This window comes from Bombina bombina, chromosome 1, assembly GCF_027579735.1.
Source record: "Bombina bombina isolate aBomBom1 chromosome 1, aBomBom1.pri, whole genome shotgun sequence".
NCBI lineage: Eukaryota > Metazoa > Chordata > Amphibia > Anura > Bombinatoridae > Bombina > Bombina bombina.
In genome coordinates, this window is record NC_069499.1 from 1,334,685,257 (window position 1) to 1,334,937,023 (window position 251,767).

A 251,767-nucleotide genomic window follows, 5' to 3' on the forward strand; every position below is an offset into this window, starting at 1 on the left:
GTACCCTGAGAAATTTGTTTAGGATCTTCAAATCCAAAATTGGTCTGAAAGTTCCCTCTTTTTTGGGAACTACGAACAGATTTGAATAAAATCCCATTCCTTGTTCCTTTATTGGAACTGGGTGTATCACTCCCATCTTTAACAGGTCTTCTACACAATGTAAGAACGCCTGTCTCTTTATTTGGTTTAAGGATAAGTGAGACATGTGGAACCTTCCCCTTGGGGGTAGTTCCCTGAATTCCAGAAGATAACCCTGAGAAACTATTTCTAGTGCCCAGGGATCCTGAACATCTCTTGCCCAAGCCTGAGCAAAGAGAGAGAGCCTGCCCCCTACTAGATCCGGTCCCAGATCGGGGGCTACTCCTTCATGCTGTTTTGTTAGCAGCAGCAGGCTTCTTGGCCTGCTTACCCTTGTTCCAGCCTTGCATCGGTTTCCAGGCTGGTTTGGGTTGTGAGGCATTACCCTCTTGCTTAGAGGATGCAGAATTAGAGGCTGGTCCGTTCCTGAAATTGCGAAAGGAACGAAAATTAGACTTATTCTTGGCCTTGAAAGGCCTATCTTGTGGAAGGGCGTGGCCCTTTCCCCCAGTGATGTCTGAGATAATCTCTTTCAATTCTGGTCCAAATAGAGTTTTACCTTTGAAAGGGATGTTAAGCAATTTTGTCTTGGATGACACATCTGCTGACCAAGACTTTAGCCAAAGCGCTCTGCGCGCCACGATTGCAAACCCTGAATTTTTCGCCGCTAATCTAGCTAATTGCAAAGCGGCATCTAAAATAAAAGAGTTAGCCAACTTAAGTGCGTGAACTCTGTCCATAACCTCCTCATATGGAGTCTCTCTACTGAGCGACTTTTCTAGTTCCTCGAACCAGAACCACGCTGCTGTAGTGACAGGAACAATGCACGAAATGGGTTGTAGAAGGTAACCTTGCTGTACAAAAATCTTTTTAAGCAAACCCTCCAATTTTTTATCCATAGGATCTTTGAAAGCACAACTATCCTCGATAGGAATAGTAGTGCGCTTGTTTAGAGTAGAAACTGCCCCCTCGACCTTAGGGACTGTCTGCCATAAGTCCTTTCTGGGGTCGACCATAGGAAATAATTTCTTAAATATAGGGGGGGGGAACAAAAGGTATGCCGGGCTTTTCCCACTCCTTATTCACTATGTCCGCCACCCGCTTGGGTATAGGAAAAGCGTCGGGGTGCACCGGAACCTCTAGGAACTTGTCCATCTTACATAATTTCTCTGGAATGACCAAGTTGTCACAATCATCCAGAGTAGATAACACCTCTTTAAGCAGTGCGCGGAGATGTTCTAATTTAAATTTAAATGTCACAACATCAGGTTCAGCTTGTTGAGAAATTTTTTCTGAATCTGAAATTTCCCCATCTGACAAAACCTCCCTCATGGCCACTTCAGATTGGTGTGAGGGTATGACAGAACAATTATCATCAGCGCCCTCCTGCTCTTCAGTGTTTAAAACAGAGCAATCGCGCTTTCTCTGATATGTAGGCATTTTGGATAAAATATTTGCTATGGAGTTATCCATTACAGCCGTCAATTGTTGCATGGTAATAAGCATTGGCGCGCTAGATGTACTAGGGGCCTCCTGTGTGGGCAAAACTGGTGTAGACACAGTAGGAGATGATGTAGTATCATGTTTACTCCCCTCATCTGAGGAATCATCTTGGGCAATTTCATTATCTGTGGCAGTACTGTCCTTACTTTGTTTGGACGCTATGGCACAATTATCACACAAATTTAAATGGGGAGACACATTGGCTTTTATACATATAGAACATAGCTTATCCGAAGGCACAGACATGTTAAACAGGCTTAAACTTGTCAATAAAGCACAAAAAACGTATTAAAACAAAACCGTTACTGTCTCTTTAAATTTTAAACAGAAAACATTTTATTACTGAATATGTGAAAAAGTATGAAGTAATTGTTCAAAAATTACCAAAATTTCACCACAGTGTCTTAAAGCATTAAGAGTATTGCACACCAATTTTCAGAGCTTTAACCCCTAAAATAACGGAACCGGAACCGTTTACAAATGTAACCCCTATACAGTCCCAGCTATAGCCTTTGCTGTGACCTAACCAAGCCCAGAGGGGAATACGATACCAAGTGACGCCTTCTAGAAACTTTTCCAGCTACTTTCAGATCCTCACACATGCATCTGCATGTCTTGCTCTCAAAAACAACTGCGCAGTAATGGCGCGAAAATGAGGCTCAGCCTACAACTGGGAAGGCCCTCCCTGACTGGAAAAGGTGTCTAACATAGTGCCTGCCGTTAAAAAACGTTCCCCAAGTTTATAAATGTGAATTATCAGCATAAACATGTATAAAATGCCCAAATAAAGCAATCGATTTAGCCCATAAAAGTGTCTACCAGTTTTATAGCCCATATTAAGCCCTTTATTCTGTTTGCTTGACTAAGAAAATGGCTTACCGGTCCCCATGAGGGGAAATGACAGCCTTCCAGCATTACATGGTCTTGTTAGAAATATGGCTAGTCATACCTTAAGCAGAAAAGTCTGCTAACTGTTTCCCCCAACTGAAGTTACTTCATCTCAACAGTCCTATGTGGAAACAGCAATCGATTTTAGTTACTGTCTGCTAAAATCATCTTCCTCTCACAAACAGAAATCTTCATCCTTTTCTGTTTCTGAGTAAATAGTACATACCAGCACTATTTTAAAATAACAAACACTTGACAGAAGAATAAAAAACTACATTTAAACACCAAAAAACTCTTAACCATCTCCGTGGAGATGTTGCCTGTGCAACGGCAAAGAGAATGACTGGGGTGGGCGGAGCCTAGGAGGGACTATATGACCAGCTTTGCTGGGACTCTTTGCCATTTCCTGTTGGGGAAGAGATATTCCCACAAGTAAGGATGACCGCCGTGGACCGGACACACCAATGTTGGAGAAATAGAAGTGAAGCTTTGCCGAGCTCTTTGAGAGGAGGCGCCATCGTGACAGCCCACATGGGAGATAAATACGAAGCAGACAAGTGAATTACTACGGAACTCCTGATTGTAAGTTTTCCCAAGACTTAAAATAATTTCTATTAGAGACCGGAAAGCAGTGTGAATGTAAATTCAAGGCTGTCATTTAAACGGCACATACGAAAGATCAATATCTATGACACATCAGATGTGGCCTGCAACCGGTATAGAAGCAGACTTTAACGCATGGTGAGGCAGTAATAAGCCTACTAAATGAGAACCAGGCAGTGTTAAGTAATGAAGAGGGGAAAATAACACCCTTTGAGGGATCGGGCAGCCTGACAGGGTAAAGTCACAGCATGTTAAAGAATGAGAGAATCTAGTTGCGACCATGCAGGTCGGTCTGAAGCCCTCCAAGTCTGTAGCCCTAACTCCTGTAAATGTCCGGTCAACTACATAGAGAAACTTAGGCTGCATATCAGGCTCCCCTCTACCCAAGGACAGAGCTAGCTACTAAAGAGATAAGTCGTGACCCTATACTCTGTGTTACCCATGGATTCTAAAGAGCTCAGAAATTATATATAAGGAAAAGCTAAGACATTAGCCCCATATACAAAGTGTTTGGTTGTCTGCTGGTGCGTGCTAATGTAAAACTGTTATTCTGCATCCTGTTATTAGTAAGCTATCGCATGCCATAATAAGAAGAGCTGAATATTTTGATATATACAGAGGAGATAGAAGGATTAAACAAAATAAGAGGTAATGGCAGCCAGAAAATTAAACAAACCTCCCGCCACGGGGAAGGCAGCAGCGGCCAACCTGTTCTTTAAGCCCTCTAAAGGGGAGAAAACGGTGGAACCCCCGGATTCAGAACAAGTGGGGATCATGGAAGAAGATTTAGACTCTCAGACAGGTGAAGCTGACTTAATCCCGGTTACCCGGGCTGATATTAAAATGCTAGTCTCAAAGCAAGATATTGATAAAAACTTTGAAAAATTGTGGACTAAAATGGACTCCTTTCAGACCACCATCACCAATAGTCTCACAGAACTAAAGCATGAGATGCAGGATCTGGGAGCTAGAGTTTCCACGTTGGAAGATAATGAGAATAATATAGAGGAGAAAGTGACCACTATGACCCAAAGATCACAAGACCATCAGCTAGAAATAGATTCTATACAAGACAAGATGGAAGATTTGGAGAATCGCTCACGGAGAAGCAATTTGAGGCTGAAAGGAGTCCCGGAGACCGTTTCGCAGACAGACCTTCAGTGCTACTTAAAGCAATTGTTCAGGGCGGTCACTGGATCCTCAGAAGAAGACAACTTCCACATAGAGAGGGCTCATAGGGCCCTGAAAGCAAAGCCAAAGGGTGATTTCCCGCCCAGAGATGTAATAGTGAAATTGCTTCGTTTCCCAGAAAAAGAGGCAATTCTTATGGCGGCCAGGAAGAACCCAACCTTCAAATATCAAGGAGTGGTAGTGCAGTTTTATCAAGATTTGTGTACACGCACACTGATGAGAAGGGGCTCACTCAGACCCCTCACACAACTGCTCCGGAAACAACAAATTAACTATCGATGGGGATTCCCCTTCGCCCTGCATGTTATGCATGAGGGGAAAACCCTCTCAATAAAAGAAAGGAAGGATATCCCGGATATCTGTGAATATCTTGGTCTGGAATCACCGGACCTTCCATCCATCCACAGCGATTCAGAAGCAGAACAACAGCCACAAAGAGATAACATCCACAAAAGAGCCAAATGGATTAAAGTCACCAAAAAGAAACCAAAATTACTTAATGCATGACTGCTGATTCTGAAACTCCAAGATGACACGAGATTGGTCCTCATGATCAGACAGGTGGCAGATGAGTATACAAAGTTAACTGTTTTACACTGTTTTCTTTTTAGGGTTAAGCTGCAACTGCAAAGACTCTGTTGATATGATAATGGACACTGTTTTACCTGGCACGCTGATGCATTGAACATTTTTGAACTTTACTCAGTGACCAGGTCCTTGTATTGCTATAGATTAAAAATACACCTTTTTAGTTAGTTTAGCTGTTTTTAGATTTCCTGCACGAAACTATTTACCTAAAGGGTTAGATGAACAATAACTGTTATAATAGGGCATTGAGCCTATACAATTGTTATGTTATACTTGAAATGTTTAGTTTTTCATTTTTTAGGTTAATCAGTCTGTGTGTTGTTACGGGTACTTTGGGTTGGCACAGGTTGCTATGGGTCCAGGCAAATACACCACTAAGATAACAAATGACACCTACACTCACAATCCTCTCGCATAATGTGAGAGGCTTAAATACAAATATTAAGCGCAAGACAGCAGTTAATCAATATTTGAAGCTAAAGGCTAAGATTGTTTTCCTTCAGGAGACACATTTTACCCAAGCATTGATTCCCAAATTTTGGCACAGACACTACCCAACACATTACCACACCACTACAGACCAAAAAAAAAAGAGGAGTTTCAATCTTAATCCACTCATCTTTGCACTTTATAAAAGAAGAAGTAATAACAGACCCGGAAGGGAGGTTTCTTATAGTCAGAGGGAGGATACATGATACGAAGGTAACGCTCTGTAATGTATACGCCCCGAATGAACAGCAACACTCGTTTTTCAAATAGATCTCATATCACCTTACCCAATGGTCCCAGACTAGAACAATCATGGCTGGTGACTTTAATATTTCACTATCACCACATGTCAGAGACTTGACAAACAAAACCTCAAAGAAATTGAATAGACAAAAATCAATAGCCAAATCAATAAGAGACTCATTGGCCTCACATAATCTAGTGGATACTTGGGAGACCCTTTACGGAGAAACGACAGACCACACATTCTACTCGCATGCACACAGGTCGTATACTCGACTGGACTATGTAACGGTTAGTCAGATGATGATCCCTAATATAATAAGCGCTTCTATAGTTCCCTGTGTTTGGTCAGACCATTCTATGGTACAGGTGGAACTAAAGGGAATACTAAATCATCAAAGACAAAGATCCTGGACATATGACCCACAAACTATTGGTAATGCTCATGCCCTTACTCAAATGAACAAACTACTTAAAGAATACTGGGAATTAAATAGGGGGTCCACATTAAACCAACTCTCTGACTGGGCAGCACATAAGCCTTATATGAGAGGAATGTTTATACAAGAAAAGGCCAGGATTAGGAAACTTTCTCATAGGACTATAGACCAACTCCAGGAGGAAATACACACACTAGAAACACAACATAAACAAACCTTATCGGTAGCCACTTTTAAATTGTTACAGACCAAAAGAAAGCTATTAGCAAAGATTTTAAATGATTCGGCCACGAGAGCTGTTCAGAGATTAAAGACCTCATACTTTATTTATTCAAATAAACCGGATAAATATTTAGCCAATAAATTGAGGGAAAGAGTGAAAATGCATTCTATCCCGACCATTCAGACTAAAGAAGGTACTAAAACATCAAACCCACAGGAGATCACGAATACCTTTGCATCCTATTATGAATCACTTTATGACGGTAAAAGGTTACTAGAACATCTCAGACACACACTAAAACACTAGAATTTCTGAGACAAGCTCAGATTAGAAAAATTTCCACCGCAAATAAAGAGAGTCTGAATGCAGAGATAACTTCCCAAGAAATCCTAAGTGTTTTGAAGGATCTTAAGGTGGGTAAGGCAGCAGGCCCTGACGGCCTAACCAGTGAATACTATAAGGCCTTTAAAAAGGAGTTAATCCCACACTTAAAAACGTTCTGTAATGATATCATGAAAGGAGTGGAGATCCCTATGGACTTACTAAGAGCCAAGATTGTAGTTATTCCCAAGCCTGGGAAAGACCCTACACAATGCAAAAACTACAGACCGATTTCATTAATTAATCAGGACATAAAAATACTAACAAAAATTCTGGCCAACAGACTTAAGACAGTGCTCCCGGAGATTATTCACCCTGACCAGGTGGGGTTCATTCAAGGAAGGGAAGCTCCAGACAATGTCCGTAGAACAATAGACTTGACGGAATGCTTGAAAATAGGGGAAACGCCTTCTCTGCTCCTATCACTGGACGCGGAGAAGGCGTTCGACAGAATTGACTGGTTGTACATGTTGGAGGTACTGACGGGTTACGGTTTCAAGGGTGACTTTGTACAGGCAATTAAAGGAATCTACTCAACACCATCGGCTACAATAAGCGCTGCGGGATACCAATCTAGATCTATACCAATATTGAATGGTACCAGGCAGGGTTGTCCCCTGTCCCCACTACTGTTCGCTCTTTGTATCGAGCCGCTAGCTTCCAGAATTAGGAGATCAGATGATATTAGTGGAGTTAAAATAGGAAAAAAAGAATATAAATTATCGTTGTTCGCAGATGATATCCTTCTGACAATAACTAAACCTTTAAATTCCATGACGCATCTATACAAGGTGTTACAAGAATTTTCAGAAATATCTGGCTACAAGGTCAATATAGATAGGTGCGAGGCCTTACCGATCTCACTCCCCTCTCATACGAAAAAGCTGTTAGAGGTCAACTTTGATATCTCTTGGGTCAAGCATTCCCTTACATACTTAGGGATAAAGCTAGCAGACTCGTATCATAAGCTCTACCAACTAAATTATATCCCTTTATATCACACAATTAGACAGGAATTACATCATTGGAAGAAAGGCAACTTCTCATGGTATGGCCGTCTGTCATCAATAAAAATGAATATACTTCCCAGACTACTGTATTTATTTCGTGCCCTACCAATTAAGGTCCCCCATCAGGACCTAAAGAAACTACAAACGGATCTCCACTCCTTCCTGAGGGGAAATAGGGGAGCAAGAATTGCGTCACAAATTTTAGCTCAACATAGACAGCAAGGAGGGGTGGGTGTACCAAACTTAGCCGATTACTATCAAGCTGCTAGGACAGCTCAAACGACACTTTTAAGTAAACAGTCGAGTGAAGTAGTGTGGACTAAAATAGAAAGAGATCTGGTAGAACAAGAAAATTCGGATGGTATCTTATGGGATTCAGGTAAAGAGGGCAGATATCGCTTAGGAACAATCCCTACCATACTAGAATCACAAAGCTGTTGGAATCTGGCCATGAAATCCCATACACTCCTACCCAAGCACTCATGGATCAGGCCCATAAAGTATCTTCTACCGAAAGAGCTACATAGCTATGTAAGTAAATGGACAAACAAGGGATTATATAGGGTAGCAGATCTAGTGGTACAGGGAAAGGTAGCAACCTATAACCATTTACGTGACATATTACAGCCGGACAAACTGCATTGGTTTGCATATCTTAAGATTTCCTCAGCCTTAACCAGCTACATTAAACTTCACAACAGACAACTTACCACTAGTTTAGAAAGAATATGCAAATCAGAGCATAGAGAGAAAGGAGTAATTTCCAAGATATACATGGATATTCAAGCTGATAAGCTTAATACCAAATCCAACATCATTCTGAAGTGGGAAGCAGACTTAGGTCTTACACTCCCGATGGAAGAGTGGGATCAGATATTTCATGAATCCTGCAAAGGATTGGCAAGTGCAGACTTACGGGAAAACACTATAAAAACAATATTTAGATGGTACTTAATCCCAACTAACACATCTCATTATTCAACTAATAAGAGCAAACTATGTTACAGAGGATGTGGAGAATAGGGGGTCTTATAGGCACATGTGGAGGGATTGTACTATAATTAGGAATACTTGGGCTAGGTTAAATGATCTACTAAGCTATCTACTAGACGAACAAATAACATTGACCATGGACCAAGCACTTTTAAATAGAGACCTGCCAAGATTTATACCGTCAATTAATAAGTTTACTAAAATATTATGTACAATAACTAGAATATGCATAGCCAAATATTGGAAAATAGGTAACCCGACTTGGAAAGAAGTCACAGATAAGATTCAGGATATATACTCTTTCTCAGAAGGAGCTTCACGATTGCAAGGAAATACAGGCCAATTTCAGAAAATATGGTATTATTGGATACTAAAGGGGAATACCCAAAGAGACAGAGGTAGTAATGGGATAGGAGATACCCTCTGAGTGGAAATATCAATATAGAAAGAAGGCCACCTATAGAGTTAAGGGACCTTTCTCTTGGTGCCAACCCAATGCCCACCTGACAATACTGATAGGCTACTATAAAATGTAAAATAACCACACAGACAAATGTTTTTTCTTTTTTCCTTTTACAATTTTATTATTTTTTTTATTCTTTTTAGTTATGAACAAGTTAGTGATAAGGTTATTTGTTTACTTAGTTGCAATGTTAAACAAGAATATGATAAAATTCACTTCCAGAGCACAAAGGAACTTAAATGCTATTATTCTCTCAGGCTTAAGAGACAGTAGCACTCAATATAGCTGTGGTCTACAAGAGAATGGGCAAAAAGGTATTACGGAGTCACATGTAATGCCATAAAACATAAAGGACTTGAGCAAAGACTTGTTAAGTAATGATGATAAACAGAATGGTAATCTGTGTAAGAACTAAAGACCTTTATTGACAATGTAACTGTCGGATGATATGTGTTTGTATTTGCTCTTGGAACTGAAATAAAAATTCTTTTAACATAAAAAAAAATCATGTTAGTGGTCCACAGGATTCAAAATTAGGATTTTAGTGGTCCCTGAGGTCCGAAAGGTTGGCGACCCCTGTTCTAGAGCTTCAAACCAAAAAGCTGCTGCAGGAACAATGCAAGCAAGAAAGCACCTATAAAATCTCTAGAATAACACATAATGCATAAAAAAAACATAATATATAGAAAAAATACAAACAATTGTACACCCTGCCTGAACATATAAAAATAATCATGACAGAAATATAACAGAATTATGGAAGTACAATAATAATCATGAAAACTTCAATATACACATGAATATACGCTCCAACTGTTATTGGAGCGTATATTCATGTGTATATTGAAGTTTTCATGATTATTATTGTACTTCCATAATTCTGTTATATTTCTGTCATGATTATTTCTTCTGTTAAGTGTGATCAGTCCACGGGTCATCATTACTTCTGGGATATTACTCCTCCCCAACAGGAAGTGCAAGAGGATTTACCCAGCAGAGCTGCATATAGCTCCTCCCCTCTACGTCACTCCCAGTCATTCTCTTGCACCCAACGACTAGATAGGATGTGTGAGAGGACTATGGTGATTATACTTAGTTTTATATCTTCAATCAAAAGTTTGTTATTTTAAAATAGCACCGGAGTGTGTTATTATCTCTCTGGCAGAGTTTGAAGAAGAATCTACCAGAGTTTTTGCTATGATTTTAGCCGGAGTAGTTAAGATCATATTGCTGTTTCTCGGCCATCTGAGGAGAGGTAAACTTCAGATCAGGGGACAGCGGGCAGATGAATCTGCATAGAGGTATGTAGCAGCTTTTATTTTCTGACAATGGAATTGATGAGAAAATCCTGCCATACCGATATAATGTCATGTATGTATACTTTACACTTCAGTATTCTGGGGAATGGTACTTCACTAGAATTACACTGTAAGAAATACATAAAGCTGTTTAATAACTAGAAATTATGTTTAACGTTTTTGCTGGAATGTAAAATCGTTTTCATTTGCTAAGGTACTGAGTGAATAAATGTTTGGGCACTATTTTTCCACTTGGCAGTTGCTTATCTTTTTTCTGACAGTTTCTGTTCTCTCTCACTACTGTGTGTGAGGGGGAGGGGCCGTTTTTTGGCGCTTTTGCTACGCATCAGATATTTCAGTCAGCAACTCATTGTATTTCCTGCATGATCCGGTTCATCTCTACAGAGCTCAGGGGTCTTCAAAACTTATTTTGAGGGAGGTAATTTCTCTCAGCAGAGCTGTGAGAATTATAGTTGACTGAGATAAAAAACGTTTATTCTGTAATTTGTTTCCTGCTTTCAGAATTTGTTATCTTTGCTAATGGGATTAAACCTTTGCTAAAGTTGTGTTGTTTACAAGGATTGAGGCTATAACTGTTTCAATTTATTAATTTTCAACTGTCATAGATCTTCTGTGCTTCTTAAAGGCACAGTACGTTTTTAATATTATTCTAATTGAATTGTATTTCCAAGTTGCAAGTTTATTTGCTAGTGTGTTAAACATGTCTGATTCAGAGGATGATACCTGTGTCATTTGTTGCAATGCCAAAGTGGAGCCCAATAGAAATTTATGTACTAACTGTATTGATGCTACTTTAAATAAAAGTCAATCTGTACAAATTGAACAAATTTCACCAAACAACGAGGGGAGAGTTATGCCGACTAACTCGCCTCACGTGTCAGTACCTGCATCTCCCGCTCAGAGGGAGGTGTGTGATATTGTAGCGCCGAGTACATCTGGGCGGCCATTACAAATCACATTACAGGATATGGCTACTGTTATGACTGAGGTTTTGGCTAAATTACCAGAACTAAGAGGTAAGCGTGATCACTCTGGGGTGAGAACAGAGTGCGCTGATAATATTAGGGCCATGTCAGACACTGCGTCACAGGTGGCAGAACATGAGGAGCTTCATTCTGTGGGTGACGGTTCTGATCCAAACAGACCGGATTCAGATATTTCAAATTTTAAATTTAAACTGGAAAACCTCCGTGTATTACTAGGGGAGGTGTTAGCGGCTCTGAATGATTGTAACACAGTTGCAATACCAGAGAAAATGTGTAGGTTGGATAAATATTTTGCGGTACCGACGAGTACTGAGGTTTTTCCTATACCTAAGAGACTTACTGAAATTGTTACTAAGGAGTGGGATAGACCCGGTGTGCCGTTCTCACCCCCTCCGATATTTAGAAAAATGTTTCCAATAGACGCCACCACAAGGGACTTATGGCAAACGGTCCCTAAGGTGGAGGGAGCAGTTTCTACTTTAGCTAAGCGTACCACTATCCCGGTGGAGGATAGCTGTGCTTTTTCAGATCCAATGGATAAAAAGTTAGAGGGTTACCTTAAGAAAATGTTTGTTCAACAAGGTTTTATATTGCAACCCCTTGCATGCATTGCGCTGATCACGGCTGCAGCGGCATTCTGGATTGAGTCTCTGGAAGAGAACATTGGTTCAGCTACTCTGGACGACATTACGGACAGGCTTAGAGTCCTTAAACTAGCTAATTCATTCATTTCGGAGGCCGTAGTACATCTTACTAAACTTACGGCGAAGAATTCAGGATTCGCCATTCAGGCACGCAGGGCGCTGTGGCTAAAATCCTGGTCAGCTGATGTTACTTCTAAGTCTAAATTGCTTAATATACTTTTCAAAGGGCAGACCTTATTCGGGCCCGGGTTGAAAGAGATTATCGCTGACATTACAGGAGGTAAAGGCCATGCCCTGCCTCAGGACAAAGCCAAAGCTAAGGCTAGACAGTCTAATTTTCGTTCCTTTCGTAATTTCAAAGCAGGAGCAGCATCCACTTCCTCTGCACCAAAACAGGAAGGAGCTGTTGCTCGCTACAGGCAAGGCTGGAAACCTAACCAGTCCTGGAACAAGGGCAAGCAGACCAGGAAACCTGCTGCTGCCCCTAAAACAGCATGAATCGAGGGCCCCTGATCCGGGATCGGATCTAGTGGGGGGCAGACTTTCTCTCTTCGCCCAGGCTTGGGCAAGAGATGTTCAGGATCCCTGGGCGCTAGAGATAATATCTCAGGGATACCTTCTGGACTTCAAATACTCTCCTCCAAGAGAGAGATTTCATCTGTCAAGGTTGTCAACAATCCAGACAAAGAAAGAGGCGTTTCTATGCTGCGTACAAGAGCTCTTGTTAATGGGAGTAATCCATCCAGTTCCACGATCGGAACAGGGACAGGGGTTTTACTCAAATCTGTTTGTGGTTCCCAAAAAAGAGGGAACTTTCAGACCAATCCTGGACTTAAAGATCCTAAACAAATTCCTAAGAGTTCCATCGTTCAAGATGGAGACTATTCGGACAATTTTACCTATGATCCAAGAGGGTCAGTACATGACCACTGTAGATTTAAAAGATGCTTACCTTCACATACCGATTCACAAAGATCATTACCGGTACCTAAGGTTTGCCTTCCTAGACAGGCATTACCAGTTTGTGGCTCTTCCATTCGGATTGGCTACAGCTCCAAGAATCTTCACAAAGGTTCTGGGTGCTCTTCTGGCGGTACTAAGACCGCGGGGAATCTCGGTAGCTCCATACCTAGACGACATTCTGATACAAGCTTCAAGCTTTCAAACTGCCAAGTCTCATACAGAGTTAGTACTGGCATTTCTAAGGTCACATGGATGGAAGGTGAACGAAAAGAAAAGTTCACTCGTTCCACTCACAAGAGTTCCCTTCCTGGGGACTCTGATAGATTCTGTAGAAATGAAGATTTACCTGACAGAGGACAGGCTAACAAGACTTCAAAGTGCTTGCCGCACCCTTCATTCCATTCAACACCCGTCAGTGGCTCAATGCATGGAGGTAATCGGCTTAATGGTAGCGGCAATGGACATAGTCCCCTTTGCACGCTTACACCTCAGACCATTGCAACTGTGCATGCTAAGTCAGTGGAATGGGGATTACTCAGACTTATCCCCTTCTCTGAATCTGGATCAAGAGACCAGAAATTCTCTTCTATGGTGGCTTTCTCGGCCACATCTGTCCAGGGGGATGCCATTCAGCAGACCAGACTGGACAATTGTAACAACAGACGCCAGCCTTCTAGGTTGGGGTGCCGTCTGGAATTCTCTGAAGGCTCAGGGACAATGGAGTCAGGAGGAGAGTCTCCTGCCAATAAACATTCTGGAATTGAGAGCAGTTCTCAATGCCCTCCTGGCTTGGCCCCAGTTGACAACTCGGGGGTTCATCAGGTTTCAGTCGGACAACATCACGACTGTAGCTTACATCAACCATCAGGGAGGGACAAGAAGCTCCCTAGCTATGATGGAAGTATCAAAGATAATTCGCTGGGCAGAGTCTCACTCTTGCCACCTGTCAGCAATCCACATCCCGGGAGTGGAGAACTGGGAAGCGGATTTCTTAAGTCGTCAGACTTTTCATCCGGGGGAGTGGGAACTCCATCCGGAGGTCTTTGCCCAAATACTTCGACGTTGGGGCAAACCAGAGATAGATCTCATGGCGTCTCGACAGAACGCCAAGCTTCCTCGTTACGGGTCCAGATCCAGGGATCCAGGAGCAGTCCTGATAGATGCCCTGACAGCACCTTGGGACTTCAGGATGGCTTACGTGTTTCCACCCTTCCCGGTGCTTCCTCGATTGATTGCCAGAATAAAACAAGAGAGAGCATCAGTGATTCTAATAGCACCTGCGTGGCCACGCAGGACTTGGTATGCAGACCTGGTGGACATGTCATCCTGTCCACCTTGGTCTCTACCTCTGAAACAGGACCTTCTGATACAGGGTCCCTTCAAACATCAAAATCTAACTTCTCTGAAGCTGACTGCTTGGAAATTGAACGCTTGATTTTATCAAGACGTGGGTTTTCTGAGTCAGTTATTGATACCTTAATACAGGCTAGGAAGCCTGTTACCAGAAAGATTTACCATAAGATATGGCGTAAATACCTATATTGGTGTGAATCCAAAGGTTACTCTTGGAGTAAGGTTAGGATTCCTAGGATATTGTCTTTTCTACAAGAAGGTTTAGAAAAGGGTTTATCTGCTAGTTCATTAAAGGGACAGATCTCAGATCTGTCCATTCTGTTACACAAACGTCTGTCAGAAGTTCCTGACGTCCAGGCTTTTTGTCAGGCTTTGGCCAGGATTAAGCCTGTGTTTAAGACTGTTGCTCCACCATGGAGTTTAAACCTTGTTCTTAATGTTTTACAGGGCGTTCCGTTTGAACCCCTTCATTCCATTGATATAAAGTTGTTATCTTGGAAAGTTCTATTTTTAATGGCTATTTCCTCGGCTCGAAGAGTCTCTGAATTATCAGCCTTACATTGTGATTCTCCTTATTTGATTTTTCATTCGGATAAGGTAGTTCTGCGTACTAAACCTGGGTTCTTACCTAAGGTAGTGACTAACAGGAATATCAATCAGGAGATTGTTGTTCCTTCTTTGTGCCCAAATCCTTCTTCGAAGAAGGAACGTCTACTGCACAACCTGGATGTAGTCCGTGCTCTAAAATTTTACTTACAGGCAACTAAGGAATTTCGACAAACGTCTTCTCTGTTTGTCGTTTACTCTGGGCAGAGGAGAGGTCAAAAGGCTTCTGCTACCTCTCTTTCTTTTTGGCTTCGTAGCATAATTCGTTTAGCTTATGAGACTGCTGGACAGCAGCCTCCTGAAAGAATTACAGCTCATTCTACTAGAGCTGTGGCTTCCACTTGGGCCTTCAAGAATGAGGCCTCTGTTGAGCAGATTTGCAAGGCTGCAACTTGGTCTTCGCTTCATACTTTTTCCAAATTTTACAAATTTGACACTTTTGCTTCATCGGAGGCTATTTTTGGGAGAAAGGTTCTTCAGGCAGTGGTTCCTTCTGTATAAAGAGCCTGCCTATCCCTCCCGTCATCCGTGTACTTTTGCTTTGGTATTGGTATCCCAGAAGTAATGATGACCCGTGGACTGATCACACTTAACAGAAGAAAACATAATTTATGCTTACCTGATAAATTCCTTTCTTCTGTAGTGTGATCAGTCCACGGCCCGCCCTGTTTTTAAGGCAGGTAAATATTTTTTAATTTATACTCCAGTCACCACTTCACCCTTGGCTTTTCCTTTCTCGTTGGTCCTTGGTCGAATGACTGGGAGTGACGTAGAGGGGAGGAGCTATATGCAGCTCTGCTGGGTGAATCCTCTTGCACTTCCTGTTGGGGAGGAGTAATATCCCAGAAGTAATGATGACCCGTGGACTGATCACACTACAGAAGAAAGGAATTTATCAGGTAAGCATAAATTATGTTTTTTATATGTTCAGACAGGGTGTACAATTGTTTGTATTTTTTCTATGTATTTTTTCTATGTATTATGTTTTTTTTATGCATTATGTGTTATTCTAGAGATTTTATAGGTGCTTTCTTATTATAATTCTGTCCGTTCAATCAGGTAATATGGTATTTTGTAGATAATATATCAATAGAGGGCGCTCTTCCCTTTTGTATAAATTAGCAATGCAATATCCTCCTGAACTACCGCACTTGAACTTTTTGCAAACTTTACCCTTTAAGAAGTCCGGCCGGGTTCCGGACGAAACGCGTAGGGATATCGTGAAGGGTGGCTCGCCTTCATTGACAGTAATTGCAGCTGAGAGGTTGAGGCCTAAAGGGGGACGCTCCGGATCCTGTATCTTACAGTCACGTCAGACACCGGCTTTGTGTTCGGCGGTCCACCGCCAAATCTGGACAAATTTCTGCCTGTTTGATTAGGACTCAGACTGCTGCTGCCTTTGATTTTATTTGGGGATCGTATCTGCTTACTGAAGTGTAAGTTACTATGTTTATTTTTAATACATGTATGTAATAAATTACTCGAGCTTGTTTGCGCTTCTTGTACCTTCTTTGCTCTAACATTATTTTAAACACTTTGAACAATTTTCCAAAAAAATGTACTGCGCCTTTAAAAAATAAAAAAGCATACAATTTTAACAAAACTGCAAAAAAAAAACTAAATAAATAAATCTGATTAGCAACACATATTTGATGTGCCCAAAAATTATTGCACTTAAGATCAACAGGCAAAAATAACGTTATCAGGACATTTATAATGAAAAAAATACAATTTATTAAAAAAAAATGACCCCTGCACCTACCTGCCCTTAAAATGCTTGAAAATGTTTATACCACGATCCGGTCATCTGAGCATAAGTTAAGACCAAACCGGAGCTCATGTCTGATGCCTAATGAGCAAAAATGTACTGCGCATCTGAGCGCGCGTAAAAATAGGCCCCGCCCATTGAGGGCGATCACAAACAAATCGAAAATACCGCATAGGAAGCGGTTAGAACAAAAAACCAAGTGGTCCCCAAAAAAACCTTAAAATACTGCAGCCCTTAATAAAAATAAAATAACGAGCTGCCTCTCCCAGTGTCCATAACAAACACCCAATATGCCACACAAAAAACGTTTTAAATAAAGGATTTAAAGTAACACCTCTCCTTTAAAACCAGATCCACTTTAACCCCTTTTATAGCAAAAAATGTCAGCCATTCTGATATAACAGATCTCCTTTAGAAAAAAAGACTGAACATACCTTAATGCTAATAGCATGCAGCTGTTCTCCACTCTGAAGATTTCTTAACACTACCTTCAGCATTCAGTGGGAACCAATGTGGATCTTAGTTACGTCTGCTAAGATCATCAACCTCAGGGCAGAAAACTTCTTCCATATCCCTCTGAGGAAAATAGTACACACCGGTACCATTTGAAAATAAAAAACTTCTTGATTGAAGAAACTAAAACTAACACCTCACTTCACCTCTTCCTAGTATAACACAGGCAAAGAGAATGACTGAGGGTGGAGGGGAACGGAGGGGCTATATATATACAGCTCTGCTGTGGTGCTCTTTGCCACTTCCTGTTAGCAGGAGGTTAATGTCCCACAAGTAAGGATGAAATCCGTGGACTCGTCATATCTTTGTAAAAGAAAGTAGGTTTCTTAAAAAAAAAAATCATAAGGAAGGGCTTTTTATCCATGAGAATAACTATCTAGGAATCAGCTTTGCAGACGGATGTTAAAGTTTTCTCCAAATGGGGAAAATAATTAACATTCTTAGCTGTATGATTTAGAATTTAGGCCCATACAGGGGGAGAGATGGTAGGAGAATGTTTGGGGTGTTAGAGAGGATTGTAAAGATGGGGATTGCCTAGAGGATTTGTACAAATAAGTGTGTCTGAGGCGTGTAATGGTGACAGAGTGAATTGGGAGTGGGTTTGTGTAAGGTTGGGAGATTTCCTTTGCAAGTTTAACAGTCTTCAAGTTTATTATTATTATTTGTCTATGTATAGTTTTTACCAGCCTCATTATCACATTACTCCCAGGGGTTCTTAGCCTGTATTTGGAGGTTCCTTGGAGGTAGATCAGTGCTGGGATACTGGTTGAGGGAGGTGTGCTGGTGTACAATTGGCTGGGAGGGGAGAGCTCAGGTTTTCTTGAAACCCTATAAATGTTAAAGGGACACTAAAGTCAAAATTAAACTTGATTCAGGTAGAGCAGTGATGGGGAACCTTGGCACTCCAATTGTTTCAGAACTACATTTCCCAGTCGTCGAGCATCATGGGAAATGTAGTTCTGAAACATCTGGAGCGCCAAGGTTCGCCATCACTGAGATAGAGCATTATCAAATTTTTATATACACACTTTGAGACACCAGCACCTACTGATCATGTGCACAAGTTCACAGTGTATACGTATACTCGTTTGTGATTGGCTGATGGCTGTCACAGGATACAGGGGTCGGAAAAAATGGGGAAAACTACATTTGTCATAAAAAAAAAATTCTACTGCTTATTTGAAATTTAGAGTAAATGTTATTGCATTGTCTTTTAATTAGGCACGTGTTAATTATGCAGTTCTACTGTATTTAGTGGCCCTTTAAGCCACTTTCTGGACAATTGAAGAACTTAATTTTGTTCCAGATTCTTAGCAGATTTCTGAGGGTATAGGAGGTAGGGGGATGGATAAATAAGAGTGCTCCATGCCTCTTGAATATAAAAATACCAAGATTATATGTTTTCATAAAGGGATGCTAAACCCAAATCTTTTCTTTGATGATTTGGGTTTAGAACATGCAATTTTAAGCAACTTTGTAATTAACTCCTATTATCAATTTTCCTTAGTTCTCTTGCTATCTTTATTTGAAAAAGCAGAAATGTTAGGTTCAGCACCTTGGTAGAGCTTGCTGATTGGTGGCTACATTTAGCCGCCAATTAGCAAGTGTTACCCAGGTGCTAAACCAAAAATGGGCTGGCTCATAAGCTTAGATTTCTGATTTTTCAAATAAAGATAGCAAGAGAACGAAGAATGACTGATAATAGGAGTAAATTAGAAAGTTGTTTAACATTTTAAACAACATTCCAATTTACTTTTATCAAATTTATGTTGTTCTTTTGGTATTATTTGTTGAAAGCTAAACCTAGGTATGCTCATATGCTAAATTTATAAGCCCTTGAAGGCTGCCTCTTATCTCAGTGCATTTTGCCAGTTTGTCACAGCTAAACAGCTCTATTTCATGTGTGCCATATAGATAAAATTGTGTTCACTCCCGTGGAGTTATTATTTATGAGTCAGCACTGATTGGCTAAAATACAAGTCTGTCAAAAGAACGGAAATAAGGGGGCAGTTGGCACAGGCGTAGATACAAGGTAATCACAGAGGTAAAAAGTATATTAATATGGGGGGGGGCGTGTCCGGGCAGCGCCAAGAGTGGAAGCAAAGTTTGGAGCTGCTGAAATATCACGGATAATACGCTGATTATCAAGAGCTTAAAATATAATCTGGGAATTTTATTGATATGTGAAGCATCCTGAAGGTATACTGAGTCAAATGATTCCACTCTCTAAGCTAGTGTTGTAGGAATCCTCAGAGCCCGGACCAAGGAGGCCCAAGGCAGCGGCCTATATGGAAGCCTCGACATCCCCCCCCATCCCTACCAGCATCGGGCATGGAGCCACCAGAAATTGACATATTAGGAGCTATTTCTAAACTCTTAACCGATCACTTCAATAAACTGGAACAGCAGTCTCATTCTACGAGTCATACTATAAAAAATGATACTGTGGACGATACAGCTGTTCCCCATTTAAATCAATCTACCCTCTTTCTCCCTTCTCTGGACTCGGAGATTGAGACACTCAAGAAACGTGAAGCATAGAAAAAAGAACCCAAAATTCGAGAGAGAACTTACAATGGCCCGGATGGATCCTCTGAATACTCTGTAAACAATACTATCCTAGGCAATAAAGTAATGAGTGTGAATAAAGAGGGCATATTTGGATCATCATATAGTCTGCAACAGACATTTTATTTTCCTTCTGCTCAGTTTCCTGATTGCCGGTTCATCATGGACTCACACCTCAGGACGGCGACTTGCTCAAAAAGAATTTTCCATGGTTCACAAGGTTTGGTGTTGGTTAATCCTGAACTTTTTATCTTGGTACAGAGTTGTTGTTACCCAATACGTATGGACAACCTCTTTTTGCCTGAACCAGGACTATTTTTTAACAAGTTGATTGCTGTTGCAAAGCGCTAAGTTCTCCCTGGGGACATATCTACTGCTCTAGCTTAAATGTTTAGCTTACAGTTTATAATAATATATGTTGAAATACTCTTCTTACAGCTTCTGGGTTAAATTAGCCTTATGTATATTTATATAATAGCCATTGGTTATACCCATAAAATTGTTGTGACGCTTGCTCTCTCAAGTGATAGATATTTTATTGCCTCTTAGTCCCTACACTAGCTTAAGGTTGGTCTTACTCTAAAGAATCTTTAATTAAAACTTGTCTTTCCTAATCCCCAATGAACATAATATCAGTGTAGAGTTATAAGGGCAGTGGATTGAAATACCCTATCTATGCAGATCGTAACCCAAATGGACCAAGTGTTATCTTTTACAGTCCCCAGAGACTTTCCTGCATAGATGCAATACGTGCCTTTTTATGTTTTAAATCTACATTGGTGACCGCACTATTATTGCTTCTTAAACTACCTTCTAGAATAAATTATGGTTGTATTGGGACATATCTTCACTAAAATGTAGCTATTTATATCCTATGTCAAGTCATCCTAGCAAAAACAATCTCAATAGATATGACTTTTTGTGCAATAATATATTTACCTTATTTCAAATTTCTATTTCCCTAGTAAACATAGTGGAGCTTTGCTATTGGAAAATAATTGCAGAAAAAAGGATGGTTATTTGTTTTTAAAAGTATAAAGATTTGGCTGATATGTTATTCTATAGCATCACAACAGAAATGTCTTGCAAAAACAAGGTGTTTCCTGTCCATTTAATGTGCTAAAGGCCTGGACAGCCTGAAAACTAGGTCATTTTTACCTCAGGAAATTCCATAAAGCACACAGAAAATGTACAAATTCTCATTACCCTCCAATAAAAGTACATTTGTATTTCAATAAAGAAAAATATCCCCATCCAATTACTGCACCAAGATAAAGATACAGTGTTATTCTATGGCAGACGAATTACCTTGTTAAATATCTGCACTATTTAAAGGGTCAAAGTCTAAATGTCCATGGTTCAGATAGAGATTTACTTCTTTTATCAAATTTAATAAAAAAATTCTCTTAGTATACTTTGTTGAAAGGCTCACACACTGGAGATTAAATGATACAATAACAAATGAATACACATTATCGTCTGCTTTAAGATAAATCCTAAAGCATGTCCAGACCACTCACGTTATTTGCAGACCATCTTGGCCTGTTGTATTTGCCACTGAATACAGCTGGCGTTTCGATGATTATCACCTGGAAGCTGAAAGCCACAGAAACGTAGAACATTGGTTGAACAGTTACTTTGAATGACAAACACATTAACAAAACTAACCCTACACTGGGAGCCTCAAACGTGTGTTGTCTGGGGTGAATTCATAAAACAAAAGGCCAAATAACTAAATTACATTTACAAAATTGCTCTTTATTAGTGTAAAAGCGCAAACAATTAACATACATGAAGTTAAAGGATAATATGATCAGCTTTGCAATATTGTAAGCCTGTTAATCTGTTAAACAGCGTTCTTCTCTAATATATTATTATTAATACAGTTATACACAGTGAGAAATTTATGAAGACCTAAATCAAGCAGGAAAGCTATTAGTTCTCTCCTGAAACGGCACAATTGAAGGAACAAGCACATTCAATGAAGAACAATGGGGGACATACATAGTCTCTTTATAACCCAAATTTTTATGACTATTCATAATCATATACCTTAAAGGGACAGTCAAGTGTCCAAAAAAACCTTTCATGATTTAAATAGGGAATGTAATTTTAAACAACTTTCCAATTTACTTTTATCAACAATTTTGCTTTTTTTCTCTTGGTATTCTTAGTTGAAAGCTAATTCTAGGAGGTTCATATGCTAATTTCTTAGACCTTGAAGACTGCCTCTAATCTTTTGACCACTAGAGGGCATTAGTTTATGTGTTTCATATAGATAACATTGAGCTCATGCACGTGAAGTTGCCCTGGAGTGAGCACTGATTGGCTAAAATGCAAGTCTGTCAAAATAACTGAAATATGGGGGCAGTTTGCAGAGGCTTAGATACAAGGTAATCACAGAGGTAAAAAGTGTATTTCTATAACAGTGTTGGTTATGCAAAACTGGGAAATGGGTAATAAAGGGATTATCTTTCTTTTTAAACAAAAAAAATTCTGGTGTTGACTGTCCCTTTAAATGGTGTCACATGCAATGGATCCAGGTCAATTTCTAACCACCTGAAGTATCTGGATGATTATCTTCACCATTTTACCCATCCAGATAATTCCAAGTTCTTTATAGGCTTTATTTATGATAAGGCAAATGCCCCAATTCATTGCATGCTCGCTTATTTGAGCCAGAAACTGTTATTTATAAAGCAACTGTTTAACCAGCTGCTTCCTTAACTCTCTCCTTCAACTTATAGTTGGGGGTGAAAATCACCCAAGACTCATTCGACCCCCGATGATTGACAAGCCCTGCTCTCACGCAATTGGTTGCACTAGAGCAGGGGGTGGCATTGCACAAGCAATTCTAAATATGGGGAACAAATGCACCACAATTAAATGTGGACAAGTTCACAACATGGGGGTTGCTGGGAATTAATGGGATTCCATTTTTATTAACTGATTATGTGCAAACTCATTAAGTGTGGCACAGACACTATACACATTTGCTACTGTGTAATAAACATATTGTAAAATAACAGAAAGTGGTGCCCTCAGATAACTGCAACGTAGTCACATGTAGTATCAATGAATATGTCAGCTCTGTATATGATGAAGACTGCTCAATAGTTTATATGAATAGGCCACTAGTTATTTAGATTTTACTAAGGAGCTTATTTGTAACATCCCTGTTATTACAATAAGTGGAAATTGTTACTTTCAAGTGTGACTGTTACATAACATTTAACAGTATCATAAGTCTATATAAATTAGCATTGGAGTCCACTGAGGCAGTTTATCTTTCACCATTTATTCCAAGTTCACTAGTTTACTAAGACAGCAGTAGCCTCATTCACTCACACACACACACATATATATATATATATTCATATAATTATTATAGAATATTTTTTTAGAGTTTTGAGGGGTCTCACTTGGGAAACTTGTATCTGTTTGGATGTTGGCACTGTATATGCACTTTTAAACACTATAATCATATAATAGATATTGTAAAAAGGCATCAATATTTAGATATCAATAAACTATAATTTATTAAGATCTCTGTAAACAGGGGCGGACTGACAGGTCGGGCAAATCGGCCCTCTTAAAGGAGCCCCATGCATCATACTGATGCTGCAGTTTTTTTCTATTTTTTTATTTATTAATAAATATATATATTTTTTGCCTTTAATTATTTTTATTTTTTTTGCAGAGGGGCACGGGGGGGGGGGGGGGGGGTAGGGGGGCTCCGGTGCAGTGGTGGAGGAGATGTGACTGTAAATGAAGGAATTGGAAAGGAACTTACTTAGTGACTGAACTTAGCTCAAGCAGGAGCCGGTTAATGTGACGTCACGTGGCAAGTAGGAAGGAACAAAAGACTGGAGCGCGGAGCCTGTGTAACAAGTAAGAAAGCGGCAGCCAGCCCTGCAATATGTGGACCGGCCGGTGTGTATAAATCCGGAATCTGGTCCACATATTAATGATCACCTGCCCTGGCTCTGTCAGCTCCGCCTCCACATGCCGTGCGCACACAATGTTAACTGCGCACATTAGAGGCTTAGGTAAGGCGGCAGCTGCAGCAGACAGACAGTGGCCACACGTGAAGGAAGGAGCCGAGCTGCTAAGGAGGACTGAGCCAGCCAGAGGTGGGCCGAGGCGACGCCGACTAAGGACTTAAGGTTAAGGAGGTCACTAATAATAGCTGTGTAATTCATGGTAGACTTACATTTTCACCCATTTTTTAATTCATTATTAAAAGTTACATTTTCTCACATTTCCTGCCCATAAGTCAGGACATAGAGTGCTAATAGTGTATTCTTGTGGGGATTCTTTCCCAACGTATTTGACGTGAACCTTATTTCGTCTGCAAATTGATAAATACTCCTATGCTCAGTATGTGGTTCTTACATTAAAGGGACAGTTAAAGGGACATTAAACCTTAAAAATAATGTTATATAATTCTGCACATATTTAGGTGCTATAGCCATAAACGCTATAGCCATTATTTAGGTGCTATAGCCATAAACGCCTTTTTTACCTTTTAATTTGCTAGAAATATGGCGCTTTTACAGACCGCTCTCTGCTGAGCGGGTCTGTTATTTTTAGTTAGCGCATCGGGCCAGCTGTATAGTCACAGCCCGGCCCGACCGCGCCATAAGACTAAGTGCAGCTCGTTCCTGTAACACAGCAAAATATCAGGAGCTCCAAGACTGAACTGCATCATCCACCAATTATTGCCAGTTAGAAATGACATCCATATAAAAGCCTACTTGATCCAACTGTATGGGAAGCTACTAAATTGAATGATACCTGAGTACTGATCCGGACTGTCAAGACCTTTGTCGTCAGACTATTTGCGAGACTTTGGCACCCTTCTCCAGTAACCTGGGTTGCGTAATCAAACTTAGACTACTGAGATTTCATTGCTCTTTTCCCTGGGACATAGATTTACTGCTTTCTGATTTCATCTACAACATTCCACTAATACGGCATTAAAGGGACAGTATAGTCACAAAAAATTTAGTGATTCAGATAGAGCATGCATTTTTAAGCAACTTTCTATTTTACTCCTATTATAATTTTTTTTTCCTTCTCTTAAAATCTTTATTTGAAAAGCAGGAATGTAAGCTTAGGAGCCACCCCTTTTTTGGTTCAGCACCCTAGGTAGCGCTTGCTGATTGGTGGCTAAATGCACAAATTACCTAAATTGCCCTCCACCACTGAATACTTTGAGGCCAGTATTATTCACGTCTTGAGGTCTAATTGTGTAGACTTTTTGATTCCTTACGTCAGATTAGTTTGTTATATGATATCTTAATGATTGAATACACCACAGACTGGTCTTAGACATGACCAACCATCAAATCTGTTTAATGGTCCTAATTCGAGGTTGTTTATGGTGTATTATTGAACACCTATTAATTTGTCTTATCTTAATTGGTAGCAGTATCTTAAAGGGACAGTAAAGTCAAAATTAAAACTTTCATGTTTCAGACAGACCATGCAATTTTAACCCCTTAATGACCACAGCACTTTTCAATTTTTTGTCCGTTTGGGACCAAGGCTATTTTTACATTTTTGTGGTGTTTGTGTTTAGCTGTAATTATCCTCTTACTCATTTACTGTACACACACATTATATACAGTTTTTCTCGCCATTAAATGGATTTTCTAAAGATACCATTATTTTCATCATATCTTATAATTTACTATAATTTTTTTTACATAATATGAGGGAAAAAAATGGAAAAAACACACTTTTTCTAACTTTGACCCCCAAAATTTGTTACACATCTACAACCACCATAAAACATCCATGCTAAATAGTTTCTAAATTTTGTCCGGAGTTTAGAAATACCCAATGTTTACATGTTCTTTGCAAGTTATAGAACAATAACTACAAGTAGCACTGCAAAAACCGGAAAGCGGCTGGAAGCGATCAGGATTGCATCCGCCATTTTCCAAGATCGACGACGTGCAGGGTCGTTAACTGTATTTTGTTGTACGGACGTACCCTGCACGTCGTGGTCATTAAGGGGTTAAACAACTTTCCAATTTACTTCTATTATCATATTTGCTTCTCTCTCTTGGTATCTTTTATTGAAAATAAAACTAGGTAGGCTCATACAAGCTCAGGAGTGTGCACGTGTCTTAAAGGGACAGTCAAGTCCAAAATAAACTTTCATGATTTAAACAGGGCATGTCATTTTAAACAACTTTCCAATTTACTTTTACTACCAATTTTGCTTTGTTCTTGGTATTCTTAGTTGAAAGCTAAACCTAGGTAGGCTCATATGCTAATTTCTTAGACCATGAAGGCTGCCTCTAATCTGAATTCATTTTGACAGTTTTTCACCACAAGAGGGTGTTAGTTCATGTGTGTGTCATATAGATAACATTGTGCTTACGCACGTGGCGTTACCTAGGAGTCAGCACGGATTGGCTAAAATGAAATTCTATCAAAAGAACTGAAATAAGGAGGTAGTTTGCAGAGGCTTAGATACAAGGCAATCACGGAGGTAAAATGTGTCTTATTATAACTGTGTTGTTGGTTTTGCAAAACTGGGGAATGGGTAATAAAGGGATTATCTATCTTTTTAAACAACAAAAATTCTGGTGTTGACTGTCTCTTTAAGTACTCTATGGCAGTAGTGTTTTGCAACATTATCTGTAGATTTGTTATACAATGTTGTAAAACTCTGCTACCATAGAGTACTAAAGACACGTGCACACTCCTGAGCTCTTATGAGCCTACTTAGTTTTACTGTTCAATAAAAGATACCAAGAAAACAAAGCAAATTTGATAACAGAAGTAAATTGGAAAATGGTTTAAAATGGAATGCTCTATCTGAATCATGAAAGTTTAATTTTGACCTTACTGTCCCTTTAAAGTTAGGGCTTGCAGCTGACTTTGACAAGAGTATAACACTAACCATAATATACGTTACTTATTTGTTGCTAAAAAATTTTATTGTCCACGTTTTTGAGTCCTACAAGTTTTAAATTGCCATACATATTTAATGATTCAGTTTCTATATTCGTCTAATATATCTTCTATTGTTCTAAGGTGCAAGAGTGACCATTGGAAATAATTAGCTTTCCTCCTTCAAGTTCTATAAGTATACTTGAGTCCAAGAGTGACCTGATTTCTGGTAGCACTCTATTTAAAAAACAGAATTTATGTTTACCTGATAAATTTCTTTCTCCTACGGTGTATCCGGTCCACGGCTTCATCCTTACTTGTGGGATATTCTCAATCCCTACAGGAAGTGGCAAAGAGAGCACACAGCAAAGCTGTCCATATAGCTCCCCTCAGGCTCCGCCCCCCCAGTCATTCGACCGACGGTTAGGAGAAAAAGGAGAACCATAGGGTGCAGTGGTGACTGTAGTTTATAAAAATAAATTTAAACCTGACTAAAATGCCAGGGTGGGCCGTGGACCGGATACACCGTAGGAGAAAGAAATTTATCAGTTAAACATAAATTCTGTTTTCTCCTACATTGGTATATCCGGTCCACGGCTTGTGGGAACCAATACCAAAGCTTTAGGACACGGATGAAGGGAGGGAACAAGTCAGGTAACCTAAACGGAAGGCAACACTGCTTGTAAAACCTTTCTCCCAAAAATAGCCTCCGAAGAAGCAAAAGTATCGAATTTGTAAAATTTGGCAAATGTATGCAGTGAAGACCAAGTCGCTGCCTTACAGATCTGTTCAACAGAAGCCTCATTCTTGAAAGCCCAAGTGGAAGCCACAGCTCTAGTAGAGTGAGCTGTAATTCGTTCAGGAGGCTGCCTACCAGCAGTCTCATAAGCCAACCTGATGATGCTTTTCAGCCAGAAAGACAGAGAGGTCGCAGTCGCCTTTTGACCTCTCCTCTTACCAGAATAGACGACAAACAAGGACGAAGTTTGTCTGAAATCTTTAGTTGCTTTTAGGTAAAACTTCAAAGCACGAACCACATCGAGATTGTGTAACAGACGTTCCTTGTTAGAAGCTGGGTTAGGACACAGAGAAGGAACAACTATTTCCTGGTTAATATTCTTATTGGAAACCACTTTTGGAAGAAAACCAGGTTTGGTACGTAAAACGACCTTATCTGTGTGAAACACCAGATAGGGTGAATTACACTGCAAAGCAGACAATTCAGAAACTCTTCTAGCGGAAGAGATAGCAACCAAAAACAAAACTTTCCAAGATAGTAACTTAATATCTATGGAATGTAGAGGTTCAAACGGAACCCCCTGAAGAACTGAAAGAACTAGATTTAGACTCCATGGAGGAGCCACAGGTCTGTAGACAGGCTTGATTCTGACTAAAGTCTGCACAAATTCCTGAACATCTGGCATTGCTGCCAGACGTTTGTGTAACAAAACAGACAGAGCTGATATCTTTTAAGGAACTAGCTGACAAACCTTTCTCCAATCCTTCTTGGAGAAAAGCTAAAATCCTTGGAATCCTAATCTTACTCCATGAGTAACCCTTGGATTTGCACCAACAAAGATATTTCCGCCATATCTTATGGTAAATTTTCCTAGTGACAGGCTTTCTAGCCTGAATCAGGGTATCTATAACTGAATCCGAAAACCCACGCTTAGCTAGAATCAAGCGTTCAATCTCCAAGCAGTCAGTTGCAGAGAGACTAGGTTTGGATGTACGAATGGACCTTGAATTAGAAGGTCCTGCCTCAAAGGTAGCTTCCATGGTGGAACCGATGACATATTCACCAGGTCTGTATACCAGGTCCTGCGTGGCCACGCAGGAGCTATCAGAATTACCGAAGCCTTCTCCTGTTTGATCCTGGCTACTAGCCATGGGAGAAGAGGAAACGGTGGAAAGACATAAGCTAGATTGAACGACCAAGGCGCTGCTAAGGCATCTACCAGTGTCGCCTTGGGATCCCTGGACCTGGACCCGTAACATGGAACTTTTGAGTTCTGACGTGACGCCATCAGATCCAGATCCGGAATGCCCCATAGTTGAGTTCACTGGGCAAAAACCTCCGGGTGAAGTTCCCCCTCCCCCGGATGGAAAGTCTGACGACTCAGATAATCCGCTTCCCAGTTGTACGCTACAGTCGTCATGTTGTCCGACTGAAATCTGATGAATCTGGCCTCCGCTAGTTGAGGCCATGCCTGGAGCGCATTGAATATCGCTCTCAATTCCAATATGTTTATCGGGAGAAGAGATTCTTCCCGAGACCATAGACCCTGAGCCTTCAGGGACTCCCAGACCGCGCCCCAGCCCAAAAGACTGGCGTCGGTAATGACGATGATCCACTCCGGTCTGCGGAAACTCATTCCCTGAGACAGGTGATCTAGAGACAGCCACCAGAGGAGTGAGTCTCTGGTTTTCTGGTCCATTTGAATCTGGGGAGACAAGTCTGCATAATCCCCTTTCCACTGTTTGAGCATGCACAGTTGCAATGGTCTTAAATGAATTCGAGCAAAAGGAACCACGTCCATTGCCGCAACCATTAGTCCTATTACCTCCATGCACTGAGCTATGGAGGGCTGAGGAATGGATTGAAGAACTCGACAAGCGTTCAGAAGCTTTAACTTCCTGACCTCTGTCAGAAAGATCTTCATTTCTACGGGGTCTATTATTGTTCCCAGAAAGGGAACCCTTGTGGACGGGGACAGGGAACTTTTTTCTATGTTCACCTTCCACCCGTGAGATCTGAGAAAGGCTAAAACAATGTCTGTATGAGCCCTTGCTTTGGGAAGGGACGACGCTTGTATTAGAATGTCGTTTAGGTAAGGTGCTACTGCAATGCCCCTCGGCCTTAGCACCGCTAGAAGGGACCCTAGCACCTTTGTGAAAATTCTGGGAGCAGTGGCTAAACCGAACGGAAGAGCCACGAACTGGTAATGTTTGTCCAGAAAGGCGAACCTCAGGAACTGATGGTGATCCTTGTGGATAGGAATATGCAGGTACGCATCCTTTAAGTCCACGGTAGTCATGTATTGACCCTCCTGGATCGTTGGTAAAATTGTCCGAATGGTTTCCATTTTGAATGATGGAACTCTGAGGAATTTGTTTAGAATTTTTAAGTCCAGAATTGGCCTGAAAGTTCCTTCTTTTTTGGGAACTACAAACAGGTTTGAGTAAAAACCCAGTCCTTGTTCCGCTGTTGGAACCTGGTGTACCACTCCCATCTTTAATAGGTCTTCTACGCAACGTAAGAATGCCTGTCTCTTTATCTGGTCTAAAGATAAGCGAGACATGTGGAACCTTCCCCTTGGAGGAAGGTCCTTGAACTCTAGAAGATACCCCTGAGAAACAATTTCTAGTGCCCAGGGGTCCGGAACATCTCTTGCCCAAGCCTGAGCAAAGAGAGAAAGTCTGCCCCCTACTAGATCCGGTCCCGGATCGGGGGCTACCCCTTCATGCTGTCTTGGTAGCAGCAGCAGGCTTCTTGGCCTGTTTGCCCTTGTTCCAGCCTTGCAATGGCTTCCATGCTGGTTTGGGCTGGGATGCGTTACCCTCTTGCCTAGTGGCTGTAGAGGTGGAAGTCGGTCCGTTCCTGAAATTGCGAAAGGAACGAAAATTAGACTTATTTTTAGCCTTGAAAGGTCTATCCTGTGGAAGGGCATGGCCCTTTCCCCCAGTGATATCTGAAATAATTTCCTTCAACTCTGGCCCAAATAGGGTCTTACCCTTGAAAGGAATATTAAGTAATTTTGTTTTGGACGACACATCCGCCGACCAAGACTTTAACCAAAGCGCTCTGCGCACCACAATTGCAAAACCAGAATTTTTCGCCACTAATTTAGCTAACTGGAAAGCGGCGTCTGTAATGAAAGAATTAGCCAACTTCAGGGCGTGAATTCTGTCCATGACTTCATCATAAGAAGTCTCCTTTTGGAGCGAGTTTTCTAGTTCCTCAAACCAAAAAGCCGCTGCAGTGGTTACAGGAATAATGCAAGAAATTGGTTGAAGAAGAAAACCCTGTTGAACAAAGATTTTCTTAAGTAAACCTTCTAATTTTTTATCCATAGGATCTTTGAAAGCGCAACTGTCTTCTATTGGTATAGTCGTGCGCTTAGCTAGCATTGAAACTGCCCCCTCTACCTTAGGGACCGTCTGCCATGCGTCCCTTCTAGGGTCAACAATTGGGAACATTTTCTTAAATATAGGAGGGGGAACAAAGGGTACACCTGGCTTCTCCCACTCCTTAGTCACGATATCCGCCACCCTCTTAGGTATCGGAAATGCATCAGTGTGTACTGGGACCTCTAAGAATTTGTCCATTTTACACAATTTTTCAGGGATCACCAAAGGATCACAATCATCAAGTGTAGCCAGGACCTCCTTAAGTAGGGCGCGGAGGTGTTCTAGCTTAAATTTAAATGCTATGGCATCAGGCTCTGCCTGCTGAGAAACTTTCCCTGTGTCAGAAATTTCTCCCTCAGACAGGCCCTCCCTCACCGCCAAGTCAGATTGATGTGAGGGCACTACAGATAAATTATCCTCTGCGTCAGCTTGCTCATTTTCTGTGTTTAAAACTGAGCAATCACGCTTCCTAGGAAAAGCTGGCAGTTTGGATAAAAATGCTGAGAGAGAATTATCCATTACTGCCGCTAACTGTTGCATAGTAATCGCAATTGGTGCGTTAGATGTACTGGGCATCGCTTGCGCGGGCATAGCTGGTGTTGACACAGAAGGGGAGGATAGCGAGCTATCTTCACACCCTTCAGCTAAAGAATCATCTTGGGCTATATCTTTAAGTGTAATTGTACGGTCCTTAAGCTGTTTGGATGCTATAGCACATTTCACACATAAATTTAATGGGGGAACCACATTGGCCTTTGAACATAGAGAACATAGGCTATCTGAAGGTTCAGACATGTTTAACAGACTTAAAAGTAACTTCAATGCAATAAAATTTATTTTTGACAAAAACTTTACTGTCTCTTTAAATAATAAAAGTGCACACTTTATTACTGAAATATCAAAAAACCATCAAAAACATATCCGATTTTTATGAAATTTTCACCACAGTGTCATAATGCTTTGAAAAGGTTGCACACAAATCAGACCAATTAACCCCTTAATGCCCAAACCGGAGCTAATAACAACAGTTAACCGGTTAACACACTACAGTACTCTGCCACAGCTTGCCCTGTGGCTTTTACCTTCCTTAGGGTTATTTTGGTAAGAATATAAGCCTCCCTGGAGCCCTTCCTGATGCCTCCGGACTCCCCACGTGAAGCTGCATGAACTGGCTAGTCAAAACAAGTGCACAATTGAGGCGCGAAAATGAGGCTTCCTTCCTCTGCATACCAGAGTGGAGGGGCCTTTCTGACTAGATTAGGTGTCCAACTAAGCGCCAGGTGCAAATTAATCCCCAAAAGTGTTTTAAGTTGATAAAAAAACACCTATTTAAGTTGAAAACCTGCTAAAAAGCAATCGATTAGCCCACAATAGTGTCAACCAGCATAAGCCCTTAAAATAAGCCATCCTTTTATTGCTGAATCTAATAACAATGGCTTACCTATCCCAGAGGGAATTTCTGACAGTCTTCTAGCATTACTGGGTCTTGTTAGAAAAATGACTGATCATACCTGAAGCAGTTAAGCCTGGAAACTGTTCCCCCCAACTGATGTTATCTGGTTTCAACAGTCCTGCGTGGGAACAGCAATGGATTTTAGTTACTGGTGCTAAAATCATAGTCCTCTTAGCAGAAATCTTCTTCACTTTCTGCTGCAGAGTAAATAGTACAAGGCGGCACTATTTTAAAATAACAAACTCTTGATAGAAGAAATAAAAAACTACAACTAACACCACATACTCTTTACCACCCCCGGGGAGATGCTACTAGTTAGAGCGGCAAAGAGAATGACTGGGGGGGCGGAGCCTGAGGGGAGCTATATGGACAGCTTTGCTGTGTGCTCTCTTTGCCACTTCCTGTAGGGATTGAGAATATCCCACAAGTAAGGATGAAGCCGTGGACCGGATACACCAATGTAGGAGAAATTAGGTTTCATTCATATATGTACACCTTTATTGCAGATATATGTGTCTCCCACTTTCATTGACATAACTTCTAATTGTATATTCTGCTTCCAGATTGTCTTTATTATGATGTTTAAACAACTGTCTGTAATAATCATTTTTAGGTTTGCTAAGATATAGAACCATTTTTATTTATAAAATGTATTAGCAGACTGTCAAGTTATTTAAGTTTGTTGCTTTATCCATATATATAATTATGTTATCTTTAAAACATTCAGAAAGCTTGATACCAAAGGAATACATCTTATATTGTGTCTATTTTTTAGCTTACATAAGAGTCAAGGCACAAATAGGCATCCATCTGCTGCCCACCCCCCTAAGCCGCACCTTTCCAGAGAGTGTTTACAGAGTGATCGTACAGCCTACTAGAAGGCATTCCACTTCCTTTCCTCGTACCTAAGCTCGCTCATGTTGAAAGCTTGCCTCGGTTACATAGTGCAGCGAGATAAGCAGAGCTCATCTTAGCCAAGCCGAGTCAGACTCCGTACACAGATTTATACAGACGTACACCTGGCTCACAAATCACAGCACAATCTGTATACTTTCTATTTCCTGGTATAAAAAATAAAATGTAGTTTGAAAAAAATGCAGCAAAATTGTGAGTGGCCAGTAGGCACATGCCGGGAGTAAGGATTGCACTCTTTTTTTTATAATTATTTTTTTTTCTGAAAGACAATATAATTGACAATAAATCAGCTTACACATTTCAAATAAAGGAGTTAATAGATACTAGTAGTCCATCTTACCGGATACACGTCCATGAATAACAAAGTTCAGTTACCGACAGTCCAGTTGAGAAATACTGGAGGTATGTCTCATATCTTTTTTCCATAATCAATTAATATATAACAACAATAAACAAACTCATTTGGTCATGTAATATATACAATGATAGAATAGGTCATTTTCAAGTAGTTAAGGTAGGAAAAAATGAGGTGGTGTGTGTGTGTGTGGGGGGGAGTAGAAGAAATGAAAGGTTTAGAGTAAGAAAGTAGAATAGTGATGAGTAGTATGAGTATGAATAGGGGTAATGGGAAGTATAGAGGAAAGGAAGAAAGAGTGAGAGAAATAAGGTGAGAAAGAAAGAAAGGAAAAAAATAAAATTAATTTCTTCTATGGTACCACGAGTCCAGGGATTCATCCTTTACTTGTGGGATATTATCCTCCTGCTAACAGGAAGTGGCAAAGAGCACCACAGCAGAGCTGTCTATATAGCTCCTCCCTTAGCTCCAGCCCCCAGTCATTCGACCGAAGGTACAGGAAGAAAAAGGAGAAACTAAAAGGTGCAGAGGTGACTAAAGTTTAAAATCAAAAAATATAATCTGTCTTAAAATGACAGGGCAGGCCGTGGACTCGTCGTACCATAGAAGAAATAAATTTATCAGGTAAGCATAAATTTACTTTTCTTCTATAAGGTACGACGAGTCCACGGATTCATCCTTTACTTGTGGGATACAATACCAAAGCTACAGGACACGGATGAACGGGAGGGACAAGACAGATGGTTAAACAGAAGGCGACACTGCTTGAAGAACTTTTCTCCCAAAAATAGCCTCAGAAGAAGCAAAAGTATCAAATTTGTAAAAAGGTATGAAGCGAAGACCAAGTCGCAGCCTTACAAATCTGTTCAACAGAAGCATCATTTTTAAAAGCCCATGTGGAAGCCACCGCTCTAGTAGAGTGAGCTGTAATCCTTTCAGGAGGCTGCTGTCCAGCAGTCTCGTATGCCAAACGGATGATGCTTTTCAGCCAAAAAGAAAGAGGTGGCCGTAGCTTTTTGACCTCTACATTTTTCCAGAATAGACAACAAACAAAGAAGATAATTGACGTAAATCTTTGGTTGCTTGCAAGTAAAACTTCAAACCATGAACCACATCCAAGTTGTGCAACAGACGCTCCTTCTTAGAGGAAGGATTAGGACACAGAGAAGGAACAACAATTTCCTGATTGATATTCCTATTAGTAACAACCTTAGGAAGGAATCCAGGTTTGGTACGCAAAACCACCTTATCAGCATGGAAAACAAGATAAGGCTAGTCGCATTGTAATGCAGATAGTTCAGAAACTCATCGAGCCTAAGAGATAGCAACTAAAAACATAACTTTCCAAGATAGAAGCTTAATATCTACGGAATGCATAGGTTTAAATACAGGCTTAATTCTAACTAAAGCCTGACAGAACGACTGAACGTCTGGAACATCTGCCAGATGCTTGTGCAGTAGAATTGATAAAGCAGAAATCTGTCCCTTTAAGGAACTAGCCGATAGCCCCTTCTCCAATCCTTCTTGGAAAAAGGACAAAATCCTAGGAATCCTGATCTTACTCCATGAGTAGCCTTTGGGTTCGCACCAATAAAGATATTTACGCCATATGTTATGATAAATTTTCCTAGTGAGAGGCTTTCGAGCCTGAATCAAAGTATCTATGACCGACTCAGAGAAACCCCGCTTGGATAAAATCAAGCGTTCAATCTCCAAGCAGTCAGTCGCAGAGAAACTAGATTTGGATGCTGGAACGGACCTTGAATCAGAAGGTCCTGTCTCAGTGGCAGAGTCCATGGTGGAAGAGATGACATGTCCACCAGGTCTGCATACCAAGTCCTGCGTGGCCACGCAGGTGCTATCAAAATCACTGAAGCTCTCTCCTGTTTGATTCTGGCAATCAAACGAGGAAGGAGAGGAAACGGTGGAAACACATAAGCCAGGTTGAACGACCAGGGTACTGCTAGAGCATCTATCAGTACTGCCTGAGGATCTCTTGACCTGGACCCGTAACAAGGAAGTTTGGCGTTCTGACGAGACGCCATCAGATCCAATTCTTGTGTGCCCCATTGCTGAATCAATTGTGCAAACACCTCCGGATGGAGTTCCCACTCCCCCGGATGAAAAGTCTGACGACTTAGAAAATCCGCTTCCCAGTTCTCCACTCCTGGGATATAGATTGCTGATAGATGGCAAGAGTGAGTCTCTGTCCATCTAATTATTTTGGTAACTTCTATCATCTCTAGAGAACTCTTTGTTCTCCCCTGATGATTGATATATGCTACAGTCGTGATATTGTCCGACTGGAATCTTATGAATCTGGCTGAAGCCAGCTGAGGCCACGCCTGAAGCGCTTGAATATCGCTCTCAGTTCTAGAATATATAGTCCACAAACCCTGTGCTTTCAGGGAATTCCAGACTGCACCCCAGGCCAATAGGCTGGCGTCCGTCGTCACTATGACCCACATTCCCTGGGACAGATGATCCTGTGACAACCACCAAAGAAGAGAGTCTCTGGTCTCTTGATCCAGATTTATCCGAGGAGATAAATCTGCATAATCCCCATTCCACTGTTTAAGCATGCATAGTTGTAGTGGTCTGCGATGCAAGCGAGCAAACGGAACTATGTCCATTGCCGCTACCATTAGTCCGATTACCTCCATACACTTAGCCACTGACGGCCGAGGAATGGAATGCAGAGCTCGGCAGGTGTTTAAAAATATAATTTATGCTTACCTGATAAATTCCTTTCTTCTGTTGTGTGATCAGTCCACGGGTCATCATTACTTCTGGGATATAACTCCTCCCCAACAGGAAATGCAAGAGGATTCACCCAGCAGAGCTGCATATAGCTCCTCCCCTCTACGTCAGTCCCAGTCATTCGACCAAGAATCAACGAGAAAGGAGTAACCAAGGGTGAAGTGGTGACTGGAGTATAATTTAAAAGATATTTACCTGCCTTAAAACAGGGCGGGCCGTGGACTGATCACACAACAGAAGAAAGGAATTTATCAGGTAAGCATAAATTATATTTTCTTCTGTTATGTGTGATCAGTCCACGGGTCATCATTACTTCTGGGATACCAATACCAAAGCAAAAGTACACGGATGACGGGAGGGATAGGCAGGCTCATTATATAGAAGGAACCACTGCCTGAAGAACCTTTCTCCCAAAAATAGCCTCCGAAGAAGCAAAAGTGTCAAATTTGTAAAATTTGGAAAAAGTATGAAGCGAAGACCAAGTTGCAGCCTTGCAAATCTGTTCAACAGAGGCCTCATTCTTAAAGGCCCAAGTGGAAGCCACAGCTCTAGTGGAGTGAGCTGTAATTCTTTCAGGAGGCTGCTGACCAGCAGTCTCATAGGCTAAACGTATTATGCTACGAAGCCAAAAAGAGAGAGAGGTAGCAGAAGCTTTTTGACCTCTCCTCTGTCCAGAATAAACGACAAACAGGGAAGAAGTTTGGCGAAAATCTTTAGTTGCCTGCAAGTAAAACTTGAGGGCACGAACTACATCCAGATTGTGTAGAAGACGTTCCTTCTTTGAAGAAGGATTTGGACACAAGGATGGAACAACAATCTCTTGATTGATATTCCTGTTAGTGACCACCTTAGGTAAGAACCCAGGTTTAGTACGCAGAACTACCTTGTCTGAGTGAAAAATCAGATAAGGAGAATCACAATGTAAGGCTGATAACTCAGAGACTCTTCGAGCCGAGGAAATAGCCATTAAAAACAGAACTTTCCAAGATAACAATCTTATATCAATGGAATGAAGGGGTTCAAATGGAACACCCTGTAAAACGTTAAGAACTAAGTTTAAACTCCATGGCGGAGCAACAGCTTTAAACACAGGCTTGATCCTAGCTAAAGCCTGACAAAAAGCCTGGACGTCTGGATTTTCTGACAGACGCCTGTGTAACAAGATGGACAGAGCTGAAATCTGTCCCTTTAATGAACTAGCTGATAAACCCTTTTCTAATCCTTCTTGTAGAAAAGACAATATCCTATAGATCCTAACCTTACTCCAGGAGTAATGTTTGGATTCGCACCAGTATAGGTATTTACGCCATATTTTATGGTAAATCTTTCTGGTAACAGGCTTCCTAGCCTGTATCAGGGTATCAATAACCGACTCAGAAAAACCACGTTTTGATAAAATCAAACGTTCAATTTCCAAGCAGTCAGCTTCAGAGAAGTTAGATTTTGATGTTTGAATGGACCCTGTATCAGAAGGTCCTGTCTTAGAGGTAGAGACCAAGGCGGACAGGATGACATGTCCACTAGATCTGCATACCAAGTCCTGCGTGGCCATGCAGGCGCTATTAGAATCACTGCTGCTCTCTCCTGCTTGATTTTGGCAATCAATCGAGGAAGCAGCGGAAAGGGTGGAAACACATAAGCCATCCCGAAGTTCCAAGGTGCTGTCAAAGCATCTATCAGAACCGCTCCCGGATCCCTGGATCTGGACCCGTAGCGAGGAAGTTTGGCGTTCTGGCGAGACGCCATGAGATCTATCTCTGGTTTGCCCCAACGTCGAAGTATTTGGGCAAAGACCTCCGGATGAAGTTCCCACTCCCCCGGATGAAAAGTCTGGCGACTCAAGAAATCCGCCTCCCAGTTCTCCACTCCCGGGATGTGGATTGCTGACAGGTGGTAAGAGTGAGACTCTGCCCAGCGAATTATCTTTGATACTTCCACCATTGCTAGGGAGCTTCTTGTCCCTCCCTGATGGTTGATGTAAGCTACAGTCGTAATGTTGTCCGACTGAAACCTGATGAACCCCCGAGTCGTTAATTGGGGCCAAGCTAGAAGGGCATTGAGAACTGCCCTCAATTCCAGAATGTTTATTGGAAGGAGACTCTCCTCCTGATTCCATAGTCCCTGAGCCTTCAGAGAATTCCAGACAGCGCCCCAACCTAGTAGGCTGGCGTCTGTTGTTACAATTGTCCAGTCTGGCCTGCTGAATGGCATCCCCCTGGACAGGTGTGGCCGATGAAGCCACCATAGAAGAGAATTTCTGGTCTCTTGATTCAGATTCAGAGTAGGGGACAAATCTGAGTAATCCCCATTCCACTGACTTAGCATGCATAATTGCAGAGGTCTGAGGTGTAGGCGTGCAAAAGGTACTATGTCCATTGCCGCTACCATTAAGCCGATCACCTCCATGCATTGAGCTACTGACGGGTGTTGAATGGAATGAAGGACACGGCATGCATTTTGAAGCTTTGTTAACCTGTCCTCTGTCAGGTAAATCTTCATTTCTACAGAATCTATAAGAGTCCCCAAGAATGGAACTCTTGTGAGAGGAAAAAGAGAACTCTTCTTTTCGTTCACCTTCCATCCATGCGACCTTAGAAATGCCAGAACTAACTCTGTATGAGACTTGGCAGTTTGAAAGCTTGAAGCTTGTATTAGAATGTCGTCTAGGTATGGAGCTACCGAAATCCCTCGCGGTCTTAGTACCGCCAGAAGGGCACCCAGAACCTTTGTGAAGATTCTTGGAGCCGTAGCCAATCCGAATGGAAGAGCTACAAACTGGTAGTGCCTGTCTAAGAAGGCAAACCTTAGATACCGGTGATGATCTTTGTGGATCGGTATGTGAAGGTAAGCATCCTTTAAATCCACTGTGGTCATGTACTGACCCTCTTGGATCATGGGTAAGATTGTCCGAATAGTTTCCATTTTGAACGATGGAACTCTTAGGAATTTGTTTAGAATCTTTAAATCTAAGATTGGCCTGAAAGTTCCCTCTTTTTTGGGAACCACAAACAGGTTTGAGTAGAACCCTTGTCCTTGTTCCGACCGCGGAACCGGATGGATCACTCCCATTATTAACAGATCTTGTACGCAGCGTAGAAACGCTTCTTTCTTTATCTGGTTTGTTGACAACCTTGACAGATGAAATCTCCCTCTTGGGGGAGATAATTTGAAGTCTAGAAGGTATCCCTGAGATATGATCTCTAGTGCCCAGGGATCCTGAACATCTCTTGCCCAGGCCTGGGCGAAGAGAGAGAGTCTGCCCCCCACTAGATCCGGTCCCGGATCGGGGGCTCTCGGTTCATGCTGTCTTTGGGGCAGCAGCAGGTTTCCTGGCCTGCTTGCTCTTGTTCCAGGACTGGTTAGGCTTCCAGCCTTGCCTGTAACGAGCAACAGCTCCTTCCTGTTTTGGTGCAGTGGAGGTTGATGCTGCTCCTGTTTTAAAGTTCCGAAAGGGACGAAAATTAGACTGTCTAGCCTTAGCTTTGGCTTTGTCTTGAGGTAGGGCGTGGCCCTTACCTCCTGTAATGTCAGCGATAATCTCTTTCAAACCGGGCCCAAATAAAGACTGCCCCTTGAAAGGTATATTAAGTAATTTGGACTTAGAAGTAACATCAGCTGACCAGGATTTTAGCCACAGCGCCCTACGTGCCTGTATGGCGAATCCTGAGTTCTTAGCCGTAAGTTTGGTTAAATGTACTACGGCCTCCGAAATGAAGGAATTAGCTAGTTTAAGGACTCTAAGCCTGTCCGTAATGTCGTCTAGCGTAGATGAACTAAGGTTCTCTTCAAGCGACTCAATCCAAAATGCTGCCGCAGCCGTAATCGGCGCGATACATGCAAGGGGTTGTAATATAAAACCTTGTTGAACAAACATTTTCTTAAGGTAACCCTCTAATTTTTTATCCATTGGATCTGAAAAAGCACAGCTATCCTCCACCGGGATAGTGGTACGCTTAGCTAAAGTAGAAACTGCTCCCTCCACCTTGGGGACCGTTTGCCATAAGTCCCGAGTGGTGGCGTCTATTGGAAACATCTTTCTAAATATTGGAGGGGGTGAGAACGGCACACCGGGTCTATCCCACTCCTTAGTAACAATTTCAGTTAGTCTCTTAGGTATAGGAAAAACGTCAGTACTCGCCGGTACCGCAAAGTATTTATCCAACCTACACAGTTTCTCTGGTATTGCAACGGTGTTACAATCGTTGAGAGCTGCTAAGACCTCCCCTAGTAATACACGGAGGTTCTCCAATTTAAATTTAAAATTTGAAATATCTGAGTCCAATCTGTTTGGATCAGAACCGTCACCCACAGAATGAAGCTCTCCGTCCTCATGCTCTGCGAGCTGTGACGCAGTATCAGACATGGCCCTAGCATTGTCAGCGCACTCTGTTCTCACCCCAGAGTGATCACGCTTGCCTCTTAGTTCTGGTAATTTAGACAAAACTTCAGTCATAACAGTAGCCATATCTTGTAATGTTATCTGTAATGGCCGCCCAGATGTACTAGGCGCCGAAATATCACGCACCTCCCGGGCGGGAGATGCAGGTACTGCCGCGTGAGGCGAGTTAGTCGGCATAACTCTCCCCTCGCTGTTTGGTGAAATTTGTTCACATTGTACAGATTGACTTTTATTTAAAGTAGCATCAATACAGTTAGTACATAAATTTCTATTGGGCTCCACCTTGGCATTGGAACAAATGACACAGATATCTTCCTCTGAGTCAGACATGTTTAACCCACTAGCAAAAAACTTACAACTTGGTTATAATCTTTTTTAGCAAAAAACGTACTGTGCCTCAAAGAGGTACTAACGATTAAATGACAGTTGAAATAGTGAACTGAAAAACAGTTATAGCATCAAACTTTAAAACAACAAAACTTTTAGCAAAGGTTTGTTCCCATTAGTAAAATAACAATAATTAAATTTGACATAAAAAATACAAAGCAACGTTTTTATTCACAGTCACTATAAGAATTCTCACAGCTCTGCTGAGAGAAATTACCTCCCTTCAAAGAAGTTTGAAGACCCCTGAGATCTATCAGAGATGAACCGGATCATGTAAAAGTAACTGACTGGTATTTTTTGATGCGTAGCAAAGAGCGCCAAAAACGGCCCCTCCCTCTCCCACACAGCAGTGAAGAGAAACGAAACTGTCACAATTAAAGCAAAAAAACTGCCAAGTGGAAAATAATGCCCAAATATTTATTCACACAGTACCTCAGCAATGTAAACGATTCTACATTCCAGCAAAAACGTTTAACATGATAAATAGTTATTAAAAAGGATTAGTGACCTTTAACAGAGTAGTTCCGGTGAAATACCATCCCCAGAATACTGAAGTGTATACATACATGTCATTTTAACGGTATGGCAGGATTTTCTCATCAATTCCATTCAGAAAATAAAAACTGCTACATACCTCAATGCAGATTCATCTGCCCGCTGTCCCCTGATCTGAAGCCTTTACCTCCCTCAGATGGCCGAGAACAGCAATATGATCTTAACTACTCCGGTTAAAATCATAGTAAAAAACTCTGACAGATTCTTCCTCAAACTCTGCCAGAGAAGTAATAACACGCTCCGGTGCTATTTTAAAATAACAAACTTTTGATTGAAGTCATAAAAACTAAGTATAATCACCATAGTCCTCTCACACATCCTATCTAGTCGTTGGGTGCAAGAGAATGACTGGGACTGACGTAGAGGGGAGGAGCTATATGCAGCTCTGCTGGGTGAATCCTCTTGCATTTCCTGTTGGGGAGGAGTTATATCCCAGAAGTAATGATGACCCGTGGACTGATCACACATAACAGAAGAAATCTTTGATTTCCTGACCTCCGTCAGAAATTTTTTTCATGTCCACTGAATCTATCAGAGTTTCCAGGAATGGAACTCTTGTGAGAGGGATAAGTGAACTCTTTTTTACGTTCACCTTCCACCCGTGAGATCTTAGAAAAGCCAACACGATGTCCGTGTGAGACTTGGCTAGTTGGTAAGTCGACGCCTGAATTAAGATATCGTCCAGATAAGGCATCACTGCTATGTCCTGCGGCCTTAGAACCGCCAGAAGGGACCCTAGCACCTTTGTGAAAATTCTGGGAGCTGTGGTCAACCCGAAGGGAAGAGCCACAAACTGGTAATGCTTGTCCAGAAAGGCGAACCTGAGGAATTTGTTTAGGATCTTGAGATCTGAAATTGGTCTGAAGGTTCCCTCTTTTTTGGGAACCACAAACAGATTGGAGTAAAACCCCTGCCCCTGTTCCGCTTCTGGAACTGGGCGGGACACTCCCATGGTATATAGGTGTTCTACACAGCGTAAGAATGCCTCTCTTTTTGTCTGGTTTGCAGACAATTGAGAAAGATGGAATCTCCCCCTTGGAGGAGAATCTGAAATCTAGAAGATACCCCTGGGTTAAGATTTCTAAAGCCCAGGAGTCCTGGATGTCTCTTGCCCAAGCCTGAGCAAAGAGAGAAAGTCTGCCCCCTACTAGATCCGGTCCCGGATCGGGGGCTACCCCTTCATGCTGTCTTGGTGGCAGCAGCGGGCTTCTTGGCCTGTTTACCTTTGTTCCAAGTCTGGTTAGGTCTCCAGGCTGACTTGGATTGAGCAAAATTCCCCTCTTGTTTTGCAGCAGGGGAAGAGGTAGAGGGACCACCTTTGAAGTTTTGAAAGGAACGAAAATTATTTTGTTTGGTCCTCATCTTATTTGTCTTATCCTGAGGAAGGGCATGGCCTTTCCCTCCAGTGATGTCTGAAATGATCTATTTAAGTTCAGGCCCGAATAGGGTCTTACCTTTAAAAGGGATGGCTAAAAGCTTAGATTTTGATGACACATCAGCAGACCAGGACTTAAGCCATAACGCTCTACGCGCTAAAATGGCAAAACCTGAATTCTTTGCCACTAATTTAGCCAGTTGAAAAGCGGCATCTGTAATGAAAGAATTATCTAGCTTGAGAACCCTAATTCTATCCAGAATATAATCTAATGGGGTTTCAACCTGAAGAGCCTCCTCCCGAGCCTCGAACCAAAAGGCAGCTGCAGTAGTTACAGGAACAATGCACGCTATAGGTTGGAGAAGAAAACCCTGATGAACAAATATTTTCTTTAGGAGACCCTCTAATTTTTTATCCATAGGATCTTTGAAAGCACAACTGTCCTCAATAGGTATAGTTGTATGCTTAGCCAGGGTAGAAATAGCTCCCTCCACCTTAGGGACCGTCTGCCACGAGTCCCGCATGGTGTCTGCTATGGGAAACATTTTCTTAAAAGTAGGAGGGGGAGCGAACGGAATACCTGGTCTATCCCACTCCTTAGTAACAATGTCCGAAATCTTCTTAGGGACTGGAAAAACATCAGTGTAGGCAGGAACCTCTAGAAATCTGTCCATTTTACACAATTTCTCTGGAACTACAATGGGGTCACAATCATCCAGAGTCGCTAAAACCTCCCTGAGCAACAAGCGGAGGTGTTCTAGTTTAAATTTAAAAGCCGTCATATCTGAGTCTGTCTGAGGGAACATCTTTCCTGAATCAGAAATCTCTCCCTCAGACAGCAAATCCCTCACACCCAAGTCAGAACATTGTGAGGGTACATCGGATATGGCTAATAAAGCGTCAGAGGGCTCAACATTTGTTCTCACACCAGACCTACTGCGCTTCCCCTGCAACCCAGGCAGCTTAGATAAAACCTCTGTGAGGGTATTATTCATAACTGCGGCCATATCTTGCAGGGTGAAAGAATTAGACGCACTAGAAGTACTTGGCGTCACTTGTGCAGGTGTTAATGGTTGTGACACTTGGGGAGAATTAGATGGCATAACCAGATTCCCTTCTGACTGAGAATCATCCTGCGACATACTTTTAGTAGCTATGTTCTTTGCAATTTATTTACCTTTCAGTGCATGAGGGACACATTCTAAGTGGGGGTTCCACAATGGCTTCTAAACATATTGAACATTGACTTTCCTCAATGTGAGACATGCTTAACAGGCTAGTAATGACTACAAACAAGCTTGAAAACACTTTATTTAGTGAAAAAAATAACAATCTTAAAAAAACGGTACTGCGCCTTTAAGAGAAAAAAAGCATACACGTTCTGCAAAACTGCTTTAAAATACACCAAACTTTTCAAATGTTTGATAGCAGACTCAATCTGTGTAGTTAAATTTTCCCCACAAGAAAATAAAACATTTAACCCTTTATTGTGCAAACTGGATTGAAATAAGGCCTAAATCCGGAAATTTTCGATTTGGCCCAAAACCTCCACAAGGGCCCTCAGGAGTTGGAGTTTGCTGCTTGCTAAGTGAAAACAACTGCGCATCTGAGGCGCGAAAATAGGCCCCACCCATCTCACTTGATGTCTTTACAGCCCCAAAGAACCGCACCAGAGCGGTTTTAAACTAGCCATGTGGTTTCTGAAACCCAAAAATTAAGCCAAGTGTACCCTCAAAGTTGCCAAAAAAAAACGTTATTGCCCACAAAACGTTAACAGCACTCCTAGTTCATAAAACGTTTGCCCACAAACATTCAAAAACCAGTGTCAACCATTTTTTAATTAGCCCCTTATGCAAGCTTAGTAATGCCCTTCTATAGCTCTTAGGATTACTGCTTACCCTTACCCTCATGGGGAAACTGTCAGTCTTTCTGAAATACACAGTCTCTCCAGAAAAAATTACTGAACATACCTCACTGCTATATAGAACGAAAACGTTCCTCACACTGAAGTTTCTTGTACCCCTCAGCCTCTGTGGGAACTGCTCTGGATCTTAGTGACAAATGCTAAGATCATCATCCTCCAGGCAGAAGTATTCATCCATCTGCTGCCTGAGAGTAAACAGTACACACCGGTACCATTTAAAACAAAAAACTCTTGCTTGAAGAAATTAAAAACTAATAATTTATCACCTCTTTCACTTTACCCATCCTAGTACTTACAGTAGGCAAAGAGAATGACTCCTGTTAGCAGGAGGATAATATCCCACAAGTAAAGGATGAATCTGTGGACTAGTCGTACCTTATAGAAGAAATAGAATGGGTAGATGATAGATTTATGGAGAGCCACTTTCTGTTTAATATAAATGTCCTGGTCCCGATATTACTCAGTCAAGATGCACTCTTTTTATATGCTAAAACATATATTTAAGAGAAATGATTACTACTGCATATAAGTAATACAAAGGGCATGTTTGAAATTTGACAGATTTTTTTCTAGAAGTAATGTCCCTTTAATGTATCCCTTCCATTGTACGTCATTGCGGTTAATGCTAGCTGCAACAATGAACTTAATTCTGCAAAATGAAATTTATTTATTCACTCTCCAATAAGCTTTAGGGCTGACTCAAAACTGAAGCCTTTAAAAAAAATGCAGAAAGGAAGATTTTGCTAATCATTGGAGCAGCTACTCTGCTACAACTGAGCTCCCATGTTTGAACACTGTGAATTACATTGTAATCACTGATATTATAATAACAAAGTTTTACAAATGATTGAAAGTAGAAATGCTCTAATAAAAGCCTAGGAAATGATTAAAAAAGAGAGACTGCAGACTTTAAAGGATGCATTTTGTAGTAAAATCTTTAGCAAAGTTTTTGTTTTATAGTAACAGAATATACCACGCAACCCCTAATTGCCTGCTCCAACACTTTTCTTCTCTGCTTGATACAGAGGTCTTTTTGCACCACGTTGCCTAGCAATGTGCTGTAGGCCTTAATCGCCGGCCTCCTGATGACATCACATGCCTATTTAGCTGTGAGCTGCAAAATTGTGGTGCCTGTTCATCGTTGCTTTTAACTATGTGGCTACCTGTTAACCTCTCTGCCTGATCACGAGTACGTTATTTGCCTAAGCTACCTGAAATACCTAAACTGTTTAAACTGCATTTAACCTGTATCAAGCTTTTCAAAGCCTGTGTTAACCTTTTCAAAGCCTGTGATAACCTTATCTAAGCTGCCCGAAACACCTGAAGTGTTTAACTCTGCATTTAACCTGTATCATGCAATTCAGTCAAAGCCTGTGTTATCTGCTACTTGCCTTAGCTGCCTGAAACACCTGAAGTGTTTAACTCTGCATTTAAAGGGACAGTCAACACCAGAATTTGTGTTGTTTTAAAATAGATAATCCCTTAATTACCTATTCCCCAGGTTTGCATAACAAACACAGTTATAATACACATTTTACCTCTGTATGTACCTTGTATCTAAGCCTCTGTAGACTGCTTCCTTATTTTGGTTATTTTGACAAACTTGCATTTAAGCCAATCAGTGCTCACTCCTCAGTAAATTCACGTGCATGAGCTCAATGTTATCTATATGAAACACATGAACTAATGCCCTCTAGTGGTGAAAAACTGTCAAAATGCATTTAGATTAGAGGCGGCCTTACCTGCCTAAATTACCTGAAGTGCTTAATTCTGCATTTGACTTAAATCCAGCTTTCATTCAGAAACAGTGAATTGAATTTCTTCCTGTTGTGATCCTCATTATTTAATAGCACGCAAGTTATTCTAAAGCACTAACTAAATTCTTCACAGTTGTCTCTGGGGGTCATGTCCTGGATTATATTGTGTGCTAGAGTGTATTATTAACTCATTCTAGCCTTTGGGTCTTCTTCAGGACAAATCCTAAACCCTAACACCTGACTGGAAGAAAAAAAAAATGAGTTTGACTTGGAGAGGTGGTCAGCAAAATGTATTATAAGTAAAGTGCATATTGTATAAACAAATACAAATTTTATGCTAACAAAACTGAGAAATGAATGCATCATATATATGTTCTTTTGGTACGTTTTTGTCCTAGAAAAAAAAAATATATGAAACCCAGAATGTGGTGTTAGATGTTCCATATGTTCTACATACAAACAGGTAAATGGTATTTTACACTCTATGGGGCCCGATTTATCATAGTGCGAGCGGACATTTTCATTTTCTTGTGAAATGCTTGTGCAATGCCACTGTGCAGGGGGTGTCAAACAACCCGATTGTAGCCGATCAGGCTGATTGCTGTCCACCGCCTCAGAAGTGGCGGATGAGTTAAGGAGCAGCGGTCTTAAGACCGCTGCTTCTTAACTCCTGTTTCTGGCGAGCCTGAAGGCTCGTGCGGAAACAGATGCATACGGGGCTTGATAAATAGGCCCCTATAAATCTGCTCATTATTAAAATAACAAAATTGAGGGGGCGTGTCTCTGGGCAGCACCTTGAATGGCAGCAATATTGGTAGCTCTGAGTGACTCACTGATAATTTGCCTATTACCAGTGAAATGAATGATAATCCAGCTACATCACCCTAATGTACAGATCCTACAGATCAAGCTGATTTGAAAGACATACTTTTATTGAGTACTGCACCTCTGCAAGCCAATCTGGAGCGTTGAGGCCTAAGGCAGGCTCTTCACAGAGAGGCTCTCAACACCCTCCCCGGTAATACTACAGGCCGGGTAAGCAGTGCATAGACACTGAAATACTAACTTGTTCTACAATTTACAACACATCTGTTTCACCACGCCATTCTTAACCTATGTGACAGACTGAAGGAGGATTAAAAAAAGAGTCTCTAGTTGCACACACACCTAATAAAGATGGCGACTACTATCAATATTCTACTCGAAGCAATGACCTGCTTGCTGAATGAACACTATGAGAAATTGATGCAAGCTTGGTCTGCTGAATGGGGAAGCCTACGTGCGTTAACTAAAGTGTGATCTCAATGCATAACTCCAAGAGCCTTACCGGTGAAGCCTGTCAAGGTTACAAGTACCCAAGTGCTCATCCCCAACTTGTTAGGCCCCTTGTCCCAGGCTCCAACTAAGCCAGATCAGAACCGCCACTTACGTGATTCAGTGAGTGGCCCTCTAGCAGCAGACACCCGCACCCTATATGCACAAAGATGTACTAACCTTAGTGAGCAGAAGTCGCTAACTGACACTTGGAGCCGTTCAGCCTGTGGGATGACGCAGAAAGCCATGAACATCAGCCCTGTGCAAACATTGGAACGTTACCCACCACAGACATCTAGGTGCCATGTTGCCTCTGAGCTCTCAACGGAACGACTCTTCCCCACACAGCTAGATCAGTGTTTTGAGCCGCAAGAGGATGAGCTAAATCATAGTTTACCTGAGTGCCCAGTAATCCTCTCCTTTTCAGTGAGACAACCGCCTAAAGAGAAAATGGATATTTTGAAGGTCCCTTTTCCATACTCACCGGATCCGTATGGTAGTGACGAGCAGCAGCTAAGCAACAATCTCATAGGAATTAAGCTGAGGAGAGCTGGCGTGAAGGCAGTACTCATAGGACCTGCCCGCTAAGCACTACATCAACGCTTCTTCACTGGATGGAACTTTCTATGAGGACCATGTGGTCTGAGACCTCAAGTTCATCGGAACCCCAGTAGAAAATAAAACTGCTTTCCGACCCATTTTGTTTTCTTTTATTAATTTATATCAATATGAAACTTTTCATAGCATCCTTGAACATGGGTCTCAATGTTCACTTCGAGACTTTTCCCCTTTACAAACGCTCCTAAACGCATGGGTTTAGAAACACAGTAATGTGCCATGACTGTTGCTATTTCTACAGGGCTTATAATGTTTGCATGAGCATGGTTAATATCCCATTCCGCTTCCAATGCTCACTGTTTATTGAGTTAATTCTTGATGTACTGATTGCAAATGTATTACATGTTTTTCACTAATGTGTGTTTATGTTTACTGGGTTACACCACTTACTGCCACAGGAATCACTCGCTTTATTACAGAGTATACGTCATTTCTTCTATTGTGGTGTCCCTGAGGATCCTGGTGCAAACACTGTATTAACAGGGTATTAGATTCTCTGCCGTTTTGTTGTTCTGGGGGCTTAGAGGGGGGGCCTCCGGGGGGGGGACACTGGACATGATGATGATGCCCGCCTACTTTACCAGGGTTTCTAGTTACCTTTTGCTTTCAGCAATTTGCCTATTAATCTCCACAAGCGGTAACCTTTCACATATGCACAGCTAGCTGACTTTTAGAAATAAGCTCACCCACTATCTTTGATATTTCATAAAAGGGATATTGGCTTTCATCTTGTATTTATTCCCCCCCCCCCCCCAGTATATAACTGACTCTGCTGAATAGTGCTATTAGGTTGACATACTACTAGTTGCTACATTATTTGGCCTTTTAGCTATAAACTGAAAAAGACTTTTTTCTTTCTATGTGCCTACTAGAATATTAAGCTTGATGGCTATGTGTGTTTACTTATACAGATCTAGCGTAAGTTGAGTCATTAATCCTACAAGTTATGCCATTTGTGATAATGTTTATCATCTGTTGAGTCTATAACTACTGTGCATAACAATGTGGTAAGAGGTTATGTCTTAATACTCATAAACCTAGGAAGATTGATAACCATTAAGTCGATAATGATAAGTCACCTCTACTTTAAAGAACAATTTACTGAGCTTTTCTCTGCAGGGTATAGGGCCCATACCCTTGTTGCAGGCTCTCAGTCTTCTGATCTAAAAACTACTTATACATGACCAAATATAGAATAGTTCCTAATTGTGTTGAATATGCGCACATTCTAACGGATCCTCATATATGTCTCCTTAAGTATCACTCCTTTAAATTACTCCAACCCTATGGCTTTGGCTAGCATCACCTTATGTAGTTTAGGAACAACAAAGTACCCAGAATATCAACTAGAGGCATATCCTCCTCCTTACGAACTAATATTATCCCTTCTACCTGTGTTATACAGTAATTTCAAGAGTTAAGTTACATCTTTATAGTCGTTTTAAAAAAACTGTAAATAATATATTACAACATTTTAAAGTAATAATAAAATAATGAGGTTCCTCATACAAGATCCAAGAGTGATCTCAATTCATTTGATACTACCTACTATGACTGTGTATGCGGCACATTGGTGTAAGGTCCAAGAGTGGCCTTTTAAATCAACCAGTAGGTTGAGAGTTTAATGGCAAATGGTGTGCTTCTCAAGATTTTGATGTCATGTAGTATAAATGTACATTGTTAATGTAATTTTTTTTTTCTCTCTGACTTTTTCTGTGTATTTGCCTCTTATGGAACTTCAATAAAAAGTTTAAAAAAAAAAAAAAAAAATTGAATTAACACAAAACAAAAAACATGACTTGGTTGTTTTGAAATCAAAATGCATTGTGGTTACTAAGATTAGGATTTACACAGTGTCCCTACAAAGACGCTATAAAGGCAAGTAGAACAAGTAAAGCTTTTTATTTTTTTATTTTCAAACTGTTTCCTCCTCTCCTCCAAAACACAAGATGTAGGAAAAACAAAATTAAATGTCAAAACCATAAAAAAGTGCACATACAATAATAATACTGAGAACGCCCATCATAAAAGGGCAGGAGTCACAGGAGGAGAAAGGAAACAAAAAAAAGGTCCATATAGCGTGAGATATGTGAGGAAGGGACAGCAGAGGAAACAAGCAAAATGTGCAAGACACAGAAGGAAATAGCACAAGTTTCATATCAAAATAATAATAGGTTCTTGTCCCCATTGCGACTCTTGCATTTCAGTTAGTCCCTCCTTTATGATATTCAGGGCCATGTTTATAAAGTGACAATAGAATACTCATTATTATTCAAATATATTGGCCTAAAGTGAACCAATGTTTTTATCAGAGAAAGAATATATATATATATATATATATATATATATATATATATATATATATATATAAATACACACACACACACACACACACATACATACACATATATACACACACACACAGACATATTTACACAGACATATACATACATACATACATATATTCATTCATTCATTCTACAATGTAATGTGAATATAGGGGTATATCTTTTGTGAAATTATTAATGGACAGTCAAGGGGTTATGGTCTATTAATGTTAAATGCCCTGTTCTCAGTTTGGCAATTTGTGGATATCCAAAAGCTGATACCCAAGATCCTTTTATCAATGGTGGGTATTCTAAAAAACGTTGGCTTACAACATATACCATGCACTCCGCAATGAGGGCTCCTCTAGAAAAAGGGTACAGCGAATACCACTTTTTTTTTTTTTTTTTTTACTTTTACAACGCATTAAAAGGACATGATACCTAAATGTAAAATCAGTTGAAAGTGATGCAGCATAGCTGTAAAAAGCAGGCTAGAAAATATCACATGAACATCACCCTATTCTAAAGAGACTAAGCATTCAATCAGGATGCTAGTCCTGAGACCTACAAGGAAGCATGCATGTGTTGGCACAGTCACTTTATTTCCCTCAAGATCACAGTACAGGTAGAAATCCTTTTATCCAAACTGCGTGGAAAAGGTCTGTATATTTTGGAATAGATGCATTTGTTAAATGGGACAGTTTAGAGAGGGAATGGAACAAAGTTAAAACAACAATATCTTATGTCATTTAGGCACTATGACATAATACAGCTGATACATGTAACTTAAAAGGTAGTTTTATATAAATGTTTAATACTTATGTATACATAGTACCAACAGAAAGATAGTAAGGGGAAAAGGAAGATCCAATTCTGTCCTATTCATTCTTAATAATGTTTACCATCTTTACAGGTATAGGAAAAGTTAAAGACACTACCCTGTCCTGGAAACCTCTGTCTAATTTAGGAATCAAAGGTTCATCAGGCAGCTTGGCCTCTGGAATCTCTAATGTAGACAGAAGTTCCTTTAGAAGAAAAACATAATTTATGTAAGAACTTACCTGATAAATTCATTTCTTTCAAATTAGCAAGAGTCCATGAGCTAGTGACGTATGGGATATACATTCCTACCAGGAGGGGCAAAGTTTCCCAAACCTCAAAATGCCTATAAATACACCCCTCACCACACCCACAAATCAGTTTAACGAATAGCCAAGAAGTGGGGTGATAAGAAAAAAAGTGCGAAAGCATAAAAAATAAGGAATTGGAATAATTGTGCTTTATACAAAAAAAATCATAACCACCACAAAAAGGGTGGGCCTCATGGACTCTTGCTAATATGAAAGAAATGAATTTATCAGGTAAGTTCTTACATAAATTATGTTTTCTTTCATGTTATTAGCAAGAGTCCATGAGCTAGTGACGTATGGGATAATGAATACCCAAGATGTGGATCTTCCACGCAAGAGTCACTAGAGAGGGAGGGATAAAATAAAGACAGCCAATTCCGCTGAAAAATAATCCACACCCAAAACAAAAGTTTAAATCTTATAATGAAAAAAACTGAAATTATAAGCAGAAGAATCAAACTGAAACAGCTGCCTGAAGTACTTTTCTACCAAAGACTGCTTCAGAGGAAGAAAACACATCAAAATGGTAGAATTTAGTAAAAGTATGCAAAGAAGACCAAGTTGCTGCTTTGCAAATCTGATCAACCGAAGCTTCATTCCGAAATGCCCAAGAAGTAAAGACTGACCTAGTCGAATGAGCTGTAATCCGTTGAGGCGGAGTTCTACCCGACTCAACATAAGCATGATGAATCAAAGACTTTAACCAAGATGCCAAAGAAATGGCAGAAGCCTTCTGACCTTTCCTAGAACCAGAAAAGATAACAAATAGACTAGAAGTCTTTCGGAAATCTTTAGTAGCTTCAACATAATATTTCAAAGCTCTAACTACATCCAAAGAATGTAACGATCTTTCCTTAGAGTTCTTAGGATTAGGACATAATGAAGGAACCACAATTTCTCTACTAATGTTGTTAGAATTCACAACCTTAGGTAAAAATTTAAATGAAGTTCGCAACACCGCCTTATCCTGATAAAAAATCAGAAAAGGAGACTCACAAGAAAGAGCAGATAATTCAGAAACTCTTCTAGCAGAAGAGATGGCCAAAAGAAATAAAACTTTCCAAGAAAGTAATTTAATATCCAGCAAATGCATAGGTTCAAACGGAGAAGCTTGAAGAGCCCCTAGAACCAAATTCAAACTCCAAGGAGGAGAAATTGACTTAACAGGTTTTATACGAACCAAAGCTTGTACAAAACAATGAATATCAGGAAGACTAGCAATCTTTCTGTGAAAAAGAACAGAAAGAGCAAAGATTTGTCCTTTCAAGGAACTTGCAGACAAACCTTCATCCTGAAGAAACTGTAAAATTCTAGGAATTCTAAAAGAATGCCAAGAAAAATGATGAGAAAAACACCAAGAAATGTAAATCTTCCAGACTCGATAATATATCTTCCTAGATACAGATTTACGAGCCTGTAACATAGTATTAATTACGGAGTCAGAGAAACCTCTATGACTGAGAATCAACCGTTCAATTTCCATACCTTCAAATTTAAGGATTTGAGGTTGGCAAGTAGCCATCCGGACAAGATCCGCATACCAAAACCTGTGAGACCATGCTGGAGCCACCAGCAGAATAAACGAACGCTCCTTTAGAATCTTGGAAATCACTCTTGGAAGAAGAACTAGAGGCGGAAAGATATAAGCAGGATGATACTTCCAAGGAAGTGACAATGCATCCACTGCTTCCGCCTGAGGATCCCTAGATCTGGACAGATACCTGGGAAGCTTCTTGTTTAGATGAGAAGCCATCAGATCTATTTCTGGAAGTCCCCATATTTGAACAATCTGAAGAAATACCTCTGGGTGAAGAGACCATTCGCCCAGATGTAGCGTTTGGCGACTGAGATAATCCGCTTCCCAATTGTCTATACCTGGGATATGAACCGCAGAAATTAGACAGGAGCTGGATTCCGCCCATACAAGTATTCGAGATACTTCTTTCATAGCCAGAGGACTGAGTCCCTCCTTGATGATTGACATATGCCACGGTTGTGACATTGTCCGTCTGGAAACAAATGAACGACTCTCTTTAGAAGAGGCCACGACTGAAGAGCTCTGAAAATTGCACGGAGTTCCAAAATGTTGATTGGTAATCTCGCCTCCTGAGATTCCCAAACCCCTTGTGCTGTCAGAAACCCTCATACAGCTCCCCAACCTGTCAGACTTGCATCTGTTGAGATCACAGTCCAGGTTGGAAGAACAAAAAGAAGCCCCCTGAACTAAACGATGGTGGTCTGTCCACCACGTCAGAGTGTCGAACAATCGGTTTTGAAGATATTAAATCAGATATCTTTGTATAATCCCTGCACCACTGGTTCAGCATACAGAGCTGAAGAGGTCGCATGTGAAAACGAGCAAAGGGGATCGCGTCCAATGCAGCAGTCATAAGACCTAGAATTTCCATGCATAAGGCTACCGAAGGGAATGATTGAGACTGAAGGTTTCGACAAGCTGAAACCAATTTCAGACGTCTCTTGTCTGCCAGAGACAGAGTCATGGACACTGAATCTATCTGGAAACCTAAAAAGGTTACCCTTGTCTGAGGAATCAACAAACTTTTTGGTAAATTGATCCTCCAACCATGTTCTTGAAGAAACAACACTCATAAAAGACTGGAAAGGTTCTTTCTTATTGAAAATGAGCAAAGGGAATTGAATCCAATGCTGTGGCCATAAGACCTAAAACTTCTATGCATATATAGCAACTGAAGGAAATAATAGAGACTAAAGGTACCGACAGACGGAACCCAATAAAATTGTCCCTTGTCTGATAGAGACAAAGACAGTGACACAAACTATCTGGAAACCTAAAAAAGGTGACCCTAGTGTGAGGAATAAAGAGCTTTTGAAAAAAAGATCCTCTAACTATGTCCTGAAGAGCAAAGTGAATCATATGAGATTTCGCATCCTCAGAAAAAAATCTGAATGAAAACAGAAAAATGAAAAACAGAATTTATGTTTACCTGATAAATTACTTTCTCCAACGGTGTGTCCGGTCCACGGCGTCATCCTTACTTGTGGGATATTCTCTTCCCCAACAGGAAATGGCAAAGAGCCAGCAAAGCTGGTCACATGATCCCTCCTAGGCTCCGCCTACCCCAGTCATTCGACCGACGTTAAGGAGGAATATTTGCATAGGAGAAACCATATGATACCGTGGTGACTGTAGTTAAAGAAAAAAAAAAAATTATCAGACCTGATTAAAAAACCAGGGCGGGCCGTGGACCGGACACACCGTTGGAGAAAGTAATTTATCAGGTAAACATAAATTCTGTTTTCTCCAACATAGGTGTGTCCGGTCCACGGCGTCATCCTTACTTGTGGGAACCAATACCAAAGCTTTAGGACACGGATGAAGGGAGGGAGCAAATCAGGTCACCTAAATGGAAGGCACCACGGCTTGCAAAACCTTTCTCCCAAAAATAGCCTCAGAAGAAGCAAAAGTATCAAACTTGTAAAATTTGGTAAAAGAGTGCAGTGAAGACCAAGTCGCTGCCCTACATATCTGATCAACAGAAGCCTCGTTCTTGAAGGCCCATGTGGAAGCCACAGCCCTAGTGGAAGGAGCTGTGATCCTTTCAGGAGGCTGCCGTCCGGCAGTCTCGTAAGCCAATCTGATGATGCTTTTAATCCAAAAAGAGAGAGAGGTAGAAGTTGCTTTTTGACCTCTCCTTTTACCAGAATAAACAACAAACAAGGAAGATGTTTGTCTAAAATCCTTTGTAGCATCTAAATAGAATTTTAGAGCGCGAACAACATCCAAATTGTGCAACAAACGTTCCTTCTTCGAAACTGGTTTCGGACACAGAGAAGGCACGACTATCTCCTGGTTAATGTTTTTGTTAGAAACAACTTTTGGAAGAAAACCAGGTTAGTACGTAAAACCACCTTATCTGCATGGAACACCAGATAAGGAGGAGAACACTGCAGAGCAGATAATTCTGAAACTCTTCTAGCAGAAGAAATTGCAACCAAAAACAAAACTTTCCAAGATAATAACTTAATATCAACGGAATGTAAGGGTTCAAACGGAACCCCCTGAAGAACTGAAAGAACTAAGTTGAGACTCCAAGGAGGAGTCAAAGGTTTGTAAACAGGCTTGATTCTAACCAGAGCCTGAACAAAGGCTTGAACATCTGGCACAGCTGCCAGCTTTTTGTGAAGTAACACAGACAAGGCAGAAATCTGTCCCATCAAGGAACTTGCAGATAATCCTTTTTCCAATCCTTCTCGAAGGAAGGATAGACACTTAGGAATCTTAACCTTGTCCCAAGGGAATCCTTTAGATTCACACCAACAGATATATTTTTTCCAAATTTTGTGGTACATTTTTCTAGTTACAGGCTTTCTGGCCTGAACAAGAGTATCAATAACAGAATCTGAGAACCCTCGCTTTGATAAGATCAAGCGTTCAATCTCCAAGCAGTCAGCTGGAGTGGGACCAGATTCGGATGTTCGAACGGACCTTGAACAAGAAGGTCTCGTCTCAAAGGTAGCTTCCATGGTGGAGCCGATGACATATTCACCAGATCTGCATACCAAGTCCTGCGTGGCCACGCAGGAGCTATCAAGATCACCGACGCCCTCTCCTGATTGATCCTGGCTACCAGCCTGGGGATGAGAGGAAACGGCGGGAATACATAGGCTAGTTTGAAGGTCCAAGGTGCTACTAGTGCATCTACTAGAGTCGCCTTAGGATCCCTGGATCTGGACCCGTAGCAAGGAACCTTGAAGTTCTGACGAGAGGCCATCAGATCCATGTCTGGAATGCCCCACAGTTGAGTGATTTGGGCAAAGATTTCCGGATGGAGTTCCCACTCCCCCGGATGCAATGTCTGACGACTCAGAAAATCCGCTTCCCAATTTTCCACTCCTGGAATGTGGATTGCAGACAGGTGGCAGGAGCGAGTCTCCGCCCATTGAATGATTCTGGTCACTTCTTCCATCGCCAGGGAACTCCTTGTTCCCCCCTGATGGTTGATGTACGCAACAGTCGTCATGTTGTCTGATTGAAACCGTATGAACTTGGCCCTCGCTAGCTGAGGCCAAGCCTTGAGAGCATTGAATATCGCTCTCAGTTCCAGAATATTTATCGGTAGAAGAGATTCTTCCCGAGACCAAAGACCCTGAGCTTTCAGGGATCCCCAGACCGCGCCCCAGCCCATCAGACTGGCGTCGGTCGTGACAATGACCCACTCTGGTCTGCGGGAGGTCACCCCTTGTGACAGGTTGTCCAGGGACAGCCACCAACGGAGTGAGTCTTTGGTCCTCTGATTTACTTGTATCTTCGGAGACAAGTCTGTATAGTCCCCATTCCACTGACTGAGCATACACAGTTGTAATGGTCTTAGATGAATGCGCGCAAAAGGAACTATGTCCATTGCCGCTACCATCAAACCTATCACTTCCATGCACTGCGCTATGGAAGGAAGAGGAACGGAATGAAGTATCCGACAAGAGTTTAGAAGTTTTGTTTTTCTGGTCTCTGTCAGAAAAATCCTCATTTCTAAGGAGTCTATTATTGTTCCCAAGAAGGGAACTCTTGTCGACGGAGATAGAGAACTCTTTTCCACGTTCACTTTCCATCCGTGAGATCTGAGAAAGGCCAGGACTATGTCCGTGTGAGCCTTTGCCTGAGGAAGGGACGACGCTTGAATCAGAATGTCGTCCAAGTAAGGTACTACAGCAATGCCCCTTGGTCTTAGCACCGCCAGAAGGGACCCTAGTACCTTTGAGAAAATCCTTGGAGCAGTGGCTAATCCGAAAGGAAGCGCCACGAACTGGTAATGTTTGTCCAGGAATGCGAACCTTAGGAACCGATGATGTTCCTTGTGGACAGGAATATGTAGATACGCATCCTTTAAATCCACCGTGGTCAAGAATTGACCTTCCTGGATGGAAGGATTGTTCGAATGGTTTCCATTTTGGACGATGGAACCTTGAGAAACTTGTTTAGGATCTTGAGATCTAAGATTGGTCTGAACGTTCCCTCTTTTTTGGGAACTACGAACAGATTGGAGTAGAACCCCATCCCTCGTTCTCTTAATGGAACAGGATGAATCACTTCCAGAAGATAACCTTGGGAGACTATTTCTAGCACCCAAGGATCCAGAACATCTCTTGCCCAAGCCTGAGTGAAGAGAGAGAGTCTGCCCCCCACCAAATCCGGTCCCGGATCGGGGGCCCGCATCTCATGCTGTCTTGGGAGCAGTGGCAGGTTTCTTGGCCTGCTTTCCTTTGTTCCAGCCTTGCATAGGTCTCCAGGCTGGATTGGCTTGAGAAGTATTACCCTCCTGCTTAGAGGACGTAGCACTTGGGGCTGGTCCGTTTCTGCGAAAGGGACGAAAATTAGGTTTATTTTTGGCCTTGAAAGACCTATCCTGAGGAAGGGCGTGGCCCTTGCCCCCAGTGATATCAGAGATAATCTCTTTCAAGTCAGGGTCAAACAGTGTTTTCCCCTTGAAAGGAATGTCAAGCAATTTGTTCTTGGAAGACGCATCCGCTGACCAAGATTTTAACCAAAGCGCTCTGCGCGCCACAATAGCAAACCCAGAATTTTTCGCCGCTAACCTAGCCAATTGCAAGGTGGCGTCTAGGGTGAAAGAATTAGCCAATTTAAGAGCACGAATTCTGTCCATAATCTCCTCATAAGAAGAAGAATTACTAATAATCGCCTTTTCTAGCTCATCGAACCAGAAACACGCGGCTGTAGTGACAGGGACAATGCATGCAATTGGTTGTAGAAGGTAACCTTGCTGAACAAACATCTTTTTTAGCAAACCTTCTAATTTTTTATCCATAGGATCTTGGAAAGCACAACTATCTTCTATGGGTATAGTGGCGCGCTTGTTTAGAGTAGAAACCGCCCCCTCGACCTTGGGGACTGTCTGCCATAAGTCCTTTCTGGGGTCGACTATAGGAAACAATTTTTTAAATATGGGGGGAGGTACGAAAGGTATACCGGGCCTGTCCCATTCTTTATTAACAATGTACGCCACCCGCTTGGATATAGGAAAAGCTTCGGGGGGCCCCGGGGCCTCTAGGAACTTGTCCATTTTACATAGTGTTTCTGGAATGACCAGATAATCACAATCATCCAAATTGGATAACACCTCCTTAAGCAGAGCGCGGAGATGTTCCAACTTAAATTTAAAAGTAATCACATCAGGTTCAGCTTGTTGAGAAATTTTTCCTGAATCTGAAATTTCTCCCTCAGACAAAACCTCCCTGGCCCCCTCAGACTGGTGTAGGGGCCCTTCAGAAACAATATCATCAGCGTCCTCATGCTCTTCAGTATTTTCTAAAACAGAGCAGTCGCGCTTTCGCTGATAAGTGGGCATATTGGCTAAAATGTTTTTGATAGAATTATCCATTACAGCCGTTAATTGTTGCATAGTAAGGAGTATTGGCGCGCTAGATGTACTAGGGGCCTCCTGTATGGGCAAGACTGGTGTAGACGAAGGAGGGGATGATGCAGTACCATGCTTACTCCCCTCACTTGAGGAATCATCTTGGGCATCATTTTTACTAAATTTTTTATGACATAAATCACATCTATTTAAATGAGAAGGAACCTTGGCTTCCCCACAGTCAGAACACAATCTGGTAGTTCAGACATGGCATAAACTTGATAACAAAGCACAAAAAACGTTTTAAAATAAAACCGTTACTGTCACTTTAAATTTTAAACTGAACACACTTTATTACTGCAATTGCGAAAAAGTATGAAGGAATTGTTCAAAATTCACCAAAATTTCACCACAGTGTCTTAAAGCCTTAAAAGTATTGCACACCAAATTTGGAAGCTTTAACCCTTAAAATAACGGAACCGGAGCCGTTTTTATATTTAACCCCTTTACAGTCCCTGGAATCTGCTTTGCTGAGACCCAACCAAGCCCAAAGGGGAATACGATACCAAATGATGCCTTCAGAAAGACTTTTCTATGTATCAGAGCTCCACACACATGCAGCTGCATGCCATGCTGTTCTCAAAAACAAGTGCGCCATACCGGCGCGAAAATGAGGCTCTGACTATGATTAGGGAAAGCCCCTATAGAATAAAGTGTCTAAAACAGTGCCTGCCGATATTATTTTACAAAAAATACCCAGATTAAATGATTCCTCAAGGCTAAATATGTGTAAATATGATCGATTTAGCCCAGAAAATGTCTACAGTCTTAATAAACCCTTGTGAAGCCCTTATTTACTGTCTGAATAAAAATGGCTTACCGGATCCCATAGGGAAAATGACAGCTTCCAGCATTACATCGTCTTGTTAGAATGTGTCATACCTCAAGCAGCAAAAGACTGCTCACTGTTCCCCCAACTGAAGTTAATTCCTCTCAACAGTCCTGTGTGGAACAGCCATGGATTTTAGTAACGGTTGCTAAAATCATTTTCCTCATACAAACAGAAATCTTCATCTCTTTTCTGTTTCAGAGTAAATAGTACATACCAGCACTATTTTAAAATAACAAACTCTTGATTGAATAATAAAAACTACAGTTAAACACTAAAAAACTCTAAGCCATCTCCGTGGAGATGTTGCCTGTACAACGGCAAAGAGAATGACTGGGGTAGGCGGAGCCTAGGAGGGATCATGTGACCAGCTTTGCTGGCTCTTTGCCATTTCCTGTTGGGGAAGAGAATATCCCACAAGTAAGGATGACGCCGTGGACCGGACACACCTATGTTGGAGAAATATGCATTTATTGTATCTAATAAAAACAAATAATGCTATCACTGACCATAAAAAGGCAGAATAGTTTGAATAAAACTCCAAAACCCAGTTCCTATAAAAGGAACTTTAAGAAATACTCCAAAAGATTCCAGGTCTGAGCAGCGCTTGAACCCCATGGGTGACCAGCCATGCTTCAACAGTACCCAAAATATATAGGACAGAAAACACTTAAAGAAAGTGTTAGCCTTACTGGAATAAAATCAAAGAAATTTGGACCAAATAGAACCAAATAAATTTCAAATAAGTCTTAACCTGCCCCTTACCAGCCAAGCTGGAATACGGCACGAACATCGCAATATTAGGGAGCTGATTTCGAACTGAAAAATTTCCAATTATAAACATGTTACTTGGGAAAGAACTCAGGAATTTGTTCCTTAAGAAGAACAACCAAACTAGTATAAGCTTAAAGTTTTAGTCTTAGAACTCAATCTTGAAGCCCAGAGTAACAGTTAAGAATTGAATCCAATTATAAAACAAATAATTGATTATCTTAGAACAAAAGAAATATGGATTTTTTAAAAATCACAAAATTCTTCTAGTTAAAATAGCTAAAGACATAGATTAACCCTCATTTGCGAAAATATTCAATAAAATGAAGACACAAATGAAATTATTAGCATGATAGTCCAGTTTAAAGGACCAGTTAATACAGTGGACTTGCATAATCAATAAATGCAAAACAACAAGACAAATGCAACAGCACTTAGTCTAGTAAATGTTGTCCCTTAACAATGCTAAAATAAATCATAATCTGATACTTGATCTTAAAGTAAACAGAACAAAAATGAAGCAATTGCAATATCCAAATAAATCACAGGACCAAGAAAAGTACCTGAAACTAAATAATTTTCCATAAATAAGATACAACTATCTAAAGGAAAATAATACTATTTTGCTATAGAAACAATAGCATTATTAGTAGGAGTAGAGATAGCCCCAATAAATTGGAGAACCCTCCAAATTGAATTTAACTGCTGGCAAAGAATATAGTTTAAAACCTTAGAAGAAGGAATAAAAGAAAATTCTCAGCCTATTCCATTCCCTAGTATGGGGAATTGGAAAGAAAAACCTCTGAAAACACAGAAGAATAAATAGGCAGAAATAGTGTCAGCTAGTCTTAAAGAACTAGTTACCTTAATATCCAAAATAATCAACACCTTTTCAACAAAGAACAAATATACTTTAATAATAAAAAAATAATAAAAAAGTAGATTTGTTAGTGTCAATATCTGATGAAGAAATTCTGAAAGAGAAAAAACATCATCAGAGAAGGATAAATCAGTATGTTGTTGGTCATTTGAAACTTCAATAATTAAAAAAGAAGTGAAAAAGACCTAAAAATTTTATTAGAAGGCACGAAGTCAGACAAAGCCTTTAAAATAGAATCAGAAAAATATTTCTTATAAATCTTCTAAATATTTCTTGTACATAAGATGTAAGAATGGCAATATATAAAGCATAAATACTAATGGATTCTGCATGTAAAAGTATATCATAATAACTTATTACAAACCATAGCTAAAGATAAACATTTATAACATTTAAAATAAATGAACTTAGCTTTGGTAGAACTGAAACTCAGTTAAGCGTTTTTCCAGAAGTGGCTTCTGATTCAGGGTCAATCTGAGACATCTTGCAATATGTAATAGAAAAAACAACATATAAAGCAAAATTTATCAAATTCCTTAAATGACAGTTTCAGGAATGGGAAAAAAATGCCAATGAACAAGCTTCTAGCAACCAGAAGCAATAAATAATGAGACTTAAATATTGTGGAGACAACAATGACGCTCAAATTTTTTAGCGCCAAAAAAGCCGCCCACATTATTTGGCGCCTAAATGCTTTTGGCGCCAAAAATGACACCACATCCGGTAAGCCGACATTTTTTGGTGCAAAAACGTCAAAAAAAATGACGCAACTTCCGGCGACACGTATGACGCCGGAAATGACAAGAAATTTTTTGCGCCAAGAAAGTCCGCGCCAAGAATGACGCAATAAAATGAAGCATTTTCAGCCCCCGCGAGCCTAACAGCCCACAGGAAAAAAGTCAAATTTTAAGGTAAGAAAAAATTGATTTATTCATATGCATTATCCCAAATATGAAACTGACTGTCTGAAATAAGGAACGTTTAACATCCTGAATCAAGGCAAATAAATGTTTAAACACATATATTTAGCTTAGAGTGTCACAGAAAATAAGACTTACTTACCCCAGGACACTCATCTACATGTAGTAGAAAGCCAAACCAGTACTGAAACTGTAATCAGTAGAGGTAATGGTATATATAAGAGTATATCGTCGATCTGAAAAGGGAGGTAAGAGATGAATCTCTACGACCGATAACAGAGAACCTATGAAATAGACCCCGTAGAAGGAGATCATTGGCAATACTCTCTTCACATCCCTCTGACATTCACTGCACACAGAGGAAAACCGGGCTCCAGGCTGCTGCGAAGCGCATATCAACGTAGAATCTAGCACAAACTTACTTCACCACCTCCATGGGAGGCAAAGTTTGTAAAACTGATTTGTGGGTGTGGTGAGGGGTGTATTTATAGGCATTTTGAGGTTTGGGAAACTTTGCCCCTCCTGGTAGGAATGTATATCCCATACGTCACTAGCTCATGGACTCTTGCTAATTACATGAAAGAAAAGTAAGTGTTCAATCTTAAATCTAAAGGCTGGTTCCTCCGCAGCAGGATGCTTAGAGGCAGCAGACTCCGTCCCAGAAAGTTCACCCTCTGAAGCCTCAGAGTGCGACTCATCCTTGGATAACAGACAGAGCAGAGAAATCCAATAAAATTACATGATGACCCTGGGGCAGGAGAGCTATGTTTAACCTTTCACTTTTGACACTTCTCTGCCATCCTCCTGTGACGAAAGGCAAAGAATGACTGGGGGATGGGGGAAGTGGGAGAGGTATTTAAGCCTTTGGCTGGGGTGTCTTTGCCTCCTCTTAGTGGCTAGGTTGAGTATTTCCCAACAGTATATAGTGATGCTGTGGACTCTCCTTGTATTAAGAAGGAAACAAAGAGAAAGGCAGAGAAGATTGTGACTTACAGGTGGGGAAAAATAGTATTTTTTTATTATTTTACGTAAAAAAAAAAAAAAAATTAAAAAGGTTTGGATTTTAGAATTCTGGATTTGGGGATTTGTACCTGTAATGCAAAATGTGAATTTAGTACTGGCAAAGCTGACTGGCTGTTTTTTTGTTTTGTTTTGTATTTTAAACATGCAGATAAGAGTAAAACAAGCAGCTTTCAATAAATAGCTGAAAAAATATTTCAGTTAAATATCTTATTTGCATAGAGGTGTTCAGGAGATATTTTCTTGCATCATCTTCAAGTGATTTAGCATATGGGTATTGTGTCCATTTAATGCTTGGCATTGCCATTAACAACCAAATTTTGTGTATACACAATGCTGATCTGGAAAAAAAAAAACTACATAATACATTTCTTGTTAGTGTACTGGGCAGTTCAAGCGAACTGGGCAACTCCATATGACCATGCACACAGAACGAACAATCATTTCATTATTACACTAAAATAAATTAACTAAACTGTCCTGTCTTGCAAATGAATTAAAGAGAATACAAGTCTCAAATAGTTTGTATGTGGTCTTATAATTGCACATGATGGCATTCCTATATTGAGGATAAAACCACTGCTTGCTGTGTTGGTTTCTTTCGAACCTTACAATTATATTAAATGTAAAAACTGTTCAACATGGGGGATGGTAACTTTGAGGAGGCTATCCAAAATCTTGTTTCAAATGCACTCTGGATTAATAATTCAATGATTAGCAAACATCACTTGCCTTTTTCCAGCACAGAAGTCCATGAGAAGAAGGACCCTATGTAAGGCTGCCTGATGTAAACAAACTCTGAAGGACAAGATGGAACGGATGGGAATGGTCACCATTCTTCTGTTAAATTAAGGCCTCCAGCACACAAACATGCTATAGAGGTGGCAGAGGTGATGAGGATTGTGCAGCTTTTCCTTTACCAGTCGATTGTCAATGTGGAAATAAATCCATTCCGAAGGCTCCTCCAATACTGAAAGGGATATAATGTTCTTATTTTCAGATGAATAAAATAAACCTTCAACATAAGTGAAATGTTCATCGGCCAAAGAGATTGCAGCTTATAGTATGATTAGCTGAGACAGAGCAGCACTCTTAGGCCAGTACACATGGTTGCAAGAGGACAGAAATAAAGATACTGAAATACTTTTGGCATAATGACCGATTGTACTGAAGGGGAGATTTATACTAATTACGTGAATGGTCTACAGTCTCATACAAAACAGAAAGGTCCTACATAATAACAGAACCCAATATTAAATCTTTTCCAGGTGAAATTTGGCATCAAACAAACAAATAATCCTGCGCCATAAACAGAAATCTTTAGACATTACAATCGAGCACCAGTTCACAAAGATAAACCTTGAGTTTCAGGTTTGTTCCAATTATCCAGGAGTTTCTATGGACAAATAACCGGTTCTCTGATTATTAGAAGGGAGCAGTGTTACAGTGAAGAAGCAAACTTCATGTGCTGCGATACACCTTGATTTTTCCCTCTCGGGCTAAGGTGTCAACGATTTGAGCCTCAAAATCTGCATCATGAACTCCAGTTTTGCGGAACTCCCCAGCATAGCGGTTATTTTCCCAGTAGTGGTGCCAGTTGCCTCGGTTATCTGCACCAAAGCCAAAAACATTCACCTGATGGATAGCAAAACAATTAAAACTTCTTTTAAAAACAATCACAGGAAATAAAAAGTAACAGCACAACTCTAAACGAGCTGTTTAAAACAAATATTAAGTGCCAGTACTAACAGAGAAAATGCATGGTTTATTCAAAGACATTAAACACTGTCAGTTTAATAAATCCTATATAACGGTTGAGAAAACGTAACAAGCCTTTAAACCCAGGAAATCCTAGGTTACAACATGGTGACACCCATTACTTTATAGAGACTCAAATTTACACTTATTTATTCTAACGCAAACTAAAAAAATAAATAAAATACAACTGCATAGTGTTGTCAGCCTAATCTTTGTTTTGGAGTACATCATATCTAGCATATATTTAGTAATTCTTATCCATTAATAATGAAGTAAAGTACTCTAAATGAAAAAAATAGGTTATAAGAACATTGCACTGAGATTCTACAAAACTGTTTTACTATGAACGTCTGTCTTTATTATGGCATAGGAAAAAATTGATCAAGATTGCCGTTAGACAAGTTCTCCTCCCGCAATCGCCACTTGCAATGCAGCATCACATGCAAAATGTAACATTGCACAAGAGCTCTTGTGTAATGCCTCGCCTGTTCTCAAGCAACTAATTATCGGTTATCCAGAACAAGCGAGTGTTGGGGTGATTTATCTTACCACCTGTGAGGTGGCAGAGAGGCATAAGAAGCAGTTTATGCTTCTTAAAATTTATGGTTGCAGGATTGTTCATTTTAACCTACATTGCAAAGGCTTGAAATGTGTCAATGCAGCTTAATGATTTTCCCCCATAATGTTACTGCAGGTCTCTTTCCAGGGACCAGCCTTTTTTAAATATATAGCTTACCTCGTCGCAGATGTGAAGTGCAAAGAAAAGGACCAACATGCCAGTGGAGGGATACCGGCCATGATGCTCAGTCCAGCGGTCATGGATATATTTAAAGAAAGCGGGATTATAGATCTGAACCTGTGAGATGAGAGTAGAATTAGATAGTACAGGAGACCTCACTACATCACATCCATCATCTGGCCATGTATAAGAGAAAATCAATTCAGATAAAGCTTACAATTTTAAGCAACTTTCTAATTTACTCCTATTATAAATTTTTCTAGGTTGTCCTGCTATCTCTTTATTCAAAAAGGAGGAATGTATAGCTTAGGAGTCAGTCCATTTTAGGTTCAGAACCCTGGATAGTGCTTGCTTATTGGAGGATACATTTAGCCACCAATAAGGAAGCATAACCTAGGTTTTTAAATAAAACTAGCAAGACAACAAAGAAAATTTGATAATAGGAGTAAATTAGAAAGTTGCTTTAAATGGCATGCTCTCTCTGAATCATTAAAGAAAAAAAATGAGTTTAGAATCCCTTTAAGTTATATAAAAATGTAAATGGCACAAACAGAAAATGACAGTCCATACATACTGCACTTATATCTCTATATAGAGCATAACTTTGTACAAACAAACTATTGTCTTCTATTTCTCTTTAGAATTGATGTAATGTAACCCATATTCCCTACCTTCCCAGTGTTGAGTGCTGGGTAACTGGATGGCACTTTATAAATAAATAAAATAATAAATCACACACACACACACACACACATTTTTTTGACTAGTTGGGTAAACCTAGAAAACAAATTATGCTTACCTGATAATTTTCTTTTCTTTAGATGGAAAGAGTCCACAGCTGCTTTCATTACTTTTGGGAAATAAGAACCTGGCCACCAGGAGGAGGCAAAGACACCCCAGCCAAAGACTTAAATACCTCCCCCACTCCCCTCATCCCCCAGTCATTCTGCCGAGGAACAAGGAACAGTAGAAGTAGTATCAGGGTGAAAAGGTGCCAGAAGAATAAAAATACAGACGCCCCACATAAAAAAATACGGGTGCGGAGCTGTGGACTCTTTCCATCTGAAGAAAAGAAAATTATCAGGTAAGCATAATTTATGTTTTTCTTCATAAATGGAAAGAGTCCACAGCTACATTCATTTCTCTTGGGAAAACAATACCCAAGCTATAGAGGACACTGAATGCCAAGACGGGAAGGTACAAGAGGGGCCCATTCTGAGGGCACCAGGCCTGAAACCACTACCCATCAAAACCCTCCTTCGTCTAAAGCCGAGAATATTGAAAGGAAAAAGCCCAAGGACACTGACCCGCAGATAGTCCGGAAGCCTAGCTAGAGACTGCAAAATCAGACTCAACTGAGCCAACAGTCCTCCAGGAGACACAGTCGGCCCCCAACCACGCACCCCTCGTCAGCACTTAGAATACTGAAGTATTCAACACAAATACGTGTAGCAGACCAGGACGAGGTAAACACCCGGGTCAAGAACATGCAGCTGTCATCAGGACGACCCAAGAGAGAATACTTACTAAGAAGTAAAATGCAGCCAAACAAGATATCGGATTGTAAAAACCCCAAGACAGAGGGCACCCTCTAGGCAATCCCAGCCGCCAGACCGACACATAGGTCCCAAAAGGGGAGAAGCATAGAACCTCAACTAGGCCCCTTACACCCCCGAGGAACAACAATCTCAGGACCTACTCGCAGCCGGGCCAGCCCAAGCGTCAGTAGTTCCAAAAACAGGGGAACAGAAGAACCGTGACACCCGCTCACAAAAGAGCGGAAAAAATGGCTTCAGCCATTCCACAGAGCTCGGGACCCCCCCCCCCCCGAAACTCCATAAAGACAGTCGACAAGACCGAAGACCCAGAAGAGTCTAGCAAAGGCCCATCTCGCAAGACTCCAGATAGAACAGAACAACCCAGAGAACATGCCTCTCTCCAAATAGGTTAAACCCTCTGTTCCATCCCCTGAATCTAGGAAAAGTCCTCAAACAAGGCCTCCATAGGAGAACAAGCCCCCCATCTAAGAAAAAGGGGGCCATTAAAGACAGAGCACCTGCCAATGAAACGCAAGGCCACAGGCTGAATAAGAGAGCACTCTCCAGCGCAGATGAACTTGGAAGGAATCCCCTGAAAACTTAGTGCACAGACAGGGTGCATTAGCTGCAGTGGTTTCCCTATAACCCTTCGTCTGCAGAACCGCAAAACCATCAGGTTACTTCAGCAAACCATCCAAGGGAAACCGTTAATTGAGCGTAGGCAAAGCCAATGAGTAGCGGTCCTCAGGAAATCTGGCCAACCGTGACCTGATCTACTAGCCAGACTAAAGGTCATAGCCCAAATTCCCGGAACAGGAGAACCCCGAACCCGCCCTAGATCCTTAAAAGACCAGTAACAACCTGCAAAGGGATCCACAAGGGAAAACGCTGAGCAAAAAGCATCAGCACCCGGAAGAACCAGGGCGACGACAGGTTTGAGCCCCCAATTGTTTAAAAAACAATATCCCAGAAATTTAAACATCCCGTCTGATATATAGAATACAGACCCACAGGGAGATATTAATGTAATATCCAGGAGAACCCAGAGAACGAGAACACCTCACAAGTCCCGATCCAAGGAAGAGACCACCCCATGCCGAAGTACAATGCTCCAAAGGAGCTAAGGCATCTCGAACCAAGACACTAGAGCCCATAGGTGTTCGACTGCCACAAGACGTCCAAAGCAAGGGAATACCACGAAGACAAGGTCACTCGATCAAAAGCTAGTCTCCACCTTACCATACGAGACAGAGGAGTACCTAAAACCAAGGATGCAGAGCATCCCCAGGTCCGGGAAAACTCCTAAGCAGAGTCCAAAAGAACTCTCTCGGAGGGAAATTCAGGTCCCCAAAGGAGACCCAATTCACATGGAGGAACGGACAAAATCCAAAGGGTCTCAAAGAAGAGAGCAACCATCTCCCGAAGTGAAACCCAGGGTCCCATAAGGAGACCTAACCCACATGGAGAAGTCCAAGGTCTCACTGACAAGAGAACCACGGAAGGAACACGTCCAACAGGACAATTCCTAGAGCCTCCGAAAGGCCAAAACGCCTTAAACCAGCGGTAAGGAGGCGCTAAACCCCCAACCCTCTCACGTGAGGAAGAATATTTTAGGTCCCGAGAGAATCGGAAGCAAAAAAGAGTGACGCAGCGGAACGCTGCTGACCCAGTCAACCAGTGTCAAGGCTCAATAAGGACTGAAAAAAATCCATCCAGCCTCACGGACCTATGAATCCTTGTTAGAATGCCTAGCTGAAACTTGTAAAATAAAAACAAGAAACACAAATAATAAAGTAAGCACTCAGCGCCTCGACCAGACCAGCCAGGCAGAACAGGCGCCACGTGTCTGAACAGGCCACGAGACAGAAGATCTGAACCCAAGCAGGACCAGCCTGCAACAGGGCCATAACTGTCAAGCTGTCTAAATCCTCCCTCAGAGGGGAAGAGAATAACAGACAAAACATAAGACTAATATGTCCCTTAACAACTTCTGCAGAAGTAAACAGTGAGAATCGATCCCAGAGAAAGTTCCCAAAGGAAACAAAATAAAAGTCATCCTAACCAGATAAAAGAAAAGAAGAAACAGGCATACCCACAGGACCAGCCAAACGGAACCCTGATCTTCCAACAAAAACTAGGAAGGATCTTAACAACCAACAATCAGGAGATTACGCCATCCCCACATGTCTGAGGTGAACCATTCGAAGTAGAATACTGCGGATTCCCGTATCCATTAAGGATAGGATCCTCTAATAACTCAAAAACGTGTCTGAGTAAAACACAAAGGCGCGCTATTTTGTAACAAAGGGCACAACACTCAGGGACAGCTACACCCACAGGGCCACCCAAGGCCGGGCGACCTGGGACAATCGGACACTAGCACAAACGCAAATAAATGTCTGGGATAAACATAATCTGGGTTACCCGCATGTGTAGTAGTAGTAGGGAGCGGTATATAACTCGCCTCTTGGAGGACAGAACCCCCAGAAGCGGATGGCTCAACGGACCCTATATTCCCCGAGCCCGAAGAACAAGGCGTTCTAATACGGCATATCGAACATAACTGATTAACCTGTGTCAACGGGGTCAATTCGGATTCTTCACAAGTCGAAGAATCTGAAATTTGAACAGTCTCAGCATCAGAAACCTCCATAACTGCATAGAGAATATAATAATATGGACTAAAGAAAAATCTAAACGGCACCCGACACCCACAATGGCTGGGGCACTCACCACCTCCTAGCAGACCCGAATTTTTCAGTCGCCACACGGTCAGGAATGCAGAAATGGAAGACCAGAACGTAAACCGTACAGTCCAAAAAAAGCGCGCCCAACAATAAGGTCGCGTCACTTATAAAGTCCCCTATGTTCTAAGCTAAGAGCCCAGTTAATACTACACATAAGCAGATTGAATCACATAACAAACATGATTAAAAAAAAACATAATTTATGCTTACCTGATAAATTTATTTCTCTTGTAGTGTATCCAGTCCACGGATCATCCATTACTTATGGGATATTCTCCTTCCCAACAGGAAGTTGCAAGAGGATCACCCACAGCAGAGCTGCTATATAGCTCCTCCCCTAACTGTCATATCCAGTCATTCGACCGAAAACAAACAGAGAAAGGAAAAACCATAGGGTGCAGTGGTGACTGTAGTTTAATTAAAATTTAGACCTGCCTAAAAGGACAGGGCGGGCCGTGGACTGGATACACTACAAGATAAATAAATTTATCAGGTAAGCATAAATTATGTTTTCTCTTGTTAAGTGTATCCAGTCCACGGATCATCCATTACTTATGGGATACCAATACCAAAGCTAAAGTACACGGATGATGGGAGGGACAAGGCAGGATAAAGCGGAAGGAACCACTGCCTGAAGAACCTTTCTCCCAAAAACAGCCTCCGAAGAAGCAAAAGTATCAAATTTGTAAAATTTGGAAAAAGTGTGAAGCGAAGACCAAGTCGCGGCCTTGCAAATATGTTCAACAGAGGCCTCATTTTTAAAGGCCCAGGTGGAAGCCACAGCTCTAGTAGAATGAGCTGTAATCCTTTCAGGGGGCTGCTGTCCAGCAGTCTCAAAGGCTAGGCGTATTATGCTCCGAAGCCAAAAGGAAAGAGGTTGCCGAAGCTTTTTGACCTCTCCTCTGTCCAGAGTAAACGACAAACAGGGTAGATGTTTGAAGAAAATCTTTAGTAGCTTGCAAGTAAAACTTCAAGGCACAGACTACATCCAGATTATGTAAAAGATGTTCCTTCTTCGAAGAAGGATTAGGACACAATGATGGAACAACAATCTCTTGATTGATATTCTTGTTAGAAACCACCTTAGGTAAAAACCCAGGTTTGGTACGCAGGACTACCTTATCTGCATGAAAAATCAGATAAGGAGAATCACATTGTAAGGCAGATAGCTCAGAGACTCTCCGAGCCGAGGAAATAGCCATCAAAAACAGAACTTTCCAAGATAAAAGTTTAATATCAATGGAATGAAGGGGTTCAAACGGAACTCTTTGAAGAACTTTAAGAACCAAGTTTAAGCTCCACGGGGGAGCAACAGGTTTAAACACAGGCTTAATTCTAACCAAAGCCTGGCAAAATACCTGGACGTCTGGAACCTCTGCCAGACGCTTGTGCAAAAGAATAGACAGAGCAGAAATCTGTCCCTTTAAGGAACTAGCTGATAATCCTTTGTCCAAGCCCTCTTGGAGAAAAGACAATATTATAGGAATCCTAACCTTACTCCATGAGTAATTCTTGGATTCACACCAACAAAGATATTTACTCCATATCTTGTGGTAGATTTTCCTGGTAACAGGCTTTCGTGCCTGTATTAAAGTATCAATGACTGACTCGGAGAAGCCACGCTTTGATAGAATCAAGCGTTCAATCTCCATGCAGTCAGTCTCAGAGAAATTAGATTTGGATGATTGAAAGGACCTTGTATCAGAAGGGCCTGTCTTAGAGGCAGAGTCCATGGTGGAAAGGATGACATGTCCACTAGGTCTGCATACCAAGTCCTGCGTGGCCACGCAGGTGCTATCAGAATCAACGATGCTCTCTCCTGTTTGATTTTGGCAATCAGTCGAGGGAGCAGAGGAAACGGTGGAAACACATAAGCCAGGTTGAAGAACCAAGGCACTGCTAGAGAATCTATTAGCGTCGCTTCTGGGTCCCTGGACCTGGATCCGTAACAAGGAAGCTTGGCGTTCTGGCGAGACGCCATGAGATCCAACTCTGGTTTGCCCCAACGATGAATCAACTGAGCAAACACCTCCGGATGGAGTTCCCACTCCCCCGGATGGAAAGTCTGACGACTTAGAAAATCCGCCTCCCAGTTCTCCACGCCTGGGATATGGATTGCTGACAGGTGGCAAGAGTGGGACTCTGCCCAGCGAATTATTTTTGAGACTTCTGACATCGCTAGGGAACTCCTGGTTCCCCCTTGATGGTTGATGTAAGCCACAGTCGTGATGTTGTCCGACTGAAATCTGATGAACCTCAGGAGATGCTAAGTGAGGCCAAGCCAGAAGAGCACTGAATATCGCTCTTAACTCCAGAATATTTATTGGAAGGAGTTTCTCCTCCTGAGTCCACGATCCCTGTGCCTTCAGGGAATTCCAGACTGCACCCCAACCTAGAAGGCTGGCATCTGTTGTTACAATTGTCCAATCTGGCCTGCGAAAGGTCATACCCTTGGACAGGTGTACCCGAGACAACCACCAGAGAAGAGAATCTCTGGTCTCTTGATCCAGATTTAGCAGAGGGGACAAATCTGTGTAATCCCCATTCCACTGACTCAGCATGCATAATTGCAGCGGTCTGAGATGAAGGCCCGCAAATGGCACTATGTCTATTGCCGCTACCATTAAGCCAATTACTTCCATACACTGAGCTACCGAAGGGCGCGGAATGGAGTGAAGAACACGGCAAGCATTTAGAAGCTTTGATAACCTGGACTCCGTCAGGTAAATTTTCATTTCTACAGAATCTATAAAAAAAAAAAAAGAGTCCCTAAGAAGGAGACTCTTGTGAGTGGGGATAGAGAACTCTTTTCCTCGTTCACTTTCCACCCGTGCGACCTCAGAAATGCCAGAACTATCTTTGTATGAGACTTGGCAACTTGAAAGCTTGACGCCTGTATCAGGATGTCGTCTAGATACGGAGCCACCGCTATGCCTTGCGATCTTAGAACCGCCAGAAGTGAGCCCAGAACCTTTGTAAAGATTCTCGGGGCTGTAGCCAACCCGAAGGGAAGAGCTACAAATTGGTAATGCCTGTCTAGAAAGGCAAACCTTAGAAACCGATGATGATCTTTGTGAATCGGTATGTGAAGGTAGGCATCCTTTAAGTCCACTGTGGTCATGTACTGACCTTCTTGGATCATGGGTAAGATGGTCCGAATAGTTTCCATTTTGAAAGATGGAACTCTGAGGAATTTGTTTAAGATCTTTAGATTCAAAATTGGTCTGAAGGTTCCCTCTTTTTTGGGAACCACAAACAGATTCGAATAAAAACCCTGTCCTTGTTCCGTCCGCGGAACTGGATGGATCACTCCCATAACTAGGAGGTCTTGCACACAGCGTAGGAATGCCTCTTTCTTTATCTGATTTGCGGATAGCCTTGAAAGATGAAATCTCCCTTGTGGAGGAGAAGCTTTGAAGTCCAGAAGATATCCCTGAGATATGATCTCCAACGCCCAGGGATCCTGAACATCTCTTGCCCACGTCTGGGCGAAGAGAGAAAGTCTGCCCCCTACTAGATCCGTCGCCGGATAGGGGGCCGTTCCTTCATGCTGTCTTAGAGGCAGCAGCAGGCTTTCTGGCCTGCTTGCCTTTGTTCCAGGACTGGTTAGGTTTCCAGGCCTGCTGAGATTGAGCAAAAACAGAATTTATGTTTACCTGATAAATTACTTTCTCCAACGGTGTGTCCGGTCCACGGCGTCATCCTTACTTGTGGGATATTCTCTTCCCCAACAGGAAATGGCAAAGAGCCCAGCAAAGCTGGTCACATGATCCCTCCTAGGCTCCGCCTACCCCAGTCATTCGACCGACGTTAAGGAGGAATATTTGCATAGGAGAAACCATATGGTACCGTGGTGACTGTAGTTAAAGAAAATAAATTATCAGACCTGATTAAAAAAACCAGGGCGGGCCGTGGACCGGACACACCGTTGGATAAAGTAATTTATCAGGTAAACATAAATTCTGTTTTCTCCAACATCGGTGTGTCCGGTCCACGGCGTCATCCTTACTTGTGGGAACCAATACCAAAGCTTTAGGACACGGATGAAGGGAGGGAGCAAATCAGGTCACCTAAATGGAAGGCACCACGGCTTGCAAAACCTTTCTCCCAAAAATAGCCTCAGAAGAAGCAAAAGTATCAAACTTGTAAAATTTGGTAAAAGTGTGCAGTGAAGACCAAGTCGCTGCCCTACATATCTGATCAACAGAAGCCTCGTTCTTGAAGGCCCATGTGGAAGCCACAGCCCTAGTGGAATGAGCTGTGATTCTTTCGGGAGGCTGCCGTCCGGCAGTCTCATAAGCCAATCTGATGATGCTTTTAATCCAAAAAGAGAGAGAGGTAGAAGTTGCTTTTTGACCTCTCCTTTTACCGGAATAAACAACAAACAAGGAAGATGTTTGTCTAAAATCCTTTGTAGCATCTAAATAGAATTTTAGAGCGCGAACAACATCCAAATTGTGCAACAAACGTTCCTTCTTCGAAACTGGTTTCGGACACAGAGAAGGTACGATAATCTCCTGGTTAATGTTTTTGTTAGAAACAACTTTTGGAAGAAAACCAGGTTTAGTACGTAAAACCACCTTATCTGCATGGAACACCAGATAAGGAGGAGAACACTGCAGAGCAGATAATTCTGAAACTCTTCTAGCAGAAGAAATTGCAACTAAAAACAAAACTTTCCAAGATAATAACTTAATATCAACGGAATGCAAGGGTTCAAACGGAACCCCCTGAAGAACTGAAAGAACTAAATTGAGACTCCAAGGAGGAGTCAAAGGTTTGTAAACAGGCTTAATTCTAACCAGAGCCTGAACAAAAGCTTGAACATCTGGCACAGCGGCCAGCTTTTTGTGAAGTAACACAGACAAGGCAGAAATCTGTCCCTTCAGGGAACTTGCAGATAAACCTTTTTCCAATCCTTCTTGAAGGAAGGATAGAATCCTAGGAATCTTAACCTTGTCCCAAGGGAATCCTTTAGATTCACACCAACAGATATATTTTTTCCAAATTTTGTGGTAAATCTTTCTAGTTACAGGCTTCCTGGCCTGAACAAGAGTATCGATAACAGGATCTGAGAACCCTCGCTTCGATAAGATCAAGCGTTCAATCTCCAAGCAGTCAGCTGGAGTGAAACCAGATTCGGATGTTCGAACGGACCCTGAACAAGAAGGTCTCGTCTCAAAGGTAGCTTCCAAGGTGGAGCCGATGACATATTCACCAGATCTGCATACCAAGTCCTGCGTGGCCACGCAGGAGCTATCAAGATCACCGACGCCCTCTCCTGATTGATCCTGGCTACCAGCCTGGGGATGAGAGGAAACGGCGGGAACACATAAGCTAGTTTGAAGGTCCAAGGTGCTACTAGTGCATCCACTAGAGCCGCCTTGGGATCCCTGGATCTGGACCCGTAGCAAGGAACTTTGAAGTTCTGACGAGAGGCCATCAGATCCATGTCTGGAATGCCCCACAGCTGAGTGACTTGGGCAAAGATTTCCGGATGGAGTTCCCACTCCCCCGGATGCAATGTCTGACGACTCAGAAAATCCGCTTCCCAATTTTCCACTCCTGGGATGTGGATAGCAGACAGGTGGCAGGAGTGAAACTCCGCCCATAGAATGATTTTGGTCACTTCTTCCATCGCCAGGGAACTCCTTGTTCCCCCCTGATGGTTGATGTACGCAACAGTTGTCATGTTGTCTGATTGAAACCGTATGAACTTGGCCCTCGCAAGCTGAGGCCAAGCCTTGAGAGCATTGAATATCGCTCTCAGTTCCAGAATATTTATCGGTAGAAGAGATTCTTCCCGAGACCAAAGACCCTGAGCTTTCAGGGATCCCCAGACCGCGCCCCAGCCCATCAGACTGGCGTCGGTCGTGACAATGACCCACTCTGGTCTGCGGAATGTCATCCCTCGTGACAGGTTGTCCAGGGACAGCCACCAACGGAGTGAGTCTCTGGTCCTCTGATTTACTTGTATCTTCGGAGACAAGTCTGTATAGTCCCCATTCCACTGACTGAGCATGCACAGTTGTAATGGTCTTAGATGAATGCGTGCAAAAGGAACTATGTCCATTGCCGCTACCATCAACCCGATCACTTCCATGCACTGAGCTATGGAAGGAAGAGGAACGGAATGAAGTATCCGACAAGAGTCTAGAAGTTTTGTTTTTCTGGCCTCTGTCAGAAAAATCCTCATTTCTAAGGAGTCTATTATGGTTCCCAAGAAGGGAACCCTTGTTGACGGAGATAGAGAACTCTTTTCCACGTTCACTTTCCATCCGTGAGATCTGAGAAAGGCCAGGACAATGTCCGTGTGAGCCTTTGCTTGAGGAAGGGACGACGCTTGAATCAGAATGTCGTCCAAGTAAGGTACTACAGCAATGCCCCTTGGTCTTAGCACAGCTAGAAGGGACCCTAGTACCTTTGTGAAAATCCTTGGAGCAGTGGCTAATCCGAAAGGAAGCGCCACGAACTGGTAATGTTTGTCCAGGAATGCGAACCTCAGGAACCGATGATGTTCCTTGTGGATAGGAATATGTAGATACGCATCCTTTAAATCCACCGTGGTCATGAATTGACCTTCCTGGATGGAAGGAAGAATTGTTCGAATGGTTTCCATCTTGAACGATGGAACCTTGAGAAACTTGTTTAAGATCTTGAGATCTAAGATTGGTCTGAACGTTCCCTCTTTCTTGGGAACTATAAACAGATTGGAGTAGAACCCCATCCCTTGTTCTCTTAATGGAACAGGATGAATCACTCCCATTTTTAACAGGTCTTCTACACAATGTAAGAATGCCTGTCTTTTTATGTGGTCTGAAGACAACTGAGACCTGTGGAACCTCCCCCTTGGGGGAAGTCCCTTGAATTCCAGAAGATAACCTTGGGAGACTATTTCTAGCGCCCAAGGATCCAGAACATCTCTTGCCCAAGCCTGAGCGAAGAGAGAGAGTCTGCCCCCCACCAGATCCGGTCCCGGATCGGGGGCCAACATTTCATGCTGTCTTGGTAGCAGTGGCAGGTTTCTTGGCCTGCTTTCCCTTGTTCCAGCCTTGCATTGGTCTCCAAGCTGGCTTGGCTTGAGAAGAATTACCCTCTTGCTTAGAGGACGTAGCACCTTGGGCTGGTCCGTTTCTACGAAAGGGACGAAAATTAGGTTTATTTTTTGCCTTGAAAGGCCGATCCTGAGGAAGGGCGTGGCCCTTACCCCCAGTGATATCAGAGATAATCTCTTTCAAGTCAGGGCCAAACAGCGTTTTCCCCTTGAAAGGAATGTTAAGTAGCTTGTTCTTGGAAGACGCATCAGCCGACCAAGATTTCAACCAAAGCGCTCTGCGCGCCACAATAGCAAACCCAGAATTCTTAGCCGCTAACCTAGCCAATTGCAAAGTGGCGTCTAGGGTGAAAGAATTAGCCAATTTGAGAGCATTGATTCTGTCCATAATCTCCTCAAAAGGAGGAGAATCACTATCGACCGCCTTTATCAGCTCATCGAACCAGAAACATGCGGCTGTAGCGACAGGGACAATGCATGAAATTGGTTGTAGAAGGTAACCCTGCTGAACAAACATCTTTTTAAGCAAACCTTCTAATTTTTTATCCATAGGATCTTTGAAAGCACAACTATCCTCTATGGGTATAGTGGTGCGTTTGTTTAAAGTGGAAACCGCTCCCTCGACCTTGGGGACTGTCTGCCATAAGTCCTTTCTGGGGTCGACCATAGGAAACAATTTTTTAAATATGGGGGGAGGGACGAAAGGAATACCGGGCCTTTCCCATTCTTTATTAACAATGTCCGCCACCCGCTTGGGTATAGGAAAAGCTTCTGGGAGCCCCGGCACCTCTAGGAACTTGTCCATTTTACATAGTTTCTCTGGGATGACCAACTTGTCACAATCATCCAGAGTGGATAATACCTCCTTAAGCAGAATGCGGAGATGTTCCAACTTAAATTTAAATGCAATCACATCAGGTTCAGCTTGTTGAGAAATGTTCCCTGAATCAGTAATTTCTCCCTCAGACAAAACCTCCCTGGCCCCATCAGACTGGGTTAGGGGCCCTTCAGAAATATTATTATCAGCGTCGTCATGCTCTTCAGTATCTAAAACAGAGCAGTCGCGCTTACGCTGATAAGTGTTCATTTTGGCTAAAATGTTTTTGACAGAATTATCCATTACAGCCGTTAATTGTTGCATAGTAAGGAGTATTGGCGCGCTAGATGTACTAGGGGCCTCCTGAGTGGGCAAGACTCGTGTAGACGAAGGAGGGAATGATGCAGTACCATGCTTACTCCCCTCACTTGAGGAATCATCTTGGGCATCATTGTCATTGTCACATAAATCACATTTATTTAAATGAATAGGAATTCTGGATTCCCCACATTCAGAACACAGTCTATCTGGTAGTTCAGACATGTTAAACAGGCATAAACTTGATAACAAAGTACAAAAAACGTTTTAAAATAAAACCGTTACTGTCACTTTAAATTTTAAACTGAACACACTTTATTACTGCAATTGCGAAAAAACATGAAGGAATTGTTCAAAATTCACCAAATTTTCACCACAGTGTCTTAAAGCCTTAAAAGTATTGCACACCAAATTTGGAAGCTTTAACCCTTAAAATAACGGAACCGGAGCCTTTTTGAACTTTAACCCCTTTACAGTCCCTGGTATCTGCTTTGCTGAGACCCAACCAAGCCCCAAGGGGAATACGATACCAAATGACGCCTTCAGAAAGTCTTTTCTAAGTATCAGAGCTCCTCTCACATGCGACTGCATGCCATGCCTCTCAAAAACAAGTGCGCAACACCGGCGCGAAAATGAGTCTCTGCCTATGCTTTGGGAAAGCCCCTAAAGAATAAGGTGTCTAAAACAGTGCCTGCCGATAATATTATATCAAAATACCCAGATAAAATGATTCCTCAAGGCTAAATATGTGTTAATAATCAATCGATTTAGCCCAGAAAAAGTCTACAGTCTTAATAAGCCCTTTTTGAAGCCCTTATTTACGATCGTAATAAACATGGCTTACCGGATCCCATAGGGAAAATGACAGCTTCCAGCATTACATCGTCTTGTTAGAATGTGTCATACCTCAAGCAGCAAGAGACTGCTCACTGTTCCCCCAACTGAAGTTAATTGCTCTCAACAGTCCTGTGTGGAACAGCCATGGATTTTAGTGACGGTTGCTAAAATCATTTTCCTCATACAAACAGAAATCTTCATCTCTTTTCTGTTTCTGAGTAAATAGTACATACCAGCACTATTTCAAAATAACAAACTCTTGATTGAATAATAAAAACTACAGTTAAACACTAAAAAACTCTAAGCCATCTCCGTGGAGATGTTGCCTGTACAACGGCAAAGAGAATGACTGGGGTAGGCGGAGCCTAGGAGGGATCATGTGACCAGCTTTGCTGGGCTCTTTGCCATTTCCTGTTGGGGAAGAGAATATCCCACAAGTAAGGATGACGCCGTGCACCGGACACACCTATGTTGGAGAAAGTTCCCTCTTGTTTTGAAGCGGAGGAAGTGGATGCTGCACCTGCCTTGAAATTTCGAAAGGCACGAAAATTAGACTGTTTGGCCTTTGCTTTGGCCCTGTCCTGAGGAAGGGTGTGACCCTTACCTCCTGTAATGTCAGCAATAATTTCCTTCAAACCAGGCACCGAATAAGGCCTGCCCCTTGAAAGGAATGTTGGGTAATTTTTAAGTCACGTCAGCTGACCAGGATTTAAGCCATAGCGCCCTACGCGCTTGGATGGCGAATCCGGAATTCTTAGCCGTTAGTTTAGTCAAATGAACAATGGCATCAGAAACAAATGAGTTAGCTAGCTTAAGTGTTCTAAGCTTGTCAATAATTTCAGTCAATGGAGCTGTATGGATGGCCTCTTCCAGGGCCTCAAACCAGAATGCCGCCACGGCCGTGACAGGCGCAATGCATGCAAGGGGCTGTAAATAAAACCTTGTTGAATAAACATTTTCTTAAGGTAAACCTCCAATTTTTTATCCATTGGATCTGAAAAAGCACAACTGTCCTCAACCGGGATAGTATTACGCTTTGCTAAAGTAGAAACTGCTCCCTCCACCTTAGGGACCGTCTGCCATAAGTCCCGTGTAGTGGCGTCTATTGGAAACATTTTTCTAAATATAGGAGGTGGGGAAAAAGGCACACCCGGTCTATCCCACTCCTTGCTAATAATTTCTGTAAGCCTTTTAGGTATAGGAAAAACATCAGTACACACCGGTACCGCATAGTATTTATCCAGCCTACACAATTTCTCTGGTACTGCAACTGTGTTACAGTCATTCAGAGCAGCTAATACCTCCCCAAGCAACACACGGAGGTTCTCAAGCTTAAATTTAAAATTAGAAATCTCTGAATCAGGTTTCCCCGAATCAGAGATGTCACCCACAGACTGAAGCTCTCCATCCTCATGATCTGCATATTGTGACGCAGTATCAGACATGGCCCTTACAGCATCTGCGCGCTCTGTATTTCTCCTAACCCCAGAGCAATCGCGCTTGCCTCTTAATTCAGGCAACCTGGATAATACCTCTGACAGGGTATTGTTCATGATTGCAGCCATGTCCTGCAAGATAATCGCTATGGGCGTCCCTGATGTAATTGGCGCCATATTAGCGTGCATCCCCTGAGCGGGAGGCGAAGGGTCTGACACGTGGGGAGAGTTAGTCGGCATAACTTCCCCCTCGTCAGAATCTTCTAGTGATATTTATTTTATAGTTAAAGACTGAACTTTACTGTTTAAGGTGAAATCAATACATTTAGTACACATTCTCCTATGGGGCTCCACCATGGCTTTCAAACATAATGAACAAGTAGTTTCCTCTGTGTCAGACATGTTTAAACAGACTAGCAATGAGACTAGCAAGCTTGGAAAACACTTTAAACAAGTTTACAAGCAATATAAAAAACGTTACTGCACCTTTAAGAAACACAAATTTTGTCAAAATTTGAAATAACAGTGAAAAAAGGCAGTTACACTAACGAATTTTTTACAGTGTATGTAACAAGTTAGCAGAGCATTGCATCCACTTGCAAATGGATGATTAACCCCTTAATACCCAAAACAGAATAATATCAGACAAAAACTTTTTTTTTTTTTTTTTAAACAGTCACAACAACTGCCACAGCTCTACTGTGGCTTTTTACCTCCCTCAAAAACGACTTTGAAGCCTTTTGAGCCCTCCAGAGATGTCCTGGATCATGCAGGAAGAAGCTGGATGTCTCTGTCAGTATTTTTATCTGCACAGAAAAGCACTAAAAAAGGCCCCTCCCACTCATATTACAACAGTGGAAAGCCTAAGGAAACTGTTACTAGGCCAAATTCAAGCCAGCCATGTGGAAAAAAACTAGGCCCCAATAAGTTTTATCACCAAATACATATAAAAACGATTAAACATGCCAGCAAACGTTTTATATTACATTTTTATAAGAGTATGCATCTCTATTAATAAGCCTGATACCAGTAGCTCTCACTGCATTTAAGGCTTTACTTACATTAGTTCGGTATCAGCAGCATTTTCTAGCAAATTCCATCCCTAGAAAAATATTAACTGCACATACCTTATTGCAGGAAAACCTGCACACCATTCCCTCTCTGAAGTTACCTCACTCCTCAGAATATGTGAGAACAGCCATGGATCTTAGTTACTTCTGCTAAGATCATAGAAAACGCAGGCAGATTCTTCTTCTAAATACTGCCTGAGATAAACAGTACACTCCGGCACCATTTAAAAATAACAAACTTTTGATTGAAGAATAAACTAAGTATAAAACACCACACTCCTCTTACGACCTCCATCTTGGTTGAGGCTTGCAAGAGAATGACTGGATATGACAGTTAGGGGAGGAGCTATATAGCAGCTCTGCTGTGGGTGATCCTCTTGCAACTTCCTGTTGGGAAGGAGAATATCCCATAAGTAATGGATGATCCGTGGACTGGATACACTTAACAAGAGAAAACAGAATTTATGCTTACCTGATAAATTACTTTCTCCAACGGTGTGTCCGGTCCACGGCGTCATCCTTACTTGTGGGATATTCTCATCCCCAACAGGAAATGGCAAAGAGTCCCATCAAAGCTGGTCACATGATCCATCCTAGGCTCCGCCCACCCCAGTCATTCGACCGACGGACAGGAGGAAATATATATAGGAGAAATCATATGATACCGTGGTGACTGTAGTTAGAGAAAATAATTCATCAGACCTGATTAAAAAAAAAAACCCAGGGCGGGCCGTGGACCGGACACACCGTTGGAGAAAGTAATTTATCAGGTAAGCATAAATTCTGTTTTCTCCAACATTGGTGTGTCCGGTCCACGGCGTCATCCTTACTTGTGGGAACCAATACCAAAGCTTTAGGACACGGATGAAGGGAGGGAGCAAATCAGGTCACCTAAATGGAAGGCACCACAGCTTGCAAAACCTTTCTCCCAAAAATAGCCTCCGAAGAAGCAAAAGTATCAAATTTGTAAAATTTGGCAAAAGTGTGCAGTGAAGACCAAGTCGCTGCCTTACATATCTGGTCAACAGAAGCCTCGTTCTTGAAGGCCCAGGTGGAAGCCACAGCCCTAGTGGAGTGAGCTGTGATTCTTTCAGGAGGCTGCCGTCCGGCAGTCTCATAAGCCAATCGGATAATGCTTTTAAGCCAAAAGGAAAGAGAGGTAGAAGTCGCTTTTTGACCTCTCCTTTTACCAGAATAAACAACAAACAAGGAAGATGTTTGTCTGAAATCTTTAGTAGCCTCTAAATAGAATTTTAGAGCACGAACTACGTCCAAATTGTGTAACAAACGTTCCTTCTTTGAAACTGGATTCGGACACAAAGAGGGTACAACTATTTCCTGATTAATATTTTTGTTGGAAACAACTTTCGGAAGAAAACCAGGCTTAGTACGCAAAACCACCTTATCTGCATGGAACACCAGATAGGGCGGAGAACACTGCAGAGCAGATAACTCTGAAACTCTTCTAGCAGAAGAAATTGCAACCAAAAACAAAACTTTCTAAGATAGTAACTTAATATCTACGGAATGTAAGGGTTCAAACGGAACCCCTTGAAGAACTGAAAGAACTAGATTTAGACTCCAGGGAGGAGTCAAAGGTCTGTAAACAGGCTTGATCCTAACCAGAGCCTGAACAAATGCTTGAACATCTGGCACGGCTGCCAGTCTTTTGTGAAGTAAAACAGATAAAGCAGAGATCTGTCCCTTCAGAGAACTTGCAGATAATCCTTTCTCCAAACCTTCTTGTAGAAAGGATAGAATCTTAGGAATTTTTATCTTGTTCCATGGGAATCCTTTAGATTCACACCAACAGATATATTTTTTCCATATTTTATGGTAGATTTTTCTAGTTACAGGCTTTCTAGCCTGAATCAGAGTATCTATTACAGAATCTGATAAAATCAAGCGTTCAATCTCCAAGCCGTCAGTTGGAGGGAAACCAGATTCGGATGCGTGGCCACGCAGGAGCTATCAAGATCACTGAGGCCCTCTCCTGATTGATCCTGGCTACCAGCCTGGGGATGAGAGGAAACGGTGGGAATACATAAGCTAGGTTGAAAGTCCAAGGTGCTACTAGTGCATCTACTAGAGTCGCCTTGGGATCCCTGGATCTGGACCCGTAGCAAGGAACCTTGAAGTTCTGACGAGACGCCATCAGATCCATGTCTGGAATGCCCCATAATTGAGTTATTTGGGCAAAGATTTCCGGATGGAGTTCCCACTCCCCCGGATGGAATGTCTGACGACTCAGAAAATCCGCTTCCCAATTTTCCACTCCTGGGATGTGGATCGCAGACAAGTGGCAGGAGTGATCCTCCGCCCATTGAATTATCTTGGTCACTTCTTTCATCGCCAGGGAACTCCTTGTTCCCCCCTGATGATTGATATATGCAACGGTCGTCATGTTGTCTGACTGAAACCTTATGAATTTGGCCTTTGCTAGTTGAGGCCAAACTCTGAGAGCATTGAATATCGCTCTCAGTTCCAGAATGTTTATCGGGAGAAGAGACTCTTCCCGAGACCATAGACCCTGAGCTTTCAGGGATTCCCAGACCGCGCCCCAGCCCACTAGGCTGGCGTCGGTCGTGACAATGACCCACTCTGGTCTGCGGAAGCTCATTCCCTGTGACAGATTGTCCAGGGTCAGCCACCAACGGAGTGAATCCCTGGTCTTTTGATCTACTTGAATTGTCTGAGACAAGTCTGTATAATCCCCATTCCACTGTCTGAGCATGCACAGTTGTAATGGTCTTAGATGAATTCGTGCAAAAGGAACTATGTCCATTGTTGCAACCATCAATCCTATTACTTCCATGCACTGTGCTATGGAAGGACGAGGAACAGAATGAAGAACTTGACAAGAGTTTAGAAGTTTTGATTTTCTGACCTCTGTCAGAAAAATCCTCATTTCTAAGGAATCTATTATTGTTCCCAAGAAGGGAACTCTTGTTGACGGGGACAGAGAACTTTTTTCTTTGTTCACCTTCCATCCGTGAGATCTGAGAAAGGCTAGGACGATGTCCGTATGAGCCTTTGCTTTTGACAGGGACGACGCTTGAATCAGGATGTCGTCTAAGTAAGGTACTACTGCAATGCCCATTGGTCTTAGAACCGCTAGAAGGGACCCTAGTACCTTTGTGAAAATCCTTGGAGCAGTGGCTAATCCGAATGGAAGTGCCACAAACTGGTAATGCTTGTCCAGAAAAGCGAACCTTAGGAACTGATGATGTTCCTTGTGGATAGGAATATGTAGATACGCATCCTTTAAGTCCACGGTAGTCATAAATTGATTTTCCTGGATAGTAGGTAGGATCGTTCGAATAGTTTCCATTTTGAACGATGGTACCCTGAGAAATTTGTTTAGGATCTTGAGATCCAAAATTGGTCTGAATGTTCCCTCTTTTTTGGGAACTATGAACAGGTTGGAATAAAAACCCATCCCTTGTTCTCTTATTGGAACAGGATGAATCACTCCCATCTTTAACAGGTCTTCTACACAATGTAAGAATGCCTGTCTTTTTATTTGTTTTGAAGATAATTGAGACCTGTGGAACCTTCCCCTTGGGGGTAGTTCCTTGAATTCCAGGAGATAACCTTGAGAAACTATTTCTAGCGCCCAAGGATCCTGAACATCTCTTGCCCAAGCCTGAGCAAAGAGAGAAAGTCTGCCCCCCACCAGATCCGGTCCCGGATCGGGGGCTACCCCTTCATGCTGTTTTGGTAGCAGTGGTAGGCTTCTTGGCCTGCTTACCCTTGTTCCAGCCTTGCATTGGTTCCCAGGCTGGCTTGGGTTGTGAAGTATTACCCTCTTGCTTAGAGGATGAAGAATTAGAAGCTGGTCCGTTTCTGCGAAAGGGACAAAAATTAGGCTTATTTTTAGCCTTAAAGGACCTGTCCTGTGGGAGGGCGTGGCCCTTTCCCCCAGTGATGTCTGAAATAATCTCTTTCAAATCAGGTCCAAATAATGTTTTACCCTTGAAAGGAATGTTAAGCAATTTTGTCTTGGAAGACACATCCGCTGACCAAGACGTTAGCCAATCGCTCTGCGCGCCACGATAGCAAACCCTGAATTTTTCGCCGCTAATCTAGCTAATTGCAAAGCGGCATCTAAAATAAAAGAGTTAGCCAATTTAAGTGCTTGAACTCTGTCCATAACCTCCTCATACGAAGATTCTTTATTGAGCGACTTTTCTAGTTCCTCGAACCAGAAACACGCTGCCGTAGTGACAGGAACAATGCATGAAATTGGTTGTAGAAGGTAACCTTGCTGAACAAAAATCTTTTTAAGCAAACCCTCTAATTTTTTATCCATAGGATCTTTGAAAGCACAACTATCTTCGATAGGAATAGTAGTGCGTTTGTTTAGAGTAGAAACCGCCCCCTCGACATTAGGGACTGTCTGCCATAAGTCCTTTCTGGGGTCGACTATAGGAAATAATTTCTTAAATATAGGGGGGGGGACAAAAGGTATGCCGGGCCTTTCCCACTCTTTATTTACTATGTCCGCCACCCGCTTGGGTATAGGAAAAGCGTCAGGGGGCACCGGAACCTCTAGGAACTTGTCCATCTTACATAACTTCTCTGGAATGACCAAATTGTCACAATCATCCAGAGTAGATAATACCTCCTTAAGCAGTGCGCAGAGATGTTCTAATTTAAATTTAAATGTCACAACATCAGGTTCAGCTTGATGAGAAATCTTTCCTGTATGAAGGAATTGTTCAAAATTCACCAAAATTTCACCACAGTGTCTTAAAGCATTAAAAGTATTGCACACCAAATTTCAGAGCTTTAACCCTTAAAATAACGGAACCGGAGCAGTTTTTACATTTAACCCCTATACAGTCCCAGCTATATGCTTTGCTGAGACCCAACCAAGCCCAGAGGGGAATACGATACCAAATGATGCTTTCTATAAGCTTTTTCAGTGATTCTTAGCTCCTCACACATGCATCTGCATGCCTTGCTCTCCAAAAACAACTGCGCATTAGTGGCGCGAAAATGAGGCTCTGTCTATAACTAGAAAAGGCCCCATCTGAAAAAGGTGTCCAACACAGTGCCTGCCGTTTTTCTAAACAATCCCCAAGATTATAATAACCATTAATAGTTAGAATCTGCATAATATGCCTAGTAAAGCAATCGTTTTAGCCCAGAAAAATGTCTACCAGTTTTTTAAGCCCTTTTGAAGCCCTTTATTCTTTTATGTTTAACTAAGAAAATGGCTTACCGGTCCCCATGAGGGGAAATGACAGCCTTCCAGCATTACATGGTCTTGTTAGAAATATGGCTAGTCATACCTTAAGCAGAAAAGTCTGCTAACTGTTTCCCCCAACTGAAGTTACTTCATCTCAACAGTCCTGTGTGGAAACAGCAATCGATTTTAGTAACTTCTGCTAAAATCATCTTCCTCTTACAAACAGAAATCTTCATCCTTTTTCTGTTTCAGAGTAAATAGTACATACCAGCACTATTTTAAAATAACAAACACTTGATAGAAGAATAAAAACTACATTTAAACACCAAAAAACTCTTAACCATCTCCGTGGAGATGTTGCCTGTGCAACGGCAAAGAGAATGACTGGGGTGGGCGGAGCCTAGGAGGGATCATGTGACCAGCTTTGCTGGGACTCTTTGCCATTTCCTGTTGGGGAAGAGAATATCCCACAAGTAAGGATGACGCCGTGGACCGGACACACCAATGTTGGAGAAACCCCTGTTCAATAAACCCCCTTCGGGAGATATTAACCCTCGATTCCAAGAACCAAAGGAGGCTCACTGAGGCCCTATATTTTATACTTAATAAGTCCCACAGGATAAACAAATAAGATACAGTACATTCTGATGAAGTAACACGAAACGATCTTACCGGAATCTACACCGTGGAACTGGAACACGGCCCTTTAAGTGTGATGAATAGTAGCAGCGCCTCCGCCATGGACTTGAGAGAAGAAAGCAGGCAGTGAAGCGAAGTTCGACAACGCCAATTGCTTGTGGAGCTGTTAATATGAGTCGGGATGGTTTTGCAGAAAGACTCTCCCTTCATCTCCGGACTAACTTTCATCCAGGCTCTCACTCAGAGGCTGACAGGATTACTTAAAACTCCCGTCCCATGTCGAAGAGTACTACCCTCCATAAGAGACAAAACAAACTTCTGACACTTCTCTGCCAACCTCCTGAGACAAAAGGCAAAGAATGACTGGGGGATGAGGGGAGTGGGAGGAGTATTTAAGCCTTTGGCTGGGATGTCTTTGCCTCCTCCTGGTGGCCAGGTTCTTTTTTCCCAAAACTAATGAATGCAGCTGTGGACTCTTTCCATTTATGAAGAAAATACCATGGGTTTAGGATGTAGTTCTACAGCTAATACATGAATCTCACCTTCTCCTTGTCTACTCGCAGGAAAGCCTTTACTGGAGCATACGTGCTATAGAATGAGAAGACAAGAGGCAGTTACAATACAGAATGCCAAACTAGTTCCCCTTTTACAATGACCCAAACATCCTTCCTTTTTATATTATGGAATAATATTTTAGTAGATATGTTATGCAAATAAATAAAATAAAGTACAATGTACATAGCAACCAGTGATCTAGCATTTGTGAGATTTGCCTTATAAATAATAGTGTACCAGAAATAAATCTAAAGCTTGAATTCTGCAAATGCACAGCATGTAGTGTACCATATTTAGAGGTTATATTTAGCATGCACATTTACACCATAACAAGCATCCTAAACAGTTTATAGAGAATTGACGGAATAAATATGTCTGCTATAGGAATTCAGGTATTGTAATAAAAGAAATACATACTATATAAGCATTAGCGAGATATACAATACTCAGACCAGAATTTCATGATATAATTATAGAATTCCATTCTGTATGTCATTGTACAATGGTAGCGGACTAAGGATAGGCTACTAGTGGTCTTTTGCGGCCATTGACTCAGGAGGGGACAGTTGGCCTTTTTCGGTATCTCAGAATGAGTTGTCTGACACTACTGAGCAAAATCTGCATTGGTCTGGACCAGATTCTGCACTTTAAAAGGAATATGAAACCCAACATTTTTATTTTCATGATTCAAATAAGGCATGTGATTTCAAACATCTTTTAAATTTAGTTCTTTTATCCAATTTGCTTCATTCTCAGGGTATCGTTTTTTGAAGTAACAGCTATGCACTACTGAGAGCTATCTGAAGACATCTGGTGAACCAATTAAGAGAGACATTTTTGTGCAGCCGCCAATCAGCATCTAGCTCCCAATAATGTATTGCTGCTCCTGAGGCTACCTAGATATGCTTTTCAACTAAGGATACCAAGAGAACGAAAAAATTTGAAAAGATGTTTAAAATCACATGTTCTGTCTGAATCATGAAAGAAAACATTTGGGTTTCATGTCCCTTTTTAGTTTAGCTATTAATTAAAAAGAAATTAAAGTGCAAAAGAAAATGCTTAGACCATTTTATTATTGGATTGTATATACCAATGCGTTTAACCTCTGCAACAGATTAAACATAAAGCAAGTCTGTTCCAGAGCAAAGCACTACTGGGATCTAGCTGAACACGTTGGTGCAAAGCCATCAATCAGCAGCTGGCTCCCAGTAGTGCAGTGCTGCTCCTCAGTCTATTTAGCTATGCTTTGCAACAAAGGACACCAAAAGAACAAAACACATTTAACAACTTAAGTAAATTGAAATGTCTCTTAAAATTTGCATGCGTTATCTAAAATCAGGTTTGCAAAATGTTTTTGACAAAGGAAGTTGGACTCTCTCCAGAATGAGCTATCAGTGCAAGAGATGTGTGATAAGGAATTAGCTGTTGATTTAAAAATGGTTTCCATTCTTTATCTGTTAGTTGGAAATTAAGTTGGTGTGACCAGTATATACTTCTGGAGGGTAACTTGCCAGTAAACTAATCAGTGTTTTTACAAGCTAATAGCACTTTACATATACACTTATTTAAAACAGGCTAAGGGCCCTAATCAGCTTTGATTTATATGGAAGAAAATGTGAAAGTTGCAAGTACTGCACTGGTTAAAATGCACATGGCCTACTCCATCTAACTCTATTGGATTTCAGTTTACACAAGGGCTGCACAAAAGGAGATACGTTGGAGGAATGCACACATGCCATATAGAAAGGGTTTACAACAGGGTAGAGGAACTTGTGCAATATTGCTGCCTATCTATGGGCAGATAGTGATAGAATTAGTCACACTTATTGTCAGAGAGCTTGCACCAGTCTATCTCCCACTGCATGAAGGTAGCTGATAATTAGTGATATGTGGCACCAACTATCTCTAGGCCAGTACATGGTGTCCTTTGCAATCTGTGGGGGTTTTTCTTTCCAACTAAATTATTAATAATGGCTTGAAGGTTAATTACACAGTATAAGACATGTTACAGTAATACAAGGCAAACTGCCATCTTAAACAAGTGAATTCTGTATGAATATTGTAAACGCTTATCGTGCCGATCAGTAATAGCTTTATGGAGAAATTTAAATATAATATCAGGATTCAGTGGCAAGTCAATGACTATACATTTTAAAAAGGGTACTTACAACCTGATCTGCCCTGTAGATAGGGCACTTGTGATCCACAGAATGTCCAAGGCTTTAAATGGCACAAGCACAAAGCTTACATTAGCAGGCAAATTTTTGGCACTTTCCGGGTACATGAAATGATGAGTGGTCTGAGCCCCAACATCCTTCTCAAACCCCAGAGTGGGGGCCTGGTTCATCCTGAAGCAAAAGGAGGAGGAGATGGTAATGAAAAGATGACACTGCAACACACAAACTTAAATGTGCAAAACACTGAATAGGATATAAAGGACACAACGTATACCAATTCATGTACAGTGCTAGACAAAACAGGTGAGAGGTGTCAGCGATGATTTGTGCTCATGTGCACAGGGTGCATCAGTCATAAATAAGATATTGTGTATGTTGCAGTCGGCTTGCATAAAATCTTGAACAAGCAACTGTCTGGGAATATGGAGCGGTTTTAAGCATTCTGTACAGCTGCAGAAGCACTTAAGTCTCTCTTAGCAGCAATAGGGACCTGTTTTCTTTCATAAGGTGGTGACAGTTCACAAGCCTAGACATATGGGATTGAATTCCTGCCACTAGGAGGAGGCAAAAATACCCCAAACACCAAGAGCTTTTGAACCCTCCCACCTCCCTGTATATCTCAGTTTTATCTTTGCCTTCACAGAAGTAGACGAATTGAGGTGCTCCATATTCTACGTTGAAAGGGATTCTCAGACCTATGTGATACCAGTTACCCCCTCAGACAGCAAGCTATGGATAGAGGGGTGTATAGAGTACAGGGTAGTGACAATATTTCCCTATGGAATTTTAGTCACAAGTCTGCGACAGGTGTCGCGGGGACCTATCCCTTAGCCTCCTCCTGTTGGGTCGTCGTACTCCTCTCTAAAATCCTGTGCTGTTGCTTGCATCATCTTCAGATGATCAGAACTCCATCCCTTATCAGAAAACTGATAATTATTTTATGTTTAAGATTTACCATCTACTCTTCTTATTGCGTGAGGTTCTTCAAACTTTACATAAAAACAGATAGATTTTGACGGCAAATAAGAACCAACAAGTCTGCCCAATATTTTCTAAAAAAGTATAAAAACTTATCTAGTTTGTTGGAAAGCCTTATGCTTATCCCAGGCATTCTTAAAGTCCCCAAACAGTGTGTGTAATTACCACCTCTTGTGGAAGTTAATTCCATGAATCAATCACCCTTTCCACAAATTACTTCTCAATCAACTACCCTTCAGCTTGAGATCATGACCCCTTGTGTTCTTGATTTTTTTTCTTTTTATGAAAAAATACTCACAGCCTCAGCTTTACTAAGCCCCTTTATACCTGATAGTTACTAACATATCACCTCTTTCCCTTCTCTCCCCTAAGCTATACATATTTAGGTAACAGAGCCTTAGTAGGTAAGTTTTAATTTTTAGACTATGTACCATTTTAGTAGCCCTCCTTTGCACAGATTCCAGTTTGTTTATATCTTTCTGGAGGTATGGCCTACAGAACTGCACACAATACTCAAGATGAGACCTAACTAATGATGTGCAAATTGGCATGAGAACCTTCATATTTATGCTGCAAATACCTCTACCAAGCAATCTACAGGCCTTACTCGCTGCAATACTACATTTTTTACTAAATTTTAAATAATCTGAAATAATTATTTACAAGTCACGTTGCTCATTTGTAACAGTCAGTATAATGTAATTGGGTCTGTAATTAACTTTAGATCCCAGTCCTCCAATTTTTGTATATCACTTCTCATTTTGTTTACCCCCCGCCCGGAACATCTACTATATGACAAATATTTGTATCAACTGCAAACAGATATACTTTCCTCTTTGGCCCTTTGCTGATATTACTGATAAATATGTTGAACAAAACAAGCACCAGAACTGACCCCTGAGTAACACCACTAGTAGCACTCCATTTACGAAGAAGTACTCTTAAGCAAGCATTCCACCCAGTTCATATTTTTTTAGTCTAGACCAAGGAGATACAGTTTGTGAATTAGTTTGGTGTGTGGGACAGTGTCAAATGCTTTGCTTAAATCTAGATATGCTACATCAACTGCTCCACCCTGGTCTAATACTTTTGTAACATGATCAAAGAAGTTAATTAGATTAGTCTGACATCATCTACCTTAAGTAAAACCATGCTGATTTTGGACTTCTAAATGGTTTGTCTTTATGCAAGTCATAATTCTTTCTTTTAAGAGACTTTCCATTAAATTCCCTACTACTGAGGTTTAACCAACTGGACTGTAATAACCAGATTCATCCCTACTGCCCTTTTTATGAAGAGGTACTACATTCTGTATTCTCAATTCATCTGGAACAACTCCTATCAACAGTGACCGTTTAAACAGATTAGTTAATGGGGCAGCAAACACACATCGAAGTTCCTTTAAAACCCTTGGATGAATAATATCAGTACCTACTGACCGTTTTACATTTATTTTTGATAATGCTAACAAAACCTCATTCTCTGTAAAAAGATTAGTGCTAAACTCATTTATTTTTTATTTTTTGTAGCATCCCTTAATGTAGACATTCCACCTTCACAATCTTTTGTGAAGTCAGAACAGAAGTACTCATTGAGACAGTCTGCTTTTGCTCATCTCCTACTATTCTACCATCAACTGTTTTAAATTGTACTATTCCAACCTTAGTTTTTTCTCCTTTCACTGATATATCTAATAAAGGTTTTGTCTCCATGTTTTCCTGACTGTGCTATCTTCTCTTCCGCCTGTGCTTTAGCATTTCTAATTAACTGCTTAGTCTTTTTTGTTGGAGTCTCCGTATTTGCATATCATCATCTGACTCTGTGTGTCTAATTTTTATAAGCTATCTTTTTTGTCTTTACAAGATGTGCTACTTCTTTGGAAAACCATATTGGTTTCATCTTCGACATTCAGGATCACAAGCATTGAGGAGAAATCCGTTTATCAGCTGTACTTGAGGTTTTTCCATTCCCTGAAGCGATTACAGAGATAATCTCTAAGGAAGGTTCAAACCCAGTACTCTTTTTGACCTGTCTTCAAAGTTTAAAAGGATGTTTCCTTTACCTGTTAAAAATAGAGAGTTACGGGAAACTATTCCAAAGCTTGATGGTGCAATTCCTACATTAGCCAAGAGAACTACTATTCCTCTGGAGGATAGTACTTCTTTTAGAGACCCTATGAATAGTAAAATAAATCCTCAAAAAAAAAAAGTCCTCTTCCTCTCAAAAACCTTATTGGAAGCAAGGTTCTTCCTGGAGCAAATCCAAAAAGGAACAAGAAGTCATCCCCTACTTCCAAAAGACCATGAAGGTGTGGTCCCCGATTCAGATTGTTCTGGTAGGGGGCAGGTTGAGTCTTTTAGAGGCTTGGTCTCAATTAGTTCAGGATCCTTGGGTTTTGAGCATTGTGTCTCAAGGTTACTGGATAGGGTTTCGGACCTGATGGGGGGGGGGGTTATAAAGCCCATCCCAGTTTCAGACCAGGGTCTGGGTTTTTACTCCATATCGTTCCAAAAAAGAAAAGCACTTTCAGACCTTTCCTGGATTTGAAGACCTTAAAATAGTAAGAATGTTTTTCATTTTGAAAGAGTGTACTCTCAAGAATTTGTTTCTCTAGTACAACAGGGTCAGTTTTTTTCCACAATAGGTCTGACGGATGCGTACCTTCATATCCCTATTCACAAGGATCATCAATTCCTCAGATTGGGCTTTCTGAACGAGAGCTATAGCTAAACTGAATGGGAGAGCAACAGAGTATTCATGAAGGTTTTAGGAGCGTTATTGGTGGTAATAAGAGCTGAGGGGATTTCAGTTGCCCCGTACCTAGATAACATTCTGGTTCTGGCTCCGTCCCTGCTTTTGGCAGTTTCCCACACAGAGAGACTTCTAATATGTTTCTGCACAGCCATGGTTGAAAGATAAATGTTCCAAAGAGTTGCCCGTCTCCAATACTAAGTTCTATTTTTTGGGAGTAACTATCAATTCAGTTTCCATGTGCCTCTCTCTCTCATGGAACTACGCAGACTCAAATTACAGACAACAGCTCTTCAGTCAGTAGCTCAATGTATGGAAGTAGTAGGTCTGATGGAAGCTTCCTCAGAAGAGATTCCTTTTATGCCCTTTTTAACTTTGTATGTTGAAGCAGTGGACTAGGGATTACAATAGTTTAGATAAGAAACTCATTCTAGATTACAGAGTGAAGCGGTCCTTATACTTTGTCCACCTTGGGTCATTGTGACCACAGATGCTACTGCAAAAAAAAAGGCCAAGGGCTAAGAATAACCCAAGACCAGGGTTAAGAGGTAGTAGGAGGGTAAGATGGGAACACTGCAGTGGCATATATACACACACACACACATATATATATATATATATATATACACACACACATACACACATACACACACAGTGGATATAAAAAGTCTTACACACCCCTGTTAAAATGTCAGGTTTCTGTGATGTAAAAAAAAATGACACAAAGATAAATATTTCAGAACTTTTTCCACCTTTAATGTGACCTATAAACTATACAACGCAATTGAAAAACAAACTGAAATGTTTTAGGTAGAGGGAAGAAAAAATATAAAAATAAAATAAACTAATACTTTGTTGAAGCACCTTTTGATTTTATTACAGCACTCAGCCTTTTTGGGTATGAGTCTATCAGCATGGCACATTTTGACTTGGCAAGATTTGCCCACTCTTCTTTGCAGAAACACTCCAAATCTGTCAGATTGCGAGGGCATCTCCTGTGCACAGCCCTCTTCAGATCACCCCACAGATTTTCAATCGGATTCAGGTCCATTCCAAAACTTTAATCTTCTTCTGGTGAAGCCATTCCTTTGTTGATTTAGATGTATGCTTTGGGTTGTTGTCATGCTGAAAGATGAAGTTCCTCTTTATGTTCAGCTTTCTAGCAAAAGCCTGAAGGTTTTGTGCCAATATTGACTGGTATTTGGAACTGTTCATAACTCCCTCTAGCTTAACTAAGGCCCCAGTTCCAGCTGAAGAAAAACAGCCCAAAGCATGATGCTGCCACCACCATGCTTCACTGTGAGTATTCAATGCTCTTCTAGCTTGGCCTCAGTTAGCAACACTGAGGTTCATCAGATTTCAGTCGGACAACATCACGACTGTGGCTTACATCAATCATGAAGGGGGAACCAGGAGTTCCCTAGCGATGTTGGAAGTCTCGAAGATAATTCGCTGGGCAGAGTCTCACTCTTGCCACCTGTCAGCGATCTACATCCCAGGCGTGGAGAACTGGGAGGCGGATTTTCTAAGTCGCCAGACCTTTCATCCGGGGGAGTGGGAACTTCACCCGGAGGTGTTTGCTCAACTGATTCTTCGTTGGGGCGAACCGGAGCTGGATCTCATGGCATCTCGCCAGAACGCCAAGCTTCCTTGTTACGGATCCAGGTCCAGGGACCCTGGAGCGGTGCTGGTAGATGCATTAGCAGCCCCTTGGGTTTTCAACATGGCTTATGTGTTTCCACCATTTCCGTTGCTACCTCGACTGATTGCCAGGATCAAACAGGAGAGAGCATCGGTGATTCTGATAGCGCCTGCGTGGCCACGCAGGACCTGGGCAGAGTCTCCAGAATGTTTATTGGGAGGAGTTTCTCCTCCTGAGTCCACGATCCCTGAGCCTTCAGGGAGTTCCAGACTGCACCCCAGCCTAGTAGGCTGGCATCTGTTACAATCGTCCAATCTGGTCTGCGAAAAGTCATTCCTTTGGACAGATGAACCCGCGACAACCACCAGAGAAGAGAATCTCTGGCCTCCTGGTCCAGATTTAGTAAAGGGGACAGATCTGAGTAATCCCCATTCCACTGACTTAGCATGCATAGTTGCAGCGGTCTGAGATGTAGGCGCGCAAATGGCACTATATCCATTGCCGCGACCATTAAGCCGATTACTTCCATGCACTGAGCTACTGATGGGCTTGGAATGGAATGAAGGACACGGCAAGCATTTAGGATTTTTGATAACCTGGACTCCGTCAGGTAAATCTTCATCTCTACAGAATCTATAAGAGTCCCTAGAAAGGGAACCCTTGTGAGTGGGAACAGAGAACTCTTTTCCATGTTCACTTTCCACCCATGCAACCTCAGAAATGCTAGAACTATCTCTGTATTAGACTTTGCATTTTGAAAACTTGACGCTTGTATCAGAATGTCGTCTAGGTACGGAGCCACTGCTATGCCTCGCGGTCTTAGTACCGCCAGAAGCGAGCCCAGAACCTTTGTAAAAATTCTCGGGGCCGTAGCCAACCCGAAGGGAAGAGCTACAAACTGGTAATGCCTGTCTAGAAAGGCAAATCTTAGGTACCGATAATGATCTTTGTGAATCGGTATGTGAAGGTAGGCATCCTTTAAGTCCACTATGGTCATATACTGACCCTCTTGGATCATGGGTAGGATGGTTCGAATAGTTTCCATTTTGAATGATGGAACCCTTAGGAATTTGTTTAAGATCTTCAGGTCCAAGATTGGCCTGAAGGTTCCCTCTTTTTTTGGAACCACAAACAGATTTGAGTAAAAACCTTGCCCTTGTTCCGTCCGCGGAACCGGGTGGATCACTCCCATTACTAAGAGGTCTTGTACACATCGTAGAAATGCCTCTTTCTTTATTAGGTTTGTTGATAACCTTGACAGATGAAATCTCCCTTGTGGAGGAGAAGTTTTGAAGTCCAGAAGGTATCCCTGAGATATGATCTCCAACGCCCAGGGATCCTGGACATCTCTTGCCCAGGCCTGGGCGAAGAGAGAAAGTCTGCCCCCCACTAGATCCGTTTCCTGATAGGGGGCCCTTTCTTCATGCTGTCTTAGGGGCAGAAGTAGGTTTTCTGGCCTGCTTGCCCTTGTTCCAGGACTGGTTGCCTTTCCAACCCTGTCTGTAACGAGTAGTAGTCCCTTCCTGTTTTGGAGCGGAGGAAGTTGATGCTGCTCCTGCCTTGAAATTACGAAAGGCACGAAAATTAGACTGTTTGGCCTTTGGTTTGGCCCAATGTCAGCAATAATTTCTTTCAAGCCGGGCCCGAATAAGGTTTGCCCTTTGAAAGGAATATTAAGCAATTTAGATTTAGAAGTTACATCTGCTGACCAGGATTTAAGCCATAGCGCTCTACGCGCCTGGATGGCGAATCCGGAGTTCTTAGCCGTCAGTTTGGTTAAATGCACAACGGCATCCGAAACAAATGCATTAGCTAGCTCAAGGGCTTTAAGCTTGTTCATAATCTCATCCAATGGTGCTGTGCGAATAGCCTCTTCCAGAGACTCAAACCAGAATGCCGCTGCAGCAGTGACGGGCGCAATGCATGCAAGGGGCTGTATTATAAAACCTTGTTGAACAAACATTTTCTTAAGGTAACCTTCTAATTTTTTATCCATTGGATCTGAGAAAGCACAACTATCCTCCACCGGGATAGTGGTACGCTTGGCTAAAGTAGAAACTCCACCTTAGGGACCGTCTGCCATAAGTCTTGTGTGGTGGCGTCTATTGGGAACATTTTTCTAAATATCGGAGGAGGGGAAAAGGGCACACCGGGTCTATCCCACTCCTTGCTAATAAACTCTGTAAGCCTTTTAGGTATAGGAAAAACGTCAGTACACACCGGTACCGCATAGTATTTATCCAGCCTACATAATTTACATAAGCCGCTAACACCTCCCCTAGCAATACACGGAGGTTCTCAAGCTTAAATTTAAAATTTCTGAATCTGGTCTCCCCGGATCAGATCCGTCACCCACAGAATGAAGCTCTCCGTCCTCATGTTCTGCAAATTGTGACGCAGTATCAGACATGGCTCTCGTGTCATCGGCGCGCTCTGTCCTAAACCCAGAGATATCGCGCTTGCCTCTTAACTCAGGCAAATTAGATAATACTTCTTTCATAACATTAGCCATATCATGCAAAGTGATTTGTAAGGGCCTTGATGTACTTGGCGCCACAATCTCACGCACCTCCTGAGCGGGAGGCGAAGGTACTGACACGTGAGGAGAGTTAGGCGGCATAACTTCCCCCTCGTTGTCTGGTGATAATTTCTTTACCAGTAAAGACTGACTTTTATTTAAAGGAACATCAATACAATTGGTACACATATTTCTATTGGGCTCCACATTGGCTTTTAAACATAATGAACAAGTAGATTCATCTGTATCAGACATGTTTAAACAGACTAGCAATGAAGGCTAGCAAGCTTGGAAAAAATCTTTCAATAAATTTACAAGCAATAGAAAAAACGCTGCAGCGCTTTTAAAAACACAAAAAACTGTCACAGTTGAAATAACAATGAACTAATTCAGTTATAGCCAACAATTTTAACAGTAAATGTATGAATTTAGCAGAGGATTGCACCCACTAGCAAACGGATGATTAACCCCTCAATACCCAAAAACGGATAATCAATTTAAGATTTAACGCTTTCATCACAGTCAAACACACTGTCACAGGTCTGCTGTGACTGATTACCTCCCTCAAAAATGAATTTTGAAGACCCCTGAGCTCTCTGGAGACGTCCTGGATCAAGGAGGAAGAAGCAGGAAGACTGTGCTAGAATTTTAACTGCGCAACAAGGCGCTAAAAAAAGGCCCCTCCCACTCATATTACAACAGTGGGAGACCTGTTACAACGGTTTCTATGCAGAAATATATACGTTAGCCATATGGAAAAAAAATCATGCCCAAAAAGATTTATCACCAAAGTACCTCACAAAACGAATAACATGCCAGTAAACGTTTTAAAAACAACTTTCCAGTGTTATGCAAAGTTATCACTAAGCCTGCTACCAGTCGCTTCTACTGCAGTTAAGGCTCATACATTTATTTCAGTATTAACAGTATTTTCTCAGTCAAATTCTAGTCCCTAGAAAATAACTCAACTGCGCATACATTTATCAGCCTGATACCAGTCGCTACTACTGCATTAAAGGCTGTACTTACATCATATGGGTAACAGCAGTGTTTTCTTAGTCAATTCCATTCCTAGAAAATATTACTGCACATACCTCATTTGCGGGGGACCCCGCATGCTATTCCCTTTTTCTGAAGTTACCCCACTCCTCAGAATGTGCGAGAACAGCCAGTGGATCTTAGTTACGTCTGCTAAGATCATAGAAAACGCAGGCAGATTCTTCTTCTAAATACTGCCTGAGAGAAAAAACAGCACACTCCGGTGCCATTTTAAAATAATAAACTTTTGATTGAAGAATAATTAGGTAAAAAAACTCCTATCTCCTCTCGCGACCTCCTTCTTTGTTGAGACTTGCAAGAGAATGACTGGATATGACATGTGAGGGGAGGAGCTATATAGCAGCTCTGCTTGGGTGATCCTCTTGCAACTTTCTGTTGGGAAGGAGAATATATCCCATAAGTAATGGATGACCCGTGGACTGAACACACTTAACAAGAGAAAGGTCATATATAGTGTAATACAGTTTTTATTTTATAACCAAAGAATAAAAGCAAGCACACATTAAACTCACATTCTATGTCCTCAAACACTGTGAGGTATGTTAACATATATATAAAATTACAGATGGTTCTTTTTGAGATGCACCAGATGATGTTCCCAATAAACTGTAGGCAGTAATTTCAAGCAAGCATAAGTCCGGTAAAAAATCTCACCAGGCAGTATCAAGATACAAAGTAAAACAATAAATAATGTGTTTAACAAGTGCTAAAATCGGGTAATCAAATACCCTAAGATAATACCCTGACACGTTTCAAAGGATGCAGGTTTTCCTTCTTCAGAGGGGTAACTGTACAGGCAAGTAGCGTCCATTTAAACAGAGGGCGGCGGCACGCCCTCAATGTCCAATTGGCTATTGCTAATCATGTGGTCTCGCGTGATGACGTCAAGCGTCATAGCGTAATACTGGCAATTAGATACAGGAGCAGTAAGGAGGCACAGATACGCATAACGTGTGACGTATATTATTTATGTCACTACGTTTTGTAGTTCTAGTGTAGCGTATCTCGTTCTGTAGTTCTAGTGTATTTCGTAAAGGCGCATGCGCAGATGCGCAACACTGTTATAGCAGGCTGCTTTCAAAAATCGGGTAAATTTGACATAATAGGTTTTTTTTTAAATTTCCTATTACAGTAGGAATAAGCCAACAAAATGTGTTCTCAACCTCTAATGAAAATGTCTGTGAAATTGAAACAATCACCAACTGTAAGACAGACCATGTAGTATATCTGGTAGAGTGTGAATGCAAGCTCCAATATGTAGGCCGCACAACTAGGCTGTACAAGACAAGAATGTTGGAACATATTAGAAACATAGAGAACCGCTTCAAAAAACATAGTGTATCCAACCATTTTCGTCTAAAACATAACCGAGATCCAATAAGTCTGAGGGGTATAGTGCTTGAACACATCAAAGAACCACCAGATGGAATTAGTAGAAAACTACATCTCAGACGTAGGGAGACCCAGTGGATACATAAACTGGGTACTATGACTCCTAAGGGTCTAAACAAAGATATAGATATAGCTGCATTCTTGGTACAACAATAAATCTTTAATGGTCAAAATATTCTACAATAATTATCTTGAAAATTTTGTCCCCTTCGCTCAAAATACACATTTGCTTGATTCCTTTGTGTATAGATTCCAATATATCTATGTATATGTGTGTGCACATGCACAAACAGGTATACACCTACAAAACTTGATGAATTTATATCCTTTGTAATGATAAATATATATATATATATATATATATATATAAAAATATGTATAATGAATTATCATCCACCATCAAATATGCCAATATAAAGACCATCTAAAATAATTCCTTAAACACTATCCTCTCTGACTATTAGAGATCACAAATAAAGAAAGAAACCATATATCATCCCTTAGAGATAATAATATGTACATACATATACCTTTCAAACAGTGTATCAATTCAATGCTGTAGGATTTTATTTATTTATTAATTATTTATTCTCATTGTTTTTATATATGTCTGGTCTGAGGAAGGGGTCTGCGAACCCCGAAACGTTACCACAATAAATCAATAAATATTTAATCCTGTATCTAAATCCAGTGAGTGCAGTTATATATATATATCCATCAATCCTGTACCTCTGAGGATCTAGGTAATCGGGACAAAAATTATGAGATACAACCACATTCAAAGTGGGGAACTCGCCCAGCGAACCGGTCGCTATCTCTTAGTGTGGTCTTCCTAAACGCCAACCTATACTGTCGCGATCCCAGCCTTCAGCCCCGCTTGATGACGTCATCCTTGATCCGTCTCCATGAACACCTCCTTCTGTTAAACAGTGTTTGCAAGGCTTAGGTAACAACTGCTTGTCGGGGGACACTGATGACTAGTGAAATCCAGCAACAGGAAGCTAAGAGAGTCTCAGACTGCTTTTCAGTGCTATCCTGTTTTCACATCTTCACAAGTATGCAGTTTTTATCCAATATGGAAAAAAAGTTGTTTTTAAAGTAAACTGCCACGGTGAGACTAATCTTTCTGTTGATGGAGGCCACAGATGCTAGTCTTTTAAGTTGTGGCGTGGTTAGAGGAATTCAGAGAGCGCAGGAGGAGATGTTTCTGATAAACATCTTGAAACTTCGTGCAATTTTTCGGGCTCTCCAGTCATGGCCAGTGCTGCAAAGAGAAAAATATATTCTTTTTCAGTCAGAGTCGAAGTTTCTTAGCAATGAAAGAGGTAGCTCAAATTTTATCATGGACAGAACGCAATCTATGTACCTTAACAGCGATTAACATTCCAGGAGTCAACAACTGGGAAGCCAACTACCTCAGTCACCAATCTTTACATCCGAGAGAGTGGTCTCTCAATCAGGAGATTTTCTATCAGATCGTCTTAAGGTAAAGCTTTCCAGAAATAGACCGGATGGCTTCCAATCTCAATTAGAAACTTCCCAGATATTGTGCCAGATCCAGGAGATCCAAAAGAAGAACTCTAGCCTAGCCTACATTTTCCCTCCATTTGTTCTACCACCAAGAACCATAGCTCGGATCAGACAGGAGCGTGCCTCAGTCATTCTGATAGCTCCAGCCTGGCGCCGCAGGACTTGGTATGCAGATCTAATTTAAATATCCAGTTTCCCACCTTAGATTATTCTGCAGCATCAGGATCTTTTGTCTCAAAGTCCTATATTTTATCAAGATCTACAAACTCTAAATTTGGGGGCGGGGAAATTGAATGCCTGATTTTGAAGCAAAGAGGTTTTTCTGACACTGTGGTAGGTACTCTTATTCAGGCTAGGAAGCCTGTCACTAGGAAAATTTATCATAAGACTTGGAAATTTTTTCTTTCATGGTGTGAAAGTAATGGTTTTCGTTGGCAGTCTTTGGCGTAGGGCGTAGATAAGGTTTATCGGCATGTTCTTTAAGAGGGTCAGATTTTAGCCCTGTTTTATATCACAGGAAAATAGCAAGGCTTTCAGATGTTCAGGACTTTGGTTTGATTACAGGCCTAATTCTAAAGTTTGAACAGTTTCCCCTCTGTGGACTTTAAATTTGTTCCTCTCTGCCTTACAATCTGCTCTTTTTTGACCCCATGCATGATATAGATCTGAAGTTTCGGTTAGGGAAGGTATTGTTTCAATATCCTCAGCAAGGAGAGTTTCTGAACTGTCGGCTCTCTTGTGTGAATTTCCCTACCTTATGTTTCACCAGGATAAGGCTGTATTGAGAACACAATATCGCTTTCTTTCTAAAGTAGTGTCATCTGAGAACATAAATTAGGGAATTATAATTCCTTTCATATGTCTAAATCCTAACAACTCTTAAGAGAGACATTTGCATGGTCTAGATGTTGTTAGAGCTTTAAAATTTCATTTACAAGCTACAAAAGATTTCAGACAACGTTCAAATGTATTTGTCCATTTTTTAGGTCCTCATAGGGGACAAAAGGCTACAACTGTTACCCTAGCTTCCTGGTTAAAACAGGTGACTCACAAATCTTACTTGGTGGCAGGGAAGTTGCCCCTAAACATATTACAGCCCATTCCACTAGATCAGTTTCTTATTCCTGGCCTTTATAAAAAGGCTTCTGTTGAACATATTTGCAAGGCAGAAACTTGGTCTTCATTACATACATGTACTAAATTTTATAATTTTTATGTTTTTGCCTATTTGGGGGCAGCTTTTGGCAGAAACATCCTTCAGGCCTCAGTGTCCACATGTCAAGGCCCTTGGACTCACCACCTTATGATAGAAAACAATGTATTTTTACGTGATAAATTCCTTTCTTTCATGGTGGTGAGAGTCCAGTTAAACTTTGTGCGTTTTGGCAGCAGTTTTTTTTATTTGCACCTCTTCATAACCCGATTTTCCTTTCCTGTCTTATCTTTTCTCTTCTCAGCTATACAATAAACTGAGATATACAGGGAGGTGGGAAAGTTAAAAAGCTCTTGGTGTTTGGTATATATATATATATATATATATATATATATATATATATATATATATATATATATATATATATATATATATATATATATATATATATATATATATATACATACATATATATACACACACACATATCTTTATCTCCTCCTAGTGGCAGGAATTCAAACCCACATGTCAAGGCTCGTGGATTCTCACCACCATGAAAGAAAGGACTTTAGTGCTAGTAAAAACAAATTATACTTACCTGATAATTTTCTTTTCTTCAGATGGAAAGAGTCCACAGCTGCATTCATTACTTTTGGGAATTTAGAACCTGGCCACCAGGAGGCGGCAAAGACACCCCCAGCCAAAGGCTTAACTACTCCTTCCACTTCCCTCATCCCCCAGTCATTCTGCCGAGGAACAAGGAACAGTAGAAGAAATATCAGGGTGAAAAGGTGCCAGAAGTACAAAAATCACGGCCGCCCCACAAAGAAAAACCCCCAAAACAAAACAAAAAAAAACACGGCGGGGAGCTGTGGAATCTTTCCATCTGAAGAAAAGAAAATTATCAGGTAAGCATAATTTATGTTTTTCTTCATAAATGGAAAGAGTCCACAGCTGCATTCATTACTTTTGGGAAAACAATACCCAAGCTATAGGGGACACTGAATGCAAAAACGGGAGGGTACCAGGCCTGAAAAACCCCAACCCAACAAAAATCCCGCTTCGTCCGAAGCCAAGAAAACATTTGAAAAGGAAAAGGCCCCAAGGACACTGACTCGCAGATAGACCACAGCCTTGCTAGAAACCGCCTCAACTGAGCCAACACACCTCCAGGAGACCCATCGCCCCAAGGTTAGTCCACAACCTTACCCCCTTACAAGAGAAAGGGGAATGACAACTGAAAACTCCCAAAGGGGAGAGGACATGGAGGAACAAACGAGGATTCTTGGAAGACCCTAAACAGGGTGCAAGAAGATCCAAATAAAAAAATAGAAAACCCCAAAAAGCGAGCCAAGCTCACAGAGACCCTAAGGGATCCTGAAAACAAGGGAAGGCAACGCCCAGACCCCAAACTGAACAGGAACACAAGGTTGAGACCGGGAATCCGAACAGAGAAGAAAAGTTCTCAGAAAAAACCAGAGCAACCGCCACGAAAAAACAACTGAAACCGGAGTCCCAAATCGCCAGGAACTCGGAATATCGAAATATTCCCAGTCAACACGTGCATCAAACCCAGAAAACAACCTCTGAACACAACACGCTGCAGTCATACCAGGATGATTCCGAAAATAAAATACTTGCAGACAAGTAAAAGGCAGCCGAAGATCGATAACCAACACCAACCGACGGACTGCTAACATCCACCAAGTAGCGGGCACACAGAAAACCGGACCAGCCCAAGCAACAGGCAGGTCTGAAGGACAGGGGAACAGAAAGGACCCCAGCCCCCAGAGAAAAAGGGCGTAATGGGATGGCCTCAGTCACCCCAACAGGGTGCCATCCAAAAGTACCCACAAACAGGTACTCCCAAGGAGGACCCCATAGAGATAGGCAGAAACAAGGCAGAAAAGCCCTATGAAATCTAGCCCAACACTATATGTCAGTCTCAATACAGCACCTACAACAGGTACTCCCAAGGAGAACCCATAGAGATAGACCTAAAAAGGCAGAAGAGCCCTATGCTCTAACCTGGAGACTGCAACCACAGATGGAACAGAAAAATCCAAGAACAATCTTTACAGGATAAACCACCTGCCCACAGGACAGGACCACCAACCTCCAAAGAGAGGAAAACCCCTCCTCTTTAGGAAAAACAAAATAACCCCCCCCCAAGGGAAGGGCACAGACAAACAGAGCACACACTCACAAGGCCAAAGCCCTAATTTGAAAACCATCCAGGCGCCACTGATGAATACGAAAAGGAAACTCCCCAAGAAGGGAAGTACATAACTTTCAAGAACAAGGCAGGCCATAATGAGCCTAAGTACACAGCACTCCTGGCCAAGCTGCTAGCAGCTAAACTGGCGAGACCATAAGTTATAGCCTATGTTCCATGAAGAACTGGAGCTCCCAAACCAGCCAAAAGATCTATAAATCAAGAAAAATACCAGATAAGGCCATGAAAAAAAAAAAAAAAAAAAAAAATACCCGCACCACAGCAGGATCCAGCTAGCGAAACGATGGGGGGCTAACCACTAATCAGACCAGCTGGCTTAGGCCTAAAAAGATCCAGACAAACGAAAGCCAGAGCCCCAGAATTGTTTAGAGAAACAATACCCCAGGGAACACCATACCCGGTCCGAAGAAAAAAAAAAAACAGACTACACAAGGGATAAAAATAATCTGTAAAACGGAACATAAATCCTAACCCAAAGGGAAGAGATTACCCCTTACAAAAGGTCCGACTCCAAAGGAGCTAGGGCAAGACAGAGCCGCTATGAATCTAAGCCCAACAGGCGTACCCCAAACTTCCAGGACCAAGGAGAAACATTGGGGACGAAGTCACCCGAAGAACAAGGTAACAAAAGCTAGTCTCCATAATCTCCTCAGAGTACAAAACCAGAGGACTACATCCAAGGAAAAAGAATGCATAGCATCCCAAACCCCGGTAACAGCCCCTAGACTAAGCCAGGATAAGGAGACCACATATCCTATCATTCCTAATAAGGAATGACTAACCCTCAGAGTAGGAAAAAAACGCAAGGTCAACCTCTAAGAAGAAACGGACAAAGTCCAGAGATCTCGACCCGAAGGAAGAGTCCTCAAAAAGGAACAAGTCCAAAAGGACAATTCCAATAGCCCTAGACGGACAAAACCGCCCATAACGGCAGCAATGAGGCCCTAAAACCTCCAAATCTTAAACCCACGCGGGGAAGGAAACACTCAAATCCCGATGATATAGGAACCAACGGAGTGTGACGCACTAGAACTCAGAGTCCCAAACGACCAGCTCAAAGGCTGCTGAGGACTGAACCGGTCCCCCATGCCCAACGGACCCTCAGGTCCTCACAAAATGCTTAGCTGACACTTGTAGAAACAAGCTAAGAAAAACACAAATAATAAAGCAATCACAAAGCGCCCTAACCGGACCAGCCAGGCAGAACAGGCGCCACGTGTCTGAAAGAGGCTTCAAGAAAGAAGGAGCTGAACCCAATCAGTCTGAACCATAGCCATTACTGTCAAGGCCGCAATATTCGCTCCCAGGGAAGGAGAAATAAACTACAGACAACACATAGGACTAAACTTCCGTAGAAATAAAAAAGAGCAATCAAGAAATCGCGAGTATCGATTCCAGAAGAAAAACTCCCGAAGGAATATGAAACCAAACATGAGCTTTTAAGATCAAATAAAAGTCATCCTAACCGGATTAAATAAAGAAATAAAGAAAGTAGGCAAAAACCCATAGGTTTTTGCCTACTAGGAACAGACACACCCGCAGGACCAGCCTAACAGAACCCTGCTCATCCAAGCTCAGATTGGAAAGGATACTCAATAACCAGACTATTAGAAGATTACTTCATCCCCTTATATTTAATTCTGTGAGCTATTCGATGAAGAAGACTGAGAACTCCTATATCCATTAAGGGTGGGATCATCCAACAACGCCAAAACGTGCCGTAACTAAACATGAAGGCATGCCAGTCTATAACGAAAAGCACAGCACACTTCCACCGGAGCCACAGGAACAGTCGCTCCCCCGGAGAGCTTAAAGGACCACCCCATGCCTGGGGGGCCCAGGTTGACTGGACATTAACATAATCTTAAGCAGACAACTGGAAGCTGCAGATGCGCCATCGCCATCAGGATTTGAATATGGAAATGTGCCGCAATCTCCAGAGGGAACAAACCCCCATCCAGGGAAGGATAAGCATAATCTGAGTCACCTGCACATGTAGCAACAGTAAGTGGTGGGGAACTCACCACTCAAGGGACAGCACCCCCAGAGGCGAATGGCTCAGTGGTCTCTAGATTCCCCGATCCAGAGGAATTGAGCCCTCTAGCACGGCATATGGAACATAACTAACTGTCATGTGTCATCTGGGCCGATTCGTATTCATTGCAATAAGTAGAATCTAAATCAGAGACCACTTCAATCTCAACATCAGAATCCTTAATTACTGGGATATGAATACAAAAAATGGACCAAATAAGAAAAATCTAAACGGCACCTTACACCCACAATGGCTGAGGCACTCACCACCTCCTATGCACCAGACACCAGCAGATCAGAATTTCTCAGTTGCCACACGGTCAGGAATGCGGAACTGGAGAGTAAAAAACGTGACCCCGTCCGGTCACAAGGTAAGCCGTACAGTACAGAAAAAGCGTGCCCAACCACAAAGGTCGCGTCACTTCATAGGCCGTTATGTTCCACAAAACCATGAGCCTAAGTAACACTACACATAAGTAGGTTGAATAACATAACAAACATGATTTAAAAAAAAACCCTGTTCATATAACCCCCCCCCTTAGGAGATATTAACCCTTGATTCCAAGAAACAAAAAGAGCCTCACTGAGACCCTGATTACTCTAGTTGGTCCTGCAAGGTGATTGCCTCTCTGTAAAACATTTGTAATACAAATCAATCATGATAAAAGTAAAATGAAGCAATCTCCCTGGAATCTACACCGTGGAACAGGAACATGGCCCTTCAAGTGTGACAGATAGTAGCCTCTGCCATGGACTTGAGAGAAGAAAGCAGGCAGCGAAACTCGTCAACGCCGATTGCTTATGGAGCTGTTAAAAATGAGTCGGGATGGTTTCGCAGAAAGACTCTCAGACTCTAACTTTCATCCGAGCTCTCACTGAGAGGCTGACAGAATTACTTAAAACTCCAGTCCCATGCCGAAGAGTACTACCCTCCATAAGAGACAAATCGTAAATTTCTGACACTTCTCTGCCAACCTCCTGGGACGAAAGGCAAAGAATGACTGGGGGATGAGGGAAGTGGGAGGAGTATTTAAGCCTTTGGCTGGGGTGTCTTTGCCTCCTCCTGGTGGCCAGGTTCTGAACTGCCAAAAGTAATGAATGCAGCTGTGGACTCTTTTCATTTATGAAGAAAACATTGCTTTTAAATATTGTTTATCAATTTTAATAATTGTAAGTTTTATAAAAAATTCATGAGAGAATGATCTAGGTATGTTAATGTATACACCCAGACATATGCAAGCTTATTATATAATATGTAACACAGCCCACTCTAGAAAATTGTAATTTCATTTCTAGACACAGATTTCACATTTTATTTGGATTCTGCATTTAAAATGTATGTTTCACTACAAACACGCATACATTCATATGTACACAATGGAACAGCTAGGGATACACATTCAATCAAGGAAAGTGCTCCATGCAGTCATTGTAGTTGCATTTTCTAACCATACAGCATAGTTTACACGCAAATCCCAAGCACATACAAACATACATACACACAGAATTCAAGCTGAAACAGACACCCAGCTGTCCGCTGAGGTTTCTCCAAATGTCTTTTTAGTAGGAAATGGTGGAATATACGGCTTTAAGAGACTGCAAAGTCAAAATTAAACATTTGTGATTCAGGCAAAGCATGTTGTTATTTTAAACAACTTTCCAATTTATTTCTATTTTACAAATAAATCACTAGCACTAAGACAATTTAAATTAGTGGTGTAACTACAGGGGTTGCAGGGTTCCCTACTGCTACTGGGCTCATTCTTTTAGGGGGACCCCAGCCACTGCTCCCTCTGAGCTGTGCAACTTGTGCAGGTCAAGGGTCAGGTCACACTCAAGCTACTACAGCTTTCATGTGTGCCGTTATCTCTGTAAATAAAAGGCGAGTGAGGCCAGGCAGGCAATGTGTGCAATGTTTTTTTAACCCCCTCTTCTCTCTCCTTAAGTTGCTCTATAGCATTTAACATCATTGAAATCCATGAAGATGCTTGAAATGATTTTTAATAGTAGATATTGCTTAATATGTGATCACAATTTTAATGGGATGTTCTTAAGCATCTATTATACTATTTTATATATATATATATATATATATATATATATATATATATATATATATATATATATATATATATATATATATATATATATGTATATATGTGTGTGTCTAATTACACATAACAGCAGCAGAACTGGGCACTAGTTGTTGATTGGTGGCTGCACATATATGCTTCTTGTCATTGACTCACCAGATGTGTTCAGCTAACTCCCAGTATTGCTGATCCTTAACCTACCTAGATTTAGTCTAACAAAAGATACCAAGAGAACAAAGCAAATTTGATAATAGAAGTAAACAGGAAAGCGGATTAAAATTGTATGCACTATCCGAATCATTAGTTTAATTTTGACTTTACAGTCCCTTTAACTCAGGGGCCAGCAACCTTGGCACCCCAGATGTTTTGGAACTAAATTTCCCATGATGCTCAGACACACTTCAGGCTGGCTGAGTATCATGGAAAATGTAGTTCCAAAACATCTAGGCTGCCAAGGTTGCGGACCCCTGCTTTGACTTCATACATATATTCTTCTCTCCCATCTATACTTATTTATTGTTAAAAGCTTCAGTTATGTATTTACCCATTAGGTAGTGAGTGTTTAGCTCTGATTCACAGATGGAGAAAGAAGATTGTAGGCTCCCTTAGTACGGTATGGTCACTACTAAATGGGCTGACACTCACCGTCCTATAAGAAATGTTTGGCTGGACTGGATTCTTGTGTGGGTAAGATTTTTAACTAGCTTATTCTATTGACTGCTAAACCTGTCTTTTCGGTATAGCCAGTAATCTCTTGCAACTTAAGACATGGTGCCCGATGATCAAAAGCTCGCCAGCATGGACGTAAATTACTCAAAATCTTTTTGGTTTTATTTTGAGCATTATTTGTAATGTAAGTGTGCCCCCTTCATAGGCAAAACCCTACATAGTCAGATAAACAACTCTTGAGCTAAAATTGTTTGAAGGACCTTGCTGTACTGACAAAACTTCTCAGATAATCTTGCCATAGCAGAGAGATTTCCATCATTTGGCCCATGGTCATTATATGAACAATCTCTGCATATCCATTTGGACATTTATTTTGAAACTTAAGTTCTCTTTAGATACAATATTAAACACACCCAATGCATAAATTACGTATAATTTTTAAACCTAGATATTCCGAAACAACTCTCTTAAAGCAAAATCCATGTATATTGTACTAAAGCAACTCAACAGTGTCCAATGCAAAGATCTGTGAGCCACGTTGAGACCCATTGTCTGATCACCAAACCTAACCCTACTGAAGGCAATAATAATCACATTAGGGACAAGGATAACAATACCAACAATATTAAATACTTAAATCTTCTAAAAAATAAAAAAATATTTACAACAAGACCTCTAGGTTTTAAAACATTACAAAATGTCCCTCCTATTGTAGAAGTAACAAATAACATGACCTTTTTTTTTTAAGATATTGTGAAGGCTATGGCTTCACCATGCAACAGATACTATTAAGAGGAAGAATACTTGTGTTTAGTCAAGAACACCATTGAGAAGCAGCATTCAAAAGGTTAGTCTTTCACATTGCATTTCCCAAGACAAACCCACCTTAAAATAACACCCTGGTTTAAAGTCCCCCAAGACACCTATGGGTGTGCCACACTATCTATCTAGGCAAAAGTTTCTGGCTCCTAAATTTATGGGCAGGCTCCTAGATTTTAACGAACTTTGTTGAGCCCTGTCCTAAGACCTAGACAAACTTCCGCCTCACTCGTTCAATCATATTGAAGCTTTGAGTATTAAATTCAGGTACTAGTTTGGTCAGTATCAAAGACTTTGTTTAGGAAGGGCGGTTCAGACAACTCTTTTTGAAGTGCATTTTCCTCTCTTCATCATTTGAAAAGAAGTTGAGATATATTAAACAAAGGGGTGGCACTGGACATTTTCTGGGCGTTCCAACAACTTCAAGAAGACACAAGGCATATACCCAACCAGGACATGGATACCATACTATTTCAAGAATTAAAAAAAAAAAAGTATGGATTGATATGGACTTTAAAAGAAATATTCTTTTTTTCACTACACAATTATGAAGAAACCAATTCTACATTAAATAAAAGCCTTACATTACATTGACTGTATTTCACTGTGTATTGTTCTGCTACAGGAAGACATGTACTGTATTTGATTAGATTAGTAATCAGGTTTGTCATAACAGTGGATACTTATTTTTTTGTTGTTGTTGCTTATTTCCCTGATTGAACTACTAACAAATATACAGTATGTATGCTCAAGAATAGAATTAAGGGGATAATCTTACGCCTAAAAGATGGCCTTTACTTAAAAAGGACAGTCTACTCCAAATTTTTATTGTTAAAAAAAAAAAAAAAAAAGATAATCCCTTTACTGTCCGTTCCCTTGATTTGCATAACCAACACTGTTATGTTAATAAACTTTTTACCTCTCTGATTACCTTGTATCTAAGCCTCTGCAGACTGCCCCCTTATTTCAATTATTTTGACAGACATGTTTTTGCTAATCAGTGCAGACTCCCCGGTAACTCCACTGAAGTGAGTACAATTTTATCTGAGGCACACATGAACTAGCACTGTCTAGCTGTAAAAAGAGGCAGCCTTCAATGCTTTAGAAATTAGATTAGCATATGAGCCTATGTAGGCTTAGCTTTCAACAAAGAATACCAAGAAAAACATAAATTATGCTTACCTGATAAATGTATTTCTCTTGTAGTGTATTCAGTCCACGGGTCATCCATTACTTATGGGATATATTCCCTTCCCAACAGGAAGTTGCAAGAGGATCACCCAAGCAGAGCTGCTATATAGCTCCTCCCCTCACATGTCATATCCAGTCATTCGACCGAAACAAGACAAGAAAGGAGAAACCATAGGTTGCAGTGGTGACTGGAGTTTTAATTAAAATTTAGATCTGCCTCAAAGAAGACAGGGCGGGCCGTGGACTGAATACACTACAAGAGAAATAAATTTATCAGGTAAGCATAAATTATGTTTTCTCTTGTTAAGTGTATTCAGTCCACGGGTCATCCATTACTTATGGGATACCAATACCAAAGCTAAAGTACGCGGATGATGGGAGGGACAAGGCAGGAACTTTAAACGGAAGGAACCACTGCCTGTATAACCTTTCTCCCAAAAACAGCCTCCGAAGAGAGTCAAATTTGTAAAATTTTGAAAAGGTATGAAGCGAAGACCAAGTCGCAGCCTTGCAAATCTGTTCAACAGAGGCCTCATTCTTAAAGGCCCAGGTGGAAGCCACAGCTCTAGTGGAATGAGCTGTAATTCTTTCAGGAGGCTGCTGTCCAGCAGTCTCATAGGCTAAACGTATTATGCTACGAAGCCAAAAGGAGAGAGAGGTAGCCGAAGCTTTTTGACCTCTTCTCTGACCAGAATAAACGACAAACAGGGAAGACGTTTGACGAAAATCTTTAGTTGCCTGTAAATAGAACTTCAGGGCACGGACTACGTCCAGATTATGCAAAAGTCGTTCCTTCTTTGAAGAAGGGTTAGGACATAATGATGGAACAACAATCTCTTGATTGATATTCCTGTTAGAAACTACCTTAGGTAAGAACCCAGGTTTAGTACGCAGAACTACCTTGTCTGAATGAAAAATCAGATAAGGTGAATCACAATGTAAGGCAGATAACTCAGAGACTCTTCGAGCCGAGGAAATAGCCATCAAAAACAGAACTTTCCAAGATAACAGCTTGATATCAATGGAATGAAGGGGTTCAAATGGAACACCTTGAAGAACGTTAAGAACTAAGTTTAAGCTCCACGGCGGAGCAACAGTCTTAAACACAGGCTTAATCCTAGCCAAAGCCTGACAAAAAGCCTGAACGTCTGGAACTTCTGACAGACGTTTGTGTAAAAGGATAGATAAAGCAAAAATCTGTCCCTTTAACGAACTAGCAGATAAGCCCTTTTCTAAACCCTCTTGTAGAAAAGACAATATCCTAGGAATCCTAACTTTACTCCATGATTAACTCTTGGATTCGCACCAATATAAATATTTACGCCATATCTTATGGTAAATCTTTCTGGTAACAGGTTTCCGAGCCTGTATTAAGGTATCAATAACCGACTCCGAGAAGCCACGCTTTGATAGGATCAAGCGTTCAAATCTCCATGCAGTCAGCCTCAGAGAAATTAGATTTGGATGGTTGAAAGGACCCTGTATTAGAAGGTCCTGCCTCAGAGGCAGAGACCATGGTGGACAGGACGACATGTCCACTAGGTCTGCATACCAGGTCCTGCGTGGCCATGCAGGCGCTATCAGAATCACTGATGCTCTCTCCTGTTTGATCGTGGCAATCAGTCGAGGAAGTAGCGGAAATGGTGGAAACACATAAGCCATGTTGAAAACCCAAGGGGCTGCTAGAGCATCTATCAGCACTGCTCCCGGGTCCCTGGACCTGGATCCGTAACAAGGAAGCTTGGCGTTCTGGTGAGACGCCATGAGATCCAGTTCTGGTTTGCCCCAACGATGAATCAGTTGAGCAAAGACCTCTGGATGAAGTTCCCACTCCCCCGGATGAAAAGTCTGGCGACTTAGAAAATCCGCCTCCCAGTTCTCCACGCCTGGGATGTAAATCGCTGACAGGTGGCAAGAGTGAGACTCTGCCCAGCGAATTATCTTGGAGACTTCTAACATCGCTAGGGAACTCCTGGTTCCCCCTTGATGGTTGATGTAAGCCACAGTCGTGATATTGTCCGACTGAAATCTGATGAACCTCAGTGTTGCTAACTGAGGCCAAGCTAGAAGAGCATTGAATATTGCTCTTAACTCCAGAATATTTATTGGGAGGAGTTTCTCCTCCTGAGTCCACGATCCCTGAGCCTTCAGGGAGTTCCAGACTGCGCCCCAACCTAGAAGGCTGGCATCTGTTGTTACAATCGTCCAATCTGGCCTGCGAAAGGTCATCCCTTTGGACAAATGGACCCGAGAAAGCCACCAGAGAAGAGAATCTCTGGTCTCTTGATCCAGATTTAGTCGAGGGGACAAATCTGAGTAATCCCCATTCCACTGACTTAGCATGCATAATTGCAGCGGTCTGAGATGTAGGCGCGCAAATGGAACTATGTCCATTGCCGCTACCATTAAGCCGATTACTTCCATGCACTGAGCTACTGACGGGTGTGGAATGGAATGAAGGACACGGCAAGCATTTAGCAGTTTTGATAACCTGGACTCCGTCAGGTAAATTTTCATCTCTATAGAATCTATAAGAGTCCCTAGGAAGGGAACCCTTGTGAGTGGTAATAGAGAACTCTTTTCCACGTTCACCTTCCACCCATGCAACCTCAGAAATGCCAGAACTATCTCTGTGTGAGACTTGGCAATTTGAAAACTTGACGCTTGTATCAGAATGTCGTCTAGGTACGGAGCAACCGCTATGCCTCGCGGTCTTAGCACCGCCAGAAGTGAGCCCAGAACCTTTGTAAAGATTCTCGGGGCCGTAGCTAACCCGAAGGGAAGAGCTACAAACTGGTAATGCCTGTCTAGAAAGGCAAATCTTAGGTACCGATAATGATCTTTGTGAATCGGTATGTGAAGGTAGGCATCCTTTAAGTCCACTGTGGTCATATACTGACCCTCTTGGATCATGGGTAGGATGGTTCGAATAGTTTCCATTTTGAATGATGGAACTCTTAGGAATTTGTTTAAGATTTTTAGGTCCAAGATTGGTCTGAAGGTTCCCTCTTTCTTGGGAACCACAAACAGATTTGAGTAAAATCCTTGCCCTTGTTCCGTCCGCGGAACTGGGTGGATCACCCCCATTACTAGGAGGTCTTGTACAGAAAGAAAAGCCTCTTTTTTTATTTGGTTTGCTGATAACCTTGAAAGATGAAATCTCCCTTGTGGAGGAGAAGCTTTGAAGTCCAGAAGGTATCCCTGAGATATAATCTCCAACGCCCAGGGATCCTGGACATCTCTTGCCCAAGCCTGGGCGAAGAGAGAAAGTCTGCCCCCCACTAGATCCGTTTCCGGATAGGGGGCCCTCTCTTCATGCTGTCTTAGGGGCAGTAGTAGGCTTTCTGGCCTGCTTGCCCTTGTTCCAGGAATGGTTAGTTTTCCAGCCCTGTTTGTAACGAGCAACAGTTCCTTCCTGTTTAGGGGCGGAGGAAGTTGATGCTGCTCCTGCCTTGAAGTTTCGAAAGGCACGAAAATTAGACTGTTTGGCCTTTGATTTGGCCCTGTCCTGAGGAAGAGTATGACCATTACCTCCAGTAATGTCAGCAATCATTTCTTTCAATCTGGGCCCGAATAAGGTCTGCCCTTTGAAAGGAATATTAAGTAATTTGGATTTAGAAGTCACGTCAGCTGACCAAGATTTAAGCCATAGCGCTCTACGCGCCTGGATGGCGAATCCGGAGTTCTTAGCCGTTAGTTTGGTTAAATGTACAACGGCATCAGAAATAAATGCGTTAGCTAGCTTAAGTGCTTTAAGCTTGTCCATAATCTCATCCAATGGAACTGTGCGAATGGCCTCTTCCAGAGACTCAAACCAGAATGCCGCAGCAGCAGTGACAGGCGCAATGCATGCAAGGGGCTGTAAGATAAAACCTTGTTGAACAAACATTTTCTTAAGGTAACCTTCTAATTTTTTATCCATTGGATCCGAAAAAGCACAACTATCCTCCACCGGGATAGTGGTACGCTTAGCTAAAGTAGAAACTGCTCCCTCCACCTTAGGGACTGTCTGCCATAAGTCTCGTGTGGTGGTGTCTATTGGAAACATTTTTCTAAATATAGGAGGAGGGGAAAAGGGCACACCGGGTCTATCCCACTCCTTGCCAATAATCTCTGTAAGCCTTTTAGGTATAGGAAAAACGTCAGTACACAACGGCACCGCATAGTATCTATCCAGCCTACATAATTTCTCTGGAATTGCAACTGTATTACAGTCATTCAGAGCCGCTAAAACCTCCCCTAGCAATACACGGAGGTTCTCAAGCTTAAATTTAAAATTAGAGATCTCTGAATCCGGTCTCCCTGGATCAGATCCGTCACCCACAGAAAAAAGCTCTCCGTCCTCATGTTCTGCAAATTGTGACGCAGTATCGGACATGGCTCTCACATCATCAGTGCGCTCTGTCCTTATCCCAGAGCTATCGCGCTTGCCTCTTAATTCTGGCAGTTTAGATAATACTTCTGTCATAACATTAGCCATGTCTTGTAAAGTGATTTGTATGGGCCTCTCTGATGTATTTGGCGCCACAATATCACGCACCTCCTGGGCGGGAGGCGAAGGTACTGACACGTGAGGGGAGTTAGTCTGCATAACTTCCCCCTCGTTGTCTGGTGATAATTCCTTTACAGATAAAGACTGACCTTTATTATTTAAAGTGAAATCAATGCATTTAGTACACATCTTTCTATGAGGTTCCACATTGGCCTTCAAACATAGTGAACAAACAGATTCATCTGTGTCAGACATGTTTAAACAGACTAGCAATGAGACTAGCAAGCTTGGAAAATACTTTCAAATAAATTTACAAGCAATATAAAAAACGCTACTGCGCCTTTAAGAAGCACAAAAAACTGTCACAGTTGAAATAACAATGAACCAAATCAGTTATAGCAACCAAATTTTCACAGTAAATGTATTAAGTTAGCAGAGCATTTCACCAACTAGCAAATGGATGATTAACCCCTTAATACCCAAAACGGATAATCAGTATAAGAATTAACGTTTTTAAAACAGTCAAACACATTGTCACAGGTCTGCTGTGACTGATTACCTCCCTCAAAATGATTTTTGAAATCCTCTGAGCTCTCTAGAGACGTCCTGGATCATGGAGGAAGAAGCAGGAAGACTGACTGAATTTTTACTGCGCAAAAAAAGCGCTAAAATAGGCCCCTCCCACTCATATTATAACAGTAGAAAACCCTCAGTTAACTGTTTCTATGCAGAAATATACGACAGCCATGTGGAAAAAATCATGCCCCAATAAGTTTTATCACCAATGTACCTCACAAAAAAACGATTAACATGCCAGTAAACGTTTTAAAAACATCAATTTTAAAAGTTATGTATTGTTATAGATAAGCCTGCTACCAGTCGCTTCTACTGCAGTTAAGGCTCATACATTACTTCAGTATTAACAGCATTTTCTTAGTCAAATTCCATTCCTTAGAAAATTACTTTACTGCACATACATTCATCAGCCTGATACCAGTCGCTACTACTGCATTTAAGGCTGTACTTACATTACATCGGTATCAGCAGTATTTTCTTAGTCAATTCCATTCCTTAGAAAAATATTTTACTGCACATACCTTATTTGCAGGAAAACCCCACATGCTATTCCCTTTCTGAAGTTACACCACTCCTCAGAATGTGCGAGAACAGCCAGTGGATCTTAGTTACTTCTGCTAAGATCATAGAAAAACGCAGGCAGATTCTTCTTCTAAATACTGCCTGAGAGAAAAAACAGCACACTCCGGTGCCATTTAAAAATAAACTTTTGATTGAAGAAATAATTAAATATAAAAACTCCACACTCCTCTCACGACCTTCCTATGTTGAGGGTTGCAAGAGAATGACTGGATATGACATGTGAGGGGAGGAGCTATATAGCAGCTCTGCTTGGGTGATCCTCTTGCAACTTCCTGTTGGGAAGGGAATATATCCCATAAGTAATGGATGACCCGTGGACTGAATACACTTAACAAGAGAAACAAAGCATAATTCTATGATAAAAGTTGAAAAGTTGTTTAAAATTGAATGACCTATCTAAATCATGAAAGTTTAATTTTGACTAAACTGTCCCTAATCCCATTTCTGAAAGTGTTATTAAATGATAAGTTTTACATATGAGTCAAGTCAAAAAGACAGGCTACCAATCTGATATCTCAGAGGTGTTTCCTTCACTCTGAACCTAATGCTAACTCTCCCTCAATCTTCTTTTGGTGACACTTATCTGGTTTGAAGAAACTCCAAAGTCCAACAGACCTGTCCCAAGATTCTTTAAAAGCACATATTTATAAGCCGAGAGCTAGCATTGCCAAAAAGGAGATATCTCAAAAATATAGCCAATTCCTTCGGTACTAGCATCCTTTTTTTTTTCTCGTAAAGATCAAATGCATGGTCCAGAAATACACATGGTGCCAAACATCACACATCCGTCATTCATTGCTCTCACAATCTCATAGATGCTCACCAGATACTCCTACCTCATGATAAAATCATGACTATCAATGTCCTTCCCATATCCAGAACCACGAAGGTTGCCAGAGTTGCCAACCACAGCGCAGCGGAGACATGTTGTGGGATCCTGCAGCTTATAGGGATTCTGACCTGGAATGATCTGGAACAACTGAGTTAAAATTTCTTGGGTTGTCTGTGATTTGAACTGTGGTTGGAGCATCTGGAAATAGAGAGAGAGAGAGAGAGAGAGAGAGAGAAATGGAGAGGTCAATACTTCATAAAAACACAAACTGGAGTGGTGGTTAACTATTATCTGGCCTTGGTCTCAGATGGTCTCCTTGGGAAAAAAAAAAAGTGTGTAAAAGAAAGATTCAGTGGTCTGCTGATTAAAGGATAAAATTAAACTTTTACACATGCAAAGTACAAGCCTTTAAGCACTGTAAAATATCTGCATACATATTCATTGTAATTTATAGTGAAACACTCTTATTTAACTGCCAACAAACTATCTCCATTTAAGATTTATTTTCTTTAAAAAACAAAAAACAAATGAAGACTTAGTTTAGCCAGTATGGATATATGAAGTGACATTTCTGCAAAGATATATATTATTGCAACTAGGGTTTCTAGACTTCCCACATAATTTATGCTTCATAAAAAAATTACTATTTTTTTGTATAAATTTGGATTCAAAACACGTTTTAGTTGTGCGTTTACTTAAAGGGATGTTCTAGTACAAAATGTACATGCTATAGTGTGGTAGAGCATGTATTTTTGCACTATTGACCCTGGATCTCTATATTTTTAAATGCAAATGGGTTAAACACATAGGTAAAGTTACCCTCAGAAACCACAGAGAATCGCTGGCAGTAATTGAAGGTTTCCATCAATCTCCCGTGCTGTGTTCATTAGGATTTTTACTTATTTGTTTAAGCCATCTGCATTACACGGTCAGTATTGCAAGAATAACATGCTCAATTAAAAGAAGCTTGAAAAACAACTATTCAAACTGGGATTGCATCAAGTATCCTAAAGACAAGCAACTCAGCTGTGAAAGAGTTGATGCTATTATTGTAGAAATTAACAAAATATTTTAAAATTATCCTTGGGAAAATTACACCACGGTTATGGATTTTAGTTGCATCAAATTAACCAATAAAATGCTCATTTTAAAAAGGGACAGTCTACACCAGAATATTAATTGTTTTAAAAGATAGATAATCCTTTTATTACCCATTCCCCAGTTTTGCATAGCCAACACAGTTATATTAACCTTTTAAAGCTGTTATTGGGTTTTTTTTCTTCCTAACTGCGCTACGGAATAAAACGCCCTAGCCGTTTGGCTGTCCTGAAGCCAACGGCGCTTCCTGGATCTGATCACGGTATGGAGGGCGTGCCTTGAGTCATAGGAACGCCCCCCTGACCCGATCCCATAACTGAAATCTCACGATTTCTTGTTCCGTTGTAGACAAATTGACCCTGTACCCAAATTTCTTTCGTGATTCAGATAGAGCATGCAATTTTAAGCAACTTTCTAATTTACTCCTATTATCAAAAGTTTCTTCATTCTCTGGGTATCTTTATTTAAAATGCAAGAAAGTTTAGATGCCGGCCCATTTTTGGTGAACAAACTGGGTTGTTCTTGCTGATTGGTGGATACATTCACCCACCAATAAACAAGTGCTGTCCAGTGTTCTGAACAAATAACTATAGCTTAGATGCCTTCTTTTTCAAATAAAGATAGCAAGAGAACGAAGAAAACTTGATAATAGGAGCAAATTAGAAAGTTGCTTAAAATTGCATGGGTTCAGTGTCACTTTAATACACTTTTTACCTCTGATTATCTTGTATCTAAGCCTCTACAAACTGCCCCTTATTTCAGTGCTTTTGACAGACTTGCAATTTATCCAATCAGTGCTGGCTCCTAGTAACTCCACGTGCGTGAGCACAGTGTTATCTATATGAAACACATGAACTAACATCCTCTAGTGGTGAAAAACTGTCAAAATGCTCTGAGATGAGAGGCGGCCTTAAAGGGCTTAGAAATTAGCGTATGAACCTCCTATGTTTAGCTTTCAACTAAGAATACCAAGAGTACAAAGCAAAATTGGTGATAGATGTAAATTTGAAAATTGTTTAAAATGACATGCCCTATCTGAATAATGAAAGTTTGTTTTGGACTAGACTGTCCCTTTAACTGATAATCTGGGTTTTTTTTTCAAGCTTTTAGAGAGATCTTTACATCTAAATCACCTTCTGCTTAACCCTCTAAAAGATCAAATGTTACTATTTATCAGATAATAAAAATGCTATAACAAATTTCACCTACCTTCTTGCCTTCTGCCTCACATTGCAGGGTGTTTATGTAAGCATGCCCTGAAACCTATACGTCCGAGGCTGCACGCTTGCACCCAACATACTGCAGTGCATACACCCATAGCATGCTTTAGGGTTGAGGAACCAATAATGTGCATGTATATATGTGTATATAACTGAACATGTCTATTATACAACATTCCATTTCCCTTTTATCAAAATTGATTTTATTCTCTTGGTATCCTTTATTGAAGAGTAATTCTAGTCAGTCTCATGAACGTTCATTGTAGCAAACACTAGCTGAGTATCAAAGACACATGCACACTCCTGAGCTACTTTGAAACTACCTTCAATAAAGGATATCAGGAGAACAAAGTATGTAGAGATAAATTGGAAAGTTGTTTAAAATTGTATGCTCTATCTGAAACGTTAAACTTAATTCTGCCATTACTATTCCTTTAACATAAGAGTAAGTAGTAGCTACTGCAACTGCTAGAAGTCAACAGCAGCACAAAAAGATACCTTTCTTTCAAGATTCAGTTAGAAAATGCAATTTTATAACAACTTTTCTATTTACTTCTATTGTCAAATTTGCTTCAATCACTTGGTGTCGTTTGTTTAAAAGCATACCTTTTCCTTCAGATGGAAAGAGTCCACAGCTGCATTCATTACTTTTGGGAATTCAGAACCTGACCACCAGGAGGAGGCAAAGACACCCCAGTCAAAGGCTTAAATACTCCTCCCACTCCCCTCATCCCCCAGTCATTCTGCCAAGGAACAATAGAAGAAATATCAGGATGAAAAGGTGCCAGAAGAACAACAATTACGGCCGCCCGCATAAAAACATGGGCGAGAAGCTGTGGACTCTTTCCATCTGAAGAAAAGAAAAAATTATCAGGTAAGCATAATTTATGTTTTTCTTCATAAATGGAAAGAGTCCACAGCTGCATTCATTACTTTTGGGAAAACAATACCCAAGCTATAGAGGACACTGAATGCAAAAATGGGAGGGTGCCAGGCTTGAAAAACCCCTACCCAACAAAATCCTGCTTCGTCCGAAGCTGAGAAAAACCTTGAAAAAGAGGAAAAGACCCAAGGACACTGACTCGCAGATAGTCCACAAGCCTTGCTAGAGACCACAGAAACTAGACTCGACTGAGTCAACAGCCTCCAGGAGACACCGTCACCCAGCAGTCGGTCTCCAAACACGCCCCTTACTAATGAAAGGGAACAAGCTACCGTAATCTTCCACAGAGAAGGAAAGACACAAAGAAAACATGAATGTACTTGTAAAGCGCGGCTAATCCCCCTTAAGGGACTCAAGGCACTGCTCATCATATCAACCTCGAAAGGAGGAAGGCTGAATAGACCTCGCCGGGATCGACTTGCAACCCTCGGTTTGCTACAGTGCAGAGTAGCCACAGTGCATTAGTATGACTCTGAAACTTAAATACTTGCAGGGCAAGCAGAAACCAGCTGAAGATAGTATCCTTCAGATTGCCAAGTATCCTCTAACCAGCGGATAACGTTGCAGGCTAAGAGTGGCCAGTCCTTCCCACAAATCCTGAACATGGAGAAAGGAGAAACATCAAGAGACTTACCGTACCTCGAATGTTCCGAGGACTAATTTAGCAGAGCAACAGATCTCAGATACTGTTTCAACACCAGACCAGCCCAAGCAAAAGACGTGTCGGATAGAAAGGGGGGACAGAAAGACCAACCACAAGACCCCAGGGAATGGAAAGCAAAAAAGGGAGAACTCAACCACCCCAACAAAGCTCGGGTGCCAACCCAATCCGCTCCTCCAAAATAAGGCACTCCCAAAGAGAACCCCCTAGGACCTGGAACAGAGAAAAGTGCAATAGATCGATAGGAAGACCTGCCACAACGGTTAGACAGTCTCTGCGTAGAGAGATCAAATTCCAACAGGTGGAACAGAGCCCACAGAGCAGCATATGCTGCCCCTTACAGAGATAAGCCACCTGATCCAACCTCCAACACACCGGGCAGGACAAAAGACCCTCCAGGGCGAGGAACCCCAGCTCATAAGGAAGACAAACTATCCCCTTATAAGGGAAGGGCACAGATAAGAACAGCGTACATGTCCAGAAGACATGAAGCCATAGTATGATCAAAATAGGGATCAAATGAAAAAATCATCCCGCCACCACTGTTAACCCAACAGAGAAAAACACTCCCAGTGAAGAGGAGCACACTCCGTCCGAAGGACAAGTCAGGCCTTCAAGTTTATAACCAGTACCCGAAGGTAGATGTGAACTCTGGCCTTCCTGCTTGCTAGCCCAGTGAGATAGTCCTTATGTCGCAACATAGGTTTCCTGAAAAAAACAGAATTTATGTTTACCTGATAAATTACTTTCTCCAACGGTGTGTCCGGTCCACGGCGTCATCCTTACTTGTGGGATATTCTCTTCCCCAACAGGAAATGGCAAAGAGCCCAGCAAAGCTGGTCACATGATCCCTCCTAGGCTCCGCCTACCCCAGTCATTCGACCGACGTTAAGGAGGAATATTTGCATAGGAGAAACCATATGGTACCGTGGTGACTGTAGTTAAAGAAAATAAATTATCAGACCTGATTAAAAAAACCAGGGCGGGCCGTGGACCGGACACACCGTTGGAGAAAGTAATTTATCAGGTAAACATAAATTCTGTTTTCTCCAACATAGGTGTGTCCGGTCCACGGCGTCATCCTTACTTGTGGGAACCAATACCAAAGCTTTAGGACACGGATGAAGGGAGGGAGCAAATCAGGTCACCTAAATGGAAGGCACCACGGCTTGCAAAACCTTTCTCCCAAAAATAGCCTCAGAAGAAGCAAAAGTATCAAACTTGTAAAATTTGGTAAAAGTGTGCGGTGAAGACCAAGTCGCTGCCCTACATATCTGATCAACAGAAGCCTCGTTCTTGAAGGCCCATGTGGAAGCCACAGCCCTAGTGGAATGAGCTGTGATTCTTTCGGGAGGCTGCCGTCCGGCAGTCTCGTAAGCCAATCTGATGATGCTTTTAATCCAAAAAGAGAGAGAGGTAGAAGTTGCTTTTTGACCTCTCCTTTTACCGGAATAAACAACAAACAAGGAAGATGTTTGTCTAAAATCCTTTGTAGCATCTAAATAGAATTTTAGAGCGCGAACAACATCCAAATTGTGCAACAAACGTTCCTTCTTTGAAACTCTAAGCCATCTCCGTGGAGATGTTGCCTGTACAACGGCAAAGAGAATGACTGGGGTAGGCGGAGCCTAGGAGGGATCATGTGACCAGCTTTGCTGGGCTCTTTGCCATTTCCTGTTGGGGAAGAGAATATCCCACAAGTAAGGATGACGCCGTGGACCGGACACACCTATGTTGGAGAAACTGGGTCGTCCCGAACCAGTCCACAGGATCATAAGTTTCCAGATATCCAAGACGAGAACCCTGGACCCAGAATCGTCCTAGACCGAACAACACCCCCAGGGAACACAAGAGTACCCCGTCTGAAGCAATCAGACCTCACAGGGGATGAGAACCGGGAAACCCGGAGAACGGGTACAGAACTCACTCGTAATTCCCAGCCCAAAGGGAAGAGACCACCCTTAGCCGGAAGTCAACACCCCCCCACCCCAACAAGGTGCTAGGCTGCGACAAAGTCACGCAATTTCTCTAGAGCCCAAAGGCCCCAAGGGCAACACTAAGGGAAATGAGAACAGAGTCACCCGAAAGAGTAGAAGAAAGGCTAGTCTCCATAATCCTTTTAGATTAACGTTCCAGAGGACCACACCCAAGGGAGAAGAATACAAAGCATTCCGAACCCAGGCAGACAAACATCCTCTAAGCAAAAAGCATGGAAAGAGAGACAACACCTATCGCCCCCGATATGGAGACAACTAACTCCTGAAGGAAGACAGAGCCTCACAGCCTTCACTTCCTAATTAAGCGGCCAAGGCCGCCAGAAAAAACGGACGATGTCCAGAAAGTCTCGACCCAAAGGAAGAGAACCTCTAAAAAAAGGAACAAGTCCTAAAAGGACACTTCCAAAGAGGCCATGAAAGCCAAAACCGTAAGAACGGCGGTATGAAAGGACCTAAATCCTCCAACCCACAAGGGGAAGGAACACTCTAGTTCCCAGAAAAAGTGGAAACAACTGAGCATGTCGCCGTGGATCTCAACGGAGTCCCGGCCCACTAGATTGAAAGGCGAATGAGGACTGAACCAATCCCCCATGCCCCTAAGCAACCACGGACCCTCGAGTCCTCTCAGGATGCTAGTTGAAGCTTGTAAAATAAAACAAGAAAACACCACAAATCATATTGTTATCACCGGACATAAAAAGGTGCCATGTGTCTGAACTAGGCCTCAAAGACAGAAGGATTTGTACCCAGTCAAGACCAGCCTGAAACCAAGGGCCCCAGCACTGTCAAGGCCACATAGAGTCTCCCCGATGATGGAGGGATAAAGAACAGTAAGACAGACCTTTGTAAACAGTGCAACCACAAAATCGCCAGTATCAATTCCAGAGAAGAAAGTTCCCGAAGGAAACATCACACCACAACCTGAGCTTTAGACCAAATAAAAAGCATTCTCACCGGATGAAGATAAAAGATAAGGCAACCCATCGGTTATCGCCCAGGAAGAATGGACAGCCCCGCAGGACCAGCCCAACAGGGGTCCAAGACTTCCAAGCTCAGAACTGGAACAGGATACACAAATAACAAAGACTATAAGATGATTACTTCATCCGCTTATGTCTATGCATGCAAGCCAGCCGAAGAATAAGACTGAGAATCCCCAGACCCATTAAGAGTGGGATCCAGCAGCGCCAAAAACGTGCCTTAGTAGAACACGAAGGAGCGCCAGTCTAACGAAAGGCGCAACATACCTCCGCCGGGACAAAAGAAAACACCGGCCCTGAAGGTTGACCCCCTGAGGCCTCAGGGGCAGTCGCTCCGCTGGAGGGCTGAACTGGACTAGGCGATCCCACGCCTGATGAGCCCCGGTTAATGGAACACAGACAATATCGTAAACCTCCGATGGGAACAGGCCACACTCCATAGAAAGATAAGTAGCGTTTGGGTTACCTGCATGCGTAGTAAGAGTTGGTGGTAGGGAACTCGTCTCGTGGGAAATAGAATCCGCAGAGGTGGACGCTCAGTGGGCACCCGATTCCCCGATCCCGAGGAACAGAGCACTCTTAAAAGGCATTCGGAAAATAACTCATGGGCATGTATCACCCGGGCCAATTCATTTTCTTTGCAAGAAGTAGGTGTCTGAATCAGAGACATCAGTCTCCAAAAAGTCAGAATCCTCCATAACTGGGAAACTGAATAAAAAAAATGGACCAATAAGAAAAATCTAAACGGCACCTTACACCCCCAATGGCTGGGGCACTCACCACCTCCAGAGAACTACGCACCAGCAGACCAGGATTTCTCCGTCGCCACACGGTCAGGAATGCGGAAATGGAGTCACAAGGTAAACGTGCAGTCCATGCAAAAGCACGCCCGATCATAAAGGCTGCGTCACTAGACATAGGCTGTTATGTTCCAAAATAGCTATGAGCCGAAGCAACACTAAACAATAGCAGACAATCACATAAACATGATTATAAACCCCCCTGTTCAATAACCCCCCTCAGGAGATATTAACCCTTGATTCCTAGACACAAAAAGGAGCCTCTCTGAGACCCTATGTTAAAGTTATCCCCAAAAGGTTGTAGCCCCTCTCGGATAAACAGTTGTAATTACAATACATCCATGATGAAAGTAAAATGAAACGATCTTACTGTGGAACAGGAACACGACCCTTCAAGTGTGACAGATAGTAGCGTTGCTTCTACCATAGACTTGAGAGAAAAAAGCAGGCAGCGAAACTTGTCAACGCTGATTGCTTGTGGAGCTTTTAATATGAGTTGAGATGGTTTTGCAGAAAGACTCTCCCTGCATCTCCGGACTCTAACTTTCACCCATGCTCTCACTGAAAGGCTGGAAGGACTACTTAAAACTCCAGTCCCATGCTGGAGTACTACCGTCCATAAGAGACTATTGAAAACTTCTGACACTTCTCTGCCAACCTCCTTTCAATATTAAATGGGCCAGATTACGAGTGGAGGGCAAAATTGCGCTTACACGAGCATGATATTTGCGCTCCACTCAGTAATACCAGCACAAGTTTAGCGCAATGCAAATGCAGCCTTGTGTTCGTATTACAGGAAAGCTTTATGTTTACGAGAGCGTGCTTCCATATGCTCCAATGGGAGCCTTGTCAGAGAATCTAGCACATCGAAGGGGGTAAGTCGTTCAGCGATGGGCAGCAAAGGTTAAAAAAAAAAATATATATATATATATATATAAACATTTGTAACATTTAAACTTTAAGATGGTCTTGAAAACTGCTTTATGTTCGAGCCGAAACGTTGACCTTGACACATGTTGTAACATTTTGATGAATAAAACATTTATTTACTATTAAGTCCTGTGAGTGCCCTCATCATTGAGAAATTTGCATACAAATTAATTCAAGAGGAGAATTATATAAATAATACAGTCCTCAAATATCCGCACACTTTAACCCCTCCTTAAAAAAACTGCTTTGTGCAGTTATATTTTAAAAAAATTAAAGATGCTGATATTTTTTTTAATTTTATTAAGGATATGCATACTTTATTTAGGGAGTAATTGGGGAACATTTTTAAAATTAAACCAGAGCTCTGACCACTAGTTAATTTTCGGAGCGAGAATTGCTACCTCGAGCTTGCGTTAGAATTAACCAGCCACTAGTAATGGCTGGTTAATTATCGTGCGTCCGTAAATGGGCAAAAAATTGCCCATTTACGGGTGCACAACAAATTAGCAAATATAATATATAATCTAACTTCAAATGAACACATAATAGATTATGGAGCAGTTGTGTGCTTTCATAATAAAAAGATAACTGGCAGCATTCTAAAGAAATAAATACCCATAGCCTCAGCTCAGCAAATTAAATGACACAAATAAAAATTGATTGCAATTAAAGGACATTTATGGATCTTGGAATAAAAACTGAAAAAGCTTTTAACCAAACCCCCAGCCAAAACACAGTTTGATGAAAAGAACTTACCATCCACCATCGCTGGACATCTGGTGACAATTCTTTATTTTCCAGAGTCCACACGGGAGATATGGCAGCATCATAGTGACTGTCAAACCAGGCAGAAAAGCCTGGCTGGCGCAGACACTGCCGACAGGAGCAGGTCTTGGGTAATCGTGGTGGTGGCGGCCGGTGCCTAACCCCTGGATAACCTGGCACAAGCCGGACAGGGTGCCCATCTGCTGATGGCCAGCCAGTTAACTCAGAATAAGATGGCGTGTCAGCTCCATTGTGAGAGTAGGTAAAAAACAAAGACATGATGAACAGGAAGATAGATGTGCTGAGAAGCCATACTCGCAGGGTGCACCTCATCCTGAAGCCAGCCATAAATGGGTCCGTGATAGGTGACCCACAAAATGTGTATCACCTCTCCACAGCATGGACTTCCACCCGTATGCAGCTGCCAGGTAAGGAGCTGCTATGAATGTTGTTTTCTTTTGATGGGTAATCCCAGGGAGGTTGTCATTTGGATGAAATGAAGTGCCCTTGGGATCTGTAGCTTAGTGATAATTTAGTTTTAATGCTCAATCCATCCAGCTGGCCGTAACTGCCCAGAGATGCAGCAGGGGTGAGATATACCCTCTGCTAAAAAAATGCTGGCTTGTCACATGTGTTGATCATATCTTCCCTCAAGGATATAATGAAACTAGCAACGTTAAGTCCTCTTGAGACGTGCAACAGGCAGGTCACCTTCCGTTCTCCATTTCAGCTCAAATAGCCACCACCTGGATAAAAATAAATAAGAACTTAACTCAGGTGATCCATCATGTAATCAGAACCTCTTTCATACAAGAGTGCCTAGAGATGTAATGAATCCTCCCAGTCATTCTAACAGCATCAGACACACATATACTGAGCTCTTCGTACAAGTTGGTATTAAAACATAAGCAGTCCTAAGCAAAACACTCAAAGATTTATGAGAAAACGGAATTTGCACAGAAATGAGGGAAAGGGGAAAAAGAGAAAGTGAGACACATGGATAGAGATAAGAAATGAAAAGAGATAAAACTAAAATGTTAAGAGGATGGTGAGGTGAGTTCTTACATAGAGCAGCTTTCAGAGCTTAAACCAAACAAGATACAGAAATGACTAAGCGAAAGTTGCTGAATATATCACTGTGAGATAAGAGCACATGACATCTAATCCCCCACAAACCTTAATAATACTCTGACCTGAACCACAGGACCTTGCATGCCCTTAACATCTGTACTAGAACAGAGAATGGTTTAACCACACTAAGCTCCAAAATGCAGCAGCAAATCGTTCACTGGGGATTTGTGATGCTTCTTATTAGAGCTACAAATCAGGCAGAATTATCAGCTGTTCCTGTATATTTGCTCCCAAAAAGCAGAATTATTATATAATAGGGTATAGGGAAGTAAACTTGTATAAAACACTGCTACTGGCTTTAAAGAAAAAAGAAAAGAAAAAAGGGAAAACCCTGCTGTAGTAGTGCCGTAATGTAGAGTAGTAGAATGAGATCCTGTATTATCCATTAACCACACATAAAATATGGCTGCACAGCAGAATCTGTGTGTACATGGTAGCTTGCTATCTAGTGATACACCAGTAAGCTCTTATACAGGACCTCCTATCTAGTAATACCATAAGACAGTGTTTCTCAACTGCGGTCCTCAAGTAACCCCAACAGGCCAGGTTTTAATTATAGCTGAACTAGAGCACAGGTGAAATAATCATCTGATGGGTGACCATGGTTACTAATCAGCTGATTATTTCACCTGTGCTCTAGTTCAGCTACAATGAAAACCAGGCCTGTTGGGGGTACTTGAGGACCGCAGATGAGAAACACTGCCACAAGAGACTCTAGCCAACAGAACTTATAATGAGACTCCTTGCCAGAAAGAACTAATCAAGTTGTATGAGATATTCTGATCTTAAACTCTGGTAATATAATGATAATTGTCCTAAACCTGTAGCCTTCTTGTTTTTGTCTTTAAATTGAGATGCTGAACTGAGGACCATTTTATCTAGCATAACTAAAGACCATGTTCCAAATGTCTAGTTTGATATATTGCTAAAAACTGTACCACTAAACTGTATGCTTCTTTGGACAATACTGCATCTGCTCTCTGAGTTTACAGCTTGCTTGTGGCTTACCGGGAAATTCCGATAGGTGTGAGGTGCTGCTTCAAAGCAATTCCAACACAGCCCCCCCCTGTATCTGATGTATCACTCCTGTCTATACTGCTTACAACATAAGAAACACTTTGCATTCAGAAAGGTCTTGACTGAGAAAAATTACAGACACTAAATATTAACCCACATATATTTTGTAATATCATCAAGTGATCATTTATAAGCGAGGCATTTAGAATTAAGCAAATTAATTATACAAGAATCCTACTCAATACTCCTCATACTGCTGCTTATTAAAAAGGGACAGTCTAGTCAAAATAAAAAAACTTTCATGATTCAGATAGGTTTTAAACAACTTTCCAATTTTATAATCGTATTTCCTTTGCTCTCTTGGTATTCTTTGCGGAAAGCTAAACCTAGGTAGGCTCATATGCTAATTTTTAAGCCCTTGAACTGTCTCCTGTGTCATATAGATAACATTTTGCTCACTCCCATGGAGTTATTTAAGAGTCAGCACCAATTGGCTAAAATGCATGTTTGTCAAAAAAACTGAGGTAAGGGGACAGTGTTCAGAAATAAAATGGATTATCTATCTTTTTAAACAAAAAATCTGGAGTAGACTGTCTCTTTAAGCTAACAAACTGCCTTTTGACTGCTCACTACAGCAACTTAACCCTGTCTTCTGCTTTCAGGTAAGTGAATTGGGTCCGGCATAATTTCCTGCCTTATTCACTGCTTTCTGTGGCTATTATACTGTGTGTTACTCTCTCTTTTAGTATGTGTCTGTGAAAACATAATTTATGCTTACCTGATAAATTTATTTCTCTTGTAGTGTATCCAGTCCACGGATCATCCATTACTTATGGGATATTAACTCCTCCCCAACAGGAAGTTCAAGAGGATTCACCCAGCAGAGCTGCTATATAGCTCCTCCCCTAACTGCCATTACCAGTCATTCGACCGAAAACATGCAGAGAAAGGAAAACCATAGGGTGCAGTGGTGACTGTAGTTTAATGGAAAAATTACCTGCCTTAAAGTGACAGGGCGGGCCGTGGACTGGATACACTACAAGAGAAATAAATTTATCAGGTAAGCATAAATTATGTTTTCTCTTGTTAAGTGTATCCAGTCCACGGATCATCCATTACTTATGGGATACCAATACCAAAGCTAAAGTACACGGATGACGGGAGGGACAGGCAGGCTCTTTATACGGAAGGAACCACTGCCTGAAGAACCTTTCTCCCAAAAACAGCCTCCGAAGAAGCAAAAGTGTCAAATTTGTAAAATTTGGAAAAAGTATGAAGAGAAGACCAAGTTGCAGCCTTGCAAATCTGTTCAACAGAAGCCTCATTCTTAAAGGCACAAGTGGAAGCCACAGCTCTAGTAGAATGTGCTGTAATTCTTTCAGGAGGCTGCTGTCCAGCAGTCTCATAGGCTAACCGTATTATGCTACGAAGCCAAAAGGAGAGAGAGGTAGCCGAAGCTTTTTGACCTCTCCTCTGACCAGAATAAACGACAAACAGGGAAGACGTTTGTCAAAAATCCTTAGTTGCCTGTAGATAAAATTTCAGGGCACGGACTACATCTAGATTGTGTAGCAGACGTTCCTTTTTCGAAGAAGGATTAGGACACAAAGATGGAACCACAATCTCTTGATTGATATTCCTGTTAGTGACCACCTTAGGTAGGAACCCAGGTTTAGTACGCAGAACTACCTTGTCTGAATGAAAAATCAGATAAGGAGAATCACAATGTAAGGCAGATAACTCAGAGACTCTTCGAGCCGAGGAAATCGCCATTAAAAACAGAACTTTCCAAGATAACAACTTGATATCAATGGAATGAAGGGGTTCAAACGGAACCCCCTGTAAAACATTAAGAACTAAGTTCCATGGTGGAGCAACAGTTTTAAACACAGGCTTGATCCTAGCTAAAGCCTGACAAAACGCTTGAACGTCCGGAACTTCTGACAAACGTTTGTGTAAAAGAATGGACAGAGCTGAAATCTGTCCCTTTAAGGAACTAGCGGATAAACCCTTTTCTAAACCTTCTTGTAGAAAAGACAATATCCTCGGAATCCTAACCTTACTCCATGAGTAACTCTTGGATTCGCACCAATATAAGTATTTGCGCCATATCTTATGGTAAATCTTTCTGTTAACAGGCTTCCTAGCCTGTATTAAGGTATCAATAACTGACTCAGAAAAACCACGTTTTGATAAAATCAAGCGTTTAATTTCCAAGCAGTCAGCTTCAGAGAAATTAGATTTTGATGTTTGAAGGGACCCTGGATCAGAAGGTCCTGTTTCAGAGGTAGCGACCAAGGTGGACAGGATGACATGTCCACTAGATCTGCATACCAAGTCCTGCGTGGCCATGCAGGCGCTATTAGAATCACTGATGCTCTCTCCTGTTTGATTCTGGCAATCAATCGAGGAAGCATCGGGAAGGGTGGAAACACATAAGCCATCCCGAAGGTCCAAGGTGCTGTCAAAGCATCTATCAGAACCACTCCCGGATCCCTGGATCTGGACCCGTAACGAGGAAGCTTGGCGTTCTGTCGAGACGCCATGAGATCTATCTCTGGTTTGCCCCAACGTCGAAGTATTTGGGCAAAGACCTCCGGATGAAGTTCCCACTCCCCCGGATGAAAAGTCTGACGACTTAAGAAATCCGCCTCCCAGTTCTCCACTCCCGGGATGTGGATTGCTGACAGGTGGCAAGAGTGAGACTCTGCCCAGCGAATTATCTTTGATACTTCCATCATTGCTAGGGAGCTTCTTGTCCCTCCCTGATGGTTGATGTAAGCTACAGTCGTGATGTTGTCCGACTGAAACCTGATGAACCCCCGAGTTGTTAACTGGGGCCAAGCCAGAAGGGCATTGAGAACTGCTCTCAATTCCAGAATGTTTATTGGTAGGAGACTCTCCTCCTGATTCCATTGTCCCTGAGCCTTCAGAGAATTCCAGACAGCTCCCCAACCTAGTAGGCTGGCGTCTGTTGTTACAATTGTCCAGTCCGGCCTGCTGAATGGCATCCCCCTGGACAGATGTGGCCGAGAAAGCCACCATAGAAGAGAATTTCTGGTCTCTTGATCCAGATTCAGAGTAGGGGACAAGTCTGAGTAATCCCCATTCCACTGACTTAGCATGCACAATTGCAGCGGTCTGAGATGTAGGCGTGCAAAGGGTACTATGTCCATTGCTGCTACCATTAAGCCGATCACCTCCATGCATTGAGCTACTGACGGGTGTTGAATGGAATGAAGGACACGGCATGCATTTTGAAGCTTTGTTAACCTGTCTTCTGTCAGGTAAATCTTCATTTCTACAGAATCTATAAGAGTCCCCAAGAAGGGAACTCTTGTGAGTGGAAAGAGAGAACTCTTCTTTTCGTTCACCTTCCATCCATGCGACCTTAGAAATGCCAGTACTAACTCTGTATGAGACTTGGCAGTTTGAAAGCTTGAAGCTTGTATCAGAATGTCGTCTAGGTACGGAGCTACCGCAATTCCTTGCGGTCTTAGTACCGCCAGAAGAGCACCCAGAACCTTTGTGAAGATTCTCGGAGCCGTAGCCAATCCGAATGGAAGAGCTACAAACTGGTAATGCCTGTCTAGAAAGGCAAACCTTAGATACCGGTAATGATCTTTGTGAATCGGTATGTGAAGGTAAGCATCCTTTAAATCCACTGTGGTCATGTACTGACCCTTTTGGATCATGGGTAAAATTGTCCGAATAGTTTCCATTTTGAACGATGGAACTCTTAGGAATTTGTTTAGGATCTTTAAATCCAAGATTGGCCTGAAAGTTCCCTCTTTTTTGGGAACCACAAACAGATTTGAGTAAAACCCTTGTCCTTGTTCCGACCGCGGAACCGGATGGATCACTCCCATTAATAAAAGATCTTGTACGCAGCCTAGAAACGCCTCTTTCTTTATTTGGTTTGTTGACAACCTTGACAGATAAAATCTCCCTCTTGGGGGAGAGAATTTGAAGTCTAGAAGGTATCCCTGAGATATGATCTCTAACGCCCAGGGATCCTGGACATCTCTTGCCCAAGCCTGGGCGAAGAGAGAAAGTCTGCCCCCCACTAGATCCGTTCCCGGATCGGGGGCCCTCGATTCATGCTGTCTTAGGGGCAGCAGCAGGTTTCCTGGCCTGCTTGCCCTTGTTCCAGGACTGGTTAGGTCTCCAGCCTTGTCTGTAGCGAGCAACAGCTCCTTCCTGTTTTGGTGCAGAGGAAGTTGATGCTGCTCCTGCTTTGAAATTACGAAAGGAACGAAAATTAGACTGTCTAGCCTTAGGTTTGGCTCTGTCTTGAGGCAGGGCATGGCCTTTACCTCCTGTAATGTCAGCGATAATTTCTTTCAACCCGGGCCCGAATAAGGTCTGCCCTTTGAAAGGTATATTAAGCAATTTAGATTTAGAAGTAACGTCAGCTGACCAGGATTTTAGCCACAGTGCTCTGCGTGCCTGAATGGCGAATCCGGAATTCTTAGCCGTAAGTTTAGTTAAATGTACTACGGCATCTGAAATAAATGAGTTAGCTAACTTAAGGGCTTTAAGCTTGTGTGTAATCTCATCTAATGGAGCTGATTCAAGTGTCTCTTCCAGAGACTCAAACCAAAATGCTGCTGCAGCCGTGACAGGCGCAATGCATGCAAGAGGTTGCAATATAAAACCTTGTTGAACAAACATTTTCTTAAGGTAACCCTCTAACTTTTTATCCATTGGATCTGAAAAGGCACAGCTATCCTCCACCGGGATAGTGGTACGCTTAGCTAAAGTAGAAACTGCTCCCTCCACCTTAGGGACCGTTTGCCATAAGTCCCGTGTGGTGGCGTCTATTGGAAACATCTTTCTAAATATCGGAGGGGGTGAGAACGGCACACCGGGTCTATCCCACTCCTTAGTAACAATTTCAGTAAGTCTCTTAGGTATAGGAAAAACGTCAGTACTCGCCGGTACCGCAAAATATTTATCCAACCTACACATTTTCTCTGGTATTGCAACTGTGTTACAATCATTCAGAGCCGCTAACACCTCCCCTAGTAATACACGGAGGTTTTTGAGCTTAAATTTAAAATTTGAAATATCTGAATCCAGTTTGTTTGGATCAGAACCGTCACCCGCAGAATGAAGCTCTCCGTCCTCATGTTCTGCAAATTGTGACGCAGTGTCTGACATGGCCCTAATATTATCAGCGCACTCTGTTCTCACCCCAGAGTGATCACGCTTACCTCTTAGTTCTGGTAATTTAGCCAAAACTTCAGTCATAACAGTAGCCATATCCTGTAATGTGATTTGTAATGGCCGCCCAGATGTACTCGGCGCTACAATATCACGCACCTCCCGAGCGGGAGATGCAGGTACTGACACGTGAGGCGAGTTAGTCGGCATAACTCTCCCCTCGTTGTTTGGTGAAATATGTTCAATTTGTACAGATTGACTTTTATTTAAAGTAGCATCAATACAGTTAGTACATAAATTTCTATTGGGCTCCACTTTGGCTTTAGCACATATAGCACAGATATCTTCCTCTGAATCAGACATGTTTAACACACTAGCAAATAAACTAGCAACTTGGAAATACTTTTCAAGTAATTTACTATAATATGAAAACGTACTGTGCCTATAAGAAGCACAGAAAAAGTTATGACAGTTGAAAATTAATAAACTGAAAAGTTATAGCATCAAATCTTTGTAAAAAACACAATTTTAGCAAAGGATTGCTCCCATTAGCAAAGGATAACTAACCCTGATAGCAGAAAAAAAATACAGAAATAAACTTTTTTTTATCACAGTCAACTACAATCTCACAGCTCTGCTGTGAGTGATTACCTCCCTCAAAACAAGTTTTGAAGACCCCTGAGTTCTGTAGAGATGAACCGGATCATGCAGGGAAGACAATAAACTTCTGACTGAATTTTTTGATGCGTAGCAAAAGCACCAAAAAAGGCCCCTCCCCCTCACACATAACAGTGAGAGAGATCAGTAAACTGTCATAAATTAAATAAAACGACTGCCAAGTGGAAAAAAAATAGTGCCCAAAACATTTTTTCACCCAGTACCTCAGAAAATTAAACGATTTTACATGCCAGCAAAAAACGTTTAACATTAATAAATTGAGTGTTATTAAAAAGCCTGTTGCTAGTCCCTGCAAATTAGGCTAAAGTTTTATGCATACAGTATAATTCCAGTGAAGTGCCATTCCCCAGAATACTGAAGTGTAAAATATACATACATGACAGCCTGATACCAGTTGCTGCTACTGCATTTAAGGCTGAGTTTACATTATATCGGTATGGCAGAATTTTCTCATCAATTCCATTGTCAGAAAATAATAAGCTGCTACATACCTCTTTAAAGATTAATCTGCCCGCTGTCCCCTGATCTGAAGTTTACCTCTCCTCAGATGGCAGAGAAACAGCAATATGATCTTAACTACTCCGGCTAAAATCATAGAAAAACTCAGGTAGATTCTTCTTCAAATTCTACCAGAGAAGGAATAACACACTCCGGTGCTATTATAAAATAACAAACTTTTGATTGAAGGTATGAAACTAAGTATAATCACCACAGTCCTCTCACACATCCTATCTATTTGTTGGGTGCAAGAGAATGACTGGTAATGGCAGTTAGGGGAGGAGCTATATAGCAGCTCTGCTGGGTGAATCCTCTTGCACTTCCTGTTGGGGAGGAGTTAATATCCCATAAGTAATGGATGATCCGTGGACTGGATACACTTAACAAGAGAAATAACATAATTTATGCTTACCTGATAAATTCCTTTCTTCTGTAGTGTGATCAGTCCACGGGTCATCATTACTTCTGGGATATTACTCCTCCCCAACAGGAAGTGCAAGAGGATTCACCCAGCAGAGCTGCATATAGCTCCTCCCCTCTACGTCACTCCCAGTCATTCGACCAAGGACCAACGAGAAAGGAAAAGCCAAGGGTGAAGTGGTGACTGGAGTATAAATTAAAAAATATTTACCTGCCTTAAAAACAGGGCGGGCCGTGGACTGATCACACTACAGAAGAAAGGAATTTATCAGGTAAGCATAAATTCTGTTTTCTTCTGTTAAGTGTGATCAGTCCACGGGTCATCATTACTTCTGGGATACCAATACCAAAGCAAAAGTACACGGATGACGGGAGGGATAGGCAGGCTCTTTATACAGAAGGAACCACTGCCTGAAGAACCTTTCTCCCAAAAATAGCCTCCGAAGAAGCAAAAGTGTCAAATTTGTAAAATTTGGAAAAAGTATGAAGCGAAGACCAAGTTGCAGCCTTGCAAATCTGTTCAACAGAGGCCTCATTCTTGAAGGCCCAAGTGGAAGCCACAGCTCTAGTAGAATGAGCTGTAATTCTTTCAGGAGGCTGCTGTCCAGCAGTCTCATAAGCTAAACGAATTATGCTACGAAGCCAAAAAGAAAGAGAGGTAGCGGAAGCTTTTTGACCTCTCCTCTGCCCAGAGTAAATGACAAACAGAGAAGACGTTTGTCGAAATTCCTTAGTTGCCTGTAAGTAAAATTTTAGAGCATGGACTACATCCAGGTTGTGCAGTAGACGTTCCTTCTTTGAAGAAGGATTTGGGCATAAAGAAGGAACAACAATCTCTTGATTGATATTCCTGTTAGTAACTACCTTAGGTAAGAACCCAGGTTTAGTACGCAGGACTACCTTATCCGAATGAAAAATCAAATAAGGAGAATCACAATGTAAGGCTGATAATTCAGAGACTCTTCGAGCCGAGGAAATAGCCATTAAAAATAGAACTTTCCAAGATAACAACTTTATATCAATGGAATGAAGGGGTTCAAACGGAACGCCCTGTAAAACATTAAGAACAAGGTTTAAACTCCATGGTGGAGCAACAGTCTTAAACACAGGCTTAATCCTGGTCAAAGCCTGACAAAAAGCCTGGACGTCAGGAACTTCTGACAGACGTTTGTGTAACAGAATGGACAGAGCTGAGATCTGTCCCTTTAATGAACTAGCAGATAAACCCTTTTCTAAACCTTCTTGTAGAAAAGACAATATCCTAGGAATCCTAACCTTACTCCAAGAGTAACCTTTGGATTCACACCAATATAGGTATTTACGCCATATCTTATGGTAAATCTTTCTGGTAACAGGTTTCCTAGCCTGTATTAAGGTATCAATAACTGACTCAGAAAACCCACGTCTTGATAAAATCAAGCGTTCAATTTCCAAGCAGTCAGCTTCAGAGAAGTTAGATTTTGATGTTTGAAGGGACCCTGTATCAGAAGGTCCTGTTTCAGAGGTAGAGACCAAGGTGGACAGGATGACATGTCCACCAGGTCTGCATACCAAGTCCTGCGTGGCCACGCAGGTGCTATTAGAATCACTGATGCTCTCTCTTGTTTGATTCTGGCAATCAATCGAGGAAGCAACGGGAAGGGTGGAAACACGTAAGCCATCCTGAAGTCCCAAGGTGCTGTCAGAGCATCTATCAGGACTGCTCCTGGATCCCTGGATCTGGACCCGTAACGAGGAAGCTTGGCGTTCTGTCGAGACGCCATGAGATCTATCTCTGGTTTGCCCCAACGTCGCAGTATTTGGGCAAAGACCTCCGGATGAAGTTCCCACTCCCCCGGATGAAAAGTCTGACGACTTAAGAAATCCGCCTCCCAGTTCTCCACTCCCGGGATGTGGATTGCTGACAGGTGGCAAGAGTGAGACTCTGCCCAGAGAATTATCTTTGATACTTCCATCATAGCTAGGGAGCTTCTTGTCCCTCCCTGATGGTTGATGTAAGCTACAGTCGTGATGTTGTCCGACTGAAACCTGATGAACCCCCGAGTTGTTAACTGGGGCCAAGCCAGAAGGGCATTGAGAACTGCTCTCAATTCCAGAATGTTTATTGGCAGGAGACTCTCCTCCTGACTCCATTGTCCCTGAGCCTTCAGAGAATTCCAGACGGCACCCCAACCTAGAAGGCTGGCGTCTGTTGTTACAATTGTCCAGTCTGGTCTGCTGAATGGCATCCCCCTGGACAGATGTGGCCGAGAAAGCCACCATAGAAGAGAATTTCTGGTCTCTTGATCCAGATTCAGAGAAGGGGATAAATCTGAGTAATCCCCATTCCACTGACTTAGCATGCACAGTTGCAGTGGTCTGAGGTGTAAGCGTGCAAAGGGTACTATGTCCATTGCCGCTACCATTAAGCCGATTACCTCCATGCATTGAGCCACTGACGGGTGTTGAATGGAATGAAGGGTGCGGCAAGCACTTTGAAGTCTTGTTAGCCTGTCCTCTGTCAGGTAAATCTTCATTTCTACAGAATCTATAAGAGTCCCCAGGAAGGGAACTCTTGTGAGTGGAACGAGTGAACTTTTCTTTTCGTTCACCTTCCATCCATGTGACCTTAGAAATGCCAGCACTAACTCTGTATGAGACTTGGCAGTTTGAAAGCTTGAAGCTTGTATCAGAATGTCGTCTAGGTATGGAGCTACCGAGATTCCCTGCGGTCTTAGTACCGCCAGAAGAGCACCCAGAACCTTTGTGAAGATTCTTGGAGCTGTAGCCAATCCGAATGGAAGAGCCACAAACTGGTAATGCCTGTCTAGGAAGGCAAACCTTAGGTACCGATAATGATCTTTGTGAATCGGTATGTGAAGGTAAGCATCTTTTAAATCTACAGTGGTCATGTACTGACCCTCTTGGATCATAGGTAAAATTGTCCGAATAGTCTCCATCTTGAACGATGGAACTCTTAGGAATTTGTTTAGGATCTTTAAGTCCAGGATTGGTCTGAAAGTTCCCTCTTTTTTGGGAACCACAAACAGATTTGAGTAAAACCCCTGTCCCTGTTCCGATCGTGGAACTGGATGGATTACTCCCATTAACAAGAGCTCTTGTACCCAGCGTAGAAACGCCTCTTTCTTTGTCTGAATTGTTGACAATCTTGACAGATGAAATCTCTCTCTTGGAGGAGAGTATTTGAAGTCCAGAAGGTATCCCTGAGATATTATCTCTAGCGCCCAGGGATCCTGAACATCTCTTGCCCAAGCCTGGGCGAAGAGAGAAAGTCTGCCCCCCACTAGATCCGATCCCGGATCGGGGGCCCTCAATTCATGCTGTTTTAGGGGCAGCAGCAGGTTTCCTAGTCTGCTTGCCCTTGTTCCAGGACTGGTTAGGTTTCCAGCCTTGTCTGTAGCGAGCAACAACTCCTTCCTTACGAAAGGAACGAAAATTAGACTGTCTAGTCTTGGCTTTGGCTTTGTCCTGAGGCAGGGCATGGCCTTTACCTCCTGTAATGTCAGCGATAATCTCTTTCAACCCGGGCCCGAATAAGGTCTGCCCTTTGAAAGGTATATTAAGCAATTTAGACTTAGAAGTAACATCAGCTGACCAGGATTTTAGCCACAGCGCCCTGCGTGCCTGAATGGCGAATCCTGAATTCTTCGCCGTAAGTTTAGTAAGATGTACTACGGCCTCCGAAATGAATGAATTAGCTAGTTTAAGGACTCTAAGCCTGTCCGTAATGTCGTCCAGAGTAGCTGAACCAATGTTCTCTTCCAGAGACTCAATCCAGAATGCCGCTGCAGCCGTGATCGGCGCAATGCATGCAAGGGGTTGCAATATAAAACCTTGTTGAACAAACATTTTCTTAAGGTAACCCTCTAACTTTTTATCCATTGGATCTGAAAAAGCACAGCTATCCTCCACCGGGATAGTGGTACGCTTAGCTAAGGTAGAAACTGCTCCCTCCACCTTAGGGACCGTTTGCCATAAGTCCCTTGTGGTGGCGTCTATTGGAAACATTTATCTAAATATCGGAGGGGGTGAGAACGGCACACCGGGTCTATCCCACTCCTTAGTAACAATTTCAGTAAGTCTCTTAGGTATAGGAAAAACCTCAGTACTCGTCGGTACCGCAAAATATTTATCCAACCTACACATTTTCTCTGGTATTGCAACTGTGTTACAATCATTCAGAGCCGCTAACACCTCCCCTAGTAATACACGGAGGTTTTCCATTTTAAATTTAAAATTTGAAATATCTGAATCCAGTCTGTTTGGATCAGAACCGTCACCCACAGAATGAAGTTCTCCGTCCTCATGTTCTGCCACCTGTGACGCAGTGTCTGACATGGCCCTAATATTATCAGCGCACTCTGTTCTCACCCCAGAGTGATCACGCTTACCTCTTAGTTCTGGTAATTTAGCCAAAACCTCAGTCATAACAGTAGCCATATCCTGTAATGTGATTTGTAATGGCCGCCCAGATGTACTCGGCGCTACAATATCACGCACCTCCCTCTGAGCGGGAGATGTAGGTACTGACACGTGAGGCGAGTTAGTCGGCATAACTCTCCCCTCGTTGTTTGGTGAAATTTGTTCAATTTGTACAGATTGACTTTTATTTAAAGTAGCATCAATACAGTTAGTACATAAATTTCTATTGGGCTCCACTTTGGCATTGCAACAAATGACACAGGTATCATCCTCTGAATCAGACATGTTTAACACACTAGCAAATAAACTTGCAACTTGGAAATACAATTCAATTAGAATAATATTAAAACGTACTGTGCCTTTAAGAAGCACAGAAGATCTATGACAGTTGAAAATTAATAAATTGAAACAGTTATAGCCTCAATCCTTGTAAACAACACAACTTTAGCAAAGGTTTAATCCCATTAGCAAAGATAACAAATTCTGAAAGCAGGAAACAAATTACAGAATAAACGTTTTTTATCTCAGTCAAACTACAATTCTCACAGCTCTGCTGAGAGAAATTACCTCCCTCAAAATAAGTTTTGAAGACCCCTGAGCTCTGTAGAGATGAACCGGATCATGCAGGGAATACAATGAGTTGCTGACTGAAATATTTGATGCGTAGTAAAAGCGCCAAAAAACGGCCCCTCCCCCTCACACACAGCAGTGAGGGAGAACAGAAACTGTCAGAAAACAGATTAAGCAACTGCCAAGTGGAAAAATAGTGCCCAAACATTTATTCACTCAGTACCTCAGTAAATGAAAACGATTTTACATTCCAGCAAAAACGTTAAACATAATCTCTAGTTATTAAACAGCTTTATGTATTTCTTACAGTGTAATTCTAGTGAAGTACCATTCCCCAGAATACTGAAGTGTAAAGTATACATACATGACATTATATCGGTATGGCAGGATTTTCTCATCAATTCCATTATCAGAAAATAAAAACTGCTACATACCTCTATGCAGATTCATCTGCCCGCTGTCCCCTGATCTGAAGTTTACCTCTCCTCAGATGGCCGAGAAACAGCAATATGATCTTAACTACTCCGGCTAAAATCATAACAAAAACTCTGGTAGATTCTTCTTCAAACTCTGCCAGAGAGATAATAACACACTCCGGTGCTATTTTAAAATAACAAACTCTTGATTGAAGATAAAAACTAAGTATAATCACCATAGTCCTCTCACACATCCTATCTAGTCGTTGGGTGCAAGAGAATGACTGGGAGTGACGTAGAGGGGAGGAGCTATATGCAGCTCTGCTGGGTGAATCCTCTTGCACTTCCTGTTGGGGAGGAGTAATATCCCAGAAGTAATGATGACCCGTGGACTGATCACACTTAACAGAAGAAAAGTTATGTATTTACTGCAATGATATCTTTATTGTCTTTTAGCTATGTGATGTTGAAACCTTGTCAACACTTGTTATAATTCCTAAATGTATAAGTTCACTAATGGTATAACCTCAGTCCCCTCCAAATTCTATTGTCTGTTTATTTTAACTTATCTCACCCTGAATCAAACTTTCCCAATTGGCCTTTTGACTGTCTTTGACCATGTCTGTCATTAACTATTTAGTGGACTCAACTGAATGCTCTGTCCTATAAATTTAACACTTCTGTCTGTTAGCATTATTGGGACATCATACCTTCACATATTTTAAGTGAGCATTTAGAATTATACAAGCTGAAAGCTGAATTTATGGCTATGTGGGTTTTAGACGACTGCAAGCTTTTGCGGGGGTGGCAGACTGGTAATATGTTGAGAGATGATTTTTGTTTCTGATGGAGTCGATTTTGTTATTGAAGTGGCTGGCAAAATCTTGAGCAGAGAGAGAAATTGTGTGTGTGTGTATACGGAGAAGAGTATTAGAAGTTGAGAACAGGTGGGTTTTGAGAGAGTAGAGAAGTAATCTTGGTAGGAGTTCAAGATGAACTGGTGATTAAAGTCAGCTGAACTTTGAAATTTTCTCCAGTGTTGCTCAGCAGTACAGGAACATCTGCATAGGAAAATCTCAGAGTTCAGCTGACTTTCTTCAGTACAAGTTCATCTGGAATTCCTACTATTGTGCCCTTAACCTTTTGCAATCATCTAAAGTCCACATAGCCATAAATTCAGCTTTCACCCCTGTTATTGAGAATAAAGTTTCTGCCCTTATACTGTCCTCTTACCTCACCACTTGTCCCTTTGATCCATCCTCTCACAGCTACTCCCTTCTATTTCTCTACTCCGCCTTGTCTCAAAGCTTCTTGAAAAGTTAGTATATGCAAGTCTATCCCATTTCCTTACGTCAAACCCCTCTTTGACCAACGGCAATCTGGATTTCACGCCCAAGACTCCACAGAGACAGAAATCGTTAAGGTTACCATAGAGTGCCTTACAGCTAAGTCGAAAGACCACTTCTCTCTGCTAATCCTCCCTTGATCTGTCTACAGCCTTTGAAACGGTTGATCACCACCTTTAACTCCAAACTCTCCACTCCTTTGGCATTTGCGACACAGCCCTTTTGTGGTTCTCTTCCAAACCATACCTTTAGTGTATCCTTCTCTGGTGCATCCACTTCCCCTTTACCACTTTCTGTTGGGATACCGCAAGGCTCTGTTCTCGTTCCCCTTCTCTTCTCAATCTACACATCATCATTAAGTTCCTTATTGAAAACCGTGGGACTTTATCATCATTTGCATGTTGATGACACCCAAATCTAACTCTCCTCCCTTGATAATGTGTGCCACTGTCTCTCATATCTCATCCTAGATGTTCTCACTAGCTTAAGCTAAATCTATACAAAAAAAAAAAAAAAATCTGCTTATTACCCCCCATCCTTCTACCAAAATCTCCATTTTTCTATAACTGTCGATAACCCATCATTACCCCTACCCCACACACCCAATGTCTTAGTATCACACAGTTGACTCAGTTCTTTCTTTCCCTCCTCACATTCAGTCTTTGGTGAATTTCTGCCGCTTCCACCTTAAAAACCATCTCTAAAATTCAACATATCCTTACACAAGACACAACTAAGATTTTAATCCATTATCTCATCCTTTCCCTCCTTGACTACTGCAACTCCGTCCTCTCTGGTCTCCTTAGCTGCCATCTAGCTCCTTTAAAATCCATAATGAATGCCTCTGCCAGGCTCATCTTCCTTACACGTCGCTCTTTATCTACTGCACCTTTCTGCCATTCCCTTAACTGGCTTCCTCTTGCCTCCAGGATTAAACACAAAATCCTCACTCTGACATACAAAGCCCTCAACTGCACTGCTCCCCCCTATATACTGTTCAGGGATACATACAGCCTACCCTAACCATAGTTCCTCTCCCCTAGGATATCCCCTTGAACCCCCTTAGCATATAAGCCTATGAGCCCAGCTGTTTGCAGATCATCTTCATAAGAGCTGACTACAACAGTGCAACTCTCAGCAGGGCCCTCTACCCACTTGATTATTATTATTATCGGTTATTTGTAGAGCACCAACAGATTCCGAAGCGCTATAAACAAAGGGGGAGTACAACAAAACAATTATAGGGATCAAATGGGTAGAGGGCCCAGAGTTGCACTGTTGTAGTCAGCTCTTAAGAAGGTGATCTACAAACAGCTGGACTCTTAGGCTTACATGCTAAGGGGGTTCAGGGGATAGCAATGGAGGAGTGGAACTGGTATAAAGTAAGGTTAGCATAGGTTCTATGCATCCCTGGAAAGTAGAGTCTTTAGGGAGCGCGTGAAGCTTACAAAACTAGGGGAGAGTCTTGTGGAGCGAGGCAGAGAGTTCCATTAAATGGGAGCCAGTCTGGAGAAGTCCAGTAAACGGGATTGCAATGAGGTAACCAGAGAGGAGGAGAGTAGGAGGTCATGAGCAGAGCAAAGGAGACGGGAGGGAGAGTATCTGGAGACAAGGTATGAGATATAGGGGGGAGCAGTGCAGTTGAGGGTTTTGTATGTCAGTTTGAGAATTTTGTGTTTTAATCCTGGAGACAAGAGGAAGCCGGTGAAGGGATTGGCAGAGAGGTGCAGCAGATGAGTCTGGCAGAGGCATTCATTATGGATTGTAAAGGAGCTAGGCGGCAGGTGGGGAGACAAGAGAGGACAGAGTTGCAGTAATTGAGGCGGGAAAGAATGAGAGTGGATTAAAATCTTAGTTGTGTTTTGTGTAAGGAAGTGTCTAATTTTAGAGATGTTTTTAAAGGTGGAAGCAGCAGGTTTTAGCCAAGGACTAAATGTGAGGAGTGAAAGAGAGATCTGAGTCAAATGTGACCCCAAGACATCGGGCATGCGGGGTAGGGGTAATGATGGAGTTGTCGACAGTTATAGAGAGATTGGGGGTGGAGATTTTGGAAGAAAACAGAATTTATGCTTACCTGATAAATTACTTTCTCTTGCGGTGTATCCAGTCCACGGATTCATCCATTACTTGTGGGATATTCTCATTCCCTACAGGAAGTGGCAAAGAGAGCACACAGCAGAGCTGTCCATATAGCTCCCCCTCTAGCTCCACCCCCCAGTCAATCGACCAAAGGTTAGGAAGAAAAAGGAGAAACCATAGGGTGCAGTGGTGACTGTAGTTTAAATGAAAAAATATTTTACCTGACTTAAATGCCAGGGCGGGCCGTGGACTGGATACACCGCAAGAGAAAGTAATTTATCAGGTAAGCATAAATTCTGTTTTCTCTTGCAAGGTGTATCCAGTCCACGGATTCATCCATTACTTGTGGGATACCAATACCAAAGCTTTAGGACACGGATGAAGGGAGGGAACAAGACAGGTACCTTAAACGGAAGGCACCACTGCTTGCAAAACCTTTCTCCCAAAAATAGCCTCCGAAGAAGCAAAAGTATCGAATTTGTAAAATTTGGCAAAAGTATGTAGTGAAGACCAAGTCGCTGCCTTACAAATCTGTTCAACAGAAGCCTCATTCTTGAAAGCCCATGTGGAAGCCACTGCTCTGGTAGAATGAGCAGTAATTCTTTCAGGAGGCTGCTGGCCAGCAGTCTCATAGGCCAAACGGATGATGCTTTTCAGCCAAAAGGAAAGAGAGGTAGCAGTCGCTTTCTGACCTCTCCTCCTACCAGAATAGATAACAAACAAGGAAGATGTTTGTCTGAAATCCTTAGTTGCTTGCAAATAGAACTTTAGAGCACGAACTACATCAAGATTGTGCAACAGATGTTCCTTCTTCGAAGAAAGATTGGGGCACAGAGAAGGAACAACAATTTCCTGGTTAATATTCTTGTTAGAAACCACTTTAGGAAGAAAACCAGGTTTAGTACGCAAAACTACCTTATCTGCATGGAACACCAGGTAAGGTGAATCACACTGTAAGGCAGATAATTCTGAGACTCTTCGAGCAGAAGAGATAGCTATCAAAAACAAAACTTTCCAAGATAACTTAATATCTATGGAATGTAAAGGTTCAAACGGAACCCCTTGAAGAACTGAAAGAACTAGATTTAGACTCCATGGCGGAGCCACAGGTCTATAGACAGGCTTGATTCTGACTAAAGCCTGTGCAAACGCTTGAACGTCTGGTACCTCTGCCAGACGCTTATGTAAAAGGATAGACAGAGCAGATATCTGTCCCTTTAAGGAACTAGCTGACAATCCTTTCTCCAATCCTTCTTGGAGAAAAGACAATATCCTGGGAATCCTAATCTTACTCCATGAGTAACCCTTGGATTCACACCAACAAAGATATTTACGCCATATCTTATGGTAGATTTTCCTGGTGACAGGCTTTCTAGCCTGAATCAGAGTATCTATAACTGACTCAGAGAAACCACGCTTTGATAGAATTAAGCGTTCAATCTCCAAGCAGTCAGCCGCAGAGAAACTAGATTTGGATGCTTGAATGGACCCTGTATTAGAAGATCCTGCCTCATTGGCAGTGTCCATGGTGGGACAGATGACATGTCCACTAGGTCTGCATACCAAGTCCTGCGTGGCCACGCAGGCGCTATCAGAATCACCGAAGCCTTCTCCTGTTTGATTCTGGCTACTAGCCGAGGGAGAAGGGGAAACAGTGGAAAGACATAAGCCCGATTGAAGGACCAAGGCGCTACTAGAGCATCTATCAGTGCCGCCTTGCGGTCCCTGGACCTGGATCCGTAAAGAGGAAGTTTGGTGTTCTGAAGGGACGCCATCAGATCCAATTCTGGAATACCCCATAGCTGGGTCAGCTGAGCAAAAACCTCCGGGTGGAGTTCCCACTCCCCCGGGTGAAAAGTCTGGCGACTTAGAGAATCCGCCTCCCAGTTGTCTACTCCTGGGATGTGAATGGCAGATAGGTGGCAGGAGTGATCCTCCGCCCATTTGATGATCTTGGTTACTTCCTTCATCGCTAGGGAGCTCTTTGTTCCTCCCTGATGATTGATGTACGCTACAGTCGTGATGTTGTCCGACTGAAATCTGATGAATTTGGCCGCCGCTAATTGAGGCCATGCTTGGAGCGTGTTGAATATCGCTCTCAGTTCCAAAGTGTTTATCGGGAGAAGAGACTCTTCCCGAGACCATAGGCCCTGAGCTTTCAGGGGGCCCCAGACCGCGCCCCAGCCTAACAGGCTTGCATCGGTCGTTACAATGATCCACTCCGGTCTGCGGAAGCACATTCCCTGAGACAGGTGATCCTGAGACAACCACCAGAGAAGAGAATCTCTGGTTTTCTGGTCCAGTTGGATTTGAAGAGACAAATCTGCATAATCCCCATTCCACTGTTTGAGCATGCACAGTTGCAGTGGTCTGAGATGAATTCGGGCAAAAGGGACCACGTCCATTGCCGCAACCATTAATCCGATTACCTCCATGCACTGCGCTACCGAAGGCCGAGGAATGGAATGAAGAACTCGGCAAGTAGCTAAAAGCTTTAACTTCCTGACCTCCGTCAGAAATATTTTCATTTCTACCGAGTCTATTAGTGTTCCCAGGAAGGGAACCCTTGTGAGCGGGGACAGAGAACTTTTTTCGACGTTCACCTTCCACCTGTGAGACCTTAGAAAGGCCAGAACAATGTCCGTATGAGCCTTGGCTCTGTGAAGAGACGCCTGAATTAAGATGTCGTCTAGGTAAGGTGCTACTGCAATGCCCTGCGGTCTTAGTACCGCTAGGAGGGACCCTAGCACCTTTGTAAAAATTCTGGGAGCAGTGGCCAACCCGAAAGGAAGTGCCACGAACTGGTAATGCTTGTCCAGAAAGGTGAACCTTAGGAACTGATGGTGATCTTTGTGGATAGGAATATGTAGGTACGCATCCTTTAGATCCACGGTAGTCATATATTGACCTTCCTGGATCATTGGCAAAATTGTCCGAATGGTTTCCATTTTGAATGATGGAACTCTGAGGAATTTGTTTAGAATTTTTAGATCCAGGATTGGTCTGAAAGTTCCTTCCTTTTTGGGAACCACAAACAGGTTTGAGTAAAAACCCAGTCCTCGTTCTGTAATTGGGACTGGATATATCACTCCCATCTTGAATAGATCTTCTACACAGCGTAAGAACGCCTCTTTCTTTGTTGTGTCTGTAGACAGACGAGAAATGTGGAACCTTCCCCTTGGAGGGGAGTCCTTGAATTCTAGAAGATATCCCTGAGCAACTATCTCTAATGCCCAGGGATCGGGAACATCTCTTGCCCAAGCCTGAGCAAAGAGAGAGAGAGAGAGAGAGTCTGCCCCCTACCAGATCCGGTCCCGGATCGGGGGCTACCCCTTCATGCTGTCTTAGTAGCAGCTGCAGGCTTCTTGGCCTGTTTACCCTTGTTCCAGCCCTGCAAAGGTTTCCAGGTTGCCTTGGGCTGTGAAGAGTTACCCTCTTGCTTTGCGGTCGCAGAGGTTGAAGCAGGACCGCTCCTGAAGTTGCGAAAGGAACGAAAATTAGCCTTGTTTTTAGCCTTAAAAGGCCTATCTTGCGGGAGGGCATGGCCCTTTCCCCCAGTGATATCTGAAATAATCTCTTTCAACTCAGGCCCGAAAAGGGTCTTTCCCTTGAAAGGAATATTCAGTAACTTTGTCTTAGACGACACATCGGCCAACCATGATTTAAGCCAAAGCGCTCTGTGCGCCATGATGGCAAAACCAGAATTTTTTGCTGCTAAATTAGCTAATTGAAAAGCGGCATCTGTGATAAAAGAATTAGCCAGCTTTAGCGCCTTAATTCTATCCATAATTTCGTCATATGAGGTCTCCGTCTGGAGAGACTCCTCCAGCGCCTCAAACCAGAAAGCCGCTGCAGTAGTTACAGGAATAATGCAAGCAATAGGCTGGAGAAGGAAACCTTGTTGCACAAATATTTTCTTTAGTAAACCTTCCAATTTTTTATCCATAGGATCTTTGAACGCACAACTGTCTTCAATTGGTATGGTTGTGCGCTTGGCTAGTGTTGAAACTGCCCCCTCTACCTTAGGGACCGTCTGCCATGCGTCCCGCCTGGGATCAATAATGGGGAACATTTTCTTAAAGATAGGGGGGGGGGAACAAAGGGTACAACTGGTCTCTCCCACTCCCTATCCACAATAGCCGCCACCCTCTTCGGGATCGGAAACGCATCAGTGTATACAGGGACTTCTAGAAACTTGTCCATTTTACACAATTTTTCTGGGACCACCATGGGGTTACAATCATCCAGCGTAGCTAAAAACTCCTTAAGCAGTACGCGGAGGTGTTCCAGCTTAAATTTAAACGCTAAGGAATCTGATTCTGCCCGCTGAGAAACCTTTCCTGTGTCAGAAATTTCTCCCTCAGACAGTACATCCCTCACTGCCACTTCAGAGTGTTGTGAGGGTACAACAGATAAATCATCCAAAACTTCTGATTGCTCATCCTCTGTTCTTAAAACTGAGCTATCACGCTTTTTAGGAAAAACTGGCAGTTTGGATAGAAATGCCGCAAGGGAATTATCCATGACTGCTGCTAATTGTTGTAAGGTAATAGGGGCCAATGCGCTAGAGGTACTAGGCATCGCTTGCGCGGGCGTAACTGGTGTTGACACATGGGGAGAGGAAGGAGGACTATCCTCGTTACCTTCCGTTAAAGAATCATCTTGGGCTACATTTTTAAGTGTCACTGCATGGTCTTTAAAATGTTTAGATACCTTAGCACACTTTAAACACAAATGTAAAGGGGGTACCGCCATGGCTATTAAACACATAGAACAAGGTCTATCAGTAGGCTCAGACATGTTAAACAGACTTAAACAGCACTCAAATACAGTAAAATACAATTTTTTTAAAAACGGTACTGTGCCTTTAAATAATAAAAAGCGCACACTTTTTTACTAAATCTCCAAAAATCATCCAATATTTATGAAATTTTCACCATATGATCCTAATGCTTTGAAATGATTGCACAGCAAATTTCAAGTCAATTAACCCCTTACTGCCCAAACCGGAGCAAATTAAATCTGGCAACCGGTTAGTAAAACTATAGCACCATGCCACAGCCTCTGCTGTGGCCCTACCTTCCTTGGGGATTAGTTTTAATCGAAAAAAAGCCTCTCTGAAGTCCTCAAGTAATCTCTGGACTCTTCACATGGAGCTGCATGAAGCTGTCTGTAAAATCAACTGCGCAACTGAGGCGCAAATTTCAGGCCCCCTCCCTCTTCACTCTGGGGATGTGGGGCCTTCCCAAGCCAAAATAGGTGTCTAAATAGATGCCATGCGGAATAAACCCCAAAAAAGTGTTTCAAATGTAATATAAACTTGTATAATTATCAGATTTTTGTAAAAAAATAATCGATTGCCCCTTAACAGTGTCCACCAGTGTTTGAGCCCTTTCAAATAAGCCTTCCTTCTATACTAAGTCTAACACCACATTCACTTTACCCTCCCGTGGAGATGCTACTTGTTAGAGCGGCAAAGAGAATGACTGGGGGGCGGAGCCTGAGGGGGAGCTATATGGACAGCTCTGCTGTGTGCTCTCTTTGCCACTTCCTGTAGGGAATGAGAATATCCCACAAGTAAGGATGAATCCGTGGACTGAATACACCATGTAAGAGAAATGAAGATTACATTTGAGCCTTGTGTCCCTTTAAGGATAAACACATCTAAGATACAGGGTACCTTGCTTTACAGAGTTTCCCTACAACTGTAATGAACACATTACAATTCCCATAATGTGGGGCAGCGATAATGCCACTACATGTACATTTTTGTAATCTAAGGGTTAAATCAGTGATGCAGGTTTGTTATTCAGCAGTTAACACCTTGATTGCAATCAAAGGGTTAACTCACTAAAGGTGTGTGAAAAAAACTTGCGCTTTACTGTCACTTTGCATCTATAACAGCCCCACTCTTCGGTAAAGGTTTTCCACAAGATTTTAGCGGGTGTCTGTGGAAATTTGTGCTCACTCTGCAAAAGACCATTTGTGAGTTCCAACACAGATATTGAACGAGAAGGTCTGGTTCACAATCATTGTTCCAATTAATCCCAAAATGTGTTAAATAGGGTTGAGGTCATGGCTCTGTGCAAGCCCCTTGAGGTGCTCCACACCAAACTTGTCAAACCATGTCTTTGTGCAACGGGGCAGTGTCATAATGCACAGGAAAGGATCTCCCCAAACTGTTGCTGTAAAGTTGGAAGCAAGAATTTGTTTAAAATGTATTTGTATACTGTAGCATTAAGATGACCCTTCAGTTCCTAGACCAAACCCTGAAAAAAAAGCCCCAGACCTTTATCCCTTCCTCTATCAAACTTTACAGTAGGCACTATGCATTCCAGTAACTAGCGTTCTCCTGGCATCCGCCACACCAAGATTCTTCCATCAGATTGTCAGATAGTGAAGTGTGATTCTTCTCTTTGGAGAACACATTTCCACTTCTCCAGAGTCCAGTGCAGGCATGCTATACATGTTTGGCATTGCGCACACATTCATGTGAGGCTTGTGTACAGCTACTCAGCCAGGGAAAACCATACCATGAAGCTCCCAACTCACTGTTCTTCTGCTGATGTTGTTTCCAGAGGCAGTTAGTATTGTATTGAGTGATGTAACGGATGCTATGGAGATTTCATGGCTATGTTGCTGGCGTTGATGTGCCTATTAACAATGGTGTGGCTGAAACACCTGAACTCAATATTTAGTAGGGGTCCACATACTTTTGGCCATATGATGTAATTCCTCTACAAATCTGCACCACACAAAGTGCTACTGTTCATTCACGTCCTAGCCATGTTAATCTTGAGTCCATGTCCCTCAGTAGTTATAGGTGCTTAATTTGCTAAGTAATTACTTGTTTGAGACCTGTTAATACAGAACCACATATTTCTGCTTTGATTAATAAATGTGTTCACCAGTTCTGCAAATAAAATGTAAATTTGGCCCCTTAAACAGCATGTACATTCACTACTTGCTAAAGTTCATACGCTAAGCTACAGCAGTTTAATTGCTTTCAATATCATTTGATTGGGCTCTGAGCCACAAATGTGTCTCCCATCACAGCAACTCTGGAGGGGACATTTGGCTTATTGCCTCACTCTGCCAGCAATCTATTCAACACCGTTCTGGAATTATTCAGTTACAGAGAGAGTAAAATCAGAGCATGAGTGGGCGACGGCAGGAGCTGTCATTGGAACAACGCCCCTCAGCACATACACACAAAGCTGAGACATGCAGTACTGACACAGGCACACAATGCAAACAACATGTGGTGAGAATATTGTGGATTTCCAAAAGTAGCAGCCTACATGACATTTACCACTTTAAAAAGACAATTAAACATCTCTTGCTTTTGTGTAAAGATTGTGCTTGTCGCATGGCCAATTAGAAAAGGGTTGTAAGCTGCAAGTGCAGCAAATCAAATAGCTGGTTTCTGCCATTTGCAGCATTCTGAAAATTTAGGTTACAGATTTTGCTTTTTGGCCTCTGTAGGGAAGTGGGACAAAGCACAATTGCTACACAAAAGAGTTGTTTAAAGGGGCAGTGGACATTAGGAAAAAGTTGGTAGCAATAAATTTGCTACTGGCAATAATATATAATAATATCTCCTTAAAGCAACAGTAAACACCTTAAGATTGTAATATTTAGGGCTAGATTACAAGTGGAGCGCAAATGTATCATGCGCTCACAAACATGACAAATTAGCCCGTTAACAGGCATGCAATAAATCACTAGCCATTACAAGTGGCTGTTATTGCTACCGCAAGTTTGAGGTAAGCAATTAGCTCTCAGAAAATTAAACAACCAGAGATCAAATCTCTGGTTAATTTTCTAAATGTCCCCCCTTTGTGGTCTTTTTTTTTAAAAAAAAAATTAAACCAAAAGAAGCAGCTTTATTTTTGTTAAAAAATGCGGGTGTGGGGTGTTAGAAAAACAAAAAACAAAAACCCTATACTCAAACATGCACTGGTCACACCTATCCTCAAAAAACCTTCTCTCGATCCAACCTCCCCATCCAACTACCGCCCTATTTCCCTACTCCTTTGTGCCTCAAAGCTTCTCGAAAAGCTAGTGTACGCACGCCTATCCAATTTCCTTACATTAAAGTCCCTCCTTGACCCACTGCAATCTGGATTTGGTCCCCATCACTCCACAGAGACAGCAATCATTAAAGTTACCAACGACCTACTTACAGCAAAAACATAATTTATGCTTACCTGATAAATTCCTTTCTTCTGTTGTGTGATCAGTCCACGGGTCATCATTACTTCTGGGATATAACTCCTCCCCAACAGGAAATGCAAGAGGATTCACCCAGCAGAGCTGCATATAGCTCCTCCCCTCTACGTCAGTCCCAGTCATTCGACCAAGAATCAACGAGAAAGGAGTAACCAAGGGTGAAGTGGTGACTGGAGTATAATTTAAAAGATATTTACCTGCCTTAAAACAGGGCGGGCCGTGGACTGATCACACAACAGAAGAAAGGAATTTATCAGGTAAGCATAAATTATGTTTTCTTCTGTTATGTGTGATCAGTCCACGGGTCATCATTACTTCTGGGATACCAATACCAAAGCAAAAGTACACGGATGACGGGAGGGATAGGCAGGCTCATTATATAGAAGGAACCACTGCCTGAAGAACCTTTCTCCCAAAAATAGCCTCCGAAGAAGCAAAAGTGTCAAATTTGTAAAATTTGGAAAAAGTATGAAGCGAAGACCAAGTTGCAGCCTTGCAAATCTGTTCAACAGAGGCCTCATTCTTAAAGGCCCAAGTGGAAGCCACAGCTCTAGTGGAGTGAGCTGTAATTCTTTCAGGAGGCTGCTGACCAGCAGTCTCATAGGCTAAACGTATTATGCTACGAAGCCAAAAAGAGAGAGAGGTAGCAGAAGCTTTTTGACCTCTCCTCTGTCCAGAATAAACGACAAACAGGGAAGAAGTTTGGCGAAAATCTTTAGTTGCCTGCAAGTAAAACTTGAGGGCACGAACTACATCCAGATTGTGTAGAAGACGTTCCTTCTTTGAAGAAGGATTTGGACACAAGGATGGAACAACAATCTCTTGATTGATATTCCTGTTAGTGACCACCTTAGGTAAGAACCCAGGTTTAGTACGCAGAACTACCTTGTCTGAGTGAAAAATCAGATAAGGAGAATCACAATGTAAGGCTGATAACTCAGAGACTCTTCGAGCCGAGGAAATAGCCATTAAAAACAGAACTTTCCAAGATAACAATCTTATATCAATGGAATGAAGGGGTTCAAATGGAACACCCTGTAAAACGTTAAGAACTAAGTTTAAACTCCATGGCGGAGCAACAGCTTTAAACACAGGCTTGATCCTAGCTAAAGCCTGACAAAAAGCCTGGACGTCTGGATTTTCTGACAGACGCCTGTGTAACAAGATGGACAGAGCTGAAATCTGTCCCTTTAATGAACTAGCTGATAAACCCTTTTCTAATCCTTCTTGTAGAAAAGACAATATCCTATAGATCCTAACCTTACTCCAGGAGTAATGTTTGGATTCGCACCAGTATAGGTATTTACGCCATATTTTATGGTAAATCTTTCTGGTAACAGGCTTCCTAGCCTGTATCAGGGTATCAATAACCGACTCAGAAAAACCACGTTTTGATAAAATCAAACGTTCAATTTCCAAGCAGTCAGCTTCAGAGAAGTTAGATTTTGATGTTTGAATGGACCCTGTATCAGAAGGTCCTGTCTTAGAGGTAGAGACCAAGGCGGACAGGATGACATGTCCACTAGATCTGCATACCAAGTCCTGCGTGGCCATGCAGGCGCTATTAGAATCACTGCTGCTCTCTCCTGCTTGATTTTGGCAATCAATCGAGGAAGCAGCGGAAAGGGTGGAAACACATAAGCCATCCCGAAGTTCCAAGGTGCTGTCAAAGCATCTATCAGAACCGCTCCCGGATCCCTGGATCTGGACCCGTAGCGAGGAAGTTTGGCGTTCTGGCGAGACGCCATGAGATCTATCTCTGGTTTGCCCCAACGTCGAAGTATTTGGGCAAAGACCTCCGGATGAAGTTCCCACTCCCCCGGATGAAAAGTCTGGCGACTCAAGAAATCCGCCTCCCAGTTCTCCACTCCCGGGATGTGGATTGCTGACAGGTGGCAAGAGTGAGACTCTGCCCAGCGAATTATCTTTGATACTTCCACCATTGCTAGGGAGCTTCTTGTCCCTCCCTGATGGTTGATGTAAGCTACAGTCGTAATGTTGTCCGACTGAAACCTGATGAACCCCCGAGTCGTTAATTGGGGCCAAGCTAGAAGGGCATTGAGAACTGCCCTCAATTCCAGAATGTTTATTGGAAGGAGACTCTCCTCCTGATTCCATAGTCCCTGAGCCTTCAGAGAATTCCAGACAGCGCCCCAACCTAGTAGGCTGGCGTCTGTTGTTACAATTGTCCAGTCTGGCCTGCTGAATGGCATCCCCCTGGACAGGTGTGGCCGATGAAGCCACCATAGAAGAGAATTTCTGGTCTCTTGATTCAGATTCAGAGTAGGGGACAAATCTGAGTAATCCCCATTCCACTGACTTAGCATGCATAATTGCAGAGGTCTGAGGTGTAGGCGTGCAAAAGGTACTATGTCCATTGCCGCTACCATTAAGCCGATCACCTCCATGCATTGAGCTACTGACGGGTGTTGAATGGAATGAAGGACACGGCATGCATTTTGAAGCTTTGTTAACCTGTCCTCTGTCAGGTAAATCTTCATTTCTACAGAATCTATAAGAGTCCCCAAGAATGGAACTCTTGTGAGAGGAAAAAGAGAACTCTTCTTTTCGTTCACCTTCCATCCATGCGACCTTAGAAATGCCAGAACTAACTCTGTATGAGACTTGGCAGTTTGAAAGCTTGAAGCTTGTATTAGAATGTCGTCTAGGTATGGAGCTACCGAAATCCCTCGCGGTCTTAGTACCGCCAGAAGGGCACCCAGAACCTTTGTGAAGATTCTTGGAGCCGTAGCCAATCCGAATGGAAGAGCTACAAACTGGTAGTGCCTGTCTAAGAAGGCAAACCTTAGATACCGGTGATGATCTTTGTGGATCGGTATGTGAAGGTAAGCATCCTTTAAATCCACTGTGGTCATGTACTGACCCTCTTGGATCATGGGTAAGATTGTCCGAATAGTTTCCATTTTGAACGATGGAACTCTTAGGAATTTGTTTAGAATCTTTAAATCTAAGATTGGCCTGAAAGTTCCCTCTTTTTTGGGAACCACAAACAGGTTTGAGTAGAACCCTTGTCCTTGTTCCGACCGCGGAACCGGATGGATCACTCCCATTATTAACAGATCTTGTACGCAGCGTAGAAACGCTTCTTTCTTTATCTGGTTTGTTGACAACCTTGACAGATGAAATCTCCCTCTTGGGGGAGATAATTTGAAGTCTAGAAGGTATCCCTGAGATATGATCTCTAGTGCCCAGGGATCCTGAACATCTCTTGCCCAGGCCTGGGCGAAGAGAGAGAGTCTGCCCCCCACTAGATCCGGTCCCGGATCGGGGGCTCTCGGTTCATGCTGTCTTTGGGGCAGCAGCAGGTTTCCTGGCCTGCTTGCTCTTGTTCCAGGACTGGTTAGGCTTCCAGCCTTGCCTGTAACGAGCAACAGCTCCTTCCTGTTTTGGTGCAGTGGAGGTTGATGCTGCTCCTGTTTTAAAGTTCCGAAAGGGACGAAAATTAGACTGTCTAGCCTTAGCTTTGGCTTTGTCTTGAGGTAGGGCGTGGCCCTTACCTCCTGTAATGTCAGCGATAATCTCTTTCAAACCGGGCCCAAATAAAGACTGCCCCTTGAAAGGTATATTAAGTAATTTGGACTTAGAAGTAACATCAGCTGACCAGGATTTTAGCCACAGCGCCCTACGTGCCTGTATGGCGAATCCTGAGTTCTTAGCCGTAAGTTTGGTTAAATGTACTACGGCCTCCGAAATGAAGGAATTAGCTAGTTTAAGGACTCTAAGCCTGTCCGTAATGTCGTCTAGCGTAGATGAACTAAGGTTCTCTTCAAGCGACTCAATCCAAAATGCTGCCGCAGCCGTAATCGGCGCGATACATGCAAGGGGTTGTAATATAAAACCTTGTTGAACAAACATTTTCTTAAGGTAACCCTCTAATTTTTTATCCATTGGATCTGAAAAAGCACAGCTATCCTCCACCGGGATAGTGGTACGCTTAGCTAAAGTAGAAACTGCTCCCTCCACCTTGGGGACCGTTTGCCATAAGTCCCGAGTGGTGGCGTCTATTGGAAACATCTTTCTAAATATTGGAGGGGGTGAGAACGGCACACCGGGTCTATCCCACTCCTTAGTAACAATTTCAGTTAGTCTCTTAGGTATAGGAAAAACGTCAGTACTCGCCGGTACCGCAAAGTATTTATCCAACCTACACAGTTTCTCTGGTATTGCAACGGTGTTACAATCGTTGAGAGCTGCTAAGACCTCCCCTAGTAATACACGGAGGTTCTCCAATTTAAATTTAAAATTTGAAATATCTGAGTCCAATCTGTTTGGATCAGAACCGTCACCCACAGAATGAAGCTCTCCGTCCTCATGCTCTGCGAGCTGTGACGCAGTATCAGACATGGCCCTAGCATTGTCAGCGCACTCTGTTCTCACCCCAGAGTGATCACGCTTGCCTCTTAGTTCTGGTAATTTAGACAAAACTTCAGTCATAACAGTAGCCATATCTTGTAATGTTATCTGTAATGGCCGCCCAGATGTACTAGGCGCCGAAATATCACGCACCTCCCGGGCGGGAGATGCAGGTACTGCCGCGTGAGGCGAGTTAGTCGGCATAACTCTCCCCTCGCTGTTTGGTGAAATTTGTTCACATTGTACAGATTGACTTTATTTAAAGTAGCATCAATACAGTTAGTACATAAATTTCTATTGGGCTCCACCTTGGCATTGGAACAAATGACACAGATATCTTCCTCTGAGTCAGACATGTTTAACACACTAGCAAAAAACTTACAACTTGGTTATAATCTTTTTTAGCAAAAAACGTACTGTGCCTCAAAGAGGTACTAACGATTAAATGACAGTTGAAATAGTGAACTGAAAAACAGTTATAGCATCAAACTTTAAAACAACAAAACTTTTAGCAAAGGTTTGTTCCCATTAGTAAAATAACAATAATTAAATTATTCACAGTCACTATAAGAATTCTCACAGCTCTGCTGAGAGAAATTACCTCCCTTCAAAGAAGTTTGAAGACCCCTGAGATCTATCAGAGATGAACCGGATCATGTAAAAGTAACTGACTGGTATTTTTTGATGCGTAGCAAAGAGCGCCAAAAACGGCCCCTCCCTCTCCCACACAGCAGTGAAGAGAAACGAAACTGTCACAATTAAAGCAAAAAAACTGCCAAGTGGAAAATAATGCCCAAATATTTATTCACACAGTACCTCAGCAATGTAAACGATTCTACATTCCAGCAAAAACGTTTAACATGATAAATAGTTATTAAAAAGGATTAGTGACCTTTAACAGAGTAGTTCCGGTGAAATACCATCCCCAGAATACTGAAGTGTATACATACATGTCATTTTAACGGTATGGCAGGATTTTCTCATCAATTCCATTCAGAAAATAAAAACTGCTACATACCTCAATGCAGATTCATCTGCCCGCTGTCCCCTGATCTGAAGCCTTTACCTCCCTCAGATGGCCGAGAACAGCAATATGATCTTAACTACTCCGGTTAAAATCATAGTAAAAAAACTCTGACAGATTCTTCCTCAAACTCTGCCAGAGAAGTAATAACACGCTCCGGTGCTATTTTAAAATAACAAACTTTTGATTGAAGTCATAAAAACTAAGTATAATCACCATAGTCCTCTCACACATCCTATCTAGTCGTTGGGTGCAAGAGAATGACTGGGACTGACGTAGAGGGGAGGAGCTATATGCAGCTCTGCTGGGTGAATCCTCTTGCATTTCCTGTTGGGGAGGAGTTATATCCCAGAAGTAATGATGACCCGTGGACTGATCACACATAACAGAAGAAATCAAAATCTTCTCTGGGGCCTCCTCTGCCCCGTCACCACTTTCTTTTGGGGTACCGCAAAGCTCGGTCCCCTTCTCTTTTCAATCTACATTTCATCATTAGGTTCCCTAATAAAGTCCCACAGGTTTCAATTTGCATGCCGACAACACCCAAATCTACTTCTCTGCACCAGACCTATCTCCTTCCTTGCTAACCCGTGTCACTGTCTTTCTCACATCTCTTCCTGGATATCATCTCACTACCTCAAGCTAAATCTCTCAAAAACTGAGCTCCTTATTTTCCACCTTCATCCAAAATCTCCACCCCCAATCTCTCTATAACTGTAAACAACTCCATCATTACCCCTACCCCGCATGCCAGATGTCTTGGTGTCACACTTGACTCAGATCTTTCTTTCACTCCTCACATTCAGTCCTTGGCTAAATCCTGCCGCTTCCACCTTAAAAACATAAAATTATGCTTACCAGATAATTTAATTTCCTTCTGTATAAGGAAAGTCCACGGCATCATTCCTTACTGTTGGGAAATGCTGAACCTGGCCACCAGGAGGCGGCAAAAACACCCCAGCCAAAGGCTTAAATACCTCCCCCACTTCCCCCAGTCATTTTGCAGAGGGAACAAGGAACAGTAGGAAAAACATCAGGGTATAAATGGTGCCAGTAGAAAAATATAATTTAGGGGACTGCCCATCAGAGAACACAGACGGAGTAAATGAAATTATCTGGTAAGTATAATGAGATATATATATTCCACATCATCATTCCATACTGTTGGGAAACTTATACCCAAGCTCTAGGGGACACTGAGTGATAACGGGAGGGACAAAAAGAGGCGGACCCTAATCTGGGGGCACCACCGCCTGCAAAACCTCTCTCCCGAAGGATGAAGCAAAGACATCAAACTTTTCAAATTTATAAAAAGTATGTAAGGAGGACCAGGTAGCCGCCTTATGAATCTGATCCATAGAGGCCTCATTCTAAAAAGGCCCAAGAGGAAGCCACTGCTCTAGTAGAATGAGCTGTAATCCTATGAGGAGGTTTATGTCCCACTGTCTCATAAGCTAAGCGGATAACACTCCTCAACCAAAACGATAAGGAAGTTGAAGAGACCTTCTGACCCTTACGCTTCCCGGAAAAGACAACAAACAAGGAAGAAGTTTGTCTAAAATCCTTAGTAGCCTGAAGATAGAACTTCAAGGAGCAAACCACGTCCAAATTATGAAGCAAATGCTCCTTCGAAGAAGAATTGCGACACAAGGAAGGAACCACAATCTCTTGATTGATGTTGCGGTCTGACACGACCTTAGGAAGAAAACCTAACTTAGTATGTAGGACAGCCTTATCAGAATGAAACACCAGATAAGGAGGCTCACATTGCAAGGCAGCAATCTCAGATACTCTGCATGCAGAAGCAATACCCAGAAGAAAAATAACCTTCCAAGACAATTTAATGTCAACTTCATGCATAGGCTCAAAACGGAGCCCATTGCAAAACCTTAAGAACAAGATTTAAAATCCAAGGAGGAGCCTTAGATCTAAACACAGGTCTGATCCTAGTCAGAGCCTTAACAAAGGACTGTACATCTGGAAGCACTGAGAGCCTCTTGAGCAGTAAAACATACAGGGCCGAACTCTTTCCCCTCGGGGACTGGCAAAAAGGCCCTTCTCCAGTCCATCCTGGAGAAACGATAGGATCCTGGCAACCTTAACTTTATGCCAGGAAAATCCACGCTCTTCTCACCAGAATAAGTAGGTTCTCCACACCTTATGATAGATGTGACGAGTAACCCGTTTACAAACTTGAATGAGAGTATCAATAAATCTCTCAGAAAAACTTCTTGGCTAGGACTAAGCGTTCAATCTCCACGCAATCAGCCTCAGAGAATCTAGATTTTGATGAACAAAGGGACCTTGTTCCAGCAGATCCCTGCGACAAGGTAATTTCCACAGAGAAGAGGACATCCCCACCAGATCCACGAACCACATCCTTCACGGCTACAATGGAGCAATCAGTATCACTGATGCCTGCTTGATGCGGGGCACTACACAAGGCAGGAGTGGTAACGGCGGGAAAAGGTAAATCAGACTGAACCTCCAAGGCACTGCTAATGTGTCATTTAGCTCCGCCTGAGGATTCCTGGACCTCGACCCATATATGGGTAGTTTGGTATTGAGACGGGACGCCATGAGATCCATCTCTGGCGTCCCCACCTGTTGCATATCTCCGCAAAAAAATTGGGATGGAGAGACCATTCCCCCGGATGAAAAGAGTGTCTGCTGAGAAAATCCACTTCCCAGTTGTCCACACCCGGAATGTGGATTGCTGACAGCGAACAGCTGTGGGCCACTGCCAACTCCAGAATCCAAGATACTTCCCTCATTGCTAGGGAGCTTCTCGTTCCACCCTGATGGTTGATGTAAGCCACCGTGGTTATATTGTCTAATTGGAATCTGATAAACTGGGACGAACCCAGAAGGGGCCAGGCCTTCAGAGCATTGAAGGATTGCCCGAAGTACCAGAACGTTGATTGGGAGGGAGCATTCCTCCTAAATCCACAGGCCCTGTGCCCTCTTGGCACCCCAAACAGCTCCCCATCCTGATAGACTTGCGTCCGTAGTCCCAATCTCCCAGGATGGTCTTAAGAAGGATGTCCCTCGGGAAAGATGATCTGGACAGAGCCACCAAGAGAGTGAATCTCTCTACCAGTTGTCCAGAGAAATCTGTTGAGACAGATCCGAATGATCACCGTTCTACTGCCTCAGCATGCACAGTTGCAACAGTCTGAGATGGAACCTAGCAAATGGAATGATGTCCATGCTGGACACCATGAGACCTACCACCTCCATACACTGAGCCACAGAGGGCCTTAAGGAGGTCCGGAGTGCAAGACATGCTGAAGCTAGCTTGCATTGTCTCTGGTCTGTTAGAAATATCCTCATGGATATGGAGTCTATTATAGTACAGTACCCAGGAATTCCACCCTGGTACTTGGGATAAGAACGCTAGGTTTTCTAGGTTTATCTTCCCATCCATGAGATAGAAGAAGAGAGAGAAGAGATACCGAATCATCCTCCGCCAGATGAAAAGATGGTGCTTGTACCAGAATATCGTGCAAGTAGGGAGCTACTGCTATACCCTGGGTTTTGGCAACGTCTAGAAGAGCCCCTAGAACCTTCGTAAAAAAATTTGGAGCAGTAGCTAGACCAAACAGAAGTGCATCCTTCAGATCTATAGTGGTCATGAACTGTCCTTCCTGAACTAGAGGAAGGATGGACCGTATTGGCTCCATCTTGAATGAGGGGACATTTAGAAATTTGTTTAAGCACTTTAGGGCCAGAATCATGTGGAAAGTTCCCTCCTTTGGGACCACGAAAAGGTTTGAATAGTATCCCAAACCTCTTTCTGCAATAGGCACTGGGACAATGACTCCTAAGGAGGACAGATCCCACACGCACCCCAGAAAGGCTTCCCTCTTCTCTGGTTTGGAAGACAGGTTTGAGAGGAGAAATCTGCCCTTGGGTGGATGAGACTTGAAGCCTATCTTGTATCCCTGAGTTATGACCTCCAGGACCCATGGATCCTGCACCAAGCGTCTGAAAAGAGCGACAGTCTGCCCCCTACATGATCCAGAGCCGGATCAGGGCCACCCCTTTATGCCGATTTAGTCTCGGCTGGCTTCTTGCTCTGCTTGGACTTATTCCAAGACTGAGACAACTTCTAAGTACTCTTGGTTTGCCCGGGCTTAGCGGCAGACTGCTGTCGTTGGGATTTCTCAGAATGAAAGGAACGAAAAATAGAAACTTGTCCCTTAGACTTGCTCTTTTTGTCTTGCAGTAGGAAGGCACCCTTGCTCCCTGTCTGGACTTTGAATTCATATCAGCAGACCAGGACTTCAGCCAGAGCACCCAACGGGCCTAACCGAAAAGCCAGAAGCCTTAGCATTTAGGGGAATAATCAAAGACAAAAGAATTGGCAATTCTCAGGTCCCTAATTTTTTCCTGGATAATGTTGAGGGGACCCTCCACCTCGATTAATTCCGATAAGGAGTCGCACCAGTAGGTAGCTGCTCCAGCAACTGCAGCAACAGCCGCTGCCGGTTGTAGCAAATATCCCGTATGTTGAAACGTCTTTCTTAGAAGAGTTTACATCTTTTTATCTATCGGCTTTCTGAACGACGAGCTATCCTCAAGCGGGATAGTAGTGCATTTGGCCAGCATGGAGATAGCGCCATCCACCTTAGGGACGGAACCCCACAACTCCAATTGAGGGTCCGGAATAATTTTTTTTAAGGAATTGTCCCATTCGTTCTTAATAATTATAATACAAAATACTCAGCACGCTAAATGGATACTATGAAATAATGAATTTTAATACATTCTTCTTAATAATGTTTGCCATCTTTACAGGTTGAGGAAAAGTTAACGGCACTACTCTGTCCTAGTATACTCTGTCTAATTTAGGAATCAAAGGTTCGTCAGGCAGCTTGGCCTCTGGAACCTCTAGTGTAGACAAGACTTCCTTTAGAAGAAAATGTAAGTGTTAAGTCTTAAATCTAAAGGCTGGTTCCTCCACAGCAGGAGGCTTAGAGGCAGCAGACTCCTTCCCAGAAAGTTCATCCTCTGAAGCCTCTGAGTGCAACTCATCCTTGGATAACTGAGACAGAGCAGTTAAATCCAATAAATTACATGATGACCCCGGGGCAGGAGAGCTATGTTTAACCTTTCGCTTAGCAGGGCGAGGTAAAACACTGAGGGCCTCAGACACCGCCGTTTTTAACTGCGCAGTAAAATTTGGTGGTAAAAGATCCCCTCCAGATGGAGGATCAAGCGTGCTACGGGAAGCTGTGTGTGTAGAAGGAGATGAATGTCGGGTATGCACCTCATGGGACGGCGAGTCCTCAAAAGGTGGACGGCTCAGTCGTACTAAAAGGGTTAACCTTCTTTGACCGAACAACATTGTCAAGGCATTTGGAACATAATTGAGAGGGTGGGCATACCAAAGTCTCCTCACAATATGAACAGGTATTACTATTTGGAACAGAGGAAGTACCCTCTATATTTCAGAATCCTCCATAGCTTAAGCTAATAACAGCAGGTCACAGAAAATAAACAAACTTTATTTCTCAAAAACGGCACCTTTATACTCCCAATGACTGGGGCACTCACCACCTCCTAGAACCAGACAATACAGAAAAATAGCGTCTTCTCCGACAGCCAGCACGGTCAGGAAAGAGGAAATGAAAGACCAATCCCGGTCACATGGTGCACATAGCCCCAGCTATGAGAAAAAGCGCGCCCAGCTACAAGCTGTGCAGCACTCAAAATGAAAGTAAAAACAAATAGTCTATGAGCCCAATAAATCTCACACATAAAGCAGCATAAAATCAAAGCATCACATTTGATTAATCTCCACTGTTCAATAATCCCCCTCAGGAGATATTAACCCATGATTCTAATTAAGATAAAAAGGAGCCACACTGTGACCCTGTCTTCTAGCGTTTTCAACATATGTAAAAATGTAAACAATCTTACCAGAATCCATGCTGTGGAACAGAAACACAACCTCTCAAGTGTGACAGTCTTGTAGCATTGCTCCTGATATTGACTTGAGCGAGAAAAACAAGCAGGCAGTAAAACTCGTCAACACTGATTGCTTAGGAGCTGTTAGCAGGCAGCCTGGATGGGTTTGCAGAAAGACTCTACCTGCATCTCCAGACCCTAACTTTCGTCAATACTACTTAAAACTCCAGTCGCATCTCAAAGGGTAGATACCCTTCCTAAGGAACTACTCCGAAATCTTCTGACACTTCTCTGCCGTCCTCCTGTGAAAGGCAAACAATAACTGGGGGATGAGGGAAGTGGGAGAGGTATTTAAGCCTTTGGCTGGGGTGTCTTTGCCTCCTCCTGGTGGCCAGGTTCAGTATTTCAGAACAGTAAGGAATGATGCCGTGGACTTATATTAAGATGGAAAACATCTCTAAAATTAGACATTTCCTTACACAACTAAGATTTTAATCCACTCTCTCTTCCTTTCCCGCCTCGATTACTGCAACCCTGTCTTCTCTGGTCTTCCCAGCTGCCGCCTAGCTCCTTTGCGATCCATAATGAATGCCTCTGCCAGGCTCATCTTCCTTACACATTGCTCTTCATCTGCTGCACCTCTCTGCCAATCCCTTCACTGGCTTCCTCTTGCCTCCAGGATTAAAACACAAAATTCTCACTCTGACATACAAAGCCCTCAACTGCACTGCTCCCCCCTATATCTCAGACCTTATCTCCAGATACTCTCCCTCCCGTCCCCTTCGATCTGCTCATGACCTCCTACTCTCCTCCTCTGTTACCTCCTCACACTCCCACTTACAGGACTTCTCCAGACTGGCTCCCATCTTGTGGAACTCTGCCTCGCTCCACAAGACTCTCCCCTAGTTTTGAAAACTTCAAGTGCTCCCTAAAGACTCTACTGTTCAGGGATGCATACAACCTACACTAACCTTTCTTTATACCGTTTCCTCTCCTCCATTGCTATCCCCTTGAACCCCCCTAGCATGTAAGCCTAAAAGCCACGCTTTTTGTAGATCACCTTCTTTAGAGCTGACTACAACAGTGCGACTCTTGGCAGGGCCCTCTACCAGTCTGATCTCTATAAATGTTTCCTTGTATTCCGCCTATGTTTATAGCGCTGCAGAATCTGTTGGCGCTAATACTTATATATACACACATTATATATATATATATATATATATATATATATATACACATACATACATACATATATATATATACATACATATACACATACATACATACATATACACACACACCCTTTGTGAAGAATTAACATGCAGATAGCAAAAGACACCAGTGTAAACAGAACATGAATTTTACTTTTACATTTAAAATGTCTCTGTAATTTGGCTAGACTCCTTCATAAATGATTCTGTTACACAAGCCCATTCTACATTGGGGAGGACGTGTCCTGCAGGTCCCTACTGTCTGTCACAATAATTCCGCAGTGTTGGGAACGTACTTTTATCTCTGTCACTCTGCAGAGACTCGTTTCTGCTTGAAGAACAGATTTAATAGGTCATATGTCAGACAGCAGCAGGATAAACACACTAATCTTTGTCTTCATGTCTCTCTCACTAGAAATGAATGACATAAACCTTGCTACATAACCTAGATGGGTCTAGCTAAAGAAATATAGCAAACTAATGAAGAGATGTGTCTATGTGCTGGGGTAATTCTAAATGCAGCGTTGTGTACAAGCATTCATGGGGAGGATTTAAAACCCCTCTTTTTGAATTTAATTCTATTTAAAGCACCCATTTTTCAAAATGTAACAAACTTTAATAACTAGATGCAAGAAAGCAAAAAAAAAATAATATATATATATATATATATATATATATATATATATATATATATATATATATATACCTGATAATTTTCTTTTCTTCTCACAGGGAGAGTCCACAGCTGCATTCATTACTTTTGGGAAATACAGAAGCTGGCCACCAGGAGGAGGCAAAGACACCCCAGCCAAAGGCTTAAATACCTCCCCCACTTCCCTTATCCCCCAGTCATTCGGCCAAGGGAACAAAGAACAGCAGGAAAAATATCAGGGAGAAAAAAAAAAATGCCAGAAGAACAAAAAACAAGGCCGCCTCATTAAAAAACACGTGCGGGGAGCTGTGGACTCTCCCCGTCAGAAGAAAAGAAAATTATCAGGTAAGCATAATTCAAGTTTTTCTTCTTGAACAGGGAGAGTCCACAGCTGCATTCATTACTTTTGGGAAATCAATACCCAAGCTATAGAGGACACTGAATGCAAAACGGGCAGGAACAAAAAAGGCGGCCCATTCTGAGGGCACCACAGCCTGATATAACCCAACTCCTAATAAAAAAAAAACTGCGTCAGACGCATAAAGGACAAAAAGAAGAGGACCCAGTAACTGCCCATCAGTTAGAACCATAACGAGCCTCGATAGAGACCACTTAGATCCCTAGATTCCACTGAGCACAAAACCTCTGAGGAGACAAAAATCCCGCTTACTCGAAGCCCGCCAAGGAAAAACCTCTCCCTGACCAATGGGAAGGGAGCCACCAAAAATTCCCCTCACAATCTTCCAGAAGAAGAAGGAAAATCAGATAAGGACGTCCAAAACGACTACCAAAAACAAACCCCCAAAAATCAAGGGCAAACCAATGAAGAAGCCCATAGCATAAAACTCAAAAAGGAGCGAACTGGGGGGGGCGGAGCCAACTGCCATTGCTAGAAGACGCATTGTTCAGAAGCTCCCGAGCTCAACTTCAGAAAAAATGAATTACCCTTGATAAAATCAGACTACACAACTGGTGTTTGGAGGACGGTGACACGTAAAGAAGCCTGGGATATGTGAACAGCAAACTGGTGGCTGTATATCTACTACTCAGCTGAAAAATCTGACCCGGAGCTCCCTGTCACGCTCTGAAGCGCCATTTTGGTTGAGAATATGCTATTACCCGCCATGGAGATCCCTGTGCTGTATTCTGACATCAGGGAGCTATTGGAGGAATACGGACAGCGAATGTGTGTGAGAGACTAGATGCTCTCACTGAAAAAATCCAAGAGGCACGTTCACGCCACATCACCGCTGCTGAGGGGCGGGAGGCGGCACCGGAGTCGCAGCGGGACACAGTGTCTGTGGATCCCCGGGGAGGCTTTCCGCTGCAAGCGCTGGTGAGTCCAGGCAACAAGAAGGAGTCCTACCCACCCTTTGTCACTATGAGAGACACAACCACAAGGGGAGCAGCTCAGTACGACCTCTTACAGGCGGGCGCAGGCCCTGTTGGTCGGAGCAGTGGTCGCGCTCTGTTACCCGCGCCCCCCTCTGAAAAGAACTATGCGGTCATGTTGCGGCAGCCCGAATGGGGTCACTTCCACAGTATTCAGATACCCTTGATCTGGTGTCATTGTTTCCCCTGGGCCCCCCGGGCTGGCTGCTCCCATATGATCGTGGGTGGGTTTGCCTGCATGCAAACAGGGTGAGCGGGACTTATAAGAGACAGTTATGGTCACCGGAGCAGTTGCATTATATATATGGAACTTAATGCTTCAGTCAATTGGAGGCTCCCTCTCTATTGAGATTAGTAATCTGTCCATGATGACACATAGTCGGATCCCCACTAGAGGATCACCTCCTGCTCCTCCATATTATCTGTCATATTTGTCTGTTAAGGATATAGCTCATATAACTGTACATTACTTAGCCCTCACCTATGTCTATTAGCTTGTCATTATTCTGCTAGAGGTGGCAGGACAGACTCTGGACTATACATGAGATATTATGTTATTATCAACACTAGTCTTAAGCAACCATTGCCATCAATATTTATGCCCATCTGGATCTTCCCAGATTAAATGTACCTATGTTCCAGAGTAACAAAAAGGATCTAGAGTCAGGCAGTATCTACATATGCACTGAGTACTAGCAGCTGACCTGTGTTACATTTGTTTACTTTTTAGACAAACTATTCCTTAGAAAAATACCTATCTTGTATATATTGGTTGCTACTCACAAAGATATACTAACTTTCTGAAATGTATATTCTATTCTGGGCTGTTCATATGCATAGTTGTCCTTATTCAGCTAGTCATTATGTTTCGTTGTTCTATCATTATCTTTGGGCTCTATGGTAGAAGTGTGAGTTAATATTAGCAAGATTTGTTTTTTTTTTTTGGCCTTTCCTCCGCCCTCCCCTTTCCGCCCTCCCCTTCCCTCCCTCCCCTCCCCCCCCCTCCCTCCGAAAACAATGCGGATCAACTCCTCCCCACCAGAACACAGGAAAGGGAGGACAGAATCCTGACCAAAAATTAAAAACAGCAACTCGCAGAGGGAAGGTACCACCGCGAGGCCTTCCACATAAGGAAAGAGCAATCAGTAGCCCCTCACGATACATGGTCTATGCTCAACATAAGTCAGAATTCCCAACCCCTACTCAGAGCAAACAGTCCCAGCACTGACATGACTGGAAAAGTCCAAAGATCCAGGAAGAACAAAAAGTCCCCGAAACAACCAGGCCCAGAGATAAGCAATGAATCTCCAGCCATGAGATGCCCCGGAAAGGAAAGAGGCACGAACCCCCAGAGAGACACAAAAGCAGGGAGACAAACCCCACTGAACTCCGGTATCAGAGGAGGAAAACGACTTCCGGAGTAGCCAACAGGAGAAATGCAGCAGATCAGATTCTCCCAATAGAAGGAAATCATAGACCCAACAACTTGCTAGCCCACAGACAAGGCGCAAAAGCTGCAACTGGTCTTCAAACTGCAAATTGCTAGGCAGCTAAGGAAACCCTCCGGCCACTACAGCCAGCTCAGTAGAGAAATTCCCAATCCTCCAGAAGGAATAAAAAGAAGCCGCCAGTAGGAACAAGGATATTTTCCCAGGATCAGGAAACCCAACCTGCTAGAAAAACGTCCAGATCCAACGTCTATGAGAACTGGGAAACAGTAACCAAAAATGCCCAGTCGAAGACCAGGACTAGGTTAAAAGACCGGTCCTCCAGGAACCAAACAAATAACCCTTGAGTACTTCATCTGAAGATGGCCTTGCAGCAAGTTGATGCAATCACAGCCATGCCCCCATGGGGTCTGAAACACTGATCTCCCATTAAAAGTATCCCAGAGACTGAACTTATCCCCAACGGGCGTCTCAGATCCACACCCACCAAATAAAACGAAGGCAGGCCCCAAAAGAGATCAGAACTCAAACTAGAAAGTATACTCTGTTTGAGAGAATATGACAGTCTCTAAAGATCCACTCTAGATCAAATTCCGGGGGCCCCTACTGCTCAAGGAATTGACAAATGAACGAGCATCCTAAAACTCCTAGCAGGCAACGGAACTCATCCGCATCGCCCAAGCAGGGGCAACCGTACATAAGAAAAAGAAAGCATACAATCCCCCAGATCGCAAAAAAGTATAGGATCAGAAAAAGATATTGAATGAAAGTGGACCCTAAGGACTGGATTACCTCCATCAGACGACAGGAAGACTGACCCCCAAGGAAATGGTAAACGAAGTGCACAACCAATCTCGACCATAAAGGAAGAAGCCCTGTCGAAAGATCTGGACTAATCAGGACAATGCCATCCGGATGAAGTACCATAGAGAAGTAACCCCCTCCTAAACCAGGTACGGAAGCTCTCTATGGAGTCATCTGAACCCCCTCCTCTATCGAAAGGGAGAACCAAAGGACCCCCAGCTAACCCTGCTAGCTATGCAGGAACAGGACACCTAGGACTGAGTGCAAACATTGGACGCCCCACCCGGATGAATAAATTAGGATCAACCTAACATCAAGGATAGGATAGAAGGGCCTTCATAACTTGTAGAACAAGAAACAACTTAACAAGAGGTAAGGAAAACTCAGCACCCAAACAGGACCAGCCCGTTGACAAAAAGGCACAACATGTCTCACATGGGCCCCAAGGAACAGATATAACTAGTACCCAATCAGGACCAGCCTGATATACAGGGCGTGAAAGAACTGTTCAAGGCCACTGAAGGTCTAAGCCCTAGCAGGGCTAGACTAAATAAACAGACAAAAAACAGTAGACATGTAGGCTCTAAGACCTAGACCATGTCTCAATTTTTTTTTATTTATAACTTTCGCAGAAGTATAGCTATCGCGACCATAAAATCGCCATTCGCCAGTATCAAATCCCAGAGAAGAAAAAAAGTTTTCCAAAGGGAAAAACTACAACAGTCTTAAGCCTACAAAAAGAAATAAAAACATAATTTATGCTTACCTGATAAATGTATTTCTCTTGTAGTGTATCCAGTCCACGGATCATCCATTACTTATGGAATATATTCTCCTTCCCAACAGGAAGTTACAAGAGTCCACCCACAGCAAAGCTGCTATATAGCTCCTCCCCTAACTGCCATATTCAGTCATTCGACCGAAAACATGCAGAGAAAGGAAAAACCATTGGGTGCAGAGGTGACTGTAGTTCAAATGAAAAAATTACCTGCCTTAAAGTGACAGGGCGGGCCGTGGACTGGATACACTACAAGAGAAATAAATTTATCAGGTAAGCATAAAACATAATTTATGCTTACCTGATAAATTTATTTCTCTTGTGGTGTATCCAGTCCACGGATCATCCATTACTTATGGGATATTAACTCCTCCCCAAAAGGAAGTGCAAGAGGATTCACCCAGCAGAGCTGCTATATAGCTCCTCCCCTAACTGCCATTACCAGTCATTCGACCGAAAACATGCAGAGAAAGGAAAACCATAGGGTGCAGTGGTGACTGTAGTTTAATGGAAAAATTACCTGCCTTAAAGTGACAGGGCGGGCCGTGGACTGGATACACCACAAGAGAAATAAATTTATCAGGTAAGCATAAAACATAATTTATGCTTACCTGATAAATTCCTTTCTTCTGTTGTGTGATCAGTCCACGGGTCATCATTACTTCTGGGATATAACTCCTCCCCAACAGGAAATGCAAGAGGATTCACCCAGCAGAGCTGCATATAGCTCCTCCCCTCTACGTCAGTCCCAGTCATTCGACCAAGAAACAACGAGAAAGGAGTAACCAAGGGTGAAGTGGTGACTGGAGTATAATTTAAAAGATATTTACCTGCCTTAAAACAGGGCGGGCCGTGGACTGATCACACAACAGAAGAAAGGAATTTATCAGGTAAGCATAAATTATGTTTTCTTCTGTTATGTGTGATCAGTCCACGGGTCATCATTACTTCTGGGATACCAATACCAAAGCAAAAGTACACGGATGACGGGAGGGATAGGCAGGCTCATTATATAGAAGGAACCACTGCCTGAAGAACCTTTCTCCCAAAAATAGCCTCCGAAGAAGCAAAAGTGTCAAATTTGTAAAATTTGGAAAAAGTATGAAGCGAAGACCAAGTTGCAGCCTTGCAAATCTGTTCAACAGAGGCCTCATTCTTAAAGGCCCAAGTGGAAGCCACAGCTCTAGTGGAGTGAGCTGTAATTCTTTCAGGAGGCTGCTGTCCAGCAGTCTCATAGGCTAAACGTATTATGCTACGAAGCCAAAAAGAGAGAGAGGTAGCAGAAGCTTTTTGACCTCTCCTCTGTCCAGAGTAAACGACAAACAAGGAAGAAGTTTGGCGAAAATCTTTAGTTGCCTGCAAGTAGAACTTGAGGGCACGAACTACATCCAGATTGTGTAAAAGACGTTCCTTCTTTGAAGAAGGATTTGGACACAAGGATGGGACAACAATCTCTTGATTGATGTTCCTGTTAGTGACTACCTTAGGTAAGAACCCAGGTTTAGTACGCAGAACTACCTTGTCTGAGTGAAAAATCAGATAAGGGGAATCACAATGTAAGGCTGATAACTCAGAGACTCTTCGAGCCGAGGAAATAGCCATTAAAAACAGAACTTTCCAAGATAACATTTTTATATCAATGGAATGAAGGGGTTCAAACGGAACACCCTGTAAAATGTTAAGAACTAAGTTTAAACTCCATGGTGGAGCAACAGCTTTAAACACAGGCTTGATCCTAGCTAAAGCCTGACAAAAGGACTGGACGTCTGGATTTTCTGACAGACGTCTGTGTAACAAGATGGACAGAGCTGAAATCTGTCCCTTTAATGAACTAGCTGATAAACCCTTTTCTAAACCTTCTTGTAGAAAAGACAATATCCTAGCGATCCTAACCTTACTCCAGGAGTAACCTTTGGATTCGCACCAGTATAGGTATTTCCGCCATATTTTATGGTAAATCCTTCTGGTAACAGGCTTCCTAGCCTGAATCAGGGTATCAATAACCGACTCAGAAAAACCACGTTTTGATAAAATCAAGCGTTCAATTTCCAAGCAGTCAGCTTCAGAGAAGTTAGATTTTGATGTTTGAATGGACCCTGTATCAGAAGGTCCTGTCTTAGAGGTAGAGACCAAGGCGGACAGGATGACATGTCCACTAGATCTGCATACCAAGTCCTGCGTGGCCAAGCAGGTGCTATTAGAATTACTGATGCTCTCTCCTGTTTGATTTTGGCAATCAATCGAGGAAGCAGCGGGAAGGGTGGAAACACATAAGCCATCCTGAAGTTCCAAGGTGCTGTCAAAGCATCTATCAGAACTGCTCCCGGATCCCTGGATCTGGACCCGTAGCGAGGAAGTTTGGCGTTCTGGCGAGACGCCATGAGATCTATCTCTGGTTTGCCCCAACGTCGAAGTATTTGGGCAAAGACCTCCGGATGAAGTTCCCACTCCCCCGGATGAAGAGTCTGGCGACTCAAGAAATCCGCCTCCCAGTTCTCCACTCCCGGGATGTGGATTGCTGACAGGTGGCAAGAGTGAGACTCTGCCCAGCGAATTATCTTTGATACTTCCATCATTGCTAGGGAGCTTCTTGTCCCTCCCTGATGGTTGATGTAAGCTACAGTCGTGATGTTGTCCGACTGAAACCTGATGAACCCCCGAGTTATTAACTGGGGCCAAGCCAGAAGGGCATTGAGAACTGCTCTCAATTCCAGAATGTTTATTGGAAGGAGACTCTCCTCCTGATTCCATAGTCCCTGAGCCTTCAGAGAATTCCAGACAGCGCCCCAACCTAGTAGGCTGGCGTCTGTTGTTACAATTGTCCAGTCTGGCCTGCTGAATGGCATTCCCCTGGACAGGTGTGGCCGATGAAGCCACCATAGAAGAGAATTTCTGGTCTCTTGATTCAGATTCAGAGTAGGGGACAAATCTGAGTAATCCCCATTCCACTGACTTAGCATGCATAATTGCAGCGGTCTGAGGTGTAGGCGTGCAAAAGGTACTATGTCCATTGCCGCTACCATTAAGCCGATCACCTCCATGCATTGAGCTACTGACGGGTGTTGAATGGAATGAAGGACGCGGCATGCATTTTGAAGTTTTGTTAACCTGTCTTCTGTCAGGTAAATCTTCATTTCTACAGAATCTATAAGAGTCCCCAAGAATGGAACTCTTGTGAGAGGAAAGAGAGAACTCTTCTTTTCGTTCACTTTCCATCCATGCGACCTTAGAAATGCCAGAACTAATTCTGTATGAGACTTGGCAGTTTGAAAGCTTGAAGCTTGTATTAGAATGTCGTCTAGGTACGGAGCTACCGAAATCCCTCGCGGTCTTAGTACCGCTAGAAGGGCACCCAGAACCTTTGTGAAGATTCTTGGAGCCGTAGCCAATCCGAATGGAAGAGCTACAAACTGGTAGTGCCTGTCTAAGAAGGCAAACCTTAGATACCGGTGATGATCTTTGTGGATCGGTATGTGAAGGTAAGCATCCTTTAAATCCACTGTGGTCATGTACTGACCCTCTTGGATCATGGGTAAGATTGTCCGAATAGTTTCCATTTTGAACGATGGAACTCTTAGGAATTTGTTTAGAGTCTTTAAATCTAAGATTGGCCTGAAAGTTCCCTCTTTTTTGGGAACCACAAACAGGTTTGAGTAGAACCCTTGTCCTTGTTCCGACCACGGAACCGGATGGATCACTCCCATTGTTAACAGATCTTGTACGCAGCGTAGAAACGCTTCTTTCTTTATCTGGTTTGTTGACAACCTTGACAGATGAAATCTCCCTCTTGGGGGAGATAATTTGAAGTCTAGAAGGTATCCCTGAGATATGATCTCTAGTGCCCAGGGATCCTGAACATCTCTTGCCCAGGCCTGGGCGAAGAGAGAGAGTCTGCCCCCTACTAGATCCGGTCCCGGATCGGGGGCTCTCGGTTCATGCTGTCTTTGGGGCAGCAGCAGGTTTCCTGGCCTGCTTGCTTTTGTTCCAGGACTGGTTAGGCTTCCAGCCTTGCCTGTAACGAGCAACAGCTCCTTCCTGTTTTGGTGCAGTGGAGGTTGATGCTGCTCCTGTTTTGAAATTCCGAAAGGGACGAAAATTAGACTGTCTAGCCTTAGCTTTGGCCTTGTCTTGAGGTAGAGCGTGGCCCTTACCTCCCGTAATGTCAGCGATAATTTCTTTCAAACCGGGCCCGAATAAGGACTGCCCCTTGAAAGGTATATTAAGTAATTTGGACTTAGAAGTAACATCAGCTGACCAGGATTTTAGCCACAGTGCCCTGCGTGCCTGTATGGCGAATCCTGAGTTCTTAGCCGTAAGTTTGGTTAAATGTACTACGGCCTCCGAAATGAAAGAATTAGCTAGTTTAAGGACTCTAAGCCTGTCCGTAATGTCGTCTAGCGTAGAGGAACTAAGGTTCTCTTCAAGCGACTCAATCCAAAATGCTGCCGCAGCCGTAATCGGCGCGATACATGCAAGGGGTTGTAATATAAAACCTTGTTGAACAAACATTTTCTTAAGGTAACCCTCTAATTTTTTATCCATTGGATCTGAGAAAGCACAGCTATCCTCCACCGGGATAGTGGTACGCTTAGCTAAAGTAGAAACTGCTCCCTCCACCTTGGAGACCGTTTGCCATAAGTCCCGAGTGGTGGCGTCTATTGGAAACATCTTTCTAAATATTGGAGGGGGTGAGAACGGCACACCGGGTCTATCCCACTCCTTAGTAACAATTTCAGTTAGTCTCTTAGGTATAGGAAAAACGTCAGTACTCGCCGGTACCGCAAAGTATTTATCCAACCTACACAGTTTCTCTGGTATTGCAACAGTGTTACAATCGTTGAGAGCTGCTAAGACCTCCCCTAGTAGTACACGGAGGTTCTCCAATTTAAATTTAAAATTTGAAATATCTGAGTCCAATCTGTTTGGATCAGAACCGTCACCCACAGAATGAAGCTCTCCGTCCTCATGCTCTGCGAGCTGTGACGCAGTATCAGACATGGCCCTAGCATTGTCAGCGCACTCTGTTCTCACCCCAGAGTGATCACGCTTGCCTCTTAGTTCAGGTAATTTAGACAAAACTTCAGTCATAACAGTAGCCATATCTTGTAATGTTATCTGTAATGGCCGCCCAGATGTACTAGGCGCCAAAATATCACGCACCTCCCGGGCGGGAGATGCAGGTACTGTCGCGTGAGGCGAGTTAGTCGGCATAACTCTCCCCTCGCTGTTTGGTGAAATTTGTTCACATTGTACAGATTGACTTTTATTTAAAGTAGCATCAATACAGTTAGTACATAAATTTCTATTGGGCTCCACCTTGGCATTGGAACAAATGACACAGATATCTTCCTCTGAGTCAGACATGTTTAACACACTAGCAAAAAACTTACAACTTGGTTATAATCTTTTTTAGCAAAAAACGTACTGTGCCTCAAAGAGGTACTAACGATTAAATGACAGTTGAAATAATGAACTGAAAAACAGTTATTGCATCAAATTTTAAAACAACACAACTTTTAGCAAAGGTTTGTTCCCATTAGTAAAAAACAACACTAATTAAATTTGTACATAAGAAAACAAAACAACGTTTTTTATACACAGTCACTATAAGAATTCTCACAGCTCTGCTGAGAGAATTTACCTCCCTTCAAAGAAGTTTGAAGACCCCTGAGATCTGTCAGAGATGAACCGGATCATGCAGGACATATAAAAGTAGCTGACTGGAATTTTTTGATGCGTAGCAAAGAGCGCCAAAAACGGCCCCTCCCTCTCCCACACAGCAGTGAAGAGAAACGAAACTGTCACAATTAAAGCAAAAAACTGCCAAGTGGAAAATAATGCCCAAACATTTATTCACACAGTACCTCAGCAATGTAAACGATTCTACATTCCAGCAAAAACGTTTAACATGAGAATAGTTATTAAAAGGATTAGTGACCTTAACACAGTAGTTCCGGTGAAATACCATCCCCAGAATACTGAAGTGTATACATACATGTCATTTTAACGGTATGGCAGGCTTTTCTCATCAATTCCATTCAGAAAACAAAAACTGCCACATACCTCAATGCAGATTCATCTGCCCGCTGTCCCCTGATCTGAAGCCTTTACCTCCCTCAGATGGTCGAGAACAGCAATATGATCTTAACGACTCCGGTTAAAATCATAGTAAAAAAATCTCTGTCAGATTCTTCCTCAAACTCTGCCAGAGAAGTAATAACACGCTCCGGTGCTATTTTAAAATAACAAACTTTTGATTGAAGTCATAAAAACTAAGTATAATCACCATAGTCCTCTCACACATCCTATCTAGTCGTTGGGTGCAAGAGAATGACTGGGACTGACGTAGAGGGGAGGAGCTATATGCAGCTCTGCTGGGTGAATCCTCTTGCATTTCCTGTTGGGGAGGAGTTATATCCCAGAAGTAATGATGACCCGTGGACTGATCACACATAACAGAAGAAATTATGTTTTCTCTTGTTAAGTGTATCCAGTCCACGGATCATCCATTACTTATGGGATACCAATACCAAAGCTAAAGTACACGGATGACGGGAGGGACAGGCAGGCTCTTTATACGGAAGGAACCACTGCCTGAAGAACCTTTCTCCCAAAAACAGCCTCCGAAGAAGCAAAAGTGTCAAATTTGTAAAATTTGGAAAAAGTATGAAGAGAAGACCAAGTTGCAGCCTTGCAAATCTGTTCAACAGAAGCCTCATTCTTAAAGGCCCAAGTGGAAGCCACAGCTCTAGTAGAATGTGCTGTAATTCTTTCAGGAGGCTGCTGTCCAGCAGTCTCATAGACTAACCGTATTATGCTACGAAGCCAAAAGGAGAGAGAGGTAGCCGAAGCTTTTTGACCTCTCCTCTGACCAGAATAAACGACAAACAGGGAAGACGTTTGTCGATAATCCTTAGTTGCCTGTAGATAAAATTTCAGGGCACGGACTACATCTAGATTGTGTAGCAGATGTTCCTTTTTCGAAGAAGGATTAGGACACAAAGATGGAACCACAATCTCTTGATTGATATTCCTGTTAGTGACCACCTTAGGTAGGAACCCAGGTTTAGTACGCAGAACTACCTTGTCTGAATGAAAAATCAGATAAGGAGAATCACAATGTAAGGCAGATAACTCAGAGACTCTTCGAGCCGAGGAAATCGCCATTAAAAACAGAACTTTCCAAGATAACAACTTGATATCAATGGAATGAAGGGGTTCAAACGGAACCCCCTGTAAAACATTAAGAACTAAGTTCAAACTCCATGGTGGAGCAACAGTTTTAAACACAGGCTTGATCCTAGCTAAAGCCTGACAAAAAGCTTGAACGTCCGGAACTTCTGACAGACGTTTGTGTAAAAGAATGGACAGAGCTGAAATCTGTCCCTTTAAGGAACTAGCGGATAAACCCTTTTCTAAACCTTCTTGTAGAAAAGACAATATCCTCGGAATCCTAACCTTACTCCATGAGTAACTCTTGAATTCGCACCAATATAAGTATTTGCGCCATATCTTATGGTAAATCTTTCTGGTAACAGGCTTCCTAGCCTGTATTAAGGTATCAATAACTGACTCAGAAAAACCACGTTTTGATAAAATCAAGCGTTCAATTTCCAAGCAGTCAGCTTCAGAGAAATTAGATTTTGATGTTTGAAGGGACCCTGGATCAGAAGGTCCTGTTTCAGAGGTAGCGACCAAGGTGGACAGGATGACATGTCCACTAGATCTGCATACCAAGTCCTGCGTGGCCATGCAGGCGCTATTAGAATCACTGATGCTCTCTCCTATTTGATTCTGGCAATCAATCGAGGAAGCATCGGGAAGGGTGGAAACACATAAGCCATCCCGAAGGTCCAAGGTGCTGTCAAAGCATCTATCAGAACCGCTCCCGGATCCCTGGATCTGGACCCGTAACGAGGAAGCTTGGCGTTCTGTCGAGACGCCATGAGATCTATCTCTGGTTTGCCCCAACGTCGAAGTATTTGGGCAAAGACCTCCGGATGAAGTTCCCACTCCCCCGGATGAAAAGTCTGACGACTTAAGAAATCCGCCTCCCAGTTCTCCACTCCCGGGATGTGGATTGCTGACAGGTGGCAAGAGTGAGACTCTGCCCAGCGAATTATCTTTGATACTTCCATCATAGCTAGGGAGCTTCTTGTCCCTCCCTGATGGTTGATGTAAGCTACAGTCGTGATGTTGTCCGACTGAAACCTGATGAACCCCCGAGTTGTTAACTGGGGCCAAGCCAGAAGGGCATTGAGAACTGCTCTCAATTCCAGAATGTTTATTGGTAGGAGACTCTCCTCCTGATTCCATTGTCCCTGAGCCTTCAGAGAATTCCAGACAGCGCCCCAACCTAGTAGGCTGGTGTCTGTTGTTACAATTGTCCAGTCCGGCCTGCTGAATGGCATCCCCCTGGACAGATGTGGCCGAGAAAGCCACCATAGAAGAGAATTTCTGGTCTCTTGATCCAGATTCAGAGTAGGGGACAAGTCTGAGTAATCCCCATTCCACTGACTTAGCATGCACAATTGCAGCGGTCTGAGATGTAGGCGTGCAAAGGGTACTATGTCCATTGCTGTTACCATTAAGCCGATCACCTCCATGCATTGAGCTACTGACGGGTGTTGAATGGAATGAAGGACACGGCATGCATTTTGAAGCTTTGTTAACCTGTCTTCTGTCAGGTAAATCTTCATTTCTACAGAATCTATAAGAGTCCCCAAGAAGGGAACTCTTGTGAGTGGAAAGAGAGAACTCTTCTTTTCGTTCACCTTCCATCCATGCGACCTTAGAAATGCCAGTACTAACTCTGTATGAGACTTGGCAGTTTGAAAGCTTGAAGCTTGTATCAGAATGTTGTCTAGGTACGGAGCTACCGCAATTCCTCGCGGTCTTAGTACCGCCAGAAGAGCACCCAGAACCTTTGTGAAGATTCTCGGAGCCGTAGCCAATCCGAATGGAAGAGCTACAAACTGGTAATGCCTGTCTAGAAAGGCAAACCTTAGATACCGGTAAAGATCTTTGTGAATCGGTATGTGAAGGTAAGCATCCTTTAAATCCACTGTGGTCATGTACTGACCCTTTTGGATCATGGGTAAAATTGTCCGAATAGTTTCCATTTTGAACGATGGAACTCTTAGGAATTTGTTTAGGATCTTTAAATCCAAGATTGGCCTGAAAGTTCCCTCTTTTTTGGGAACCACAAACAGATTTGAGTAAAACCCTTGTCCTTGTTCCGACCGCGGAACCGGATGGATCACTCCCATTAATAAAAGATCTTGTACACAGCGTAGAAACGCCTCTTTCTTTATTTGGTTTGTTGACAACCTTGACAGATGAAATCTCCCTCTTGGGGGAGAGAATTTGAAGTCTAGAAGGTATCCCTGAGATATGATCTCTAACGCCCAGGGATCCTGGACATCTCTTGCCCAAGCCTGGGCGAAGAGAGAAAGTCTGCCCCCCACTAGATCCGTTCCCGGATCGGGGGCCCTCGATTCATGCTGTCTTAGGGGCAGCAGCAGGTTTCCTGGCCTGCTTGCCCTTGTTCCAGGACTGGTTAGGTCTCCAGCCTTGTCTGTAGCGAGCAACAGCTCCTTCCTGTTTTGGTGCAGAGGAAGTTGATGCTGCTCCTGCTTTGAAATTACGAAAGGAACGAAAATTAGACTGTCTAGCCTTAGGTTTGGCTCTGTCTTGAGGCAGGGCATGGCCTTTACCTCCTGTAATGTCAGCGATAATTTCTTTCAACCCGGGCCCGAATAAGGTCTGCCCTTTGAAAGGTATATTAAGCAATTTAGATTTAGAAGTAACGTCAGCTGACCAGGATTTTAGCCACAGTGCTCTGCGTGCCTGAATGGCGAATCCGGAATTCTTAGCCGTAAGTTTAGTTAAATGTACTACGGCATCTGAAATAAATGAGTTAGCTAACTTAAGGGCTTTAAGCTTGTGTGTAATCTCATCTAATGGAGCTGATTCAAGTGTCTCTTCCAGAGACTCAAACCAAAATGCTGCTGCAGCCGTGACAGGCGCAATGCATGCAAGAGGTTGCAATATAAAACCTTGTTGAACAAACATTTTCTTAAGGTAACCCTCTAACTTTTTATCCATTGGATCTGAAAAGGCACAGCTATCCTCCACCGGGATAGTGGTACTCTTAGCTAAAGTAGAAACTGCTCCCTCCACCTTAGGGACCGTTTGCCATAAGTCCCGTGTGGTGGCGTCTATTGGAAACATCTTTCTAAATATCGGAGGGGGTGAGAACGGCACACCGGGTCTATCCCACTCCTTAGTAACAATTTCAGTAAGTCTCTTAGGTATAGGAAAAACGTCAGTACTCGCCGGTACCGCAAAATATTTATCCAACCTACACATTTTCTCTGGTATTGCAACTGTGTTACAATCATTCAGAGCCGCTAACACCTCCCCTAGTAATACACGGAGGTTTTCCAGCTTAAATTTAAAATTTGAAATATCTGAATCCAGTTTGTTTGGATCAGAACCGTCACCCGCAGAATGAAGCTCTCCGTCCTCATGTTCTGCAAATTGTGACGCAGTGTCTGACATGGCCCTAATATTATCAGCGCACTCTGTTCTCACCCCAGAGTGATCACGCTTACCTCTTAGTTCTGGTAATTTAGCCAAAACTTCAGTCATAACAGTAGCCATATCCTGTAATGTGATTTGTAATGGCCGCCCAAATGTACTCGGCGCTACAATATCACGCACCTCCCGAGCGGGAGATGCAGGTACTGACACGTGAGGAGAGTTAGTCGGCATAACTCTCCCCTCGTTGTTTGGTGAAATATGTTCAATTTGTACAGATTGACTTTTATTTAAAGTAGCATCAATACAGTTAGTACATAAATTTCTATTGGGCTCCACTTTGGCTTTAGCACATATAGCACAGATATCTTCCTCTGAATCAGACATGTTTAACACACTAGCAAATAAACTAGCAACTTGGAAATACTTTTCAAGTAATTTACTATAATATGAAAACGTACTGTGCCTATAAGAAGCACAGAAAAAGTTATGACAGTTGAAAATTAATAAACTGAAAAGTTATAGCATCAAATCTTTGTAAAAAACACAATTTTAGCAAAGGATTGCTCCCATTAGCAAAGGATAACTAACCCTGATAGCTAACAGTGAGAGAGATCAGTAAACTGTCATAAATTAAATAAAACTACTGCCAAGTGGAAAAAAATAGTGCCCAAAACATTTTTTCACCCAGTACCTCAGAAAATTAAACGATTTTACATGCCAGCAAAAAACGTTTAACATTAATAAATTGAGTGTTATTAAAAAGCCTATTGCTAGTCCCTGCAAATTAGGCTAAAGTTTTATGCATACAGTATAATTCCAGTGAAGTGCCATTCCCCAGAATACTGAAGTGTAAAATATACATACATGACAGCCTGATACCAGTTGCTGCTACTGCATTTAAGGCTGAGTTTACATTATATCGGTATGGCAGAATTTTCTCATCAATTCCATTGTCAGAAAATAATAAGCTGCTACATACCTCTTTGCAGATTAATCTGCCCGCTGTCCCCTGATCTGAAGTTTACCTCTCCTCAGATGGCCGAGAAACAGCAATATGATCTTAACTACTCCGGCTAAAATCATAGAAAAACTCAGGTAGATTCTTCTTCAAATTCTACCAGGGAAGGAATAACACACTCCGGTGCTATTATAAAATAACAAACTTTTGATTGAAGGTATGAAACTAAGTATAATCACCACAGTCCTCTCACACATCCTATCTATTCGTTGGGTGCAAGAGAATGACTGGTAATGGCAGTTAGGGGAGGAGCTATATAGCAGCTCTGCTGAGTGAATCCTCTTGCACTTCCTGTTGGGGAGGAGTTAATATCCCATAAGTAATGGATGATCCGTGGACTGGATACACTTAACAAGAGAAATTATGTTTTCTCTTGTTAAGTGTATTCAGTCCAAGGGTCATCCATTACTTATGGGATACCAATACCAAAGCTAAAGTACACGGATGATGGGAGGGACAAGGAAGGAACCACTGCCTGTAGAACCTGTCTCCCAAAAACAGCCTTCGAAGAAGCAAAAGTGTCAAATTTGTGAAATTTTGAAAAAGTGTGAAGTGAAGACCAAGTTGCAGCCTTGCAAATCTGTTCAACAGAGGACTCATTCTTAAAGGCCCAGGTGGAAGCCACAGCTCTAGTGGAATGAGCTGCAATTCTTTCAGGAGGCTGCTGTCCAGCAGTCTCATAGGCTAAACGTATTATGCTACGAAGCCAAAAAGAGAGAGAGGTTGCTGAAGCTTTTAGACCTCTCCTCTGACCAGAGTACACGACAAACAGAGAAGAAGTTTGACGAAATTCTTTAGTTGCCTGTAAATAGAACTTTAGGGCACAGACTACGTCCAGATTATGCAAAAGTCGTTCCTTCTTTGAAGAAGGATTAGGACATAAAGATGGAACAACAATCTCCTGATTGATATTCCTGTTAGAAACTACGTTAGGTAAAAACCCAGGTTTAGTACGCAGAACTACCTTGTCTGAATGGAAAATCAGATAAGGAGAATCACAATGTAAGGCCGATAACTCAGAGACTCTTCGAGCCGAGGAAATAGCCATCAAAAACCGAACTTTCCAAGATAAAAGCTTAATATCAATGGAATGAAGGGGTTCAATCGGAACCCCTTGAAGAACTTTAAGAACCAAATTTAAGCTCCACGGAGGAGCAACAGTCTTAAACACAGGCTTAATCCTAGCCAAAGCCTGACAAAAAGCCTGGACGTCTGGAACTTCTGCCAGACGTTTGTGTAAGAGAATAGACAGAGCAGAAATCTGTCCCTTTAACGAACTAGCAGATAAACCCTTTTCTAAACCTTCTTGTAGAAAAGACAATATCCTAGGAATCCTAACCTTACTCCATGAGTAACCCTTGGATTCGCACCAGTATAAATATTTATGCCATATCTTATGGTAAATTTTCCTGGTAACAGGCTTCCGTGCCTGTATTAAGGTATCAATAACTGACTCCGAGAAGCCACGCTTTGATAGAATCAAGCGTTCAATCTCCATGCAGTCAGCCTCCGAGAAATTAGATTTGGATGTTTGAAAGGGCCTTGTATTAGAAGGTCCTGCCTCAGAGGTAGAAACCACGGTGGACAGGACGACATGTCCACTAGGTCTGCATACCAGGTCCTGCGTGGCCATGCAGGCGCTATCAGAATCACCGATGCTCTCTCCTGTTTGATCTTGGCAATCAGTCGAGGAAGCATCGGAAATGGTGGAAACACATAAGCCATGTTGAAGACCCAAGGGGCTGTCAGAGCATCTATCAGCGCCGCTCCCGGGTCCCTGGACTTGGATCCGTAATAAGGAAGCTTGGCGTTCTGGCGAGACACCATGAGATCCAGATCTGGTTTGCCCCAACGATGAATCAGTTGAGCGAAGACCTCCGGATGAAGTTCCCACTCCCCCGGATGAAAAGTCTGGCGACTTAGAAAATCCGCCTCCCAGTTCTCCACGCCTGGGATGTAAATCGCTGACAGGTGGCAAGAGTGAGACTCTGCCCAGCGAATTATCTTTGAGACTTCCAACATCGCTAGGGAACTCTTGGTTCCCCCTTGATGGTTGATGTAAGCCACAGTCGTGATGTTGTCCGACTGAAATCTGATGAACCTCAGTGTTGCTAACTGAGGCCAAGCCAGAAGAGCATTGAGTATTGCTCTCAACTCCAGAATATTTATTGGGAGGAGTTTCTCCTCCTGAGTCCATAATCCCTGAGCCTTCAGGGAGTTCCAGACTGCGCCCCAACCTAGAAGGCTGGCATCTGTTGTTACAATCGTCCAATCTGGCCTGCGAAAGGTCATACCCTTGGACAGATGGACCAGAGAAAGCCACCAGAGAAGAGAATCTCTGGTCTCTTGGTCCAGATTTAGCAGAGGGGACAAATCTGAGTAATCCCCATTCCACTGACTTAGCATGCATAATTGCAGCGGTCTGAGATGCAGGCGCGCAAATGGCACTATGTCCATTGCCGCTACCATTAAGCCGATTACTTCCATGCACTGAGCCACTGACGGGCGTGGAATGGAATCAAAGACACGGCAAGCATTTAGAAGCTTTGATAACCTGGACTCCGTCAGGTACATTTTCATCTCTACAGAATCTATAAGAGTCCCTAGAAAGGAGACTCTTGTGAGTGGTGATAGAGAACTCTTTTCCACGTTCACTTTCCACCCATGCGACCTCAGAAATGCCAGAACTATCTCTGTATGAGACTTGGCCATTTGAAAGCTTGACGCCTGTATCAGGATGTCGTCTAGATACGGAGCCGCTATGCCTCGCGGTCTTAGAACCGCCAGAAGTGAGCCCAGAACCTTTGTAAAGATTCTCGGGCCGTAGCCAACCCGAAGGGAAGAGCTACAAACTGGTAATGCCTGTCTAGAAAGGCAAATCTTAGGTACCGATAATGATCTTTGTGAATCGGTATATGAAGGTAGGCATCCTTTAAGTCTACCGTGGTCATGTATTGACCCTCTTGGATCATGGGTAGGATGGTTCGAATAGTTTCCATTTTGAATGATGGAACTCTTAGGAATTTGTTTAAGATTTTTAGGTCCAAGATTGGTCTGAAGGTTCCCTCTTTCTTGGGAACCACAAACAGATTTGAGTAAAATCCTTGCCCTTGTTCCGTCCGCGGAACTGGGTGGATCACCCCCATTACTAAGAGGTCTTGCACACAGCGTAGAAATGCCTCTTTCTTTATTTGGTTTGCTGATAACCTTGAAAGATGAAATCTCCCTTGTGGAGGAGATGCTTTGAAGTCCAGAAGATATCCCTGAGATATGATCTCCAAAGCCCAGGGATCCTGGACATCTCTTGCCCAAGCCTGGGCGAAGAGAGATAGTCTGCCCCCCACTAGATCTGTTTCCGGATAGGGGTCCCTCTCTTCATGCTGTCTTAGGGGCAGAAGTAGGCTTTCTGGCCTGCTTGCCCTTGTTCCAGGGCTGGTTAGCTTTCCAGCCCTGTCTGTAACGAGCAACAGGTCCTTCCTGTTTTGGAGCAGAGGAAGTTGATGCTGCTCCTGCCTTGAAGTTACGAAAGGCACGAAAATTAGACTGTTTGGCCTTTGATTTGGCCCTGTCCTGAGGAAGAGTATGACCCTTACCTCCAGTAATGTCAGCAATAATTTCTTTCAAGCCGGGCCCGAATAAGGTCTGCCCTTTGAAAGGAATATTAAGCAATTTAGATTTAGAAGTCACGTCAGCTGACCAGGATTTAAGCCATAGCGCTCTGCGCGCCTGGATGGCGAATCCGGAGTTCTTAGCCGTTAGTTTGGTTAAACGGCATCAGAAACAAATGCATTAGCTAGCTTAAGTGCTTTAAGCTTGGCCATAATCTCATCCAATGGAGCTGTGCGAATGGCCTCTTCCAGAGACTCAAACCAGAATGCCGCAGCAGCAGTGACAGGCGCAATGCATGCAAGGGGCTGTAAGATAAAACCTTGTTGAATAAACATTTTCTTAAGGTAACCTAATTTTTTATCCATTGGATCCGAAAAAGCACAACTATCCTCCACCGGGATAGTGGTACGTTTAGCTAAAGTAGAAACTGCTCCCTCCACCTTAGGGACCGTCTGCCATAAGTCTCGTGTGGTGGCGTCTATTGGGAACATTTTTCTAAATATCGGAGGTGGGGAAAAGGGCACACCGGGTCTATCCCACTCCTTGCTAATAAATTTCTGTAAGCCTTTTAGGTATAGGAAAAACGTCAGTACACACCGGTACCGCAAAGTATCTATCCAACCTACATACTTTCTCTGGAATTGCAACCGTGTTACAATCATTCAGAGCCGCTAATACCTCCCCTAGCAATACGCGGAGGTTCTCAAGCTTAAATTTAAAATTAGAAATCTCTGAATCCGGTCTCCCTGGATCAGATCCGTCACCCACAGAATGAAGCTCTCCGTCCTCATGTTCTGCAAATTGTGATGCAGTATCAGACATGGCTCTCACATCATCAGCACGCTCTGTCATTAACCCAGAGCTATCGCGCTTGCCTCTTAATTCAGGTAATTTAGATAATACCTCTGTCATAACAGCAGCCATGTCTTGCAAAGTGATTTGTATGGGCCTCTCTGATGTACTTGGCGCCACAATATCACGCGCCTCCTGAGCGTGAGGCGAAGGTACTGACACGTGAGGAGAGTTAGCCGGCATAACTTCCCCCTCGTTGTCTGGTGATAATTTCTTTACAGATATATAGATTGACTTTTATTCAAAGTGACATCAATACATTTATTACACATATTTCTATGGGGCTCCACATTGGCCTTTAAACATAGTGAACAAACAGATTCATCTGTGTCAGACATGTTTAAACAGACTTGCAATGAGACTAGCAAGCTTGGAAAATCCTTTCCAATAAATTTACAAGCAATATAAAAAACGCTACTGCGCCTTTAAGAAGCACAAAAAAATCGTCACAGTTGAAATAACAATGAACCAAATCAGTTATAGCAACCAAATTTTCACAGTAAATGTATTAAGTTAGCAAAGTATTGCACCCACTAGCAAATGGATTAACCCCTTAATACCCAAAAACGGATAATCAATTTAACAATTAACGTTTTTATCACAGTCAAACACACTGTCATAGGTCTGCTGTGACTGATTACCTCCCTCAAAATGACTTTTGAAGACCCCTGAGCTCTCTAGAGACGTCCTGGATCAAGGAGGAAGAAGCAGGAAGACTGAAACTGAATTTTTACTGCGCAAAAAAGCGCTAAAATAGGCTCCTGCCACTCCTATTACAACAGTGGGAAACCTCAGTTAACCGTTTCTATGTAGAAATAAACAACAGCCATGTGGAAAATCATGCCCCAAGAGATTTATCACCAAAGTACCTCACAAAAAACGAATAACATGCCAGTAAACGTTTTAAACATACACTTTAAAAGTTAGGTAGTGTTATTAATAAGCCTGCTACCAGTCGCTACTACTGCAGTTAAGGCTTATACAATACTTCAGTATTAACAGTATTTTCTTAGTCAATTTCCATTCCTTAGAAAATTACTTATTATACATACATTCATCAGCCTGATACCAGTCGCTGCTGCATTTAAGGCTGTACTTACATTACATCGGTATCAGCAGTATTTTCTTAGTCAATTCCATTCCTTAGAAAAATAATTTACTGCACATACCTTGTTTGCAGGATTCCCCACACGCTATTCCCTTTCTGAAAGTTACCCCACTCCTCAGAATGTGCGAGAACAGCCAGTGGATCTTAGTTACTTCTACTAAGATCATAGAAAACGCAGGCAGATTCTTCTTCCAAATACTGCCTGAGAACAATCAGCACACTCCGGTGCCATTTAAAATAACAAACTTTTGATTGAAGAAATAAACTAAGTATAAAAAACACCACAGACCTCTCACAACGTCCTATCTAGTTGAGTTGCAAGAGAATGACTGGGTATGACATGTGAGGGGAGGAGCTATATAGCAGCTCTGCTTGGGTGATCCTCTTGCAACTTGCTGTTGGGAAGGAGATATAATCCCATAAGTAATGGATGACCCGTGGACTGAATACACTTAACAAGAGAAAACAACCAAAGAATTGGAGGCCTATTCCTTAATCTTCAGTAAGCCTTTGATATGTCAAAAGTATTAAGAAGGAAATTGTATAGGTAGGAAGCTATACTTATGACCACTATTAGCAAAGTCAATAGTTAGTAGGGAGGATCAATATTACAATATCAGGCACAGTATATGCTATGATGATATAAAGTACTAATACACTATGGGAGTCATCATATATAGTGTTATAATGCCACTTTGTGTCAAACCAAGATAGACTCATATAAGAATAAATGTTCAAATAAGAAAGTTTGTTTTGTTATTTTATTTATTCAGGGTGTTATAAGTTCACAATCAGAGATCTTAGTTTCAATATTGTGTTGTTTTTGTTTTGTTTTTTAATATGTAACACTAATGACACTCAGTAAACATAGAAAAAGTGATATTTATGATTGTGTGATATCACTTTATTTGTACATATAACATCACATTCATGTTATACTTGGATTAATACTGGGTGATATAAATGCAGAGCATTCGAACAACACGTGAAACCTTATAAGTGTTTTAATACGCATTTATAATTGTGTGATATCACTTTCTTTCTGCATATAACATCAAATTCAATTTGTATTTGGATTGATACTGGATAGTGTGGATTTCAAAGTATTCGAATTGCACTCAACCCCTTGTGAGTGTTTTAATATGCTTATTATGCATGTAGTATCACTTTCATACTGTGCTTAGATTGATACTAAATAATGTAGGTTTCAGAGCATGCGACTTGCATATAATACCTTATGACTGTTTTATTATGATGATATTTGCAACTGTGTGATGTCACTTTATTTGTACATGTAACATCACATTCTATTATGGTGATATGTTGCAGCCCTTAGGTTAGCTAAGTATATCAGATTGGAGTATATTTTCTTAAGATGAATAGGTCATTCATATAAAATAAAACTAATATTCGATAAATTGAGTTAATAAACTCGCTGGTTGTTAACTATTGTTACATAGATAAAGTTATATCATTATTAAATTGTGAAGTACTACAATAGGAGACAAGTTTTGTATAGAGTTAATTATAGAAAACTAGCAAGTGGGTTTGCAATAGTAGATCTGGACGTGCCTATGTAAATTGCACTAGTGTAGTGAATTCTTTTCTTCCAACGACTATACCGGAATATATCCGGTCTATGTTTATAGCCGCAAAAATATGACAACTCACTACAGCCACTTGTAGTATTTCCATTAGGTAATCAGTAGCACTGTCTATCCTGTTAGCACTTTCTAGCAGTAGTCACAGAATTATTGATAGTGACAAAGTTAGCAGCACGCTAGCAATTTAAATAATTGTTTGCACAAGTTTGTCAGTTAAGGTTAGTATCAAACATTCCCCCCTAATAAAGTACTTGTATGCAGCTCTAATTAAATAGCTGATTTTAAATAAAGTTCTTCGCTAATAGTGTGTAACATTCTATTTGGTCTAAGTTAGCGATAGCTCAGTAAGTAACAAAGTAAAGTTATTCATAGTATTCTTTGTATCACTAAGGTTTTTAAGTCTATACCCGCCTATACAGGCCAACAATTCTAGGTAGAATTTTAAAAAATTAATAGAGCTCCCTTAAGCTCTACAACCCCCTGACCGGTTTCGCCCGTATCGGGCTTTTTCAAAGGCGGCGAGCCGCCGGAAGTTTGAGAGTATAAGCGGGTTGAGGACCTGGTCCCAAACGTATCTCCTATTTGATTGGGTAGTCTAAATGTCTATCTGGTTAGTTCCACCAATCATTGAGTTACTGGTTTTGGCAATAGCTGTAGGAGTTAGAAGATCACGAGCGTAAGATGCCGATATGCATTTAGATGGATACTGACTGCAAGTTGTTAAAGGAGAATAGGGGGAAACAAAGTTTCCATCTTGAACTGTTATGTATCTTATAATAATGTGTATCTTAACCATAATAAATGTTCAGTCCTATTAATTTATTGTATCTTGTTCCACATATTATGATGAATTTTATGTATAAATTTTTAAGCATATAGAAATAGGTTATATGTCTGATGTTAAATAAAAAACTAATAGAATAAATTGGGATAAAAAAAAAATGTGAACGATTTTATTATAGAAATGTTCTTCACTCAGGTTGTTTTCCTCAGTTTCGATGTTTCTTTCTACTATAGTAAAGTGATGTACAGAGTGGTATAATAATAAGACGTAATTTAAAGTATCATGTTTGTTCCAATTTTTCTCTTTTTTATTTTATTTTGTGTTGTTTGATTTATATGTGTCCATTCATTTTAATTTGAGGTACTTTGTTTGTATTGATGTTATAATTCATTGGACAAAAAGTCATATTTATGGAGGATGATTTGGGGTATATATTCATGCTGGTTCCATTAGATAATATTTAATATGAAGAGATATGTACCTATGTTTGTATGTAAAATATATGTTGTAGTTAACATTCTCTATACTAATAGAGCATCTGAATTACTTATGCTTTTTGGTATATTTTACATTATAGCACAGTGGATAACTAAAACACCATGTGTTAAATACTAGATTTATTAAAATTAAAATCTAACAAAAGAGTGCTGAGTGTGACCGTGTTGTGAAGAATTGTTTTATATATTATCAATTAAAGTGCTCTTACTAGTTAAAATAATAAAAAAGAATATAATAAAAAACATATATAATGTGAATAACAAAGGATATGTGAATTGAAATGGAGTCTAACTGTATCATGTTTCATTATGATGCTATGTATGCATCAAGCATAAGTGAATGGAAATGTTTATGTGCTTCCATGTGAGGGATAGTACATAGTGGTGGGTGCAGATTGGTGTGTGTGGCAAAAAACATGCGACTTACAGTAAAAGAAATTGTGACATTGTTTTTGATAAAATACTATAAGTGAATTGTGCATACTTGTATGTGTGATAGTTTCACTACTGAAAATTTTTATTGAAATTAAATTTATAAAGTTCATATGATCAAATTAAATTTCAGTTGTTAGTTACAACACACGGTGGTTTGAGTGAAATGTTTATTTCTATATAAATTTTTTAACCACATCGCTCTTGATTAACTAAGAGCTTGTGGTTTTACTATTTGTCAGGCTGTATCAAGACTGTTATTATTTACTCAAACTGATGTGTCTCTCCATATGCTTGTTTATATTAGGGACATTCTTTGAATTATTACCTCTAATCTAAGTTTGAAGATGCACATAAAAATTATTGTTTTCATTCATGCCGAATGGTTGAACAGTATTAAGAAGGTATATCCATCTACTTTCCCTCTTTAATAAAACTGTTTCAAGATTTCCTCCTCTGATGCCCAGTCTTATTCTTTCTACACCTTTACATTGTAGTTCTTCAGCATTGGCTTTATGGTACTGTAGGAAATGTTGCGCGACACTTGTTAGAGTTTTCTCATCTTTCTCAGCGTTTCTGATGTTGCGTATATGTTCCATTATTCTCACTCTTAATTTTCGTGTCATCATCCCTATGTATAATTTTTCACACTTACAACTGAGTAGATATATTACTCCCTCCGTTTGGCAACTGATGTAATCTTTGATGACATGTTTGTTCCTGAATCGGTCTATTATGTGATCAGATTTGATAATATATTTACATGTACTGCAGTTGCCACATTTGTGTGATCCTGGTGCTAATGCTGTCCTAGTTTTATGTCTCTGTAGATGACTACTTGTGATCATATCTTTGATGTTACGAGTTCGTTTGTATGAAATGGAGGGTCTTGTCCCTATTATATCCTTTAAAATTGGATCAGATTTAAGGATGTACCAATATTTATTCAGAATTTCATTAACCCTTTTGCTTTGAGAATTGTATGTGGTTATGAGTCTTGGAGCATCACTCCTGGATCTGAATTTCTTCTTTAGGAGTTCTTGTCTATTGGTTTCCTGTGCGCTATATTTTGCTTTCTTGATGGTTCTTTTGCTGTATCCTCTTTCCCAATAATCTGCTCTCCAATTCTTGAGCACGTATTTGGAAAGTGTGTAAATCCGAACAATTTCTCCTGATTCTCAGGAATTCCCCTGTAGGAAGACTCTTCATGGTATTACTTGCATGTGCACTGCTGTTGTGAAGTAGGCTGTTAGTTGCCGTAGTTTTTCTGAAAAGATCTGTCTTTATGGTACCTTCAGCATCTTTGAGTATAGTTAGATCCAAGAAGTTGATACGTTGTTGGTCTGCTTCGTGGGTTAATTTGATGTTAACGTTGTTGTTGTTCAGTAGATTGATGAATTCTTGTAGTTCTCGATATGATCCTTCCCAGATGAAGAAGATATGATCTATTGCCGGTGTGGTGCCACTGTATTTGCGTTGTAGTAAACACTCCCATGGTATGTAGGTCTTCTACACAGCGTAAGAACGCCTCTCTCTTTGTCTGGTTTGCAGACAATTGAGAAATGTGAAATCTCCCCCTGGGGGGGGGGGGGGGGGAGTCTTTGAATTCCAGAAGATATCCCTGGGACACAATTTCTAAAGCCCAGGAATCGTGAACATCTCTTGCCCAAGCCTGAGCGAAGAGAGAGAGTCTGCCCCCTACTAGATCCGGTCCCGGATCAGGGGCTACCCCTTCATGCCGTCTTGGATGCAGCAGCAGGCTTCTTGGCCTGTTTACCTTTGTTCCAAGCCTGGTTAGGTCTCCAGACTGACTTGGATTGGGCAAAATTCCCCTGTTGCTTTGCAGCAGGGGAAGCTGAAGCGGGACCACCCTTGAAGTTCCGAAAATTATTTTGTTTGGTCCTCATTTTATTTGTTTAATCCTGAGGGAGGGCGTGGCCTTTCCCCCCAGTGATGTCTGAAATAGGGGCTTTCCTTTGAAAGGGATGTTCAAAAGTTTAGATTTTGATGACACATCAACAGACCAGGACTTAAGCCATAACGCCCTGCGTGCTAAAATGGCAAAACCTGAATTCTTTACCGCTAACTTAGCCAGTTGGAAAGTGGCATCTGTAATAAAAGAATTAGCCAACTTAAGGGCCTTAATTCTGTCCATAATATCCTCTAATGGAGTCTCCATCTGAAGAGCCTCTTCTAGAGCCTCGAACCAGAAAGCAGCTGCAGTAGTTACAGGAACAATGCACGCAATAGGTTGGAGAAGAAAACCTTGATGAACAAAAATTTTCTTCATGAGACCCTGTAAAAAAATTTTTACAGTAGCATCATAAAGCCTTAGTAACTTTGCACAACTATGCAAATAAACAATTAACCCCTTAATGTAAAAACCGGATTGGCAAAACGTCAAAACCGGTAAAAAAAACGTTCAGCACCTTGCCACAGCTCTGCTGTGGCGCCTACCTGCCCTTTAGGAACGATTTGTGGGGGGAAAAACTTCTTAACAGCCCTCAAGCACAGTAGGAACCTCTGGATGTTTCTGAGGAAAAGAAACTGCGCAACTGAGGCGCGAAAATAGGCCCCTCCCACCTCACTCGATGTTATGGGGCCTAAAAGAAACACAACAGAGTGTTTCTTAAACTAGCCATGTGGGTTAATAACCCTTAAACAAGCCACAATGACCTCTTAAGTCCCTCAAAAAACGTTATATTTGCAATAAAACCAAAACGTTTTTTTCTATCAGTGTCACCAGTAACTAATGAGCCCTTTTATGCAAGCTGGGATTCCTTTTTGTTTCTAAATATAGCTTACCCTTCCCTCATGGGGATATTGCCAGCCTTTTCTAGAAATAACACAGTCTGTCTAGAAAAAAATAGACTGAACATACCTCAAAGCAGTTTAGTCTGCAAACCGTTCCCCCAACTGAAGTTTTCCTGTACTCTTCAGCCCTTGTGAGAACGGCAGTGGATCTTAGTTACAAAGTGCTAAGATCATCATCCTCCTTGCAGAAATCTTCATCCCTTTTCTGCCAGAGAGTAAATAGTACACACCGGTACCATTTAAAATAAACTTTTGCTTGAGAAAATAAAAACTAACATTTTTGACACCACACTCACTTTACCCTTCCTAGCAGTTAAGCAGGCAAAGAGAATGACTGGGGGGAGCTAAGGGAGGAGCTATATAGACAGCTCTGCTGTGGGTGCTCTCTTTGCCACTTCCTGTTAGGAAGGAGAATATCTCACAAGTATGGATGAATCCGTGGACTCGATACATCTTTAAAAAAAAAAAAAAAAAAAAAAAAAAAAACTTTTTCTCTTGTATTTCTCACAAAAAACAGAATTTATGTTTACCTGATAAATTACTTTCTCCAACGGTGTGTCCGGTCCACGGCGTCATCCTTACTTGTGGGATATTCTCTTCCCCAACAGGAAATGGCAAAGAGCCCAGCAAAGCTGGTCACATGATCCCTCCTAGGCTCCGCCTACCCCAGTCATTCGACCGACGTTAAGGAGGAATATTTGCATAGGAGAAACCATATGGTACCGTGGTGACTGTAGTTAAAGAAAATAAATTATCAGACCTGATTAAAAAAACCAGGGCGGGCCGTGGACCGGACACACCGTTGGAGAAAGTAATTTATCAGGTAAACATAAATTCTGTTTTCTCCAACATAGGTGTGTCCGGTCCACGGCGTCATCCTTACTTGTGGGAACCAATACCAAAGCTTTAGGACACGGATGAAGGGAGGGAGCAAATCAGGTCACCTAAATGGAAGGCACCACGGCTTGCAAAACCTTTCTCCCAAAAATAGCCTCAGAAGAAGCAAAAGTATCAAACTTGTAAAATTTGGTAAAAGTGTGCAGTGAAGACCAAGTCGCTGCCCTACATATCTGATCAACAGAAGCCTCGTTCTTGAAGGCCCATGTGGAAGCCACAGCCCTAGTGGAATGAGCCGTGATTCTTTCGGGAGGCTGCCGTCCGGCAGTCTCGTAAGCCAATCTGATGATGCTTTTAATCCAAAAGGAGAGAGAGGTAGAAGTTGCTTTTTGACCTCTCCTTTTACCGGAATAAACAACAAACAAGGAAGATGTTTGTCTAAAATCCTTTGTAGCATCTAAATAGAATTTTAGAGCGCGAACAACATCCAAATTGTGCAACAAACGTTCCTTCTTTGAAACTGGTTTCGGACACAGAGAAGGTACGATAATCTCCTGGTTAATGTTTTTGTTAGAAACAACTTTTGGAAGAAAACCAGGTTTGGTACGCAAAACCACCTTATCTGCATGGAACACCAGATAAGGAGGAGAACACTGCAGAGCAGATAATTCTGAAACTCTTCTAGCAGAAGAAATTGCTTTCCAAGATAATAACTTAATATCAACGGAATGTAAGGGTTCAAACGGAACCCCCTGAAGAACTGAAAGAACTAAGTTGAGACTCCAAGGAGGAGTCAAAGGTTTGTAAACAGGCTTAATTCTAACCAGAGCCTGAACAAAGGCTTGAACATCTGGCACAGCTGCCAGCTTTTTGTGAAGTAACACAGACAAGGCAGAAATCTGTCCCTTCAGGGAACTAGCAGATAATCCTTTTTCCAATCCTTCTTGAAGGAAGGATAGAATCTTAGGAATCTTAACCTTGTCCCAAGGGAATCCTTTAGATTCACACCAACAGATATATTTTTTCCAAATTTTGTGGTAAATCTTTCTAGTTACAGGCTTTCTGGCCTGAACAAGAGTATCGATAACAGAATCTGAGAACCCTCGCTTCGATAAGATCAAGCGTTCAATCTCCAAGCAGTCAGCTGGAGTGAAACCAGATTCGGATGTTCGAACGGACCCTGAACAAGAAGGTCTCGTCTCAAAGGTAGCTTCCAAGGTGGAGCCGATGACATATTCACCAGATCTGCATACCAAGTCCTGCGTGGCCACGCAGGAGCTATCAAGATCACCGACGCCCTCTCCTGATTGATCCTGGCTACCAGCCTGGGGATGAGAGGAAACGGCGGGAACACATAAGCTAGTTTGAAGGTCCAAGGTGCTACTAGTGCATCCACTAGAGCCGCCTTGGGATCCCTGGATCTGGACCCGTAGCAAGGAACTTTGAAGTTCTGACGAGAGGCCATCAGATCCATGTCTGGAATGTCCCACAGCTGAGTGACTTGGGCAAAGATTTCCGGATGGAGTTCCCACTCCCCCGGATGCAATGTCTGACGACTCAGAAAATCCGCTTCCCAATTTTCCACTCCTGGGATGGGGATAGCAGACAGGTGGCAGGAGTGAGACTCCGCCCATAGAATGATTTTGGTCACTTCTTCCATCGCTAGGGAACTCCTTGTTCCCCCCTGATGGTTGATGTACGCAACAGTTGTCATGTTGTCTGATTGAAACCGTATGAACTTGGCCCTCGCTAGCTGAGGCCAAGCCTTGAGAGCATTGAATATCGCTCTCAGTTCCAGAATATTTATCGGTAGAAGAGATTCTTCCCGAGACCAAAGACCCTGAGCTTTCAGGGATCCCCAGACCGCGCCCCAGCCCATCAGACTGGCGTCGGTCGTGACGATGACCCACTCCGGTCTGCGGAATGTCATCCCTTGTGACAGGTTGTCCAGGGACAGCCACCAACGGAGTGAGTCTCTGGTCCTCTGATTTACTTGTATCTTCGGAGACAAGTCTGTATAATCCCCATTCCACTGACTGAGCATGCACAGTTGTAATGGTCTTAGATGAATGCGCGCAAAAGGAACTATGTCCATTGCCGCTACCATCAAACCGATCACTTCCATGCACTGCGCTATGGAAGGAAGAGGAACGGAATGAAGTATCCGACAAGAGTCTAGAAGTTTTGTTTTTCTGGCCTCTGTCAGAAAAATCCTCATTTCTAAGGAGTCTATTATTGTTCCCAAGAAGGGAACCCTTGTTGACGGAGATAGAGAACTCTTTTCCACGTTCACTTTCCATCCGTGAGATCTGAGAAAGGCCAGGACAATGTCCGTGTGAGCCTTTGCTTGAGGAAGGGACGACGCTTGAATCAGAATGTCGTCCAAGTAAGGTACTACAGCAATGCCCCTTGGTCTTAGCACAGCTAGAAGGGACCCTAGTACCTTTGTGAAAATCCTTGGAGCAGTGGCTAATCCGAAAGGAAGCGCCACGAACTGGTAATGCTTGTCCAGGAATGCGAACCTTAGGAACCGATGATGTTCCTTGTGGATAGGAATATGTAGATACGCATCCTTTAAATCCACTGTGGTCAAGAATTGACCTTCCTGGATGGAAGGAAGAATAGTTTGAATGGTTTCCATCTTGAACGATGGAACCTTGAGAAACTTGTTTAGGATCTTGAGATCTAAGATTGGTCTGAACGTTCCCTCTTTTTTGGGAACTATGAACAGATTGGAGTAGAACCCCATCCCTTGTTCTCTTAATGGAACAGGATGAATCACTCCCATTTTTAACAGGTCTTCTACACAATGTAAGAATGCCTGTCTTTATGTGGTCTGAAGACAACTGAGACCTGTGGAACCTCCCCCTTGGGGGAAGCCCCTTGAATTCCAGAAGATAACCTTGGGAGACTATTTCTAGCGCCCAAGGATCCAGAACATCTCTTGCCCAAGCCTGAGCGAAGAGAGAGAGTCTGCCCCCCACCAGATCCGGTCCCGGATCGGGGGCCAACATTTCATGCTGTCTTGGTAGCAGTGGCAGGTTTCTTGGCCTGCTTTCCCTTGTTCCAGCCTTGCATTGGTCTCCAAGCTGGCTTGGCTTGAGAAGTATTACCCTCTTGCTTAGAGGACGTAGCACTTTGGGCTGGTCCATTTCTACGAAAGGGACGAAAATTAGGTTTATTTTTTGCCTTGAAAGGCCGATCTTGAGGAAGGGCGTGGCCCTTACCCCCAGTGATATCAGAGATAATCTCTTTCAAGTCAGGGCCAAACAGCGTTTTCCCCTTGAAAGGAATGTTAAGTAGCTTGTTCTTGGAAGACGCATCAGCTGACCAAGATTTCAACCAAAGCGCTCTGCGCGCCACAATAGCAAACCCAGAATTCTTAGCCGCTAACCTAGCCAATTGCAAGGTGGCGTCTAGGGTGAAAGAATTAGCCAATTTTAGAGCATTGATTCTGTCCATAATCACCTCATAAGGAGGAGAATCACTATCGACCGCCTTTATCAGCTCATCGAACCAGAAACATGCGGCTGTAGCTACAGGGACAATGCATGAAATTGGTTGTAGAAGGTAACCCTGCTGAACAAACATCTTTTTAAGTAAACCTTCTAATTTTTTATCCATAGGATCTTTGAAAGCACAACTATCCTCTATGGGTATAGTGGTGCGTTTGTTTAAAGTGGAAACCGCTCCCTCGACCTTGGGGACTGTCTGCCATAAGTCCTTTCTGGGGTCGACCATAGGAAACAATTTTTTAAATATGGGGGGAGGGACGAAAGGAATACCGGGCCTTTCCCATTCTTTATTAACAATGTCCGCCACCCGCTTGGGTATAGGAAAAGCTTCTGGGAGCCCCGGGACCTCTAGGAACTTGTCCATTTTACATAGTTTCTCTGGGATGACCAACTTGTCACAATCATCCAGAGTGGATAATACCTCCTTGAGCAGAATGCGGAGATGTTCCAACTTAAATTTAAACGTAATCACATCAGGTTCAGCTTGTTGAGAAATGTTCCCTGAATCAGTAATTTCTCCCTCAGACAAAACCTCCCTGGCCCCATCAGACTGGGTTAGGGGCCCTTCAGAACCATTATTATCAGCGTCGTCATGCTCTTCAGTATCGAAAAAATGACCAGTCGCGCTTACGCTGATAAGTGTTCATTTTGGCTAAAATGTTTTTGACAGAATTATCCATTACAGCCGTTAATTGTTGCATAGTAAGGAGTATTGGCGCGCTAGATGTACTAGGGGCCTCCTGAGTGGGCAAGACTCGTGTAGACGAAGGAGGGAATGATGCAGTACCATGCTTACTCCCCTCACTTGAGGAATCATCTTGGGCATCATTGTCATTGTCACATAAATCACATTTATTTAAATGAATGGGAATTCTGGCTTCCCCACATTCAGAACACAGTCTATCTGGTAGTTCAGACATGTTAAACAGGCATAAACTTGATAACAAAGTACAAAAAACGTTTTAAAATAAAACCGTTACTGTCACTTTAAATTTTAAACTGAACACACTTTATTACTGCAATTGCGAAAAAACATGAAGGAATTGTTCAAAATTCACCAAATTTTCACCACAGTGTCTTAAAGCCTTAAAAGTATTGCACACCAAATTTGGAAGCTTTAACCCTTAAAATAACGGAACCGGAGCCGTTTTTAACTTTAACCCCTTTACAGTCCCTGGTATCTGCTTTGCTGAGACCCAACCAAGCCCAAAGGGGAATACGATACCAAATGACGCCTTCAGAAAGTCTTTTCTAAGTATCAGAGCTCCTCTCACATGTGACTGCATGTCATGCCTCTCAAAAACAAGTGCGCAACACCGGCGCGAAAATGAGGCTCTGTCTATGATTTGGGAAAGCCCCTAAAGAATAAGGTGTCTAAAACAGTGCCTGCCGATATTATTATATCAAAATACCCAGAATAAATGATTCCTCAAGGCTAAATATGTGTTAATAATGAATCGATTTAGCCCAGAAAAAGTCTACAGTCTTAATAAGCCCTTGTGAAGCCCTTATTTACGATCTTAATAAACATGGCTTACCGGATCCCATAGGGAAAATGACAGCTTCCAGCATTACATCGTCTTGTTAGAATGTGTCATACCTCAAGCAGCAAGAGACTGCTCACCGTTCCCCCAACTGAAGTTAATTGCTCTCAACAGTCCTGTGTGGAACAGCCATGGATTTTAGTGACGGTTGCTAAAATCATTTTCCTCATACAAACAGAAATCTTCATCTCTTTTCTGTTTCTGAGTAAATAGTACATACCAGCACTATTTCAAAATAACAAACTCTTGATTGAATAATAAAAACTACAGTTAAACACTAAAAAACTCTAAGCCATCTCCGTGGAGATGTTGCCTGTACAACGGCAAAGAGAATGACTGGGGTAGGCGGAGCCTAGGAGGGATCATGTGACCAGCTTTGCTGGGCTCTTTGCCATTTCCTGTTGGGGAAGAGAATATCCCACAAGTAAGGATGACGCCGTGGACCGGACACACCTATGTTGGAGAAACGGCACCTTTATACTCCCAATGACGGGGCACTCACCACCTCCTAGACCCAGGCAAACAGAGAAACAAACGACTTCTCCAACAGCTAGCTCAGTCAGGAAAGAGAAAACAAAAGTGGTCACATGGTGCAAAAGGCAGGACCGCCCCTGCTATGAGAAAAAAAACAAAAAAAAAACGCACCAAGCTACAAGCTGCACAGCGTTCAAAGTGAAAGTAAAAACCCTGTGTGTTCCATAACCGCATTACAAACAAACAGTAAGCCCAATATCTCACACATAAAGCAGCATAAAATCAAAGAAGCACATTTGATTAATCCGCGCTGTTCAATAACCTCCCTCAGGAGACATTAACCCAGTATTCTATTAAGATAAAAGGAGTCACACTGTGACCCCGTCTTCAGAGATCTTACCAGAATCCATGCTGTGGAACAGAAACACAGCCTCTCAAGTAAGACAGTCTTTTAGCATTGCTCCTGACATGGACTTGAGTGAAGAAAAAGCAGACAATGAAACTCTTCAACACTGGTTGCTTACGGAGCTGTTAGCAGGCAGTCTGGATGGGTTGGCAGGAAGACTCTCCCTGCATCTCCAGACCCTAACTTTCATCAATGCTCTCACTGAGAGGCTGACAATACTACTTAAAACTCCAGTCCCATAATGAAAGGCAGATACCCCTCCTGAGGAGGAACTCAGAAATCTTATCACACTTCTCTGCCATCCTCCTGTGACGAAAGGCAAAGAATGACTGGGGGATAGGGGAAGTGGGAGAGGTATTTAAGCCTTTGGCTGGGGTGTCTTTGCCTCCTCCTGGTGGCCAGGTTCAGTATTTCCCAACAGTAAGGAATGAAGCCATGGACTCTCCTTATATTAAGAAGGAAATACACGTTCTGGAATTATACATAAATACAATGGGTTACTGCATTTAAAGGGACATTATACAACCAATTTTTCTTTGCATAAATGTTTTGTAGATTATCCATTTATATAACCCATACAGGTTTTTTTAAATGTATACTTTTGCTTATTTTTAAATAACATTGCTCTGATTTTCAGACTCCTAACCAAGCCCCAAAGTTTTCAGAGAATACTGATGTATACCTACTCCAGCTTGCTCCTGTTTGTGTAAAGAGTATGCAACGGAAGGGGAAGCGGTCTGGTTTTCCCACTTGCAGTGGGTGTTTTAGCTACCTTTTTAAAAGAGCTAAACTGGGAGCTTCTAAGTAAGTTTTTAAACTGTTTTACGACCTGTTGAAACTACAAAGAGAAACCTTCCCACAAGCCCTATTGTGCTGATGCAGAAAGCCACCATGCTCAGACCTACAGATCTATCCGGAGCCAACAATCTTACTATGGAGGGCAGCACAGACAGCAGTGTTGGACTGCTTTCTGAACTAGAAGCTGCAGAATATAGAGAATGTATGAAGACCAGTATACAGGGAACGTCAGTGACCCTTTCTCTGCAGCCGAAAAAAGCCTCGTCTATGGGACCTTCTCAGAGTATGCCAGCTATTCCATGTTGTCAGCCGCAGGCTAGAGTGGCAAAATTGGTTTGCAGCCCCTATTTTGTTTGTTCTGCTGGCGAGATGGGCTTCGGCTGCTGTGATGAGAGAGAGTATACTTTAATACCCAGCCAGTTTTTAAACTTGCATTGTAACTCGATGTGTAAGTGTACTATTATAAGATAGAAGCAATAGCGTAAAAATTCACTGTCAGTTTGCAACTTATAGCTGACTGTAGAATAATAATTGAGATCTAAAACTCTGGACAGTACTTATGGTATCCAGCTAAGTGCTTCCATTCGTGGAATTAGAAATGGTGTCCCAACCTAATATTAAGGCAGCTGAACGCCTGTAACAATAGTACACCAGTCTGCTTGACGTATAATGTATTAATACGTTTTGAAGCGATCACGCTAAACGATAAAAAATACATTTGCTCTATATCAGAACGTTCAGCGTGCTACTTGTTCAGTAGTTTATTAACGATCCTATTTAATAGTAAAAAATTGTGGATTCATACTTAGCTGTGTAAACTATCTAACCAGTTACCTTCTTACCAATGACCAGAGCCAACGGTATAAAAAGTAACAATCTAATATTATCATAACGATTACAGTAACTGCATAATATTCAGTGAATGGTAGACTGAAGTCAGCTCTTGTCATATTAGTTGTAAACGAATTGGGAAGTACAATAGTAGCCGATTAGATGGCATAAATAAACCAGTATCCGGCAGACTATACCATTAACCACATAGAGGATATAAGTATACTTATATATGCTCATCTCTCAGCAGTAATATTCGATTGTTGTATCAGATGTGTTTAAAATCACTATTAACCAACCTCATTAATAAAAGGTCTCATTATTTGACAAAAGTGTGATACACCTAACACACCAAATATTGCCATTTCAATGTTTTACAAACTATAATCATACACACATCTGACTCCATTACAAGGCTAAAAAATCCTTTAAGAAAAACAGCCAGAAATACAACAAAAACTATAAGCTTATAATTCAATACTAGCAAGTCAGAACGATTTGGGCACACCAACTGACAAAATATTGTAGCCACTTTTTCTTCTTTTATTACACCAAAAGATATTCCTCAATTGAACTAACTACAAGACCCATATTCAATGACATTTAATAGTATTTATTAACAAACTGATTGAGCACAGTAATAAATCCTTATCCACTTCCAGACATAATTCCAATTTTCCAAGTATCGAAGAAATGTGGAATATTTAGTCAGCCAGACTCTCATTCCCAATACAGGGTTAATTTACCCTTTACATTTATGCAACTTATACCCATAGGTAATTGAATGCAATTTCAAGTTCCTTTGTGTTTTTAACTTACACACACACATCCATCCAACAACTTTTATCTAATATAGTAAAAATAAAAGTTACATTTTAAATTTCATGGTCACCACTCGGACCATCCCAGCCTCTCAATTATAAGGTCCTCTAGTCAAGGAGTCACAGAAGTGCTATTAAGTGCATTCTTCATAGTTAAAAGCTCCCTTCCTTGGTAAATCTTTTTTACAGTAAGTTCTCTTGCACAAGCACTCTAGCTCAGAAAATATTATTAAAATAATTCCAATAGAGCAACCCCCAACTATATATGTAGTGCTTTTGCTACCCCCCCCCCCCCCCCACACACACACACACTTTTTTAGATATTTTCTTTTATCTGTGCAAGGCACCGTTGGAATTTTAAAATAAAATAAGATATATACAGATCTATACACACATACAATATATATATATATATATATATATATAAGATAATGATTAAACCAGAAATTCATTCATCTCAAACCAGAATATCAGGATGCCTGAGATTTCAATGAAATTAGCCATAAATTACGTCATAATAGGAGACGTCACGTTACGCACACAGGGTATAAAAAGCAGCAGTAAAGACGGCGCCTCCACTTTTGAAAAAGCCGTTGTCGGCAAAACATGTTAAGGGGGAAACACGAGTATGGGAATCCTGTATTTTTATTAAAGCCAGCAACTAGCAATTACTCAAACCGATATCATTTATTATACTGTGATTGAATCAGGGCGCAGTTTCATAATCCAGGACTCTGCAATGCTCAGTCCTGGACAATAACCTACTCTACTTGTGGCGATTACTGGGTGTAATAATTCACCTTTATATTAACAATTCCAATACTTTTTAGATTAACTTGTGTACTGTGGTGGCGATTAGCCAATAATTTAACATAGCTATTCTTAAGAACTAGAGCTACAATTTCGAATTAGTCAATAGCCATCATTGGTTATACAGATTCACTTAAACAATACCACATTGACTAGTAATCCGTATGAGAGGTTATAACCGGGCGTTATTATTCACCGTTACACTACTAAGTTCAATTATACTCTCATGCGGTTTTATGAATTTCAATGTTGTGGTGGCGATTAGCCAATTATTTAAATGCAGCTATCTGTTAAAAAATTGTGCATACACAGTCCGGCATTGTAACTCCCTATGATGCAATAGCTACTAAAATTTATTATAAAGACCACTAATACATTTACGTAATTCGCACGAGAGTCAGCAACAGTGTTATTATTTTACAAATTAATACATTTTGTTACACCGGCTGTGTATTCAAACTCCGTGCATAATTAGAGAACTGTTGTTTAAACTTCCTGATTGGGTGAAACCCTCCCGGATCATCAGTCTAGTGACTAGTTACACCAGTCCGTTACTGCCCCCCCCCCCCCGAGATTCCATCACAGTGACTAGTACACTGTGTACATTGTATAATAAGCTGAATCAGTGTCAATACTTATTCATTGTAAATTGATTTTTGACACATCAGCCTCTTATGCTATGATATTAGTTAACCCAAGTTCATTTAATTGGAGTAATATTTTCAATGGGATATCGAGTCTTGGTAATACTAGATCTGCTGACTTGTTACAAGTGTTTAGACCCAAACGCCAACGATAATTTTTGTAGTTCTCTTGGATTTTGAGTACCTATATAACCACAGGTTAATCAAAACTAGTTTTTATATTCCCTATAAATAACTACCATTTACCGGGGGTAGTATTCAGATCGACATATTAATCTAAATTAATATTATTGAATAAAGTTTAATACACCCACTGATGTTATCATCGGTTTAAATTGATCTGTTGATACAAGGGTAATGCATGTATTGTTTTTGGCTCCTGAATATTAGAGCACATTTAGATATACATATCTCTGATCCTAACGTGACTACATATCATAATACCTGATTTATTGTACGATTCACATTGGATTATTATTCAATTTCAGTATAGGCGAGTTTCCTGCAACTGTTTTTAAGTTTTATTGCAACCCATTATAAATGTTATAATAAAGATTATTTTTTAAATTTCTCATACCCATATATGCATTCAACCTCCACTTTTGAGGGAAGAGTGCTATTACAGTATCCTGCCCAACTTCTTAGTTGGAATTGTAAATAAAATTTATGTTTTTGATACTAAGCACCTTTAATAATACAAGCGTATCTAATTAAAACGCATTACCAATACAGTGTTCCCTCTACATTATCAGGAGTGCCTTTGTTCTATTTCTATTGAAACGTTTTGAGGATATCTGAACTAGAGCACAGGTGAAATAATTAGCAGATTGGCAAACGTGGTTATCTTACCTGATCTCGTTCAAGGTAATACTGTAAACCTGGCCTGTTGGGGATTCTTGGACAGGTTTGAAAACCAGTGCTCTATGTGAATCATAAAATAAAAACTCTGGGCTTCATGTCCCTTCAACATTGAAAAAGTTGGTGTGCTTCAAATATCTTAGGAATAAGTGTATGGAATACTGGGTACAATTTTGATGTCATACATAAAATTAAATTAACTAAAACTTCAAGTTTCACCTCACTCCTTGCTGAAAGGGACAGTTTATTCCAATATTCTTATTCTTTAAAAAGATAAATAATCCCTTTATTACCCATTCCCCAGTTTTGCACAACCAACATGGTGATATTAATATACTTCTGACAGCCCCCTGATCACACAAAATTTTATTTATTATCTATTGACTTGCATTTTAGTCAATTAGTGCAGTGTCAGGCACAACTCCATGGGCGAGAGCACAATGTTATCTATTAGCGCTGGGGAATCTGTTGGCGCTCTACAAATATCCGATAATAAATCGCTCACTTGAATTAGCAGTCTCCTGTTCTGAAAAAAAAATCATGTTATAAAAGTCTGTCTGTAGTGTCTTAGAAACTGGCAGAAATTTAGAGGGTTAAAGGTTATAAAGTTTATTAATCTAACAATGTTGGTTATGCAAAGCTGGGGAATGGGTAGTAAAGGCATTAGCTATCTTTTTAAACAATAACAATTTTCAAATACACTGTCCCTTGAAGGAAAAACGTGACTGGAGGGATTATGGGAAGTGGGAGGGATTCAAAATTCTGTTATGTTAGGTGTTCCGCCTCCTCTAAGTGGACTGTAATCCCACATGTGATGGCGTGCAGAGTCTCACTGTTTTGGGGGGGGGGGGGGGGGGGGCGGAATCTCCACTACTAGATAGATAAGTGTGAGCTTTCTGGGAAACGCATACATTTTTTGTCACTGAATAGTATGTGGTATGTTTTAGCAATTTGCAAAAATAAATGCATCGAGACATAAAAGTACAAAAAAATAAAAATGTTTAAAGGTTATATGCAAGTAATAGTACAATAATAAAATGCTCTTTGGCAGAAGGGTTCAATACATAATTAAAGTCATAGTTAAAGTCAGCTACAGAAAAACATAATTTATGCTTACCTGATAAATTTATTTCTCTTGTAGTGTATCCAGTCCACGGATCATCCATTACTTGTGGGATATTCTCCTTCCCAACAGGAAGTTGCAAGAGGATCACCCACAGCAGAGCTGCTATATAGCTCCTCCCCTCACTGCCATATCCAGTCATTCGACCGAAAACAAACAGAGAAAGGAGAAACCATAGGGTGCAGTGGTGACTGTAGTTTAATTAAAATTTAGACCTGACTTAAAAAGGACAGGGCGGGCCGTGGACTGGATACACTACAAGAGAAATAAATTTATCAGGTAAGCATAAAACATAATTTATGTAAGAACTTACCTGATAAATTCATTTCTTTCATATTAGCAAGAGTCCATGAGCTAGTGACGTATGGGATATACATTCCTACCAGGAGGGGCAAAGTTTCCCAAACCTCAAAATGCCTATAAATACACCCCTCACCACACCCACAATTCAGTTTAACGAATAGCCAAGAAGTGGGGTGATAAAAAAGTGCGAAAGCATATAAAATAAGGAATTGGAATAATTGTGCTTTATACAAAAATCATAACCACCCCAAAAAAAAAAAAAGGGCGGGCCTCATGGACTCTTGCTAATATGAAAGAAATGAATTTATCAGGTAAGTTCTTACATAAATTATGTTTTCTTTCATGTAATTAGCAAGAGTCCATGAGCTAGTGACGTATGGGATAATGATTACCCAAGATGTGGATCTTTCCACGCAAGAGTCACTAGAGAGGGAGGGATAAAATAAAGACAGCCAATTCCTGCTGAAAATAATCCACATCCAAAATAAAGTTTAATGAAAAACATAAGCAGAAGATTCAAACTGAAACCGCTGCCTGAAGTACTTTTCTACCAAAAACTGCTTCAGAAGAAGAAAATACATCAAAATGGTAGAATTTAGTAAAAGTATGCAAAGAGGACCAAGTTGCTGCTTTGCAAATCTGATCAATCGAAGCTTCATTCCTAAACGCCCAGGAAGTAGAAACTGACCTAGTAGAATGAGCTGTAATCCTTTGAGGCGGAGTTTTACCCGACTCAACATAGGCAAGATGAATTAAAGATTTCAACCAAGATGCCAAAGAAATGGCAGAAGCTTTCTGGCCTTTTCTAGAACCGGAAAAGATAACAAATAAACTAGAAGTCTTTCGGAAAGACTTAGTAGCTTCCACATAATATTTCAAAGCTCTAACAACATCCAAAGAATGCAACGATTTCTCCTTAGAATTCTTAGGATTAGGACATAATGAAGGAACCACAATTTCTCTACTAATGTTGTTGGAATTCACAACTTTAGGTAAAAATTCAAAAGAAGTTCGCAACACTGCCTTATCCTGATGAAAAATCAGAAAAGGAGACTCACAAGAAAGAGCAGATAATTCAGAAACTCTTCTGGCAGAAGAGATTGCCAAAAGGAACAAAACTTTCCAAGAAAGTAATTTAATGTCCAATGAATGCATAGGTTCAAACGGAGGAGCTTGAAGAGCCCCCAGAACCAAATTCAAACTCCAAGGAGGAGAAATTGACTTAATGACAGGTTTTATACGAACCAAAGCTTGTACAAAACAATGAATATCAGGAAGATTAGCAATCTTTCTGTGAAAAAGAACAGAAAGAGCAGAGATTTGTCCTTTCAAAGAACTTGCGGATAAACCTTTATCTAAACCATCCTGAAGAAACTGTAAAATTCTCGGAATTCTAAAAGAATGCCAAGAAAAATGATGAGAAAGACACCAAGAAATATAAGTCTTCCAGACTCTATAATATATCTCTCTGGATACAGATTTACGAGCCTGTAACATAGTATTAATCACAGAGTCAGAGAAACCTCTTTGACCAAGAATCAAGCGTTCAATCTCCATACCTTTAAATTTAAGGATTTGAGATCCTGATGGAAAAAAGGACCTTGCGACAGAAGGTCTGGTCGTAGCGGAAGAGTCCACGGATGACAAGAGGCCATCCGGACAAGATCCGCATACCAAAACCTGTGAGGCCATGCCGGAGCTACCAGCAGAACAAACGAGCATTCCTTCAGAATCTTGGAGATTACTCTTGGAAGAAGAACTAGAGGCGGAAAGATATAAGCAGGATGATACTTCCAAGGAAGTGATAATGCATCCACTGCTTCCGCCTGAGGATCCCGGGATCTGGACAGATACCTGGGAAGTTTCTTGTTTAGATGAGACGCCATCAGATCTATTTCTGGAAGCTCCCACATTTGAACAATCTGAAGAAATACCTCTGGGTGAAGAGACCATTCGCCCGGATGCAACGTTTGGCGACTGAGATAATCCGCTTCCCAATTGTCTATACCTGGGATATGAACCGCAGAGATTAGACAGGAGCTGGATTCCGCCCAAACCAGAATTCGAGATACTTCTTTCATAGCCAGAGGACTGTGAGTCCCTCCTTGATGATTGATGTATGCCACAGTAGTGACATTGTCTGTCTGAAAACAAATGAACGATTCTCTCTTCAGAAGAGGCCAAGACTGAAGAGCTCTGAAAATTGCACGGAGTTCCAAAATATTGATCGGTAATCTCACCTCCTGAGATTCCCAAACTCCTTGTGCCGTCAGAGATCCCCACACAGCTCCCCAACCTGTGAGACTTGCATCTGTTGAAATTACAGTCCAGGTCGGAAGCACAAAAGAAGCATCCTGAATTAAACGATGGTGATCTGTCCACCACGTTAGAGAGTGTCGTACAATCGGTTTTAAAGATATTAATTGAGATATTTGTGTAATCCTTGCACCATTGATTCAGCATACAGAGCTGAAGAGGTCGCATGTGAAAACGAGCAAAGGGGATCGCGTCCGATGCAGCAGTCATAAGACCTAGAATTTCCATGCATAAGGCTACCGAAGGGAATGATTGTGACTGAAGGTTTCGACAAGCTGAAATCAATTTTAGACGTCTCTTGTCTGTTAAAGACAGAGTCATGGACACTGAATCTATCTGGAAACCCAGAAAGGTTACCCTTGTCTGAGGAATCAATGAACTTTTTGGTGAATTGATCCTCCAACCATGATCTTGAAGAAACAACACAAGTCGATTCGTATGAGATTCTGCTAAATGTAAAGACTGAGCAAGTACCAAGATATCGTCCAAATAAGGAAATACCACAATACCCTGTTCTCTGATTACAGACAGAAGGGCACCGAGAACCTTTGTAAAAATTCTTGGAGCTGTAGCTAGGCCAAACAGCAGAGCCACAAACTGGTAATGCTTGTCCAGAAAAGAGAATCTCAGGAACTGATAATGATCTGGATGAATCGGAATATGCAGATATGCATCCTGTAAATCTATTGTGGACATATAATGCCCTTGCTGAACAAAAGGCAAGATAGTCCTTACAGTTACCATTTTGAACGTTGGTATCCTTACATAACGATTCAATATTTTTAGATCCAGAACTGGTCTGAAGGAATTCTCCTTCTTTGGTACAATGAAGAGATTTGAATAAAACCCCATCCCCTGTTCCGGAACTGGAACTGGCATAATTACTCCAGCCAACTCTAGATCTGAAACACAATTCAGAAATGCTTGAGCTTTCACTGGATTTACTGGGACGCGGGAAAGAAAAAATCTCTTTGCAGGAGGTCTCATCTTGAAACCAATTCTGTACCCTTCTGAAACAATGTTCTGAATCCAAAGATTGTGAACAGAATTGATCCAAATTTCTTTGAAAAAACGGAACCTGCCCCCTACCAGCTGAGCTGGAATGAGGGCCGCACCTTCATGTGGACTTAGAAGCAGGCTTTGCTTTTCTAGAAGGCTTGGATTTATTCCAGACTGGAGATGGTTTCCAAACTGAAACTGCTCCTGAGGATGAAGGATCAGGCTTTTGTTCTTTGTTGAAACGAAAGGAACGAAAACGATTATTAGCCCTGTTTTTACCCTTAGATTTTTTATCCTGTGGTAAAAAAGTTCCTTTCCCACCAGTAACAGTTGAGATAATAGAATCCAACTGAGAACCAAATAATTTGTTACCCTGGAAAGAAATGGAAAGTAGAGTTGATTTAGAAGCCATATCAGCATTCCAAGTTTTAAGCCATAAAGCTCTTCTAGCTAAAATAGCTAGAGACATAAACCTGACATCAACTCTGATAATATCAAAAATGGCATCACAGATAAAATTAGCATGCTGAAGAAGAATAATAATATTATGAGAATCATGATCTGTTACTTGTTGCGCTAAAGTCTCCAACCAAAAAGTTGAAGCTGCAGCAACATCAGCCAATGATATAGCAGGTCTAAGAAGATTACCTGAACACAGATAAGCTTTTCTTAGAAAGGATTCAATTTTCCTATCTAAAGGATCCTTAAACGAAGTACCATCTGACGTAGGAATAGTAGTACGTTTAGCAAGGGTAGAAATAGCCCCATCAACTTTAGGGATTTTGTCCCAAAATTCTAATCTGTCAGACGGCACAGGATATAATTGCTTAAAACGTTTAGAAGGAGTAAATGAATTACCCAATTTATCCCATTCTCTGGAAATTACTGCAGAAATAGCATTAGGAACAGGAAAAACTTCTGGAATAACCACAGGAGATTTAAATACCTTATCTAAACGTTTAGAATTAGTATCAAGAGGACCAGAATCCTCTATTTCTAAAGCAATTAGTACTTCTTTAAGTAAAGAACGAATAAATTCCATTTTAAATAAATATGAAGATTTATCAGCATCAATCTGAGACAGAATCCTCTGAACCAGAAGAGTCATCAGAATCAGAATGATGATGTTCATTTAAAAATTCATCTGTAGAGAGAGAAGTTTTAAAAGATTTTTTATGTTTACTAGAAGGAGAAATAACAGACATAGCCTTCTTGATGGATTCAGAAACAAAATCTCTTATGTTATCAGGAACATTCTGCACCTTAGATGTTGAAGGAACTGCAACAGGCAATGGTACATTACTAAAGGAAATATTATCTGCATTAACAAGTTTGTCATGACAATTAATACAAACAACAGCCGGAGGAATAGCTACCAAAAGTTTACAGCAGATACACTTAGCTTTGGTAGTTCCAGCACTAGACAGCGATTTTCCTGAAGTATCTTCTGACTCAGATGCAACGTGAGACATCTTGCAATATGTAAGAGAAAAAACAACATATAAAGCAAAATTGATCAAATTCCTTAAATGACAGTTTCAGGAATGGGAAAAAATGCCAATAAACAAGCTTCTAGTAACCAGAAGCAAAGAAAAAATGAGACTGAAATAATGTGGAGACAAAAGCGACGCCCATATTTTTTGGCGCCAAATAAGACGCCCACATTATTTGGCGCCTAAATGCTTTTTGGCGCCAAAAATGACGCCACATCCGGAACGCCGACATTTTTGGCGCAAAAGGACGTCAAAAATGACGCAACTTCCGGCGACACGTATGACGCCGGAAACAGAAAAGATTTTTTTGCGCCAAAAAAAAAAGTCAGCGCCAAGAATGAAGCAATAAAATGAAGCATTTTCAGCCCCCGCGAGGCTAACAGCCCACAGGGAAAAAAAAGAGTCAAATTTTAAGGTAAGAAAAAAAAAAAAAATTGATTCAAATGCATTATCCCAAATATGAAACTGACTGACTGAAAATAAGGAATGTTGAACATCCTGAGTCAAGGCAAATAAATGTTTGAATACATATATTTAGAACTTTATAAATAAAGTGCCCAACCATAGCTTAGAGTGTCACAGAAAATAAGATTTTACTTACCCCAGGACACTCATCTACATGTTTGTAGAAAGCCAAACCAGTACTGAAACGAAAATCAGCAGAGGTAATGGTATATAAATAAGAGTATATCGTCGATCTGAAAAGGGAGGTAAGAGATGAATCTCTACGACCAATAACAGAGAACCTATGAAATAGACCCCGTAGAAGGAGATCACTGCATTCAAATAGGCAATACTCTCCTCACATCCCTCTGACATTCACTGCACGCTGAGAGGAAAACCGGGCTCCAACTTGCTGCGGAGCGCATATCAACGTAGAATCTAACACAAACTTACTTCACCACCTCCATAGGAGGCAAAGTTTGTAAAACTGAATTGTGGGTGTGGTGAGGGGTGTATTTATAGGCATTTTGAGGTTTGGGAAACTTTGCCCCTCCTGGTAGGAATGTATATCCCATACGTCACTAGCTCATGGACTCTTGCTAATTACATGAAAGAAATTATGTTTTCTCTTGTTAAGTGTATCCAGTCCACGGATCATCCATTACTTGTGGGATACCAATACCAAAGCTAAAGTACACGGATGATGGGAGGGACAAGGCAGGAACTTAAACGGAAGGAACCACTGTCTTTAGAACCTTTCTCCCAAACACAGCCTCCGAAGAAGCAAAAGTATCAAATTTGTACAATTTTGAAAAAGTGTGAAGCGAAGACCAAGTCGCAGCCTTGCAAATCTGTTCAACAGAGGCCTCATTTTTGAAGGCCCAGGTGGAAGCCACAGCTCTAGTAGAATGAGCTGTAATCCTTTCAGGGGGCTGCTGTCCAGCAGTCTCATAGGCTAGGCGTATTACGCTCCGAAGCCAAAAGGAAAGAGAGGTTGCCGAAGCTTTTTGACCTCTCCTCTGTCCAGAGTAAACGACAAACAGGGAAGATGTTTGACGAAAATCCTTAGTAGCTTGTAAGTAAAACTTCAAGGCACGGACTACGCCCAGATTATGTAAAAGACGTTCCTTCTTTGAAGAAGGATTAGGGCACAACGATGGAACAACAATCTCTTGATTGATATTCTTGTTAGAAACCACCTTAGGTAAAAACCCAGGTTTGGTACGCAGAACTACCTTATCTGCATGAAAAATCAGATAAGGAGAATCACATTGTAAGGCAGATAGCTCAGAGACTCTCCGAGCCGAGGAAATAGCCATCAAAAACAGAACTTTCCAAGATAAAAGTTTAATATCAATGGAATGAAGGGGTTCAAACGGAACTCCTTGAAGAACCTTAAGAACCAAGTTTAAGCTCCACGGGGGAGCAACAGGTTTAAACACAGGCTTAATTCTAACCAAAGAATGGCAAAATGCCTGGACGTCTGGAACCTCTGCCAGACGCTTGTGCAAAAGAATAGACAGAGCAGAAATCTGTCCCTTTAAGGAACTAGCTGATAATCCTTTGTCCAAGCCCTCTTGGAGAAAAGACAATATTCTAGGAATCCTAACCTTACTCCATGAGTAATTCTTGGATTCACACCAATAAAGATATTTACCCATATCTTGTGGTAGATTTTCCTGGTAACAGGCTTTCGTGCCTGTATTAAAGTATCAATGACTGACTCAGAGAAGCCACGCTTTGATAGAATCAAGCGTTCAATCTCCATGCAGTCAGTCTCAGAGAAATTAGATTTGGATGATTGAAAGGACCTTGTATCAGAAGGTCCTGTCTTAGAGGCAGAGTCCATGGTGGAAAGGATGACATGTCCACTAGGTCTGCATACCAAGTCCTGCGTGGCCACGCAGGTGCTATCAGAATCACTGATGCTCTCTCCTGTTTGATTTTGGCAATCAGTCAAGGGAGCAGAGGAAACGGTGGAAACACATAAGCCAGGTTGAAGAACCAAGGCGCTGCTAGAGCATCTATCAGCGTCGCTTCTGGGTCCCTGGACCTGGATCCGTAACAAGGAAGCTTGGCGTTCTGGCGAGACGCCATGAGATCCAACTCTGGTTTGCCCCAACGATGAATCAACTGAGCAAACACCTCCGGATGGAGTTCCCACTCCCCCGGATGGAAAGTCTGACGACTTAGAAAATCCACCTCCCAATTCTCCACGCCTGGGATATGGATTGCTGACAGGTGGCAAGAGTGGTACTCTGCCCAGCGAATTATTTTTGAGACTTCTAACATCGCTAGGGAACTCCTGGTTCCCCCTTGATGGTTGATGTAAACCACAGTCGTGATGTTGTCCGACTGAAATCTGATGAACCTCAGTGTTGCTAACTGAGGCCAAGCCAGAAGAGCATTGAATATCGCTCTTAACTCCAGAATATTTATTGGAAGGAGTTTCTCCTCCTGAGTCCACGATCCCTGTGCCTTCAGGGAATTCCAGACTGCACCCCAACCTAGAAGGCTGGCATCTGTTGTTACAATTGTCCAATCTGGCCTGCAAAAGGTCATACCCTTGGACAGGTGTACCCGAGACAACCACCAGAGAAGAGAATCTCTGGTTTCTTGATCCAGATTTAGCAGAGGGGACAAATCTGTGTAATCCCCATTCCACTGACTCAGCATGCATAATTGCAGCGGTCTGAGATGAAGGCGCGCAAATGGCACTATGTCCATTGCCGCTACCATTAATCCGATTACCTCCATACACTGAGCTACCGAAGGGCGCGGAATGGAGTGAAGAACACGGCAAGCATTTAGAAGTTTTGATAACCTGGACTCCGTCAGGTAAATTTTAATTTCTACAGAATCTATAAGAGTCCCTAAAAAGGAGACTCTTGTGAGTGGGGATAGAGAACTCTTTTCCTCGTTCACTTTCCACCCGTGCGACCTCAGAAATGCCAGAACTATCTCTGTATGAGACTTGGCAACTTGAAAGCTTGACGCCTGTATCAGGATGTCGTCTAGATACGGAGCCACCGCTATGCCTCGCGGTCTTAGAACCGCCAGAAGTGAGCCCAGAACCTTTGTAAAGATTCTCGGGGCTGTAGCCAACCCGAAGGGAAGAGCTACAAATTGGTAATGCCTGTCTAGAAAGGCAAACCTTAGAAACCGATGATGATCTTTGTGAATCGGTATGTGAAGGTAGGCATCCTTTAAGTCCACTGTGGTCATGTACTGACCTTCTTGGATCATGGGTAGGATGGTCCGAATAGTTTCCATTTTGAAAGATGGAACTCTGAGGAATTTGTTAAAGATATTTAGATTTAAAATTGGTCTGAAGGTTCCCTCTTTTTTGGGAACCACAAACAGATTCGAATAAAAACCCTGTCCTTGTTCCGTCCGCGGAACTGGATGGATCACTCCCATAACTAGGAGGTCTTGCACACAGCGTAGGAATGCCTCTTTCTTTATCTGATTTGCAGATAGCCTTGAAAGATGAAATCTCCCTTGTGGAGGCGAAGCTTTGAAGTCCAGAAGATATCCCTGAGATATGATATCCAACGCCCAGGGATCCTGAACATTTCTTGCCCACGCCTGGGCGAAGAGAGAAAGCCTGCCCCCTACTAGATCCGTCGCCGGATAGGGGGCCGTTCCTTCATGCTGTCTTAGAGGCAGCAGCAGGCTTTCTGGCCTGCTTACCTTTGTTCCAGGCCTGCTTAGATTGAGCAAAAGTTCCCTCTTGTTTTGAAGCGGAGGAAGTTGATGCTGCACCTGCCTTGAAATTTCGAAAGGCACGAAAATTAGACTGTTTGGCCTTTGCTTTGGCCCTGTCCTGAGGAAGAGTGTGACCCTTACCTCCAGTAATGTCAGCAATAATTTCCTTCAAACCAGGCCTGAATAAGGTCTGCCCCTTGAAAGGAATGTTAAGTAATTTAGACTTCGAAGTCACGTCAGCCGACCAGGATTTAAGCCATAGCGCCCTACGCGCTTGGATGACGAATCTGGAATTCTTAGCCGTTAGTTTAGTCAAATGAACAATGGCATCAGAAACAAATGAGTTAGCTAGCTTAAGTGTTCTAAGCTTGTCAATAATTTCAGTCAATGGAGCTGTATGGATGGCCTCTTCCAGGGCCTCAAACCAGAATGCCGCGGCCGTGACAGGGGCAATGCATGCAAGGGGCTGTAAAATAAAACCTTGTTGAATAAACATTTTCTTAAGGTAACCCTCCAATTTTTTATCCATTGGATCTGAAAAAGCACAACTGTCCTCAACCGGGATAGTAGTACGCTTTGCTAAAGTAGAAACTGCTCCCTCCACCTTAGGGACCGTCTGCCATAAGTCCCGTGTAGTGGCGTCTATTGGAAACATTTTTCTAAATATAGGAGGTGGGGAAAAGGCACACCCGGTCTATCCCACTCCTTACTAATAATTTCTGTAAGCCTTTTAGGTATAGGAAAAACCATCAGTACACACCGGTATCGCATAGTATTTATCCAGCCTACACAATTTCTCTGGTACTGCAACTGTGTTAGTCATTCAGAGCAGCTAATACCTCCACAAGCAACACACGGAGGTTCTCAAGCTTAAATTTAAAATTTGAAATCTCTGAATCAGGTTTCCCCGAGTCAGAGATGTCACCCACAGACTGAAGCTCTCCGTCCTCATGATCTGCATATTGTGACGCAGTATCAGACATGGCCCTTACAGCATCTGCGCGCTCTGTATTTCTCCTAACCCCAGAGCAATCGCGCTTGCCTCTTAATTCAGGCAACCTGGATAATACCTCTGACAGGGTATTATTCATGATTGCAGCCATGTCCTGCAAGGTAATCGCTATGGGCGTCCCTGATGTAATTGGCGCCATATTAGCGCGCATCCCCTGAGCGGGAGGCGAAGGGTCTGACACGTGGGGAGAGTTAGTCGGCATAACTTCCCCCTCGTCAGAATCTTCTGGTGATATTTCTTTTATAGTTAAAGACTGATCTTTACTGTTTAAGGTGAAATCAATACATTTAGTACACATTCTCCTATGGGGCTCCACCATGGCTTTCAAACATAATGAACAAGTAGTTTCCTCTGTGTCGGACATGTTTAAACAGACTAGCAATGAGACTAGCAAGCTTGGAAAACACTTTAAACAAGTTTACAAGCAATATAAAAAACGTTACTGCACCTTTAAGAAACACAAATTTTGTCAAAATTTGAAATAACAGTGAAAAAAGGCAGTTACACTAACGAAATTTTTACAGTGTATGTAACAAGTTAGCAGAGCATTGCACCCACTTGCAAATGGATGATTAACCCCTTAATACCCAAAACGGAATAATAAAAGACAAAAACGTTTTTTCAAACAGTCACAACTGCCACAGCTCTACTGTGGCTTTTTACCTCCCTCAAAAACGACTTTGAAGCCTTTTGAGCCCTCCAGAGATGTCCTGGATCATGCAGGAAGAAGCTGGATGTCTGTGTCTGTAATTTTTGCTGTGCAAAAAAACGGCAAAATAGGCCCCTCCCACTCATATTACAACAGTGGAAAGCCTAAGGAAACTGTTTCTAGGCAAAATTCAAGCCAGCCATGTGGAAAAAAAACTAGGCCCCAATAAGTTTTATCACCAAATACATATAAAAACGATTAAACATGCCAGCAAACGTTTTATATTACATTTTTATAAGAGTATGTATCTCTATTAATAAGCCTGATACCAGTAGCTCTCACTGCATTTAAGGCTTTACTTACATTAGTTCGCTATCAGTAGCATTTTCTAGCAAATTCCATCCCTAGAAAAATATTAACTGCACATACCTTTATGCAGGAAAAACTGCACGCCATTCCCTATCTGAAGTTACCTCACTCCTCAGAATATGTGAGAACAGCCATGGATCTTAGTTACTTCTGCTAAGATCATAGAAAACGCAGGCAGATTCTTCTTCTAAATACTGCCTGAGATAAACAGTACACTCCGGCACCATTTAAAAATAACAAACTTTTGATTGAAGAATAAACTAAGTATAAAACACCACACTCCTCTTACGACCTCCATCTTGGTTGAGGCTTGCAAGAGAATGACTGGGTATGACTGTTAGGGGAGGAGCTATATAGCAGCTCTGCTGTGGGTGATCCTCTTGCAACTTCCTGTTGGGAAGGAGAATATCCCACAAGTAATGGATGATCCGTGGACTGGATACACTTAACAAGAGAAAAGAGTATTAAAACTTTCCATTAAAGCATACGCAGATATGCCCAAGAACATGCACATCTCTCTTTGCAACTATGTTACATAGTTTTAAACACTCCTAAATTTATCTATCATTGTAAAAAAATGTTTTGAATTGTTTTAGTTTTAATTTACTTCTATACTCCTTTAAATCTCGTTTTGTTAGCAGCGTTTACTGCCCCCCCCCCTTTGTCTTTGACCCACCCCTTGTTAATACACTAAGCCTAGTCTCCAAATCCAGCTGGGAGCAACAAAGATAACTTTCTTCAGTAATATAAACTATTGCTGTGCAGCACGTAGCAGGGTCAGCCAAAGAGCAACATACTTATAAGTGCAGTATATATTTGTAGTGGGTGAAAAATGGACAGTCTGCAAATATAGATAAGAAGAAAAAAAAAAAAGGGAGGACATACAATGCACTATGAATATGCCTCATTAACCCTTTTGATGCTGAGCCATTTTCACACCTATGTGCTAGAGGTGTTAAGTTGGTTGGCCTTCATTGAATTTACACATACATTTTAACTTTTTTTTTTCTAATGATGTTTGAATTGTATACAAAACCTTTCAGAGTTTACTCTCAATTTTGTGAATTGTATTGATGTTGCACATCCGGTTTACGGAAAACTGAAGCAGCATAGAGCTAATCGGCTGCAGTAGGTATAAAATATCTAACCATAAATTAAAAAAAAAAAAAAAAAAACTCTAAATTCCTAGAGGGGGTGAATTAACCCCTTTTGAAAATGTTTGCATGTTCCTACTCCTCTGCAAACTCGGCATAGCAAAAAAAAAATTAAACAAAAACATAAAATAGTTTTACCAAAAGTCATCCTATATGGAATGTCACAAAATTTCACACATTTTCTCAGTTCTGTCTTTTTCTTTTCTTAATTAGTTCAGACAAACATCGATCTATGAGCCCTAACAACAAAAGTGTAAATAAATATGGTTAACGGTTACTTGCCAAGTTATCAATCTTACTATAGTGATTACTTCATAGCTATAAGGACACAAAACCCTTTTTGAAATTGTTAAACCTCACTCCTTCAAAATTTGGGGTATTATGATATATTATTATGGTAATGGGGTAATAAAGGCCTCTCAAAATGTATCAGAACCCCAAAAAAAGAACCAAAGTTTACAGGTATTTGTCATTGTTGCGACAATCAGCTGCCAGGGGGCAGACACAGAACCACACATTTGAAAGAGCAGGATTGCTACTTTGAAATAAGAGTGTGTGTGTGTGTGTGTGTGTGTGTGTGTGTGTGTGTGTGTGTGTGTGTGTGTGTGTGTATAATCAGCTGCCAGGGGGCAGACACAGAACCACACATTTGAAAGAGCAGGATTGCTGCTTTGAAATAAGAGGGTGTGTGTGTGTGTGTGTGTGTGTGTGTGTGTGTGTGTGTGTGTGTGTGTGTGTGTGTGTGTATTGTGGGGGGGCAACATCGGGAATACTCCACCCCTAAAATGGTTCCATAAGCTTATGGTTCTGACAGGTGGTCAGCCGATAACCACCTGGTCATGTGACCCTTTGAAAAAGCGCCTCACCTCTTTAAAAAGAGAGGTCACTTGCCTGGTTGTGCTGCACAAGTCCCTTTTAATTAAATCAGGATTACGGGAGAATGGCAAGAAAGAAGGCATCACTTTAAACCAGCCATTTGGAGTTTGCTAAAGCGCATGAGACTGACTCTGCTAAGATATGGGAAAAGGTGTTCAGATTAGCACAATAATGCCAATTACAGCAAAAGCGTGATTTTGCAAGAAGCATATTTCGTACAAATATCTACCGGAAAAATACTTAATTTTGGCTTTTAAATATACTCTTAGAGCAGCACCAGGGGCGCGATCCGGTATACGACGCAGGTTTTGGCGAAAGCGTGGAAACCTGCGCCGCCCGTAATTTCACCTCGCACATCGGGGTATTACATATACCCCGCGGGCAGTTCATAAAGTACAGTAAGTCTGATAAACTATCGATGTCCAGAAATAAGCGTAAATACAAATTTCTGGAGTCGCTAGCGACTTACGGCACTTTAGAAACTGCCGGCGCCTAAGGAAAGTAAAGGAAATATCAAATTTCCCGTAAAAGTCTAACCTGCCTCCCAAAAATACCCCAACACGTAAAACCCCTATATCCGCAATCCCCCCTCTCACTACTACCAATAAATATATTAACCCCTAGACCGACAATCCGCCACAAAGCAATAAGCCTAATTAACCCCTAAACCGCCATAGCCCACACCGCAAAAAAACTATTCTAGTATTAACCCCTAAACCGCCATAGCCTATTAAATCTATTAACCCCTAATCTGAAGGCCCCGCCAACGTCGCCACCACTATAATAAAGTTATTAACCCCTAAACCTAAGTCTAACCCTAACCCCCCCTAACTTAAATATTATTTAAATAAATCTAAATAATATTACTATTAAACTAAATTATTCCTATTTAAAACTAAATACTTACCTATAAAATAAACCCTAAGATAACTACAATATAATAATTACATTGTAGCTATTTTAGGATTTATTTTTATTTTACAGGTAACTTTGTATTTATTTTAACTAGGTACAATAGCTATTAAATAGTTAATAACTATTTAATAGCTACCTAGTTAAAATAATTACAAATTTACCTGTAAAATAAAATCTAACCTAAGTTACAATTACACCTAACACTACACTATCATTAAATTAATTAAATTAACTACAATTACCTAAAATTAAATAAAATAAACTATAGTACAAAAAAAAATTAAAAAAAAAAACACTAAATTACAGAAAATAAAAATTACAAGAAGTTTAAACTAATTACACCTAATCTAAGCCCCCTAATAAAATAAAAAAGCCCCCCAAAATAATAAAATTACTTAGCCTATACTAAATGACAAATAGCCCATAAAAGGGCTTTTTGCGGGGCATTGCCCCAAAGTAATCAGCTCTTTTACCTGTAAACAAAGAAATACACCCCCCCAACATTAAAAACCACCACCCACACCCAACCTTACTCTAAAACCCACCCAACCCCCCCTTAAAAAAAACCTAACACTACTCCATTGAAGATCACCCTACCTTGAGCCGTCTTCACCCAGCCGGGCAGAAGTCTTCAACCGATCCGGGCACAAGTGGTCCTCCAGCCGGGCAGAAGTCTTCATCCAAGCATCCGGCATCATCTATCTTCTTCCATCCGACGAGGAGCGGGTCCATCTTGAAGACATCCAACGAGGAGCATCCTTCCTGATTGGAACAGCCAATAGAATGCGAGGTCAATCCTATTGGCTGATTGCATCAGCCAATAGAATTTTTCCTACCTTAATTCCGATTGGCTGATAGAATGCTATCAGCCAATTGGAATTCAAGGGATGCCATCTTGGATGACGTCATTTAAAGGAACCTTCATTCGTCGTTAGTCCGTCGGCCAGGAAGGATGCTCCGCGTCGGATGTCTTCAAGATGGAGCCGCTCCTTGTCGGATGGAAGAAGATGCTGCTTGGATGAAGACTTCTTCCCGGATGGAGGACCTCTTCTGCCCGGATCGGATGAAGACTTCTGCCCGGCTGGGTGAAGACGGCTCAAGGTAGGGTGATCTTCAATGGGGTAGTTTTAGGTTTTTTTTAAGGGGGGATTGGGTGGGTTTTAGAGTAAGGTTGGGTGTGGGGTTTTAATGTTGGGGGGTGTATTTCTTTGTTTACAGGTAAAAGAGCTTATTACTTTGGGGCAATACCCTGCAAAAAGCCCTTTTAAGGGCTATTTGTAATTTAGTATAGGGTAGGGCATTTTATTATTTTGGGGGGCTTAGATTAGGTGTAATTAGTTTAAACTTCATGTAATTTTTTTTATTTTCTGTAATTTAGTGTTTGGTTTTTTGTACTATAGTTTATTTTATTTAATTTTAGGTAATTGTAGTTAATTTAATGATAGTGTAGTGTTAGGTGTAATTGTAACTTAGGTTAGGTTTTATTTTACGGGTAAATTTGTAATTATTTTAACTAGGTATCTATTAAATAGTTATTAAATATTTAATAGCTATTGTACCTAGTTAAAATAAATACAAACTTGCCTGTAAAATAAAAATAAATCCTAAAATAGCTACAATGTAACTATTAGTTATATTGTAGCTATCTTAGGGTTTATTTTATAGGTAAGTATTTAGTTTTAAATAGGAATAATTTAGTTAATAATAGTAATATTATTTAGATTTATTTAAATAATATTTAAGTTAGGGGGGTGTTAGGGTTAGACTTAGGTTTAGGGGTTAATAACTTTATTATAGTGGTGGCGACGTTGGCAGCGGCAGATTAGGGGTTAATAGATTTAATAGGCTATGTGGGCTATGGCGGTTTAGGGGTTAATACTAGAATAGGTTTATTGCGGTGTGGGCTATGGCGGTTATGGGGTTAATAAAGTTTATTAGTTATTGCGCATGCGTTAGTTTATTTTTGCAGGCATTTTAGGGAGTTACGGTGCTCCCATACTCAGCGCAAGGCCTGCTACGGCTGCCTTTTATGGCGAGGTGAAAATGGAGTAAGATTTTTTCTTTTTTCGCCACGTAAGGCCTTGCGCTGGATATTGGATACCGATTTACGACGCAGCCCCATGTTAGCTTATGGGAGTAAAAATTGCGAGCGACGGGTGAAATATACGTGCCACATTTATATGCGGCGCTGTATATAGGATACCAAAAACCTGTGTCGCCGGCTTTTGCGGGCGACGCTGCATATGTAATGGGGCCCCAGGAAGTCAGACACCTTAAATTTAGACCCCAGCATCCTGGTTTATAGTCCCCCAAGACACCCATGGGTGTTCCCCCCACTTTCCCCTGCTAACTACCACCAGCCACTAAGCTTGTTGCAGCTGGATCCTTTCTAGCCCTTGCTGGGTTTTTGTTTTGTTTTTTGTTTTTTGTGGGGGGGGTTTAATTGTGTTGACTAGCAAAAATAGTAGCTTTCACATATGGTACAGCGATGAAGAGTCCTAAAAATGACTTCAGGGAGTTAGGTAGCAAGCTTAAAGCAAGGACCTCCAAAGTAATATTTTCTGAGATATTACCAATTATGTGTGCTAACTCAGTAAGGCAGGAGGAGCTAAGGTCTGTTAATTCATGGTTAAAAACCATGGTGTAAAAATGAGGGGTTTGACTTTTTAGAGCACTGGGCTGACTTTTCACTTGGGTACAATTTGTACAGTAAGGATGGGGATTGCACCTGAATGACATGGGTGCAGGTGTTGGGGGAAGGGATGGTAGCACATTTAGAGAATCTTTTAAAACTAGGCAAAGGGGGGGGGGTCAGTTAGAACACAATATAATAGAGAGATCAGTCTGTGAATATGTCACTCCTATAATATCTCAAGGAAGGGATGACTTAAAGTGAAGGTAAACCTTGGTGAATGAAAGCCAGTTTTTTAAAAATACTATTAAAAACAGGGGCACTTTCATTCATCAAAGTTTACAAAGCAGCCATTTTGATTAAAAACTTACCTTTTTTTTTTTTTCTTTTCACAGCTACAGCAGCTTTCTCCTCCTGGAAATCCTCTCTTCACACGACAGCAATGACTAATCTGGCTTCCTCCAATCACGACTTTCCCCCCAGGGTGGTTATTGCCTGAGGCCATGCTGTGATTGGAGGAAGCCGGATTAGTCATTGCTGACGTGTGAAGAGAGGATTTCCAGGAGGGGGAAGCTGCTCTGGCTGTGAAAAAAAAAAAAAAAAAAAGTAAGTTTTTTAATCAAAATGGCTGCTTTGTAAACTTTGATGAATGAAAGTGCCCCTGTTTTTAATAGCATTTTTTTTATTTATTTTTTAAAACAGACTTTCATTCATCAAAGTTTACCTTCACTTTAAGAAATGTCACATTAGAAAGTATGGAGTAAAAGCAAAGTTGCGCTCGTGTGCAATGGCGAATACCTGCGGGTAATTACGCCCCGCCACAGGCGAGCTGAGGCGTAAAGGGGTGCGTATACGCGCCACTGTACGCCTCAGCTTTAATAAATCTAGCCCTTAGTTGCAGTAGAGGACTATGATGTTATCAGTATAAATGAAACGAGGGGTATACTTTTTTTTTTTTTTTTTTTTTTAGGAGGGACAGGAATAATAAAAGGGGTGGAGGAATCTGCATATATATTAGACCTAACCTTAAACCTACAATAAGGGAAGATATTTATGATACAGGTGACAATGTAGAGACTCTGTGGGTTAAAATAAAGAGATGGGGGGGGAATATTACTTGGAACATGCTACAAGCCCCCCCAACATTAGTGACCTGGAGGAAACTTAAAGGGACAGTCTAGTATAAATTAAACTTTCATTATTCAGATAGAACTTTTTTTTTTAAATCAAAGATTTTTATTAGGGTAATTAGCAAAATCATGTTCATACAGAAACAAGGAAACAGGTTATTTCAAACTGAACATATCTAAAAGCAGTAGTAAATCATGATAGACATTTTACAAGACGTGAATATCCTACCGTATGACTAGTATACCTCGGAAAAGTATATTACAGGATTTACATTGATACCCTATCGGTTTTTTCTTTTATAGGATGATACTATAGTACCTCTTTATCATGACATTCCATCTATTAGTATGATATTATGAACAGACATAAATAGAATAATTAATACTAATGAGAGGTACACTTTTCCCCCTGAGATGCGTAGTGCTGCTTTATATAAAGTAAACATGGGGTGGATGTATAATATAAAAAGAAGTGATTAATACTGGCTGTATTTTTTACAAAATGTTACTAGTGATATATAGCCCCTCATGAGCATGAATTATAAACCTATATAGGTGAGAGGTTAGTGATATATAGCCCCACGTGGGCATGATTTATAAGCCTAGATAGGTGGAAGGTGGCGGGTTAATACCGCGGAAAAATATACACCAGGTCGGGTGAATGTCTAATATGTAATACCCCCCAGGGATTAACATTTACCTGGGGGGGGGGGGGGGGGAGTGTAAATATAAATGTAGACGGTGCATAGCAATAACTAACGTTTCTCTGAAGAGACAACATGTATAACTGTAAACAACCTGTTACTCCATATACACCACACCTGCACACTAGCTGGATCGTGTTAAACTTATTGCTTTACATAGGCTGTACCTACTTATGAGGATTGCTGCTCTAAAGTGGTATATAATTAATCTGGACATCTAACCTACAATAACAGAAGTTCTACTTATAATAACTTAAGCTTAAATGAGATAGGCATCGTAATTAATATATAGTGGCTGCATAATGTACGACAACAAATGGCTGGACAACCTGCAAATTATCTCAGTCAATCCCCTATCTCCCCCGCCGGCTGAGGGAGACAGAGAGTACAATGGGTTAGCATATGAGATTTACATACACACATTTAGTAATTGCATATAAAAGATACAAATCTAGTTGGGACATCTACTTTTGTCAAATAAAGAAAACTGTAGGGAACCCTATGAGTAATTTATACATTATCGCCTAAAATCAATAAAATTGAGCATAGCGAATAAAGTAGCTGCAAACTTATAAAAGCTGACTCAGAATACCCTACATCACAGGTACAAGGTAGTATTTGTAGTACTATTCATATAGCACAAGAGCCAAAAGGACCCCATAAAAAGAGCTGGGAATACTCTCCCTGTGGGTTAGTGCAGGTAGGTACATACAGGTAGAAAAAAAAGACAATACATAAGAAACGTAGATTCCTTGTTCCCTTACTCTCCTAGAGCAAAGATGGAGCTATGTCTTAGGTATAAGATCTATATTTGGCAACATGCAATAGACTGGGACATTAATACATATTATAGTGAGTAGATTAGTATATTTATTAACTGAGTCTACCTCACATCTCTCCCTTTTCAGCAAAATAATTAAATGATCTCGCTTAGCTAAGACTAGATTGTAGTAGCACAAACACTGCATAAGCAATATCTAACATATCTGCTGCCACTAGTCATGAAGATTGGGTACAGGCAAACATAGATTGCAGTTAAGGGAAGATCTGTATCAGCTGAGAAAAATAGATAAAAGTTCAGTGGACTCATATAGAGATAAATTATACCAGTCATTTGTCCAACTTCGTAGACTAGAAGCTCAGGCATATATGCAGGATCTAACTTATCCAATACCAAGTCTATATGGAGCCGTGCTTGTGGATGTTAGGCCCAAGGACATCTCAGCTGCAAGAGCACGGCCCAGAATCAGCGCTACAGCCATGTCTGCAGGTCCCTGTTCAAAGTTCTCAGTCACAAGTATAAGCCCATTTGTGTTTTTAGTTATAAGAGGTGATCTGGGTCGAAGCTGTGTACCTATCGCATATAAATCTTTGTGAGCCCTCCAGGGACTTAGAATGTCATCTCTAGTAAACTGATCTTTCATCTCACAGGGCACATTAGTAATGATATCTCTTGTTGTACACTCAGCTACATGTTGTTGAGTCAGGCTATGTGAGCTGCCATCCCTATCCTCTTCAGCTGCATCAGATACACTCCGAGCTGGGTGAGAGTCAGACCTTAACTCCTGGATGAGTGAACGTTGGTTACGGTCTAGTGCAGATATCAAATTGCTTAATGCTATGGCTATCTGGTCCTCCATACTGTATTGCCTTGTGAAAGTTAAATGGGTATATCCACCAACCCTCTGTAGCAAGTTGCTGTGTTCACAAATGTCACCTCACACCCCCACAGATAGCACTGAATGTAAGCAGGTCTTAGACGCTACCTTAAGCAATATCCTGTCCTATCAGTGAGACTGCGGCTAAGTGGTAGTGTTCGTATGGGAGCATTTACTTTAGTGCAGAGAAGGGTCTGAGCAAAATGGCGGCTGTTCGCGCTCTTTAGTAACTATACTTGCCAGTGTGAGGTAAAATCTCTGAGTGTTCCGTTATCTTACTGCTTCATCCGATCTCAGCTCACATTGGTCCCGACACCGTGTAAAGTGCCCCAACCTCAGATACAAAATGACATCTCAGGTCAATATACCGCTGCAGATCTAGCGTAATTCTTGCGATCGCTGGCTCTGATTTTCTCTCTTGTACTCACTCCGAAGTTGTCAGCAACTGGTGCAAGTTGTTTGGGCATATAAGAGATGCTCCATAATGCATTTTGTGGGTCTGTTATGGTCTGTTTGGGCAAGTAGCTGAAGAGCTTAAAAGTTCTGCGACCATTCTCTCCCGTTGTTGGCTCCTCCCCCCCCAGATAGAACTTTTAATCAACTTTCCAATTTACTTTTATCATCAAATTTGCTTTTTTTCCTCTTGGTATTCTTAGTTTAAACTAAACATAGGAAGGCTCATATGCTAATTTCTAAGCCTTTGAGGGCTGCCTCTTATCACATGCTTTTTAAATCTCTTTTCAACACAAAGAGACAGAAAGTACACGTGGACCATATAGATAACACTGTGTTCAGGCACAGGGGGTTATGTAATATTTAGCACAAAACAATGCTAAATGCAAGTCAATAGATAATAAACAGTCACAGTCATGTGATCAGGGGGCTGGAAGAAGGTTCCTAGATACAAGGTAATCACAGAGGTGAAAAGTATATTAATATAACTGTGTTGGTTATGCAAAACTGGGAAATGGGTAATAAAAGGGATTATCTATCTTTTAAAACAATAACAATTCTATGGTAGACTGTCCCTTTAACTACTAATGTAAATAAGTAAGGCTGCTAATAATAATGCTGTAATTATGAGAGATTTTAACTACCCTGATATAAACTGAGCTAATGAAACTAGTAATTTAGCTAAAGGGGATAGATTTATAAATGTTCCCAGGGATAACGTCTTGTCACAATTAATAGAGGAGCCAACTAGGAGTAAAGCTATATTGGATTTAGTGCTATCAAACAATACAGATATAATATCAAACATAGAAGTCAAAGAACATTTGGGTAACAGTGATCATAACATGGTCACATTTGCAATCTCTTTTCACAAGCAGTGTCTTTAAAGTGAAGGTAAGCTTTTTTTTATCTACAAATCGTTTTTATGTTGCTGTTAATAACACAAATGTAGTCGCTAGGTTTTTAATTAATAAAAACGTATCTATTTTGTTCAAAGTCTAACTTTATTTCTCCTACCGTTCCTTGAATATTCTCCTCCCACGCTCCATTTCCTGGTTTAGGACACTGACGTATAGAGCGGTCCCACCCGCTCTATACGTGTTTAGCATACTCGTGCACATCGAGTCACGCATGCGCAGGCAGCTCCTTCAATCACTAAATCCAAAATCTTAATATGCGCGAAACGAGGACGCGCCCACTTGCAAATTGCGGAGGATAAATAGTCACGCATGCGCAGGTAAACCAGGATGTTTATGACGACATTTGACGGCCGCCTAACGGCCAGAAAATCAATTGGATCTAAGAGGCATGTGATAGTAATTTAGAAAAAAAAAAAAAAAAAAAATGTACGGGTTGTTTATAGAAAAGCCGATTCGATTAGAAAAACATAAGATATCACAGGTAATTTATGTTTTATAAAAAATTGATGAATTAAACTTATATTTATTTGGCATCATATCTCTAATTATTTGTAATTAGGCGTTTGACTTTACCTTCACTTTAAGGTTTAACCAAGACTTTTAATTTTAAGAAAGCAAAAATTAAATGAATTAAGGAAATCATTAAATAACATAATTTGGGACAAAGTATTCTCTACTAAAATGTGGCTAAATAAAAATGTGTTAAGAGAAACAATCAAATTAGCCAAAATTGAAAATGAAAAATTGCAATGGATTCTAAGGGGCCAATTTATCAAGTTCCATATGAAGCTTGATGCCCGTTTCCGTGTGAGCGCTCAGGCTCGCCGGAAACAGCAGTTATGAAGTAGTGGTCTAAAGACCGCTGCTCCATAACTTGGCCGCCTGTTCTGAGGCCACGGTCAGAAATCAACCCGATTGGGTTGATTGACACCCTCTGCGAGCGGACGATAATCTGCAGGGGCGGCATTGCACCAGCAGTTAACAAGAACTGCTTGTGCAATGATAAATGCCAACAGTGTATGCTGTCAGCATTTATCAATTTGCAGCAATAAAGATTAAAATGTTATTAGTTCACTTTAGCTGAATATGGATTTAATTTCAGCAGGATGGTGCGCCCATTAAAAAGTGTATGTATGTGAGTGTGAGTGTGAGTGAGTGAGTGTGTTTTCGGGCCCCTAAATTCATGGGCTGGATCCTAGATTTTAAACCAATTTGCTGAGCCCTGGTTTAACCCCTTTATGAGTTTTTATCACATAGTTCTGTTCAAGCAATTATGTAGAAATGAAATGCCATAGCACATTAAGTGCTTTTTAGTTTGCTCATTTATGTCCCTCTAATAGTTTTACGGCTCCACTGAATCAAAGTGATAGCTATTATTCAGATCACATAACGTTTCAACAACAATATAAGAAGAAGAAAAAACCTTCTTCCATTGTTTATTTTTATACGTCATATTGCCCACAGACAGAAGTATATTCTGACACACAGTCCATTTAAATGAAGGTTCTAAACGGGATGCAGAAAAGTCAGACTGATACTCAATAGAAACTGCAGCACAGATGCTTTCATAACTCGAACCATTATTTTTTCTCTGTTGTCTAATAAAGAGCTACATGAGCTTGTCCAGAGCTGTCCAAAAACACCCATGAGGAAGAACCAAGTCTGATTAACACAGGATTTCCTTACCTACTCATTTTACAATTTATACGACAACAGAAATGCCTATGCTTTTGTACATACAGTTGCAGGCTCTTGCTCTGTCTGACCCATGAAAGTTTACATATGGATATCTGAACCATAAAGTAAAAATGTACATATTATAGCAATTTGAGGAAGCAGATCATAGTATAAAATTCTAGCTTTTACCAACCTTATATGATCGCAGATTAACTTTCACATACTCTGCTGTCTTGGTGGCCAGGATTCTATTCAATGCAAGAACTTGCAGCCTCAATATGAACAGAAAGCAGCTATCAGCCCCTCCCACATAAAACTGCCTTGGTAGCTAATTGAGATCTCTGTTACCACCAGTTAGTAATGTTATACATAGTTGCAATCACTGCTGCCACAGAGTGCACGTTAATGAGCTATTGGAGCCTACCTAATCTTCAACAAAGAAAACCAAAATGAACAAAGTAAAATGACAATAGATGTAAAGTGGAAATATGTTAAAATTGCAAGTGATAGCTAAACCACAAAAGGCTTAACTAGCAGTTTGCTGTCCCTTTAAAGACACATGCACTCTCCTGGAATCCTATGAGCCCAGCTAGGTTTACTCTTCAACAAAGTATTCCAAGAGAACAAAATAAATTTGACAATAGAAGTAAATGGGAAAGTTGTTTAAAATGACATGCTCTATTATCAAATTTGTTTTGTTCTCTTGGAATACTTTAGAGTAAACCTAAGTGGGCTCACAGGACTCCAAGAGAGTGCACGTGTCTGTAGCAGTCTATAGCAGCAGTAGTTGTAACATTTTAAACATAATGTTGCAAACACTACTTCCATAGACTGTTAGACACGTGCACTCTCCTGGAATCCTATGAGCCCAGCTAGGTTTGCTCTTTAACAAAGTATTTTAAGAAAACAAAATTTGATAATAAAAGTAAATTGGAAAGTTGTTTAAAATGACATTGCAATGTTACAAATACTGCTGTCATAGACTGCTACAGACACGTGCACTCTCTTGGAGTCCTGTGAACCCACCTAGGTTTACCCTTCAACAAAGTATTCCAAAGAACAAAAACAACATTTTTTAGAATAGAATTAAATTGGAAAGTTCTTTAAAAATGACATGGTCTATCCGAATCATGAAAGTGTAATTTTGACTTTACTGTCCCTTAAAGTGAAGATAAAAACTTTCACGAATGAGTGCCCGGTATTTAAAAATACTATTAAAAACAGGGTCACTTTCATTCATGAAAGTTTACATTTCAGCGGTTTTGTTAAAATACTTATCTTTTTTTCTTGCAAGCCGGAGCAGCAATTCTCCCGCCCGCAGGTCGTCTCTTCTTACGTCAGCAATGACAAATCCGGCTTCCTCCAATCACGGATTCCCTCCCAGAGCAAACATTGCCTGAGGCCACGCCGTGATTCGATGAAGCCGCGTTAGTCATTGCCGACTTAAGAAGAGACGACCTGCGGGCAGGGGAATTGCTGCTCCGGCTTGCAAGAAGAAAAGGTAAGTATTTTAACAAAACCGCTGAAATGTAAACTAGCCGATTATTGGTGGTTACACAAATATGACTTGTCATTGGCTCACCAAATGTACTCAGCTAGGTCGTACTAATGCATTGCTGCTCTGCAGATGACTATGTGCTTAACATATCTGGGGGTTTAAAACATAGCTCTAAACAAGCAACAATACAATAATAAATGCTAAAAGACAGAGCATTTTCTTTTAAAGGGACACTGAACCCAAAAAAATTATTTCGTGATTCAGATAGAGCATTCAATTTTAAGCAACTTTCTAATTTACTCCTATTATCAATGTTTCTTCATTCTCTTGCTATCTTTATAAAAAAAAGAAGGCATCTAAGCTTTTTTCTTGGTTCAGAACTCTGGACAGCAGTTTTTGATTGGTGGATGAATTTATCCACCAATCAGCAAGGACAACCTAGGTTGTTCACCAAAAATGGCCCGGCATCTAAACTTACATTCTTGCATTTCAAATAAAGATACCAAGAGAATAAAGTACATGTGATAATAGGAGTAAATTAGAAAGTTGCATGCTCTATCTGAATCAAAAAAGAAAAGAATTTGGGTTCAGTGTCCCTTTAAGGTTATATTTACCTGTAACATTACTACACTCACTAGAAAAATAGTTTAGTTGATCAGATTCACTGGGACGTCTCTCCGAGATTACAAGATCCTGAGCTATTCTTAGCAAATGATTAACTGAAGCCTGGCACTTTGTCACTAGAAATGACAATTTGTAAAAGCTTGTATATTAGAGCAAACACTATATAAATGTGTGTATTGTTGCGTGCACATACATTGTAATTCGTCATAATGTTACAGTGCTATGCTTCTTTAAAAAGGACATTATAGTGAAGAAAAAAAAAATATATGACATGCATGTAATTTTAGCACTAACGCACCTGCAACTCTATGTGTTTAACTTTTTTGCAGGGGTTAAACACATAAGAGCTGCAGGCGTTTAGTGCTGCCGTCCCTGAGCAGAAATTGTCATTGACCCAACCAGCAGTGGTGGTCACTCAACCTAGCTGTAAGTATTTTATGTGCGTTTTTAAATCTATGAAACGCATACTCTGGAAGTAAACTGTATTGTAGACTCTAGCAATACCCCTTTATAGACAAAATAATTGATTAAGTCAGAATTATTTTTAGTAGGGGGTCCCGTTGCATATTAATGGTAAAGTACGTGCTTTGCAGCTAGCATATTGCTGTTCACGCTCAGGCTTTGCTTGCTTAGACATGCAAACAAAAACCTGTTATCAATACTCAGCAAATAAAGGCGACCCCTATCTGTGTGGCACATGCCAGAGGCTCGTCACACAACACTTTCTTTTCCAGTCAAAAACAATAACAGATATTATAGCAGGGGAGTACAGCCTTCACAAACAAGGGACAACGATTTTTTTTTCCCCACTCAAAGACAAGGAATAGATTTCCGAAAATCTAATAAAAAAAAAAATAATAATAATAATAATAATAATAATAATACTAAACAATCACACATGTAAAGGGACATGAAACCCAACTTTTTCTCTTGTGATCCTGATAGAGAATACAATTTTAAACAACTTTCTAATTTACTTCGGTTATCTAATTTATTTCATTCCTTGGTATCATTTGTTGAAGGAGCAGCAATGCACTACTGGTTTCTAAATGAACATGGGTAAGCCAATGACAATCAGCATATATATCCAGCCACCAATCAGCAGCTAGAACCTAGGCTCCCTGCTGCTCCTGAGCTTGCCTAGATAAACCGTTCAGCAAAGGATAACAACAGAAGGAAGCACATTAAATAATAGAAGTAAATTGGAAAGTTGTTTAAAATTGTATTCTCTATCTGAATAATGAAAGAAAAATTTGGGGTTTCATGTCCCTTTAAGAAAGAAAAAAAAAATAGCAAGATAATTGACACAAATCCACCAACTTATTGTATCCCCAAAGAATGATCTTGAATAACACAGTTGTGCTTGGTCACAAATAGGAAGAGAGCAGTGTTGCGGCCTGTAGAAATCAGCAGGCAGATGCAATTCAAATTGTTGCCCAAGGGCCTTAGAAAGTACAACTAGGCATGAACAAAAGTTTGTATGATGCAAAATATGGCCACAGTAGCAGCATTTGCCTATATTCTGTGCAAGATTTATTACTGTAAAAGTGCAAATAAATACAGATAATTTGTGTGTGCCACTTTTACACTAATACCTTTGGGCATAATATAGCTGAATGCCACTACCTGCAGCAATATTCAGGATTTGTTTCTGTAACGACAACACTGTCATACAATGATAGGTCATATAGCAGCAAAAAGACAAAGAAAATCTCTCAATGCAAAGAATTTCAACTTCCCTGTTGACAATCGCATCGCCCCTGAAGCAAAAACACTTCTCCAGCTCACTTCCTCTTATGGTCTGTCACAATGGACGGACTTCTCCCACCCACAAAAATTGACGCTGCTTTGATCTGATTTTCAGCCATCGATGCACTCTCAGACTTCACAAATTCTCTTTTCCTCATCATCATCTCCTCTTCACTTGCAAAATCACAGCACTTCCTACTACTCTCCCTCTATGCCCCTCACACCAAACTCCACAAAAGCATTAAAAAGGGATAGAAAACCCCAAAATGTTCTTTTGGGATTCAGACATAGAAGTAAAATGGTATTCTATTATCAAATTTGCTTTGTTTCCATGATATTGTGTTGAAGGGATACCTAGGTAGACATTTAGAGCACTATGTGGCAGGAATTAGTGCTGCCATATAGTGCTCCAGAAATGGGCCGGCTCCTAAGCATACATCCCTGCGTTTCAACAAAAAGATACCAAGAGAATGAAGAAAAATTGATAATAGAAGTAAATTAGAAAGCTGTTTAAAATTGCATGCTGTATCTGAATCATGAAAGAAAAATTATGGGTTTCATATCCCTTTAAGTTGCTAGATCAGCAACATTTTTCAGACTCACGCAAACCTCTGCTCTCTTCCCATCTCCTTCTCCTGCACTGATCAATCTATCACAACTCCACATCGGTCCTTAATAACTAGGCACCTCCCACCATTGCTTGAAAATTACGCTCATCCTCAGCCCTGGCATACTCCTGACATGCTACCTATGCAGATGTTCCTGCATGGCTGAGCAACATAGGAAAAAAAATATCTCTCTTCACTAAAGCTTGAAGGAATAGTGTAGTCAAAAATAAAATTGCATGCTCTATCTGAATCATGAAAGTTTAAGTAACTTTCTAATTTATTGCTAATATCAATCTTTCTTCGTTCTCTTGGTATCTTTATTTGAATGTAAGCTAAGTAGCCAGCCCATTTTTGGTTCAGCACCTGGGTAGCGCTTGCTGATTGGTGGCTATTTATACACCAATCAGAAAGTTCTACCCAGGTGCTGAACCAAAAATGCTCCGGGTCCTATGCTTACATTCTTGCTTTTACAAATAAAGGCCTAGATTACGAGTTGTGCGTTAGCCTTAAAAAGCAGCGTTAAGAGGTCCCAACGCTGCTTTTTAACGCCCGCTGGTATTACGAGTCTTGCAGGTACAGGTGTACCGCTCACTTTTTTGGCCAGACTCGGAAATACCGCAAATCCACTTATGTCAATTGCGTATCCTATTTTCAATGGGACGTGCATAGCGCCGGTATTACGAGTCTGACCAAAAGTGAGCGGTAAACCCTCTCCTGTCAAGACTGGTACCGCATTTAAAAGTCAGTAGTTAAGAGTTTTACACTACAACGCCGTAGCATAAAACTCTTAACTAAAGTGCTAAAAGTACACTAACACCCATAAACTACCTATTAACCCCTAAACCGAGGCCCTCCCACATCGCAAACACTAAATAAATATTTTAACCGCTAATCTGCCGAACCGGACATCGCCGCCACTATAATAAATATATTAACTCCTAAACCGCCACACTCCCACATCGCATACACAATTTAAATATTATTAACCCCTAATCTGCCTGCCCTAACATCACCGCCACCTACCTACATTTATTAACCCCTAATCTGCTGCCCCCAACGTCGCCGCCACTATAATAAAGTTATTAACCCCTAAACCTAAGTCTAACACTAACCCTAACACCCCCTAACTTAAATATAATTTAAATAAAATTACTACAATTAACTAAATTATTCCTATTTAAAACTAAATAAATCATAAACTAGCTACAATATAAATAATAGTTACATTGTAGCTATCTTAGGGTTTATTTTAATTTACAGGCAACTTTATATTTTTATTATTGCGTGGGCACCCATGCTCTAAATCTTTTCTTGAACCAACATCCCCATCCAACTACTGCCCGGTTTCCCTACTCCCCCTTGCCTAAAAACTTCTGGAAAGGCTTGTATATTGTTATTTAACCTATTCTTCCAAAATGTCTATCCCCACAACTTTCTATAGCTCTTGATAATAACATCATTACCCCAACCCTGAATGACCGACATCTTGAGGTCACACTTGACTCAGATCTTTCTTTCATTCCCCACATCGAGTCTTTGCCAATTCATGCTGTTTCCACCTTTAAAACATCTTGCCACTTCCTCAGATAACTAAGATTTTTATCCCACTCTCTTATTTTACACCTTGACTATTGCAACTCCATTCTGTTTGGTCGCCCTAGCTGCCATCTATCACCTTTAAAATCCATAATAAATGCCTCTGCCAGACTCGTCTTCCTTACACGTCACTCCCCATCTGCCTCACGTCCCTGCCAATGCCTTCACTGGCTTCCTCATCTCCAGATTAAAACACAAAACCCTGACTCTGACATTCAATGCCCATCGCCCTATATCTCATACCTCGTCTCCAGATACTCTCCCTCCCATCTCCTTCACTCTGCTCATGACCTCCTTCTCTCCTCCTGTTACCTCTTTAAATTACAGTCTACAGGACTTTTCCAGACTGTCCCTTGTCTTGTGAAACTCTCTGCCTCTCTTCCCTAGTTATCAAACTTTCAAGCGTTCCGCAAAGACTGTTCCCCTGTTCAGGGATACATATAATATACACTAACATTTTCTTACCTCAGTTCCTCTCCTCCTTTTGTCATCCGCTTGAACCCCCCTTAAGCTTACAAGCCCAGCTGTCTTGAAGATCACCTACATGAGAGCTGATTTACAACAGGGCCGCTCTTGGCAGGGTCATCAACCCATTTGCCTTCCCATAAATTCTACCTTGCATATAAGACCTATGTTTATAGCGCTGCAAAATCTGTTGGCATTCTACAATTAACTAATAAAATAATAATAAAAGCAATACACACTAACATCTATTCTTAATGAAATAATATTCTTCTAGTTTTAGTATCTTGTCACAACAGTGTATCCACTAAGTTAGTTATGTTTGGTAGTTCAGAAATTTTTCATGCTTTACTTAGAATATTAAAGGGATACTAAAGCCAATGTTTTTCCTTTCATGATTCAGATAGAGCATGAGATTTTAAGCACCTTTCTAATTTACTCCTATTATCAATTGTTCTTTGTTCTCTTGCTATCTTGATTTGAAAAAGCAGTACTGTAAGCTTAAGAGGCAGACCATTTTTTTTCAGCACCTGTGTAGCACTTGCGGATTAGTGGCTAAATGTAGCAAACCAATCAGCAAGCTCTACCAAGGTGCTGAACTAAAAATGGGCTGGCTCCTAACCTTTTATTACTGCTTTTTCAAATCAAGATAACATGAGAACAAAGAAATATTGATAATAGGAGTAAATTAGAAAGTTGCTTAAAATTGCATGCTCTATCTGAATCATGAAAGAAAAAAATGTGGGGTTAGTATCCCTTTAAAGAGTTGTATGAAATCTTTTGAGAACTTTGTTAAATAGCCAAAAACATGGATCGAGTGGGAGTGTTTTTTTCAGAACTTTTTAAGACTCAATTACTACTATCTCCGAGATTGGCACTATTTTAGAGCATAGCCACCATATATAAGTCATAGTGCCTTGGAAGCTTAACAAGGTGTTTTAGATGTTCCAAACCCAAAATGAATTCTATGTTAGAGGAAAATATTTAGAAGATATATTATGATATTTTATTAAAATGTTATCCCACGTTGAGAAAGTTTCACTTATCAATAAGTTTGGTTTACCTGCCACTGGTGACTTGACAAGAAAGTGCCAAACACATGGAGCCCAAGTGAGATGCTCCCATGATTTTTTGTTCTATTCTTAACCATATTTTAGTAATGCTCTACTGGGAGCTAGCTGCTGATTGGAGGCTGCACATATACACCTCTTTTATTGGCTCACCCAATACTGCTCCTTCAAAAAGGATACCAAGAGAATAAAGCAAAGCTGATAATAGAAGTCAATTGTGAAGTTGTTTAACCTCACCTCCTGTTTCTCAACCTCCCACCCTTCTAGATTGTAAGTTCCCACTGGAATAGGGCCCTCAATCCCTCCTGTATGTGTTTGTAAATTTTGTCCTATATCTTACAAGTCTTGTATTGTTTTATCTAAATGAATTGTATCCATGGACAGCGCTGCGGAATATGTTGGCGCTTAATAAATAAAGAAGAAGAAGAATAATAATAATAATAATAATAATAATAATAAAAGAACAATTTTGGGTTTCATGTCCCTTTTACTTTAGTGATGGTAAATTAAAGCGTTTAAAAGACATTAGGATTTACCATCACTAAAAATAAACTGCTATTTCATTCATCAGTTACAAAAAAAAAAAAAAAAAAAAAAAAGAGAAGGTGCTAAACTTACCCTCTCTCTTCTTTAATGATGTGACGTTTTTACCTCTACACCAATAGCCGTGCTAGGCATCTGACATCCTAGCACAGCTATTGGTTTAGAGGTGGAAACATCACCTCACTAGTAAAGAGTGATGTGGGCACCCAGTCGCTGACTTTAGCGAGCTGCCGCAGCACAGAAAGGGTGAGTTTAGCACCCTTTTTTTAGTAACCGATGAATGAAACTACCGTTTATTTTTAGTGATGGTAAATCCTAGCGTTTTTTTTTTTGTTTTCTTTTTTAAATGCTCAGATTTACCATCACTTTAACAGCAAGTTAAATTATTATGTGTTCATTTATATAATGAGAATTTAAAACAGGGATTACTCAAACCAGAAGTAAATTTTAAGGCCACTACCTAACTACACACACACTCATCTACAATGCTATTTTGTCTGCAACTTTTTTTTTTGCCCTCCACCTGTTCAATTTCTTCACTTATACACCTATAATTTCAACCACATCCGATAATATAGATTAGCGTAGAGCTAAACACCCAAAGTTTTGTTTCCGCACATGCATGTACTCTATAAGTTTTCATGTCCCTTTAACCCCTTGTGCCAATTGGATGTAGGTACTATGTCACAGTACTTTTCCAAGCATACGGTGTTGACGTAGTAACTACGTCTTACACAGCGGCATATTGAGGTCCATGCTGTCAGCTTAGACAGGGAAAGCTCCAAACAGGGGACAGTTTCCACCTCTAAACCAATAGCTGTGTCACTCTCTGTAACGATCCCCCATTGGTGCTAATTGGTGGGAGGTAGGAAGGCAGGTAGGCCCAGTGGAGGAGGGGTGGGGGTTCCCTACACTATGGCAAAAAATGTTAGGCAGGGGAGAGGGAGGAATGGGATCCTAATTTCAAAGTTAAGCCTATTTCCACTCCTCTATCATGTGACAGCCATCAGCCAATCACAAATGCATATACGTATATTCTGTTCACTTGCACATGCTCCGTAGTAGCTAGTGACTAAAAAAGTGTAAATGTAAAAAAGGATTGTGCACATTTTGTTAATATTAGTAAATTGCATGCTCTATCCGAATCATGTAAGTTTAATTTTGAATTGAGTGTCCCTTTAAAATCCAGAATAGTTCTCCCTTAAACACAGACTCAACATGATACTATTTGGCAGAAACAAGGATTCATCAAACTTGGGAACTAAACATACTATAAGAAACCAAACATTTCTGGAGCAAGAGAAGGATAACTAATAATTTTATACATATTTAAAATACGTGTAATTTTGAGACCCTTTGCAAGGATTTATTCCATACATGCATGCATAGTACACAAACATGCAGGTTCCCCTCTACAAGTTTACACAATGTGGCCCTGATAAGCATCGGTCTATTACATATCGGCAAGCTTGTATAGATACAGAACTGGGCTCTTACTGGCTGCAGATGAGAGACAGTGAGATAGTGGGAATGAGTCACCTAATCACTGTCTTTATTATTGGACAAAGAGAACATTAAAGCCATAAATTGGGAGGCTCCTTTATGCACCCCCAAATGCCAAACGAAGCAGGACATCTAACACAAATGACTGGACACCTCATGAACAAAGAGTCTTGTTATGCAGCATCTTGCATACCCCACACCTCCATATGGATTATCACAGGGCAGATCTACACGCAGTCAAATTATTTTTAAATCACATCTACACGGGAGACTCACAGCTTGCTGCTGCACAAAGATTGGTAATTGCAAGCGGAGAAATCCAACAATTGCTCTCACCTGAGCTCAAACACAGGCCTTTGTTGTTTTCCTTTGCAATGCTCTCCGTCTCCCTTCTTTTTTCCAGCTCTCCCCTTTTCAATACTAAAGACCCTCTTTGCCCAACCCCTTCGAAGCAGCAGAGCAGATATTTCAAAAAGCATAGAGTAGCGGTGCATGGGAGTTCTGGGAAATTGAGTTTTCCAAGCGATTTTAAGCGCTCACAATAATTATGTTTTTAACCTACACAGGACTATATCTCCCATGATGCCAAAGGAAAGACTGTCGATATGGTCAGCAGAAAGTGCACTGGGTATTGAAGTCCGCAAAATTCACATTGATATAGGTGATCTAGCTGTTCTGTGACAATAAAAACCACAACTCCCAAAGACCACTGCGACACTCACGGTTTTATATATTAATAAGCTATATAACGGGATGAGATCATGAGAGTGCTGAGGTTAGGTTATGAGAGTGCTGAGGTTTTAGACAGTTATTCGCATTACAATGCTTTGTTCTCTATTTTTATGGAAAGTTTTCTTTTCGCGCTTCCTACTGTGACAAATAATAAGCCATGTTTATAGAAGGTAGCAGCAGATGTATATATACACACACACAGTATATACATATATATATATATATATATATATATATATATATATATATATATATATATATATATATATATATATATATACATAAAATAGTGCAGCTTTATATAACATGAAAACCAATGTTTGCTGGCCCTTTAGTAATCATTTTGATGCTTTTTCAGGAATTAAACTATACAAAGCAGGCAAACATGCAATATCATATTGGTATAAATCACTATTAATTAAAACAGGATTAAAACATATAAATAAACTTAAGGATAATCTACTCCAATATTTTCCAACAATTCAAACGAAAGAAATACAAAAGAGTATTGAATTGGCAGGAAATGCCACTTCATGTATCAGTTGGAGGGAATCCCAAATAAAAATAATTAACAATTACTATTTGACTCCATACAGAATGAGTAAATGGCTAAAAGAGAAACAAACAGGTAACTGTGTTAAATGCACTAAAGAGAAAGCTGATCTGCTACATTGCCTGTGGCTATGCCCAAATATTAATCAATATTGGGGCAAAATAAACTTCTGGATAACTACATTTTTAACTGAAAAAGTCCAATTGACATCATAACATATTTTTTTTTTCCGTATGATAGGACAGAATTAGGACAACAGCAGCTTGTAAATTTAGCAATTCTTGGGGCACGCATATTAATTTTTAAGAAATGGAGGTGCTCTGATGCCCCTGGATTGACGGAATTCTCTAATTTGATGAAACAACAAATGTGGATTGAATCACAAGACCTGAAACCAGCTTCAGAAAGACAATTTAGACAATTTTTTGCTAAATGGAAACCAGTTATTATATCTTGGCCACGTCCTATACAATTACAGTTTATTTCACCATTAAACAACCCGTTACCTTTTATCACATTAATAGTAGAAGGATTTTTGCCTAATTATTGGTTACAAGGATAAGTTCAAGGGGGGAGAGCGGGGGAACAGAAGATAAGGTAGGATTGGCCATCAAATATTGAAATATTAGATTAGTTGCTGTCTCGACTCGATACAAACATATTCTAGAGATATAATACAATATTATAACGAAAGAGGATAGTAGGAAGCTGGACAGATATGAGTCAGCAATCATAAGATGTAAAACATTGTAGCAAATATTGTTAGATAAGAGGAGAAAAGTTGCTGTTCTGATCTTACTTAATCATAATTTAAAGATATAATATAATAGTATGAAGAAAAATACTATCCAGATCCAAGGAGGGTCGGGGAATCAGGTAGTTATTGGTCAAAGCAAATAAGATAGACATTTAAAGATATAAGTTAATATTCTATGGAATAACAGAATCTTAAAATGTAACCTTGGTTATTTTCTAGTTTTTGTTCCTTTTTCATTTCTGTCTTACTGCATTTATGTTGTTATTTATCTCTTGAAAATTAATAAAAAGAATTAAAAAAATAAATAATTTTGATGCTTTAATATATGTGCATTGTCTTCCACTGCTTTAACCACATATAAACTTCACAGAGAGAAACCAGCACTTATAGGTGTGGTATCCATATTGTATTTTAAATCTTTATTTCTCTTGTTAAGTGTATCCAGTCCACGGATCATCCATTACTTATGGAATATATTCTCCTTCCCAACAGGAAGCTGCAAGAGTCCACCCACAGCAAAGCTGCTATATAGCTCCTCCCCTAACTGCCATATTCAGTCATTCTCTTGCAAGCCTCAACATAGATAGGAGGTCGTGAGAGTCTGTGGTGCTTTCTACTTAGTTTATTCTTCAATCAAAAGTTTGTTATTTTTAAATGGCACCGGAGTGTGCTGTTTATCTCAGGCAGTATTTGGAAGAAGAATCTGCCTGCGTTTTTCTATGATCTTAGCAGACGTAACTAAGATCCATTTGCTGTTCTCAAACATTCTGAGGAGTGAGGTACTTCAGAGGGGGAATGGCGTGCAGGTTTTCCTGCAGATAAGGTATGTGCAGTAAAATATTTTTCTAGGAATGGAATTGACTAAGAAAATACTGCTGATACCGAAGTAATGTAAGTAAAGCCTTAAATGCAGCGATAGCGACTGGTATCAGGCTTATTAATAGAGATACATACTCTTATAAAAATGTGTTTTAAAACGTTTGCTGGCATGTTTAATCGTTTTTTAACGTACATTGGTGATAACACTGTAATGTTGGTATAGCCTTAAATGCAGTAAAAGCGACTGGTATCAGGCTTATTAATAGAGATACATACTCTTGTAAAAATGTGTTTTAAAACGTTTGCTGGCATGTTTAATCGTTTTTTAACATATGTTTGGTGATAAAACTTATTGGGGCCTAAGTTTTTTCCACATGGCTGGCTTAAATTTTGCATAGAAACAGTTAACTGAAGCTTCCCACTGTTGGCTGTGGCAGTTTGTTGTGTCTGTTTTTAAAAACGTCTATGTCGTTTTTTGTTTTTTTTTATCTGTTTTTTGCATTAAGGGGTTAATCATCCATTTGCAAGTGGGTGCAATGCTCTGTTACCTTATTACATGTACTGTAAAAATTTCGTTTGTTTTACTGCCTTTTTTTCACTGTTTTTCAAATTTTGACAAAATTTGTTTCTCTTAAAGGCACAGTAACGTTTTATATATTTGCTTGTTAACTTGATTTAAAGTGTTTTCCAAGCTTACTAGTCTCATTATTAGTCTGTTCTAACATGTCTGACATAGAGGAAGCTCTGTGTTCATTATGTTTTAAAGCCATGGTGGAACCCCATCTTAGAATGTGTACCAGATGTACTGATTTCATGTTAAACAATAAAGATAATTTTTTGTCTTTAAAAACATTATCACCAGAGGATTCTGTCGTGGGGGTAGTTATGCCGACTAACTCTCCCCACGTGTCAGACCTTTTGACTCCCGCTTTAGGGACTCACGCTCAAATGGCGCCAAGTACATCAAGGGCACCCATAGCGTTTCTTTTACCAGGGGATTCTGTCGAGGGGAAAGTTATGCCGACTAACTCTCCCCACGTGTCAGACCCTTCGACTCCCGCTTCAGGGACTCACGCTCAAATGGCGCCAAGTACATCAAGGGCGCCCATAGCGTTTATTTTACAAGACATGGCAAAGGTGGTGAATAATATTCTGGCAGCAGTATTAGTCAGACTACCTGAAATTAAAGGAAAGCAGTTAGCTCTGGGGGTAGATACAGAGCATACAGACGCTTTAAGAACCATGTATGATACTACCTCACAATATGCTTAGTCTGTGGGTGATTTTTTTTTGACTCAGGGAAGATGATTTAACCTGATTCTGATATTTCTACATTTAAAATTTATGATTGAGAACCTCCACTTGTTGCTCAGGGAGGCTTTGGCTGCTCTGAAGGAATGTGTACAATCGCAGGGCCAGAGAAATTGTGTAGACTGGATAAATAATATGCAGTGCCGGTGTGTACTGATGTTTTTCCAATACCTAAAGAGGTTTACTAAAAATTTTTTAATAAGGAATGGGATAGACCAGGTGTGCCGTTCTCTTCCCCTCCTATTTTTTAGAAGAATGTTTTCTAATAGTTACCACCACACGGGACTTCTGGCAGACAGTTCCTAAGGTGGAGAGAAGAGTTTCTACTCTAGCTAAGCGTACCACTACCTCTGACGAGGACAGTTGTGCTTTTTAGATCCAATGGATAAAAAATGTTTATTCAACAGGGTTTTATCCTGCAGCCCCTTGCATACATTTCTTCTGTCACTGCTGCTGCGGCGTTCTGGGTTGAGTCTCTTGATGAGGCTTTACAGTTAAGCGACTCCATTGGATGAATATATTTGACAAGCTTATGCTAGCCAATTCCTTTGTTTTCTGATGCCTTGTTCATTTGACTAGACTAACGGCTAAGAATTCTGTTTTTTACTATACTGGCGCGCAGAGCGCTATGGCTTATATCATGGTCAGCTGTCGTGACTTTAATAAATAAGCTACTTAACTTCCCTTCAAGGGGCAGACCCTATTCGGGCCTGGTTTGAAGGAGATTATTGCTTATATCACTGGAGGAAAAGGTCATGCCCTTCCTCAGGATAGGTCTAAATCAAGGGAAAAAAAAAAAAAAAAAAAAAAAGTCTAATTTTCGTACCTTTTAAAAACTTCAGGGCAGGTGTGACATCCTCTTCCTCTAAGGCAAAACAAGAGGGAATTTTTGCTCAGTCCAAGGCGGTCTGGAGACAATCGGCCAAGGAGCCTGCTGCTGCTGCCTCTAAGGCAGCATGAAGGAACGGACCCCTATCCGGTAACGGATCCTATAGGGGGCAGACTTTCATTCTTCGCCCAGGCGTGGGCAAGAGATGCCCAGGATCCCTAGGCATTGGAATTTATATCCCAGAGATATCTTCTGGATTTCAAAGATTCCCCCCCAAAAAAAGGGGAGATTTCGCCTTTCACAATTATCTGCAAACCAGATAAAGAAGGAGGCATTCTTTCATTGTGTACGAGATCCATCCAGTTCCAAGAGAGGAACAGGGACAGAGTTTTTACTCAAATCTGTTTGTGGTTCCCAAGGAGAGGGAACCTTCAGACCTATTTTGGATCTAAAGATCTTAAACAAATTCCTCAGAATTCCGTCATTTAAGATGGAAACTATTCGTACCATCTTAACTATGATCCAGGAGAGTCAATAGAGGACTACAATGGATTTGAAGGATGCTTATGCTCACATTGTGATGCATAAAGATCACCATCGTTTTTCAGGTTTGCCTTTCTAGACAGGCATTACCAGTTTGTAGCTCTTTCCTTTGGGATATCTACAGCCCCAAGAATCTTTATGGAGGTTCTGGGGTCGCTTTGGCGGTCCTTAGACCGCGGGGCATAGAAGTGGCCCCTTATTTAGACGACATCCTGATACAGGCGTCAAACATCCAAATTGCCCAGTCTCATACGGACGTAGTACTGGCATTTCTGAGATCACATGGGTGGAAAGTGAACAAGGAAAGAGTTCTCTATCCCCAATCTCAAGGGTTTCCCTCCTAGGGACTCTGATAGATTCTGTAGAAATGAAAATTTACCCGACGGAGTCCAGGTTGTCAAAGTTTCTAAATTTCTGCCGTGTTTTTTCATCCCATCCGCGCCCTTCGGTGGCTCAGTACATGAATGAAATCGGCTTAATGGTAGCGGCAAGGGACATAGTACCGTTTGCACGTCTACATTTCAGACCGCTGCAACTATGCATGCTCAGTCAGAGGAACGGGGATTACACAGATTTGTCCCCCTGTTAAACCTGGACCAAGAGACCAGAGATTCTCTTCTCTGGTGACTATGTCGGGTCCATCTGTCCAAGGGTATGACCTTCCGCAGGTCAGATGGGACAATTGTTACAATAGATGCCAGCCTTTTAGGTTGGGATGCAGTCTGGAACTCCCTGAAGGCTCAGGGATAGTGGACTTAGGAGGAGACCCTCCTTCTAATAAATATTCTGGAACTGGGAGTGATATTCCATGCTCTTCAGACTTGGCCTCAGTTAGCAACTCTGAGGTACATCATACTCAGTTGGACAATATACACGACTGTGGCTTACATCAGCCATCAAGGGGGAACAGAAGTTCCCTAGCGATGTTAGAAGTCTTACAATAATTCACTGGACAGAGACTCACTCTTGTCTATCAGCTATCCATATCCCAGGTGTTGAGAACTGGGAGGTGGATTTTCTAAGTCGTCAGACTTTTCTTCCGGGGGAGTGGGATTTCCTCCGGAGGTCAAGACCAAGCAGGAGAGGGCTTTGGTGTTTTTGACAGCGCCTGCGTAGCCACGCAGGACCTGGTATGCAGATCTGGTGGACATGTCATCCTTTCCATCACGGTCTCTGCTTCTGAGACAGGTCCCTCTACCTCAGGGTCCTTTCAACCATCTAAATAGAATCAATCTGAGATGGACTGCCTGGAGACTGAACGCTTGATGTTATCAAAGCATGGCTTCTCCGAGTCAGTCATTGATACCTTAATACAGACATGAAAGCCTGTCTCTAGGAAAATTGAACATAGATATGGTGTAAATATCAGATTGTTATGAATCCAAGGGTTACTCATGGAGTAAAGTCTGGATTCCCAGGATATTATCTTTTCTCCAAGATGTTTTTGAGAAAAGGGTTGTCAGCTAATTCCTTAAAAGGGGACAGATTTTTACTCTGTCTATTTTTTTGCACAAGCGTCTGGCAGGTATTCTAGACGTTCAGGCATTTGGTCAGGCTTTGGTTAGATCCAAGCCTGTGTTTAAAACTGTTGCTCCGCCATGGAGCTTAAACCTGATTCTTAAGGTTCTTCAAGAAGTTCCGTTTGAACCTTTTTTGTTCCATAGATATCAATCTTTATCTTGGAAAGTTCCTTTTGGGTAGCTAATTCCTCGACTCGTAGAGTCTCCAAGTTATCTGTGTTACAATGTGATTCTCCTTATCTGGTCCTTCGTACGGATAAGGTAGTCCTGCGTACCAACCTGGGTTTTTTCCTAAGGTGGTATCTAACAAGTACATCACTCAAGAGATAGTTGTTCCATGCTTGTATCCTAATCCTTCCTCAAAGAAGGAACGTCTATTACACAATATTGGACGTGGTTTGTGCTTTAAAGTTTTACTTACAAGCTACTACAGTTTTCATCAAACGTTCACCTTGTTTGTTATCTATTCTGGACAGAGGAGAGGTCAAAAGACTTCAGCAGCCTCTCTGTCTTTTTGGTTAAAAAGCATAATTCATTTAGCTTATGAGACTGCTGGACAGCAGCCTCCTGAAGGGATTACAGCTCATTCTACTAGAGCTGTGGTTTTCACTTGGGCCTTTTTTAAATGTGGCTTCTGTTGAACAGATTTACAAGACGGAGTCTTGGGGGGCTAGTTATCAAAGCGTCTAATATGCAGCATTCGCGACGTCAAGTACGCTCGCCATAGTTCGACATACATCGCCGTCGCGGACCGTAATTACGTTCGCCATAGTTATCAAAAAACACGTCCAAAATATGCGCGTCAAGTACGGTGCGAAGAGAAGCGGACTCTTGTGATCGAAGTCTGAGCGATTCGAGCTTTTCCCAACTTTATTTATATGTCCTGTAAATTCAATGAACAGAGCATCTACTTTTTCAGCAGATGATATATATAGATATATATATAGATATATATATATAGATATATATAGATATCTAAATATATATATTTATTTTTATTTGTATATTTATCGATATCTATATCCATATCTATGTACATATATATATATATTTTTGCCAATTTTATTTTTATTGTGCTATAGAATAGTAAATATAGCAAGTAGCTAGCTGACCGTTGAGCCTACTATGTATTTCTGTTTGTATTTTTATTCATTGCGATAAGTAAGGTCCAACACTGCACATACTAATTGTTAAAGAGAGGCATACTTGGAGCCTAATTCCTTCAAATAAAAATTTTCATTTCGTATGCTATAACGAATGCATTACATGGCCCGTCCCTAGTGTTTAACGTAATTTCTAATTAACTTCTTTCTTTTGCAGCATCATATAGATAGATAGATATCTATCTGTATTTTTATATATATATATATATATATATATATATATGCAGGGTATAGGAAACGACTAATAACTACAACAGTGGGAGCTAGCTTACCATCGAGCCTTTTTTTTTTTCTTTCTATAGTAATTAATTGCGACAAGTTCGGTCCCACACTGTGCTCAAAATAGAGAGACACACTTGTAGCCAAATTCATTAAAGGCATTTTTTTCTTTTTATATATTGGATCGAATGCATTTTTTATGTCGACCTCCCCCCCCCCACATTGTGTACATCTAATTTTATAATAGACTTCTGTTTCCTTTGCAACATCATATCTAGATATATAGAGAGCAATACAGAGCGAGAGCAAGAGAGAGAGAGAGATGTCTATCTATCTATTTTTATATATATATTAATATATCTGTATCTATCACTTTATATTTCTCTGTATGTATGTACATATGTTTCTATGTCATTTTAAAATATAATGTTAATGTATGTATGTATGTATATATATATATATATGTACATACATACAAAGAGAGAGAGATATGAAGTTATAGATATTAATAGATACTTAAAAAACAAATTCTATATATTTATATTTTTTAATTCATATATACTTTAAATTAATAAATGGAACACCAATATCATAGAATAATTTTTCAAGCGACAATACCAACCTTGAACTCTTCTCAAAGGAAAACCAAGCACATTTATGTACGTTCCAAATTATCATTTAAAATTCCATTTATAATTATTTAAAAAATTAATATTAAACTTTTTAAATAGTGCTTTTGTTACCTTTATTTTAAAAAGAAGGAATCTAGGCTGAGAATCAAGAGAAATTCAATTGAACCACCCTTTAAAATTGAATTTTGAATTGTTGTTTAATCTGCAAGGTCAACTCATGAATGATTGCCAATGGATAATTGAATTGTACTGCCAGTACAGTCAGTTTACCGTTGTCTTTTATGTCTCTAGGTAGGAGGATGAGAGTATAAATTTACTAAGCCTTAAAAAGTGCTGTATTTGATTCAATTTCTAGTGCTTGCCTTATCCTCCCCATTTTCCCCACCATTTATACAATTTATTTCCAAAATATATTTTACCCGTGTTATTGAAGTTTTTGTAATTGTTCAATAAGGGTCTAGCTCCATACTCAAAACTTAATATCTGAAGCATGAACATTAATTTTTCATATTTACTTTCACTTGACTCCTCAGATAACCTATTCTATGTGAAATAGCAATGGAGATGCGATAGTCAATCATATAACAATTCAAATTTTACAAATATCTTGTGGACCTGATACGACAGTGTGGATCAGGTCCGCAAGACCTTGCTGAATATCCTTTCTCTATTCAGCATTGCAACAGCAGGTCTTGTGAGCTCCTGCTGCAACGCCGCACCCTGCAGACTTGAGGATAATTGACGACCAGAAGGTATTGTCAATCAACACGATGGTACTGTATAATTTGTAATTGTTGCGATTACTGTCCGCCTCATAAGATCTGGTGGACAGTGTTATCAATCATCAGTCTTTATACTGCTGCTCCCTATTTTACTATTTCTTGTAATTCTTAATAATTGCCAGAAACACGTCCCCTTATGTGCTTTCATTTATATATATTTGCAGCTATATATTTTTATATACTGCAGCTATATATTTTTATAAATTGTTGCATATTTATACTTATTTACCTTTTTTTTTTCCATGTCACTATCAATTAATATTTAAATCAATACAGTGAGACAGTAATAACTGGAATAAACTAATTTTTTAATGGTTTTTTTTTTAAATTTTTGATCAAAATAAACAAAACCAAAAAAAAATCAAAGATCATGTAGCGCCTGCTGCATCTGACGAACTGCCCTAGCAACTGCACGTAGGGCCTCTGCAAGTTCATCAAACACCGGCTGCAGAAATGGTCCCGTTTGTGTCCCCTGATCTCGATCTAGAAAAATAACCAAATAATGTATGTTAGAGAAATCATTTTTCAATATTGAATTTTGAAAACAGTATATTATTTTCACTTACATTCCAC

At 41.5% G+C, this 251,767-nt stretch overlaps 1 protein-coding gene across 1 annotated transcript; it reads right to left on the reverse strand.

The window, feature by feature from the left end:
* Positions 1 to 63,916: 63,916 nt before the first annotated feature.
* Positions 63,917 to 241,817, reverse strand: ST3GAL2 (ST3 beta-galactoside alpha-2,3-sialyltransferase 2). The gene is made up of 7 exons (XM_053702237.1): positions 241,671 to 241,817; positions 128,766 to 129,520; positions 119,385 to 119,578; positions 90,825 to 91,004; positions 88,644 to 88,689; positions 66,449 to 66,568; positions 63,917 to 65,589 (listed from the first exon to the last, which is right to left on the reverse strand). The coding sequence occupies exons 2-7, from the start codon at positions 129,120 to 129,122 to the stop codon at positions 65,416 to 65,418; spliced, it is 1,071 nt and encodes a 356-aa protein (XP_053558212.1). The 5' UTR covers positions 129,123 to 129,520; positions 241,671 to 241,817; the 3' UTR covers positions 63,917 to 65,415.
* Positions 241,818 to 251,767: the final 9,950 nt, after the last annotated feature.

What these genes read in the sequence shown, in the direction of transcription:
- ST3GAL2 (XM_053702237.1), bottom strand. Translation starts at nt 129,122, where the DNA reads ATGGCTGGCTTCAGGATGAGGTGCACCCTGCGAGTATGGCTTCTCAGC. An exon ending in ATGTCCAGCGATGGTGGATG is followed by an intron (nt 119,579 to 128,765) that starts GTAAGTTCTTTT and finishes CTCTATTTCCAG; the next exon opens with ATGCTCCAACCACAGTTCAA. An exon ending in AGTCATGATTTTATCATGAG is followed by an intron (nt 91,005 to 119,384) that starts GTAGGAGTATCT and finishes CTTTTGCTTCAG; the next exon opens with GATGAACCAGGCCCCCACTC.